This window comes from Onychostruthus taczanowskii, unplaced genomic scaffold (assembly GCF_017590055.1).
Source record: "Onychostruthus taczanowskii isolate IOZ18803 unplaced genomic scaffold, ASM1759005v1 scaffold59, whole genome shotgun sequence".
In the NCBI taxonomy this organism is placed as follows: Eukaryota; Metazoa; Chordata; class Aves; order Passeriformes; family Passeridae; genus Onychostruthus; species Onychostruthus taczanowskii.
This window is the reverse complement of record NW_024503568.1, coordinates 2755309-3043666: the sequence shown is the minus strand read 5'-3', so window position 1 is coordinate 3043666 and position 288358 is coordinate 2755309. Positions and strand designations below refer to the sequence as shown.

Genomic DNA, 288358 nt, shown 5'->3' with positions numbered 1-288358 from the left:
TAAGGGATATTGTAGCAAATATGCTGAAATCACTTTCTATAACCCATTATCATTAATTAAACATACAAATAAATTAGAATATGAATATGTCCTTTAATTAAATTTAAAGATATACTCAGTGTGAGTAAATGCTTATATATAAGTATATATTCCAGCAACTATCAAACCCACTGTAATTTTTTTTGCAATCACTGCTGTAATGTTGGTTAAGAATAACTGTCAAAGATCAGAGAACCAATTAACCCAAAGTTTCTACTGAGAGACAACTCACTGGACTCATCTCCACTGCTCTCTTTTGAAATCTCATTTACATATTAGATCTATACCATGGAATGATGCAGCTCATCCATATTTCACACAATACTCTCAGTCAAACTCCTGTTAAAAGCCTCTATCATTTTGACAGAAAGGAAGAAGCCATGTAGAAAGAATGCTTCTATAATTGCACTGAACAACCACTCTGACTCCAGTGTTTGTCAGACAGGACAAAACTGGCATTCATTTTTCACCTGGTAGGAGTTTCTAGCCTTCACTGGTACTTAACAAATAATATGCATAGCTGTATAAGCATATTTCTTAAAATGGATGTGCAGAAGTTTCCAAAATAATTGGAGCCAAAGTCAGTGTAGTATTGACACATAATTTATTTTCCTTCCTCCTCTAATTTTGTGTTTCTCTACAAACACTGTAGTTACCATGCTGATAAAAAATAGTCTACAAAATACTATAAAAAAATGCTGGGAGGAATAGCTTGTGTTATAATTAAAAAAAAAAATCTTTCTCAAAACCGAGAATAAATAAAGAAATATATCAATAATGTGTAATTCTCAAACTATCACCTTTGGAAAGGTGAAGCAATTAAATACCACAACTGAATACCTCAACTAAGGTCCTTCAGGAGTGAAATACTCTTTTCTTATGTCTACCCATCCTTGATGAAGTTTATAAACAGTTAGCTAACATTCAACCCGTTTTTTTCTACAAGAGCACTAAAACAGTTTTTAACTAGGAGATGCTACCAAATGAGTTTTTGTTAGCTCTTTGGAATAACATTTTGACACAAATGTAGAAGCAGCTTTGGAAGCTTTCAAAAGCATCTGTGAAGAAGTTTTTGATGCTATCAATCACAATCAATCTATTTAAAAAAAGAAAGTCTAACATCCTTCAGTTAGAAAGGAAGAGAGAACTATTTAGTTGGTGATATGAATGCTACTGGACACTGAATAGCAAACTGCCACACAATTTCACAACTATTAAGGAAATGTGAACTCCACTTAGGCAAAGAAAATATTAGCAGTCCACTGATAGTGTTTTCCTCCATTTCAGTGGTTTTGTCTGACAAGGTTGCAGACAGAATACAATGTCTCTCAGACCTGTCAACCCTGAAAAACCATTCCAGTGACAGGAATCATCAAGAATTGATTTTTCTATTATATGAGGACCTTATTTTCTCACTTTGACTGAAGTGGTTTTATACCTGTAAAATCTTAAATAGAATTCATTCTATAACTTGCTGTTTGTGCTATTCAGAACATACAATTCAGTCTTTTCTTTTACAAGATATACCTCTTGAATAAAAATATGCATTTCTTACTGGGAGAGCATAGCCTGAGACAGAGAACCTGACAACACTAAAACCAAGGTGCTGTGATGCTCCTTTTTTGGCCTTTGATCTGTTCTCCAGTGCTTTGTTCCTCTTTTTGCTGTCTCTCCAGTTTTCGAATCGCTTTTGGCCCACACATTTTAACCATTATTATTTCTCACACTGAAGTTAACATCGAGGATGAAATACACAGTATCAGCAGGAAGATTAAAGCTCTTAAAGCATAAAGCAAGAGATAACTGTTCCTGTGTTCTGAGACCCAGAGGCAAGAGCCAGCTGAAAAAAAATAGGCTGACTGAAGAAAACATAATGCTACACTTGTTTTGAACATTTCTTCGTCTCCACAAAACCAGTAAAATTTACACCTTTTCCCTCTCTTTGTCCTTGCAGGTCTGTCCAGGAGTCTAATTTTCCAGCACCAGCAGTGTCAACACTGCAGAGAGTGTGCACACTGTGTCCATCACCCCAGCTGGTGCCAAGATCTGGGAAAAGGCAAGTTTATCCTCCTGCCTGCTGTCAGAACTGCCAAGTACTGGCTGATATAATCCTCCTTCTGAAATGGCCCTTGGTATGCAGAGGTAATCTTTTGTGGAGAAACATGATAAACTCACCTGAAAAGCAGCCCTGTTTGGTGAGCAGCAATCCTCTATCCTACACCTGAAACATTTATGCAGTACAAAAAGTGGGATGAAATGTACATCTTCATTTTTTGACACAAAACTTTTAAGGAAGTCTCTTTGCTGGACTCTTATACTTACAATGACATGTAGCTGTTATAAACAGCCAAATTATTTTGAGCACTCAGTTTCTAGGATAAAAAAAATGAATGTAAAGATTTTCTCCACTGCAAGACTGATTTAGATTTTTTCACTTTTAAAGGCTACTTCTTTGGAATGTTTAATATTTTTTTCAGGGAGTTCTTCCTTTGATTCAGAGAATTACGCACTATACCCAAATGCACAACTAGAGAAATATCTGGTTTTACCACAATACAATCAGCAACAGACATCTTAAATTCGATAAACTTAGAGTCTAAGTCTTCATTTTTCCTGTTAGATAACATATTGTAATCTAAAAGAAGAGAACCATTTTTTACTTTACAATATCTATTCAGTGCTGACTACATCCAGGCTCCTCTGCATGTCAGAAATACTGATGTCATCTTTGTTAATTTGCAGTATGCATGCATCCACATAAACATATAACTTTAAAAAGTCACAGACATGTTCAGGGCAAACTTTTAATTGCTGCCTGGGAATAGCATAAAAACATGTTTGTAGAGAGCAGAAAATGCTGTTCATTTATTATACCATTTTACCCTCAGATGCTCGTGGATTACAGGACTACAGAGCTGCATATTACTGTGGCAAACACACAGTATTCAGATTTAGAGCCCTTTAATTTTCTCTCATCAATATTTGGAGAAAAGTGGATTGCAGTTCTTTGCAATGACAAATAGTGAATCTAATTTCAGTTTGTTTTTCACAGCTCGTTGTGTTTAATGAAATAATTCACTTGTTAAAGCTACTGATGCACAAACACTATTGAAAATCTATCTCTTTTGTTTGCCCTGTTTGTGAAAAAAGTCCTACAACCTAAGGGAATATTCAAGAATCTTGTAAATTTACCTGGCCTAGGTATAAATGTGCTATAAAAATATTGAACTTGTTCCAATTCTTCAACAATATCCATTCAGGAAATGAACACACTTCTAAAATAGCAATACTACATCCTGTAGTTTTTGAGGATAAATTTTCAGTATGTTTCTAGATGTTTTTTTAATTGAAATCCTGAACCAAACTTCTACGGATAATGTTTTTGATTAAATGTTATTCTTTTTGTGAAAAAGAATAAAACATTTAAAGTTAGCTCCAAATATTACGGAGGTTCAACGGTCTTTCTTCTAGCACCCTTTTTTTCTCTTTTCTAGTTTACACAATTTTTCTATGAAGAAATATCTTGATTTAAATGTCTCAAGTATGTGATTGATTTATGGCCACCTTTCATTGCATTGTATGAGATCTGAAATTCTTGCCAGAAAGTGTTTCTTACTCTTTCCTTTATACACGGTTAAATTTTGTCTTCAGTAGGAGCACAATCAACACAAAATCCAGAAGAGCAGGCTGGCTGAGACAGGGAGGCAATGCTGGAGATCATCTAGCCCAACATCCTGCTCAAACAGGATTGCTAAAGCTATGATAGGTTACTGAAGGCTGTGTCCAGTGGGATTTTGGCTATCTCTGAAGATGGAGATGCCCCAAACTCCCTAGTCAAGCGATAGCAATGTTTGACAACCCTCAGAGGAAAGAATCTTACACAGAATTTCTGCTATTTCAGTTGTGTCCTTTGCACCTTGACGCAGGAGGGTTATGTCCCTAAGTATTTCAAGTCATGTAAGTGCCTTTTTTTGAGCTTTTTATCTCCATTGGAATCAGCCTAAAGCTGTTTAGTGTCTAAACACTATGCAGTTAAGCCCCTTAGAGATGTACCCAGCATGTTCTGGCCTTGGTGAAGTTACTTTACAACACTCAGCTAAGAAAATACAAAAGGAGGGTTAACTTCAATCTTTTACAGAAGCTTAGCATTAGTAGAACAATCTTCCCTAAGAGAAAACTCTAAAAACCACCTAGGCTCAAGGCAGTCTTCCCACAATGCCACCCTATTCTGTGCAAAAGTCCACTTTTTCTTTGCTTGGAACTGGATCACAGTGCCACCAGAAATAAGTAAGTATTTTCAATTCCTTTGTAACCATCAGATGCACTGAGGATCACCACATAAATTCACATTTATCCTTGCTTAAAACTTGGAGGGGGGTTGTGTGTTTCTTTACTTACATGCTGTACTGCTGGACATTTACTATTGTATCAAGGTTGCATACTGATTGAGCTTGTAGCTATCAGGCCTTGAGCATCAGCAAGGTTTACAAACTGAGCACAGTGCAAATTCCAGGCTGTTTACATCAATCCACGTATTTTATCATAATTAAATGAACATCAATGCAAAACACATGAGGGAAAACAACTGACTGGATCTGACAACAGTGCCTGTAGTAAACACTTTTCTCAAGTTCACTCAAGTTTTGATTACTTTAATTTTTCTGCGCTTTATGGTTTAAGCTGTCAAGATGTTAACTTCATGTTGGCAGAAAGCAACACCTGAAGATATTCCAAAACCAGCTGTGAAGGAGGATGTTGTATGTTTTTCTTTCTCTGTGAATTGAAGGGATTTTTTTTTAGGTTTATTTTTACTACTATTTTTCATCTCAGTGGCTATTTTATCAATATAAACTCCTAAACCAAAATAAAATAAAGCAAATGTGCTCTTCCTTTTATAAATTCTATGAACCAAAGAACACTCAAAACTTTAGGCGTTGTTAAAATATAATCTAAAGAATATCAATCAGATTTATTTTACTTTTCTTTGTAGATGGCTGACATTTTGACAATGTTGTGGTTTTGTCATTGTCTTTAAGATCCTATGTTTATTTAAGAGCCCATATACTGTGTCAAGTTATTGTAATTTTGTGCATATGTTTTACAATCAGAATTAATCAAATTAAAGGCTCTATGTATTTAACAGATTTTATAGTCCATATTTAAATAACATGCTTCTAATTACTTAAATTTCAAAGATTCTTCTAACATTGCTTTATCACTACCATTTCTGTAGAAAAAGAAAGATTTCTTTAAGTATAATAAAACCACACTTTTTTTTTTCTTTTTTAATATCAGGGTCAAGGCAATCTCATCATTCTCATTCTCAAATATCTGAATAAGTTTATTTTTGAGTGATATGTTTACCTTTTTTCTTTTATGCTCTTCCACCTGCTACTACTTTTACCCTTTTTCTCTTACCAATATATTTTGAAGTTTATTAATTTTTTGTGAGCAAGAAATTGCCAAAACAAATAGCACAACTAAAAATTGTATACAATGGTCTCAATTTACTTTAGCCTGCATTTCTGAGCCATTAAAAAGAAACACCACAAAGTGCTTGCATCTCAGAACATCAGGCAAACCTTAGGTCTTACTTTTTATGAAGAAAAAATGAAAGCAACATCAAAGTGATCATGTGTGCCATATCGTGTTCTGTACCTTATCTTTGTGGGTTCCTACCATCTTCAAGGACAGTCAGTTTCTTTCTGTGTGAGTTGTAGTTCAAACCTTCTACTTGTATTTGCACTTTGTTGCTGGGACTTTTGTGTAATATTATAGAACTCTCAAAACAATTTTAGAGAAGATATATTGACCATGTCATGGTAGTGCCAACCTTTATGAGATTCAGTTTTCCATTTTCTAACTGAAAGAATACTTAGTCATGCATATATAAGAATAATTTCTACTTTAAAACTCCCATCAAAATTTTATTGACTATATCATATTTTTGAGATACTTTAAAGCCTTTCAATTTGAAGTCAAGATTATTTATCTGGTGCTTTTGCAGTGTCTTTTTCAAATGTGAAAACTACTTTATGTGCTGATCAGAGGTTCTTTCCTAATTAGTTTACTTAATCCAGCCACATCCCTTCACCCAGTCTTTAGTATTTTATTTAATCTCTAAATATTGTCATTCTTCTGTCACAAAGAATGTATTACATGCCACATTAATACACATTCAACCCATTATTATTCTCTCTGCTTTTGTAGCAGAAGAGGGAAGCTCAGAACCCTCTGAAAGACACCTGTCAGTTCAGATAAGTCATACTCCAATCAAAACTCCCATCTCAAAACAAGTTTTCCTACAAGTTTATTTCTGGATTTCACTGAAATTTCATGAAATAATGCTGTCAAAAAGACAGCAAGATAGAGAGAGCACTGTAATCCCATAATCTTGTCATTTCCAAGATCCTGACTTTTGCAAAGGTCTGCTTGGAAGAAGCTCTGTCTGTGCCCCGTGAAGTGCCACAAAGGCACTCCAATGCAGCACACACTGGAGCTGCTACAGCCCTTTCTTCAGCCAGGCAGCAGATGAGGGCAACACAGCTAACATCTGCAAGGACTGGATGCTTCCTTAACAAAGTACAGTTCTCCAAGGAGATTGCTCTGTGTGATACCACCTCAGAGGATCAGGAAACCTTCCAGCAGTAATCCCCGTGGGAAGCAGGAGAGATGCAGAACCAGATCAGATGTTACCAGTATTTACCTGTTTCACATAAAGAGTTTGATGTGCTTCACTGCATTTTATAACTTCTTTGCCCATAGATTATGTACAGGATAAAATTAAACCATTCTGTCATACGAGTTGCTGTGATGAATGACAGACTAACAGAGACTGGCCCATGACATAATGCAAGTGGGGAAAAATAGCAATGCTTAACTCTTCTCAGTAATTCATTCATCAACTGTAACTAAACAGGAAAAACTGGAAACATTGAGAATGTAATTCCTAGACACCTGCATTAAGAATTAAGGTGTTTAACCTGACACTTAAAATATACTAACACTAAATTAATGTACTTGAATGTGTAAGATAGCTGAATGCATTATAACATTGTCTCACATGTATATAAACAGCATAAGGCATAGAAAATATGTATATATTTAAATAATTAAGGGACTTACAACAGTTCCCACCATGTAGCTGTGATATGGGTGGGAAAGACTGCAGTAACAGTCTCCTGTGAGAGGGAAAGGATGGAGCACAGGCAGGACACGTTGCAACCTGATGGATCACAAACTGGGGCATCCATCCTTGACCACAGTTTGGATACCCCCAGTTCCTGATATAGTTTTTTTAATACAGAAGGCAAATAAGATGTGTTCACAATGAGTCTGCTGTTAGCAATGAGATAATTTAATAATTTACTTGTACACTGTTCAGTAATTTCCAGATTCTTGGTTTTAGACAAGCAAGCTGTAATATAGTGCAGTATAAATGTATCCTAAGTAGTAAAATTTTAGAGAACAAACAAACAAGCAACCCAAATTAAAAAAAAAAAAAAAAGGAAATTCAATTCAAAGAGGTTTTCCTTTGAAAAAAATTAAATAATTAAATTATGGCTTACTTCTGCAACAACTCTGTGAGTATATTTTCACAGATGAAAACCTTGCATGTAGCTAAAGTGATAAAAAAGCCTCATTAACAATTCACAGAAATCGAGAAAGCTGACTGAACATGGAAAAAGATCTAGCAGCCTACCTGGCTAGCAAGCTCATATTTAAACAGAAATCCCTAAAAGTTTATTCATTAAATCAATCAGAAATTTAACTCCCATTTACAGCAATTAGATCACCCAAAGGCCTTTGTACCTACTTGGAAAGAAATCCTGAAAGACAGTACACTAACAGACATTCTTATTATTTATTTATTATCAAATTACATCATTGATTAAACTGATGAAATGACACTATTTCAATAATCAGAAAGAAATACTCAAAAACCCCAAACCACACAAATAAACAACCCACATAGCTCACAACACAGAATGCATTATAAGTGTTCCCTTACAACTAACAATATCTGGTAGAAATGCTAAATATTTTATACCATTTCTGCTTTAGTTCCTTTATAGTCCTTATACAGTCAAAATTGTAATCTTAGAATCAGTCCTGTATGGCTGGTGATAGCTTTGGGAACACATTTCCTAACATCTTAGCTGAAATGTTTCACTACATTGTTAATTTTTGCTCTCCCACTTTTCCATATCATAAAATTGGTGTATTGTTTCGCTACAAGCTAGAAGTGAAAAACAAATTAGTACTTACACGGTGCGTTAAACATGTAAGGTACCATATGAATTTTAAGTTATCAGAGATTTTCAAAACACAATCTACTTCAAAATGCATTTTTCATTGCTATTATTGAAAAATTATACTAATCTCAACATTTTTTAAAGCGGGATATATACTGTTAATATATAAGCTAATAAGTACATATCTCTCAAAAGGCAACATTATGAAGAGGCCAGTGCTGGCAGGAGTGAGTTATGGGAAGGCTCTTTATGACATCTGTCATATGTGAGTGTTTTGCACTGATTCATCAGTAGCAATATAGCTTACATCAATCATTAGTTTTCAGATTTGGAGGAGACATAAATATTTGGGAAAACTGCTGCTTATATGCACTGAGACAAGAGGAATCAGGAAATTATTCAAAAAGTAAAAGGACTTTTTTTTTTCCCCCTTGTTTTATTTATGGATACGTTTATACCTACTGTCAGTATTACTGATGATACCTGGATATTTTCTCTGGGGAAAGGGAGAGTGTGTGATGTGATTTATCCCACAAAATAACCCTGCTGCAGAAATAATTATTCAAATCTGACTGAAAAACCTTCTCACACTCTTCACAAGCAGTCTGGCAAGACAAAACATCAAGGGACGCACATTCTGGATCAGGGCTGTATGCAGACACACGCTACCACACCAAAAGGCTGAGGAACTGATGCACAGTGAAAGTGTTCAACATCATCTCAGACCTCAACTACTCCTTGCAATGACATTTCAAGACAACACAAGCTTCACAGGCTTTGAGACAGAAGCAGTAAAGAAGGGACTGTACAAAGTGGAGAAGCAGTGGTTCACCAATATTGCTATGGCCCCTTTGCTCTGACTTTCCCATAATTACTAACCCATCAATTCCTAGAAAAACTGTTCTCCCCTTCTAGGAAGAAATTTCCTAACAGTACTACGTATCCACATTCTGATTAAGTGCAAAGTTCACTGGGATCTTTCATCTGATCTCACATGCAGCAACAGTCTCAGTATTTCTGTAGCACACAAAGCATATGACATTTGTGTCACAAAGGCCCTTGTTGGTAACCAGAACAACAGATAATTTATCCCTTATTTCTGATTTTTCAGATTTTCCATTACACATTGCACATGTTTTACAAATGCTCAGTTTTGCCTGCCTCCATCTCATCATGGAGGAGATGTCAGATCAAAAAAGAATATAGTAACACAAGGAAAAAATGCTTTCTCTTTTAGCCACTCAGTTATTTCAGAAGATAAGAACACTAGAAGCAAATCTGCCATCTGTAAAACAAATGTGGAGACATGCCTTTCTCAACTACTTTTCTGAAAAAGTGCAGATTTGTGTGAAGTATCCACCATGTTAAAGGAAACTACTCCAGGGCTGAGTGGGAAATTGAAATAGAGGATCATCTTCCCATTTGTTTCTGAAGAAGCAATCATGGAAGAGTATTAAAAGCAATCTGAAAGGGAGCTTGCAATTTACCCTTTGTGGATGATTGTTATCTGAGGATTGATCTGAGCTAATGCCAAGATGCGACTAATTTAAAATTGAAGTTGCTACTGTAAAAAAATTAAATTCCAAATAAGACTGTTATTCTAAAAAATCCCTCAGCAGCAAAAAGTATAAAAATAACAAAATACATAAATACATAATTCATAATCAGCAAGACATATAACAAGTAAGTTTAAATCTTCTAAACTTGACAAAAAATAAGAAAAAATAAACAAAAACTACCAGCATCTAAAATGAAAAAAAAAAAAAAACCACCAAAAAACCACAATGCAAAAAAACCCACCACTTATTAACCACTCATAGAAAGAGAAGGCCCACAGAATAAGTTTCCATTCATGTAAATAATTTAGGGATTCACTAATTCCCCTGAAGAGTTAAAGAAATAACAGAATCAGCTTCATTCGCTCACGTGTGTTCGCTTGCATGATTAAAAGCAGTAAATCATCTTTTCTGAGAGGAACACAAACTACCATTTAGAGTACACTCAGCAGGTGAAAATCCAACCAAAAAGGCACCAGTCTTACAGTGGTGCTGTTCAGAATTATGCTGTTTTAAAGATTTATACCTCTTAATATGATCTTGAAAATATGCAATTGAGGAAATTGAGTATAACTTTATTCAAAACAATGCAAAATCAGCTTATTTTGAAACACTAATGAAGGAATTAGCTTCACATTTGTGTTATATTCCAAAAGTACATAGTTAATATTAATTAATCTGAATATTAATCCTTTCTGCATTGTTTACAAAATACTTTTCATTAATACAATATACAATATAACCATAAAATAATAAAAACATCAGAGTCAGTGCTAACTACAACTTGTTCTTTATATTTTCCTAAAGAGATTACTGCTTACACTACTATAAATTGATAGGTATAGTTACTTAAATCTGGGCCTGAAAATGCTGGGGCAAATATTGCAAATATTTATTCTTTTCTAAAGTACTGAAGGTTCTAATATCAAATTCATGAAAATATTATAAGCTCTAACAGAATTCAAAACATGAACAGAATCTGAGATAGCACAGTTGTATAATGCAGTCATTCCACTAATGTCATTATTTTTCAAAAATCAAAATTTATACTTGCACATGAAATATATTATTTTCTCATTTATACTGATCATGACAAAGCTAATAAATTCTCTTTTTAGTGGTCAGATAACAAAACAAGTTTTAAAAAGGATTTGAATTTTAATAAGGCCTCAACCCCACTGCCTGTCAGTAGCAACCAGATATGATTTATCAAAATTTACATCACAAAACATCATCAGAGTTAAACTAACCTCTCTCAAAAGTAAAATCATGGGGTGATAGAACCAGTTCTGGGTTTTTCAACAACATGGTCAAAACAAAATTTTCTTTTCCAAAGGACACAAGACTTGAATACAGATGAAACGGAACATGCTTCACCAAGGATGGAGCCCAAGGGAACTGGAAACTTCTGAAGCCAGCAATAGAAGATGGCAACTTGTCCTGTCAGAAGAAACAGCCTCTCTGCCCTTGCCAATGTACCCCCAGCCTCTGCTGGCTGCAGAAGGGTTTTTTACAGAAACACAGAATCATTTATATTGGAAAAGACCTCTAAGATCATTGAGTCCAACCTGTGACCAATCACCATCTTGTCAGCTAGACCATGTGGCACAAAGGGCCACATCCAGTTCTTTCTTGAACACTTCCAGGGAAGCCCATTCCAATGTTTAACAGTCCTTTGCATTAAGAAATTCTTCCTGGTATTCAACCTGAACCTCCTCTGTGCAGCTTGAGTCTGTGTCCTCATATCCTGTTCATGGTTGCCAGGGAGAAGAAAGCAACCCCCACCTTGCTACAGCCTCCTTTCTGGCAGTGTAGAGAGTGACTGGGTCTCCCCTGAGCCTCCTTTTCTCCAGGCTAAACACCCCCAGCTCCCTCAGCTGTTCCCCACAAGGCTGCTGCTCCAGACCCTTCACTAGCTCCACTGCCCTTCTCTAGACATGCACTAGCACCTCTTTTTCTTGAAGTGAAGGGCCCTGAACCGGATACAGGATTCGAGGTGTGTCATCACCAACGCTCATTACAGTGTGTCCTGGTCCTGCTGGCCACCATTTTTTTTGATACAAGCCAGGCTGTCATTGGCCTTCTTGGCCACCTGGGAACAAGGAGAGCTCATGTTCAGCTGGCCGTCCACCAGTAACCCCATGTCACTTTCTATTAGTGTCTGGAAAGCTTTGCAGACACTGTTCCCTGAGCCTGTAGGACTGCCCAGGGTTCTTGCAACCCAGTTGCAGGACGTGACACTTGGCCTTCTTGAACCTCATTTAATCAGCCTCAGCCCACGATCCAGCCTGTCCAGACCCCTCTGCAGAGCCTTCCTGCCCTCCGGCAGATCAACACTCCCACCCAACACAGTGTCATTCCCAATCTTACTGAGGGTGCATTCAACCCCCTCATCCAGATCATCAATAAACATTAAACAGGACTGAACCCAGTACTGAGCCTAGGGAAGCCCACTAGAGACCATCACTGACTGGATGTGGCATCATTCACCACCACACTCTGGGCCCCGCCATCCAGCTGCTTGTAACTCAGGTTCTGTGGGAAAAGCCAGCTCCTGCAGCCTAATGCCCTGGTGCCTTCCTACCTCACTTGTGCCTAGAATCCACCCACAGAGCAAATAGCCATCTTATGCTTTAAGGTACTAGGATAAGATCTTTCCACTTAAACCAAGCCTTAAGTACATTTGGGAAGATAAGTTTTTTTATACCTCACTTCTAGATAGATACAAAGGCATTTTGGAGTAATCTGACATGGTACAGAGTGAAAGAGAGCCAAAGGACCACACCATCTCCATTGCTGGTTGCTACTGGGAAACCCATTCCAATGGGGTCATACACCAAAAGTTGTATGTTCATATGACTTTATTGCTCTGCACTGTTAAATGAAATTATGGTGTGAAAACTTACAGCTCTTCAACATGCATTTTTCAAGAGAAATTTCACCCAATCTTAAAATGCTTTTAAGGTAAGTAATCTAACACATTGTAGTAGAGAAAACCTAAATGAACTTATATGACTTGGAAGAGAGCAGCTAACTTGCGCAAGACCTCAGGACAATTATTTTAAAAGCAGATGACCTATTCCCTTCTTTGACGGATGTAGAAGAGGAAAGTTTCTGTTTGTTTATTTGGGGTTTTTTTTGTTTGTTGTTTTTTTTTTTTTTCAGAAGATAATGTGCATTGGGTTCCACAGCATTACAGAAACTTTTCAAGTCTGTATTTAGAGGAGATAGAACTCTAATTTTCTGATCTCAGTATAATAAGCACTGAGGGTGTACGGACTACTGCTGTTAACCTGATAGCTTTTCCGCTCATATGGGATTGCTTTTTAACTCCTGAATACATATGCCTGTCCTCAAACTTTGTATATAAAATCTTGTCTCAACAGGGTATTTTTAGTTATGTCCCAGGAATATATATGAGCTAAATTATAAATTTTTGCTTTACCCAGTTTTCCAATTAAATTAGTCTCACTCTGTTGAAAAACAGAATAATTATTGATGTAAAAAGGAAACTTATAAATTTGCCATTGTTCTTATTAATGAATGTTGTATTTGATAAATTACTAAAATTTTATTTTGAAGTAATAACCATTTTAAGTAATACCATTTTAAATGGTATCTTATCAATGTTGCTTAGAAGTCAACAACAGCTAATTGTTGTAACTGAAATCAAGATCAAGAGAGCCAGACTTAATAATCAATCTCACATAGGCTTGCATAGTTAAATGATAGCAAAGCAAACATGAGAACTTCCAATACACATTTATGATCTGCTTAGGAATTACTAGGAATTCAAATACCTCTGGGAAAAATTTATCTAGGTGTTTTTCTATGTTGATATCATGTTGGTAATCTCTGATTTAAAACAGCTAATATAAAATACATGTATAAAAAAGCACTATGGTTGATGAACATATTTGCAAAAAAAGTAACACACAGATTAACACAGGAAATATTGTTAATATTGTAGTATTTCCAGAGAGTGCAATTTTCTCAAGCTGTTATGCTGACACCAAGAAGTACGTCTGATGTGGGAAAACACAAACATTCAAATCAATGAGAAAGTAGAGATCACACAGATACACAATGAGAAAATAAACTATATCTGTGGGTGATAAAATAGTTTAAAAAAAGGAAACAAAAAGTGCAGTATATCACAGATTCTGTGGTAATATTAAAATAACAGGGAACCAGAATTACATAAAGTTGGAGAGATTGTTTTAAATTAAAAGAGCAGAAAGAATCACATACAGAAAAAGAAAACCATCCTCTTTATAAGTTAGATTACACACACACTTTCTAAACGTTTCTTACATCTTCGGATATAAAATTGCGCCATACTTTTGAGAAATATATCAAAACATCAGTTTTCTGCATACAAGTGTTTCTATTTGAGAACATTTTTTTTTTCTTCTTTTTACTAGTTGAAAAGTAAAAGCCTGCTATATTTGAATATGTTGTTCTTACCTATCTTGGAAAACTAGCTCGTCACTTATTCAGAAATACCTTGATACGATGCCTGTAACAACTCATCTGTCCTTAAATGAAACCCTGTGCTGGGGAAGAGGTTCTCATTTCTATTACTTTTTATTAAAAAAAAAAAAAAATAGACGACAGATCCTTTTTACAAGGTAGCCTAGAGTGTCTAGTTCTTGTCACAATGTTGTCATAGTGACAGTGACATCAATATACTTCATGACAATCAGTACAGCAATTTTTCTGGAGACAACACCAGCGCTGATTCCTGAGTGTATTTTGTATTGACTTCCTTTTCAAGTCTCACTAGATAATTTATTTTTGCACTATTCTTTAATTCAAATGCACTAATTATTTTGGTTGTTAGCAGCCTGGTCAAAAAAAAGCAAACAAACAAAAAATACCGAAACTAAAATATTACAAAACTGAAAGAATACAAAAAAAAAAAGAAGTTTGACCACAAAATTTCTTTCTACAAATTAAAGTCTCTGTTATTTGTTAGTATAACAGAGAGACCACCTAGATCTGAGTCTGTGACTCTATACTCATAATATTTTTTTTAAATAAGGATATAGTATAAAGTACCATATAGTACTATACTTTATATACAGTACTTTAATATACAGTACTATACTTTATAGTATGAAGTACTATACATACAACAAAAGGAGAAGAAAATGATTGACTAGAAAAAGGTGATATATTCTCAGTCTCAAGTATATTTTTCTGGGAAAATACTGCATGTACACTAAAATCCTGATGTTTCATGACCATTCTTCACATCATTATAGCATCCATTTTCAATGCACAACTTGTCACCTTCCTGAAACTTTCCACATTTTCTGTCAGTAATTGCTACATGACATATAATTATATAAGTTTCCAAGACAAAGTGTATATTTCAATTTTTTTTTCCACTAAAAGTAAGAAAAAGCTGCAGTTCACCTCTTACCGAGCTAATCTGCCAAGGCAACAAATTAATGCTAATTGTTGTGCTCTCTGTTGATAATATAAATAATTTTCAGACAATAAACTATAAACTTTGCTGTTAATTTCAATTTCTTCCTTCAAGTGGCATGACTGTAAAAAAAGAAAAGTTTTCTGATGTTAACACTCACAAATAGCTTGAATCCTCAACCACACCACCTGTTTTTTCCTTTTTATTCAACATGTTAAGTGGGAATTAATCCAATACATCTCTCCAGTTTCTAAACAAAAAGGAAAAAGTATTCTAATACTAAATAAATCCAGTATGTTCCCATATCTTGAACATTTGATGGATTTGTAATTGTAAACATTTGAAACAAAAGCCACAATTGAAAAAAACAGAAATACAGAAAGCTGGGATAACTTTTAGAAACAAGCTGCATTTTCTATCGCTTAATATTAACCACACTAGATCTGTAGTTCAGGTTAGTAAACTGTAGTTCACACAGCCTGAAAAGGCAATTCACTCTGCCATATGGACATCTTTGTTAACTGGGATTAGTCATCCTCCAAAGGTGCCTCTCTCTACCCATTAGCTACCATCTACATTAGTTATTTCTACCATAACCTATAGTTATCTCAAACAGCCAAATAAATTGCCTGGGTCTCTTTAAAAGCTCATCCTGTCAGCAATAAATATGGATTCATATATGGATTCATATACACACCCACTCAAACATTCAGGTAGTAGATTTAGATGAGAAAAGTTACTACTATCTATAATTAGCCAAATAGCTGTAATGAAAGACTTCATAAGCAATAAATGCTTTTAAAACTCAGAATATATGTGTTCACAAAGGAACAGTAGCTACTCTCAATACTTTCTTCAATAGCTACTCTCAAGTGGTCAAACCACAGCCTTTTTCTTAGGATGTTCCTAAATAAAGACAAGCAGAACAATTCGAGTTTCAGTGCTTATGTTGCCATATTTAATTTTAAGAGTATACTCAGCAGAAAGGCTGCCTTTTATTCTGAAATGCAATTACTGCACTACCTGATAAACAAGACTGAGGCTCTTTGCTATCAGCAGCAGTTAATGGGAGGCCTGACTGCCTCAGGCATTTTATGACTATCCCTAAATGATTATATTACAGGCTTTGAAAAATTTGACCAGAACTATATTATGAAGGATGAGTAATAGATCAGAGTCTTGTCCTGTGAGTTGGTACTTGGCACAAAGTCAGGTGTATTTTTATCACAGTGTTCATATATTTAAGGAGAAAACCAGCTGCACTGATTTAACCATGCAAATTGTGAATAAGTAGTCTAAGTAGTGCATTAAGGATTCAAAACAAAAAAAAAAGTTTTACTTCCTTATAAAGTAAACTTTTAGGAGGAAAAAATATTGCTTAATTTTTTAAAAATTATTAAATTGCAAGATATTGTTGATAGCATTATATATATTGGAATATTTTAGTAGTTATTTTTAAAGTTGTTCCTCAAAGCTGATACCTTTCTTTGGTGATTACTCATCCAGAAGACCAACAGAGAGACAACATCTACCAGCTGCTCCTCTTAATCATCTGACACAGAGTTCTTCATTGTTATCATTATATAACATACCATTCCTTTACAGAACAATACAAGACAGAGAATCAGTACTGACCTGAAATTATTCTCTGATTGACTGTTTTAAAAGTCAAATTACCTCATTTAAACACCCTGGTGATATTCGAAACAATTTTTCATCGAAGTAATAAGAACAACTCTGAAAATAATAGGCCTAAATATACAGGGCAAGTGAAGCTGTAAATTCCCTGAGTCTTCACTGATACTTTATTAGTTAAATCTTTAGCATATCCTCCTGGCTGAAACCACTTACTTTCTATGTAACAAATACATCTAAATGGACTTGTTCAGAAAAAATCACATCAGTGAAAACACAAGTCAATTTTATTTCGAAAGTACATAGGAGTATCAGACAGCAAGCCTCCTAGCTGACCAATGTAGGGAAAAAATCCCAAGAGTTTAAAAAGAATTGTTACAAAATTGCCTAGCATTCAGGTTAGTTAAGCGAGGTGCTAAAACAACAAAATGCAACAGCTCAGAAATAGTTGTGGCATCTTTTATTATATTAAATCCAGAAGTGCCTGTTTTCTTTCATCTCTTTCTGTCCATATGGTTAGTTTGGGTATCACTACTGTGAATGAAGATCAAGTTTTAATACAAAACTAAGTGTGATGGAACAGAGGTTCTGTTCTCAATTTAATCACAGAGCAGTCCTTCTACCAGTCCTCTTTTGGGATACTCTTAATTATCTTTTGGGAAAAAGAAAAGATATTTAATGCAGGTTCAAGAACTCTAATTATAAGCCATTAGCGATATCTGAAAAAAAAAACCCAAAACAACAAAACCCTTGAAGATCATTAATGTACTGCAATTTTGCAAGAAACAAATGTGGGATGACCATATACACTTTTTTATAACACAAAAGAGAGTTGAATGCACTTTTTAATGTGAAGATCTATTTTCTTTTTCCTTTTTAAACTCAAGTAAGCTTTATATGCACAGTTTTGCAAGCAGACATTTGTGAATGGGTATATATTTGGGTTATACAAAAAGTGTCTATTTTCAAACAATAAAGTTCGAATATTTCTTAAGCAGTATAAGAACTTCATTTCAAAGAGCTTAATAAGAAAATAAGAACTTAAGTAATAGTTTGCAATATGGAATAATGAGTCAGAGCAGAGAATCTCTTCTGGATATTCATAATTACTATAATTAAAGAACTGACAGAGAACATGAAGCTTTTTCCTCATGGCCTTTCATTGAGTCATAACCCCTTCATGACCTCATAATTTTTATGAAATCATAATAATAAAATAGCATATAAGAACATCTTACAAAAAATCTGATATTATTAAACACTGTAAGTCTAAGATAAATTAATCAAAACAAGTCCAGTTAAGAAATCTCATTGGGCAGAAATAAATGGCATAGGAAAAAAAATAAGAAATTACAGTAAAAGTCAGTTCTGTTTCAATGAAAATTTCCCAGCAATCTCATATCATTGTATATCACTGATCCCTAAGAAAGCCACTGAATTTATAGTCACCCGGTACTGGAAACTGATACTGCATATCAGTGTGAACCCACAGAGTTTAAATACTTTTTATTTTTATTACCTTACACAATAGTTCTAAACCCACTGTGCTACACTGTGTTCAGTGTGCTGAAGAAGAGAATCTATCAGCTTGGTGCTCACAATAGCTACCAGGGACCAGATTTTTAGTTTTCAAAAGGTGAAATTGCACTTGTCGTTTTGCTCACAGCAAAACACCTCAATAAAGAAACAAAATGCTTACCGTGCCATGGTGTATTTCAACAGTCAGGACACATACAGGACGGCCTGAATTAATTTATTTTAGAGAAATTCCTTACTAGGTCCATGCCAAAACAGTTCACATATGACAGTGTGCACAACTGTTGGTAAGGGTGCTGAATAGCATCTCCCTGAAATTGCTCAAGATGCCACACCATAGCAAACACTTAAGGGGCCATGTAGCTTCTTCAAAATTCACATCACTTCACTACTATTTTTATATGTTAGGTATATAACCTGATATAGACTGTTCCTTGCAAAAAATTTCTATTTACAACATTGTATCATAGATATATGAATGACTTACATTTAGTTTTCAAAACACATTATTTCTTCCTCAAGCTCAATGAAGATATGCAGGTGTCTTCAAATCCCTGCCTTATGTTCCAGAGGCCTCTGACACCAGCCAGCTAACTCATACTTGAATGCAACCTCTCTCCTATACATTTGAGTTTGTACATGATAAGAGGGAATTCTCTAGTCAGATGTTGGATAACTACAGAGAAAATAGATTATTTCTTCCTCAAGCTCAATGAAGATATGCAGGTGTCTTCAAATCCCTGCCTTATGTTCCAGAGGCCTCTGACACCAGCCAGCTAACTCATACTTGAATGCAACCTCTCTCCTATACATTTGAGTTTGTACATGATAAGAGGGAATTCTCTAGTCAGATGCTGGATAACTACAGAGAAAATAGTACATAAAAAACCTGTAGGGCAAAGATGAATCTATGGGAACATTACATTAAGGTAGATCCAGCTGCTTCTGGTAATTATAGGTTTAAAGCAGACTTATCCAGGTCTCTTAAAATGACTAAGTATTCTTGTGTATCCAGCAGAGTGTTTCCATTACTGATGTTGCTGCTTAGTAACAGGATTACAAGACTTTTTTTCCACTCTTTATGTTTAATATAGTACCCATATCTGAAGAGAGGAATTTATTCTAAACTAACATATTTTCAGTTGTGATTAAAGTCAAATGATAATCCAGACATAATGTGATGAAGCTTGTCAGGTTTTGTTGCTGGGATGCAAGAAAACAACACTGACAAACACTGGTTCCTTGCAGTCCTAGTACATTTAGGCTGGATTTATTTGTGCTATACTGCCTTTAGTGCTCACTATCTTTACCATTTCTAGACCAAACATAAGATCTGAGTAACTAAGTCCACAAAGACAAACTGCTTTCCAGTTTGGGACAAGCTCTTTTAACTGGGATGATGGTTCCTTCCATGAAACAATGGATACACTGCCAAGAACGCATGCAACGCAACACCAGATTTCAGGACAGGTATCTCACACTGTAAAGATCAGCCTGACAGCAGCTCATGCTCACAAAACACTCTGTGTGGGGGAAGCTTGAGAAACAGGAAAGACAGAACTGACAAGCAGCATATGACAAGATAGTAACCTAAAGAAACGTCTTCTAAATGGGGACTGAAAGCAAGATCCTTTTGTTCAGTCTTCTCTGCTAGCAGTCAGAATGACAATCAGGCATATATTTCTATGGAAAATTTGTATGCAGCATACTTGAGAACACCTATGGTGTTTCCCTACTGTTTTATTAAAGCTTGAAGTATGAACACATGCACACATCAGACAGCTGACTGCTTTTCCTGCTGTAAGCACTGATTCTAACCCACCACTCAATCCTTTCAATTATAATCTACCGCATCACACACAACAGCTTCACTTCCAAATCCAGCTTTAAACACACTCATTGTGATGCACACAATAACAAAAAAAAGTTAAAACTAAATTTCAAGTCCTGTACTTTATTGTTTTCTGATGACCTTCTATGATTTTGGGTATCTCAGGAGATGTTTTCTTTGCTACGTTACGTAGAGGTTTATTTATTTTAGTAAAGTCAAACCTAACATGTGGATTTAAATTATTTTTGTCCTTTTAAGGCTTTCATTCCCACTGTTTGTTTTAGTCATGTTCATATGAAAAGATATTTAGATATATGATTTCTCTCTTCCTTCCAATGCATTTAACAAGAGAGCTTTTATCCTCTTTTAGCCTACGAGTGGCAGGGACAAAAGCAATATTTCTGACAATATAGAAGTTGGGGAAGTAGAATATAAATGAACTGGTGAAAGTGGCTCATCTCAAAAGTAATCCTACCTGCTGCAATCAGAGACAAAAGTTTTGGCTGTGTAAAATAACACTGAGTCATCATATACTAATATTCTATATTAATACAATTAGAAGAGCCAAGGTGTCCTATTTGTCTCAAGGACACAGCTTTTTTTTTTTGCCCTTCTAATTAATTAGAAGCTTCAGAATGCAGAAACAGATGAGCATTAGGAGATTCATCTAATCACTATACAGTTACACTATAAGCCAACAGAAAAACAAATAGCCAATTAAAAAACTCAAATAAAATCAAGGAGCTCTAGAGACCCTTAGCCTATCTAGGTAATCAGAGAGGATGATAGTAAATAGGTCTTGGGGCAGTATGTTCACAGACTCAGGTGAGTTGGAAGGGACCTTCCAGGATCACTGAGCCCACCTCCTGGCCTGGCAACAGAACCATCCCCAACAGTCTCACCACGAGCCTGAGAGTGTTGTCCAAATGCTTCTTAACTCTCCCAGGCTTGGTGCTGTGGCCACTTTTCTGGGGAGCCTGTGCCAGTGCCCAACCAGCCTCTGGCTGAGGAGCCTGCCTCTAACAGTTCAATGTCTTTCTTGTCTCGTGGCACCCAAAACTGCCCCCAGCACTCGAGGTGAGGCCACTCCAGCTCAGAGCAGAGCGGGACAATCCCCTCCCTTGCCTGCCTGTGATGCTGTGCCTGATGCTCCCCAGGACAGGGTTGACCCTCCTGGATGCCAGGGCACTGCTGGCTCATGTCCATCCTGACATCGACCAGGACCCCCAGGACCCTTTCCTGGCACTGCTCTCCAGCTTCTCATTCCCCAGTCTGTCTGTATAGCCAGGGCTGCCCCATGCTAGGCACAGAATCTGGAATTTTCCCCTGTTGAACTTAACACAGTTGGTGATTGCCCAGTTCTCTTTGAAGTCAAGAATACAGGACCAGCGTTAACTATCTCAACCCTACAACTGTGAGTGATGTAGCTATTTAGACTCAAAACTCAGTACTCTACTGAGAATGTGACAACAAGCTAGATATTGAGATGTAAAATGAGGAATAGTAAATAAAACTGAGATTAATATGATTTTAGTCAATTGTATAATATTCAGTCCATCTGTTTAACATGTTTATACGGCTAATTTCTAACTAATATTGAAAAACCACATTCCATCTAAACTAAATTATTTGATAAAAGCAGGAAAATAATTTCACATCAGAAGTATAAGTATATTTGGACTTTATATGCTAAGTATATTTGGACTTTACTGTAGAAAGACAAGGCAAAACAGAATAGAAGATATAAAAATCTACATGGAATTAAAGTTGCATAAAACAGAAATATGTGCTTAAAATAACAAAAAAGAGAAATGCTCATTCCCCCTCACCTAAATTTGGAAGTGGAATGCATTGCTTCAATATATGACTTCAGGGAAGAACTTATGACAGAAAAAAAGAAAGAAAAGAGGTTGATGTGTACAATAAGAAAACGACGATATAAAAATTTAGAAGGAAACTGAAGTGTCATGTTTCCATTGTTAGTTACTTGAAGCAATATTCTATTTTGGAGTATCTTGTGGCTGCTTTTTAAGTAGCTGGTACGGCCAATAATAAAATGCATTTGTCTTTGGGCTTCTCGAGTATGACAAGGTTTCAAGTACTTCAGCTGCTCAGTTAACAAGCAGAGTTACAAATTGTATTAGGTTGCTACACTAGCTCAGTGAGAGCACAATCCAGACAGTGGTATTTAACTAAGGATTCTCTCAGAATGCATCTTGTAAACTCATGTTATCAGTTTGCTTTCAAGAGCTTATATGTTTGTTTGAAGACTGCCTCATTTTGTATTCCTCCCTATGCTGATAAAACCACCACAGTAGAGATATTAGAGGATAAAGAGCTATAATTAGCTATTTTTCTTTTCCAAACAATGAATATGCAAAGAGAATACGCCTGCTGAGAAGCCAGCATATTCAATTCTGTTTGATGGAGTACATTTGAGGTTGGCTGAGGAAGTATTTTAAAAAGTTCAGAGAGATCAACAGGTTTTTATAGCTGAAGAATCGAGTTTACCTCAAGGGTCACTTTAGCCAAAGTTAATGGAGGATGACCTAGATGGGAAAGTAAGCAAGCCATATACTGGAATGCACACTAATCCTGAAAACCCCCAAATGGTGAGTGGATTACTACTACTCCTAGAAACTTTACAAGGCAGCATTCCTAAGGATACACAGCCATCTAGTGAGTGCTGAAAGATGCTGGTGTAATGGAGCAGATGGCCAGAACAGTCTAATGCTGTTCTGCTGAGGGTAGCTACCCTGAGATCCTGGAAAGCTTAACAAAGGTCAACAACTGTAAGCACCTTTGTGTGCTCTCTTATGTATGGAACAACTTAATAATTTGGGACATTTTTAGGTGCAAAACTACTATATGGAAGGACAAGCATTTTGAGGAGAAAAAATGTAATCAAATGTAATCCCTGAAGACTGTTCTTGATATCAAAGTAACACTTCTGATGACAGCACGCATGTTCATGCAGAGATTGTGACACTGGCACACTTGAGAAGAAAAAACAGAGTTTTCACTATATGCCTGTAAGTTAGACATGTGGTTTGTGAGCAGCTGCAACACCGACACAAACATTTCTGTCACGCAAGCGCCCTTTAAAATGAGTGAACTTGCAAATGTTTTTCAACCATGCTTGTTAACTAGGAGATAAGAGCAAAATTAAATAGGGCTGAACATAACAGTATTCAAAAAAATTTGTAGTAGCACTGAAGGTTCAGAAACACAATTTCTGACTGCCTACATGTGCTACACAGGCTTTATCAAACCAAAAATAAAACTACTCATCTACAGCAGGAGATGACAGGCTCATAGCCTATACACATAACAAATTACTACAGCTCAATTAGTGATCTACTTAATAAACTGTGCTTAATTATTGAGATTCCTGGGAACATTCCTCTCCATTGCTCAATGAGTATTTGAATTGGTTATAATCTCTGTTTTGAAGATGTATCTATGTGTTTAGAAATATATCATGCAGTCTGGATGAATTTCATTTATAATAACTTGTTGAGAAACTAATCTTGGTAGTTATCAGGTTCATTTTTAATTTGAAAAGCTTTGTTGAATCAAATTTCTTACAGATACGCCCTGATACAGATATGTTCTCATTGTGCTCCACATTTTTACAGACAATATTCAATAGTGACAAGAATTTTGGCATCACACTGTTTTGGTCAACAGAGTAGAAAAGTTCCTTTTCTCTGCAGAGAGCACCATACTAGGAGAAGCCTAAGACTTGCTGTAGAACGATTTTAATACAAAAAAAGAGTCACAAAGAAACCTGAACAAGCTGTCTAAAAGGACAATCAGCTTAAGACTCCACATGCATATATTTATGCCCAGGAAGAAGAAAAAAATGATAAGGTAATTCTGTGCATTTTCAACATCTGTGGTACTGACAAGGTAAACAGGGGCATTGAGCTACCAGAAAGTAATTTACAGAGCATCCATGTGAAACACTCTAGGCACTAGATCTACAAGCTACAGCTTCAAGTGAGTATGCTTACCTTTGTTTGCACTTAATTTTGGTTTATATAAAATTTGTCTACTTTCAACCACACTCAGAAACATTTACTACAATGAATTTATTCACCTTTTCTTTTTTATATTCATCTCTATGCAGACAATGGAAGAAATGTTGAAACTATCCCTAGCAGTATAAAACCTGTCTCATCAAAGCCTTTGGCTCCTGTGAAAAGCAGATGCTTAACTGGAATGTCCCTGTGAAGGCATACTTGCCTCAACTAAGCAGCCATCCCTTCAGAAAAAGTTAATCTAGAGAACAGCTAATTTCATTCAGCAAAAGGCACTGTGACCTTTAATTGCATATTAACACCTCTGATTTGAGCTGATGACCATTTCCCGGATATGCTTCTGAGACACGGTGCTAGCAGTGAGTAATTCCTGACCTTTAGCCATTGAATTAACACCTCTAATTGCAAATGAGAGAGCATTTAAACCAAAACTCTTTCTAATCAAGTAGCTTATAAAACTATTATTTGGCTGGTCTGCTACAGAGTATCAACACCCTCTGACATTGTGAAGGCAATTTTTTTTTTCCCCGAGGCTTTCCTAATTTATATCCCACGGCAGTTGCTCTTACTGTTTGTGCTTTATAAAGCTGTAGTGGGCAAGGCTGTGTCTATGGCATTTCTTTCTCACTGAAAGAGTGGTTATATGTTAGTGCTACTTGAAGTTTTTGGTACTTATTACATTTATTTGTGTATCTCTGGATGCAATGTCTCAGCCTGTAACCAAACCATGGTGGGCTGTGGTCTTATCCAGTCTCATAGAAGAAGTAAATCTAGGCTGGAAAATTTGCATGCAGCAGAGATGGGAGAAATTAGTATTACACAGATATAATTTTTCACTCTCTTGCAAGATTTCTGATTTTCATTCATGTAGATCTCTAAGTTTAATATTGAAGCTATGCAGGAAAGCTGTCAACCACAATCTCTATAACCGAAGACTATTGTTGACTTATTCAAAGTCAAAGGCATGTCTGTGGGCATTCTCTATGAAAGACTTGTGTCTCTATGGTATCATGATATTGTAACAGAATTGCCCAGGAATGCACATTTAATGGAACTGGAAATATCAAGATCTTTAATCTCAAGACCAACTAGGAAAAGGTGTTGCAACATTTTTCATTTTCAGTTTAGCAGAAATTTCTATCATCTTTCCTAGAAATGCCAAATATTCTTGCAACAATGTCTCTGTTCCTATATACCACAGGTCTCTACAAGATGTTCAGTACAAGCTAAATCCTATTAGTCTCCTCTTCCAGAAACTCTTTCTAGGCTTGCTGAACTACTGTTAGCTTTTTCCTCCCTTCCTCCTGATAAAAACGTTGAGGCAAATCCATTTTCCCTGCAGGAATGCTACAGATTCATTAAAAGGAGTCTATGTCTTACAAGCTTAAGTTACAGTAATAAACTCATAAATGTATTTAAAGGAAACTGCAAATTCATAAATATTAGGAGATCTCTTATAATAAAACTTGAATGAACTTTTGGAGTTTGAGTAATAGTTGTGTTCTGTTGCAGCTTCTGAGAGGATCTGAACTGAAAAAAAATAATTTCTTCTAATATATTAATATACTTATATATTAATTTACTTAATATAATTGAAATTATCAAAACCCTTTTTTGGGGGGAAAAAATAAAAAGAAATATATGTGAACTGGTAAACTCCCAAAAGGAAGTATTTGTCCCTGCCTTCCCCTTGCAGCCCTTAGCTCCAGCCTATCCACACCTCTGGACTACTGAACCAGTAGGCTGAGCATACTAGCATGGGAAAAGAAATATCTGCTATCTAACCTGCCTAACATAATTGTGGGTTTGCTACTTTAACACCACTGCAACAGCTTGCTGCCTTTCAAAATTTTTTAAATTTTCTTTCCCAGGCTGCAAGGATAGGGTGAGGTTTTCAGACCTGTTTATTTCAAAATTATCATTTTAGGTAATCAGTTTTGCCAACTAGTTTTAGCCCAGATATGCTAATGAAATGAGGCACTTAGTCCAGCTGAACTTCTACTATATTATTTTATGCTGAAATCTACAAGTAAGAAAGCAAATGAGCAATGTCAAATGAATCTTTTCATTAGGGGAACTGAATCACCTAGAGGCTGACAGAAGGTATTAGTTATTTTTGGTCATATACTGGAATATAAAGGTGAAATTAATAGTCATTAGGAATTTGCACAACTCTGACATTCTTCAAAAATATACACCAGGATTTTTACAAAAACAATGCCTTCTGTATGTTCTGTTGAACCAATATTCTATTCAAAGCAGTTTAATTGTGTTAACAATAGAAGACATCTATTAAAAGTGTAGAAAGCTGAAATATAGAGGAGATGAATGGAAAACAAAGGCTCACAAGACTTGATGTAAGTCATAATATTTTATACATCACTCAAAAATCACAGCAAGAAACAGTGTATAAAACCTAGAGACACTAAAGTTTTTCTCAGCTAAGAACTGAAATACTAAGGTCTAACTGTGTACCAAAGTAGCTAAAACTCTGTATTAAAAATCTGAATAATCTCAAAAAATTCATATGAAGACCAAAAATTACCCACATGAAAAAGGCTTCAAAGTCAGAGAGTATGAACTTAAATGGCTTCTATTTTGAGTACAAAAAAATCTGCAGCTGTTAATGACTAGTGATTTTTGTTTGCTTTATTTGTGATGTATATATAGAAATGCGTGTGTGTTAGAAATTGCAACTGAAACACACAGTTCAGTGGTATCTCAGCTTAGATAAAGACCTTCAGCGTCAAACTAGTTGTTAAGGGTATAGGCTTTACATCTAAGTTGCTTTGAGGACTTGTTAATGACTTACCCACAGAGAACAAGACACAAAATCTTTGCTTCTCAAAGACTGGACTGGGTGCTACCACTAGTTCTCCCTGCTTTTTCCTTAGCAAGTGAAGCACAGAGGTATTCAAACGCAGAGTATGGAAATCATTCTTTTCATATCAAAATATACTGATAATCTACATAGACAAAAGAGGTAACAGCATTATTCAAGACAGTTATAGCATAACTTGATTCTGAAAACTAGCATACAGTAAATCTCATTTTGAGCCCTTTAATTCAAAAGAGCTAGAATCTTAGAGCTTATTAAAATGACACAGAATAAAACAGGCTGGTTTATGCTGCTTTCCCATCCTATTTTCCTCAACGTCAGCACAACTTACAAATGTTTTCTGTCAGCTTTTTCTCTTCATGCCTGTTTTCCACTGTCATCATGCACTTTGTTTTCATCAGTCTCTCTGCCCTTCTCTGACTGTGGTAACTAGATTTCTCCAGCTCCAACATTCTATTAACTACGTGTCCAAAATACTTATGATGTTTGTTTGCCTGCACTCCTGAAGCACTGGCAGTGTACTTGTTTAAAGCCTAGATCACCCACTGAAGATTTTCCAGGCACTTTCTCAGCTTCCTAGCTAAAAAACTTCAATACCATGTTTCTGGCTATAGAAAAGGAAGGCAAATCATGTATTTTTTGAAAAGGATGAGAAACCCTTCCTTAACTGCAGTTACTCAGACTCCAAAGCCTTAAGAAAAATTAGGGCAACGAGTTTATTTCATCTTTCTGCCTTCAATAAGCTTAGGCCAGGAGCTGCTTGTATGTATATACTCAGCAAGGCTCCATGGTGTTAATCGTGTTGAAGTGTTAAAACCTCAGGAGCAGCTACAGAAACAGAGCTGGGGGGATTGAAACCTTCCTTTGTGCTCTATCTGTGGAACTTTGCCTGCATGCTGAATCCTTTTCTTTCCCTCCTCAACCCCCCCCCAATGATGTCAATAGCAGTGAAATATCTTTGCTTTCAGTAAGTTAATTCCAAAAAAGCACTGATAAAATAGGGGGATATTACAGAACTGGAAAACGCCCTCAGATGGACTCCTCACCAGGTCTGAGGAGTATGACAGTAACCTCAAAGCAGAACCAGTTTATATCTGAAAAGTGTCAGACAATTTGTCAATAGGGGAAGAATAGCTATAGCTCCCTGCAGGCAGAAGAATGTAGCTGAGGATTTTTTATTAAAGCTGTGGCCTCTATTCACTTCATTCATTTTGTCTACAGCTCAGCCCACAGCTTGCTGTTGGCAGCATGTTGTTGCCTGACCTCTCTAGTGCACAAATTTTAGCATCAAAATACCCTGACGAAAACAATTTTAGGCCAGCTTCCTAGGAAATTGAGGTTTTTGCAGTAAGACATAAATATACATAGGTTTTTCTTTAACTCGCAACTGAATATATGGGTTGATTTATGCCAAAGAATTACAAACTCTAATAATATTGTATGCATAAAAAGTTTGTGAAATTCATGGTTAATTAGAGGAAGCACTCCCTCTGTCTCCCACTGAGCTCAACTCCTAATGTTTCCCGAAGACAGAAAGAATATGAAAACTCCAACCATGGGGCAGGGCTAGGAACAGAGACAGTCACCCTTTAACGATAGTTTTCGCTATATTAAGTGTGAGATAATTCAACCAAGAGACAGGTTCTTATGAAACTGTGCTTAATTCATTTTGCTGCCAACAGAACTCCTGCTGACGTCTCTGTGCTGTGTCACCCAGCACTGAAAAATGCTTCTGTCACACTGAAGGGCACTTTAGCATATCTCAGGCTTTCTGACAAACATTGTTCTCACAAAGCAAATACTTCATCCTTTCTTATGCAGCTCTTTGAAATCAAATTTCAGGGCAAGAATCACTCAAGAGGAAAGAGAAAGTTGAATGCAAGAACTTTGGTGAATGGAAATAGGAAGATAAAAACAAGCAATAAGCAAAGAAAATTTAGCCAATTGCAATTGAAAATTATTTGCTTCACTTTAGAAAACTACCAGGTGAAGAAAACTTTTTGAGGTTATTAAAATGAATAAGTATAACCAATAAAACCTTATTTGTTTTATTAAATCAGTTATAAAGCTTCAGTGTTACTCTTTCTTGCTGACATATTCTTGCATACTTGCTGGATCTGACCTTATAGTCTAACCAAAAATACGCAAAACAAATGCTCTTCCAGGAAAGTTCAGCAATTCAGTTAAGTGGAGGGGATTTAATAAATAAAGTAGCATTCTACTTTTGTAACCATTTGCACTTGAAGATTTGCATGTGTTCCATTTCCAAAAAGAATAGGGATTAAATTTTAATCTCATTAAATTCACCATGTAAGTGATTCCAATGCATACTGTAAGTTTCACCCTGAAATTCTATTTCTGTGCACATCTTGTTTTCCTCATGTTTTTGTGGTTGGCACCTTATTTATCTGACTAAGTGTGAGTCACTTTAATATATATATTGTTTTTAGTACTTTAGAGTTTATGAAGCATTTGCCTGTGCAGATGTCTGAACATATTGCTGTACAAGTGCAAATATCAATATGGTACAGGGTTCTTCAGAATTTTTAAATTAATAGGTTTCTGTTTAGGATATTATGTAACTGATAGAAATTATTTATACTCATTTCTGAAATACAAAAGAAATCTCTGACTATATTATGACTCCAACAGTATGTCACTAGTATTACACTGAATAGATCTGTAAATTCATACTGGTTAAGTTAAAGGAGGAAAAGCTATATAAAAGAGGAAGCAAAAGGAGAAGAATGTTAAATAAGCAATAGCAATGAAGGAAAATAAAAGATGGAAAAGAGGACAGAAAAGGGAAAAAAACACAGTCAGGGAAATAGAACATTTAATATATATGTCTATACAAACATGCAAAAATTTATTGGCAAAAATTCATTACCTGCCCTTTTGCAACTGTTGTTCTCTACTAGATGGCTATGTATGCTTCCCCTCCTGGAGACCCACAGTAATTTTCCAGCAGTTATTTTGTTGGTTTGGTTATTCTTTTTTTGTTTGTTTGCCTTTTTGATTGTTTTGTTTTTTGGGTTTTTTTGGTGGGTGGGGGTGTTTCTTTTTTGGGGGGAGAGGAGGGAAGGGATTTTTTTGTTGTTTTTTTTAGGTAACAAGAACATGGCAACCTATTTTTGACAACTCAATACCTCTGTCCATTACAGTGCATCTGTTTTCTTAATTTCAGTTCACAGTCTACAAGGCTATTCAATCTACTTAATCCTTGCTCAGCTCTAAGAATGACTGCTGTTAAATCTGCAACATTTCCTTTGCTCAAATTATCAAGGAAGCCCATTAGGTGTGTTGAACACACCTCACTTTGGCCAAAAGGCACTATCCATCAGTTTCTAAATTATATTTATTTGATCTGTTTTTCTTTATTTTGAAGTTCGTTCCCTGAACAGTCTTAGTTTTAAGTCAGATTGTTGTGTGGATGGCATTTTTGGATTTTTGAAATTAATGGATTACGGATCACAGAAGGGGTAAGGCTGGAAGGGACCACAACTGGTCCATCTGGCCCAACCTTCCTGCTCAAGCAAAGGCCATCCTGGAGCACATGGCACAGAATTGCATCCAGACAGTTCTTGAATATCCCTAGTGAGGGAGATTCCACAATCTCTCTGGAAAATCTGTCCATTTATATGTTTTAGTTCTCAAATTATTCCATATTCTACTTTCTTCCACCTTCTAGAGATCATCAAATAAGGGAGCCAAATGAACAAAAAAAGTCCTGAGTCTTCTAGGTTCTATGCTCCAATCTCATGCACAATCACCTGCCCACCTGCACCTCTGGGCTCAAAATTATCCTCCTTAACTGAATTCTGACTGAATTAAGGCAACTGACTACACTCAGGTGGTTTGATATGCACGTTTGCTCACTTTGGTTAAAAATAAAACAGAGGTTTTTGTCAGTCATGGCTATTTTAATATACTAATTGCATCAGTAGTCACTCAAGATTAAAAATTTAATAGCTAAAACAATTATTGAAGATAAAGTAACAAAGAAAACTCCACAGAATTTGCCAAAGAATAGTTGTCTTTACTTTCATGCATTTTAATTTGAGGCTTCAGTGCCAAAACATATTAGAAGCACTGAGCCACCTGCTTTATTTTCTCCTTTTCATTAGGCTTACTCTGAATATTCATAGTTCTCAACAGACAGATTAATACTAATGTTATCTTGCATCATTGATCTCTCTCTGAAATAAAGGAAAACAGAATATCTAGCACTTCCCAGATTATGGTCTTCTGGCCTATAAATATAACATTAAACCTAAAGTTAATTTTGAACACTGTATATTAACCAAATAATTTTTTTTGGCTTTCAAAAATGGCATTTCTGTGGTTGCTATGGAATAAATCTTGCATATGTTTAAAGTTTCTTTTAAACATAAAACAGCTTTAGTTAGGTCAGGTAGTTTTCAGGATAGGCTCAGCCCAAATCAAAACCATAATACTGCAGTTCAGCAATCCAAGTAAAAGATTCAAAACAAAAATTGACAGTATTTATATTTCTTTAGTGCCCTGAAAATGGCCCCACATGGGACTATAACACAATTAGCCACCCATGAATAAAAAGAATAATTCATAAAGCAACAACACAAAATGTCAGATTCAATGATAAAGATTTACACTGTCCTATCTTGAATGAAATAATATTACTTGTATATATTTTAAAAAGTAGTCAGCATGCAGTTGTCTGAACTGTTTCTTAATATTCAGTATTTATATATATATATATATATAAATTTTTTATGAATATATAAAAATTACTTATATATATTAGAGGAAATTCTGCATGCCTTTTTTCAACCACCTAAATAGTTTTGGAAAGTTGAGAACCTGCTGGTCTGCTTGACTAATATCTTTGTACTGAATTCTCCAGAAATGTCTAGTACTGCAGTTCATAGGTGTCCCAGTAGCTGAAGGAAATCAGGGTCACAGAAAGTCACATAGGCAGTCTGAGAAATCATTGAAGATTACCATAAAAATTGTAAATGTACAGACTTTTATTTCTGACCAGTTACCACCTTTTCTGACCAGTTACCACCTTCCCAAGACCCCTGCCACACAACCTTTATGGTGGTATTCATGGAGAGAAAAGCTACTTTTTTTCATGGGAATGGACATGAGAAGTAATAAATGTATAAAGAATATGTTACTACAGTACTTGAGCTTTTAGGTGTTTCTATTTTTTTCCATACTGGTTGCTAAACTGAAGTCCTAAACCTCCAGCTTGGGCACCTAGCTTGTAAATAAGTGATTCCAAGTGGTATTTAAAAATAGCCAGTAAAAAATACTGAGGAAAATTGCACATAAAAACCTATAACCTCTTTGGATCATGTATGCTCTATTAACTACAAAGGCATATTGTCTTCCAGGAACAACATAAATGAAGAAGCCAGAGGAAAACAGAACCTTATATTTGGGAACTACAAAGAAATGATTATTTAGTCAGGAGATGCATCTGTGCTGACAAATAGGTAGATAGATCCTGAAATTGGTAGATAATTTCAATGAAGAATAAAATATGTAGCCAAAACCAACAAAAAATGTTTAAGCAAACAGTTAATTACTTGTTAACACATTAACCAATTAACATTAGGGAACAGATAAGCCAAACCTGTTGATCAATTGGAAAGATAAATCAAAATGTGTTAGTGGTTTTTAATACATGGATTCCTACTCTTCACTTTAAAAAAAACCCCAAATACTGACTAATTTGAATTTAAGTTTTCAGGACAGAGAAAGTTCCCTTTCTCTGAAAAGAACACTATACCTGTAGTATACTAACAAGACTAATAAATGGTTCCCTGCAGCACTAGAGTGAGTCTCCTCTTTTGGAAACAGAATTAGAGAAATATTTAGACAGTACTACCACTGAAACATTTTTAATCAAATGACAGTGAAGGTGGACTGGCTGCAGCAGGAGCAGCAATTTGTTTTGGTTGGTGGTTTAGAGCCTATTGAGAAAATTTGGAAACTGAATTAAGAGATAAAAGCCTTTGGAAGAGCAGTTTTGTAATCACTCTAAAAGAAAAGTGAGCTTTATTGCCAAAGAAGCAAGTAATTTTAAATGAAAAAGAACCCCATAAAATTTCATTCTCCCATGACTAAAGACTAAAAATATAACCCTTGTCTCCTTTCTTGTAAGTAAAAAAAAAAACCAAATATTTATCCGTTATTTTAGCAATCTTAATACATTAAAATTATTCTATTTTGGTTGCATCAGAAACAGAAGGCATCAAAGACAAAAAAAGTGAAGGAATTTTTCTGGCTGCACTTCGGTTTGGGCTTGATACATAGATTTCCAGTCAAGTAAAATTTAATTCTTATGATAGAGAATTTTTAGTAAGGAGTTACCCTGAGTCTTTGGCAGGTCATGAAACAGTAGGAAAAAAAACCAATCTTACAGTCTGCTCTCATTTTTATGGGAGCCAAGACTCCCTTACAGATATAACACAGGGAAACATCCTTGCCATTTTATTCTTAATTGCTTTAGTATATGAGTCACCATTATTTTTAAATTACAGGGAAATTTAAAGAACACATGACTATGTGCATTTATGAATAAATAATGCCTTTGAAGGTTATACTTCGTAGGAAGTTGTGGCCTAATATAACATCTAGAATATGTAATAGTATCCATCATTGTTGGCTAAGACAAATATCACAGAAGTCAAAAAGCAGAGTTCCTACAACAGTCAGTGGAAGCTGCTTATCAAATTATGCATCCTACATGGACAAAATAATAGCATTCTCCACACTGTATAAGTGAAGATTTTAGTAAATCCAAATACGAAGCAATTAATTACTATATTTAAGTAGTATTTATTTCCCCCAATAAATACTATTCCTTTTTCACAAAAAAGAATGCCAGTTGCTTTCATTTTTTTTAACAATAGTTACACCAATGATGAAAGAAGACATTTAGCCTGTGTTAGCATTGGAAAAAAAATACCCCAAACATTTTACTTTTTATGTGTTCTTTTTCCTGTTTCACATCAGAACTTTCTATAATTATGCCGCCTAATAAGCTGGATAACATCACAAGGAGAATTTTTTTTTAATGGTCATTTCCCTCCATCAAAGCACTTGGAAAAAATCAAACCTGAATTAAACAAAAGAACAGACAGCTGAGGAGAGCAAGAAGCATCAGCAAAGTTTCTCTTCATTGAAATTCCATAGCAACTACAGTTAGCTTATACAACAAATTACTGTGAATTTTAAAGCTGTGTATTTCTACATCAGAGCCCCAAATTTCAGCTCACAAGAAGTGTGCAGGGAATCCATCAGTAGCAATGCATGATGAAAAACGGTCATGCTCATGGTGCTGGGAAGGCACCTCAAATGGCACACAGCCCTGAAATTCAACCACGTTTCACCTGGCAAGCAGGATCAGTGAACCATCCAACCATCTCAGACAAACCAACTGAGAGAACCTCTGTAGCTTTGTCATACCAATTCCATCTTTGGGGTTCCTTTCTACCCTCAGATTCTGCCACATAAATTCTCATTGAAGGTAAGAGCTTTTTTCATAAAGGCTTAGCCCCATATTTTGACATTGCAAAGCAGCTGTGATTAGCCATGGTGCATGCACATGTGGGAAAGTCACAGGCCTTTCTTTGGGTTCCAGCAAAGGCCAAGGTAGCTGCTGCCACATACTGCAATCCAGAATTCCTCATGCCTTTATTGCCCATTATAAGAAAACATAAAAATGCTGATTTCTCACATCACAACCAGAATTTTATCCTGGGTTTCTGTGATCCCATAGGGTTTTCAAAATAACATTAAAAATTACACACTAACTTGTCTGTAAAAAGATACTTCCAATTAATTCTCCAGGCCGACCATCAAGGAATGGAGCTCTTTTCTGGGGAGCCTAATGGCAATATTTTGTGAAAATAACCAAGGAAGTAATTAGACTAAAGTTAATTTGTTATCTTCACATGATGCCACAAAGTTTTACAGTGAAGGAAAATGTTATCTATTGTTGATATATTTGTATGTATTGAATTTCACCCAGTTACAGTTTGTCTGATTGATCTGAACTCTGTAACAACTGTAGAGTGAACTACCTGAACCTATGAGTTATTGCATTCATAAAGTAGAAATGAGTGTTTTCACTTGGTGAATCATAATTCTTTCATATCCTCTACTCTTTCTAGGATGAAGTAGACTGTTTTCAGCATTAATTACTTCAACATTCTGCTTCAGCACAGTAAGATATTTGCCCTATATTACAATAGCTTATATGAGCATATTGATTATATAGCAAAACTCCCTAAATAACTCTGTCAGTCTGCACTTATTTGGCATTCAGAAACACTCTGAGGAAAAGACGTTCGTATTTAGCAACATTTTCTTATTAAAAGAATTAAAACTTCTCTTTTATGGATATTTTTTCATTGTTTTCTAATGTAATTTTCTAAAGAATTTCCAGCATCCACAGCAGTCAAGAAACAAGTTGTACCATGCAGTCCATAGGCCAAGGCATTAAGGGAAGTTCGGGTATAACTCCTGCTGATACTTCAGGTAGAGGGAGAAGAAAAATAAACCACATTTGGATAGCCTACTCTTCTCCTTTTAGGTAATTTAGTGCATAATTAGACATAGAGAGAGTCTTTACAATCTCTGGAATACAAAAAAATGCCTGCTGCATCTCTTATTAATGGTGATTATGACCTATTTAACAGCATAAAAACTTTTCCAGTTTAAACAGATAAAGTTGTTACTCTTTTGCCTACAGTCTATTTTAAGATTCATCTTCACGGACCCCCTGGCACTCAAAGTGCTTTGAATGTTTCACAGAGTTTTGCAAACCAAGTATTTAAGTAAACCAAATTAAACATAAGTAGTATTTATTTTTCATTCTTCTTTGCACCATGTAGTGTCTGCTACATAGAATTCTCCCTTCCCACTACGTTTCCTCTCAGAAGAGTCATTGGTCATGTATATTGAAGGATAACAAGTTCTTACTTTTCCTATTTTGTGCAATCACTGAGCTCACCCAGAAGAAATCAAGCCTTAAGCTAAAATTTTACTATTGGACCAGTAAAAACAAAGTGTTATTTGAACTACAGATGCTGGAAAATACCAGTGCTATTTTTTTCAGAGAGATTTGTAACCTAATGAATTAAAGTAATTTCATTATTCTGCAGCCACACATGCAATTTATGTGCTCCAGAACGATAGCCTCTACTAGCAACCCCAGTAAAGACAAACTAATAAAAAACCTCTGCTTTATGCTTTCCAGAAACCAGACACTACATTGACATCAAAACAGCAAGTTTAAAACTAGAGGGCAAAGGGTTTATTGTGTAATCTGCCATCAAGCTGAACACTGTCTGGGCACACCATATGATTTTTCTTCATCAAGACTGTTGTCATTTTGCTGTGCTTTCCACTACTTTCCTCTTTAAAGTGGTTAATTTCATTACACTCCAGAAGTAAGGGTTAGGATGTAGGAGTTTGAGGAGGTAGCATGAAGATAATTTTAAAACAAACAAAAAACTTTTCCAGTGAAAGATTTTGGCAGCAAAAATTAAGAAAACAGATTCACTTGTGACAAGTTGACCCCATTTTCCAACTCAAATATGACTTTATGTTAACCTCAAAATAGAGTCATAAGGAACAAAACCATAATTACGTTTCCATAGCAAAACCCACAAACATAAAAACCCTTTTAGAAATACTATAGAATAAAAATTTATTCCTTTTAAAAGTAAGAATTACTCAGTAAGGGCTGGGAAAGGGCACAAGAATTGTAAGAATTTCAGCTACAAGTATTTTCCTGTACCTGGGTAATAACAGAGGTTTGCATTTTAGGAAATTATGCTTATAGTAGTTTCACCAGACAAAGGATCATGAATTCTTATTGGCAGCCTATTTGCACTCACTTGGAGCTTTTTATAAGGACAAAAAGATCTGGAAAAGAAGATTTCTAGGGTCAAGATAGTGTACCTGAACATCAATCACCTTAGTATATAACTTATTCCCAAGGTGCTACTCCTATTTAAAAACACTGAAATAATGTTCAGATTTCTTTCAAGGCTTCATTGCCACATCTATCACTGTTTCCCATCAAGTCCAACACTGACTCTGCTTTTGTTGTTATCACCTGTTTCCTGATAGAGGAGAAATCAAGGGGAAAAAATCCAGAAATGCACTACAGAACCCAAAAAACCAAACTCCCCATAAAACTCTAACATCCCATTTGTTTAAATTTTCATTGAAGTGAACAAAATGTAAAAATTATCTTTTTTTTTTAATTGTGCAAGTATGGCCCATGAAACTTCTATAGCTTCAGTGAAGCTTCTCTGTTATATCTTTATTAATAATGTCTATAGACTATGCATATTTGGTGAGATGTTAAGAATGAGAGCCTATGACAAAACTAGTAGGCAAGACACTGTTTTTGTAAAATATGGCTCTTCCTCAACAATTTTTGCTCCCTGCTAAGCTTTATTTGCCTACTTTTTTTTGCATTTCTATATCATATATACCTAGCAAAACAAGAGAATCTTTTATTTTCCGATATCAGCATTTCCACTGATGTACTTTAAAAAATTCAGTGTTTCTAGTATTTGATGCATAAAAAACCCCCAAACATTTGATAATTTACAGTCCTTAAACAGGGAAAAATACTCAGTGTTTGCCCTATAGCTCATCATCTCTTCCTTTGTTGTCATACTCTTTTATTTTCCTTTTAGCTAATGTCCTTGGATACTTAAGAGAAAAAGAGTTGCCAATAATGGAGAAACAGCCATAAATCCCTACCAAACAAGAGCCAAACCCGAACCACACTTAAATCAAGCATTTCTCTAGGCCTTTACAAAGGAAGGGAAGTTTCAGTTACCAGCAGATAAGTATCCTGTAAAACAAGGAGTAAAATAGACTCAATCTTTAATCTCTTTTGAGAAATCCCTGCAGAAAATAGTGACCTCTAAGTTTAAGACTTGTCTTTTAAAGCATTTTATATAATTCCAGTAAAATTTAAATTCACACACAGAATTTCAGTGTATTATTAAGAATCTTGGTGACCCCTAACAGAGTCTCAAATTGTTAGATTATAAAATTAACCAGCCTCTAGGGTGTTTCAATAGCATTCATCTGATTTCATTTGTCTTGCATCAAAATCTCCATTGCACCCCAACAGTCACAACTTGGGCTGCAAAGCACTACAAAAGACACTTCCTCAGAGGAAGAGACTTTAAAAAAGGTCAACAATCAACATTATGTATTTCTAACTACATATATGCACAACGTTGAAGATCACTGGTAGATCAGAAACATTCTGTAGGTCTCACCCTGAGGAACTATCCATAAATTTCACAAGAAGTGTTGGTAAGTTGAAGTTATACAGATATATAAAGAAGCCACAGAATAAAGATATTAGCTGTCCTAACAGCATTTAATGTTACATTATCTCTGCTGTCTAATATTTTGCAGTGCCAAAGTCTTAAAAATTTCAAGTAAGTTAAATTTAACATCTTCACCCTGCCCAGCAAGCCACTGAATTTTATGAGCATTTTCAGCATGTACTCTCAGCGTGAAATTCCTTTTAAAAAGCAGGCAGACATATGTACCAGTTTAAACTAACAGAAGGATACACTTCCCTGTTTCACAAGAAAGTTCAGCTGCTGACAAACCAGGTGACAGGGATAAGGTCTTAATTTGAGTAAGACAGTGTCTTTCCCATATCCTTCCCCCCTAGGTTGGAAATGTGAGTAACCTGTAACAATCAGCAGCAACTCCACAGTAAGTTTGTGTTGAGTTCCAACTGCACTTGGCAGTTACAGAAAGAAATATGAGACAGGTTATTAATTTATCTAAAGGAGATAAAGACAAGTCTGAGCCTCAAACAGATAATATTCAGTAATATTCCCTCTCTGCTGGACACCATGTTATTGATTCCTGGGGGGCATGAGAACGGTGGTGTCAGGTCAGGAGAAAATTACTACAATGCTATTTTTGCACTAGAAACAGAATTTTGACAGCCCTGAATAGTTTAAATAGGCAAAATATCCAGAGGTAGTATTGTTCTTTTTGTGGTAACTATATTTGTGACACACAACCTGTACTCCTCACATATGCTCCCTGTATATTCCTTCATTTTTCATGCTTATCTCATTAAAAACACTTCTATTGAAGTCATATCTGGAAGTTTCTTCAATCCAAAGCTACATCATATTTTTTTCCCTGTTTTTTAATTTTTTCTCAGGGTTTTGGGTTTTTTTGGTTTTTTTGGGGGTTTTTTTTTGGGTTTTTTTTTTTCTGTTGCCATCTGGAGATTACAGACACCTGGCCTAAAATACTTATTATACATATTCAGCCAAGTATGCAATATTTGTCCTCAACAGGCTGTTGTAACTACCTCAGTACTGACATTGCTTAGCACACGACAACACATTTTCCCTCTGTAGCCTCTCCCCAGTGGAGGAGCTACGGCCTACACTACAGACCAAAAAGAACATGGAAACCTTGACCAGTAAGTGACTGTGGAGGGATACTTGCAGCACTTCATGTTGCTATCATGAATATTTATTTGAACCTTGTGCCAAGGGTTTGAGTGCACTGACAAGGATTCAGCCGACCCATTTCACCGGAGACCCCCACCCACTTGGTCTCAGCTCACAACAATTCCATGATTAGGAAAAAAAAACCACCAAAAAAACCCAACCAAACCAAAAAAGCTAACGAAGAAACCACAAACCACAGTGGAAAGTCATGAGAGGTGACTGATCAGTTACACATACACCATTTACCAAGAAGTATTAATTAAGAAAAAAAAATGTACTCAAGAATAAGTACATTGAAATCAATCTTCCAGAAAGTTGAGTTTTAGAAAAAAAACAAAACAACTTTTGGCAGTTTTTATCTAAAATGTGTTTGAATTGACCTCTAGAGTATGATTCAAATCATATTAAATTTGCAGCATACAACTATAAAGAGACCATTCTGTGACACACAGTTTGCAGCCTCAGGATAAGAGAAACAAACATATTTGACAAAGAAAAGCTATAAGAAAGATGCCAAGGATAGAAAAGAAGCAGGTACAACCAGGGCAGTAAGCAATTTTCACAGCATATGCCTATTTTTCTGCTAGTACATAACTTAATTACTTCTAAATTACTGTTACAGTGGAAAAGCAAAGCTCCTTTGAAGGTCTCCTCCTAAGCCTTCTTTTAGTCCTCCTGTAGCCATCCACTCTTCAAAGGGATTTTCCTCAGGGGTTTGGCTAAACAATGCAAACACTTTGGTGCAGTTTATTTTACCTGATGGACTTTTTACAGATAACTACAAATAAGAGTCTGGTAGGATTCTGAAGCACTGCTAAGTCTCTAACTACATCCTCAAATGTTCAAGTCCTTTAAATCCTGGCCCAGGAACAGAGACTCTTGAACTGGACTAAATTACCTAAAGTGATATTTAGCATATCAGATGACTGGATGGTCCTTCACCCACAGATTCTACTTCCCTCATTTTCCAAGCTCAAAATTTGTCTCAGTTTTTCTTTATCTCTATTAATTTTAGCTATAAAATGAAAACTAATTTTACCTATAAGAAACCTAACCCTAAAGCAGTGCTCTACAAGTTATACAGAAAATACATATATATATGTCTTTAAACTTCCAACTGTCTTCAAGATAACTTTTAAACTAACTTAAGACATCAGTAAAAGATGAGTTAATAAGTGCTCAATATATACTAAGTATACTGAAGTACTTATTAAAGCAATATAACAAGGAATTTAGTTTCAACTATTATTAGTGCAACATTATAGATTTTTACATCCCAAAGTTTAAGTTAAATGGGTTGTATTTTTTTTCTTTTTCTCTATGTTTTAAAAGAATAAATAAGCACTTAATCTCCACCACCAAATGAAACAAAAAAAGACAATTTAGACAGCAGTAAGCTGTGAATAAGTTCTTCCAACTCTGGTACACAGGCAGAAAAGGACAGTCAGTACCCACAGCACTTCTGCACTGCTCAGTTCATGTCAGTGATCTTTTTTATTTATCGTGGTTAAACTACAGCAACAGTACCTGATCTTTGCAAAAGATGCACCATATATCTTCTTGAGATCTGCAGCTGCTGGTCACATCCAAAAGCATCAGAGAGGTATAAGTCCATAATTCCATCAGTAAGAGACTCTGTACCCTGGTTTGAAGAACATCTGGCAATATCAGTATCTGAAGCCACTGGCATACTGCTTTTAATAACTTTTCTGTCCCAGAGAGGCAGGAAATTACAGGTAACTCTAAGTTATACAGAAATCTAAGATGCCTTAAGTCCTGGCATCCTTGCCACTGCTTGCCTTCAGAAGTAATCTGAATCAGTCCAAACACCTCCTCTCTCTAAAAGAAGACCAAAATCTGAATTAGACACTAGCAACCACTCTTTCCTCTTCTCTATGACCTTCCTAAGTCATCTGCCTGCCCTGCAATAATACCTTCCATGACTCCTCCACAAATGCTCCTCAGCTGGTACCAGAACATCTCCTTCTAGAGCAGCTACTTCCTGGACTCTTCATCACAGCAGGAGATCATTAAGCTCTTCATTAATCCTGCCATTTTATCCTTGTGAAAGAAAGAGTCCATGCTTAGGAACACAATATACAGCTTTTTTCAGATCCTGAGGTATCAAACTTAATTTTTCACAGGTTCATGTGGAAAGCACTTTTTTAAAAGTTAATTTATGCTTTCATCAGAGTGATTTATGTTTCATCTCCTAAATAAACACTTTGTGAGACCGCAAAAAAATTCTTTAAATTGTTGGAGGATTAGATTTTGTTTCCATTTTCTTAGAGGATGTGCAGCCAGATAACCTATGAAATGTAAACAGATTTTCTGACCTTAACTGCTGTTAAAGGAATTTACATAATTCCATGTAATTAAAGAAAGCATTTATGCAATGGAAAAAATGGCAGATTTTTTTAAAAAGACATTTAAAATTATTTACAAGTACATGACATGAAAAGATGTGAATTGTTTAGTATAGCTTCAAACAAATAGTATTTCCCTGACATGAATGACAGTGAGCTAAGCAACGAAATGACACACAGATATATCTTACATCAAAAGTAGCTTGCCTTCTAGAAATTCAGTTTCACATCCTTGAAACCTTTACCTTTAATTTTACTGTTGCTGTCATACATGCAATAAAGTTTTCATGATAGATTACTCAATTAAAATTTGTAATGGTACAAATACATTAACAATCAGGGCATTAAGCTGGGGCTTTCTGTAGCTGTAAATTGCTTTACTATGGCCTATTTTTTATATTTCTTTTCACATAATCACCTCAGAGAAGTGAACTGATAGACTGCTAAACTTTTGTCACTTCTGATACAACATTCTGGAAGTAATCACAAGTCTTTGTCATTCATCTTTCTTCAGAATTCCTCTTCACATGTTCATGGTTTTTTTCTTCCTCTGAAGTAGTCTAAACAGACATGAAATCATGAAACAAACAAAGGTAATTGTTATTCATAAACATTCATTAGTTAATTAATTCCAGATATTTCATGATTATTAATCAACAAATCATGAACTGAAGTGAAATGAATTATTCACCATTGGTTTATGTCTTCAGCATCTTGCATTAATTATTAAAGTGTTGATTCCTTTTGAGTCATTGGTTAGTCTCTGTCATGGTTAACAAGGATGGCATACACTGTTACAAAAATCACAGTTCCAGAGAGTCAGATGCAGAAAGAATAACCTTAAATTGCTTATTTTATCCTTAATCATTTATATATCATTATTTATAAGCTGAAAAATCACCTGTGTAAGAATGGTAGGAACTATTTCCCTTTCTAAAATTAAAACAAGTAAAAACCATAAAAATATGGTAGGAAATTATAGTTTTTAGTTCCACCTCTCTTTCTTAAAGAAGAAATAAAATTATGTTTGAGGGTTTTCTTTACAAGCAACTAAGTAAAAAATACACATGCCTAAATATAACTGTATTTTTCTCTCTGAAAAGTACAGCTCATCAGTTGATGTTTTGTATTTACATGGAATATAAAGGAGAAAATGGAATAAAGTATAAATTTTTTTCTGATTACATTAAAACTCATCTATGCTACTGTTTGGTTTGGGGATTTTGAGGTTTTTTGTTTTTAGTGGTTTGTTGGTGTGGTTTTTTGTTTGGTTTTTTTTTTTTTCATAAAATATGTTCAGTATAATTTACTTCCTATGTACTTACAGAAAAGCAGGTGGGTTATACAAGGAAATAGAATCCCACATGCACTATAAAGACCCACGTGCAAAAGTGTGACCAGTGTTAAAAGAAAAAAAAGTCACCTTTTTGTTTTAAATATATAATAAATATCTTTTGCGATAAGAGTTTGGGGACAGTGGTGAAATTTATCTATCAAAAATTGTGAATCTATTTCCCCTGTTTTATATTACTAATAAGGTTCTCTTCAATACAATGATCTGTCCCACCCACACATAGAGGAAAAATGGCCTTTTGTTGTATCTCTATTTTCACTTATTTATGTTATTCATGTACACCAAACTGGGAATAGATAAAATCCTCTTTTATGACCCTAAATATCCTCAGATTAAAATTTTGTAGAAATGATTCCTTTTTTCCTGACAAAGTTTCTTTTTTTTTTTTCTCCTGACTATACTATGTTATTGCTCCTTGTAATTTTAAAGAATTCTAACAAAATGTTTTATTTTCTCCTTTAGGAGCTGCAATTGTCTTTTGTTGGCATTACTTGGAAATATTTTACTTTGCTTGTTTAAAGCAATGTCTGGCTAGAGTCCTTCCTTGGTTAGAGTAGTTTTTTAATTTTATATAACTTAAGGCACTTAAAGGCTTCCAAGGCAGAAGTGGGAAAGGCAGAACATCTCACCATGTACTAAGTGTCAAGGAATCCCTGTGGGTTGAATCCCTGCTGTCTGAATTGTTGCCTTTTCTTGATGGCTCATTGAAGCAAAGGTGGGTGTGAAGCCCTGCTGGGTGCATGCTGCTTTCCACTGGCAGGAAAGCCAGAGTGGAATGGAAAATACACCAGGTCACATTCTGTGTACTGCAATACCAGGGGATCAGGACTCTGATGTACATCATGGAAGGCATCTCTCCACTTGAGAAAGCATTTAAGAGAAACCACTCCTGTGCTTCTTATAGAAACAACTCAAACATTTAAGATTGGAAATAGATATTGGATCTTTCCAGAGATTCAACAAAGCACATTTTGACATGTTTTTCATGAGTTTTCATGGCATTGCTGTATAATAAAGAAATTATAGATATTGTTCTCAGATAAATTACAAAGTTATAAAAATACTTGCAATTGCTACAACCAGAGAATTACCATTAATAGTCATTAAATGTCAATAGCATTAGAGAGCAGGGGCTTGAGCACGCAACACATTTGGATTATGGAAAAGGACATGGAAAGAGTTCCTATAGACATGCCCAAGTTAAAAGGTTAAAAGTAAGGTAATTTGGCTTGTTATAAATATCTTGCACCAAAGGGTAAACTAAGAAAAATTACTTTGCTGTGGACTAAGGTTTCCTGCTTACTGGTCCATAATCTGGTTTTCTATTTGTCAGGCTTTAAAGATATCTACAGGTTTGCCACTGTTATAAACTGACAGCTCCAATTGTTCTTGCTTCTGTTATGAACCCCTAACCTTTTCCTCTGGCACCTTTTATAGTACTGAAATTTTAAAGAAAATATGTGTGAAACTCCTGTAATGGGAAATATGATGTTCTAACCAGACAAGTCAGGAGTGTTGCTATAGTACTTACAAATAAGCATACATACAGAGGCAGGTGGCTCAGATGATGCAAATCCTAAAATGAAGAATTCCATGTGTCACCAAGATAAATTTTTTGACCTTATGAAATCACATGCACACAAAAAAATCAATGAAGGATGAGATAAAAGAGAGCATGGTTTAATCCTAAACACCCAGTTTACAATTATTATATCAATAATTTAATTATCAAAACCAGATATATGTGTAAAAAAATAGCCTTGCATTCTGTTTTCTTCATCTACACAGTTGCAATATGGTATTTTTACCATTTTTCACAATTCTATTCCACAGGTATTTTTTTAAATATATAATATAAAATAATATATAATATATGAGCTCTTTTAAGAATTCCACATCACTGTTTCTTTAAATAAGAATATTCTAAGGGAAAATAGGAGATTGTTGCTTGGTCTGTTCTAACACCTTTGTGTCACAGTGAAACCTCAATAATCTCAAATTAGGAGACAGAAACTCTTCCAGACTTAAGGCAGAATCCTGACCTGCTGAGACAGAGAGTAGAATCTAAATGTCTTTACAAAAAACCCAAAGCAGGCTGAGTGTCATTGGGAATACACCCTGCCCAGAATGCTGCAAACAGGCAAGGCCAGGAGACTAGGCAGGAATCCCAAAGGAGCATTCCATGCTTTCTGTGCATTCTATGTTTTCTGAAGCAATACTTGGTGACAATAATCCTACACTTCTGCGACAATCTTGACTCTGAAAGGCTTACAGATAGAACAATTATGTGCTGAATTGTGCTTTTCTGACATAAGAAAAAATACATAGGTTATAAGGACAGGTTAAACAGAATCAGAAGTTATCTATATGCTAAAAAGGATCCCTTGATTTGCTTGAAATCTGACCTTTTCAGGTCTTCAAGTGTTTATAGTTTACTGATAACTTAGTTTCTTACATATGAAAGTTTGGTTATGAAATATTTATTTTATCATTTTGCTTATAATTCCTAGTTGTAAAGCAGGATCCCCTTAGATATTGTACACAGATATGAAAAACAACCCCTGCCCCAAAGACTTTACAGGCCAACCATAAGAGAAAACAGATGGGCAGAGACAGATGGGAGAAGGAAAAAATGAGACTTCTATGATGGATATAGGAAATGTAATTAGGTTGATCATTTACTCATGCACTGTAAAGTTTGCTATGAGTATGACACCACAGACAGATTTTTCAGAGAAGTTCTGCATTACAGACCTTTTCTGTCTCCTGCTGTAACAAGGGCACTTCTGCCACTCAAAGCAGCACAGTTCAGGAGAAGTTACTTGCTCAGTAATTGCTTACTCATGTACACTTTGCTTAAATTAGCCAGCTTCTGAGCCCTTTCACAGTGGGAAGATAAGGCAGAGATAGTGTTTAAAGCTTTTCCTACAATTCCATTTTGTTAATGAAGCATCATCAGTTTGATAACATTCTGATGACCGTGCTTCCTAACAAGGGAATAAGAGATTAAAAAACCATATTATTTATATATAAATATATTATTGTTATCATTTCATAAGTACTTTTCTCCTCCCCACATTATTACTTTGATAGCAGAAGGCTGAAATTAGCTCCTGACTAAAATAAATTTACACGTCTTCAGTTGTTCACTTATATCTAGTTATGTTTGCAAAATTTTTCTTGACTAGAAACTGAAGATCTAATGATTTTGTGATGTATTGAAGAAAATACATGGAGAATGGTTAGGTCACCTTTGGTTTTGAATGAATCAAACTTAATCTTCACAGAAGAAACAATGATTAAGTTAAACAAGACAAAATACATTTGTCTTTGTCTTGTTTGTTTCATACTACCTGCACAGGACATCTGCTCAGCTAGAAAAAGGACTGTATTTTTTAAGGTTAACAAAAATGCCATGAAGTATCCAAATTAATCTATTGGGTTTTATTGCCAAGCAAGAATACATTTTTCTTGTCAAACACAGACATCTGGGCCTGTAGTATGAATACGGTAAATCGAATAAAGGGTTAAGTGCACTTTGTCTCTAGAATTCAGATGTCTCTTGCACCTAAAAACATATAAAAACTCTCATTGCTTCCCAGAAATGCTAAAACCAATACACACATGCAAATATAAATCAATAAATAATAAAGGTCATTGATAATTCAATTAAAGAGGCACTTTGCAGTAAGCACTTGCATAATCTTGCAGTAACACTTGATATTTGAGGAATAATAAAATTTTCTGATCCTATAATTCTGAACATGGAGCAATTCACATTTAAATCAGAACTTTCTTAATGATGTTAAATTGTGATTGAAATGCAAGATAGGCCTGACAGAAATTGCCTTTCTGCCCATGTGCTGTTATGGGAGGCAACATTAAAGCACTGCAGAGCACAACTTCACTCTGGATAAAAGAGGATAACACACAGGAAAGAAGACACAGAGTCTTCAGTCACACCATCAGATCATGTAAAGTCACAACAATTTTTGATGGTCAGCAACTACCAATTCCCATGGAAAGGAATATAGGAATGGGATAATGACACTCAAACTTTACTTTAAACTCCTTTTATGTGCAATCTCCTAGTATTCACCAAAGTACCTGGAATTCTTAATGTAAGTTACACGAACCAGTGAATTTTTCTTTTCATGCACAAAACCCTAGTTGTGCTTCTCTTTGCACCAACTAAGAAAAAGGATCAACTCACATCTGGCTGCACTGAATTAAATGTAAAACTACTGGTGCCTTCAGTGTGAAGAGATTTCACTTGAAAATATATTTTATTCTTTCTTTTTTTTTTTCTTTTTCCCCACAGATGAGCTGTCAAGTGTCTGAGAATAAAAATAATCCATGTATTTCATGTGAAGAAGCTAGAGCTAAGGTGGGGCAAATCAGGTAGCACCTTAACTGCAACAGCAACTAGAAAATACATTCCTCTTGAAACATGCATAAGCCACATTGAGTTTTTCTTCAGTTTCAGTTATAATTTCAGAATTGAACTACATAGGTACACAAAAGGTTTCTGACAGTTATTATTACAACTAATGTTCCTTTAGAATAGCCATAAATTACAGCCCAGACAGATTTCTAGTTTATTTTTATTTTTTTGCAGCAATTTCCCCTTTCCCTTTTCTTCCCAGATTTTTCTTCTTTTCTTATCTGATGGTACCCAAATGTGGGCTGATCAAATTCACTTTTGCTGTGATATTCTTCTCTACACTGAAATGCCTGGCTAGTCTGCAAACACCTTTATATGTGCTGGCAAGGACAGCTTAATCAGGCAAGACAACTAGGACTCTGATGATTTCAACCTCACTGCAGGCTAATTTGTTCTGATTCAAACAGCTTTTTTGACTATTCTTTTACCATTTTTGATGTTCTTCACAGTTGTGCTTGTCACCTCTTAACCCATCCTCCTTATTGTCAGAGACAGAATCAAAACATAGTACTGCAGTTATGTCGTCTGGAAACACTGGGTGAGAGAGTGACAGATAACCTCTGTGCGGGTTGAATTCTGGATAGTGCAAAAATGTAGTTATTTCCACTAGATTAACAAATAACCTTGGGAAAGAAAAAGGTGTAAGAACTTGGTCCTTAATAATATAGCTATTTTGCTGAGTTGCAGCTAACTTTATATCTTTGTAGATAAGTAACTGTTCTGACAAGAAAGTGGTAAGGCAAAATAAAGCATTTCTTTAGGATTTAAACAGAATGCTTCCAAATTACGGTTTCTTGTGAAAAATGGAGGTAAACTCCACAATGTCTCTGCTTTCTCAGACACATTTTTGTCATGACATTTTCTACTTCCCCTGATGCTGCCAAATGTGTTAAGTATGTCTGTCTTTTGAATGTCTCACAAGACTGTAAAATGCTTAACAAAACGCCTTTTGTGCTTCAAGCCTTGACTTTGATACTTAGGAAAATGGCCATAACTCAGAACTGGTTATCATCTGGGCTACCTAACTTCCAAAATCCAAAAATCCTGTTTGGCAGCTTTTTTTTTTTTTTTAATTAAGAGTTTTGGAAGGCTAAATGGCAGGCAAAACAGAGCTTTTGTTTCAGTAACAAATTTTATTACTGCCACACTTTATGGCTTGATTCATGTCACAATTACACAGTGTACAATGAAATACAGTCCAATGGAGCACAAAGTGTCCACAAATTCTGAAATATTCTGCTCTCACAAAATACAAACTATAAATTTCCTTGCATTTTATAAGTATTTAAATCAGCAATATACAGAAGCATTCAAAAAGAACCCTAAATTTATTACTGGTGTGATTTCAGGGATGACTTTAACTCTGGTTTCCAGTAAGGAATGGTGGAAATATATTTTTCAATAATACATGATTTTCAAACATGTTATTGTTCTACATGTCCTTGTAGACATTTGAAAGGTTACAAGATTTTAATAATTTAATTTTAAAGAGAACAATTTTATATCAGAATGTATTTTGAAATATTTGGAACTAGCTCCATTTATCTTCTGATTTTATAGGTACTATCCAGCTGTGTTATGTAGGGCTTAAATGGCTTCAAGTGCTTAATAAAAATTGAGCCATTTCAAAGGAAAAGTAGATCTTACGAATGTGTCATGTACTTAACCTTAAACCTCTAAATGTTTCACATTTTGAATTGTTTGCTTCTAACAACCTAAAAGAGAACATAATACCATCAAGATTTGAATCTAAAAGACATAAACCATAAAATCAGGTTAGTGGGAAAAAGAAATGTTGTTGATAGTGCTCATTGATATAAGACAGTAAGGATCACAAAGGGCATAAACCTGGCTTTCAGGCATCAAACCAGTAAGATTTATTTCAAGAATTCAAAGTGAAATAGTGACAGATTTTGAAAAGCAAAATGTACACATGAGTAATCTCCAACAGTCGTGAATAACTGAACTTGTCTGTAGGCTGCAAAAACCAGCACAAGCTTGTACTGAAGTTTCATTATCTGATTGAATTTGGGAAAGTCCCTGAGCTGAAAGGTTTGGTCTCTTTCTCAGAGTGTTAGAAGGCATTCAGAAGAAACTTACTGTAATTGCCATGTGGAAACATGGGCAGCAAGAAATCATTCCCAAGAGCACTATATACCAGGTTCTTTGGAAAACATATCCATTTCACTCTGGGGTTTTCTGAACATGATCTCTCATCTCTTTCATCAACGTGAGCATGATGACTGGTGTATATAACCAACATGCCCAAACTCAGTGAAAGTCCACTGTTTGCATGTCTCCACATTTGTCACAGACCAAGAAGTTCTGATGAAGAGTTAACCTGTCTTAGGGAAATAGATGGCAGAAAGGACTAGGAAGAAAATTTAAAAGGACAGAAGGATCAAATAAAACATGCCACAGTGCTGACAGGCGATAGGAGGGAAGAGATAATGAGATTGGTGCAACTGAAAAAAATAAAATAGAATAGAATTAGCAGAACCTAGTACTTAGGCAGAAGAGTGCACTCTTCTTGTTTTCTTTATTTTCCTAGAATTTCATTACTCTGTTGCCATCTCTTGATTTTAGCTTCTGTCTCCTTTTCCTTTCATATTTATGCTTTCTCCTGTGCATAAGTCCCTTTTTTCAATCTCCATTTACTTAACTCCCTTCCAAACATCCATAGTTCCACCTCTTCTCACCTTCTCCTTGTTCAGAAGAGATAAAATATCTTTTTAAAGGAAATTACAGACATTAAATGTCAATAAAGACATTTAATTAGATTCATAGATTTGTGTTTAATAGTTACCCTTAAAAGCCTTCGAGTTGAAAACTTAGACACTTTCATATAGAATCAGTCTTTTGAATATAGAGAAATCAAAGCAGTGTCTGGCAGTATGTTCGACATAAAAAGATTTAAAAGGAAGGGAATGACATATTGTGATGGTAATATATTATTTATTTGAAGATTGTAGTCATAATATATTAATGAAAATAAGAATGACTGTTCTTAACAGTGATTACCATCCCCCCGGTTAGCAATGTGTTCAGGCGCTGTCCAACAGCACCATGGACAGTGACAAACCAGTTCCTGTGCCAAAGTTCAGCTGTGGCCACAGTTCATCACTTCAAGCTCTTGACAGGAGCCTGGATGACTCAAGACATGCTGAGCCTTTCACTTCCATCATGGCCTATCCTCCAACATTTAATACATGAAACTTTTGATTTTTGATTTGCACCAGAAGACTATTTTAAATGTATTCTTGAATCAGGTTTACCTTCTGCTTGTAAAAATGCAGTATTTTTCTGCCTTCTGACACTAACTCTTGAAGTTCTCTCTTAAATCTGTCTAGTTATCTTCAGCTCACATTAATATCCTATCCCATGGTGAACTTCAGATTTCACTAGGAAAATGTTCTGCAATGAAAATTACTTCATTTTACAGAAACCTCAGCTTTCCTAACAGTTTTCAATCATGTAAAAGAGGTTTCTTAAAACATCATCCTTTCAGACCTTGACCACTAAGTCAATGGTGAAACAAGACTTCAGAACATATTTTAAAAGAAATTTTAAGAGATGGAAGAAAATTAAATTTGATTTAAAATTAAATCTGCTTTAAAACCACAGAAAGATTTTTTGTGGAATGCTTAAAAGGACATCAAAATGACATTCCAATCACATATCCAAACTGCCATTCTATCTGTGCTGGTTTTTTTGGAGGCAAATGCAAAAGACCCTCTCCAATGCATTGACTCTGATACTCAGACTACTAGACAGTTCTAAAGCTGCCAGTTCAGAATCTCATACTATAAAATGAAGCCACCTGAGTTTCATTCCATCAGTTTAACCTACATCATAAAAAATGTTCAAGGTTCTTCTACCTTATCCTTGAAGAATGTTCAACGAAGACTTATATTACTGTTTATAAATTGAGTTAATATAAATACAAAAACTCATTACAGTGAAAATAATATTCTTATATTTAGCTCTTTGGGAATAAAAGCAACACTGACATATACAATATTGCTATGTTCTCCAAAAGACTTGTGATTTTAAAATCACTGTGTCATCCCACAAAACAGGCAAATGTTTTCTGTAACTCTTTTTTAATCTCGCATTTCAGAATACAGGATAAGTCACTGAAGTGCTTTCCCCACATTACTTTGCCTGTATACTGCTGTTCATTCAAAGATTAAGTACAAGTGGAGCATCAAGAGGAGCAATCAAGAGTTGATTTTGTATGCTTGCAGCTAGCTTGAAAACAAAAAGCCTTTAAACAATCACCAGTGATTTTCCTGTAGTTTGACTTACACAGCCTGTGAATACAAATCAGTAAAGTGTATCTTCAATGCTGCATATTTTACTCTAAAATTTGAGGCCTGTCACGTTTAATTGTGTATAGATTTTTAGACCATTACTCCACACCTACAGAATTTATAATTGTTATATCTGTGCTTTGAATTTTTAGTGTTTACTTGTCAAATTAAAGCTTTAGATTTACCTGCAGTCATATTTGTTAAGGATATGACCATAATCTTAGATATAACCACCTAAATCCGGATTAAAAAACCAGAAGCCAATACACTTGTGCTGGTTAGAAACAGAGTGAATTCAGCATGAATTCAAGTTTATCCTCTTCCAGGGGAAAAGGGCATCCTTAATGCCTATGAGTTTTCAGTAACATTAAGCCATCATTTAAAAAGCTCTTTTCCATATAAATTTGAAAAGACTTAGTTTTAAAGCTTAGTTTTAGAGCTTATTTTCTAACATAGATTGAGAACAAGTGGAAAAAAACCAGCCAAAACAGATAATCAGATAGTCTTCTGATTTAATTGACCCAAACAAATTCCTGCCCTGTACACTATTATTCATGTCTTAAGTTGTTTTCTGAGAGGTATTTGTTTGTTTGTTTGACAAAAGGATCAACATCCTTATGTAAAGAAGCACTTCTGTATCCGATCTGGTTTTTTGCTTTTTTTACTGCACCAGATCAGACCCTTACAAATTCTTTCTCACAGAATGAAAACACACTGACACATATTACTTCTCAAAACAGACTTCTGAGGATCTACTCCAAATCCACAGATGCTTAAGTGTTCCTGTACCATGTCTGAAAGCCTTAAAGCTGCACTGACATTGCTCCCATTAGCATCTAGAAACATGAAATACTATTTTGTGGTATTTCATGGAAACAAAGGTTCATATCCATAACACTTTTCTACTTTACCTATGGCATCCCTCTCTGGGACACTGTATCCCTATTTCAAATGTACTGATGATTTTTTCTCAGGGAAATTCTGCAGAAAAAAGGAGTTTGCACTTTTGAGACTTGAGTGCGTGGGAGACAAACTGGTCACATGCAACAGCTGCAGCAAAGTTTTATTTGTGGTCTAAAATAGGCCAGACGGGCTTAGAAAAGAAATGTGCAAAAAAAAAAAAGTGTTTGCTGAGGTGTTACGGCAGCAGTAAAATCACTATATATAGCTTGCACAGCCTGTGAATGAACACTCTTGCAAAAAACCCACTCCCTAAAATGAAAAAAAAAAAAGAAAAAAGAAAAAGAAATATTCACAGAAAATATCTGAGGATTGTTTTTATCTTTTCTCAGAGAACTGTGTCTCCTTATTTGCTATTAATCTTTTTATGAAACCTTGCATTTTTGGTTTACCGTAATTGAGAAAGTGAGTGAATCATGGTCTGAAACCGTAAAGTTTCATATACTGTGAGTGGAAAATAATTAACTAATTAAAAATGGTTCATATAGTACCTCATGAGTCACAGCTTGTGCGTAATATGATGCCAAGTCATCATGTGCAGTGTTTAGCTCTTGAACTCCATTTGTCTCCATTTGTAAAAAAAGTGAGCCTTATGCCAGATTCCCACATCATTCAGAAATTTGAGAGTCCAACCTTGTTTTTCTCCCCCATATCCATTGTGCAACATTGCCCATTTTTGGTGTTATCCTCCCCAGTTTCCTAAATTACGTTAAATAACATTCCTGTGGTTAAAACAACACTGGAAGTTCTTTAAATCATTCTTTACGAGCCCAGAGGATAGCAAGTTTCTTAACAATGGATAGCAAGTTTCTTAACAAGTTTCTTAACAATGGAGGATAGCAAGTTTCTTTCCATGGTAAGTATCATGTTTTACTCACTGACTCCAAAAGGCTGCAATTCCAAAGTGGAAAGAAATGTGACTAACTCCATACTTACTGGCAATTTTGGTACATGTCTTTCAAAGCTATCATAATGTCAGACAAAAATGTCTCACCAAATTTTTTTTCATCACGAGATGCTTCATTTCCAAATGAAGAGCTGTTCTGTCTTTCCTGAAAGCCAGATATGTACAATATACAAGTTTAGTCATAGAGTGAGCTGAACAGGTTACATTTTTGTAAGCTTCGTGGTAAAACATTAACAAGTTATCATTATATATATTATCTGAGGTGTAATTATCTTTTTTGACCTTTTCAGTGTATTCCTGTTTTATCTTTTAATACAGAACAATTACTGTTAATTAATGGTTGTTGATGAAACAGACAAGCCATGTTAGATTGCAAGTATCAATGAAAGGAGCCTTGTTGCTTTAAGCACAGATCCAGATGAGTCATTAAAAAGTTCTAATGAATAAGAAGGCAATAAGCAGGAATTTTGATATAGAATGGTATAGTACTCAGGAAGCTACAGTACTAATAATCCATGTTATCCTTAAATTCACTGACTGCATGAATCATTTTACTCAGAAACAGCGAGGGAAAAATTGCACTTCACTTTTGTGAAATGGCTCTATGGCAACTGAGCAGAGAAGTATTTGTGTTAATTCTTCTACTGAATTTACTATTGAGTAGCACAAGAGTTATTTCATCATCCTTTCAATGTTCTTAATCTCATTAGAATTGCCTAAGAAGCTGCACCGCGGAACAGTTTTAAAGTGAATTTGTTCTCCCTATACAGAACATTGTGACTGAGATAGGTTATTTCATTATTTGTAAAAGAAAGCCAGTAATTTGGAGGTAAAAACAGTAGTATTCTTTCTGCTTAAGCATCTCAGAAAAACAGCAATACAATTCTTACTGTGAATTCTGTATACACTCTGCTATTTTGAGATTCGAAGAGTTGCAGTACTTTTTTTTTTTTTTGTGACAGCTTAGTTCACAGCATTATATTTTGCCACAGAAATTTAGGAACTGAGCCAAAATGGAGGCAGTGGAAACATTCCCATTGACGTCAGTGAGCCTTGGATAAGGCCCCAGACGGCTAAGGACTAGGATTGTCAACTTACAATTAATGTAATTAATGCATCTACACTGGCCCTAGAGCAGTGCAGGCATAAAATTCGTCTTTTGCTGTTAGAATTTAGCATCTTTTACTAGGAACTTTGAGAAAACACAAATTAAAAAGGGAAGAAAAAAAAGCAGCGGGGTGGAGGGGGGTGGGCAGGAGAAGAGAAAGGAGGAAAACGTCTACAGGTTTTTGAGGATAAACAAGAAGCTTATACTCAAGCCTCTTTATAAGCTGTTAATCGTTGATCTCTAATATAACAGAATAACAATATTCAGCAGTGCAATGCCAGTAGACACAAAGGTAGTTTCCATTCACAGTTCAAGGCTATTGTCTTTATGGGTCTGAAACCTTTCTCATTGAAACTAAGGTGTCTGAAAAGGAAGGAGGAGTGTGAATCTAGAGACAGAATTACAGTGATAACAGTAAAATAAACATTTCAGTTGGTAAGAGAGTTGTTTCTGATATTTTAATGTGCTTAATACAAGTATTTTTGAGGGGTTGAAAAAGTTAACTAATGCAGTGTGTCTTACAGAGGACCACTAGCTAATATTGCAGGCAACAGCTTTAGTAAAACAAACAAGGTGAACAGACAAAACCTATTATACTATTTCCTTATTGCTTTTATATTCTAAGCCTCTTTGTTTTTACATAATAACATGTTTGGGCTCTCTACTTCACAATTTGAGCTTCCATTTATTTATTTTTGTAATGTTTTATGTCACTTATGTTTAATTCTGCAAAAAAATACACTTATGTTTCAGTTAATTAGACATCATATCTTTGTGGGAAAGACACATTGTTTCAATGGGTTGCAACTCATAAGTACCTAGTACTCATACTGAGATCAATCACAGTTACATGTCACAATGTATGATTAATGCTGAATGATTAGTTCATAGGTTCATTTCAAGGAAATTTTCCAAATATTAATGATAGGGTCTCATATTCTAGTACTTCCTCAGATACTTATGAAATTTAAAAGTCCCAACTCATTAGGAAATATCAAAGCCCTAGTAGGGAGGTTCATGTGATGAAATCATTTAATCAGATGTTCACATAAACAAGCTAATGAACATCTGAGCCATTTTTATGATTGTAACAGAATATTTAGTTTGAAAGAATAAATGTTTTCTGTACATTAATTACTCATTTCATATAGAAGATAGTTTTATTTTACTGTGTTGTACAGAAATCATACTGGTAGTAATACCCATTTCAAAGAAATAGTTGGTTTTGTAAAGTCTTTACTTACCCTGTGGAGAGTAGCAACACTTTCAGGAAATGTTTTAGGCTCCTGAAGAATCTGAGAAACATCTGCTTCAATGAAAATATTTTCCTTCTGAAATGCTGAACATTTAGCACTTACTCATAGGCATTTCATAGCTGTAAGAGAGAGTGGATGATAAAAATCAGTCAGAACTTGGGAAAAATAGTTTGACTTATTGTTCTCGACTACAGAAAATTACAGTGCAAATGTAGGGGAAAAGTGCATGTTGCAAAATGGGATAATGTTAGAATTAGGGTATTTAGGCATACATCACTGTATACCCATTTCAGTAGTACAGGATATTATGTATGTCACTAAATTAATCACAATGTCTTTGACAACATAATGGAGGAAATAGAGTCACTTTCGTCATTTCATCTATGGATGAATCAGCCAACTAGCTTCCAACGCCACAAGCAAAACCAGTTGGAATTAATAACTTTTCTAAGAAAAGTAATTTCCTGAATTTGGGTATAGTTTCAGCAAATTCAAAGTTAAGAAAAAAAAAGAGGAAGGGAAAGGAAAAAAATAAGCCAAGTAGGTAGGTGAGTTTAAAATAGTATTTTTTTTTCATTTGACATTTTCAAAAGAAAATATTTCAACTTAAGTATGTTTTTTAGTTCTAAAATGTTCTTAACTTCTGAAGTATATTATAAATTATCCAAATAAATGCAAATATTTCCACTCTATCTGAAAAAGATGCCCAGCTACAACTGTAATCTTTTCTTTGTTCACCATGCAACATTTCTGGACCAGCCACTGAACCAAAACACCGACTATTTGAAAAGATCTTCCCTTCAGTTCCTCTAGGGACTATCAGCTGGCAGTGGTATGATCATGCCCCCACTATCTGAACTAGGCTGAAACACCAAGGTAGGGACTGGTGGGATACAGCCACGTATAAAATAAGGAATTGTCTGTCTGGTAAGGAAAATATCGGGATGCTTCTCTGAAGTGTTTCTAATAGCACAAGTGAAGATAGAGAGTGTGTTCACTGTGTTGTGTTCATCCTTCTCATTGTCTCTCAGTTTTGTCTCCCTAGAGACCTGGAATCTGACTTTGTAATGTGAAAGGCACAATATCTTTCAAATATGATGGAAAAATTAAAAAAAAAAACCAACACGAAAATATCAAAAACAACAAAACACACACAGAAACAAAAATACCCAAACCAAAGAATTTCTAGAAGTATGGTTATCAAGGACCAAGTATGCTCTATTACTGTCTGATATTCAGCTGAAAAACAAAAGGCTGCTGAAAAACCTCTATATGTGAGTTCATAAAAGCTTGAATATAGGGACACATTTAGAGGAAAAGCTGGAAGCTCTTAGAAAAGCTGGAATTCATGTAGAAAAGAGCAGAGCAGTTTTAAATACCTGTTTCTAAGGGACACAAATAACTAATTTTCCAAGATGATGACTGCACTGACACCTTAGAGCAATTTAGAAAATTACTGCCTATTTAATTATTTTGAAAGTTTTGTCTTTTTTTTTTTAAATGTTGAATTCATCCTATGAAATATTATTTATGTATATAACAAATGAATAAATGACTCACTAAAGAAAATGAGTGGCTCACCACTTCCAGGGGGAAATATAATAGAGTGAAGATTGTGTTGAAGAAAATGCATTAATACATAAACAATGCGATATTAAGCTCCTTACAAAAAGGGAAAACGAGAGAGAAAACTTCTGCAGCTGGAAAACGGGAATACCAACAGTTCTCTTCCGGAATCAGCCAGGAAAGATAAGGGATCTCCTCTCACATACAAGAATTAGGAAACCTGAAAAACATATCCCCAAGCAGACATTGAACCATAGTATTTCTCAGCAATAATATGTATTCAATAATCTGGGACAGGATTTGTAAAGGTCCTGTTTCCCACCTGAACAATGAATTTGGTGAAGAGAAACATGTTCCATCAAATGTCTTGTTTTGGGCTACTAGCCATTGACTCAACCCTTGGTCATATGAGTGAAGTACTTAGATATCTCAGAAATATTCTCTGTTCCACAGCCAGAGTGCAAATTCAATAAAAGAAGAGTAATTAACAAGCTTTTACAAACATGGGTCATGTAAATTTATTGAGAATCTTTGTCTTGCTTTCATTACTTTTTTTCAAATAGAATTTTAACTTCCAACATTAAAACAAGAAAATAAAATGGGTCCTCCTAAACTTCTCAAAACCAAAATATCAGGTTATTTATAGGTATCTTAACATATAGAATAGGCATTTTACTGATTACTTTAAATGTCTTGAGTATATTTTTTTGCTGGAGACATGACTGACTGCAGCATCTGATTGTACTGGTTTTCAGAGTGAAACTGCTGTTAAGCAGCTCTAAATTTCCTTAAAAAAGGGACACAGAAAAGATTTCCATAAAGCTACTTTAATTCCATTCACTCTCATTTCTAGACATTTCCCATCCATCTATCTGACAGTCTCCTTGCATTCTGTTACCATTCTTAACAGGTGAAATCATTATAAATCCTGGATGTTTAAACTGATCTGAACCCTGTTGTTAAGGTCAGCTGACAACAGAGGAAATCAATAAAAAACAAATAAAGAAGACATGGATTTTATCTAATTGGCTTATGTTTCCACAACATGTGATAGCATGTTCTTGAAAATGCAAAACTCAAACACTGTTATAAGTCGACTCTTCCAAATGATTTCTTTTTTCTGGTGTAAAAAAAAATATATATATACTTAAAAATATCTGGCTCCATAGTAACTATATTAAAAAAAAAAAAAAAAAAACAAAAACAAAAACAAAAAAACAAGGATTGATTTTAAGGAGATTAGGCAGCAGAAAACATATATATTTTCCTGAAAAAGAAGTTACTATATTCTATTTGATATTTTCATGCTCAGTGAAAGAGTGATTGCAGTCACTTCTTCAGAATTAAATTAACTGAGCTCTGTGAACTGACTGCTACAGATGAGAGAATCTGACAATTACAAATACATGAAATGGGAGTAGTCATTAAGACATAAGGATGTGAGTCCAGCACTCCAGGAGAAGAAACAATAGGAATACATCACACCTCAGTCAGTGACTTAGAACCTGTTTTGTAATATTGTGCTTTAGTTTCTTTAGCAAAGGGCACTAAAGCCTTGAGAGGCAATAAATTCTTATACACTTAGTAATTATGTGGGATTTTGCAGATTTTTTTAATATTATTATTATTTTTCATGCATAAAGTGGGGAAACCCACTTATATTGTCAAACTTTTGACACCTTTAGAGACTCCACTTTGTTCCCTACTAAACCTCGAATGCTTGAACTAGGTTTGTTGCCTCTTCTCCTTTGCTCTCCTGCATGACACTATGATATCACTGACCAAAAATTTGGACCCATCTGCAAAAGGACATTTAATAAAATTAAACTGAACTAATTGAAGGTGTGAACTGAGCTGCATCATCCAATTATTACACTGCTGTTTATTTCACACAAAGGTTTACTTGACTAAAATAACTCAAGACCATGCTTCTGACAAGGAATGTCCATTCAGATGTAATAGACTGCGGTCTAACCTCACACCTTCAGCTAATTCTTCCTAATTTCCCCTGTGTCTCTGTTTGGAAAAATATCCTGGAGGCACACTAATCCTTGAATCAGCTACACAATCTTTGTAATACAAAATTGGCTACATGCCTGGAACTTCTGGTCTCTGATTTTCTCTTTCATGCAGCATTTTTTCTTCTAATATTCCAGACAAGTAAAGTCCAGATGTTTTCTGCTGTTTAAGAAAGCAAACACAGGACACCCTTAGGCATTCAGTCCTTTACTTACAAAAGTCCCATTAAATTTGGCCTATTTCATTTGACGATCATAGATACTGTTTGTCTTTTGAATTGCTTTTCAAATATTAAATATTGCTTAATACTTTAGGGCTTGCATATCTTTAAATAGATAGAATACCTAATTACCACGTCCTCCATCATTGATTTGTATTTCTAGAGCATGCAGGGCTTGAAACAGTATCCAGCTAGTCAAACTGACTATTTGTCCTACAAAGAGCAGGTACAGATTTCTATTACAACAAATACTGGGTCCAAGTAATTTTTTTCAAAAAGTTGCTACTCCCTGTAATAATTTATCAATTACACATTTTAAAACAAGAAACTCTTAGAAAAAAAATGACAAAATCTGACTTTAATACTTGTACAGCATTATATTCACTTCTTAATTCTCCTTCCCAGCCATCTTCATATATCTGTGGCGGCATCTAAATTTCTTGAGACATTTCTTGGATAAATAATTTTATCTATCACTCCTAGTTATTTATAATCCAGCCCTATATTTCTCAGTAAAACCAGTAGCTTTTTTGACCCTACAGGGCATATTTATTAAACAGGAAGAAAGAAATTCCACTACCAAGTATGCCAATGCCACCATTCCATGCATCCTTTCTCTGCACAGTCTTTCTCCCTGCCCATCTATGTATTAGCAAACAACACTTAGGGAAACTAGTTTATTACCAAGATTTTTTTACCTGTCTCTAATGTAATTTTGTTTCACACTTAATTGCATTTGAACTACATCTTAATAATTTTTATACATTATATCACAGTGCAGTAAGGGAGTAATATGGGGGATTTTTGGATTAGGACAATAATCAGGAAGATGTATACACTGGTAATATTGCCTGTGGTCCAGAGAGCTGGGCAAGACATGGTTCCCAAGACAGTGGGGAGCAATAGGCCTGGCCCTTCCCTTCCCTCTTCCCTTTTAACGTTTTCCCTCCCTTATATATTGCCTTCATAAATTCTACTTGATGCTTCAAAACTGAAAGCACATCTCATTCTCTAAGAGCACACGTATGTCTTCTTTGACTGCAATTATTTCCGTTTGAGTAAAATTTTCTGACTCCCTAATTTTTCCACAGAGGTTTTCCCCCTTCAGGGTAACCACTGGAACTGCAAGCTTCTATCTGCAACTCCCTAGGAAAAGAGTAGCATGAAATAAATACTAATAAAATCCCCAATATTAAAAAAAACCCCAACCCTCTAAGATTTCTAATTTGATACATTCAAGCATCAGCAAATCAGTGTCAAGTGATTTTATCCCTGCAGCAAAGGAACTGAAAGAGCATAAAAAAACCTCAGTAAGCCCCTATAGAAACAAAATTGGACAGCAGTCCACTATTCCTCAAGAATTTATTTTCTTTCCCCCCTTCTTACTACCCCATTTTTAAAGCTACCATCTGGGGTAGACATTTGTGTGAAACTTCTGTAGAAGATGCAAACTGGGAATGTGTTGATGGAAAGCCACTGGGGAGTTCTACTGTCAATAAACAAACTGGAAAAGGCGCTTTCTTTCTTTGGCCCTCCAGAGAAACCAAAGAATCATTTGTACAAATTGGTTTAAAGCCAGTATGTTTTCCCCTTTTTCCTCACTGAGTATTGCTGAAGTGATGTATGGTTTCCTCCTGAACATTCACAAACCTCAGCTGGGGATTTACAAGGATGGATTCTGCCCATGTGTGTGCAGGCTTGCCTACGTCCATTTGGGCTTCAGAGGATAATTGCTCATTTTTACAAATGTTTTAAAGTCCAGTCAAAATAATAACAGAAAATAATTTTTGATTGTGTAATAATTTTAAGGTTAGTGTTATTTTTGCAGCTGAATTTGTTTTATTTATATGTCCCATTAAAAGAAAAAACCTTCTGCCTCTTCTAAGAAAACATCATTAGCTCACTGACACACCCATATATCACCAGCTAGGGAAGAAAGGATGAAATATGGCATTGCATGAGCAAGCCATGGGTTACAAAACAGATTTTACTTCTGGTTGGTAATCATGTACAGGCTATTTTTTCAGTGCCTTAGTGTCATATGTTTTTAGGACAAAGACATTGCAATACAATTTTTTTCACTGAATTTTCTGTGATTTTTCACTGACATATTTGACTTAATTCTGTGTGTTTTTTTCTCTTCTGCTAGTTAGTTTCCAATTTTAAGCACTTTTTTCTTAACTTCATCCTTAAAGAATTGTGCAGCAAAGTCGACCAAGCCTTACAGTACACCTATATAGTACAATGACACTCCAAAAGCATTTTGCAAGTGGTGAAAGCTAGCTAACGTACTTTTGGCATGCAACAACTATTCTATACTGACTTCCTATACTGCTACTGTAAATTCCCCACCCTTCAGTTTTTTTATAGGGAAACCATGTCATCTTACTCCATTTCTTAAAAAATGAAGCTGTATATCTACTATATATTCATATTACTTTAGGAGCTATATGTTCAAGCTGAAAAAGACTGGAACCAAAGTGTTAAAATTACCTACAGCATGTATAAGACTTTGGCAGGTGGTGCTGTATGTTTGATTTAATTGCAATTATAATGTTCCTGGAAATATCAAAGTGCAAAAAATCACTTTGTGTCTTTGTCAAAGGCAAAAAATTAGAATTAGCCTTTAAACATTAAGCAAACAAATGTGATCTACACTACAACAATTATGTATATACATGACACTGAAAATTCTCAGTTATATCACATTTCATAAGTAACTTCTGATTAAGAAGATTTTCCTTAAACGATACTTGCTGCTTGAAAGGAAAAAAAAAAAGTTACCTTCTCCTAACTTCACCCTTTTTCTCTTCTTATGCTAAAGGGTGACATTAATTTTTGAAAAATAAAAAGGGAAACAAACAAACAAACAAAAAACCCAATGAAAAGCACCTTAGAAGTTTATCCAGTCCAACCTCCTGTTTCATGACAGAATTAATTATCTGTAAATCCTTCACAGTATGTTTGACCAATTGGTTTAAACTATCAGTTAAACTTTTGGGTTCTTCCCATTCTTCACTGTCCTTACAGTTATATTTGATGCTTATCTAAACTGCTTGAATCTGCTTTAATTTAGCATTGTGCTGCCTATTGTTTATTCCTCCTCAGAACTAGAATTGAGAGACAGTGTTGTGGTCCTATTTGTAGATAACACTATAATGTTGGAAGACTTCTGTTACTCCACAGTTTTTTCATCTGCAAACTGATTAAACATTTATTTCAACTTTTCATCTAAGGTCACATTTTCAAAGTTTCCAACACATTTTGCTGTTCTCATCCATAACATTTCCAATAGCATTTCTTCAATGTGATACCCAAAAGGGGATAAAATACTCCAGGTGTTACTAATGCTGCAGTACTAGGCAGAATAGACATGTTACACTGAATGTACTATTTTATCCAGTTCCTAAAATGCTTGGTTTATCAGCAGTCACAAATTTTGGTTCACATTCAGTTAGAATTCACAGTAAGCAGGATCCTCTTTTCAGGAACTAGCACTATTTAGGACTAATTCCCCAACCTGTGTTTTCACATTTGATAATTTCTGCCAAGGACAGAACTTTGCATATATTTAAAATACAGAAAACTCCAGGAATTTCAACAATAGTGATAATAATACTGGGACTACTACTAATAATATACCAACTACTATTATTTCCCCACTTTACTAAGATACATTGAATTTACAAATTTATCTTCTGAAAAAGTTGTAGTTACAATTTATTTCAACTACTGAACAGTTCAATGAACATATAATTTATTCTAATTGTCCTTGTTGAAATACAGAAGAGTATGAGAATCAAAGATCAATGAAAATCTCCAATGAACACATCCTTTCAGTGGGATAGATAGCAATTGATTCCTACTCTCAATACAGCTACCCCATCAGCTTTGCACCCACCTTAAAGCACATTTCTCTAACTTGGAAGCACCTTAAACAAAAAGAGGTATAAAGGAAGGTGCTGTCTCAAATAATGTATTCACTGACGTCATCGTGTTTAAATTCACTCTAAGTGCTAACTCCCTCACTGGAACATAAAATTAAGTTTAATTTGAAACAGCATAGTGCATCTGACTAGTTGGCAAATAAGTTGAAAAACCATAAAACCTTTTTCTAAATTGATACTTAATTTGAAAAGGATAGAAGTCTGTGCTACTTAGCACTCAGATATCATCATCATTATAACAGAGTCCAGAATAGCATAAAGAAAATACATGAGTGAGAGAATATGGTTCAGAAAAAGTATTCCACGTTAGAGCTATGTCACCAGGTTGTATAATAGAATTTTTCTGTACTATGGCTTAGAATATAACTTGAAAGAAATAGTAAAGACTACCACATATATTTCTAAAAAGTGTAAAGATCAAGTCTAGTTTTCAATGGCTATTTCTTCACACAGAAATAGCACAGCTGACACTAAGGTTTTAAGTAAAGATAGAAGCAGCCAGCTGAAATAAAGGTCAAGAAATAGCTCTGGAAAAAGCACAGATTATTTTTATCCTCTGTTTTGATACTGAAGACAAGTTCACTGTCGTCCCTAGTGCAAAACTATTGGATAATTGAGATTACTCAGACTGAAGCAAATATTCATGACATAGTAGGGACAGGGACACCCTGTGGGTTCTCTGAAAGCACAGTAGCAATATCAAAACAATCTTCCTCAGTCCATTTGCCTTTAAAACCTCACAAGAAGTATTGTGATCCTGTTATATATTCAAATAACTTTAATTTTGTCAGAGGGGCTTTTTGCTAATTTATAAATTTAATTATCTTTTAAGAGGTTCACCTCCTGTCATTAAGAAATTGCATGGAAGAATAATTATGTACAGAATAGTATTCACAAGATCTCAAAATATGCAGAGACATACTTACAAGGAAGCAGAATTTCATCTTTGCAATTATTTTTGACTGAGCTTGAAATTCATTGCTTGTGTCTTTAGACACCATCTTGTGTGTAACAGAGCTGACAAACCCTGATTCTGCTATGACATTAAGCTGTTTCAGGACAGTTCAAAAACGTAATAAATTAGATTTTTAAACATAAAGTAAATTGTAGATTGACAGATTTTTTTCTTCAAGTCCTGCAATGCAGGAAATACATCACAAATAACTCTGCTTTTGAAGCACCCTTTGCTAAGGAAATCAACCATGAAAGCAGCATGGCTGAGGATTTTGGAACAGCTAGAAGTGCTTTTCTCTGCTGGAGAGCTGAAAGTTAATCACAGCCTTGGCACATACAGGCACTGGAAAAGAACTTCCCACAAAGGTTTGAAAAGTCCCATCTCTCTTCTTCTGCAAGCCAGCCTGCAATACCTAACCTCTGATGTGGAAAACCCTGAACATGTGCACAGAGAGATCTCTGACTGTCATGTCTAACATCACTTCTCTTTTCATTCCATTCCATCAGTCTCTAGCCATCTCATGTCTCTCTTTTTACTACTCTGTGCATCAGTGCAGTCTGGCAGAGACCTTTTTATTCTGTAATTTTATGCTCTGTAGCATCAAGGAATCTCAGGCTTGATTATGGCTCCAAGGTGCTGCTGTAGCAGAAATAATTATGTATAGAAAAGGAGAACAGGATGATCTTCAAGCTTTTTCTCTGCTTAGGGCCATGGACCCAAATTGGAAAAAGCAATTTATTATGTCTGCTGAGTTATCAATTGCCAAGTCTTCTGCAGAAGGCTGGTAATCACAACAATTCTCATTTTATGTAGGGAGACAAAAGGACAGAGAATAAGAACAGAAAGGTATGTTGTGGAGGGTTTTTTGCTTTGCTTAGTTTTTTGTGGGTCTGGGTTATAATTGGTTATAATTGCGGCATATACTTATAATTAACTACACATGAATAAAACAGAATACAATAATTCCTTTGACTGTATTTTTGAACACAGACGTCTAACAATTTAACTGCTAACTGAAGTTCTATTCTTGACACACAGAAAAGATGGTAACCAAGCCTCATTACATATTTACTGAAATCTTAGTGAATTGCTTTGAGGAACTTTCCTGTCAAGGTATTGTTGCTAGCTAAATTAAAAGCCTTTCTGATAAATTTAAGTAAATCCTACTGTTACGTTACATATTTACTGAAATTGCTAGCTGATAAATTTAAGTAAATCCTACTGTTACCTATTTCCTACAGTAAACTCCATTCATTATGAGTGAGATTACAACTGGCATGTTGTAAGCTTAAAATGCAGAATGAAAAAATGCAAATGGCACTTGCATAGACATCTCTTGCAAAACTGTGTCCTGAACTACCTCAGATGAGGTTTTTGGAATGAGTAACATCACTTCTCTGCAGTTATTTCAATCCTCATAGAGCTTTAAAACCTTATGTATTTTGTAAGAATCCTAGAGATAACAGAAAAGAAAAATCTCTATAAAATTTGTAGGCAAAATGTTACCTGTAAAGAACTTTTTAATAATATTTCCTAGCTCATTAGCATAGGAAGAAAATGCTCAAAATTTGGAGTAAATCTTCAAGTTTAAAAAAGTTAGTGTAATTTTCAAATAAGGTACAGATGAGTCTACAGAAATATCTTGTAATTCATGTTAAGTACAGTATACTTTTTACACAACTGTTAATACAAGCAAAATTCCTATTCAGCACTTCAAATTATTTACATGCAGTAGATGCAAAAGCAATTAATCCACTCCATGACATAAAACTTGAGCTGGTAACCTAATGAAAACACAAAGTTAAGGAAGATTAAGCTAAATTATAAAAATTCACACATGGGCAAATGAGACTTCCAGAAAATGAGAGAAACCAGAGGAAAGGACAGTTGTGTTTCAAGAGCTGTCTTCAGGGAATTAACAACAAATTTAAAAAATATACCTACAATTTTATAGGACATCTTTCACACGTAATATTTTCCAGTTGCCCAAGTCTGACACTGCATAACTCATACAAAAGTGAACAAGGTTTCCCACACACACACTTTTTCTGAATAGAAGAGAAATAGATAAATCAATGAACACATAAAGAGGTATTCAAGTTAAAATTATTAGGAAAACTTGAAATTTTGGATTTAACAAATACTAATAAAAAATATGTTTCAGAGTAACATGGGATACATAAACATGTACTATTAATATTATACTACTTTTGCTGCCCATTGCTAACAGAGTGGTAAAATGGTTGAAGAACATAAGATGGACCAGAATTCTTGTAAAAATTTCACACTAAATGACTCCAATTCTTTTGTAAGGCTTTCTTATATTATCCTCTTTATGTAACTATTATTAGGTAATGTTTAATATAATAAAATGTAATCCAAAGGTTTATGTAAGGACTGGAATATAGATGTTCATGTTTCTCATTTGTTGACTCAGAGTTGTAATTTCTGCAATACTGAACTTATTAAATTCATTTATTTATTTGTTAATAAAAAGCCCAGAGCCTGATCCATACTAAAACTGAAATGACCAATTCCCATATTTGGCAAAAAATCTGGAATTCCAGCCAAATGTAAGGAAGAGCTTTTCTGAAATGGAGCTTGATTTCAATCATATGTGAGTGAATGATGTGGTAAGGTGCTTGTTTCAAGGCTGTCCCCCAGGTCATAAGAAAAGCATTTGGAGTTTTATGGAGATATCTTATCATTATCTCTTTCAAAGCCTCATCAACTCTGCAGGACAAATCTGTCTCAGCCAAACTGGCGCTAAAAAGAAGATGTTCATCTAGTCTAACTTCATCTTTTTTTCTTCTCAGCATAGGGCAGAAGTGCTTTTGTTTCCATAGTTACTAGAGTATTTCCTTTGAACTTCTTCCAGAATACTTTTATCTTTTCCACATGCACTGACAGAAAATCCTATGAAGTATGTATGTATTTGTGAAACATTCTGTGCTTCATTACCAATTCTTTGCTGGATATAACACAGGAAATTGAGCCCATTGTTAAAGCCAAATTTCTGACTTGCTGATTTAGGTGTTTTAATATTCAGTAATGTATAAATAGACTTCAGAATATTACAAGTGAAAGATAAAATCAAGAACACTAATTCTGAGAGTTTTTCAAAGTTATCATATTGCAAAGCTGATTCGTTGTTATTTGGTATTCTGAGTCAATATAGTTGCATGCTTTCTAAATTGAAAAGAGCAGTTTTTTAGAAATTAAACTATGTGCTTCTTAGAAAAAGTTGTATCAATATCTGTTTATGAGCAGTAAGAACCCCATGAAAGAGGTTGTTGGTTGAGGATTTCTGAGGTTGCTTTTTGATGGCTTCTTGCTTGTTTTGGTTTAAAGACAGAAAAATCTGAACTTTAATTGAATGTATCTAGTTTTTACCCTTGAAAACATTTATATCACTCTAAAAGATATTTCCATTGTGATCTTCAATTTGGAACCATTTTAGCATTTCCTCCAAAACCCTTCTTTTGTGATTCAAAGACCAAGTCTTCAGCACAAGAGAAACTTCTATTCTTATTCTCTATACCTAGATAATCAATCCTTTCTAAACTGATATCAAACACCCATAAAAAAAGCACAAACCCAACTTCAAATTTTCTTTTCTTAAAAGATTATTTTTAAAAGCTTTTACACAGAAATACATACAAACAGTTCCACAGAAAGATATAAAACTAGTTCCATGGACTATATCAGTGGTTCTCAAGGTAGAATTCTCTGAACTAATACATTTCTAAAGCAATAAGAAGTGAGCTGCCTTTGTAGTACAAATCACTGCTTAAATCTTGCCTTTTTACTCTGAGGGCTTGTGCTCCACATGCAGCTTGCAGTGCAACTCCTTTCATTTCTCCCTGGGTAGCTCACTAAAAAGCCTGGAAACATTGGCTATATTGGGCTCTCCAACACCAGACACCAGCAGTGGGATGAAAGCTATGCCAAAGTGGTTCTATTTGCCTCTCTTCTGTCAAGGGGAAGGAGACAATGAGTGGACTGCTTGTTAAGCAGTCAAAGAATTGACACCCCGAATTAAAAAAGGACATCATGCTGGATTGTGCCTCTTTCCTTGCATGAATTTGGTAGATGAAAAGACAGAAATTTCTTGTATTGATCCAATTACACTATGGTACAAATTACTTTCTATGGGAAACCAAAAACGTAACAAAACCAAACTAAAGAAAACAAACTAGGTTCTCACTAAGACAAGAAAGCACATAAACATAAATGCTAGCTTATTCTGACAAATTATTAAGGCTACACAGTGTCCACAAAATGCCACAGAAGACTGGAGAGAAGCATAGACTACATTACAGATCTGCCCTAACTTGAAGACACAAAACCAACCCCTTAACCATAATTAGCAGTCTCATTTACATTATTTTATATTTATAGACAGAAAACTCATCATTCAAAACACGGTGAATTCAAGACTCCCTATCACATGTTCTGCTACCATTAAAGATTGATAGCAATCAATAAGCTACTAGGAATGACAGGTATTAAATGCTTCTAATGAAGCATTTAATAAAAATAAGTGGATTGAAGCTTTCTATTAGAAATTGTCTAATGACAGTTAACTAAATATTGGCTTAATATCATAATGGCTTCATCTTCCATTCAGGGAATGTGAATCTCATAAACAAAAGTTTCACTGACAGCTCAAGAAATAAATACACATCACTATAGCTCTTTCTGATATGAAAGATGATTTAAGGGAAGTGTTACTTCTCTTAGAAAGTAAAGTGGTTTCAATAAACACTTGTCTAAAATTATACTTTAATGAATTATGTGCCTTGTATCTCTAATTATCTGATAGCCATTGCTAAACTTTGCGAGAGTGGACATTACAGGGACAGAGGTCTAGATGATTAGGTTATTCTTGATTCTACTGATTCAATAATAGTAGTGACCATTGAGCCTAGTTTCTTCCTGATTCATCTGTTACAGCAGCTATATGAATTTGGATGAAGTCCACATAATTCATCTTGACATAAATAAGATTTTTTTTACAGTGAGAACAATTCATAACTAGAAGAAGCTACTCAGGGTTGTGACTGAATTCCTGTCACTGGAAATTTTCAAGGTGCAATTGGACAGGGTGCTACATCGTCTCATGTAGAGTCTCTTTCCTATGACAGGTTGGACCAAGTGATCTTTCAAGGTCCCTTCCAATCAGGGCTGTTCAATGATGCTATATTTGCGTTAGCAAGGGATCTGGTACAAAATTTGATGGAAGTTTATTTCCTGCATGTTAGTTAACTTAGTTAACTATCTATACCCATGAGATATGTGGAGAAGGCATAAAACAAATACAGTGATAGCGGTGTCTTCTCCAGATGCTTCATTGCTCTGAAGTGCCATTTCACTCATGTGTGCAACGTGTCTGCACTGGCCCCAGTGGACTTCAAAACTGGATCAAAAATACTCTTTGCAGCCAAATTATAAGTCCATTAGACCATTAAAATAGATCATAGTGTAACTCATTTATTAAAAGGGCAGCAATGTTTGTGAAAAATAGCTCCTTATTCCCAGATGGAATAAGAGCTGCTCTCTGCAGTCACAGAGACATTTGGTAGTTACAACATGATGTTGACACAGCTGCAGGCCCTGGTTGCTGCGCCAGTTTCACATGGCTGTGCTTTTTCCTTCCTCCTTCCTCCCTCCTAAAATCTACAGAAAAGTATTGGACAGCTTCTCACCTAGCTGGTTTTGTGCTTGAGTTGTTACAAGACTCTATCACTGTCTCTCTTGATTTAGGCACGTTTGGCTTTTGTATTTTCAGTAGGGTTATGAAGTCAGATTGATGCCTGCTTTTGAATACAAAACTGGCTGGTGGTACATGACTGGGCCAAGAGTTAAATGAGGACAGAGCAACAAAGACAAAACACAGATGAATTAACTCACATGGGTGGGAGTGAACCACAAAAAATAAATTCATATCGTCTGTGTTTAGTTAGGTGTCTTACTGGATCCTTTGGTTTTCTTACATGTGAAAAACTTTTGTGTCTAACTTCTACAACCAAAAAAAACAAAACAAAACTTAACAAAAAAAAAAAAAAAAAAAAAAAAAAAAAAAAAAAAAAAAAAAACAAAAACAAAACCAAAAAACCACTGAGAAGAGAAGGCAGAAAGGAAGAACACATTAATATTTTACCATTATGACCCACTGGAATTGTGAAATGTTTATGCTTTAAAACACTGATTAGTGAGCCACTGCTACAATTTTTGCCTGGAAAATACTAGATGAAATGTAGACAACACAGGACAGATTTCTAAGACACAAGTCTCTACCTTCCTTTCCCCTTCTTTTGATTGATGAGTAACTGTTTTCTATGACAAGCTCATGCTGTTAAGTTACATAAAGAGACTGATACAGTCAGATTTGTCCCTAATGCGAAGTTTAGTGTTCACACACTCCACTTTTTTAAACTCCTCCAAACATTTAATATTCTTTTGGCAATGGCTTCTCTTGGAAGAGTTTCTAGAAGCTCCTTCAGAACACATTTCCTTTGTCATTATATGGGAAAAAGCGCAGAGAAAAGGGAGTTTTATTCTTGCATCTTTTCAAGTTTTAAGCTGGTCCTAAATGGGAGCTACTGTGAGAGATACATTGTAATTAAAAGTAAGAAAATCTTTCTCTTTATTCTGAGAACTGGCTGATCAAGTATCCATCTGTGAACTACTAGGGGGAAAAAAACCCATGCTTTCTATTATTTATTTTAGTGTATTTTTTTCCATAGAGAGCCAGGTGTTAGGAATAAAGAAAATGAGTTTTAGGGCTACTCTCTGTGTGTAGCTATTAGTAACTTTTTGCATCAAAAGTATGTTGACTGCCATTTTAAAATAAGACTATTTGAAATATTATTTCTTCCATCACACTAGATTCAACTAATTTTTGCATTCTGTATCGGTACTAAATTATTTGCTTCATATTCTTAGACAAATCCTTGGCCAATTCCATTCAAGTTAGCAAAGAGTGACTACAGATCCTAAAGTTTAACTGGTGATCTGTCAGGTTATTTCTTATACTCCAGTTATATAATAATAATTTTATATATTTTAGACACTATTACATAAGCTTCTTGTTGTATAGTACTCCATTATAAAGCAACTTTTGCCACCAAAAAAAAAAAATATCACTAGTTCTCCATTGGCATTTAAACTATTACACAAAAAATATTCCACATATACTGCATTACCGAAAGGATTACACTTTCTCAGTACTCAGCAACACTGGAAATCCTGGAAGTTGAATATTAAGGGAGGAGAAATGCAAAAGTGCTTTCTGGGATCAAGATAACCGGCCTGTCTGGTACACCCAATGTTTCATACACAGTCACTGAGGATTAAATGTCATTGAAAACCTTTGAAGAAAAGTCCTGTATGAGTAAATTAGGTGTGTCCTTCCTCCACTGATGGGCACAGAATTGAACCTTGCCAGGCAGTTTGCTGTAAATCTCTCTGGAGCTCAGGTACCTCTGTGTGGCTCACTGACTACTCCCTCAGGCTCCTCTAACAGGCAGCAACATCGTGGTTGGTCTGAGATGAGGGTAGAACAGATGGAATTGCTCACTTCAAACATTGACATTAGTTAGAAAGAAGACAAGTACTTCCAGTTTCCAACAGTGCCCTCTAATCTAGTTTTTGCAATCCCATCAGAATAAAAGAAATTAGATTAGCAGGAGGAAGATCAGCATCTTCTTTCCAACGACCAACTGAAGCCCTAAAATGCTAACATTTTCTAAGAAATTTAAATGTCGTAACAATATCTTTCTGTTCAAGTTTGGATCAGAACAGGCTGTGCACATCTCTCTCTCTAAACATGCATTAAAAAATCCACCCCAAAACACACACAAAAAAAAAAAATCCCACAACAGCTGAAGTTGAATGCTTGGGGAATTTGCATCCTCTATATTGCCTAAGGACTTTATATACAAAAGATTAACTATCTGGATTTTTGCCTAGTATTTATGTTCCATACTTGCAATTATTCATAGTGCCCAACTGGGATTTGGATAGACAGGATCACAAAATACTTGGCTCTTGATATAAGCGATATATCAACATTCTGAAGTTAATGGGAAGTCATGTACTTCACAGACCTCAAAAACAAAACAAAATTTAAATAATGAGTTAGAGAGAATATGCATTCCATGATCATTTTTTGAGCTTTTGGAAGATGGAGAATATACCTGATTTTAATTTAACAGATGGGCTCAAAAAGTCCAAAACAATACTACTACTAATAATAACAAAAAATTGCTTCTTGTAACTAGGTTTATTTTTGGAAGAATTGCTGTGTTTTGTCCCATGAGAACTGTAGCTCTGATGCTTCCTGAATAGATCTTGAACTTCTCAAGTGCTCTTTGCTAAAGAAGTTACAATACAGATTACACACCCTAAAAATAGTAATTCAAAGGATACTTATGAATTTTAATCCCTTTTTGATTCCTTCTCAAGGCTGTTAGCAGGCATGAGGCCTCTTCTCTCCCCTCCTCGGAATGATGTGAAGCTATCCCTACCAAAGCTTGTAGCTGGATAGAATGATAATCCTACAATTATTTGCTGTATCTAATTAACTGGATATTGCTTTTGTCATGCTTTAAGTCAGAACTGAAGCTTCAGTTAAGACTTGTGTACACGCTCAATTCCATCTGTCAAAATATCTTGCTGCTTCTTTGGTAGCAGGCTGAATGCTTGGCATAAGACAAAAACTACGTTCAGAGACATCATTAATGAGCTGTAATGTGGACCAAATATGGTCCCTAAAATTGCAAAAAACTTCTGATATTAGATATTTCATGCATAGTTTTGCAGATTTATATTTTAATCAAAGAACGAATCACTCAGAACAGTAGTTATGACTAAGTTTAACTAAAAGGACAGACTCCTCCATTCAAAAGTCTGAGGAACAAACAATATTCAAATAGATCCAAAATATTCCATTCTATTTTATTTGTATCTGCTGTTCACACAATACAGCATTTATTCCTCTCTCTTCATCCTCAGACAGGAGCTCAGATTATTAGATATTTTGGTTTGGCTTTCTTTTTTTTTTGATTTGGAGGGTTAGAGGTTTGATTTTATTTTAAACCCATACTTTCTGGATTTCTAACATGTATAGCAGTCTTCTAGCTGCCCTTTGGGAGCTGTAAGCTTAAAATGACAGATCCAAGACATTTGAAGACAACTACATGTTGAGGAACTGTTGTGTCTGGAGATACACCCCTCACCACAGTAACACAGGTAAGTCTGTGGATCAGAGACACCACAGCCTGAAAAGGTATCAGTTCATGGAGATCATCTGAAATTTTGTCTGGTGGCTTCCAAATGATTCCCAAGGCAGGGTTTGATACCTAAATATGGAGTAATTAATCTGCCAAAGCTGGTGATGAAGCCACAGTGCCCTGGAACATGCAGCTCTTGGAAAGGATGCTCCATTTTGATTACTTCTTGCCTCTTGAGTCTGCTTTTTCCAATATCTGCTGAAAACATGTCAACAATTCAACCACTACCAATCCACTACAGTGATTGAATTGGAGGAAAAACTGTTCCTGGACCGATCACAGGCCATATTTGTTCAGGCGTCCTTAGGGTTCTGCCTTTAGCTGGTGGGTTCCTTCTTCGGACAACATGACAAAGAATAAGAATAGCCCTATGCACTGAGTCCAAACACCACATGGAACTACCTCTCCTGCAGCTTGAATAAAAAATATCAAAGCCACAGCTCTGTTTCATAACACAGGGAATCATGCTGACTGTTTTTTTACTGGATGTAATCAGGCAACTATTAAGACTTTGGAATTGACTTCTCCGCTTTACCTATGTGCTAAATACAGTGTCATTCTAGTCTTTTATCAGAACCACATGGTCTGTTTATGACATATCTTCAAATGTTATTTTTGGATCTTTTCCAGTCTAACTGTCTTGGTTTTACAATTACACTGTTGCTTTATATAGATTTCATTTAGTCCTTGATGGACTACAGACATCCTGTTTGCTGGCCTATTATCCAGCCTCTTATCAGTTCCACTTTAAACCATTATTTCAGAGAGTATCTGTTGTAGTTGTGCAACTTTCACAAACTACCGTGTTTTAATCTACCCTTTCTAAAGAACTTTTTCCAAGTACTTGAAAAACTTTTTCTAACTAAAGAAATAAAACACATTTTAAGACAACCACACAAGAAAAGGCAAATAGAATAAGACATAACAATATTATTACTTTTATCATATGAAACAGAAATATATTTTGCGTAAGTCCAATGCCAGCATAAATTATCACACTTCAACCAAAAATTTTCAAAGTAACAAATTAAGTTCTCCTTTTGGACATTTCTGAGGCAATGGAATTTATTTTCAACTTGTCACCATGGTTTCAAGAGGGATATGACCGATAACCTTAGACTAGAACAAAAACTCCCTGGAAATGTGCTCCTTCAAGCAAAAGACAGGTTAGAATTTTAATTTATTTTCTTGTAATGTTTCCTCAGGTTGAAGCAAATGGTCTGTTTGCAGGCATTGAGCTCTCTAGGCAGCATGACAGGAGAAAGCAGACATAGCATATATAGCTCTGGTATTGCATTTAATGTTAAAGAGATTACTTTCACTAAGTGTGTTGTTTTTTGGTTTTTTGTTTTTGTTTTTTTTTTTTTTTTTGAAACATCCTGTTGTTCCAAAATGCCAAGGTTTAGCACCAGCTGTCTGAGGAGCTGATCATAAGAATCATCATTATTACATTACATTACATGTAACCTCAGGCTAGACTCAATTGGTTGATGTCAACTGCTCACTGAGAAGTATCTCCACTTGGGAAAGGAACATTTGTAAATATGCTGCTCCACCAACTAAAACAGAGTTACCCTGTCATCCTCATCAGAACACTTTGCATCATCTTAATTACATGGATTTTGCTGATGGAACTACACCAAGGGGTGCAATTCCCATTAAATAAGGAGGATGTGAGGAATGAGGGTTAAAGATGGCCCAATTTAATGACCACTCATTATAGAACAATAGCTACTTCCAAAACAGTTCATAGCAGAATATTTTTTCCTGACAAAATTCTTATTGTCAGAGGCATGGAGAAATTTTGGAGTCCAGGATGGTTGGCATTTTCACCTTCTAGGTACAACTAGATAAAAAAGATTCTCTTTTTGCATATTTATTAAAAGTACCTAAAGAATTTTTATAATAATAAGAATAAAAGTACCACCAATACCTCAATCACTTCATTTCTAAAAGCAGTCAGCAAAAAGATTGCTTGACAATTTTACCAGAAAAAGTAGGGAAGGAACTGGAGAATTATTTTTGATGGTGAAAAGTAGTTTTAATGAGAATCTTCAAGAACATAATCTTGAATGATGACCTATTTCTCACAGAACCATCACAAGAGAATTAACCCACCATATATTAACCCCCCCAAAAATATAAACAAGGCACTTCTTAGCCGTGATTGCTTATTTTGCAAATCTCTACCTGTTTTCCACAGAGTGAATCAAATAAGCAAAAAGTCTCCAAATTTTTGTAACTTCTTTCACACCAAAAATACTAAATTGGGATTTCAGTAGCAGAGAATTAGAATCAGCTTCTGCCTCAGACTTCCCAAGAGCTAAGCAGACCAAAAGCCCAAAATAACCAGTTTTCTGACTAAGCACTTTGTTTTCTAGTGGCTTGAAGAGGTTTGGAAGTATCTCCCAGTGTTTGTCAGAACTTTCCTGACTTGAAGGCTTTGATGCACGGCTGTTCTCACAATGCTGGGGCTGATGAGTGTAGTGCCTCAGAGGTCTACAAACAATGTAATGAATCTCTGGATCTCCTCCATGAAAAACAGAATCAAGTTTGCAATTTTTCTCCTCTTCATTAAGAAGGTCTTTCTAGAAATTTCTGTATTTCTATCCTTTTTCCAGCACAAAAAGAATTGTATATTAACTAACATGAGTGAAATGAGACAAATTAGTAGTATTGCATTATTGTTTTTCAAAGTAAAAAATTAAGCTATCAGCTTCCACAGCACTGCATATGGACTGATCTTTGAGTGCTACAGTAGATGGTTCACTGGTCTATGTTACTTGTTACATTTCTCAAATATCAGCTCCTACTTTCTGCTATTATGAACCCAGATCTTAATTGTACCAATCAAGTTTTAAAATACTGCATTTGGGTGTGCTATGCTGTTCCTGCTTTTTAATTAGCTACAGATAGTCAACCAGTCTAGTAAGTAAGTCTAGGTTAAATTAAGTGCAAAAAGTGTCCAGAACTCATGGTTTTTATGAATGGTCCATCCCAAGACTGGAAAATGGCATTATGAAAAAAATATAGAGTATTTTCTAAGCAGGAGGTGTTAATATCAAGGGTAAATGTACAAGAAATAAAATCTTACAACTTTTCGCCTTCAGGATTTACACTTTTTTTCCCCTCCATAGTGACTTAAAAGTGTTGTGTTGATAAAAATATAAGATTCATCATCTATCATCTTACTAAACAGAATTGTTTCTCTACCTAATAATTGGGGAACAGCAAAAGCGGAGTTGTACTTTTCCACCGCATTCTTTGATTTGAGACTGAACCTAAAAGAGATACACTTTCACACCCTTGGGGGAAAGAATTAGAAAATTAATCTTCCATAGCTGTTCTGCCTCTGTTAGCAGCAGGGTATGAGGTCACACTGTTGCCTCAATAAAGATTGCTCAACCTCCTACGCCAAGTGATGTGGTTCCTGCAGAGTATGAACAGCTTGTCTATGAAAGAATCTCTGGATGCGGTGGCTCTATAAATACCTAGTCTTTGCTGTTAATAAGGTATATCAGCTGGTGAAATGTCTTGCAGATGACTAAAGGCTATTGAACAGTAGTTTGCCAGCCTTGTAAAATTGCTCTCCCACACCTTTCCTTAGAGTTCACCCACACACAGGCATAAATCCGGACAGAACTCTAAGTTCCCAAGGTGCAAGACATAAAAACAGGGATTTCATGCTCACTTTCTCCCCATGCCATCATCCTCCAAGATGGAGGATACAAAAGAAGGGGTGGGTCGTGTGGTGGTGGTTCCTGAAAAGCAAATACTGCAGCTTCTGACCCCCTAAAAAGGCTGGAAAATGCCTGGATCACACTGTTATCATCACCCTCAACATTACCCGTGTTTTTCCTTCTCTGTGTCTACTCTATTGAGCTGCATTTGTGAAAGAATCATAGAATATCCTGAGCTGGAAGGGACTCTGAGTGATCATAAAGTCCTACTCCTGGCCTGGCACAGGGCAATCCCAAGAATTACATCATGTGCTGTCCAAATGCTTTTTGAACTCTGTCAGGTTTGGTGCTGTGACCACTTCCCCGGGGAGCCTGTTTCAGTGCCCAGACACCCTCTGGGTGAAGAACCTTTTCCTAATATCCATCCTAAACCTCCCGTGATACAACTTCAGATCCCACCACTTGTCACCAGAGAGATCAGTGCCTGTCCCTCCTCTTCCATTCACGAGGAAGTTGTAACTACAGTGAGGTCACCCCTCAGCCTCCTCTTCTCCAGGCTGAACAAACCAAGTGACCTCAGCCCCTCCTCATACAGCTTCCTCTCCAGAACCTTTGCCATGTGTGCTGGCCTCCTTTGGATGTTCTCTAGTGCCTTTACAGCCTTCTTATTTTGTGGTGCCTAGAACTGCATACCAGTATTCGAGGTTAAAAACTAGTACAGGGAAAGATTAGGAAAGGCCTACAGGGAAACCTAGGATATCAGCTGCAACTATTTGAAATATAAGCAGTTGGAGTTCCTTCTCCCTTTAAAGGGTTTCTGCTTACCAACCTCACTGCAGAAGAATTTAGAAGATTACAACTAAAAAACTTCTTCTAATATGTGCAATTTCCAACACCAGCACTATAAAATATTCACTTGCATGGCCTTAATGCACATCTTACAGATCATGTCAAACAAGAAAGTGGATCAGATCAATATATGAAGTCATCAGATCTCTGTCCTCCCCACAGCCAAGAAAACAGGTATGCTGTGGCTTTTTGCAGCTGAACACAACACAAAAACCACTACTCCAGCTAAGGGGCAAAAAAAGGTCAGTAATAAAGGAGGAAATATAAGAAGAGGGAACTTAGCCTTCCACACACCTCCAATCTCTTCATTTTAAGGCCCTCCCAAGACACACTTTGTTCCAACAAGCTCATGGAGGACACATTCATTGTTAGCGTCTAATGTGAGTTTTTAGCACATAGTGTATTCTTTGACTAGAAGTTCTATAGATCAGCTACATATGTGATGGACCATCCCTGTTGTTTTAAATTTGGCTCTGACTACATAGTGGCTACTTGCTAGTTTTTGCTCCTCCTCTCCCCACAGTGAAGTAATATGGCAGCAATTTTCTGCTCACAGACTGTGTTCTACAAATGCATCATTGTTAAGTCTCCTCTCCAAGTTGTCTTCTTTCCCTCAATTGCTTGATTGAACACTTCAGTTCTCTAGATTTTACTATTTGTAACAGAAAATAACTCAGACACTTGTAATTCAAAGGTAGAAGTACAGTACTAAAAAATCCCAAAATAGACAATAAAGCATCCTCAAAAGCCCCACCACATCCAGACCAGAATGCATGACATTTTTAGAAATTATTCATGCTTTTGCACTACTCTTCTAGCTATTAGGAACAATATGATTTGTTACACCACCTAGTCAGATTTACAATCAAACCTACAGTGGTCATATTTTACAGTACTTCATTATTGACTCCAAAAATGAAGGCAAGCTTTAAACCCTGACTTTAGGGCTTATACATTTCAGGGGAGAATGAAAAACCACACACCTTTATATTAATTTACTCATTTTCAACCTTTCAGCTTCCCTCTTTCTTGATGTGATAATAAGGTTTATTTACATGAGCATCCAGTCTTCCCTAACTATTGCTCACCAAACTGGTGGCCAGTACAGTTCCCCCAGCCTCCAGCTCCAAGGTCTGTTGTCTTTTTTTATTTGCCCATTATGACACGTCTCTAGTCTTCACATAAAAATATTTCACACAGTTCTTTCTCAGAGTTTGTTTGTACACTCACAAACCAAGCTGACTTTCAGCTCTTCTGCTCTTGAATCTACAAGTGTTGTATTCCCTACTACTCCAATAATAATGGAAGTCCCTTCCAGGACCAAGTTACAAACCTTTTTTCCTGAGCTGTCAGTCTCTTGCCTAAAACTGCTGTGAACACCTTTAGCATTTTATCTCCAGAGATAAATCAAGGAAGTTTTATTCCTCAGAATCTGATCTTTAAGAAAGAGATGTTACATTTATAGACTATTTTAGAGGATATAATTATATAAGCACAATTTAATAATTATGAGTCATTGTGGATATGGAAAGAGTAAATCATGTTAAAGAAATCTGGTTACTTTTAAAAATGAAAAATGCTATTAGCCTAGATAAACCAAGAGTCCTGACTTAACTGTGGTCTTAAAAAGGTTCAGAGGAAAGTCAAAATGATGGATCATTGTTATCACTAAGAAAGCTTTATTGTGGATGGAATAATTCTTTATTAAAACTTTTCTCCCAATATCAAGCACTTGTGACCCAGCATTCACATCTGAAAGTCTGTATCCTGAAGTCTTACTCTTTCCCATCCTTGATGGGTTTGGGTTTTTAGGGCATCTGCTTTTCCTGTAAGACTGCGATAAGTTCAGTTGACTCCAGATCTGATGCAGTTGACTGCCTTGAGGTTTGAGCAGTACTAAGGTATCATTTATTACCCAGAAAAACAGGGGATTGGATGGAAAATGGAAAGGCAGCTGCTGAGAAGTGAAGTCTCACAGGATTGTAGATTAATACCAGCAGATTTTCATATTTTATTCAATGGTCTACATAAATCTGTAATAAGTCAGACCATTAAATTTGCAGACGATACTAAAATAAGCAGAGTATTCAAGACTCAGAGGGATGCAAGAATAATCCTGCCATTAACAAAATGGGCTCAGAGGTGAGATAGAAAATTAAATAAGTATTCATTTAATGTAATGAAAATTGACACACTTCAGTAAAAATAATGTTCAGGACACATATTGAGACACTTACAACTTATACTAAGGTAATTAATATGTAAGAAGAGAGAAACTTATGAGCTATTCTTGCACTGCCATTCATAGTTTTAAATTCTAAGACATGACCCCTGTCCTAAAGAGATAACAGACTGGCACAGACAAAATAACACACTGTCATTTAATAGAGTAAGAAAGAGTGTCTGCCAGCACAGTCTAGAAAAGAGGAGAGCCCTCTGGACCTGCCAGTCACTAAGATGCCTCAGAAGAGTGACTCTCATGGCCATAGCCACATTTCACTTTTGCTATTTTCTTCTCTACAAATTTATGTTTGACTAGAAGCTACTTCAAAGCTACACAAAACATTTTAAGAAGAGAGTCTTCAGGTATGAGAAATTATCTGAATAATAATCAAGAAAATTAAATGTCTATTTCCAAGAGGAGGCAAAACCACTCCAGGTGGCAAACAAAAAAAATCCCAGAATCCCAACTGCTGAAAGTAGGCCTTTAACTATCTCTTAAGGTTGCTGAAGGAAAAAGGTCTGAGAATAAATCAAGCAGAAAGCAAGCAAGATGCAGAGGAAAGGGCAAAAACCAGAAAAAACTAAGTCAAGAACATAACAAAACAAACCTCCTGGCGAGCTAAAGACAAAGACCCTTTGCTCTAGTTCACACCAGATAAAAAAGCAACCCCCAAAACATACCAAGAAGCACCAAAATACTTTTTAAGTATATAGTAAAAAGAATGCAAAACCCAAAGTTGTTCTTTATTAATACCACTATAACAGCTTGTCATAACACATAACTCCAGAGTGGAATACCCCTTTCTTTCCATTATACTAGTGAAAAGTCTGAGGAAGACTGAAAAAACTCCTCCTCACAATTTCCCCATTGAACTATCTACATTAAGGGCAGCAGGGTCCCCTGCTGTACTTGGTTTAGCCTAATTTCTCTGTCTGGTCTATTAACAGCCCAAATTAATTACAAGTATCTGCAAACATGTAGAGATTTGGTTTGATCTATTATTTGTTACAATCTGAAGACCAAAATTTCAAGGAAAAATAACAGCAGTGTTAACAGAGGGAAACTGCCAAGGTCATACGATTCATTTATGTAGGATCTTAGCAACAAAGGAGAGCTGTGAAATACTGTAACAGCAATAAGCCAATGGATTAACACAGCATCAAGCAACATCTTGAAGGAGATCAAAGTAGTAAACAAAATGAAATGCAGTGATAAGAATGAAATAAGGGTGTTCAGTTTTTAGCAGTATGAAAGACTGAATAGATTGTAAAGGACCCACATCTCACAGCAATATAAAGAAGAGGAGGGGAGAAGATGCTAGCTTTACCTCAGATAAAAAGAACTGAAATAAATCTCTATTCCTTCTTCAATCAAAAATTTTGTTGGTGTCTTTCCTAAATAAAGGACAAGAACTCTGATTTTTATAAATAATGTTATCCTAAAATATTTAAACAAAAAGTAGAACAGTTACAGGACATAACAAAGTACTATTTAAGATTCCCAGAAAACAAAATAATTCATCTAGGATACATTGCAGTGTAAAAAAACCCAGTGACTCATAATGGTAAGCAAGCACTCTGTTTTTCTGATTTAAGTTTAGAAAACATAGTTTGATACGATTGTGAAAGAATTACAGTAAGTTTATCAATATCAATCAAGTCCAAGGATATATAAAAAATACACTGTATCAGGAAACATTGTTCCACACAAATGAAGGGCACATTCTGTGATATAAGTGGAATAAAACCTGTTAAAATACCACAAATTCTGATTAGTAAGGATAAAACCTCATTTAAATATAAACTTACCAGATACCAAAGTTGTTGTGAATGAAGAGCATACTAGGCGTCAGGAAGATGGAAGCACAGTCAGCAAATATGACTGCATCATCTGTCAGTCACATTTCCTTGCTGCAAGCACCAAATTACATCTGCAAAATATTTTATCTTGATCACATCTACTGTTAAATATCAAGTCTAAGATTGTATATGAATTTACAAGTGATGACAATAATAAGTCTAATTTAGTAACAATATTTCCTATGTAAATCTCTGTTATGCCTCAAATACAATAACAAATACATGAAAATATTACTTAATAGCAAATGCCAAAATTATGGCTTCAATCTCTGCATGGGCCATTTATATTCAAGAGCTGGACTCCATGATTCTTGTGGGTCACTTCTAACTCAGAATGTTCTGCGATTCATCTGTGATTTCGTTACTATAGAAGGTGGAAGACACTCAAAAGCTGAAATCTTTATTCTCCACTACTTTTGGTTTTTTGGTCTCCTCTAGCAGTCTCCCTCACCCCATCAAGTCACCCATCCACATGGTTGGGCCTTCAAGGCGTCTGCACTTAATGACACCCAGTCACAGTGAAGTTTTACTTAGTTGAGTAATTCAGCTTTTCTGTTGGCAAGAGATGACAAGAAAGGAAGCATCTACTTCACTTCTTTCTCTCACTTTATTCCATAGGAATGCATGTTTTACTCTGTTTAGGACAGGAAGGGCAAAGAACTCTGATACTACAGTCTACTACTGATACTCCTACCAGCTGCTGGGAAGCAATTTCAAAACATCTAAAATTTAAAAATTTAAAATTTATTCTAAATTTATTGATGACTACTTTTCCCATTGTATCTTAGCTTCCTTACCAATTAGTTTACTGGCTTCTGTTTTTCAGTGTTTAATCCCTGAGGACTCAAACGTTATATGGAAATTGACCTTTTATTTTCTCAGGTTCTGGTGTGCACCCCAGTTGTGTTTTGACTACCAAGAACTTTCCATCCTTCCCTCACTATGGCAGGTGATTATGCCAGTGTGAAAGCAGTATTGTGCCCTCAATCTGAACAAGAGGAATTCCCTGTTGATTCCAGTTACCATGCAATCTACAGACAGCCTGGGGAAAGCAATATTAATGCCTCTAAGCTTTTGGTTTATTTCTTAATAAAGATGACTCCTTTTACAGTCTTCAAATAGCCTTTTTCACCTGTTTCTGCACATAGGTGACTGGAACTGTATCTAATATTATGGCAATATGAAGAGGATCTCATCTTGCAAAAACAGCATTAAGCCTTTCCCCTCTAACAAGGAATTTCTTATTCCACACCACCTCCTTTCTCAATCCTTTAGAGACCCCTGGCACTGACTAGCAAACCCAGCTATTCCTTCTCAATTACACTCAGTCACTTGTCCTTTGAGTTAGCAGCAGGTTTTTGTCATTAGCCTTTCAGTGAATGACATAGCTGTTCACATTACTGGAGTTCATTAAATTTCTGTTATTCTATTTATTTAAGACTATACTATATCCAGGTACGTCTATCCCAATGTCTTTCAGTTTTATCAGCTAATTTTAATTTCTGCATTCTGTGCCAAGGTAATTAGAGAAAAGTTAAATAATAATGACCCCAAGACTGAGTCTCTAAGAATCTAATATTAACTCCCATGGTGTTTTTTATCAGTTTCATCCAAGAAAATTAGAACAGGTGAACTGCATGAGACCAGAATTTCCCTTTCACCTAATTGCTTAGGGAAAGTATATGATTTTTGTGTTGAACAGCCCATGAAGGATTTTCTTAAATTATTCCATAAATTCAAGTATTTTTGAACTCCAAAAACATTTTTTGTATTAATAATATTCTACAGCTGTGAAGTTCACAGTTTAATTATGTGGTAGGTGGACTCCACTGTCTTTCAAACCTAACATCCTATAACTTCATTTGATGTTACCAAATTTTTTCAATATAAAGGAAGTTAAAGAGCATCCCTTTCTACTTTTGATTTTATAAAACACAATCATATTCCTTTTCATGAGGGTGAAAAGACCTATTGTATTTAGTCATCCATTTTTTTCTGTTTCCTTACATACTTTATTATTACTGCATTTATCACAATCTCTCTCAAACATTGCAGTAATTGTTAAAGTAATGATAAATAATATAATATACTGCTCTTGTCTAAAAAACCACGTACTCCATGGAGAAATGGCAGCAATTTAATCTAAAATTACCTTGCTTTTGTTAAATATTTTACTGTTTTTCCTATTTACCTGAGCACTTTAAAATTCTCCTCACTTCTTAAACACTTTTGAATTCTACTAAGGTCAGATTAATGAGCATCAAATTACTTTAATTGTTTTCTCTTTTTATCTAATAGAAGTGCAGTTTCTGTTGTTCTCCAGGGATGAGAGCATCCTTATTATTTCATTATTTTGGAACACTAAATAATGGGTGCCCAAAGCTGAACTCATTAAGCTTACCTAGTTTTTTTTTTCCCAAGAGTTATTTCTGAGAGCATCCTTATTATTTCATTATTTTGGAACACTAAATAATGGGTGCCCAAAGCTGAACTCATTAAGCTCACCTAGTTTTTTTTTTCCCAAGAAAAAAAAACTAGGTAAGTTTTTTTTATATATTCAAACTCATGAACTGTCCACATTTGCTTTCATGTTCTATGTCTTCCTTCTAATTTAAAACTGAAACAGGGCATCCATTTGGATATATAGACATACTTCTAGAATTTATTTTTCCATTCCTTTTACAGCTTCTGAGCTCAATGTTTTGGAGCTCTCAATTGATCTTTACTAGTGTAAAGCTTCCTAGGTAAAGTTTTCTTTGCTGATGAGTTCTATTTTTCAATTCTTTCAGATTCACTCCTAGTACATTTTTAACACAACTATTCATTTAGTTAGGTTTACACCTTTCCCTGCGTATTTATGTTCTTTCTTCTGTTTATATTAATAATAATTTGGTTTATCTTTGTAAAAGCTCTTTAGGTGCCATTGGGAGAGATAATTTCTTTAAAGCTGTTCCTTTCTACTAGCTTGCATCACCATGGATCTAGTGATGTATCTGAATTAGCATGCTTCCCCTACAGGCTGAACAGTGGGGAAAGTGATGGAGCAGGCATCCAGGTGGCTCTGCACAGAGCTCTGCTCTGTCACAGCTGAGATGAAGGTGGATTTTAATAAGACAGGACAGGCTCAGCCAGGATGTCTCTGTTCTGTGCTCAGTGCACAGTGTTCCAAGGAGCTTATCAGCACAGCGCTGTGCAAATCGGGCTGGAGCCTTTCTGAGATTAATGGACCCAATTGCATGATAGAAGAGCAGAGGTCTAAATACCTTTTCAGAGTCTGGCTGAGAATAGTCAGGTATATTATAAGCTACTGGCCACACCAGAAAACAGATATAGATACATATGTAAAATTCCCTTGTGATATCCCTATCCCTCTGTTTCTTATGATCTTACCTGGTAATTACCCAGCAGAGGTATTAGTGAGTTTTTACTAATCTAAACTAAATAAATTCCTCCCTGAATATCTATCTTCAAGCTTAGAAAATTAAACTTTATGCTTCTAGTATTCACTCCTTATATTCATTTGTGCAACTGAAAGCACTGTTCAGCAGAGAGAAGTGGCTCTGCAGTGTTTGCTCATCTGAACTATGTCATGAAAACTGTCCATAAAAGTGAAATGGACACAGTACCAAACCAGGATTATTTTTAGGTAGAGATATTTGCACAGAAAAGTCACAAGATGCTAACTAAACTACTTAATTACTTCCTACTTTATTCTTTTACAGACAATCCAAAACCACCAAAGAGTATGACAGAATTCCTCTTGAATAAATGAAAGGTGTGATTAATTTGGATATATTTTCATTATAAAAAGTGTCTTTACAACATCATTAATATTTCATTTTTCCTGCAGGCTCTGTAAAGGCTGAATAAGAATGGAGAACATACCACCAGCTGTAAAAATTGAACATTTCTCATTCAGCAGCAGGAGAAATGGATGTGATTTATATGAAAACAATAACTGCATTATAAATTATTTTATGTGGTATATTCTGGGGTTTAGGCATAGAAATCTGCAAAACAAGCAGTTCAGAAAACAGTAAAGTAATTGGAGGCTTGTGAAGTACTTTTGTGCTAAGATTGTTCGAGTCAATTATGTTTGCTATTCTAAGATCATACTTCACCTTTTCATTTCATAGTAAGTTCCCTGTCTGACTAGTTCCCTGACTGATGTGTGGGTTTATTATCATAATGGAGTGAATAGGATATAGCAATGTTGCTACTGGGGAAGACAAACCAGAATAAATAAAAGCAAAACCAAATTTTAAGATACATGAAACAGTATCAGGAAGTACAATCCCATTTAAACCTTTGGTTTCTTGAGAAAATAATTTTTCTTTAAAAATCAGAATAAACTGAGATCAAATCACATGCAAAGAACCCAAACCAAAATAAAACCCTAGCAGAATCTATAATCTGAGGCAAGGAAGAAACCTTCTGATTCTTTTACAGGGAATTCTTTATCATATTTTTGTGGAAAAGAAGAATCCAGGAAAAAGCCCCAATTTCACAATTTCTAGCAAATTAACATGAAACTGTCATATGAAGATATTCATCATGACCCACATGCGGATGAAGAGAGGTGGCTTGAGGAAAATTTGCATTTCTCCAGTGTGCATTGAGGAACTCAAGAGTTCTCAGGAGAATAAAAAACAAACAGAAAGGAAAGGTCCTGAAGAAGTCCTGAAGACTTTCCACAGCACACTCTCCTTGCACATTTCATATCTCCTAATTTCTCCTAGAGATTTTGTGAGGTAGCATTACTCAATGCCTACTCTTTACACCAGGGACTGACTGCTAGAGCTGTTTCACAGTGCATACATATTTGAAAAAATGTAAATACATTAGGTAATTTAGTGCAATGTAAATCCACTGGCCACATTTACTAATTGTTTATCAGTCTTACACTTCTAGAAAAGTCTAGGACCCTTGTTGTAAGCTCTAAACAGACACAAGCCATATTCTCAGTATAATCCAGGAAGATGGCTTACTTATTCAAAGCAGAGCCAATTTCATTCCAAATACTCTGGATGGCTGTGTCCCTTTGACAGCAGAGACATCAGACATCATTGCTCATGAGGAAGGCTTGTCAGGTCTTTGCTGACTGGCTGACTGCTACTGTACCCACTTTGTTAGATTGGGTTCTGTTAATACTTGTCCAAGTCTTGGGAATATCTATAGAGAATTCAATCAAATATTGCATTTGTTTCACTTTGAGGTTACAGCTTTAGTGATGGGTTCGTTCTAAAAAAACTTCAGTCAGCTGCGGAAGTTTCTTAGTTCACCCAACATCAAAAAAGAGAAAGGCACATTTTTCTTCCTGACTCTGATTTGAACTGTTGCTACTTTTTTTTTTATCAGTATTTTCATTCTTCTGTATGTTTTGATGACACATATATATCTGCTTTTGTATGAACTGAAAATTTTATTGTCTAACAATTTAGCTTTTACTAATATACATGAAGATTTTTTCCCCCAAATATTATTCTTCAAAGCTCCAATAGATGTCACTATCAAAATATAAAAGAGAGCTGGTTGTGTAATGCAGTCAAAGAGAAACAGCAGGGAAGCCTCACTCACTGGACTGCCTCAAATCCCAGCATGAGAGCACAACTCATTAACTAGACATCGAAGTGAGCAGCTGCCAGCCATAGAGTGCATGTCTTTTCATTCTTTAAACCCTCACTGTTAGATCAAAAATATCTAATAGTTTCACTGAACATGAAAGTAACACTGAACCTACTGGGTGTTTGGGCTAATAAGCAGTTTCCTGTTAGGTTTTTTTGCTCTCTGCCCATTCAACTTCAAAAAAATGACCTATCTTTTCTTTAGCCCACTTTGCACATTACTAAGCTGTGTTTTACAAATGCTCATTTTTCCTGTTAGTTTGAATCACATCTGGAGTAAGTCTGCTGTGAAGCTTTACTACTGCTTTTGGAATGACATGTCAAAACATGACAGCACTGCTTGAAATGGATAAGTAAAGCTTATAAGTAAAATGATTTCAGAGCTATTTGCCCATACTACAGAAATCTAAGTTTTTTTACTGACCAAGAAGATACTTTGTTCTTTTATCTAACCCTTAAGTTTTTGAGAAAAAACTCCACATGCTTTCTGTATGAATATTGGAATCTTTCATTGTTCTGAACAACCTCTTTTTCATGCTGCTTGAAAGAGGAGGTAAACTCTGTACCTCTACAATATGATGTTGAGATGGGTCTACTAGCTCTCCTGCCTTGGAAAACTAGCTTAAACAATTTAAACAAATAATTTCTTTATTTTTAAATAAAGACATGTAGCCCCTAATTCTTGGGAGCACATCTGGGAATGGGACGCTTTCCATATTCAAAAAACCTTATGGCTTTTTCTATAAATCTCTGCAAGCTTGTATGGTGAATGCCATTTTGAACAAGTAGTAAAGTATTTTCACTGGTGCAAGTTTGTCAAGTTTGTCCTTGCATCAGGACCCATCCCCAAACTAAATTGTACCACAAGATGTCAGTGCAAACAATTCCCATATTGGTGGCTCCACACAACTTGCTTGTGAACCTTGTTCCAGTTTGAAATTGTTTTGAGCAACAAATATGACCAAAAGGTTTCTAGTCTATTTACAAGGAAATAGCTTAAGGATGAAAGAGAAGAATTGAATAATTTGTTGCAGGATGGCCTGTCCAGCCTAGATCCCCACTGTTTACGTAGGAAGTCTTCTTCCTTTGTCTAGAACCCCAGACCTGTGCATTAATTCAAAGACTCAGACACCTGAAAAGTTCTGCTAAAGAGAAGTCTGTGGCTACAGTCTGTAGAACTTTTGTGTTAGAATGCAAATATCTTTGTAAAAAGATTATGCCTGAAGCTACAGAATTTACAGTAAGATACTACAGTTACCTTTTAAAACATGTTTTAAAAGAATTTGGCTGAGCCACAGTTTAATGAGATTAGGATGTGAGGGAATTCAATGAGACAAAAAGAAAAAAACCAACCAAACACAAAGGTCAGCACACCTACTCAGTTTATGTCAGCCAAAGATTGGGCTCTTCTTAGTGAAACACTGTAGGAATAAGACCAAGCTACTGCTTCTCTCTCATCTACCTATTTTCATATTTTTTTTATTCCGAGACCAGCTTTGGTTTGGGATATGGGAACCTCCATAAGGTATAAACACTGGGGCATGCTGGAGACCACCACATATGAGCACACACTACAGGTTGCAAGGTTTCTTCCCACCAGAAATGACATGACCTGAGTACATGTAATTTTAAATTAGCTCTTAGGCAACACAGCAAGTGCCTTTTCCACTTGCTTTTTACCTGCTGTTTCTTGTGAGGAGGAGTTATTCTTTCATCTGTTATTAAGCTTCTCTGGTGTGCTACTGACAGCAGGAAATTTATCTGTGGTACTCTCTTCATTTTAGACTCAGTTCATTAGAGAAAGGTGGACTCCAGGTACTCACACATGGTGTCTAAGCAGTTTACCTGAGTGACCACCTCCAGAGATTCTGTAAAATGGGAAGACAGAAACCAGGTTTAAACTGTTACATCATCCCTCTTGAATCTTAAAACAATATTGCATCCATAGGAGATGATACTAGGGTCCTCAACCTAGCTGGCTTTCCCCATTGTGCCTTCCTTGTAGGAGGTGTAAGAAACGCAATGAGACCTTTCAAAGAATCCAGGTGAAGCAAAGCAAAAATCAGCATTCTCCAATAGCAATTGCCTTAGCACAAAAAGTCATTAAGAGGATTTCAATAATCAGATTTTCTCAAACACCTGGAACACAGGATTTTACCTAGCTTATAATGGTGAACAGCCTTGAGGGGAAGCTGGATGAGGACCAGCTGAGGCCACTTTTTCAGCCTGGAGGAGACTGAGGGGCAACCTCATTGCAATTACAGCTTCCTGTGAGGGGAAGATGAGGGGCAGGTGGTGACCAGTGACAGGACCCAAGGGAATGGCCTAATGCTTTGTTAGGGAAAGTTTAGTTTGAATATAAGAAAAACTTTCTTCACCCAGAGGGTGCCGGGGCACTGGAACAGGCTCCCTAGGGAAGTGGTCCCAGCACCAGCCTGACAGAGTTCCAGAAGCATTTGGACTATACCCTTGGGCAAATGGTGTGAGTTTGCAGGGTCAGGAGCTGGCTCTGATGATCCCTCTGGATCCTTTCCAATTGAGCAGATTCTGAGTCTGTGATTCCATACTTGCTATAGAGATAAAGAAAATAATGTCAAGTTCACAATGATCACGGCCATGAAAGTCTGAAAATTTTAGCAGGACTTTTAATGCATAGTTAAAAAAATTAACTTATCTTCTCCAGACAAGCCAATAAGAAGCAGAAACCATGAAAGGAAAATATTTTTCAATGCAATTTTATCTCATTTCTCCTAAGAAGCTGTTTCCTAGGTGAACCAAATGTAAAAACAAAGCCATGTAGTGCTAGTATTTTGCACCTTTTAAACCTTACTGTCTGCTGAATATGTAGTCAGCAAAAACATGGAGGTTATGACTGCAGGTACCCAGAAATTACTGCAGTTACTAGAGATCAGTTATCTTCTGGAAAACACAAATCTTCATCTACATATCTCATTCTGTCAGAATTCAGACATAAATCTCTACATCTTAGAAACCAAATGCATATCTGCTAACCAGACAAGCTCAAGGACTCGGGCACTATTAATTCTGTTTCCCTGAGATCTCAGCAGGAAAATGGACCTTATAGTTGAATATTTTCCACAAAGTATATTTAGACTACATAACTACATTTTCCATAAGTTCCAGAAAACCTTCCAGAAAAAACAAAAACATCCCAGTGCACATTTTTGCCAAAATTGACTGAGCTCAAACTGCGCAAGTGAACTAAAAAGCTGAATTGCTTTTACATATATTAATAGCATATTGATTAATATTTCATAACCCTTTTAACACTTATCAATCATCACTACTTTTCCCCTCTAAAATCTTACTAGAAGACGTCTCTGATTTCTTCAACATACCTACAAAAATTACCTTCATAGCTACCACTCTGTGTCATACTGCCTACAACTTTATTGTTTGTGAAATAGTTGTGAAAACTATTGTTTGTTGAACTTTTGTTTATTCTGAGAAGTCAAAAGGAAGATTTTTTTAAAAATAATGGGACTTAGCATCCACTAAGCAAAAGTGGTTTCTGATGGTTATTCACAATCATGGTATACAACCCTGTATATTCATCATTATAGAAAAGAAAATTACAATATGAAATGTGATAAATTACCCTCTTTAGTGGATGTATTTATCACAGCTACAAGGACTAGTGGTTTACCTTGCTTAATTTTGTTATCTTGCATGTAAGTGCAATAGAATCTGATAGGACCATAAAGACTTGTATTGTGAAAATACGTCAAGTCTTCAAATGCACCAGCATACCATTTCATTGTCTTTATTCAAATATTGTTAGAAAAATCCCTGATATGTAGAAGAAGACCCATTTGCTTTGCACTTATCCAAGACACAGTGAAACAGAGAAATTCCTAAACAGGAAAAGCCCAAAGAAAGCATAATAATAACAACCATCACCAAAAACAGGCCACAGGAATTCTTTGTGGACCACCTTCTCTGTCATATTTGTTCTTATTAAATTTGTGTCTTGAATGACAGTGACATGGAGCTGTTCACTTCTGTGCCTGATGGGCTTGTAATTGCAATAGCCTTTTAATCAAACTGTCCCTGTGCCAGGGCACACCCCCCCGGCCACCCCAACAGAGACTGTAATAACCTGTGCTCCTTTCTTGCTCTGCAAGTTTTGCTGCTCAAGTCCATCTGTGTTTCCCTGCCTGGAAATGCTGAGGAAAGGAGACTGGTCACCTCACCTTGATTAGGCTGCTTGACAGGGTACAATGCCCATCTCTGCCAATGTTCAAATATATCTCAGCCATATCTCTCTCTCAGTCAGTATCTCTCTCAGAGATGAGCTATTTTACATGTAGCATCATAAGAGCTGGTTAATTCCTTGGGAAAAATACCACAGGTCTCTATAAAGAGGTGCAAGGAAGAAGCCATTAGTAGAATTCAGCAAGTTTTCATGATCCTATAATACCTAGGACTATGTTAGCTAAATTCTAACTCTACCACTGGGCTCTCTGGCAAGGAGAAAACCTGGGGAAAATAATACTGAAGAATAATTCTTCTCCTGTAGCACAAATCATTGATAATTGCTCTTCATTTATAAGGCCATTTATACACATACTATAGTCCAGTTATCAGGCATGATTAACCATAATAAACTATAGGCATGAGACACTTATAGATTTTCTCATGAATAATAGGAATACTGTTAGCAAAGAAGAACATTTATTCAAGTATATATCTTATTATTGGCCATCAAATTATGAAGACATTACTTTTCTCTTACAGCTATATTTCAGACAAAATAATCAATATTAAATAAAACCAAAGGTGATCTGACCTTCAATGACAGACTTTGTTCACAGAAACTTGCCTTTAATTGCCTTTAATTTCTTCCACCAAACCCTGATCATCAGGCTTTCCTCTGTTAGACATCACTGTGAAATCTAGTTTATGGTCATGGATAGAAAACTGGGAATACTTGAGGTTCTACAAAAATCAGTACATTGCTACATACCTACATTGCTGCAGTATATAACATTTTTCCTTCCCTCAAAGTATTTTTTTTTGCACTGTGATTAAAAGAAGAGCAAAAATAAAATCTTTGCTTTCAGAATGATTAAAGGTAGTGAGTCAGCCATGAGTCATGAGCGGAGAGAATGTAAAGCGCTGATCTGAAATCACAAATGCTGCTACGTGAGGCAAAAGAGTAATGCCATTATCTTCAAGTAACAGGCTCATGACCTCAAAGCAGACAGACAGCAGCAAAAGACATGACCACACTCAGTAAGTTAATAACCTATTCTTTGATCTAAAAAATTGTAGTTCAATTGTCTTACTGTATTTTTCTTTCCCGGCAAACATCTATAATCGTAATTTATGTGCTGATAAGTACTTGCATTCAAGGTTTGTGGAAAAAACATGAGTAGCAGAAAACACCACAAATTCCATAGTGTTTAAAATGTTCCATTATTGTCTTTATTAATTTAATCTCTTTTTAATCAAACATTGTTATTACTGGGCTGTATCTGCCACATTAAAATCAGCAGGCTAGAAAATGATCCACAAGAACTTTAGAGGTATATCCTGGAGCAAAGAGACAGTGACAGCTAAAGCATGGTGCCGAAGGGACAAAAAGTAACTACAAGGAATTAATAACAAGGAAGCAGGAGAGCAAGTAAAAACCGGGAAAAGGACAGAGCCATGTTACTGGAATGTAAATAGAAAATGAATCATTAGAGGAAATTAGGTAAATACAAGTGAAATAAATGTAACAATGTATGAGCAGGTTTTTTTTTAATATTAGAAGACATCAGTCTGTTGACTGACAGGACCAGTAAAGAAAGTAGGCACCTTTAGGTAAGTATTGGCTCTCATCAAATAGAAAATAATAATAAAAAAGTAAAGTATTTATGGATATATAATATAATGTACCACTATGCACCTCCACACATAACAAACCTAAGGCAAGAAAGGAGAGGATATTTTACAAAGATGAATAAACACTAGAGCGAGAAAGAGAAAAATGGTGAGAAAGAATAAAGGAGGAAGCAGTAAAAATATATCAAGGGGTGGGGTGGAGAGAATTCATTTTGTATCGCTTTTCTGTGCCAAACCATAAACACAAGGACACTCAGCAGTTCATTCTTACTCAATGTTTCCACATTTTTCTGCTGTTTTCCATAGGTGGGGCAAAAAAGACAAAGAATGGAGCCAAGCTTTCCATTGGCCTTGATATTAATATGGAAGTGCTTCTCCAGCATGTGAGATACCTTGTTTTTGCTTTATGTTGTGGTTTGTACCTCACTTTCAAATGTGGCATTTTAACACTTGTTTTCCCTATAGAAAGAGAAAATCCTGGAACTCCACAGTACCTCTCTTGTTTGCTTTGCCCCATCTGCTGGGGCTGGAGGGCAGCAGGGCATACAGTGGTGAGGTCTGCGTGTGCTGAGAGTTATTGAGGGTCAGGGCCCCTCAGAGAGCTGGCTTGTGGTCTGCTTTGTTTGAATTCCAAACTGAATTGCTGGTCACACACCAGCAGGGAACCAGGAAACCCAGCAGAACTCTGCCTCATAGGCACTGTATATGCCTGTGCTGGAAACAGAGGTTTTATGGAAAAAAGGTAGACCAAGAATAGTTTTTTCCCATTCAGCATTAGCAATCCCATGCTTAAAAACCATGAGTCAAGCCTCATGTAATCACTGTGGTTTTTTAAAAGGGAAATGTTTTAAAATATTACTGATTAAAATCTTGTTTGCCTTTTTAGATTTTGAACTTTCTATAGGTCTTCTTTTCAGCAGGCAAAAATATTTCTTTATTCACACAATTTCAGGTGCCAGAGTTTTAAGAAAAATTTCAGGTCAGGGCAACATAGTTTACACAATAGGCAATGCTTTGAGTATTCTCTGAGAGTTACAATTGTTACTGATGAACTACATTGCTAAGACTTTGCTTTTGTTGGTCACAAATTAAAGAGCAAATAAGAAAAATCCAAACAACTCTTACCTTTAGTGCCATGCAGTTTAGTAGTTTCTTATCACACTGCTTAAATTCCTGAAAGCTCACAGACATTTGGCTGTAAAAAGCTTTAAAATATCTGATCAACTACCCCCTTTAGGTAATGGTTTGAGCAATGATGCCCTTTATCCTGCAAATCTGAGAGAAAACTGAAGACAACAAAGACAAGAGAAAGTGCCCTAAGTCCTTTATATCTGGTAAGTATAGGTTACAGCTTTAACTGTCAGCATTTATCTAACAAAGTGCTCTGGTTTACTATACCAGAAAGGATACGATGTTAGCCACTCGGGAATAAGCAATTGTGCAACTCTGTTACTTTTAATCAATGCACCTCACCAAAGCTTGAATTGCAGCAAATATTACGTCGTTCTTGTTTTCATACAGGGAATGCTCTGCCCTGATCCTGAGGTCAGCAGCAAGTGTTTTGGTGACTTGAATGGTGCAGGGTCAGGTCTCAAGTGACACAGGATTCAGCTGCTTACTTCTGGGTTTTCAGTAACTTGATATTGCTGTGCACACAGTCCAGGAAAGGCCATGTGCAGGGATGTGACTTTACAACAGCTGGTAGGAGTGGTGGGAATCGCTTTTTAACAGTCTTGATGAAAAAAGTTCTGTTTATCCACATTCTTCTCCTAAGGTGTATCACTGGGGAGTTTAATAACAAACAAGACCAAAAGGAAGTCTTATGCAATAGTGCAAATTACAAACATCATTTATGAAGTTTTATGCTTGGACATGTGAGGCTAGGCTGTTAGTCCAGAATATTTTTCTTTCTAGAGACCTGAAAGACTGGTTTACCAAAAGAAAGACAGTTACTTACACAATATCTATTAGCTCTACATCAATATTTTGTCCTCACACTACTGTCCTCACATATTTCACCTCATTTCACTTTATCCCATACGATTGTTCAACTGCACAACGTGGTCAAATTATAAAGAAATAAGTTATGGAATATTAAAAAACTGAGGGGAGAAGGCTGTCTGATCAAAACATCATGGTAGCAATGAGCATTGTTTGCAGTTTGTATTAAATTAATTGAATTAATTGCATTATATATATTAACTGCACATAATTCAATTCAGTGGCCAACTGGTCTCCAAAGTCTCCTGACTCCCCGACAGACATCTTTGGGATGATTATTTCACTCTTTGCAGTGGATATAAAGACAGCATAAACTAGATCCAGTAGTGGTGTTAGGTGCCTACAGTATGATATAATTTATATTTAAAAAAATTTGTGACAAGCAAGTTGACAGGGATATAGTTACCTACCACACAGCCACTGAAAGGATGGTGCAAAGGTGTTTCTAAGAGCTTGTCCCTGAAACTCTCTTCTCCAAAAATGGCAAATCCTAGCTTCCAGTCTGTAGCCAAAGGATTGCTTATACATACCTGGGTGATGTTATTGTAAAACACAGGAGTCCTGATCACCCACCATGAGTCTGTTTAAGCCTTCAGTCAAAGGAGCTGTTCTCAGACCCTACTGATCAGTATGCAGTGGAAGAATGCTGCTCCTCTCCTGCACCTTGCTTTCAAACAACCTATACACAATGCCAAGTCCCTGGAACCAGGAAATTGGGATCTAAAAACCCTTAGAAAAGTGGAAATTGTTTTGGCCTCTGCTTTAATGACTAGGTTGTCCTCATCAGACATATATTATACTTGCCCTTAAAATCACACTCCTTTCTTCTTGAAAATACATGACATTCATTAGGACAGCTTTAAAATTAATTTAATTTTACTTAATTCTTCATTGTTGCCCCTCCAAAACTGCCAGTTTTCAAAGCATAAAATGTTAAAATTTTGTCCTGTTCCTGTTTCTTTGAAAGATTTATTTCAATAAGGAAACTGACTTTCAACACGATTCTTTATTATATTAAACTGATCTTATCACCATTACAAATTTGGAAAATATAGGTGCACTAAGTTACAGGGCCATACAAGAAGCTGATAATTTTCTTTTACTTCTGAAATCATTCTGTCGTTTTTTAAAATTATACATTAAATAACCTATCATTAAGGTTCCTTGCCATCTGAGTATTTTGATGATTCTATTTTACAATTTAGATGATACTACCAATAGACAGTGCAACAATTTTACATAAATAACATTACTGTGTTTCTGAAAATTTATTAGAAACATCCCACTCCATGGACAGTGGTATTTGTTACAGCTAGAGACTGAAAATATGAGTTAATTCAAAGTAGGCTGTCTAAATCTGAGATGTCAGACTGCCATTAACATTCGTAAAGGAAAATGAAATGGGTAAAAAACCAGAACACAAACTTAAACTCATTTTTAAATCCAGGTATTATTACTAGTTTGAAGCATCTAAGACAGGATCCATTTTTTAGCTACTTGACTTGAAGCACTTCTAAGAGGCTTGCAGCCAAAAAAAAAAATTGAATGACTGTGAGGAAAGAAAAACAACCTAGAGCCAGTATTTTTGCCAGTCCTGCTGTTTGGAGACTCCCTCTACCATTTGTATTTAATTTTCCTATCTTAGTATACACCATGTTTCCAACAGCTTCTGAAAGACAAGACGTGCATCTCCCCTGACATCACCCAGCAGGAAACTACCAGAAATTAAGGGCCCAGCCTTGCAAATATATTGTCAGGTGAGTGTCAGTGGGAAACCCACGTGTGAATCCTGGTTTGATCACTATCTAAAGTTGGCAATGCAGGTGTATTCTGTAAATAACTGCATGTCTGCATTATACAACGCATGCATCAGCCAATTTTATTGAAGATGTTTCAACTCATACTAGGTCAAGTTATTTTATTGTGCTGTTTTTAATCATTTTCTTGTCTCAACTACTCATCCTCATGTAGCTGTATGTTATGAACACTGAATTGGGCACGACATGGAGATTCTAGTGTAATTCAATCATTACAGAAAAAAAATGACATTCACATATGTTAATGTTTAGCCTCAATAAGAAGACAGTCAATCACTTTATACCAGGTTACATCAGATATTATTTTAATTATTTCTCTTGTGAAAAATACTTTTCACATACTATTACTAACAAAATCACTGCAAAAATTAAATTAGTTTTACATGGTTTTGAAGAGTTTGTAATCCTATGAATGTAAAAATCTATACTGTGAATGAGTATTTTATTTAAATTGGGAAGAAATTAAATATTTATTTTAAAAATCAAATAAAAATGAATATACTCCCTTAGGAATCTTTCAAACCTTCATTCAAAAATCACAAATCTCTTGTATCATAAGTGAACTGATTGCAATTCAGCATGATTCATGGTTGATTAATACCAAGGAACTTAGAAGGTCGTCCTGAAGTGCTGTTTCCGCATTTAAGGTGATGTTAGATCTGCTCATTCATTGCTGTTTATCTTTGAGTGAAGTGATCCGCTTCATAATTTGGATTCCCCAGAATGCAGCACAGAGGGAAAACAAGACCTACAACACAGAATTTACAATGAGAATGAGAAACATTATATGAGGTTGGTTTGGGAGTTTTTTTGGGTTTTTTAAGTTCTATTGATCTGTAAACATAATGAGTAGGTGAAAACAGAGAATTTGAGAAAAATCCCTAAGAATTCCAGGTATACTGATAAATTCACTTTAGAAAAATATGTTTTCTTTTTTCAACTACTCTTTATTGTGGACACTCCTGTTGAATTTTGGCAAATGATCTGAAGAATGTTGACACTGTAAATTGCATGATAAGGTATGAATAACCTTAACCAGGATCTATAGCAAAAGAAGTGTTCTAATTGCAATACAATACATAAGTATTTATACCCCAACCGGGTGTTTAGGGTGAGATATAAGGTAGATTGAAAACAACTTAAAAGTGTAATACTCTTTGTCTTGTCCTTAGCTCTTTGCAACTTTTTTTTTTTTAATTTGGCAAATTTATTGAGAGATCTAATAAATTTTTTTTCAAAATCTATTTGCTGAAAACTGCATTAGGATGAGTAGGAAAGATTTCAGAATAAAGTCTAATAAATTAGGTCATAGTTCTGTCCAGAACCCACAATGGAGCAAGATAAAATGTGTGTGCACATGGGCGCATGCAATATTTTGTATCTAACATTTTCTGAAAGAAACCTTTGTCTTTCACATAGAAAAATTTCTCTAACTTGGAAAATTGCAAAATTAAGGCAGTTGTTACTGGTTACTGAAATAAGTGAATTTTTTTTTTCTGCGAGTAAAACAAAACACTTTGTGTATATTGAAAGGTATTTTAATAATGTCATTTTTTGCTTGTTAAAAGAAACAGAAAATTTTGACAAGAAACTTTTGAGTCAGGTTGTAATAATTCTTTTTTTCAGGTCAATCTGCAATCTAAAGGTGCTGATTTGGAGAGCTCTAATTTTAACATGAACATAATTTAACATTCAACATTTAATAATGCATGGCCCAAAGGTCTACTTCTGTCTTTATCTAGACAGTCACTCACTGAAGTACATGGAATCAATGTCCAACATAAATAATAAATTATCATAATACCCAAAGGGTACTAATTTTTCACTCAGTGAAGGCAGTGTCTGCTCTGATCCCTCTCAGAATCTTTTTGGGACAGGTACAGGCTTCATGCAATGTGTACTTTAGGTGTACACTATGCGAGTTTAGTAGCAAAAGATGAAAAGAGCACAATGTAGGAGTAAGTAAAATTCAAATAAAATACAATTAAAATTCCCCCAATTCTCATTCAATTTTTTCTCAATTTAAATTATTTTCATTGAATGCTTTAATTCTACTTCAGCACGGGTAGGCCGTATACTGTGTTTAAAACCTCTTATGATGCTGTTGGCACTGTACTTGTAGTCATATTTGTAGGAAAGACACAAAGTGCTCACCAAAAGATCTTTTGGTAAGAATTTCAGACTTTAGGTATGAAAGATTTAACTTCTTTTCATTTTCTTGCATTATCACAAACACCTTGTAAAGCTGTATGGCTCTGTTTTTACAGCTATGGAAAGTCTTTTTAAGCAGTACTGCAGTCACACACTGCATGTTTGGTGAGATTTTTCTACGCTGAGATGCTCTGCAGAAGAAATCTAGCTACAAATAACTATCTGTATTTCTGATCTGGCTGTTATGCAATTGAGATGAGTGTAAATCATGATGCACTTAAAACGATGACTTACATACAACATGCTCTTATTGTGGAAAAATTCTTTGTCATGCTATCTCCAGAAACAGAACTTATCCACTTGTCATAATTAGTACTTCTTAGACAGAGTAATAAACTTCTTTCATTCCTCACCTCAGAAAGATCACTCCTATTCCTGGAAGATGCATTAAATATAGAACTATTTCATTTTCAGAAGAAGCACATTTAATGACTGAGGTGCAGGGCATTTGTAGGGGATTAATGACTGTTGGGAGATGATGATGATCACCTGAAGAAGCACAGCCATGGGCCATTAAGCCCCAGGAAATGTCCTCAGCTAAAGAAGGTTATTGCTATTAAAGCCTGAAAATGAACAAAATATCTTGCGTGAATTTCTCTTTTTTAAAGAAGTGATGCAGTTTCTTCATTCTTAATTAAATTCTTCACTGTGAATTTCCTAAAACATGCAATCAGTGCTTGTGGGGGAATATTTAGAATTTCAGTTATTATATCCAGAATGGAAAATCACATACTGCACACACTATTTGTGGATCTGCAAAACTAGTTTGGCCTCAATTCTATAAAATATATCAATTCTACAAAAGTATTGATTCACTGCCTATCAATGTCAGGACTGCCACTACTTGATGGAAATAATGCATTCGGGAAACAATAATGCTGCAAGATTCTGGGAGGCGGAGGGGCTAAGAAAAACCCAAACATCAGGATAAAAAATTAAGGGGCCACATCCTTGCTTGCATGACAGCAATTCTGGCTGTCTGTACTGCTGTTACGCTGACCTGCCCTGAACAGAGCCAGCTGTACGGGGCTACCAAGCAGAAACTTGCTGTGTAGGTTGGAGTTCAGTTTCTTTTGATTGCTGCTACATATTTTGGAGTTACAAGGCCTGACCCACTTGAATGAATCGTGCAATCAGGTGATGTCAGGAATGGAAAGCTGAGACGATACGTGCCAGAACTCTGAGCAGACAATAGTGTGGGCAGCAGGAAGCAGTCAAAGAGCATTCCACCAGGCAAGCTGAACTATAGTTGACCAATATTTTTCTAATGCCCTTGGGAAAACATATTTCCTGAATCCTATGTGCAGATATTTTGTATTTTGTACTCAACACTCTCACATGTGAATGGGTTAGAGGTTTTTTTTTCATTGTTTGGCTTTGGGTTATTTCACTTTCTAAATTATTTTCACAGAAATACTCATTCCTTCTTATATTGTCCAAAACCACGGATATTTGTCCTTTGATAAAAATATTCACATACTGGTTTCATAATCCATCTGGTTTTGAAATAAAAAGAGAGAATTTAGCATTATACCTTTTTCTTTTTTACACTGAACAAAGCTCCACCACCAACAATATGATATAAGAACAATAGTTTCACTTCTGTTTTAAAATGAAAAATTACTGTGGACAGTATTCATATATGGAAGAAGTCTAAAAGCAGGATTTCTCACAACCCTATATTTAGCCAAGTGAAATGCAAACTTTTTGCCACTTTAATATAAATACGTGTTACATTTACCTGTTCAAGTAACTACAGATTAATTATAGACTGTCCTTTAGACTGCTGGAAGAGCACAAATATTTACATTACCTCCTTTCATATAGTCTATTTCCATACAGCCCATATTCTCTCCCTGAATTGTAGAAATGCAAATAACATTATTCACAAGAACAAAGATGGCTTAACTAATGGATTGACTGCAGGACTGAGTCTGCTCTTCACAGGAAATTCCCACTGGAGCAATCGAAGTTTATTAGGCTGTAAAGTACTTTAAAATCATTAGCTGAATTCAGGCACCCACTTCTGCATGATTAGCTTTGTTGCTGAACACTAATGTTGTTTTCTGCCATTTTTCTCTTTGGTAATGTCTTTATATATCTGAGATGCCTAGACATGATGTCTTTCTCTTCTCCTGTAGATTTCATCTGGATAGAATTAGAACACTTTAGACATTGGTCTAAAAATGTAGACAAATATCCAAAGATAGTTCTGCTTTAAGGAGTGGGAAGAGTCTCCAACCACAGCACCTCAGATCCTTTCCAACCTAAATCATTCAATGATTCTCTGACATTTCTCAGATTCTGACCAGACATATTTGCTCCAAATTTTGCTGCAGAGACAATCTGCAACTGTTATTCACAACTTCTGGGGTACAACATCTTATGAATGGGCTTATTATATTGAATTCTCTGAACACCTCTGTGCTGGATAACATATTCTAAGCTCTGGAGAGGGCTTAGGAAGATCTGCACATCCATATATTTAATTAAGTTTGCTGTTCACATAATAAAGTGGACCTGATACTGGTAAACATGATAAACACTCAGTCCTCTCAATGTGATGCTGAGCACTGTCAGTGTGATACTAAACACGATTAAGGCTCTTTTTATGGTCTTTATATACAAATTTGGACATGGCTTCTTCACAGGTACAAGACATAACTTAATACCATCAATAGTAATGATAATGTAATTTTTAGACTTTGAGACTCTGGACTGTGTCTGGGTAATGTCGCTGTCCTTTCAAACTAAAGATGGCGATCACAAACTGATACAAAGGCTGAAAATTTTCTAATATTAATAACAAAATGATTGAGCAAACTACTCCAGTTTTTACAAGTGCCCAAATGATGCATTTTTCACCAGTACCATATTTTTTCTCCATTTCTCTGCAGATGACTGATACAGGTGCTGAAATACATAGAAGAGATAGAAAATTTATGTTTCATAAGTAGGGGAAGATGTTTACTATTTCTGGAAGTCAGGATTTGGATAAAAAATGCATGTATCTTCATTCTCAGTACAATGTTTGGAGACGAGCAGTCTGAGGCTAGTAGAGAAATGCCATAACATTAGCAGCAAATCCAGAAATCACTAATCTTGTACAGTGCACAGACCAAGAAGATTGCACTTTAAAAAATGTTGCAATAATAATAGATGGAAAGAGAAGCTAGGGAACAGAAAGGTACGTCCTCTGTGTAATGACTCCCTCATACTTGGAAATATATGCAGAAGAAAGTGGGAAGCCAATTTTTCTCTTTTTTTGGTGTAAGAACTGTGGATACAAGAGAACAGGGACAGCTACAATAATAGTGGCTTCACAGCTTTTGTTCAAGATTTCTGTAAAAGCAGCAGATGTTTGGAAATTCTCCATAAGTACTCATGATACACATTCAGGCTACTGATGCAGCAGGCTTCACAGATCCAGCATGCCCCTGACCTAGAACAAGGTGCATATCTGATAACCCTGCTCACTGCAGGAAGGTGGAACCAGACTATCTCTAGAAGTCCCTTCTTAGCCTAACTATTCTATAACTCTATGATTAAGACTGTTGGCACACACAGGATTTAGCCAAGTATTTTCAACACCCTCAAAGCATGTTGATAGTTCACTCAGAGTGGTTTCTTCTTTTATGACATATATCATTGGTTTATACTTCACTATTAAAAAAATAATAAGAAAACAATAGGGAAGAGATATACACCTTCTTTTCATTCTGTTAAATGTTTTAAACATTCCTTCTTTTATTAAAATATGGTCTGAGACTCTAAAGCTAGATAATGCATGAAAACATAGGCTGCAAAAGCCCAAATACCTTAAAAGGTTTATATTACCTACCCAGGAAAGACAAAGAAAGATCTGGAGAAAGAATATCTATTTCTCAGTTGCTTTCACAGCTGGACACATCCCCAGTAGGAAATCAAGTGCACTGCAGAGATGCCTGAGCTAGCAAGCACATAAGCTGCTAAATCTCAGCACAGCACCAGCTTGACTCTGTCTTTCCTGGCATTGCACACAAGCTAGTAAGTCACATTCCTCAGTTAAATACGTGGGGATTTTTACACAGGCAGTGCTATTGCAGTTATATTTAGACCTAAAATGGCTTATGTGCAAGCAGCATGTTATCTGGCATCATGTCCTTCACTCAGGAGAAGCCAGTCCACTGCCTCTCAAATCGCTTGTGTAGATAAATGTATCCTGTTGAACTGTTACCTACGATTTACTTTCTCTCTCGAGTCACAGAATAATCCACAACCTAAGCACCAGGATTAGGAAGATTTTACCTCATTCCCCAAAAGACAAAATTAGTTACTGAAGTGGGAAGCTTTCCTGTCAGTCATACTAAGAGGAATTCCAAAATATGTTAATAATTATTAAATCTTCACCTTGTGATGAGCTAATGCAACCTGGAGACAGTATCAACACCATACTCATTAACATGAATATAAACTCTGTATTTCTTTAGTATAAAATTTGTCTTAGTATTTTGTTGAAACATCTGAGAATACTTTCCACAGTGTTACCTAATTCCATCTATAAATTTCTTAATCATCCTAAAATGTTTATCTATTTCAAGTTGACCTCAAAGTAAAACCATGTTAAAGAGAAAAAATCCTTTTTATAATTTAAAAACATTTTAAAATAACTTCTGAACCAACCCTGTTTCATAGTTTTGCAATTAATTAAAAAAATAAATGTAGTGTTACAAAAATAAATGATATATCTATCATCATCTGAGCTTAAAAATTTCATAAAACCTGTGAACAAAATTTACAATTTACAGTTCTAGACCACAACAATATTTTAGAGTTTCTTTCATATCGCTTTAGTTTTATTTGTGACAAAACAGCTCTGAAAAACAAGTTCAAAGATCAATCATTTCAGAAGACTTTAATTCTGAATATAATTTTTGTATTTTTAATGTTGCAAATTTTTCCAGCCTCAATTTAGCCCCAAATTTGAGAAACTATAGCCATAGAAATTTTCTCAATTATTTTAGGAGATCAACAATTAAATTAACATTAAATCAACAATTAAAAATAAGGCTTTCAGAGAAGTTAACAAAACTGATGATAAAACAAAATTAAAAACCTAGCCAAACAATAAACACACCTGTTTAATCTGTTGCAGGCTAACAGGCCAGATGAGATTGAAAGAGTTATTGAGCCATTCATTGCAGAAATGAAACATGTGAGATAGTCATGTCTCAGTTTGGCTAAAGTTGTTGAATTTATAATTTTAAACATTTAAACAGGAGTTGTATCCATTGAGATAAAACATCTCATTTACTTTCACACCTGCCAGCAGCTGTAACATAATTGCATACACCCCACTGCATCACTTCTACCTCAAACACCACTTGTAGGGTTAAACAGACATCTGCAAAGAAGCATTTCTCTTCACAAGATATTATTTAATTTATATGTAAAGAACAGTTTAATCTTCTTTATTAAAAAAAATAAAGCTAATTTTACTTTAACTGATAGATTACTACACAGATCTTACATTTTATCAAATTTATATTGTTCTCTTTGGCTTAAATAATTGAATGCTTTTAAATTCAGTATTCTAAGTGAGAAAGGCTGTACATATACATAAGAGTAAGGGTACCTTCTTCCTATGGTCATGGTTGTAAGCAATGTTTAGGTACCATACTGCTTAATCCTGCTTTGAAAAAAAATTTAGTTAGAAGATGGGATAAATTGATTTAAAGGAGCAATACAGAAGGGAGCTCTCCTTTATGCTTTTATCCTAGTTTGAAAATACAGGAAAATTGCAGCTACAGGGAAGAAAAAAGGTAGTTTGAACATGGAAGAAAAACTGCTAAACATTAACATTCCAGAACTTGGACAAGATAGTACATGTCTGTGTAATATTTTCCAAAGAGGCATCTACAGACATATTCCAATCTCTTAAATCCTTTCATTTTTATTTCAGTTTAATACAATACTACACTGAAGCAATGCAGTGTCCAACCTCTCCACTATCAGCAGGCATAAAATATTCTCGGTTTCTATATGGATGCCTTCATTTCAGACTGTAGCTGTAGTGCACAGCCACCCTGGCAGGTGGTGAAGAGAACCAAGAGCGCCCTGTCAGCTTAAAGAGCTCTGACAAAGGTGCTGCAAAGTGATCTCCACTCACTGGTATACTAAATATCCTCTTGAGAGAAGGCTGACTAGCTGTGAGCTCCAAAATGGAAATTTTTCCATTGTATGTGGGGAAAAATATTAAAAAAGTAATCCCAGCCTTTAAGTATAACCCACAGACATTAGATCACTGATGGGAAAAACTTTGCTGCAGATGTTGAAAAGACGTGATGGGGAAAAGCTGGCTTCTGTGACTAATGGCAAATGTGAAAGAAAGGATTAAGAATGTGCAGAGAGGGATAAAACAATTGAGTGACAAGCAGAAAGGATTTCCAGTACAGTGAACAAACACCAGAAAAGTATTCAAGACAGACAGGGGAAGATCAAGGCTAAAAGTCATTCTAGATGAAGATTGCTCTTAAAGCCAATATGTCATAAGGAGAAATTAATCCTCTAACTGAAAAATGGAGAACAAAGAAGGCTGTTCTCAGCATTAAAAATATCAAACCAAATCAACCAATTTCTGAATGAAGGAAATGGGTCAATATTCATTGATACCATAAAGGAAAAAGCTTGCCATGGAAGGCACATGTCCACATTAAAGGTGGAACACAGCGATCCTGCTGGCCAGCCCTCTTTTGAGGCTAAAGGCAATAAACTGTTACTGTTTTTAAGTTCACAGAGAAGAAAAATATGCTGAGGTTGATCCAGCCCTCTGTCCATTCCTTTACATGGAAAAGTAGATGTCCTGGCTGTTGGCTCTCTTCTCTGCTCTCAAGACTCTTCCTGGGGTGTGGTTTGTTGTTTCTATTCTTGCCTGGGGAAACTCCCATTTATTCCAAAAACTCATCATCTTTCAATTATTTAAAAGAAATTGTTATTGACATTAACCACAGATGCATTCAAATGAGCTAAATCATTCATATTCCCACTTATTATGTCAAGCCAATATAGTTGTACTGTTTAATTAGGTTAGAGCAAAAGAAAAAAAAAAAGCCTCATGGAAGTAATCTATGTGACTTTTTAATAGGAAAACTAGGGGACTATGGTCCAAATGAAACTTCTGTATGGAAGGTGCAGAACTGAGTTGGAGAAGAAACACCCAGAAATTAAGAATTAATGATTGCATCACAAAATGAAAGAAAAACCAGAATTTTCATGAAAAAGCAGGCACTTATAACTTTTCTAAAACATAAAAAACCCCAAAAAACCAAAAATTTAAATATATCTCTTTTCTTGGAAAATGTGAGATTCATAATAGTTTTTTGAAAAATCTGGAGATGCTGAAGAAAACATGTAATTGAGTAGAGATGGGAGGTACTAGAGAGAAACCAAATACACAAATATTCTGTGAGGAATAATCATTAAGGAGGAGCATATAAGAAAAAAATTTGAGTTAGAGTAGTTCACAAACAAAACATGTCTTAAACTAAAATGCTGATACAAAAAGATGTCAGTATCAATGTGAAAGATATTAACAGAAGCATTTATATATAGTTATTATATAACATATATATGTTACTATGTTATATTATGTTTTATGTATTAATTATATAAAAGAAGCATTTAATGTATTGATTCATCGACTTGAAGGTGGTGAAGTCTTTAGGGAGACAGATAAGCTAGATATAGTTATGAAGTAGACTACAAGAATTATAGAAAGGTTTAGAAAAATGACCAGTAGGAAAGCTAGAAGCATGCATTCTTCACGTGTATTCTTAAGAAAACAAACAAAAATATTCAGGAGGGAAGTAAGATCAATCTTTTGACATGTAAAAGACTGACAGAAAAAGAAATTATGATAAGCTAGTGCTTAGGGTAACGGAAATAAAAACCAAGACTTTTCTAACTAAATTTTTGATTAGATAATGGGTGGTTTAAGGATGGTATAGCATTGGAATCAGCTATATATGGAAGCTGGTCTGTAAATGGTTAGACAGGCAGTGTCAATGTGTAGCTGTACTTATCTTTCTCCAGTGCAGGATCTCTGCCAGTTTGGTATTTCTGTTTATTCACAATGAATACAAAAGCACTCTCCACCTCTAAATAACTTTTTCTCAGACCTACTTTGCCAACAGTGGTTAATAAAGATATGTCTGCTTAACATGGGGAGCAACCATGACTTAGCAACTATTTTTTTGCAATAACCAACCTTGCACAACACTTCACCAATTTCAATCTCAGATGTAGTTGTCACCTTAGTAAAAGTATGAAAAGCAGAATCTGATGTTTCTTTCCACCACCGCCTTCCCTGCTCAGTTTCTGGCATTGAATGTGGCTGAACCTGCTTCCCATCAGAGAAGTCACAGGACTATTACATTCAGAGATCAGCCTGCATTGCCTCTTCAGACAATAGCTGCAAAGGCTGATGGCGGAAGCATGAGCTAATTCCCTCCTATTTTACACTCAGCATACTTTACACTAAAGCCACAGGATTGCATAGTAATAATAATTTGCCTTTAAGACTGAAAGAGTAATCAGGTAATTATGGTAAAAGCCTGGAATGCTGGGCTATTCAGTCTGCATACTTTGCCATAGATTATGCAGCATAGAGCAAGACAATTAGTCTCTGTAGTTTCTTAGTTGCAAAAAGCTGGTGACTGTTTCCCCAAAAAAGAGTTACTTTCCAATCTCTGTTTTACTAAAATCCAAGATAGTTTCATTTACTAAAGCAATTTCTGACAAGACAGACATTTCAAAAAGACATGGATTTGGCCTTCTGTGTTTTTATTCTGACAACCCTCATATCAATAATCATGAATCATTTTTTTGTTTTTTTTTTTTTTAATCTCAACAACAATGTTCTTGGATAAATGCAACAGACATCCTTAAGAATCAGATAATTGCATGCATTTCTTACGTCGCTCCAACTATTGAGCAATCTTAGTTCCATAAATCATGGTGTTGACCACATGAAGGGCTACAAATGGTGTGAGAATTTCTTTCTGTCTCATGATTATATTGGTTTTCAAAAGTCACAAATCACAGTAATATGAACAATGGCAGAGTGTTGGAAAAAATACCAGTCCAGGCTTCAGTTTTATAGCAACACATCCTTTTCTAGTTCTAAGTTTTTGGGTTGGGTTTTTGTTTTGGGGTTTCTCCATCCCCTACATTGAACCCTGCATTAAAAACCATGTTGTGCCCTGAATATGCTCGTCTTGGAAAGGCTATTTGGTATTGTTGTATTTGTATGTCAAAGAGAGGACTGAAGTCTCAACAATTGTTAACCTCTCCCATGGTGAGCTAATAAAAGGTCAGAGACCCACATGTGGCTTGCAGCCTGGGGAATTTCTCTCAGTGTTCTGCCAGGGATGGGACTGCCTGAATGATTTCTCTCATAATTTTAAGCCATAAACTGCATCCTACTTGGCTTGCTGTGCCAAAACTGGACCCAAGGGTATCCAGAGTCTTTGCTGATGGAAAAAAATGAGTGCTTCCTATGGAAGCCACAGATGTTTTCCTGAGAGAGAGAAAGAGAGAGAGAGAGCGCACAGATGCTCAAATATTTCTCTACTTTCCACTTCTGACTACCTGTGCTGGCAGTAGTTCCAAGAAATGGGGAAGACAGAGGCAGGCATCCAGATGCTTTCAATAAACCTTGGCAGCACAGGTACTGAATGCCTAAGCACTAAAATTGTTCAAAACTGATTTTTTTTTTTTCTGGATCTCAAACTATGAAAATGTGAAAGCATGTGAGGAGCTAGTGCTCCTCATCTTCCCATTCTGAGCAGAAATTTAGTGAACAGGATAATCACCCTAAATATGAAAGGAGAGAATTTTTAACTGTTGAAAAGATATCACTCATAGAAGGGGATGTCTGTATGAATATAAATATATACATACATAGACATTCAAAAGGATATATAAAATACATATATCCCATGCATTTACTAGAAAGATTTGTTTCTTCCATCAGACAGTAGGCTGATTGTCACAATATGGATTTGATTTTGCATTGTGGGGCCATAGTTATCCCCAGTGTAACTGTGAAGTCAAAGAAAACACTTATGCAAAGTTATAACTGATTTGACCCAAAATTGTATTTACATCAGCTACCTCACAAATTTCATTAAAGTTAAATCACATTAGGATGAGGCTTATCATACTGTTTAGTAACTGTTTAGTAGCTATTCATACCTGCCTTTTTTTTTTTTTTGCCTATAAATATTGACGTCCAAAGATTCTTTCATGGATACACTTGATCAAAAGTCTTTGTTTCTGTTCTGAACAGGATACATAGCTGGTTTGAAACTTTTATACTGCTACTATTCAACACTTTCCTCCAGTTCTACCTTTTGAAATATTACGTATTTCTTAAATGGGATTAATTAGTCCAGTTAAAACACAGTAAATAAATGGAACTATTAAATAGAAACTGTATAGCAGATAGCTATAGATGATAAGTAAACAGTAGAACAGCATATATACATGATTACAAACCTGGATTTAATGGTTATTCATTGCTTAATTAATCAGCTTAATTAATCAGCAGAAGCACTCTGAGTTAAGATTACAGCTCACCAGTTTATTTGCTTATTATAAAAACCGCTCTATCCATCTCCTTCATGGTTTCACACCTGTTTGCTACCTGCAGTCAGTGCCTGCCTCTCCTGTTACAGCCTTTTTTCCCATGAAGTGGAAAAACATCTGTCTATCAACAAGGGAAGTAAGCAGATGAATACTGATGTCTGCAAAATCTTTGGGAAAGTGCTTGGGGAAAGGGTAGCTCTATAAAAGTGCTAATTTTCCCAACAGACAATCAAAAGGGCATTCTCTCCAGAAGAATGAATTCTCTCCATCTGAATGATGTTCAGACATCAGGCTGCTTGAACAGCCACTGACCACTCTTCCTCAGAGCGAACCCTCTCCACCCAATTGCTCATCAAGACCTTCAAGACCTTTCACTTACATTCAATCTTCCACATTTTTTGGGTTTTATGTCTTGATTGCTACCTAGGCACCAGACACCTTTTTCTACATCAGCTCAGGGATCAAAGTATATTGCAATATTCTCGCTCTAAAAGACAAGCTGCTCTCCTAGCCAGTACAGAGCAATAGCTTTGGCTCGACAGTTTCCACAAAGGTATTGTTGTTGAGTGTCTGAGTGCTCCTTCAAACAGAAGCTTTAAAGCTGGTGAAGCCAAGTCCAACATGGAAGATCAAGTATTTCTAAAGCATAAGGATAAGGGAGAGATCTTCTCTAGGTGGTGATCTCACGGCTTCGCCATATAGGCTTGACAGAAACCATCAGCAAGATGGACGATGTATGAATCCTTCCAGGAAAGAATGAGAGGAAGAAAGTGGTTTTACTTGACCAAGCCATGAGAAGTCAGCAAGTCTGAGCTTTTAAGAAAGTCATGCATTTGGAAAAAGAACTACTGTATCTAAGCTACACCTTGCCTAAAACTCTTCAAACAGGGAAATTGCTATGGGAATTTTGCTCCCTGTATTATTCACTAAAGTTTGATTCTACCATGTCTTATTCCTTTGCAACTCATGTACTGCACTTCCAAAAGCATCAGTGCCTGACCTTTCTGCTTTCTTGTCCCATAATTTTTAAAATAGAAACTAATACTCCATAGTAGTTAGAAAGTGAGCAATCATCCATTTTTTTATTCCAAACTAATTGACGGAGGTTGCTTAAAAGTCAGGTGTCTGCCCAAGATAAAGTATCCCTTTGCAACAATAAAAATCAATCCCTAGCTACCTATTTAAAAGTAAGAATTAAACCATTTTCAATTGCTCATTAAGAATCAAAGCAGCTTTTCCAAGGACTAATTGATCTAGGTAATATGTTTATCTCTAGTTTTAGTTTAACTATTTGAAATATTTTGCTCTGCTAGCCCTTTTAATTTTTTTAAAAATTTTCTACTCCTAAACTCATTCATAATGAATCCTTTCATATTTACTGAAATTATCCTCCTTTTCTACATCCTTCAAGCTTTCTCAGAATAGAAGCTTTTTGCAGTTACATATCAGCCATATCATTTTTTCAGCAGTACTATACAAACACACTGGTTTTTTGTATAAGCCTGCATACTTAAATACTGAATCATACAGAAATATGAAAAACAAATGTGTTATCATTGTAATCACTAGAGCAAGCAAATGAAAGGAAACAGGATTACAGAAGTGTAGACACAGTTCTGACAAATTCATACACATATATATATATACATATGTGATATAAGAATTAATCTTACAACCCTCACTCACAAAATAATCTTACAGAAGTCTATAGGAGGACACACATTAAAAATAGAGCATTAAGCCTGAAAATCTGAAAGAAATCCATTCTTTTTCAGCAATGAGAATAAATATTACACCTTAAAAAATTATGTCCAAATGAGTAAAATAGCTTGGCAATAAGATAATCTCACAGAATAATCACAGGTACCTCTGTAGTGCTGATAGATAATGGAATCTGAGGAGACACTTGGAATATAGCTTTGAGTCTTATGATTGTTAAAGAAAATACTGTCAGATATCACAAGATTACTCTGCCTTAGGAATTTACTACTGATTTCATAATGACATCATCAGAGAACAGCTCCTTTATTTGTGAATAAAGGAGAAACTAACAGAAAAAGTTACTTAAAAGCACCTCCACCTGCTGCCAATCAGAGAAAAAGAAACGAGCAAGCTACCTATAGATTAAAAAAAAATTATTGCAGTCAACAGTTTTATGTAAATGCATTTAGGAACAGAGACAAAAGTGAAGAAGAACCAAACAAGTTTGAACACAGACACTGTGTTTCTACATAGACAACCATAAGTTTTTCATTAATAAACCCACACAATTATGTAATTTAGATGCATAGGTTCGTTCTATCTGTAACTAGCAGCTTTCTGTGGAACTCCCTCACAGGGCTGCTTCTAATCCACAGATGAGGAACTGGATTAATTTGCTTTACTGTGCTCATAGGGGTATGAGCCATGCTAAAACACTGAGCAAGTGGAAAATGAGGAGTGACTCTTAGACGTTCTCTTCATCCACACAGGGTGAGCTGGACATAGTATCTTCCAAAAGACTGCAACAATGGTAAAGGCCACTTTCTGATAGTATTTGGTTTCCAAAACAGGCCTTGAATGGGCTTCTTGTTAAGTTGTTCTCCCACACACATTCATAACCAGAACATGTAATAACTGAAAAGTGAAAAAATTATTCTTCGTAGTTTCTGTAATTTTGCCCAGTGGTTTGTCAGTTTTATGAATTCCAAATGTGTTGATTCCTACGCGAATTTATACTCTGTACTGAAATATAATTGTCTGGAAAATTTGAGATATATAAATAAATGCTACATTTTTCTATCTTTAATATAGCTATTACTATACTCTGTCTTTTTACTCGACCAATTTTCAAGTAAAAAGACATATGCAAAACCAATTAGACCTATATTAATGATTTTATCTCCATAACTCCATATTCTCTTTATGAAGTACTGTGCTGAAACATAATTTAAAAACCAAATCAAAAAAGAGTTCTATTCTGATGGTGTAAAACCTTAACCAGGGAATTGTAAAGAATGTGTGCTTCACTAAAAATGAAACAAAATTTGTAGTATTACACATACAATCTGGAATTAGGAAATAATGGTAAAGACATATATGTATCATTATTCTGTCAAAATGCACTGAGACTCATGTGGGATTGATACAACTGAAGCCTATTACTGAGATGAGGAGAGGAAGAATTTAGCAACCTAAAAGACCTAACTCAGGATTTGAGTATGCTTTCTTGGGTGTTTTAACATTAAAAAAAAAAAAAAGCAGTTGACTCTCGAGTCCAGTTGAGCTCATCTGGTCCATCAAGTCCAATACAATCCTTTTTATACAGTGGCAGCTAGGCAAAACAACATACAGGTTTGACAGTACCCAACAATGCCGATTCTCCAGCTGATATCACATGGAAACTTACAGCTTTGTTGTTGAGTGGCAACATTTTTTGGCATAAATATTTAATTCTCTTGGAAAAACTGGCTGCTCATGGCTTTGATAGACACACTCTTTTCTTGGTAAAAACACCTGTATAAATGTCTGGTCACAGAAAGAATGGTGGACATATATCCAGCTGGTAGACAGTCACAAGTGGTGTTCCTCAGGTCTCAGTCTTAGGCTCAATTTCATTCCATATTTTTATCTTTATCTGGGTAAGGGGACCAAGTGTACCCTCTGTCTCTTTGCAGATGACACCAAGATCACAGGCAGTGTTTGATCTATTTGAAGGCAGGAAGGCTCTGCAGAAGGATCTGGACATGCCTGATTGATGGGATGAGATCAACTGTATGAGGTGAATCTTCAAGAAAGCAAAGGGCCAGAGCCTGCACCTGAGTCACAACAACTCCAGGAAGTGCTACAGGCTGACGGCAGAGTGCCTGAAAAGCTGCCCAGTGGAAAAGGACCTGGGAGTGTTGCCCAACAGCTGGCTGAATATAAACTGTCAGTGTGTCCAGGTAGCCAAGAAGGCCAATGGCATCCTGGTATGTACCAGCAACAATGAGGCCAGCAAGACCAGGGCAGTGATTGTCCCTCTGTACATAGCACTGGTCAGGCCACAACTTGAATTCTGTGTCCAGTTTTGGGCTCTTCTCTACATGAAACACATTGAAGTGCGGGAGCGAGTCCAGAGAAGGGCAAGAGAGCTGGTGAAGGGTCTGGAGCCCAAGTCCTGAGAGAAGCAGCTGAAGGAGTTGGCATTGTTGGTCTGGAGGAAGAAGAGGCTCAGGGGGAACCTTACTGCTCTTTACTGAAAGGAGGATGTAGTAAGGCATGAGATCAGTCTCTTCTCCCAAGAAACAAGCCGTAAGACAATAGGAAATGGCCTCAAGTTGTACCAGAGGAGGTTAGATTGGATATTAGGAAAAATGTCTTCCCCAAAAGGGTTGTCAAGCACTGGAACAGCCTACCCAGGAAAAGAGTGGTGTCACCATCCATGGAAGTATTTGAAGATATGTGTATGTGATGCTCTACAGATGGGGTTTAGTGTTGGACTTAGCAGTGCTGCATCAACAGTTGGCCTCCATGACCCTGGACATTTTTTCCAACCTAACTGATTCTATGATTTTATGGACTGAGACTAAATTCCTATTTCTCAAGAAATAGCAAGTAGGCAAACCACTCTACCAGTGCTCACTCAAGTAAAGCTCTGAATTCAAGGTTGCCATACAGAGGAAAGAGAAGATGTGCAAATGTGCCATCGCCCGGGCCAACGTATGGTGGAAGAAACACCATTCAGAAAGAATCAACTCTTGTCTCACAGATGAAGTGCAGCACAAGGAAGATTATTTATTTGTACTGAGTCAGTAATATCTTCTTAATGTTAAAGAGATAACAAAAAGCTAACAGGTCAGCAACATCTGCATGTTGGTATAAAATCCCTGTTAAGCTTAGAGAAGTTAAAAAAATAGGCTCTTGGGACACATGACAAATAAATATATAAAGCCCACTTGCGTCTTCCCCAGAACAGCAGTAGAACTCTCACAACTTCGTTTTTGCTGCTCTCCTAAGGAAAAAGCTCCTCAAACACTGATGGTTATGACTCCCTTCATAGTTGTCTCTTTTTATTTTTTTTCTTTCCATTGTTACACTTGACATCTTGCTCTTGCACCAAAAATTGCACCCGCAATAGCCTTAAAATAAACAATAACCCCCTGCTGGTTTTAGTCCTTCCCTTTTCAATCACTTTATCTTGTCACTCAGCCTGGCCTGGCATTCCACATGTTGTAGGAACTACATGTATGCATGTATCCTGTATGAGACTCTTACCCCTCAAATGCCCAGTTTCTGTCTTGGACAGCTGACATTGGACCAAATCTATGAATATGTGGATAGTGGTAACACACCCAAATTAATTATGGGGCAAAAAGTTCAGAAAGAATTTTCAGCCAATGAAAACATATTAAGGATTTATATACTCACATCTTTAAACTGTCTTATAAGTGATATGTTTTCTTTATATAGGGAAAAAAATATACCTTTACTTTATATTGGTATGCCATTGAAAGCCTAGCAGAAAATGGTGACTAAAAACTCAGGTTGTGTTAAAAGACCAAAAACCAAACCCAAACAAAACCCTGGACAGAGAGAATGAATTACAAATGAGGAGCTTTACAGATAGGATGTAATTTTCTCTAACTAGGGCACTAAAAGACAAATACAAGTATAAAAAGTCCCCTGTATGTGAAGGGAACATGATGGATCAGTTTGGAACTTGGATTGTTATCCTTCTCAGTTATTGTAGTGATGAGAACATTATATACACACACACTCTAGAAATCCACTACCTATATCAATTCCACAATAAGAAACACAAATGCACAGGAGTTTTATGAGATTAGGATATTAGAAACATGACAAGAAGAACTTTTGGAAACAAGTTTGGTTTTTACAGTGATAAGAAAATACACAAATATTTTGTCCAGAAAAGCCTACAGAACACAACAGAAGCTAAAATATTTCCTCAAGTACTGTACTAAGCTTTAGTCTGCAATAAAATCAGAAAATCTACAACACTTATATACAACAGAAAGATCAGGGAAGCCATGGTGACATCAAAGAAGTACACATACAGTGGGATTACAGTTCCTAAAATTTATGGGTGCATAAACTAGCTTTTCTCTTTATGTTCTTTCTATAATCTAATAACACACTGCTAAATAGAACTAGATTTTCCATATCAGAGTTTCTGAAGTGATTAATGTAGCCTAGAGTGTGCAGTGGAATTTTCTAGAAGTAATATATTCTAAATTACACAGCATTATAGCTTTGTCTTTTTTTTTTAATTTGCATAAATTAATTACCCCTTGGAGCATTTGTGTGGTTTCTGTAAATGATTGTGTGGCCTCGTAAACTTATCAGTCCTGTCCAAATGATGGATAATTTACGTTAAATAAAATTACCACTTTGGTAATCTAAACTTTAGATCCTCTTAGCTCAGTATTTCCAAGCTGTCCCTGTGACCTGTTAGTTTGTCTGCATTGCCACCTGGAGGGCCTCTCAGCAAAGTCAGGTTCCTGACTGAATTCCTCCGGTGAGATTCGAGGATAACACCCCAGGACTTAAAGCAGTCTCTTGTGCTGCAGGGGGAGACCCCACCGTGGTTCCCACTGCCCCCCACAGGCCCTGGAAAGTGCTGAGATAGCCTGGAAAATGTCTAGAAGCCTAAGTAGGTGTTTGGTAATTAATGCAAACAGCAGACAGACTTCCCTAACTCCCCCTTCCCTCCATGCTGCCTTGTACATTAGTGAACACAGTAATGATTAAATTAGTTGTCTTAATTGTGACGGTCTGACACTGGCTCAGTTAGAAACCACATATGAGAAGCTGAGGAAATGAGACTACAGCTCCTTGAAAGACAAACACAAAATGAAGAATTTAAAGTCTCCAGTTCAGTTGCACTACCTAAAATTGTGGCAGATAACTAGGAAAAAAGTCAGTCAAGAACTTGGGCCATTTAAAAAAAGACAAAGAAAAACAAACCCCTACTGATTAAATACAAAGCAAATGGTACCCACTGGACATCATATTTGGGAAGGATAATAAGATTATGCTGCTTTGAATGACTGTAAAGACAAGTCCTTTATAACAACCAGAGACAGAAAACTGGTTTTAAAATAATGCAAACACAGTAACTTTGTAGAAAGTGATAATAATATGTGATAGCAAGAAAAAAACGTCATTTTCTCCAAAATGACATGTTTTCAAGAAGCAAAACTTTTCAGAAAAAAAAAAGTAAACCTTTTCCATAGGTCCCCTAAAGAAACATAGTATTCCAGGCTAATTTTGGTTGCAAGTCTAGCTGTTCAAGCAGATACCTCCTAGTCAGAGCAGATCGGAGTCTTCCCAAAAATCCAAGTCATGGTGTATTCATGAAAAGAGCAGATGCTACCTGACACACAGAGATGACACCACCGCACCAGGAAAGAAAGGATGCCTCAGCAGCAGTGGGATCAGCATGAATCCAAAAGATAACTACAGGTAGTGGTTGGATTACTACTTCCAATAAAATGAATTGTAATGAAAAAGAGAGATTCAAACTTTACCCTATACACAATGGGTGACTGCAAACCAGATAAAACAAGGAGAAAAACCTTGAAAATTTACAACAGTAGGTTTTAGCAGAAAACACCATCTGTTAAGGGTATGAAAATTATACCCTAGGTACAGCTGTGTGTCTCACAAGAATAGCCTAGAGGAGATAGAAATGGAAGTGGAAACAGAAAAAGAGAGAGAAAAAAATTAATTCTAATAAAAATAAAGCTAAACTTTCAGGAACTAGAGAAATCACATGGAATTACTGAGAGCATTATTACAGAAGTTACTTCTGCGAGAGGGCAGTGTTTTGGCTGCCTTTCATTGCACCTGGGCACGAAGAACCTTCCTGTGGCCAGGTACAACACCTTCTATTGCTCTTATTCAGAGTGGAAGACCAGTTGGAAGCAATTGCTGCTAAGCTCCTTGTGTTTCCACTGTGTTTAAAGAAGAGATAATTAATCAGGAAGTAAATATTTGTATCAAATAGAAATGCTAATGTAAGCATACAATTTCATTACCCCAAAGCCTCACACTGAAAATTGTGAAAGAAATCCTTATAAAATAGTCTGTAGACTTAAAGGCCGATGACTAGAATATAGAACACAAAGGATGAAAAATAAGAAAACCCCTGAGCTCTGACAGAAAAACAGAGGACTCTGACATGGAGGTGGGCAGGGTAGATACAGCACATAATAAAGCATATAGTCTCCAAAACAGTAAAAGCTTACTTCAACATGCTTTAGCATGCCAAAACTACTAATTTGGTTTAGTATTATGCTGGATACTGCTTTTATTTATTTCTTCTACAGATTTCTACACAGGAAATTAAAGTCTGTACTTACTGTATGGCTGTTACTGTAAGAGTTAGGCTTCACTTAAAGTCTCTTTCTTTAGCAAAAGCGTGCTAAAAAATAACAAATCAATAAGCTGCTTGAAACACGTCATGAAGGATTGTTTGGAAGCCAAAGATTGTTTCCTACTAATGGGAACAGCCTTTCTGTAAATTAAGTGTTTCTTTTAAATAAATGCCAAATCTATAGAAAAAGGAAATTCTTTAAAAAAACCCATAGTAAAGAGAATATGCAGTGTATATAATGGGACAGAGAAGCAGTTAAGGGACAATCCCTCAGAGCAACTTATGCACTAGAGTCAAAAAGAAAACAATAGGGGAGTAAGCAGAAAAGAAAAAGCGTAGAGCCAGGAAAAGAAAAAGCAGTGAGTTAAGAAGAGAGGCTACAGGAGATGGAGTTTGATGAACACCATATACAAACAAAAATGAAAATAAGGAGGAAAATTAAGGGAAGAAAAAAACCCAATAATAATAGAAAACAAAAATCAAAAAAGGAAAGGAACAAGTATGAAAAAAAAAATTGCAATTACTCATTCTAAAGGTGTGCAAAAAAAGTGAAAAAAATCTCCAGGTTCTCCCTTTATACAGGGCATATGCCTTTCCTTTGCAATCTTTGCAGGCAAAAAGGCTTGCTGGTATTTCATGAAGTCCAGGTGTATGGAGACACTGTCACCCAGTGGCAGACTCTGCCATCATTAGTGCCGTTCTGCTGGAGAGGACAAGGGTCATCACAACACCCTCTAACCTGGGTATTTCTGCAACAGCACCAAACTGTTTGGCTGCCATTTCATAAAGCAAAATTCATTTGACAGAAAAAGGGTTAAATTTAATACAGCTGGACAGCTGAGCAGCTGCTTTCATGATTTAAATAAAAATAAGCTGAAATCCTTGCTGTCAGCTCAATGATATATGACTTGTAATGGGATGTTTCCAACCTTTTCTTCCATATGGTCGCCTACGTTAGGTAATACACACAGCCTGCAGTGCAACCAGCTTCTCAGAAAACATCTGGGTCCCATTCCTGCTCTGTTAGCTTCAGTGTTGCCTCCCACAAACACAGATGATTCATAGGACAACATCCCTTTGGTTAAGGATCAAATTAGGACATTTCATTGATAATTTTATCATGCATCCCAACTGGAGTTATGGGAAAATGGAACTAATTCAAACAAGAATTTCTCCACACATATTTCTCTCCTATCTGCAGTTGATAAAGTTAAGATTTCAGAAACAGATTTTAATGACTGCTCAGATAAAAAAGAAAATAAGAAAAAACCAGCCTATCTCCTGGGAGGAATGCATTTCCGCTTGATTTCATCTTCTCTCTCGCCTAGTTTTAGAGTATTTCCCCCTTTAAAAATGTGTTCGCTGACAGGAAAATCATAACATTATACTTACTTCTAGAAGCTGAAATCAAAGCCAATTATTTCTTCTATTGATATGAGATTAGGATCTGCTTCAAGTAAATTTTTTCATGTTTAAAAAATATAATGGAATAAAGAGGAAATGGACAATCTGTCCTGGAGCTCATGTGGTGAGTGACACAGGCTGGCTGCTTGGGCCTCTGCTAAGGAAAGACAAAGTTAACAAATATCAGCCAGTCATTTCTCTACCCCAGATCCCTCAAATATTAATTCAGCAGGCCTTTGCTGTTCCATTACTTCAGTTTTTGTGGTCATGCTTTTGAACAAGAAGGACTGACAATGCCAGAATTTATGCAGCAATTCACTGATTTGCACAGTTGGTTGCCCAGAGCAATTGGTGGTTTTGTGTGAATGTCTTTCAATCATCTTTTCCAACACACTTTAAAATCACCATTACTTGCTTCGGTGTGATGCACTACCCCATTAGTATTAAAAAAAACAAGTGATCTATACCACTTTATATCTACTCAGTTTTTCAAAATTCTATTTTTTTCCTCCCTCACAATTTTAGTGAATGACAGAAAGTGGATTAGGGACAGAATTTAATCAGTTAACCATTATTAAATAATAATACAGTAGTTTGAAAATGCATCTCTACTATAATTTCATATTAAAGCTTAACTCCATTAATTCAGATAAGTCAAAACAATATAAGGATACCAAATTAATATCATATTAAGGACTTGTCAAAATGACTCTGTACTTTTCAGCACATGTACACTTTGCTATGTGCAAACATAAAATTTAAAATGTTTTAGAAAAAAGATCAGATTCTTGTCTTCTTTACGTCCCAAGTATAAAATAATATAAAGTATAAAAAGCAGCAATAGGCTCCCAGGGACAGATGCATACTAATGCACTCCTAAACTCCTATTTTTCCAAGAATCATGCAGGGTAGTGCTGGGCCACCACCATGTACATCAAGACAATCTGCTCACACCACAGATACACTGGGTCATGACCCTGCCCATAAGGAGACAGAGATAGGCTACTCTAGGACAGAATGAATCTGGCTTTCAAGACTTTCTAAATCATGCCAGGCTTGTCAATTTGGGTCCCAGAGCAGACCAGAGTCAGTGCTATCAGAGACTTACAGCTGCCCTACTTCCAGCTGCCAGTTCTGTGATGCGCTCACATCACAGACAGCACACATGCTCACTCAGTGTGTTACCAGGATTTACTGAAAGAAAAAAAATCAAGAGTCACCTTTGTTTCAGAAATTCTGTCTACATTTTTGTGCAAAGATCTGCTGGGGCTTTTGTTTTAATGACACTTAGAAATTGCTGAAAAGCTAAAATTGTGATTACCTCTGCTATAAAATCTGTCTGACACAACAGCATGTTCTGGAATGACTGAAAAAATCCATAAAAGAACAGACACAAGGCTAGATAGAGATGTGCTGGGTTTACAACTAACTTGTTCTCCCATTGAGTCATGATTTTTCTGTCAACTGAAACAGTGTTCTGTTGACTTGCTGGGAAACAAAAACTCAAATTGAGCTTATACTCAGCAGCTCAACAAACTGATATCAAAAGTCATTGACAGGCTAAGCTGGGGACTGTTCTGCCTGGAGAACAGAAGGCTCTGGGAAGACTTCCAGTACCTAAAAGGGTACAAGAAAGCTGGAGAGGCCACAAAGCTTTTATAAAGCCACAGAGAGATTGAACAAGGGGTAATGGCATTAAACCGAAAGAGAGTACGTTTAGATTAGACACAAGGAAGAAATCCTTTCCTATGAGAGTGGTGAGGCACTGGAACAGGTTTTCAGTTAAGGGTTTCACCAAGAAGTGAAATGCCCCATCCCTGGCGGTGTTCAAGACCAGGCTGGATGGGGCTCTGAGTAATCCAATCTAGAGGAAGGTATCCCTGCCCATGGCAGGGCGGTTGGAACTAGAGGATCTCTAGATCCCTTTCCAACCTAAACATTTCTATGATTCCCTGATACATATTAGACCATTTGACTCACACAGAAATGACAGGAATGCTTTTCAGAATCAAGCTGAAGAGCAATAGAATTTTCCACATTATATAGACTGCTGTAAATAGCAGAATTCATGGAAATCTTTAATTTTTCAGTTTTGTAGGAAAGTATTTCATGTTTTCTCAAACAGGTCATTTACTAGTGGAGACAAAATGTAATTTGAATCACTTTTCCTCTATGTGACATTAAAATTTACTCATTTTGGATGTATTTCTCTTATTAATAAAATGCAACACTGTAGAAAAAATTTAAAAATAATACAAAGCTTAATTTGAGTGTTCATTATCAAATTTTAGCACTGGTACAATGTCAAAATATGCATAATCTACACCAGAGAAGATTTATGTGGAGTGCTATTCTCAGTGCACGTGAGAATATCTTGGATATGGCACACATGCTCATTCCTTTGCTGCTGAGGCTTAGAACTGCAAATAGTATAAAGTTCCATAGAAAGAAGATGGCTGAACTGAGGCAAAGAGGTTTTGGTTGAGAAGAAAACAAGACCTCAGAAATAGTACATCTTCCTTGATTTGTTTAATTTTTTTTTTCTTACTCATAATTAGATTTGAGAGACTTTGAAAAGGTGTGGAGGACAAAGACAACCGATGAAGACAATGTGTGCAAAATACCACATATCTGCTGAATACTGAAGCTACACTAAACCACAAAATATTTGTTGCCAAATTCTTAGCTTCTTTAAACCTGCCTCAAGGACTGAAGGGCTCAATGGTTAGGCTCTTTCAATTCCATCTCACTTGTACTTTATGAATCTGAGTAAAATAATACAAACCTAATGTTTCAGTAAGTTCTGAATTCAGAGACTGATACCTACAGATATTGGCATGGCATTTTTGCTGCCATAAAACCATAAAAGGATTAGAGAATGCATTCGACTCTAAATAGGAAAAAAGAATGTATCATCAATTTTCACTTAAGTCTCTATAACACGTTAAAATGGGGTTCATTCTACACAGGTAATATACTTAGGTTTTAGTTTTTCTTTCTCATGACTGTTTCACTCTCTCATTTCATTTTGTCTTCCCCCATGAATCTTTTTGATGGTGTCATTCTTAAGAATCAGCCATGACAGAAGCTCAGAAAACAAAACAGAATGCAGAATGATGCAAACATAAACAACAAAAGCAGAATCATGAATTTATCTAAGAATGCTTTCCATTAGAAAGTCAAGCCAGTAGCATTGCGTGTAGACCACAACAGCATGCATTTAGGGAACTGAATGTGTGTGAAACAAAAAGTATATCAAGGTGATCTATTTTCTTTCACACAGTAGATATGATCCAACACATCATATCTACAGAACTTTTCTTAAAATTTCTAAGACTTTTTAACTAAGAATTATCAATACTATAACCATGACCTAGCTTGACTGAAGAAATACTCTCATGCAGCAGAAAGCCTTTCCACGAAGAAAAATATGTATTTGAAGGATATTTGAAAGACCATTTAACTCAAAGAGGAATGATAGGCATGTCTTTCTCAAAAATACACATACATCTGCAATTCTTTAAGATTCTGCTAGATGCACATAAGCACTCACAAAACTGTAAGCAGATGACAGATTTAGAGTGTAGGAGAGTAACCAGAAGGACCAGAAAACTAGAGAAAATTCCATTTCTCTCACGTGAAAAATAGCATGTTCCGATGGGTGAAATCCCGAGCTGACTCGTGTCCATACTCCAAACCTCTCCTTAATGAGACAGCTCAATGAGGTAACACAGGAAGCTGCAGCTTCTGAACAGTATTCTCAATATCTTGTTATTGGGTACTGAGGTAACCAATTAAAGTCAAAAAATGTAAAGAAATTCTTCTAGGAAAATGAGTTCCAGCAATTTTTTTTCATCTGCTTAACAGACACTCTGGTGCAAGAGATTTCAGCAGAAAGAGTTATCTAATCTAAAACATTCAATTCCTGCCTGAACTAATTATCAGCATATTCCCAGGTCATATCCCCTCATTTCTATTTCTTGAGATGAAAATAAATGAGTATTTTTATTTTTAGGACAAAGAGCTAATTAGGGTAATTTTTCTTGTCCCTAACAAAGTTCTCAGACTGAATATAGGTATTTTTCACCACTGAAGAATTTCAGAAAGAACCATAACTCACTATTAACCTCTGGACTTTCCACCCAGCCCTGAAAAGCAACTCCTGAAATGTCCAGGGCCATAGCAATATCATTCTGCTATATATTGCTCTCAGTTATATGTGCAGTCGGTTAAAAAACACTACAGTTCAAGACATGCTGGTCATATTCCCTTCTCTTCAAACAGTGTGGAGGTTTTGAAGATGGCCTTGAGTCATTCATCATTAGCCTATGATTCAAGGAAACGTTCACTTATGTTTACTTTTTTGGTGACACACAAAACATTTGAAAGTCTTCTGAAAAAATCAGGCTAAAGTTCAGTAATCTGTTACATTAATTCCATCATGAAAGCCTAATTATAGAATAGGTTTTTGAATTTATTGAATTTCATAATCTTCCTTTTCTCTCTACATAGATATTTTTTTCCAGGACTCATTCAGCAAATATTATCGTAAGCAAGACCCAGAATACATGAATGACTTTTTTTTTTCCTTACCAGGCTTAATAATAATCACAATTCTTACTCTGAAGAAAATAATAACAACAAAAATGATCACAGAATAACACTGAATAATAAGACTAAACTGTGTACCCAGAATTCAAGTTAATGATACATGGAATGAGAATGTGTCCTCAAGCCCAGGAGTTCATAACATTGCTGGGTGGAGGACCAGGATATTTACAGGAGAGAACAAAGCCTGGAATGTGGGAGATAATGCATGTCAAGGGACCTGCAAGCTTTCTTGAGGGTAGACAAAGGCTTCAACAGGAAGGTCAGGAAGAAACAATTGGCAAATAGGTGTGGAATAGCATTCTTGAAGAAGACATGTCAGAGATCTGGGTTTGAACTGGGCTAACTTGGGGAATTTTATTTATCAAGTTAGAAGCATAGCACTGCCAAGAATATGATGATAAAAAGTGAACTTTAAGAATATATAAAATCATGGGGCCTCTCTGATGTCTGAAAGAACTTAAAAAATTATAAGGTTTGGGCATAAACAAACAAGTAAAAAAACCTGTAAAGCTTATTTTGACTTTTCAGGTAGTCAGTTCTAACCTTAGCAGGCAAACTCCTGAAGACAGATACATCTTTAGAGACTCTGCCTGAGATGTGCAGGCTCCATAAAGAACACACAGAGTTTTAAAATTTACAAAAATCCCAGTTTGTAAATACAGGCAAATGGAGGAGTGATCCACCTAAGACACTTAATAGGAGGCTTAGGCCTGTGTCTCAAAGATGTAGGAGTGAAGGAAATTTTTTCCTACCCTTCAATATTTTCACCTCTTCTTTGGATCTGAGTGCCTGGAAATGTTATTCATTAATGGAAACAGACTCCACAGACTGGAGGAGTCTTGCACCTTCTGTATGTTCAGTATGACCACTGAAACAGAGAGACAAGGAGCACAGCTTTGTGGCTCGATCACTCAGTTTAGCCTTCACAACCGAGTTCAATTTCTTCATACAATGTTAAAAATGTTGGTACAAAATTGAGAGCGTTAACCAAAAGTTCTAGAATGCAAACATCCCCAAAAAGTTCCTTAGCCCTCTCCTTACCACTGGAGGCCTTAATTTTAAAAGTATGGGCAAAATCAAACAGCAGAAAAGCATGGTGAACTTGAATCTTCCTTTCAAGTCCCAGACAGATTTGAGAAGGGCATGGCAGCTGCTACCCTTTTGCTAAGTTTCATGGGTTAAACCAGTGACAGCAGTAGTATCTAGGCTCACTTCACTGATGGACTTAAGAAATGGGAAGAGCTGATGCTGACCAAATTAGAAGATCTGTAAATCAATTCACTTATGATGATCCTTGATGCAGTATTTAGGTAAATGTGCTCTGAACTTTGTCAAATTAGTTATCCCAGCAGAACAAATGAGAAATAACATGTCTGAGACTCTGTGTGTAGCCTGATCAGCAGAGCTGTATCTGAACTTGTCTGGTCTGTACTTTGATGCTGAAATGCTGGTGGCTTAGGCCACCTCCCCAGCTGGCTACCTCAGAACTTTAGGGACAAATTTTTCTGCAGTATCAAGTGTAGGTATCTACCCCTATTGAACTTTGAAATTATAGTTAGTGATAGTTTGCACACAAATGAATTTGAATACCCTTAGACATACGAAAAAAGCATCTTGTGGAAAGACAGTACATTAAGTGATCTCACTTTTAAGTGAAAAACAGTAATTTAGAAAGTAGTACTGCTTATAAAGGATTACTCCACCATCCAAAACTTACCTGCATGCTACACTGGACACAAGCTACACTGATTTATTTCAAACACACTTAAGTGAAAATTGTGCAGGAAATAAACTCAGCGAATTGCATGCTTAAGCATAAGAACGTACTGAAAATAAATCTCACGAAAATAATAAACAAACATCTAATAGAAAGAAAATCTTTAAATCAACTCTGATTTTTGCATATGAATCAAAAGCTGTATGTTTTAACAAGCCTGACCAGATGAAGAGTAACTATTAAATTTTAAAGACTATTAATTGCCCTTGGATAATTATGAGGTAGGTAGCATATCTTATTTTTAAATGCAAAATATATTGTAGAATGGTATAGTTTGCATTAAAAACACTAATATTAAAAATAATATAAACTGTATGACTGCAGCATGGTGGAATTTGGCTCAGAATTTAAAAGAGAAACTCTTTCCATAAGACACAGTAAAGAATATCATATTTAAATAAGTTTAAGATGTTTTCAGTCTATTCTGTTTTACTCGAGACGACGTTTTCTTCTCTAAAACAGCATAAAAAGGATTATATTTAAATAAGTTTAAGATGTTATCCAATCCATTCCTTTTTTCCTTAAAAAAATATAATTCATCTGTCAATGAAGACAATTAAATTGTTTCTCAAAGTTCCCTTCCACAACTATAATGAAAATACCATTCCTATATAACCTATCAAAAGAAAGGAAAAACCCCCACATTCTAACATGACAGGCAGACAAAATTGCCTTTAAAAATAAAATTAAAAGGAGGAAGCAATATGACAGCTTCACAGGTTTTGCTGACCATCAATAACCGTAAAATGAAATACAGTTTTCAAATCAGCCATTTTGAGATATAGAGCAGAATGACTCAGCAGAGTACCACCTTTAATATTTACAAAAAGAACACCTGCAATTAGCACCTTCCTGCACTCTCTTGCCCACACAATATTTTTCTATAGCTTCTTCTAAAATATATAATCATTATTTGAGATAGCATGTATTTTGTTACTCTGCCTGGAGTGAAAATGCAATTATCATTCCCTGTTTTATATCTCCTTGCAAAACTAAAAAAAAAAAAAAAAACCACCCAAAAAACCCAAACCAAACAAACAAAAAACTCCAAACAAACACAAAACTGATTAGGCTAAATAAGACCAAGATGAAAATTTCTGACACACAAGATGTTCTTTCTGTTTTGTCAGTCATCTCAAGTTTGATCCCTACAGGTCACATAACTTAAGGTAATTTCATGATACGTTTAGACTACAGCAGTAGTCTTTTAGAGTACAGGGGTGCTTTCAAGGAGAGAGAAAAAAAAAAAAAAGAAAAGGGGAAGATTTCTAAAGTTCCCTGGTTACGTCTGGTTCCACTGAAAGCCGAATATCTGAACCTGCAGAGAACCCAGTCATCCATCATAGCTGCTAGCCCCAGCCACATGGACTCAACAGGACACTGAAATAATCTCCAGCTCATTCACTACCATCAATTTTTTAAACACTCTGTATTATCCACAAATCGTCCCCAATCATCTAACGTGCACAATGATTTTGTCCCTTATTCTCCATTTGCTTGCAAAGTACATTTGCTATGCAGCACTTTCACCTTCTGATGCACAACACAATCTGAGATAACCCAAATCTGCAAAAGTTCCCAAGATTTTTTTACATTTAGCAAAAAGAGAATTTGTAATATTTCTTTCTCCTCAAAGCTCTGTAGAAAAGTTGCTCCCATAGGAAAAGATACTTCAGCACATCTTAAAGTTCAGAAAAGGAAAACAAAAATATTTCTCAATAGGCAGAAAAACTAGGAAATCTTGAAGGAAATGCTCTTTTTAGTCAATTAAGTCTAAATCTTACAAAACTTTTTGAAAACATGCATGCCTTGTGCATACATGCCTTTTACTTAGCTTGGGGGAGTTGGGGGAGGTGGGATGGACACAAATCAGCTGATTACTTCTGTTTTTCACCTGAGAAATGGAGTCGAGTTAGAGGGAAATTTGAAATCTATGATGGTTGCATGCTGCTCTAAACAGTGTCGGCAAGGGTTGGGGTTTTTTAATGCCATGCTAATGAAGTGATTTAGGTGTTCTATCAATGCTGTTTGACTTGACAGCACTTCAGTAATTCAGTGACTAGGGACAATCTTGTTGATTCTGAATAGCTGTTGATGCACAATGAGCATGCACAGATGCTCTAGAGACTTACACAGGAGACTAGGCTTGAATGCATTAAAATGCAAAAATTCTCCCTACAGAAGCAAGGGGTTTCTGAAGGAAGTTAAGAGTGTCTGTAGCTCGTAATTTGAGAAGGAGTATGCTTGCCCCACCTTCAGATTAAGGGACGATTTATAGGCATCTTTGTAAACCTGAATGAAGAAGGAAATTCAGAGGATTATATTTAAAAACTCACTGTCCCAGCAGAGGTATGGAACCTTCTGCTGCACTGCTAGAACTTGGGTCATTTGGAAGTAGTTTGATAGACTGAATGATATATTAGAAAGAAACATGGATTTATTTCATGCTCCTGCAGTGCTGAAACAGCGAATGGTTTTGTTAAGTAGGTGATTTTTCTACTTTAAAAGCCCAGTTTCATACCAAAAAAGGACCCATTTATGAACTCAGTTATACAGTCACAGACTCATTTCCTGTCTTTATATTTCCAGTTTGCTTTCAAAGTTATTCCCTTCTTCAATTTGCCTTTTAAAGGAATAAACTGCTATTGAAATTGTGGGGGCAGGAAAAAAAAAAATCACATTTCCTCTAATGCACTTGTGAATTTCATTATATGTAAAAAGCAGTTTTTAGTTGCAGAAGCCAATATTGCTCAGAGGAAGTTGAGTGGAGGGGCAGCTGGAGGTGAATGGCTGATCTATACTTTCTGTGACCTGTCAAGCTGAAGCACATGCATGCGTAGGCCACTGACAACAGAATGAATCTAAAAAAGGTGGAAAATTCTTCTGGTGTCAAGGGAAAAGCCTTGGAGGATTAGCTGAAAACATTTGAAACAAATTGCTGAAGTAATTTGAGTTCAATTTATGTCTTGTTGTGTTGCAAAGTGTGACAAAAGTTTCCTACACCCCACATCTTTAATTTCCTTTTTCTTCCCCTGAAAATGAGCATTGATAACAATGTGAGGGAAGAGTTTTTTTTTCCAGAGGCAGAAAAATATATTTAGACACTAAGGGAAAAACCTCCCCCACTCCAAACAAAAAACACCCTATTAGTACAATGCTAAACCTCAAAAATTTTCCAAACACTCCACTGGTAAAAAATTTACTTCTGAAGTATCTGATGTTTAATTAACTTCTATCAGAAAGCAAATTGATCGTGTTCTATTTTTCCAATAATTATGTCATGGTTTTTTTTTTAATTAATGAACAATGTGATACTCTACAGTTAGCAACATTGCCTTTTATGCTATTTAATTTGAAAGAGGAGAATTAGAGTAGCACAAATGTACGATTTTTTTAATTCAGTGTGTTTTTTAATGAGCTTTAATTTTTTTCCTGGCTATTTATTCAATTACTATCACAAGACCATTTGCCAACTTTTCCATTCTCTTCCCCTATTTTTATTTTTAAAATGTGTTACAAAAGGGTCCCTAAAAGATCTTGATAACCTCCAATTTGCAAAGGTTACATATTACCTTGCATATGAAATTTCACCATGTGACAAGTTTTGTGGCACTCAGTTACAAACAAAAACAAAACCCTACATAGCTAAAAGATTAAAAATCAATATATCTATTTCGTCCTCTGTATCATTATATCTCTGCGGACAGCTCTATCTGAAATAGCAATACAGATTTTTCTGTGGTTAAGATATCTTCATTAACAGACTGCCTTTCTATGGCCTTCAAAGCCATTTCTGAAATGCTTCATAACATATAACATGAAGAAGTTATTCTCAAAAATATATGTAAATAAGAGCCCTGCAAATTTTGGATTTGAAATGTTATCTTCATAAATTAATGTAAATATTGGTTGCAGAGTAAGTATAGAAACAGGCAGATAAGAGGATTCCCTTAATGATATATCTATTTTCACAACACATTTATATTTTCAGCAGAGTTAGTTGCACTGTGACAAACTTAATCCACACACTTTGATTCAGTAAATAATATCTGTGGAATAATTGGACCATTCCTTTCCTGATTGATTATAACGGGGTCATTAATGCTCAACTGTACATCTGCATACTTTATGAAACTTTTTTCCATTCAGAATAAATGCTCAGGTGCTGAGAAAACTACTAAGAAAAGCTACTTCTGGTCAGCATCAGCTTTTTGGAAAATTTTAGGCTTGTTTTATTAATTAGGATGAAATAGAGTAGTAGAGCTAGGCTTAGGGAACTGCTTCATAATGCCTTGAGTGATGCGCAAAAGATGCTAAGTGAAAATAGAATCTGATTACAGCCTCAGAGAAAGAGAAAACATGAGCCCTATACACACAAGAAAATAAAAAGAGTGTGTAAAAATCTGGAAAATAGCGCCAGAAATGTCAGGTAATGGAGCAGCAACATGCTTTTGCAGATCTCCGAGTACCAGAGCTTTGGCTTAGCTCCCAGCTTCAGAAGTTGGATCAAGCTAATCTTCATTTTGCCAAGTTGATGGAAGCTCTAAAAATGTAAATCTGAGCTACAGCATAAAAAGTGAAAGAATATTTCTTGCCTTATACAATTTTTCAAAGCACATAAATTTTAAAATTAAGTACTGGAACTCTGCAAGGATTGGACTACACAACAGCCAAAATAAGTTACCAAAATTAATGGAAAAATGTCAGTAAGCTTTTTCAGTATTATAATGTGATGCAAGTGTTGGGCAGAGTGATGACAAGTCTTCTGCTCCTATAGATATGTGTATTTCATAATTTGTGCTCAATGGTTGCGCTAAGTTAATCTATCTAAAGAAATCAAGAAATTCTTAGATTTTCACCAAACAAAATGATTTGTCAATCTACACCAGAATTAATAATTTAACAAATCTCCTCAATAAATTTTGACTTATATGAAAAAAAAGTATTAAAAATTTTATGAACCACTATCTCTTCAAATCTAGAGAAAAATTATGTGCATATACACCCTAAACCTTGTGATTAAAAAAAAAACAAATTAGAATATTTGGAATTGAAATACAAATTGGCTTACATTTGAATGCGGCATTCAGGTGCAAAACCTGAGGTGAAGCAAAATGGCATTACTGGGCAAGTTTGACCACTTTGTATCTTTTTGGGTCAAGTTAGAGAAGTGCAAAGCAATAAAGAAAGTCATACACAGGTATTTGCTGAGGAAGCATATATGTGAAGTAAATATGGTATATAGTAGTGGTGTGAACATCACAGTTAATTCATACAGGGTGTATCTGCACTGTCTTATGAGGTGACTGTTTATATAACAACTGATACTTTACTTAAATGATAATATCCATTACCTATGTCTAAGCTGATAACCCCAATTCCAGCAAGACAGCTGCTCTGCTACGGAACACCCCTGAAACACATGAAATTACTTGGTTTGAACAAAAAGAGTAACTTTCAGTATCCATGCAATACTGTTTGCCTGGTACTATTCATTTCAACTACCCTAACACCTAACCTGTTCCAACGCCTTGCCAATGCATTGTAACAGAACTACTGTGTAGTTTCTAAAATTAATTGGGATTTTTTTTTGGTTGATCTTTTTTCATTCTGTCTTACCTACTCATGAAGGTCTGTGCTAACTCTGGACTGGGAAAACAGACTCTTTCTAGCATGATGGAATGGTGAAACTTAACAGAAACCTAAGTATTACTGCAAGACAAACAATAATAACATAAGGTGGTGCTGTTAAGTCAGTGAACTGACTTTACCTAATTATTCTTATTATATGAGTCAGTAATTTTTAGATGTGAGCGCAGCTGTACTGTTCTTCTGGGGTTTTTTTCAAAAAGGAACATCAGCCTCACATAATCCTTATCTTTCTCCTTTTTCACTTGCTTTCTCTGGGAATACACAGTTAAAAGCATAAAATCCTGGCTCACCCAAAATGTAAACTAAACCCTCAACTTGTCTGACATAGCCCTTAAAAGAGTATAAGAAACTGTGTTCCTCATTGCCTGAGTGCAAGAAGGGACAAACCAACCTGGAGACAGGACATATGAGAATGAGGTGGATGTTGACAGGGGAAAAATAAATGAACTCTGTTCTTAGTATATATTCCAAATTTTCACTGGGAAGATTCTAAGGTGCGGGGATGTTTACCACAGTGTTTTATTTGAGATCATAATTCAAAACTAAAACTCCTGATTTAGTCATCCCTGCTTCCTGAGCTTTAGTTCACATTGCAGCTCTGAAGTGTTAGAACTGGATTCCTTTGGCAGCTCTCCTGATGCTCTCCAGCTGCTGCTGGGCATTCAGTCTGAAGAAGAGGCCCAAATAAAACATGTCAGTGTAGACTGAGGACCTTGGCACCAACCATTTCTCTCTAGAGATCAGCTTCTTTTGTGCTGTGCAACTTTTTGTTGGAGCCAGAGCTGTATCACACAGGCAGTCAAGAAAGAACCAGAAAGGCCCAGTAGTTGTACTAATGCCTCAAAACAAATAACAAATATTGCTTTCTGAAGCAGGGGTACACAGGAGCTAGGAACACCTATTGTTTTTGAAATGCAACAAAAACAAACATTTTTTTAAAAGTGGAAGAAAACATCTGAAATGATGAAACTGCTCAGAAAAGATTTGTTGTGGATTTGGTTGGCAGGTGGGGTTTTTTTTAGTTTCTCATCCCAACTTTTTTTAAAAAAAGAAACCTGCAAGTGTGGACTAAAAAGAATAAAGAATGACTTATGTTCTAGGAAATGCTCATGATGTAGAAGTACCTAGAAAGTGGGATATTGCTGACATGTATTGGCAAAAAGTTCAGTAATGAATGGCAAGATTACCAGGAGAATTTCTTCTGTGTTACCTCATTCTTCCATGAAAGATAAATATGCAGTGGTGAAAGCATAATTAATATCCTATTTTCTATCAGACTCAATAAAACAGAAGAAGAATAAGAAATACTGATAACACTGCATTTCTACAGCTGAAAAAATAGCAAAATAGCTTTGTTTACCTAGAGAAAAATTATCAAAAAAAGCTGCAAACTATTTTAAGCAGAATAATTTAATTTATGATCTTGCTCAAGACTTGAAAAAGAAATAGAGAATTTATAATATTAAATCAAGTTACATTAAGAAATACGAAATCATATGCAACAAAAAATGTTCATGTCTCCAAGAAAATCCAAATATAACCACTTTCAGTATTTTATAAATATTTCCTGTAAGTAGTAGAGGTATCTCAAAATGCAACTCAAAAAATATGAAATTAACTTTTAAATACACATCCCAAGTGTATTTAAATACAGTGTGCAGTTACTTTGCTGTTTGAATAACAAATATAACAAGTAGGATAAGTTATGGGTGATTCATGCCTTGTTGTTTTGGAAGTTTACATGAAAAATGATGACAAACCATGCAGCAGAAATCCTGAACAAGGAGTGGTGAACATCTGTGGTGTTTCCTCTCTGAGAAAAAGAAAAGTTCACATCCCACCCAGGGAGAAGAAATGATCCTGATAAAGAATGTAAGTGATCTTGTTTGACCTGTGACACAACACTAGTGCTGACCTCTGTGCTTAACCACAGTGCATGTTTTTTGTTGTAAGAGTGAGCAAGTGTGCATTGCTAAAAAGGAATGCAAGGAGTATGAATGATGCTGAAAGTCAGAATGAATTATTGATTGTGGAAGTGAAAGTGTGTTTGTTCAGGTAGGTATGAAAGGCTAAATGGAGGAGGAAGCGGAAGAAATGCAAGAAGAAAATTAAATAAACTTACTCATAACCAAGCCATTTCTATTCTAGAAACAAATCAAAGAATTTTCCATTTCCCTGACTCTCCACAGACCAATACTGTGCTTAAAAACATATTAGGATTTCTAGGTATAAACTTTAAAGCAATAAATAACTCTAGTATTGTCCCATATGATTAAAAAAGTACCAAAATGTTAATCCAACTCTGTTTGGTAATATTATTCATCAGTATTCTATATAATTTATATAAATCTTCAAATTAGAAATTTAGGACTCTTAACTCATCACATGGAGAGCATGATTAATTGTTCTCATCCAGAAACCACCCACCCCATCATCTTTTTCTTTAAAAAAGCAAACACTCTTATTTTCCAATAGCTGGATGTGTAAATATTTCTAGTATCGGTATAAATATAACACACTGTTCTTGAAAAATGAGCACATGAGAGATTTTAACTGTCAGATCTCCCATGTGGCAACACTAAAGTAAAATAAAATACAACTGGCTGTTTACTGACAATGTGTGCTATCTACAGATCAGGAAACAGCCCACTTAACATCCAGTCCTCATAACCATATTGTCTCTGTTGGTCTTTTGTTACATATGATCAATGCAACAGATGAAAAGCTGAAGTCAAAGTTAATCCATACAATCTCAAAGCACAAGTCAAGGCATTTCTTTTTCACATTCAAGAAAAAGGATAATTTATTAAGAGAACTCTTGAAGGAAAGGAATTTATTAAAGGAATTCACTCCAGCTGAAAATTTGGCCTTCAATTATAAAAGTGAATAATAGAAAAATTAGAAAATGCAACAATAAATCTAATTCTATTGCAGCTCTTTCTTCTGGAAGACTTTAATTTAATCCTGATATATAAGCACAAAAGAATAACACTGCCAGGTCTGATGTACAAATCTTGGTAATACGTTAAACAATTGGACAAAGAGAGCCTAATATGTCAGCAGTCAATGAGCAGTACATTTTTAGCAACAGTAAGAATATGTTTGATGAAGATAGATGACTCAAAAGACAGGAAATATAACATGGAATTTTTCATCCCTAGGTCTCAAGCTCAAGACAGAACCCACAGTACAATGCCTAAACTTTAAGCACCTGCTACAAAATTGTAATCCAGATGCCAGTCGATCTACACAGATGCTTAGATGCCCTAAAAATGTACACGGAAAATAAACATTTTTAAAATTATGTCCAAGAGGATTAGGGCACCAAACAGAGAACCACCCCATTCAATCCTCACAGAAAAATTCCTTTTCTCCACAAGGAATAAGCATTTCAATTTAGAGTGCAATTGAAGAGTCCTGGATCTAACTTATCATTTATAGTACAAGTTTATCTTCAGAGTCAGGTTTCCAAGCCTAAACTGAGACACCAAAAATAATGGGTGCCTCAAAGACCTGAACAAAATTCCCTTTTTTAAAAATGTAGGCAGAGGCAGACACTGATATTTGCATCAGCCTTTTCCAAAATTTATTTCTTATAAAGTAATTTGATAAGTTGTTTAGGATGATTACATCAATTTTCTCTGTAGTCCAAGGGAGTTTACGCCCTCATCCATTGTTTTGCATGCTTCAACTGCCATACTAAAAATCTATACTGAAAAAGGGAAAACACCGTTCCACTTCTGTTGAAATTAAACCCAAGAATACAATTAAAGACTTAAGAACTGAGAGAAATGTCAAAAAAAAAAAAAAAAAAAAAAGGCAAGCATGATTCTACAGACCACTGACTTGAGAACTCTAAATTCTACTCAATGCTTTTATTGCTTTTTATGCAACTTCAATTTGAAATTTTGCATAAAAAGGATAAAAGCATAGAATCTGGAATGGTTTGGTTTGGAAGGGACCTTAGAGCTCCTCTAGTTCTAACCCTACTGCCAGGGGACAGGGACATCTTCCACTAGATCAGGTTGCTCCAAGTGTCATCCAACCTGACCTTGAACACCTCCAAGAGATGGGAAAGTCTGCTGATTTAGGTACTGCTCAGGAAAGTATAAACTGTCATGGCACTTGCAGGTTCAAGCTCCCTTCAAGATGCAGCAGCTGCTTAGTTATAGCTGTGAGAGCAAAGCAGCTGAAGTCTGGGTACTTTTATCGTAAGGAAGATTGTCATTAAAAATTCTTAAGTGCTTCAAATAGTCTCTCCTGAGGCTGTAAATCCTTCAGCTACCAGATTAGTCTAGCTATAAATCAGCATGTCTGGAGTTACTGCCAGTTGATGAAACATTGGCAATGCATGCCATGAACATACTTGTATTTGCAGAACATCTTCATCAGCTGGCATCTCTTCTTCCAAAACAGGGTCTAAGCAGTGAACAGTGGAATAAAGGAATACTTTCATCTGGCCAAAAATGAGGCACACTGGCCAACTTAACAGTGTTTATTAAACCTCATTTATTTCAGTGTTATCATCCAGTAGGTAGTCCCACCATAAATATGCACACACTAAAGGGAAGGTATGTAATTATTTCTATTGTATTTGCTGAATTTCCGTACAGCTTTTCTGACTAAATGAATTCTTTAACTACTATGGGTTTATGCTGTATAAAAACACAGATTATAATATATTAATGCCACCTGTTAGCCATCAGAAATCCTAGTCAGTAGACTGGTTTCAGAAAAGAAAAATTCAATTTAAGGAATATACTTTAAGTCCTCAGATTTTCTAGGTACCCATAATTGAGAGATTAATATTTCATCACCAATCACAAATGAGTATTATTAAATTTAAATGGATGGCTGATTCATGAGCACATTTGAACTCTCAGATGTCCAAGTGACATCAGTTCTTCCCTCAAAACACTTTATTTTATATCCCATTTTCTTTCACATATCCCACTTTCTTTTTCTATCCACAAATCACTAAGTAAGCACAAGAGTACAGGAGTAAATTTTCAGAAGTTAGCATGAGGCAATATTTTCTCCTTTTTGAAGTCACAGATATCAGAGGAGACTGGAGACCGCATTGTTTTTCGTAATCCCAAAGCAGGTTCCAATAAAGCATTTTATCATTTTAACTGAATCTAAAATAAAGAAAAGGCTTCATAAGACCTTGGTACACTACCTTTTCCAACAAATAAATACTTCCTCATTCTTATAGTAATAGCAGCAGCCCCACTTGTTACAATTAATCAGGGTTCTTACTCTGCTAAGAAGTGTATTACTAATAGCAGTGCCAGAGACTGGAAGATTTTCTCCTGATTTTATGAATTTCATCATTATTCAAACTTCAATATAAAGCAACATGTCTTTTTACATCATATTTTATAGAACATTAATTTTTCTGCCCTGGGGACTTGCACAGACACCTCAGCCTCATCTCCAACAACTGCAATCAAAACTCTTGACATGTCCTGAGGTTGAATCCATTAAAGTGTAAAGGCTCTGACATTTTTGAGAATTCTCTTTATATTACATTGACAAATGGAGGGGTTTTGTGTTTCATTGGTTAAGAAGGAGTCAGGTTTTAGTTATTTGAACCTAGGGTAGCTTCATTCATGGATCAAAAAAGACCTCTTGGGGCTTCCAAAGTCTTAATTATTTTAGAGCTACAAGGCATGATTTGGTAGAGATTTGGGTAATGGGAAACATATTCTTCTGGGATCACTTCACTTTGGGGAGCTTTCCAGCTGTGAAACAGGCTCTCAAACTTAAAAGCTCTCCAAAGCTCTACCTGGCCCCAGGCCCAAATTTCACTGTAACAAAAGTTGACTCACAGAACTAGTGTAATATATGCAACCAAAAAACTGCAACATTAAAGAACTGGTAGGATTTATGATAACACTAAAAGTTGTTAAAGTGTTTTTAAAAGGTCAGCTTTTCACATTTTGAAGCAGAAGAATATTCGTTTTTACACAATCACCACATATCTAATTCCGCAAGCAAAAGTGACAGCTATTTTATTATCCAAGGTATCTAAGGAGGTTTGCATATGACAGCATTAACTTCTTAAAATAAAGTGAATGTTCCATTTGTTATCATTCAGAATGATAAATATCATGTGTCTTTTTTACTTTAGAACTGGCTTTCTGGAAAACTACCTATATGATGATGTTGTTTCATTTATTAGCTAACGTAGGCATAAATAAATAATAAATCCATTGCAATGTCTGTGTGTCTGACATTACCCTGCACCATTTAAACAAAATATACCACTTTCACGGCTTATTTATTAACAAAACAATGTAAGGCAGGCTACTATTAAGCCAATTAATAGTAATTTTATATTTTATGTACAAGCAATGGTAATAAGAGCTATCCTATACAGTTTAGGATCTGAATAAAGTGTGATATTCATTCACAATGATACATATCATAAAATTTTCTACTGACATCAGTATGAAAAATAATAACTTGAATATTACAATAGGAACTTGAAAACTAGAAACTTTTAACAGTAAATTGAAAAATGTGAAACCTGGAATTTTATGCACTCAACTGTACAATGGAAGTGTAGAGAAAACCTCAGGTTCCAGAACAGACCTTCAGCATAAAATTCAGTTTGTACTCAGTATGATGGTTTCTTACATAGGCCAAACTCAAAACGTCTTCTTAACATGAGGACACTTATAAAAAAAGTGAAGGAATTATGAATGCCATTAAAGAAAGCCATTAAGCTTGAGGAAATGACACATGCACAGAAATCACACAGAGCAACCAGCACAATTCCCTACCATATCAAAACATCAGAAAAGCATGCCATGAGAAAAACCCTTCCTCCGTTAAAGGAAAAACTCTTTCATGTTTATGGGCTCCATTTGAAGTCTGGAACCACAAATCTCCTGTATTTGAGAAAAAAGACTGTAGATCAAAAAGTGTCTTTCAGTGTCTCTATGGTTTCTCCTCTAGTTGTGACCCAGAAAAATCTTGTACATCCTGTGTTCTACTCTGCAATAATGACCCTTTTTTTAAAAAAGTTCTGAAGGGCAATTATTTTTACAGCTTCAATTCTATACCATAAGTGACTTTGAATAATATGCTTAAGCACATATTATTGTTTCATTCTGCCCTGATCCCTCTGTTTATGTATTTATGTCTCTTCCTTACATCACAAATTCTTCACATCTATGAGAGAGCACTCCAATTGTCTAACTGAAGACAAACACTGTGTTACCTATCTGGTATATGTGATCATGCTGGCCATCTGGAGCACCATCTGGAACAGAGAAATGAAGAGAAGTAGAAGACAGAGGCAAGCTCAGTGCAGGTGAAACCTGGTCTGTCCTTAGCCAGAAAAAGAAAAATTCTCTTTCTCTGATCATCTCTCAGCAGAGACTTGAGACAGGTACTTTGAGACTGTGATTCACCAAAACCACCATTTAGGGAAGAGACAGGTTTGTCAACATAGGCACAAATTGAGATGCGAGATGTCTCTTTGTGAACCAGTGGGCTAACAGTTCAAATAACAAGTGTTCCTGCAATTAGTAGCACTACAGAATCTTACAGGCAGCCATGGGACACACAGCTCCACTGACAGGGGACATGGGCAGGGAGACCTCAGATGGTCATGTCAGTGATTCACTGTGCAATCCATGCAGAGTTTATGCTCTAGTTCACTAGTTTATGCTCTTTTCTGAGCAAAAACTGGTGGCCTGCTCTTGGACAAAAACTATAGAAAAAATATAATAATGTTTGTCAAATGGCAAGACTGGGCTAATAATACAGTTGCAGTCATCAAGCTCAGCATCTCTGTATTTATCTAGGATGTGCATCTACAGCTTAGATAAGCTGCCATGGATAATTCAAAGCAGACTGTTATCATAATTAATTTGCAATAAAACTAAAATCTCAAAACAGTAATGTGTGCCTGTCTAATAAAGTTCTAAATGGATGACTCTATTAATTTTTATTTTATTCAAGGACACCTTTAGACACCAGGAATGAAGGCATTTAGAATTTCTTTTCAGAAGGGAGACAAGTTCAGTATAAATTTGAGAGTCTTTGAGAAATGTAATATAGAGCTTGGAAAAAAAAAAAAGGCACTTCAAAGTGATTTTCTTTGGGGGATTATCCTTATGTAGTAGCACCTCCTGATGCATTTGTGTAGACTGAATGAAAGACCACACTGAACACACAATGTAGTATGCAAAATGATATAAAAATATTTGCATCTTCGGAATTAATTTACCTGAAAAAAAAATCAGCCAGGTTTTTTTTTTTTTTTTTTTTTTTTTGTTCTGTTCATTTCTTGAGATTATTATGACGGAAATATTAGTAAAATCAAAAAGGTTGTTTATCTCAGTATCCAATTCACAACAGTGGCCAAGAGCAAAGACCTAAGAAAAAACACTAGTACAGGGCAACGAAGCAGTGACATCTTTCCAGAACACTCTCCCAGTCTCCAGAGTTTTCCAATTCAGGGAATTGGAATTAAGGGAAAGATTTATCTGAAAGAAGATTATGCACAATACCTATTGTAGAGGCAACAGCTCTTACTCAATACATGAGCTAAATTATACTCATTCAGTAAAAATGAATATGTTAATAAAACTATTATTTCAGTGCTTGCACTGCTTGAAGCCTAACACGTCTGTGGTGCATACCCCAACCACAGGACATGTTTTACATCTTCACTTACAGCCTCCTCAAAGGCTCACTGCCTACAAATAGGTGGGTCTGACAAGGAGCCTCAGAGCTGCCCACAGACAGCACAGATGCAGTTCTTGCCAGGCTCAGAGAGACAATCAAAAGTGACTCTGAAGATGCTTTTCACACAGGATGGGCTTGCCTGTAACACGGACGAAGAACCTGTTAAAAGGCACTCATGCCTCATCAAAACATCCATATTTGAGTGCTAGGAGTGAGACTGTGCACACACACAGGTTTGCTGCAGCCTGCCACCAAGTCAGCAGAACTGGAAGGTCTAGCAGAGCATCTGCTCCTCTTGCTCTTCACAGGTACAGATACTTCTGAGCCCTTATTCCTCCAATCTGTGGAGTTATCCTAAACATTATGAAACTGTTGGTAATAAGATTAACAAGCTCTTCAGACTCTATTTCCCAATGCATTGAAAAGATGTGTTTTAAGTGTTTCCAAGGAATTAAGCTAGAAATGCAATCTCACAAACCAACAGTTTTTGCTCTGAATGAGACATGGCAGAGCTGCTGGAAAGGCACTGTTCACATTGACCTGTCACAGCTGGTACAAGGGAAGAGTACAGCCTGTGCTGCTGGGCACTGCTTCTGGCCCTCCAGCAATTAACAGAGGATCACCAAAAGATCTCCAGGAAAGAGAAAATGGACAAACTGCCTTTTTTGGTGAAAGAAGTTAAATCCATATATTTGTTTAGGCAATGAGTGGTTGTGGTTAGGCAACAAGTATATTGACCCGATTACTCCTTCCTTCTAAAGGAGTGCCTGTGACTTAGCACTCGTATGTTCACAAGTTGAAGAGGTTAGGCAGATTGCGTCAGTGCGCCCAAGAATTTACTTATTAACAAGTCACTACAATGTAATACAGTAATTGAGAGAATGGAAATAAAACCCAAAAACCAACCAACCAACCAAATCTCACAATTAAAAAAAAAAAAGTCAGAGAGTGCAAGAGACTGCTGTCTCATCCATGCATAAGCTGTACTTGCAAAAGCTACCCTGCCTTGATATCATGCTGTAAAGATACATATTTCAAACTGTATAAAAATCATACCATGATTTGAACCAGGCTTAGATCAGTGGCTGCAACTTCTTCATAAATAAATCTCTCTATCTAATACTCAGAGTTACTACAAGGACCGAAATGAAGTTTAACCTTTGGCCATGCACATCAGCATCAAACCAGGGCAGGACTACTGGCTTTGTGTTCACAATCTGGCAGATGTTATCAGACAGCAGTACTCCCTCACCTTGAAAGACAGTTGCTTTAAAATTTCTCTTGAGATTTGTTTCAGTAGTTATAGGTAGGAGACACAAGATCAGGGTTGCACCCTCAGAAGGACTTCCTCCCATCACAGGCATCCCCATCAGGAATCTTACAGACCCCCTGCTTCCTGATGCTCTGCTGTGCTCTATGACTGCCCCTACTTCAAAGAGTAGCAATTAAATTATTTTACCTTTTTCACCCATTGGAATGTAATTCTGGGTAAGAAGTCTCCATAATTTAGGTATTTGAAATCAGTTGTTTCCAAGAACATGTGGACAGCAAATTATACTATTCCGACAAAAGTATTTTTCTGTGCTATTCATCATTTGGTACAGGTCAAGCCCTCAAAAGCACATGTATACAGATTCATACACCCACCTCCTCCCAGACACAAGAAAATTTTCATTTAAATAACGCTTATTGGTGATTATCTTGGGTATATGAATGCTTCCAGTGCACCCTTTATATAGTCAAAACTGCAAATCATCTCCTACACTTAAGTAAGTCATCACTCATCAGTTACACATCATAGTAAAACTCTGTCTCTGTTGCTTCTCAGAGTAATTATTTCAGAAGTATCTGCAACAGGGAGCAGCTATGGATCTGAGCAACCTGGCTCACGTTTGGTGGACCAGATTTGGTTTTCATTTAAAGAATTTCTTTTTTAGTCCGTAATGTTACACAAATAAACATTAAAAGCTTAAAAAAAGCCAGAACAGTTGCAGTAAGTGATCAAAGCTGTGGTTATTTAGGTTCCCCTTTCTTACAGGTTCCCTTTTCAACCACATTAGCAATGGTTTTCACTCTTTTGTTTTCCCCCATACAGTTGGATAGCACTCTCCAAGTCATTAGGGTGTGAATGACCTCTGCCCCAGCAGTCATGGCACAAGTTAGTCTTTGCCCATTTATCATCTCAACACCTTTCAGCCATTGAGATCCACTTACTAAGGTGATGCTGCATACAGGTTTTCCATTTTCTTTTTTCTCTTTCTGCTCTTGCATAATTTCCCATTTGTCACCTAGACCTAGGAACTGCAATTACCTTATTTTGATGACTTTACGAGACAACTTCAGATCTGCTAACTGAAAGTATGATTAAATTTTGGGTTATGAACTATGCTGGATCTTCAGCCTAATGGTGAAACCATACCAGTGACAAGTAAGTCTAAATCATAGATTCAAATGTGTAAGTGTGCTGAGATGAGACTGTCAAATGAAGGAAAACGTTGTGGCATTATGAAAACAAATGACTACAAGAACATTATAATAAACAAACAGCAACGTGGTTGCTACAGATCTTTGAAACTGATTGTGCTTTCATTCCTTCTGATAAGCAAGCTGAGACTTGCAGTCATAAACATGTTCAAGTAACAGTGACTTGAGTGAGGCTTACAGAAACTAATCCTCAAGGAATTATTCATGTACATAATGTTAATAACGTATGTAAACTTTTGCAGCACCAGAACCTCATTTTGTACATTATGCACATCACATCATAAATTGTGTTATGCAAGCAACATTTCCAGTATTTGTACATCTTATTTTCTGTCAGCCTGTTAACATACACTTTTGTTGGTATCTAACACAGACACTATTAAAAGAAAAAAGACAGACATCCACTTGCAATGAAGTGTAGGCAAAGGCTCCTAGGACTCTGCAGGGCTGCAATTTCCTTGGTTCAGTATGGAAAATATGGCTGGGTTAAAAAAGTTTCATTTGGACTTCAGCCTGAGAAGGTTTGGCAAAATTCCTGGTTTATAGCATTTCTGCTGCCTGCTGCTTGTCTTCCAGGTAGTGCAACGCTTCAGAATCTTAAAGATTTTTGGTTTAGTAACTATTTTTACAGACTTCTTGATAATGCCAATTAATTGATTCTCATGTGAAATAGTTCTTACTGCTTACAGCATGTCATTTATAATTAAGTTCCAAATCACATGTTAATAGAGCTGCTTTGAATAATATTTGGTTTAGTCTACTCTATGTATTTAACTTATAGATAATGCTAAAAATAATAACAAAAAAATACCTGCCAATGTTTGGAACATATGAAAATCTACTATCTCTTCTCAAGGAGACTAGAAAAATATTCACTGTGATACCAAATCTTCATAAAAGTCTGCATTTCCATTTTGAGTCAATTTTACTTGACAAGATGTGACAAGTCCAAGCTAATATTATTGAAGATCATATCCAACATCTCAGCTGCTTAATCATTTATTTTATTGAGTATGAGATTTTCTGTGAGCAACTGGCAAAATCCATAATATGAATAATGGTAATAATGCAAAAATGTAACTATGATGACATTTTGATCAGAAAAAAAAAATATAAAACACTACCTAGCTTGTCCTTTAAACTTTTTTACTACTATATGATTTCTTGAGACAGAAAGTATAAAAAGAGGAAAAAGGAATGACCCCCTGTATTTGATTCTTACTTTCAGGAATAACTCAACGAGAATACCAAAACATAATTTGACAACTGAGGTCCAGTGATCATTAAAGAATATCTTTAGATATTGGAAGGGTTAGGATAGGAAGAAGGACTAAGAAAGAAATGAAACCAATGAATTTCACTTCAGCAATGAAATTTTCAATGAACTTACATAATTGTTTGCATGTTTTTAGGAAAACTTATCTAAGGTGAAAAGGAATTAAGGAGTGTTCATAATACCTTAAAAAAAAAAAAAAAAACAAAACAACAGTATAAAAGAGGTAAATCCTAAAAAGAACCCCTCCACACCAACACGTCAAAACAACAAAACCATCATTAGGAAGAAAAGTAAGAAGTTGCCCCAAATTTTGAATTTTTCCTGATTCTAAAGACAATATAGAATGCACAGTAAATACCTGAAACATCCTGGAAAAAAAGATCAAATAAACTATTTATAAACAGAGATATATGTACAAAAATATCTTCTCAAATACATGTGTAAAGCATAAAAATGAACATAATTGTATGAAAAACAAACTGAATAAAAATATATCCACATTCGACAGGAAAAGAGATAGCAAGCATGATTCAGGCTTAGTAATTTTTCTTTAATTGCAAGAACACTTAAATACTGAAATCTATTGCCTGGGAAACGACCACTGCTCAAAGTGTCTGTATTAGATTAGAAATCCATCTGCCAGAAGGGCTGTTAGGAAGTGTTATTGACCCTGACTGGGGAAGGGAGAAGGATTAGAGGCTTTTTATGTGCGATTCTTTCAGCCATACAGTTCAGTGTCCATTGTCACTAACTCTATCTGTTTTGTGTGGTATTTTGTGCCCTTCAGAGCACAACCCATCATCTCACCTATCCTGTTCCTATGAACCTGTGGGCTCTCCATCATATTTGTCTCAGTATTATTTGTATCAAGGGTAAAACTGGACCACCTCCGCAGTATCTGATAGCATTGCTGGTATGTCAGGGAGAGAACTGGGCAGAGGATGAGAGAATGACATGGTTTACTACAGTCAGGGTCAGGAGAGAATTTCAAGTGGGAGGGAAACAAGTAGGGAGTGGAGTTTCTGTGTTTTCTAGAAGGGTAAAGAAGACACAAATTCTTGGGAAAGGCATTCATTGGTGTAATATCACTACTCACAAAAGGATTCTGCACCTTGTCCACTGAGCAGTGATCTCCTTTTCAAATATCTAATCAAAGACTTTATTAAAAGTTGGATTTTTTTCTAGAATAACTGTGAAATATGTGAAGGCTTATAAAATTACTACTTTCCTGAAATAAATACTTCTTGCAGTTTTTAAAAAGTTGTGTAAATAGAGAGCTTGCCCACAAGGACAAAGGCCATGTGCTTGAGGCACTGAAGTGACGTAGCACTGACTATGCCACTGATCATAACATTCCACCACAATAACAAGCCCTGCATTTACCTGAAGGTTTTTCTTAGTTTTTAATCCTTTTCAGAAAAAAAAAAAGTTAAAAAAGGAAGAGTTGACTGCAAAAGAATTTTAAACAGCAGCAATATTTAGCTGATGGTTTTTGGTCTGTGGGAGCTCTTACTAAAAGGCAAGTGAGTAATGAAGAGACAAAATATCCCTCTTATTTTTATAATGTTTCTTGTTTTGCTTACTGCTTGCAATGAAGTTCAGATGTCCTTGAATCCTTAAGAGTGCAGCTGGCTAAAACAGAAACACACTTCTTGATTAACGCAGGTAACAATGCAAGGACAGAGGGTAATCCCCAAGTTCCTTATATTTCCCTTATCCTTTCATCTGCTGTGGACAGTAGCACATTTTAGCCAAGGAAGAGAACCAAGGCTGGCACTGCCAAGTCCCCCTGTGATAAAACCACTAAACAGCCTAAACTGTCTAGTCCTGGAGCAGCAGGGCCCTGGAAACCAGAATATCTTGTCTTTCCTCACCTTTCCTTACTCTGAGCTCTTTGAGAGTTATGGAAAATATCTCTAGACAATCAACCACATAAAGATTTTGGAACACAGTCACAGAATCATTACTGTCATTATTTCCTAAACCATTTGCAGCTTGACAACACTCTTACAGTATCTATAACTACAGTTAAGTATGTGGAAACTCATAGAAGTTTCTTTTACATGGCTGTCATTGCTGACTTCAGGAAAAGACCGTAATAATCTAAAAGACCCTTTCTCTGTGACCCAACATCACAGCTTCTTACTCCATAATGAAAGCTCCTTATATGTTACATATGCATTTGAAAGCTGAAGTACTTCATCTATATTCACCTGTGTACCTACCATAAAATTTACTATAAACATTCTAGTATGTGAAAATTCATATTTCTGTCTGAAAAGTAGGCTGTTTGGATACAAAAGGAAAAGACAGTAGCAAGTTTTTATGTTTCTCTCAGTTATTCACTATTTCTCACTATTTTTTGAAAAGTCATTCATGTACAAATCTCGTACAGTCCTTACGCAAAATCAGTGATGCATTTTGTGCTAATGTACAAGAGCTAAATCTGTCCATACTTGCAAGTTGGGTTCTATTATTATGACAATAAATTCCTAAAGAAATCAGACTTTTTTCTTTAACTTTATTTTTCTGCATCAGTGAATAATTTCCAGTTTCTTTTTAAGTGTGAACCCTGATCACTGACTGAAAACCAGAACTTTTCATAGAATACAAATTAGTGTATTGCCAGCAGATACTACTAGGAATTAACCATGCCATTCTCAATCACAAAGCTATAAAATCAAAACAGCCAGGGAAAGCTGATATTTAGAATTCAAACAAGAAGAGCACTGCAGTCCTCTAAACCCAGGCTGACAGCTTTCATAGTTGTGTGCTGGTGTAAAAATAATCATCAGGTATTACGCAGAGGAATGCAAATGAAATTTAACATCACATCTTAAACTCTCAAAGTCTTGACTCCTATACAAAAACCTGCTTAAACATTTGTGAACTTTCTGTTTTTACAACATGATTCTCGTGAGAAGTTCATGGCCAAAACCAAATTTTGTCATCAACTACATTTTTTATTGTTTTGTTTTGCATGCCATATTACCTTCAGTTGATGGCAAGAAGTCAAGCACTATTTCCTTTGTGTTCCCATGAAAACAGTGCACTACAAACTGCATCAATGAAGCACAGGTCCGTTCTGAAATCTAGTAATGAAAACATGCACAAACTGCATAACTAAATATTTCTCACTGCTACATGGAGCTAACACATGTTCCTCAGCTGTAGCTTCTCTCTAACTCAATATGTTTGTAAGGGGATTTTATAAAATGAACAGTTTGCAGATTTGACTGGGGAGTAGGAGGGAGCAATCAATTATTTTTAAAATACTATCAATTACAATGCACCAAGTATCATTTCAGGGCTTGCTCTTTTTTTTCTTTTTCCTTTTTTTTAAAACTGGAATACTATTCAGATTTTGCATCTGTGAAATCTAAAAGGCATTCCCCAGTAGAAAAGTATGCTATTTTGTGTTATCATTCCTGGCTGAAACATTCTCAGTTCTGTTAGTTTTTATGTCCCATCACTAAACCCAAGCACATGGTTCAGTTTGAACTTCTACACACCTGTCACCAGATTGATTAAAAACAACTCAACTGTATTCAGAGATTCTCAGCATTTCAATACTCTGTTTACTAGGGTGTTTTTAAGAAGCTAGACTAATATCTAAAGGTTGAACTTAATTCCTGCCTAAATTTATTCATTATCCTGCGTTTGCCGAATATACTGCAGCTGATGGCTACAGCACACAGCAATGCTGCAGGACTGACAGGTGAATTTAGCATCTAGAAGTATGAATCAAAAAGGCCAAATCAAAAATTTAACGAAATTTTGCAATTTAAGAATATTCCCTCTTGAACAGTTCAATACAAGAACAATATGTCCACAACAATAGCAATAATTGTGTTGGATGGTGGAGTAAGGCCTTGGTGGGCATTTATTAAGAAAGGAGTGATGCCTAGTAAATTATGGACTAGACAGGAGCAGTAACAAGAAAAACCCTGAACATGAGTCAAAATAGAACAGCCAAATTTGCACATAAATTAACTAATATTAGTTTACCTGGAGGATAAAAACAGGACAGAACAGCTGGTGATTTCAGACTCACTTCGAGCAATTTTTTTCTTTTTTTTTTTCATTTTTTAACAAAAGGGATCAAGATGTTTCCCCAAAACAAATATTTAAAAACCCCAAACAAATATTTAAAGCCTAGTGACTGTTTTCAAGGATTTTGCTTTCTCAATCATATTGGTGAAAAAAAAACCACTTTAGTGCCAAACAGTATATCAAAAAACAAAAAAATCAATGCACCTGTAAGTGCTAGCAAGTTGTGACCGCATTTCTGTTGCTGTATTTTTGATAAGTAAAACCAAACTCAAAATCTTTCAGAATAAAGTCTAGAGGCAAGAAAAAGGATGAATGATAATTTGGCTTATCTTTATGAAGACTAATACTAATTAATTTTTAAATGAACTTCCTACTATATATTGTATATTATATTGCATACTATATTAATACATAAAGTGCTTGTGCATGTGTGTTACTTAATGTGTTCAATAAAATATATATGTGCATTTTATTTTTGTTTATATATACATGAACACATAGATATTAATCCCATTTCTAAGTTAATGTCTGAGTCCTCTTGTTTTCTCCATTTATCTCTTTTAAAAAATGGACAAAAGTGGAATTTCATGACAAATAACATTCTTTCATAATCATTTCAGTGGGGAGTAAATAGCCATGAATGACCTTCTTGTCTTTACCTTTGATTTTTAAAATTTTTCTTGGCACTTTAACAAATGGTTCACCACACTTCAACTGAAAGGGAAGAAGATGTCAGTGACTTGATGGATGCTTTTTACTACAGTTGTGAGTAGAAATACTACATTTAGCACCATGTAGTCTCCTTATTTTTTTAATACTACTCCTGAATATTGAATAGGTAGAATATATTGCTAAGAATACAGATTTTAAACAGAAATCGTTAACAGTAAGGTTAAAAAGGTTCTGAAAAGACATATAACATTTTCCCTGAAAAGTCTATAATGAAGCAAATCTGACAAGATTTTGTTCCTAAATCTGTATTGGAATTTCCTCTTAGGCTTGGATACAAAAATGTGTCAGTTTCCCGATAATGTTAGGTTGCAACATTCAAAGAACTTCATAGTGATGACAACATGAAACAGTTATTGACAGAAGGGGCTATGTATAAAGAAGTGTCATTGAGCTTTGTATGCACTAAATAATATTTTTTAAAAATTAAGTTTATAATGATGGCATAAGCTAATGGTTAAAAGACACATTTTGGGAGTGGGAAAGAGGGGGTTTGTTTTTTTTTTGTGGAAGAATCCTCTGGTAGTTGGAAGCTTTCCTTTATTTTAGATCCAAGCCTCATTTAATGTTTAATCCACTGCTTTTTCCCAAATCCTTTTGCAACTAGCACATGCTAATGGAAGATGACAGAAAGACTTATATAAGTCACTTGGGGACAACTCCAAAATAAACTTTGATGCCTTAAATTAGATGCCACTGCAACAAACCATTCCCAACAATCCCTCAGAGATGTCTATGTATTTTTTTTTCCTTTTTGACCTGAAACCACATCCGCCACTATGTCTTTTGGCATGGATGCATTTGAAATTTCTCATCTTTCTATAAGGTAGCTAATTAATTTCCACAAATAAAATAAATACAGGACTTCTCTGAAAGGGATATTTTACTGGAATAAAATATTAGGCCTTCCAATGTTGTCAAACCAGTATTAGTCTGCAAAGATCACAAAGAGGCCTCAGCAAATTCACAAGTGAAAAGGTGACCCATGTTTCTTTGCTACAGAAGAAGTGATATATTTTCTGCTCCCTTCCCTGCTTTTCTTCACACAAGTTCATTCTGCCATTTTGTCCCTTGTTTAGTCAGTTCTATCTCTGCAAGTCAAGCACAGGCAGATAAGAGTGCTGGCAAACCACCATGGTGACCATTAGTGACACACAGCTGACAAAGTATGAGGTACTATTACATGGAACTTCTAAGAACGTAACTCTGGTGATGTTCTTTCACATTTGCATTCTGCTCTCAGTTCGTAGGACCTAATGCAAGGCTGCAACACATTCCAAATGCACTATTAAGCCATTCTAATATAAAGATCGGCATTTTCAAAGAAGGCTCCATTACAAAGAAGTTCCACCTCGAGCCAGCAGCCATCTAAAGGGTTTTTTTGGCCAACACCAATACTGGTTCCTGTCTTTCAGAAGCCCTCAAATAAGCAGATCCTGAGAGAGCATTTGAGGGAGACATTAGTACATAAAATACCCCAACTTACCCATTTTCCCTGTTACATTGCCAAAGTAAGATAGGCACACAGCTACACATCATCACAGCTTTACATTCAGACCTTCTGTACCACCCTCTGCATTCTGCTGCTTGTGCAAAGTGAAAGGGTTACCTTAGCTTGCCCTGCAGTGCTGTCCACTTTCTCCTTTCAACTCACAAGCACTGTGACTTGATTGTTAATTTCCTGTTGAACTATAAATATTGTACTTTGGAACTTTTTGACTATTTTATTTTCTTGTTTCCTTTGCTGGCCTGTTCCACAGCTCCCCACCCTTTCATATTTGTCTCCTAATTGTGACTAGCCTTAAAAATATTTTTGAAAGTAGCTCCTTTTATCCATGAGTGTGTGGGGCTTTTTTCCCCTGAATAAACACTCTCCACCAACCTTCCCCTCTTTTCTGTCCTTACAGCTAGGTTTAAAAAAGTTTGGCAAACCCTTCTGTTGCATTTAGTGGATGTATTTTTTTCAAATAAACACACTGCAGGAGTACTATCATGGCATTCTCAGCTGAGAACAAGCAAATTATTTAACTCTCTTATTCTACCTTTTTCAGATTGACAATATGTTTTGATTTTTCCAATATGGACACAAACACAGTGTACTTTCAGATTACAGAAACATTTTGCAAACACTACCACATTAACACAGAGATTTTTACTTTCAATAATGAATGTCCTAACCATCACAGTGTAAAAACCTTTGTAATTAATTTTTATTTGGTAAATTAATTAACTAACCCAAAGTTTTGAATTTCGAATCTAAAAAACAAATGGTGGCATAGGGATTGAGAGATAAAATAAGTGGGGAAAAATATATTTTCCACTTTGATCAGGAGAGAAAAAGACACCAGACCTTTGTCTCCATAGCCTCACTGTAACTTTAGTTCAATGAGATTCCAAGGAATATGGAAAGACTTATTAATCCCCCAAGGCCTGTAAACCAGCTATTTTTCCCTTTTTCAGCCTCTCTTGTAGTCAGGGTTCTTAATATTCTACAATTCTCACAGGAGCTGAGGCAGTGGAATTTTAGGCTTCGGTCTTAATAAAGGAATTTTTTTCCCTTGGGTATGCAGCAGTGGGAAGAGGTATAAGAAAGTCCAAATTCAAAACAAATAGAGGAATTTCACATATTTTTGATTGTTATCCAGTTCAGGTGACTGGAGAACATTGACAGTTCAATAACAATAACATGGCATCAATATAAGAATAAGTGCGTTTCTGATATTGAGGTGTATACTATCTCACTAATGAGATTTTAATTTAAAATGACAATTTACTTCCATACTGCCAAAGTGTATTGAAAAGATTTATTTATACACCTAATGAACCATAACTTACAGAAATATAAAGTAGTATATTACTCTGTGGACTTCCTATGAGTTCCACATTCCTGTCTAATTTTTACTCTAAGTTTTACTGAATGGTAATTAATTCTGGTCATTTACTTTGACAGCTTTCTGTCAAACTGCCAGGTGTAATGTGCAAAATACACAGAAATGCTACAACTCTGAGATTCATACCACTTTACATGTAAAACATTAAAGTAAATAACTGAAAATCTATTTGATTTATGACCAAAAATGCAAAAAATAGAGGGTGGGTTTTTTTCCCATGGACTTATGCCTAGATTAAACTGATTTGGATTCATAAATGGCAGTGGTTTTATTAGGCAGATCCAAGAAAATGCAATTATTCAAGAGGCTCAAGTTCAGTGGCTACCATTCTGTGCTAAAAGTTAGCTGTACACATAAAATTGCAAGCATGTTTCTTTACCAAAAGCAGCAAAATTCTTATTTGGCTAACTAGTTAATGCTTAGTCATTGGCTATCAATTTCACAACTTTAAATATACAAGTTACCTTCCTCAGTGAGTCAGTAGCTATAATTATACGCTAAAGGAACTTGCAGAGTGTCTATATACTTCATCATGACATTTCACTTAAAAAAAACAACTCAGTAAGTGTATATGGCTGCCTTATTTCCTCTGCAGAAAATCTTGCCTAATTTATATGATCATAATCCAATTCCCTGCTCAAATCATGCATCAGATGGCTCCATCAGGAAGCTTGAATTTGTCTCAGTGGTGATGTAAAATTTTTAGTCTGGAAACACTGATTTAACACCTCTTCTTGAGGCCATGATTCTGAGCATGAAAGGTCTGTGCCCCATGGCTGTTATCTACAACTCTTTTCTGTCCTCCCAACATAAATTCAGCTATATGCTTCTCTCTGAGTTTCCATTTCTAGTCTTGTACAGAGGTTCACAGGTTTCATTATAACAACACTCTCTAATACTATTTGAAGGATTCCCCAAAGATTTCCAGGACAAACTACACTCTGTAATCGCTTCCAGGGTTTCTCCCTGTCAGTCACCACAACACATCTGCTGCATGGCCCAGGACAGGGCCCTCAGAGAGGTCACGCTAATAATGTATCTTTGGCTGAAAACTGCCTACTAACAGCACTAATAGCGCTTATTAACCTGCAATTCAGCAATTCATTTAGGGTAGCCTAGTAATTTTACTATTTCAACAAAGTCAACTTCTGCAGCTGACATCAGGATCACAGTTTCAGTAAGTGAAGAGTTACAAGCAAGCCTTAACTTGCCTTTTTTCTTATGAGCTTATAACCCATAATGACAAACACGAGCTCACAGATAAAAGAGACAATTGTGAGAGATGCTTGTACCACATGCCACCTTGAGCCAGCAGCCATCTAAAGGGGTTTTTTTGGCCAACACCAACACACAGGTTCCTGTCTTTCAGAAGCCCTCAAATAAACAGATCCTGAGGGAGGATTTGAGGGAGACATTAGTAAATAATAAGTTAAGAAATCATCTCAACAAATGAGAGAAGCAACAAGATAGACATTTAAACCATCAGGCATAGGCTCAAGACTGACTTTCCCAGTGAAATGGGAGATGATGGGAAGCAACTCCATGCAGTCAGCAGCATGGAGGAGAGTGGAAATTTGCATGGAAGAGCTGAAGATTAAGACAAGAAATTTGAGCTCACTAGGATTGTAGTTGGTGAAAGTTGAATAAAAATGTGGGATGATCAGAAGTTCTGTTATGAAGCATTTTCTTCTCTTTGAGAAAAAATAAAAGAATGCAGGAATCTTTTTTGAGCTGGACTGGGGACTTGGGTTCGTAAGACCACAAGCATGAAGGGCTCATCAAGCTAATGACAAGCGCAGTTTTTTCCCCTCTCACATTCTCCCCCTCATCTTCTGAAAAATAAGCCTATCAACACAGCAAAAAATTAATACTAAATTGTATACAGTTTCTAGCTGAAAATATCTGCTTAACATGTGTGAATACAACCATATTTGTCTTAATACATTATTTTTGTAGGGGTTATTTGAATTTGACACTTCTCAGTCCAGATCCACTAAAGCTGATTATGCACAGTGTACATAAACATGGAACTGATAAATATGCTTCATGAGGCAGGGAGGCTTCCAGATAGTAAAGAGTAAAGGAGAAATTACCATACAAATGAATTAAATTCCTAACACAAAAAATTATTTCCCTGGATATTTTACTTCATTCATTTGAAGGAACTGAGAGTTATCCAGAACTACTCAGAGTCAGAACCTAGGTTCTACTGTGTTTAAGCACTGTGCAGCCTTTAAGTTCACTTAAATTCAGTTTTTGTCTCAGCTTGGAAATAATGGAAGCTAAGGGAAATTCACTTTCAGCGTTCTTGTCTGACTTGGCCCACTTAATCCCTTAATTGGATACTGAATTATCTAAGTATAAAACCAGAAACTGTGCATGCTTCCCAAAGAAACACATGGAAAAGACTGTGTGTGTGTGTAGACTTGATAAAAATCAGCGGATTTAACTCTAGAAAAAATACAGAAAAGCATTCACAAAGAGTTTTGCTTTTTTTTTTTAGTAGAAAACAGAATCCAGAAATACTTAGTTATATTATTTTATGCTAACACAGATGACACAGCTGACAACATTTAATGAGCTTCTCAATATTTATTTCAAAACAGTGTTTTATAGCTTGAAATTAATACCAGTGCTGGCAGGTGTCAAGACTCAACAGCAACTTACTTTCAGAGTAGTGATGCAAATTGCAAACTTGAGTTCTACAAAGAAAAGAACAGCAGCAAAATACGTAGTGACAGTAGTATGAAGTTTGTAGTAAGTGTAACAGCACAGCTTCCTGACATATGTGGTTTACCCAGCAAAACAAAAACTTTTTTGACTATCACTGATTGCAGAGTGTATTTAAATTTAGCTCCAGGATTCAACATTATATTTGCCTAAAAGTTCGCTGTGTTCCAGAGCCTAAGTATTTCACTCTGGTTCAGCATTTCTCCACATTCCTTTTACCAAACTGAACACTTAATAAGAAATCTTCCAGTCACACACAGGTCCACTCACTCCCAAAATGATAACACATAAGTCATTAAAACAGATAATTCCCTTAGTTATTTTTATATCAGTGCTGAGAGAAAGTTAAAGTCTCATTTAAGAGTAAAAACTAGTATAAAACCTAGAAGCCTGTATCATTATTAATAGTATTTTTAACAAAAAATAATAATTGTTTGGGGATTTTATTGGAAATGAAATTATATATATGCTTGTTATGAAAAAGTAGCAAGTTTATAGAAATTATTTGAAATTTGTAAAAATGTAGTGCTAACCCTAAAAAAAAAAAAAAAAAAAAAAAAAATCATAGACATAGCAAGATTGAAATCCTGTGGCAACTAGGGATGATCTAAAACTAAATTCAGACATATAAAATCTTCTTCATAGGCAGAGAGAATTTCTGGCATTTCAGACCAGTAAGGTAACTACCCTGCCTAAAGGCTCAGGTTAGTGGAAAGGGAAATACAGACTACAATCCAGCAAAGATTTAAAACACATGCTTAACTTCATGCACCTAAATAGACCCATTAACGTGAAGTTAAGCATGTGTGCATGTTTTTGTAGGGTCATTCTCAAGTGATATCCCTTTGATGAATGTTTCTTCCTGTGTTAGCAGGGAATGGTGTTTGATCAGACCAGCATGGGGTTAAGCGCCCTTTATCTTCCTGCTCTCCATTTAGAGGACCCTACTCCGTTGGTGAGTGTGAGGATGAGGATGAGAGGCAACATCCAGCCCTGAAGGTATACAGATTCTGGTTATTTTAAGAGGAACCTCTAACACAGCTGAAACTGGAGGTCTGAGTGTAGGATTTGTATCCTGTGAGTTTCTGAGCTGCTGAGATTGCAGAAAAATTCCTGACAAAATGTTCTAGATTTTTTTTTCATAAATTACAATTACTGATTAATATGAAAGTAGTTCTGATGATCTCCTGATTAACCTTGTTGTGCTAAGAATACACCAATTATTTTAATTTCTTAGCCACTCTTACTTCAATAGGAGGTCCATTTGTTTATATACTCACACAATATTTTTGCAGTTTGGGTTTTGATGTCAACAACAGTGATTGCAAAATTACTGCATAATATATCACACTGAACAACTGTGAGCCTAAGGTGAGGTCTAATTATACATGTCTGACTTGAAGTTTCTTTAGGCATATTCACCACAGTAAGACTAGTACAGCCATCTGCATGACAACAGGAGCGTGTCACAAAAGGCAATAGAGTTTTGAGCAGAAAAAAGCAAACCAAGGATGCAACTGGTTTCCTTTGACAGTGTAACTTCAGTTGCTTAAGGGCCTTTGATGGGATAATTCTAGAGTGTCTTTGGTACCAGAATAATCATGCCCAATAAATGTATTAGAATGTGGCATTCTGATTCTTGGATTCATTTTCCACTCAGTTAAACCAATAAAAAGAAAGATTCTGTCATTAGCCCAAGCAGTCACTAATTTAGCAATAGGCAGGAACGGACCCTCCAAGTTCCAGTTCTCATTTTAGGAGCAGCTAAGGAGGCTGCATTTTCCCCCATCATTTATTGAAAATATGTTTTGTTACACTTCTTCCAAGCAGTTTATAACAGCATATAACTACTGCATTATGGACTGCCCTAGAGAGACACATAGCTTGACTGTATATGCCACAAAGAGGCAGCCACTAATGCTTCCTAAAATGAAGACGAATTCAAAACATATGAATTATATCAGGATAGAAAATAAAAGAAAACATAACAAAAAGACACAAGGAATTCACCCTAGATCTTTTGGTAAAGAAAACAAACTGAGGATTATTAATGGCTGTAAACAGTCAGTGGCTGAGTAAAAATCTTGTCAAAAGCTAAACTGATCCAGAATACAAAGCTGAGAATTTGTCTGAAAAAAAAATTATTTCCATAAATACTGATTTAATTTTTCCCTGTATCATTTCAACAAAAAGTAGATTCCTATATATTTTAGTAGGGAATTCCATTGAAACTAACAACTGAATCACAATGCATCACTTAAGATATAGCACCCCTCAAGATGTAGCATCCCTCAATTATGGTTTGGGATTGCTTTGCATTTTCCTAATTTTAGAACTAACAACCCTTCCAGTTTTTATTATCGCCTTGTTATTTCCATTTTTCCTTCACAACATTATGGTGACTAAAAAATATGTGACTAGAAAATCGTAGCCTTTCATACTTCAATCCCCTGACTTTCCCTGGGGAAGCGGATTACTGCATCATAATACTGATATCTTTTAGTTAATGCTGTGGGCTTCATTCAACTTCAAAGCAAAGATATTAAAGGCTCGTTTTCCACTACAAGGCAGGTGTATTTTTATTAGCTCTTTCTCAAAATTGCTATGACTTCACTTGTGTATACCCCGCCAACAGCCATTATTGAAAGCTGGACTATAATTGCTACGGAACATGCAACGTCTGAAGCACTAAACCACTGTTACTCCAGTCCTCCAACAACTGACTGAAACCAAGTGTTACATCATTAAAGCTGAATTACAACACACCCATGGCGTGTTTTCCATGTGTGCTATTTTAAACAATAGTAGAGAAAAACCTAGCTATAAATTCACAGATCCCCAATTTGTTCAAAATCCATGAACAATGAGGGCTGTCTGACAGGATCTGTTGGCTCTATTTTAGTCAGAAATGTCATGCACCATAATTAAATGTCTGTTTGGTTTTTACTGGAGATGGAAATGCTAGCTTTAGTTATAAATTTAAACAACCTGTCACAAGGGGAGACTCCACATTTATATAGTTTAGGAAAGTTCAGCAATTGTAATTGCTCCAGGAAAGACAAATAAACTAATGGAAACTATTCTATTTTTTAATTGGCTTTGCATCAGAAAAAAGAAAAAAAAAAAGCTAATGGGATTATGGTATAGCTTTCATCTGGTTTGAACAGCGCTTTTTGCTTTGGTAGACAGCTTCTGCACTAGTACTTTCCAATGCTTAATTTTCATGCAGAAATTAATTGAAGAGTACAGTGATCACAGCTTCTAGGTTAAGAGAAGATGCCACTGAGAAGTGGCAACAAAATACAATCAGTATTCCAGAAAAATGTTTAGCTCAATTCTGCACTGTTCACCCTGATGTTGTCCAAATGGAAATATTTTGCTGTCACCTTGGTATGCAGAGACTATTATAGTTGAAGCAAATCCTTCAATTTTTCTACTCAGCTTCAGAAATTTTACTGTGCCCAGATTCCAGTGGAAAATATGTGATCACTCATATACTTGGATAGAAATTTGTCACCTGGAATAGAAATCAGGATAAACCTGCCAGCATCCTTATGCAGACAGGCTCTGCAAATATATACTAGGCAAGATCTCTGCCAAATAACTTGTGTCTGGCCAATACTGCCCTTCAAATAGTCTGTGAATGCCAGTTGCCAATAAAGATTCATTATACCACGCATAGTTAAATATTATTTTAGCTTTTGAATCTACAGTTTTAAACTTACACAGTAGCAATTCATTTGCTCTCCACATACTACCTGTCTGAAAGTTTCTGTGCAGTAGCCAATCACAATATTCACACTTCTCACTAGCACCTAAACAATATATGTCTTTTACTTAAAATAGATCAGTCAGATGTAAACATTTCCAAATTATGTTTTTCACTCACACACAAAGTATGTACTATATCTATTTTAAATAGCAATATGAAATGCAAAACTTCACAGTAGATGTTATAATTATCTAAGACCTTCCCACTGCACTGTTTTCAAGAACCTAATAATTTCTTCTGGGTTCTACAATCTACTTAAATGTAGGACCATGTGTCATGTCTTCTACTCCTGAAAATGCATGCATATACTAAATCAAACAAATTAAAGCAAAAAAAAAATAGTAGCAATCATAGTGAAAAAAATCAAAAGTGAAACTTTAGAGCCATTCCCTCAGATGCGGTAGATCATCCAAAATAGTCCCAAATCATGCAGAGTGTTTAAATTGTTACTAAATGAAAACATTTTCAAAGGGAGCGTGTACCACTTTCACCATAAATACTTGACTATACATCTTCATTTTCTCTCTTTTAGAAAAACTCAACAACTCAGATTATCTCACTTCAGGATGCTATTTACTTTTTCAAAATGGCAGCAAACTTTCTGTTATGATACTTCTCAAGCACTTGTGCTGATATGATTTTAACTAACTTTACCCCTGTTTTCACCTATTACAACTATATGAGAACCTATCAGTGGACAGATATTAACTTTTGATTCCTAGAAAGAAGTGACAGCAATGCAATTTATAATAATAAACATCATAATCATATTTTTTCCACATTTTTTATTTACCTCATAAACCATATTGCTTTCTCTTATCCTTCCTTTCATTGTATCACATCCTTTTACACAACTTCATCACTAGTTTTCTTCATCTCCTCCCATCCTAGAGTATTCCAGTGTCCTTACGTTTCACTAGCACTTCAGTTATTTGAAGTTCTCTCCTGAAATGTTTCTTTATTGTTGTTCATATATTACTTCAGATTTTCTATGGAATTAATTACTTCTTTCTTTCTGGAAATGTTTTTAATAGTATTTAAAACTAAGGTTTTAAAAGGTTTATTTCAGAGGGCCCTTTTCCAGATGAAGACAGCTAATAAAGTTTTGCACAGATTAAAGAGAAGAATCTATGATGTTTCATGCACTAGACAGGACAGTTAACGACAAATATTTAAATCCTATTTAACACCCTCTCTTTAATTCTACTAGCTATTGATATGTCAAATATTATTTACTGATTTCTCAACACTACAATCCGTTTCTGCTCTTGCAGAAAGCACTGGTGGATGACCAATCACTATGTCACAGATGAATCTCCTCTGACACTAGTAAAGTCTGTGGTGCTTGAGCACACTAGTGCTACATACCAGGGAACACATTTGGCCCCAGTTTCCAGAAATTTAACTTTCATGTATTCAAAAAAACAAACAAAAAATAATTTCACCACCATGAATAAAAGGATAAATCTATTCTTGTTTTGTGTATCTGAACAGTTTTCTTTATTTATATTTCTATAAGTCTTGCTTTTATTCAAAAATATCTACTTGTAGATCTTTTATAAAGTTTAAGCCATTATGAAGGGCTCAGTAACATCAAGGTTTTATGCTATCTTGTATAGCTCAGATACACCATTCTTGTGCAAGCTTTTTCCCTTTTCTGTGCATCTCTATACAGTATTAATCCCAGCACAAATTCTATCATGTCTATGCAGATCCCACTCTTTTCTTCAAGTCTCATCCCCCTCAGCCCACCATAAAAATTTTATCTGTCCCAATATTGTTGTGTTTCAATTTTAACTTAGGTTAAGTATAGTTTGAATTCTTTATCTCCTCTATTTTCAAATAGATCTTCTCTCCCTTTCCCATAATTCTAGATATTATCACTGTTTATATGTCATCTTAAATCCCACCTGTCTTTAGACTCCCCATATCCACATCCACAGATTCTTTTCCAACACACCAGAGATAATTAGTCTTATTCATTCATGGATCTAGAATTCTCATCTGGGACCCTGTTTTCTCACCTCTCCAATGCAGCAATCCTCTCTGCCAAAACGTTCACACCTCATCCATGTCCACCCACAGTGCTACTGAAACAAATGGGTCTTAGAAAGTAACCACTTATCCAAATGGGACAGTCTATCTGTTTCCATTAGCTCTCTTTTTAAAAGTAAGATAATTTTCAAACTTGAAGGATCTTTTCAGCATATCTCTCTCTTCCCTGAGCTGCTTCTGTTACCTTTCATTACAAAATGCTCAATTTTTAGACAAATGCTTTCTGATTGGTCGTAATATTTGTCTATTGGTCTAAAATGTGTCTATTTTCATCTGCTGCCTTTCATCTCATGTTTACATTGTACATACCTGGAAACAGGACTACTGCTTTGTTGTGAGACTTGACAGTAACTTGTACAACTGTTAGAATGCCTGGATGTCAACTAGTTTGACTTCAGGGTTAATAAAGAAATATTTATTCTTAAGTATCACATTGCAAGAAGTGAATGTAGCGATGAAGTGCTTTGCGACTTGTAGACCAGCATCTCATTAGTACATTAAAATCCTGATTTACTGCTGTAGAGCCAATGGACAGCATGATGCTTCAGGACCTCCTTAATACAGGAAAGATGAAAACCACACAAATGTTTTAAATGAGATTCCTAAAGCACTAAATAAACAGTTGAAAAGTATTTTCCTCTCTAAATATCATGAATCAGAAGTAATAAAAAAAATTCGTATTTGGAAAGTAATATTTAAACCACATTGGTCAGAAGAACATCTTGGAATATTTCTCTTTGCATGTAATAACACATGCAAGGAAGGTAAATATAATTGTTTTCCCTGCTAGAAAGATTTGTTTACACCGATGACCACAGTTTTTTTTCAATTATGTTATCAGATAGTAAATAAAACCATGAAAGCAAGTCTCTAAACTACCAAATTTCATCTATTAACAAGGCAATCTATTCTTCTGCTCAGCAACATACTTCAAAGTGCATATTCAACCAGAATTTTTCTTTTTTTAGCTCCCATTAAAATATAACAATGAGGTGTTTCATGTAATGCTAAGTGTTATTTTTAAATTAAGCAGTAGGAAAATGCTGGAGCTCCAGAGAGCTGGCATTACTTTAAAATTACTGTACATGAATATTTACACATGCATAATTATATAATTGCACTTGATGGCAGCAATAGCACATAGAGAATACTATTAATAGTATGTAAAATCTGCAGCAATCTTGTGAGGACAAATATCCTCCAGAAGTATGAAAAGGTGGCTTTTGGTACAGAATATATTTTAGTTTTACCTTTCAGTATGACAATTACCATGAAAGAAAGGATCAAAGGCAAATGGCACAGCTGGCAGCTTGAGAATAATTTAAGAGGTGTACTGGCAATAGCTTTTTGGTTTCAGTGAGATGGACTGCATTAGCTGTAATAGGGAAATGATGCTGGAGAACAGTCATACAGCATTCCTGCCTGGCATTAATACAACATTAGCTGAACCTGCAATTTTGACAACTTCATAAAAATTTCAAGAAAAAAAACTTATGCTAACGAATACTAACAATAGCAATGTCTCCTGTGTAATTCAGGACAGAAAATCCAACACCACATTTAGGCTTAAATCACTGATTCGGCAACTCATGACCACTGAGGAAATAAGGATAGCGTGTGCCTGTGTATCTGACCATGATTCCATGATCTTGTCACCAAATTACAAAGAGATAATCTGCCAGCAAGGACGTGTCTAAAGACTTCAGAAATCGGGGCACGTGGGCTGGAAAGATGTAAAATAAAATAATTAATAATTGCAGATAATGCCATACAAACCCAAGGTTCTTCTCTCATTTCCCATCCTGCAAAATATGAATTCTACAGCATTGTAGGAGCAGGTTCACATGAGCAACTTCTAATCATTCAGATCCTTAACAAATGAAGTAATAACAGAGTTTGGGAAAATGTGCAGATCCTCCCTGCTTCCCACCTCTACCCTCTTTCTTAGACCATTACAGGTACCCTTTGAACCAGATGTGCCCTACATGGTCTGGGGAGAGTCTGTGCCTGCCATCCTTCATGCCATTTCCTTTCCATTACACCTTTAATCTGTCAATTTGATTACATACTTGATAGGCACACATTTTCACGTCCTTTTCCCAAAGGACCACACTTTGGACTAAAGGCACAACTCCTCTGTTTTTCTGAGTTTTCCTTCAAACAGGGAGTCATTCAGCAGAATTTTTAAGGGTATCAACCCTAGCTTGTTTCTTAGCTAAGAATTAGCTAACAATTAAGCTAACAACACGGTTCCCTTTCAACAACAGTTTTTCACAGAATAATTTACATTTCCAATTTACATTCCAAAGACTCTGTCTAAGCCAAGAGGAAAACATTTGTCCACACATATACAGTTCTGAAAAGCAGAATCTCTCCTGCCAAATCTATTATGGGTTCTCTAAAATTACTGGCATATATGCCCAAATATGCTTCTGTGTAGAGTTTATTAGTATGAATTACTGCACAAAGCAAAATAAATTAACAAAGATCATGCAATTTAGTCCCAAAAAGATCAAAATAAAACAGTAGAGGATTCAAAGTAGTTAGGCAGATTTTATTTGGACTATCTAAGAAAACTGGACCAGTTTTGTCTGCACACTGCTTTTGCAGCTATTATTTTTGTTACTTTTGCCATCTGATGCTTTTGATTTTTATTTGATGCTAATAAGTTGTGAAAGCCAGAGAGCTTGCAAAGCCAAAAAAATAAACCTGGATCCACTAAAGAACCTGTTTCCTCCTTCTTAACTCTCCACTAGTCAGGAGTTCACTGGAATGAGCAGATTTGATTCGTTTAGTGGATTGAGACTTTTTATAAGAACTTGGCAGAAATTATTGATTACTTAGAAGGTGATAAATAGTCCAATAAGAGTCCTGAAAACATCAAATTATGATTGCATCAATTTATAATAAAATTATATCTATATAATAATATTGGTTTTATCACTATTCTTAATCAGAGTACTCTAGAATTCTTTTTCTGTTTCAAGTGAGCTACCCTTGAGTAATGTAATGAAAAAAATCAGAGTGTGATAAAGCTGACCTGAATCCAAGGCACTAATGTTCTACCAATATCCAGGACTGTGTTAAAACGAGACAGTGTTTGCTTTTTCAAATATCCAGTTTCCCTCTGTCAGTGAAAAGCTTCTTACTTTCAATAGCAAGATCCTCAGATAGTCCCTTAGACGAAACACTCACTTATCTCTCTCTGCCCTGAAAAGTAGAGATTGGACAACTGAAACAAAGAACTTGTTTTCCTTCTAATGTATTCTTTCAAGATAAATGAACCCAAGGCAAGTTGAAGATTTTTTACTTTATTTTAAACCAAGAAGTTTGAGTGAGATGCTTTTGTTTCAGGCAATAATTTGTTCTGCTATTTGATTATTGTTATTTTTAATACTGGGGTGAAAAAAAACCAAAAAAAAAAAACCAAAGTGAAATAAAAGTGTATCAACCCAAGTAGGAGGAAGCATTCTAGCTACTCACCTTGAACCTTCCACATGTTCATGTTTGTCTTAACATTTTGTAATAAAAAGAAAAAGAAGGAGTAAGGAGTTCTGTATCCCTTTATGCAGAATAGTCTCAATTTTTTTCAGCACTTGTTGAAACATATCAAAGCATATGCCATAGTTTTTTATTGTATTGTACATTTTAGACTGCTATCCAGAAGGCAAGGCAAATTCTAGCAAGTTGCTTCTAGCAAGAGGCTCTACTCAGTTGTTGGTATATTGGTAACACATTTTTAGGTCCAATTCACAAGACTGACAGATGAATTCGGTTTTTACATGTTTTATGGTCTGAGGATGCAGTTTAACAAGACTCAGATAACCCCAGGAGCTATTCGCCATCCACGCACATAGTTTGGAAAGATACATTTGGAATGGATTCACTTTAGAGCAACACTTTTGTTAGAAGCAAAGATAGCCCAAAAAGATATTAGAATTATACTCCAGAACACTTCTCATCCTGTTCTAGAATGTTCTCGGCTGACAATAACAAAGAACTTTAAAAGACATAAAGCCCACGCTGACTTTTGTAAATAAGGCAAATGTTTCACTAATAGGTTTCACTTCTAAGCCTGGAAAAAAAATTGACCAGGAATTCAGCCATGATGATGGCAACTCTACACACTGCTTACACAAAAAGCAGAAGCAGGACAGGCCCTTTTATGTATGTGCAATGACAGGTATCTTCCCTAAAATGTTATAAACTCACTAGGCTGGTCTCAAAAGGAAGTGGAATGCTATGAAGTAGGTATAAAACAATGCAGTCAATCGCCAGACTCTGCCTCTTAGCAACTTGCTTCACTACCACTTTGAGGTGTTTCTTAGCATCTGACCACTCTTTGTAGGCAAACTACATGAAGCAAAAAAGAGGAGAAATTAATAGATCTAGAGCATTATAGCCATATGCAGATGTGCAATGAATTCAGGTAATAGCTAAGGACAAAATATAGCCTCCCTTTCTCCATAAAACAAAATCTAGAATGTTCAAACTAAAACCAGGCATCTTCAATGGTATTAGCTTCAAATCAGCAAAATAAACAACCTAGTCAAACATTTCATGGTTTCCACATGAAGATAAACCAAACAAATTCTGTCAGGACAGATGTGATCACTCCCAGACTCTATAGAGGGTTGCTGTATTATTTTGCCTTGTTTTCAAGTGATAGCTAGAGCTTTATATTTACTTTTTTCTCTATTTCTAACTAGAGCCCGTTTCTAACTTTTAAACATACAAAGTGTTTTGTGTGTTCTGCATTTGGTAATCAGTTGTTAAACACAGCATTTGCTAATCTTCTTTCATCAGGCAATTTTTATTTGGCATTGGCAGGAGAAGGAAATTTTAAAACATTCTTTGTGCTGCGCAATACCCAAATATAAAATCAAATATAGCATTGTTGCTTTCTCTATATTCTTATTCCCCAACCCTAAACATCATGTAAACAGAACTTGTATAGGGGAACGATATAACAAGAAAGTAATAAAGGAAATAAATCACAGCACATATAATGGCTTGATTTTATCTTACTGATCTATTGCCCACTTTAGACAAAAGGCACTGGCTGGTTAGAATTTAGCATGCAATTGCCCAGATGTCAAGAACTAGTTTTCAGTCTCTAGTTATTTCAGATGCTACTAATAGGAAAAAAACTTTTACTGTGCTTTTCTTCCTTTATTGTTCACGAGAAACTTCTGAAAAAAATAGACTGAGCAGAAGATAGCATTTACAATTTTTAAAAAGTAATAGAACATATTATAAAGCATTTTGAATTAATTTCTGCTTTCCTACACAAATGTATTGATTAAGATTTCCAGTGGGCTAAATTAAAGTCCAAATCTGTGAGTCCTACAAAGACATTCTGTTGCAGAAATGTTAAGTTTTCATAGCTGCTCAATGTTACAGAAGTGGGGAGAGACATTTATGGGAAGAAGTCTGCTACCATTATCATTGCAAGATGCAAATATTGAGTAACCCTGGACTGCATGTATTTTTAATATTTGGGGTTTCTCTATTTAAACTGTACAAGATAGAAATATCCAAAATATTTTAAATACTAGGTTGGTTCTTTGTGGTCACCTTGTGTGTGCCAAACCCAGATCTTTTCCACATCAGAAACAGCTTGTTTCACTACAGCTTTTATCTCTTAAAAGTTAATTCAATCCCTCTGCCTATCATGTTTGAAGATAAAATTCAAACTAAGTCATTTGTATTTGTGGTCTTGGGAACACAGATACCACTCTTCTCTCTTTAGGATAATTCCTGCAACTTGCCTGTTACAATAGCTTAGAAGGTAAGTGATCTAGTTTTGGAAAATAGTCTACTAATTTTGAGTATCAGGCTGTGCTGACAAGCACATACATGCGGGTGAGTTTGATGGACTAAAGACAGCCTAGAGAACACACACACACACTGGCCATATACAGTGATGCTGAAAGGCTTCCCACTCAGGGGTGTCCTTCATGGCTGGGAGATCCCTTCTGCACTCCTCAAACTGCATCTTCTGCTTCTCCCCACATGACCTGTGTGGAAGGGGAATCTCCACAAGTAAGCCAATGTCTTTCATCCAGGACACACAAATTGCCCATCTTACTCTGCCTTTGACTCTTAGACATTGCAATGTACTTTACGTGACATCTTGAAATCAACTTTGAACGTAAATTCATGAAAGTATAAAGTGATCAGTAAGCAACAGCTCTGTCAAGAGTAGGAAACATGAGTCCTCCACATCTGTGGAAATATGGGGTATGAAACAAATTCATGCATTTGTGCATTAACAAAAAAAAAACAAACAAAAAAACAAACAAACAAACAAAAAAAACCCAAACAAAATACTCTAGTACTGCAACTGCAGTTACACAGACAAACTTCTACCCATGTGGAATGTGTCAGTTGTCACTAGGGACTAATATCAGTGAAGCGATTCACTAGTATGGAGATCTCTATCATTAGCCATGTGGTACTATGATGTAGAAAAGAATGCTGTTTGACAGGGTTTGTACCATTACTGCCTTATAGAAAAATTTTGCTTTGGCTTACAAACCAAATCACATCAGTAACAAGATGTGTGAAATACTAGAGCTTCATTTTTGCAGACACCCTCAGATATACAACTGAACATTAATAATCTCATTGGCATGGCTGTTACCTTTAAAATGCAAACACTGCATACAGCTACATGCCAATCACTGACTGCTTTGGGATAAGAAGGGTTACAAAATAAACCTTATACCTATGAGTGCAAGTGTTGACAAAAAAAAAAAAGACAAAATTTCAGTCAGTATATGTGAACATGTATTTTCTATGTTCAGAGTACTACCTTTGCTTTATCTTTGCACGCTTCTGATTTCTATTAAGTATGACTACCTCCTTGTCTTGTCAAACAATTAAAGTGACAAAAGTAATAGCAGATGCTTCTTTCATAAGTAAAACTACAGCAAGCAGACCATAGCTTGCATTTTTTTACAGCTCCTCTATACAGCCTAGTAATTGCAAGGTAATTGAAAAGATCCTGATAATAAACTGCCAGTTCACTTTTTTTTTCAGACAAAATAAATATATAACCCAATTCAGGCTTCATTTTAACAACACATTAGATGGTTTCCAACTTGTCTTGATTTTTGTTTTATTTTATGATTGTAAATAAACCCTGGAAAATTCCTTCCCAGATTTACCACCTGAAACTGCAGCTGTTGGCTGACACTATCAAAGCCTCGCAATTCCGAACTCACGTGCAAATCTCATCAAGCGCAGACACTTCTAATTGATTCCAGAAGTTTTTCTTTTGCTAAGATCAGCGGGCAGAAGAAGAATAATGAGCAGCTTTTAAGCAGAGGGGGAAGGGTGTTGAGCTCAGGGAGTGGAGATTTTAAAGGCTCCAGCTCAACTGCTCTGCCAGAAATGCAGAGCAATTTTACGGTCAATTGGCCAGAGCATCTGGAGCTATACATCATAGTCCTTAGTTGATGGTGGTGAAGGCGACTCTCAAACTGGCTAAGTCTAAAATCAGTAATGACTCTGCTGTCACACCTAAGTGGAAACTTACTTAATCTACTGCCAGATTTTACTGTGACTTTTTCTAAGGGACATTATTCCCCTTAGGGCAGTTGTCAAGAATATTAAAAGTCCAGTCCCTGGGATACACTGCATGGCATAGCAAACTTTTCTGAATGAAGCTAACACAGAAAAAAACTATTACAACGCGTGTTTGTTTAATTCCATGTGTGTTGACAAGGCTTTTTATCATAGGCAGCAGAGTTTCCTTCCATCCCCAGTTTCATTTCTAAAATATATTTGAAATACACCAGCCAATCTAGTTATGGCATAGAGACTGCATAAATGCTGAGGTTATAAATCATAGCACAGGGCATGGAGCTTTCACCTTAATGGAAACCAAATATGGGATATGGCTCTTTGAGATGTGGCACAGATGATCTTAACGAGGACCAAGAAAAAATGCTACAGAACAGAAAACTATCGTTGATGTGGAAATAAGTTCTTATGAGTAAATGTTTGTTTTATGTCTGTACTCATAAGTCAGTATTCCAACACTGGCAAATTATACTAAGAAACAAGTGAGGTAACAGCAACTCTTTGTATGATGAAAGGAAAAATAAGTAGTGTGATAATATATCACATTAAGAGGGACTTCTGTGGAACACACGAAACAGTGTACATCAGTTCTTTAATAAAGAGATATTTTATATTTTATCCAGACCAATTAAATTCTATGTCAGAAGAAATACCAGAATTGCATCAAAGATCAGAACAGCAGTCCATTTGGTATAGAATACTGTCTCCAAAAGTTTTTGGAACAGCTGCCTCTACCAAGTTTAGACACTCTGGAGGAGTAAATAAGCTATTTGACCACAATAAAGCTCATTTCTACCTTCATTAGTTAAGGGTTGAATTACACCCTGCAGCACAAGATTCTGTATATCTTCCAAAGCTGGTTATATTTCTAATGTACCACATGCCCACACAGAAAAGAAAACAAGTTATTAATTTAAAACATCACACATGTATAAAACCTCGCTTTTCCACCATGAAAGTTACCCTAGATTTTTTGTCCTTCCTACCTGTAAATTAATACATCCCAGCCAACGTGGCATAGCCAGGCAGCTCATTAAGTTGCAATGCACAAGTCGGGAAGAAAAGATTAACTCTTAGATACAATGCCTTAGCTACAACAGGGGTAAAATATAAACACATCAAGACGAACATCTATTTCCTCCTGCCTCTTCCTCACTCCTAGCCTCTTAGTTTAAGAGTCTGAGTTGCAGCTACTATGAGAGTTGGTGAAAATATTTAAAACAAGAGTTCCAACAACACGTCAATGGCTCTCATTTCTACTTGCTCCTCATTAGTACTACTGTCAAATAACAGCCAGTGTTTGACCAAATTCAGCTCATGGAATATGCTGGCTGATGCCAAACCAGAGCAGTTGGATGGAAACACTTTAAAGAGGTAGACCATCATCACAGATTTATTTTTACATATCGTGCCTGCTGAACCGTCACATAACTGAACACACAAGCAATGTTTTCTGCTACCTCCAGGTGGTTAGGAGGCTCCAGGCCCAGTCTGACAGAAAATGATTTGGCTTTAGTAATACACACAATCATCACATTACGCAGGCATGAAGTAATCAGCCTAAAGAAAGCTAACTAGTATAGGATGTGGCAGCACAGATTCTCAAAAGAAACACACCAGCTCTTCAAACCAGTCAAATATATTTCCTGTCACTGAGGTTTTTATTGACCTCCATCCAAGAAACAATTTTTTTAAGACATAAAAATTTCCTCATTTATCACCACTTTTTTCTTAAATAAACAAATAACACATAAAACCTCAAACAAAGAAACAACTACAAAAAAAATTCACTCCCTCCCCCTTCCACATTCACCTAATCATCCATATGAAATATATACAGGAAAAGGAACAGAAAATGCATGCTGAGGAATGTACACGGTTCCACCTCCTGTGGTCACTTTTGTAGTGAAGATAGTTTTAAATTATTTTCTTGGACAAGAAGACACTTGGAGAGATCCCCAGGAGTATATCACAGAATGAATTCAAATACAATAGCAGGGAGGAAAATATATTCAAATGATCAGAAAAATAACATAATTTTCATAAGGAACCAAATCTGGTAACACACAACTTCAAAGAATCAATGGAGTCAATATTGTTTTTACTTGACTGCAGACACAGAAATTAACATATTAAGACTGCAGCTTCAGCAAAAGCAGAAGCCTTTTTTTTTTTTCTTACACATCTATAACATCATTTTGCTTCCTCCTTTCCTGAACCTTAGCATTAAGAAACTTTCTTGCTCCACAGCAATTTGCATCACTTACCTGAAAAAAATCTTTGTCTGGTTAAGTCAGCCCAGCTCGCAAAGCCAGCCAGCAGAGCAGCAAGGAGGGTAAGAGCCAGAAGACAGGACTGCTCATTCTACTCAGATTGCCATCTTCAGCTGCTTTTTTCATGCCCACCTGAGCTAATCTAATTGCAAAGTGGGAAAGGCTTGCTCCTTGTTTCCTCTGCTCACCTCCCTTCTCTCACTGACACCCTAGTTTTCTCTCATTTCTTCATTTCCCATTTAGTTTCCCCCCAGAAGGTGCTCCTCCTGATAATTGTCAAGTCTTCTTATGAGCCAAACACAATCATTTTCAGTTTAAAGCGCCTATTTCTGGCAGTTAGAATACCACTCAAATAGTAATGCAAGGATATGTTCTTTAGAAATCTTTACTAGTCCTAATAGTCTTGAGAAATAGGAACATATGAAACATAGTAGCAGAAAATCCCCCACACATATGGAAAACAATAACTTACTTTATCACTAATTATTGAACATGTTGTTGGTAAAATCAGTCTTGCGCTTATCTGCTGCAATGTGCGCCATTAAGAGTTCTGAGAAAGAATTGTTTGTTAGATTCTTAAAACACTTTTTCATCCTTAAGTAATCCCGCCCTTGAAGGGTTAATTTATAGAAAAAGTCAACACAAACTCTTTTACATGATGTTGTGCTTTCATTATTTAACTCTGGATTACTAAAGAATTGTTTATTTGGTAACACATAAGGATGAAGATGTAAAGACAACATTTTTGAGCACATTATAGGTTATGATTACTAGAAATATTAGATTAAAAAGACCAAAGTCAGCTAAATCTAGGTGTATGTTAAAGACATGATATTTAGATGAAGAAAACAAAATTATTAAATAAATGTTTCCATTTACACCTCTTAAAATTTGTAAGAGAATGTAAAAGTGAAACAGAGTAAAGGACATTTAAAATCAAGCAAATTACCTGTATTATTATATTATGAAGGATAAACAACATGGAATGATGAACAGAAACATTTTTAGGATGTTTAGACCTAATGTCTGGGGAAACCATCTGTTTATGTATTTCTTATGCTTTCTGGCACTTCTGTTTCAAAATGATCACGCCAATATTGAGGTAAAACATTACTTTTGAAGACTTTTCAACATGAACTGAAAAATATCCAGAAATCTCTCAGATTTTTTTTCATTCTGACACAAATTCCACTAGACCCATAAGAACATGCCTACCATGCATACAATACATTGGGAGCAAAAGTGAATAATTTATTTTAAAATGGGTAATTCATTTTAAAATGGGCGACATTTTGAAGTTCACATATCCAGACTACAAAAAGGAGAACATTTTTTATTGTGAAGATGGTGAAGCACTGGAAAAAATTGTCCAATGAAGTGGTAGGTGCCTCATCCTTGGAAACTTTCAAGATCATGTTCACTGGGGCTGAGAGCAACCTGATGTAATTGAAGATGTCTCTGCTAATTGCAGGGGATCGGACTAGAGGATCTTTATACTTCACACCCACCCTATTCTATTATTCTATGATTACAAAAGTTATTAATATAATGAAATTGTTGATTTGTGATAAAATGTCCAGTGTGGAAATATTGGCATCACTCAGAAACATTATCTATTCCTGTCTGAATAGAGCAATTCCAAGAGCAAATTATTTGAAAGACATCTATTTTTCCAGTATTTTCAAAGAAAAATTGTGTGCAAGTAGTCCTGTCTCTTGTAAAAAGTGGACTATATAGTGAGTGTCAAACAAAGGACTAAAAAAAGAACAACAAAGAACTGTAATATGAAGGATAAAAGAATAAACAAAAGGAAGAAACTACAGGACAGTAGAGAAGAACTCAAGATAACAATAAAGAATTTCTTTTAATGACAGAAACATGTAAAGAACAGAGCAAGAACCACTTCATTTTATTTTTTTCTTCTTCTACTCATTTCTTAATACAAGACACTTTTATATATGAATAAAGAACTCAGTAGGGCAGGTATTGAGGGTGTATATAATGACATAATTCTCACAGACTTCAGTCAGAATATCCAAATAATTCAAGTCTGAAAGCTATGTCTCAAGGGCAAGGTAAATTGTTCCAAAATTTTAGAATTTGTTACTTCAAGCCTTTATACTGTATTAGCCTACTAAGAAAATTTTACAAATAATTTCCAAATTATATTTAAGTAAACCTCTTAAAATACCTGCTAAATTCTTTCAGACTCTTATCAAAGGAATTACAGAACCATTTGCTATATACACCAAAGTTCTGACAATGTAACAAGGGGGCAAGGGGGAACTAAACAATTCTCAGTTAGTGGCATTTATCTAGCTTTAAATATTGTCCAACAGCTATTGTTTTCCAACCCAGGCAGGCAGAAGCCTCAAAAAAAAAACCCCAAAAAATCCTCCCAAACCCACAGCAGCAGAAGTTTTTTTCTTTTTTTTTTTTTTTTTTTTTTTTTTTCATTTTTCTAATTCCATTTCCTTTAGAAAAGCAGGAGAAGCAAGACCACTTCCAACTGGGAAAGATGCAATAAATTTTGCATATGTTTGAAGTCAACGGAACCATTTTGAACAAACAGTTCTTACTGTTTTATTTGATTTTTTTTTCTGACTTTAAGCCAAAGAGTAACTTTCTGATGAGGTTCTACTAATCCAGCCACCCATTCATAACCTTGTTGGTTATGAATAGCCATTATTTTCTGGTAACCAACAGCACGCAGCTTGGTAATATTGTTCAGATAGGAATACTAACAGTGACTACTGTTATTTCATTGTGATAATATTAAAAGAGATATGAAATACCAACTCTACTGGAAAGGAAAATAATAAAAAGCAAAAGGCAAGAACAGGATAAAAGTAAATGCCCAGAACACAGAAGTTACCACAAGTATCAGACCATAGGTCCATTTAGTCCTGTATCCACTCCTTGTCCATGGCTAAAAGTCTGTTTCTGAGGCACAGGATTAATGCAGAGCAATATCCTTTATATATAAATCTTCCAGCCTCCTAAGAATTTTCATATTTCTCCCATAAAAGGAGTATTAAACAATCGAAATTCAGCAATGCATTACTATTATTCACTTCAAAATATGTGAATAATAGTAATGGATAAGTAAATTATTTTTGCAAGAAGTGGTAAATGCAGTCCTTCATGATCTTTTTTCCAAGGATAACTGGCACCTCAGTAGTGAACTAGACTAATTTTCTTATAAAATAATCATAAAAAGTGAAAAATAATAAGATAAGAAAAAATAATACTCTATTCAAATAGCATAATGAAAAATAAGACAACAAAATGTAAATATTTAGTGTCTCTTTCTTGTAAAAAGATAAAAAATCTAGAATACTCAGCATAGACATTTTTAAATAAATGTCTTACCTCATATGCATAGTCCAAGAAGGAAAAACGACTCCTAAAGTAGCCAAGTTTGTAAACACCTATGAAGACTAAACAGCGTATAATTTCCAAAATTCCCGCTTTGGACCTAGAAAATGGAATCAATTAACATCCAATCTTTTCTTCTTTGCTAAGCTCAGTGAAAAAGAGAAAATAGAATTAGTTTGTGATGTCCTCCACTTACATCTAGTCATCTTTCTTAAAGTTAAGTTTTTATGGCATATACCTTACATTGACTTACAACCATGAATTAGCTGGTGGTGAGAATACCCATACTTGCAAAATATATTTGAACTAACATGAATGGAACTGTATCTTTAGTTACTGTCCTTTGATCTCAAAAATTACCACAACAAAATTCTGAGAACTGCTACCTAAGCAGTTCAGAATCTTTCCAATGGTATACTTATGTCACTTTTTACTAATGCCTCTTTATTAACTCCCTAGGTTATTCACATGTCTGGCATGTTGACATATTTTTTACCTATCCTGAATTAAACTGTTCAGTCCTTAAAAGTGAAAGGCATTCATTTCTGAAAACATAATGAACAGCAGGTGCAAAGCAGTACTGGCACCTCAGTCTCAAAGGAAACTTTTATTCCACATTTCTTCTCTGTCAGGGCAAATAACTTCTTTGTAAGAAAGTGTGAATGCTACTTAATCTTCTTTAGGGCCACAGTGCCCATATGGACTACTTCATAATGTATCTCACTGGCCTGGTGTATTCAAGATCCAATTTCATTTGAAGTTATACTGATTAAGTTTAGTTTCAAGTTTACACCATCTTCCACACGATTTTGAGCTCACTCTGAGCTACACTGTGTGCTCTTCACATACCATCATGTATCTGGCACTTGTGGCATTCTACACAGGGCTCACACAATCTGACCTTGAACAGGTCCACCTCACCTGCCACTTTCCCAAACCCATGGACCCAGTAAATGTAAGCACAGAGGAAGACATGAAAAGCCCATCCAAAACTTTTCTGTGAGGGACAACACAGATGTAGTCACTTCTTGCTATGGGAACAATTCTGGATTTAGGTGCTGGCTAGTCATGTGTTATTTTCTAGTCAACAGACAGCCATGTGTGGGTCTGGGTGATTATATCTCTTTATCTATATGATTTCTGAGATTTACATATAGCTATAAATAACCCATAATGAAAGAATAAAAAACCCCACATATTTTGTATCTTACTTGTTCTCCATAAGTAGTCCAAAAGATGCCAGAGACAGAATGATAAAGCCAATTCTCATGAGAACTGTTCCCTGTGATAACATCTGTTAAAAGGCACACAAAAATTCATTTAGAGTAATTTTCTGGAAAGAAATGGAGTTTTTACAGAACAGTAGCTTGAACTTACTGAGTGAAGCAAGCGTCCCCTTTAAAAGTAATTTGCTACTTTAAATTTTAGAGAAAAAAAAAATCTGCTATGGATAGCACTCATACCTGGAGTAACCACCTTCACAGTTGGTTCCTGAATACTGTATTAATGTTTAATGTTATCCCCTTCTGTCCTATGTGGTTTTTTTCCAAAGTTATTTGATTTCCTTTTGACTCTACTCAAGAGGGAAGAAACTTAGTTCTAGATAAAAAATCCTAGCAGCCCTGTTCTTTAAATTTCATATTATGTTACCAGGTCTTTACAATAGCCATCTTTGAATCCCACTGGATACAAATGCCAATGTACTGGTGAGAATAAGAACTCACACGACATGATCATATTTAAGATGAAACAAAATTAATGTTTTCCCTTCATGACAACTCAACACTTGGTTCCCAAGTCAGCAAAACTTTTTAGCTCATATCATTAATTTCAATCAGACTCAAAACACTTTTAAACATTAACACGTGCGTGAGTATTTAGACGAATCACAGCATAAGAACTTCTGTCCTTAAAATTTACATCAAAATGACATAAAATTCAGAAAAACAGAAATTATTTTGATTGTAAAGTTTGAATTTTTAAATTTTTTAAAATATTTATTTTGTATTCTATACAGCTGCCTTTGAAAATCAAATATTTAATCTGTTTCCTTTTCTCCCTCCCTGATTTTGTTTCAAATATTAGTTTTGAAAAGCTTTTGGTTTTGCTTTTTTAAATTAAAACAAAACAAAACAAAATTATTGGATCTGACTGAGTTATAGAATTCCTTTCTTGTTTCAGCAGCAAAAGAGTTTATGAACAGCATCTTGCGCTTCATTTGCAGGCATTGGAAAAATAAAACTCCACAAATGTCTGCCCTGATTTCCATAAATCCCATTCAGTGACATGACCAGCTTCCTTCAGTCATGGCCCCAACCCCTCAAAGAGATCTAAGGGAAGCATCTGTGAGCACGGGAGGCCACAAGAGGATACTCTCAAGTTTTACAGCTGTGTGAACTTAGAGTGCCCATGTTTGCAAAACACATCAAACCACATAGTCATTCTGGGCGGGTTTCTGTTGTTTTACTGAAGCATCACAAACACCTACTTAGATATCCTCAACAGTTATTGAACAAAGAAAACTCAATCCCAGCAATGAGCAAGCTAAACAGCAGCCTCACCAGTTTACAAGCCAGAACACAGTTCTCACAAATGACACCTGTCAAGCCACTCTGTTGCACAAATTTGCACCAGGTGACAATCAAACTTATTACTGCATTTCCACATTACCAATCTGTTCCATTCCTCCTTAGGATAAACTTTTCATTGTTAGCAATAAGATAAATTTGTTTTGAATTGACAAAATGTTTGGACAGAGCTTTTTTATAAAAATCAGATGCAGACTCTATTTCAATTTAATTAAATGAGGAGTACTTTAACTGCTCATCTAGCCATACTGAGTTCAACTTCCACTTCAGCTTCCTGTACAATCTGGGTCATACAAAAATTCAAGAAGTGAGCAAAGAAAAATATGATTTGGCACACGCATAAGGGAACTCACCCATAAATTTCTTAGAAATGCTTTGATAGGCTTTTAATGATTGTTACTTGTCTAATAAAAAGTTTTCCAGGGAACAAAGACTGAAATTCAAGATTTTTCTCCTTAAAGACTGTCCTCACTTTTAAGTTGAAAAATTACACTTTTTTAAAAAATCTACTCATTCTTGCCAGGTGGGTCTGATTTTTCTTTGCTTCCACTGTGATGTACCAGGTCCTGCAGACTGCCTGAAAAATGCTCCCACAGTGGTACAGCATGATTCTGAGAAGTAAGGTTTTGTATCTTCTTAGGCAGGAAAGAGAACTAAACATCAAATCCAGATTTCCATCAAGTCATGGAGTAGCTACATTACAATACATGGCTAAAATCACACTGTGGAAAATGAACACAACTGCAATGGTTTTCATACAAGTGCTAATACCCGTCTTCAGGAAGGATTCAACACTACATGCTATGAATGAGCAAGGGTGTCCCTAGTTTCCAGTTTCAAGGAGCTGCATGATTTCAAACCTTTCTGCTTTTCCAGTGATCCTAAGCTGGCTAGCTTGTCCCAGGCATCTGGGTTTCCTTGTCAGTCCAGCTGCAGAAAACTGATAGCAGCAGATAACACTGATTCATTCTACTTGCCTTTACGTACACTGAAGTGACCCAAAAACCTGTTATTAACTTAAGCTTTTGCTGTAACTTGTGGAGAGAGAGCATACTGGGAATGTGGGAATAAGCTAAGCACTTTGGGAATTCCATTTCTTGCCATTAGCTAGACTGTAAACCTAAAGACTACTGCATTAAGTCTACATTGGTACTGCATTAAGAGTTGGATTTGAGTGATGATGGAAATGCTCCCCAAAAGCAGACAATTCTGGGTCATATTTTAGTGGTGGTTTTACCCATAACTTCTATCAAGGACTTTTAGCTTAAAGATATATTTTAATTTACATTACTAGAACAGGAGAAAAAATTATCCCCTACATTTATCGAACACAGAAGAACAAAGCACAGACTAAGAACTTGACAGGAAATTAATAAATTTCAGATCTGTTTTAAACATGGAGTTCCAGAAAAAAAAACGGGAATAGAAATATATTTTAATGTCTTATCGTGAATCAGAAGAACTGAAGCAACCTTATAACTTTTTTGAAAATCAAACTCAAATGTAAACAAGCCTTTATCTTTAAATGGTTAAAATGCTATATGAGGTTATTTGGCATAATAACTACCTGAACCAGGTGTGATCATATTTTACAGACTTGTTTTTTCAGGCCAATTTCCATTTCTCTTCAGACACACTCCTACTTGAACTATACTATTTTGAATACTTGCTATTTGTAAAACTCCACATGGTGAGTATGCACTCTGGCCCAGAATGTGAAGGACTGGAGTACTCTGAAGCACAACCTGCAGATCCTGGTTAACTTCAAATTGGCACTATCATCAGATTCATGCAAAAGCATGGCACTGTAATGTTTGAGCACAGTGTGGCAGCTTTCCACTTCCCAAAACATCAGCTTTCGGAGTGAGGAAGGGTGAGGCAGAAAGCCTTATTGGGAATCATGGAGGTAGAAGGTGCAAGTTACCCTTCACTGTAGGTACATGCACCACATTCACATACAACAAAATAATTTCCTCATCTGTACTGCTAGTCAAGGATTACCAAGAAATTTTCAGTGAAATACACCATGATGCTATTGGGAATAACATCTTTTAGAAAACCAGCCACATAGCATAATTTTTACCACTGTTAGTTTGCTTCCCTAACTTTCTCTTACAGTTCCAGTGGTATAGTAACATGCTGCCTTGATTCTTTTATTTGCTTTCAAGTATGTATCACCCTATGAAGTGGATGCTGGCAGCTGAGGCATCCATTTTCTAGCCCTTACTCTACCAAAATCAACAAAATAGTCAGTGGGTTATATCACTAAACTAACATCATTTATTAAATCTATGCACTGCAAGCAGCAGTGCAAAAAGAATGTGCCTTTTACACCTTCATTAGTGTTAGCATCCTTGTTTTACCTAAACCTAGTATGCATGGATGTATATATAAAATAAATGAGTATTTATATACTGGAGTATTTGTATAAACAGAGAAGCATGTGGAACCACAGCAGGTTCCCCAATTACAAGTCAGCCACAACTTTGCAATGTGGTTATTGGCTGCAACCAAGCAGAAAAAAAATATTTCTGTTGGATTTTCATTTCATTTAAAGCTTTAAAAATATCTTTGAGCCTTAAAATATTGGGGGGGGGAAGCAGGGTGGGGAAAGAGCTGGTTCAGGGGGGAGGGGATTATAGAACTTAGTAAGAGGTTTACACTGCTTTGTAATCAACAGAATGCCATAGCATTATTATTTTGTGATTTTTTGTAATGGAAAAAATAATTCATTTAAACAAAGGAAATGTTATTCCAAATCTGTATTTAGATAAGCATTGAAATATTCAAAATTGACTGTTTATGCTGCAAAGAACCAGTTTTTTTATTCCTTTGGAAGAATACCATGGATGCACTTTCTCATTCCGATTTGTTCAGTGGTAAAAAAGAACTTCTAGGAATGATGTCAGAACATTACATAAGTGAACAGTTGCTCTGCTCTCATACATCAGATGATCAGATACACTCAAATCAGGAATGTTAACATGATGCTATGAATTTTATATTGTTAGGTGTTTTTAGCTGTATGAATTTATTTTAACTTAAAATTTGTAGGAAAAAAAAAGTTAATTCTCAGCAATATTACATACACTGTACTTGGTGATGCCCTACTGAATGGATAAATTAATTGTGTTCTTAACTTTCAAGAGATCTATCTTACTAATTTCCATCCAATTGAAACTGCTCACATATTCATATAATTATAAGCACAGTAAATGTTACAGTGTCTATTAACAATAAAAAAAAGACACTGCAAAACGTGTTTAAGGTGCACTTCACTTTGATTTATATGATACCTGAAGTTCTGGAACTATGAGACTTCTGCTTTGAATGTACTGCAGTTTTACCCTCCTAGCACTCTCTCTGGGACTGATCCAAATCCCATTTCTTCAAGGAGCTTTGGATCAGATCTAGATGTGCAGAGCTCAGAAAGCAATTTTTATTCACTGGATGTAGTGCAGATCACTATACAGAAAACAAACACTGTATGCTCTCTCCTGTGGAAAATATATATTTGTTCTTTCCTGTTTTGCCCTTTTCATAAGTTAAATGTAGGTCATTCAGACAGAAGGTATATGGTTGCTCTTTATGGATAGAGAAATTTAACACTTCTACAGGGCGTGAGACCAAACACTGAGCAACTGTAATCACTTGAGAAATGTAATAGCTGTGTGCTGTGTCTTATGGCTGTTATGAAATGGAACTTATACCTAAAGATGAGGAAAACAGTTAGTTTTCTCCATTTATGGAGCTATGCCACAGTTATGACATAATTCATAGCCAGACAGAACGTTCCAGTTGTATCCATAGACATTTCATAACTCAGTGCAGTGGAAAACTGATATTGAAGAAAGGTTTTTGCCAAGTAAAGTTATTCATACACAAGCTTCCTTCTCATGACAGCTTCCCCACTGTACTGCAGAGCAATGCTGGAACTCTGCCTTGGGACCAGCACTTTCTACACCCACGCTGAAGGTTTATGTCCTGAGATGAGGTGCTTCCAGGCCCCTGGGCTCTCCTTCTTGTCTTTACTACCTTATTACCCTGCAGTTTTGTGCAGAGAATTTTCTAGTTGCTTTTCTACAATAAGTTCATAAATGGAGGATCTTCAGGATGTTTCCTCTATGACTGAAAGAATTTAGTGATTATCTGGGGCTTGGGTGCATTTTTCAACTTTTTTATTACTTATTCTTAAACTGCTGCAGTTACCACAGATAAAATAATGTGGACCAGCCATTTTTCCTTCCAGGACCAGAAAAAGGTAAAAAGAAGAAAGAATAAAACAGAAAAAATCAGATTCCTTAATTCTGACTGCTAAAAGCAACAGGATAGAGTAAAAAAAAAAAAGAAAAACCAACCCAACAGCAAAATGAAACAAATGGAAAAACTCAAACACGGAGTTTGATTTCTGTGCAAATGTAGGAATCTAGAAGTATTCTGGAAAATCTTCCAGAGGTTTTTCTTAATATAGGAACATTGGCAATCATGTATAATGTTTGACATATGTATTTTGGAGGTATTTATTCATACCTTTGGCTTAATTTCCTGTCCTTATAACAGACTAAGCCTCAGATGATTTAGTAATCTCCTAATTCCCTGCAATTGCAGCGTGACCCTTTGCAGAAGTAAACACGGTACATAGAATAACTTCATACTAATCCAAAGAACATGCCTGAGGTAGCTTTTATATTATACCAGGAATGCTATGTACAGCAGCATCCAAGGAGGTGGGCAGGGGAAAGTGACCACTGCTGGCCACGGGTTGGAGATTGCCAGGTGAGCAGGCCAGGACAAGGCTGAAGAAGCTGGGGGGCCCTTTGGGTGTTTACAGCCTGCCTGTGGCAATGTGGGTGACACAAACACAGCAAGAACACTGCTCTTTAATTAAAGGGGTCTTAGAAAGGGTTTAAGAAGACTGAAGGGCATTTTATCAAACTAAGAGAGTTTTGTGGTGTTTTCGTACATCTTCAGAGGTATTTGACTTATTTGTGGGAATATTATATCCATTAAATCCTGCTTCATAACTATGAAATTTTAGCTTTAGTACACGAGGGAGAGTTGTAAAGACAGAAAGAAAAAAAAAGGAGCTTGGAAGGATGTGAAATCTTGAAAGCGGTTAACGTCTCATTTCTTTTAGGTGGACATGGCCTTAATAGTTCACCTTCACAGGCTGCCAGGTATCCATAGAGGAACCAGTCACCATGGAGATTCCACCATGCAAGTCGCTGGTGATAAATACATACCTCTTCTTGCAGTGCTTCTATCAATGCTGTTGTGTGTTGGAGATTGGAAGAAAAATTTGCCCTAACTTTGTGCTCCTCCAACTCTGAACTCATGCTGACACCAACCTAGCCATCTGCAAGCACTGCAAGATCATTGCAAACTTCCTTCTAAAGCCTGGGCATCTAATGGTATGACCAACCTTAACATCTTAAAACTCCATAGTTTCAAGCCTCATGAGGTACTAAAACCTGAGCAGACAAATACGTCTTCTAGGCAAATTATATTAAGTAAATAACTGATATGGTTATTAAAAACTGTTTACTAAACAATATAAAATGTATATTTAATAGCATAGAATTAAATATTTAGCCATTTATGTTAATTCTTTTACAGAATCCAGTTATTATTTTAGTAGCTCAAATAAGATATGAGTTGGCTGTAGAGCCGCTGCACAATCCTTTAGTATTTAAACATGTTGTGTGTCATTGCTGTTAGCAGGAGATGTTATTTCATAAAGGAAGGAATTACTCACAGTCATAGAAGCAAGAAGTTCGATGTACAAGTCCACTATTACAGCAAAATGTACAAGTGCATAGCAATTAAGATAAGCTGGTACACGTGGATTGAAGGGAACTTCTTTTCCAGTGATCTGTATAAAGCAAAACAGTTACTTGCCTTCAAGAGTGACCTGCTCTGGCCTGTTGCTCCTTAATATTCTTTACACTTACAAACACAAAAGGGGTGACAGCTAACTGAAGAAAGATAATCTATTGTCAAACTTATGTACTGCCTTGTTTGAGACAGTTTAACTTTGTGTGTTTGTGCATGCCCACAGCTGAAAAAAAAGGGAAATTACTGTACTCCATAGAAAATTTTTTTTAAAACCTCTTCAGGAAATGAATAATGAAAAAATAACTTAAAAAACACACTTTTTCCATCAAATAAAAGGAAAAAAAAAAACCCCCACAGTTAAAACATTCATTTCCTTCAGTTTCTTTTCCCAATTCATCTTCCCCCATGCTTTATGACTGCTAATTTGCTAATTTAAAATAGCATGTGTAGAGTTTTTAACATTGATCCAGTAGCATTAAGAGGCCCAAGTAAATTACACACAACTGAAAGCCTGTGCATGTTGTATTTACCATTGGGATTTCCTCAGGAAGGCCAAGTCTAGGTTTGCCTGGTCCCCAGCCTGGCCCTTTGAATATGACAGAAAGCTTATTGCAGAATCCAGGTGTGGCCCAAAACGTGTTCCAAATATGAGCCAAGGGACGTAACTGAAAAAAAAAAAAAAAGTAAGTTACTTTTCATTGTTCACAAAATAAAGATTAATAAAACATTGTATTTTATTAATTTTTAGTTTTCAAATAATTATTTTTCAGACTCTATAAAGAGAATAAATTAGAAATAGATGAAGACAGTTCAGAAAACCTGGCTGAAATAGGCAAAAGCAATATGAAGCCCTCGGCTAATTTGGTGAGGATTACAATGACTTCTGCTCAGAGGAAAATCTGTTTTTCCATCTGTGTCTCCTGTAATCACTCCTGAGTATTTAGTGGTATATTGTATAGCTATATTTATGCAGTATGATTTGGCTACTGGGACCTTGAAATGACACACTCTCAGTAATGAAATTACTTAGTATCTGACTGAAATGGATATAATTGCACATCCTCCCACTTTCCAGCCCTGACAGTAAAATTTCTCATTCTTTGAGATTCCTCCTATGGATGAACAGTTATGAAAAGCAAATATGAACTTCACTGCTTCTCATGTTTTTGCAAAGAATTTTTACCTTGCTTCAGTGAAACCTGAACCAATAAATCTGAGAAGCACCACACTAATTAGTTTTCTTTTATTATATGCTTTTGTCTGTGCTTCTCTATATATTATTGCACTCAAAACATCTCATTCAGTCCAACAACTTATATATCATAGTTCTAATAATTTGTTAATTTTACTGTTATATATGCTCATGATTACTACAAGCTCTGCATATACTCAGTGCAGTGAGTAGGAATGGCTGTCATATAACGGAATACTGAAGAAATCGTAGATAATGTAATTGACTGGTCAGCAATGCAAAGATGGCCTCAACTGTGAATAAGAGAGGAATTTCTTTTGAATATGACTAAATGCTGAAGGTATCAGAATCAGTGATGAAAACTGCAGCACCTGGACCATGATGGGATCAAATGAATTTATTGGATGTGTTAAGCCATACACAACTTTTGCATCTTCGGCCTCAAATGTTCCTGATGGAAGAAGAGAACAGAAGAATAACAATCAATCAAGTTCAAAAGCATACATATTTTCTCCACACTGATTTAACATGACAGAGAACACCTTGTTTTACTCACCAAATATCCTGTCCCAGATAATGAGCGTGCCACCATAATTTTTGTCAATGCAGTAAGGATTTCTACCTATAATAAAAATCAATTATGAGACAAGTAAAAGGATAAATAAGAATACTAGTAACTGAATTATGAAGGAAAAATCATCATTTGAATCACCTTATAATCTAAAAATAACTTTAAAAGATAGCTAGCCCACCACTCCTCATAATTCTATATATATTTCTTTTTTCTTTAATAGCCTTATTGATCTCTTGTGTTCAGATTCAAGCATACAAATCCAATGTGTCATGCCCAAAATTTCTGTGAAATTCTGAGACTAAAACCAGGTCAAAATATATTTATAAAAGACAAACTAAAAAGCAAACAAAAATTATTCCAATAGTTTATACCTAAGAAAATATATGCTAAATACATATATGTGTAGTTATCTCATTAATATCTGTCAGGTGTCTCTATCCTCTGTGTCATATGTCTGATCCTGCACTAATAATTTCAGTGTGTGGAAAACTGATCCTTCTATGTTTTCTAGGGAATGTATTTATAAGCAGTTCTCTCAAAGTTATGAGTGAAGAAACATTGGTTACACATCCCTAAGTTTGTGGAGATAGTCTGGAGCAACTGTACAGCCCCTGATCAGTTCTATAAAGATTCAGCTTAACTCCAATCAGGATGAGAACATTAGTTCAGATTTACAGCTGAGCAAATAAGAGCAGCGTGTCTCCCTGAGGATTACCAGTAGTTGTGCAAATTTTAAGGACTAGACACTTAGAGCACCGCCACTGTGGATACAGTGATTGTGAGGATACAACAAACGTTAGTAACATCCTCTGCACATGTAACTCCATTTGAGTCTGTTTCAAACTGCCCTTCCATTCCCCCAATTCTTTTTAAACTTACTGTCTCTGCACACTGAATGAACTAAGGACATCTGTGAAATCCACTTCTGTGTCTTAGATACGTTCATGACATTTTTCAGTATGCACTGGAGTTATTAGTACAATTTACACATGCAGTACAGTCTTGAAGGTCTCTGAATACTCATAAAAATCAAACATCATACACTTCTGTGAAGTGAGATTTACCAATAATTCAAACAGGTGAAATCAAATACCACTAAAATATTTAAAAGTTCTTCTAAAACCTAGCCATGTTTTTCACATATACAGTGCTTTGAATGCAAAAATACAGTGAATTTGAATGCAAAAGTGTGTTTGTTGATAATTCAGTAGTCAGGAAAGAATGAGATATTTTCCTATCACTCTTCATACTTAGAAACATTGAATTTTTTTCTTAAAGTCTTCAAATTATTTCACGTTATCCAGACTTAATTTCTGATCAATAGTTAAACACAAAAATGTTTAAATTAAATGTAAGTTCTGATTATTTTAAAAACTGTGGAATTTCTAACTGAACAGGGACCACTTCAGAAGTAGAGGTGAAAATTAAAATCTTTCTGTAAAACTGATTTTACAGTACAATTTTACTATATTACTATTACTACACAAATAGTGACCCTGAGGAAAAAAAAGGAATAAGAGGTTCCACTTTTATCTTACCGTGATGAACTCTGTGATGACTGGGAGTATTAAGTATCCATTCCAGAGGCCCAAGTCTGGTGATAACCTTAAAAAATGTAATGTTTTAATGAACTTGAAAATACTATCTCAGACCAAGAAGAAGTAGGGAAATGAAAAGAAGGGAAAGCTAAAGAGAAGATATTCACCTGGAGAACTGCATAAAAAGACAGAAATGCATTATTTTTTCTGAACCATTTCACTGCATTACAGTTAAAAAAATTTCATTTAAAATATTAAAATACAAGTTATAATTAAATTTATTTTTGATCCAGAAGCTAGTTTATTTTGATCCAGAAGTGAATTGTTTTTATCATTATTCCATGAGAATCTTTGAGACAATTGGCAATCATGAACTGATAACAGGATGGAATCACAGAGAATTGATTGTCCCAGTGTACTAAGCACTGGTGAGGCTGCACCTTGAGTACTGTGCTCAGTTTTGGGCCTCTCACTCCCAGAAAGGACACTGAGGTGCTTGAGCATGTCCAGAGAAGGGCAGTGGAGCTGCTGAAGGGTCTAGAAAACACGTCCTGTGAGAAGAAACTGAGGGAACTGGGATTGTTTAGCCTGGAGAAAAGGCGGTTTGGAAGGACTTCACTGCTCTCTACCTCCATGAAAGGAGGTTGTAGTGAGGTGTGGGTCAGTTTCTTCTGTCATGTCCCAGACGAAAGGACAAGAGAAGATGGCTTTGTGTCAGAGGAGGTTCACATTGGATATCAGAAAAGAAAATTCACTGGAAGAGTGTTTAGGCATTTGAATAATTTGCTCAGGGAGGTGGTGGAGTCACGGTCTCTGGAAAAGTTCCAGAGGCATCTGGATGTGGCACTTGGGGGATATGGCTTAGGGGTCATTCTGGTGGTGTTGGGTTGGTGGTTGGACTCTCCGGTCTTGAAGGTCACTTACCTTCAAGACAACCTTGATGACTCTGTGATTCCATACAAATTGTTTCACTAATTTTTCTTATTCATATCCAGTGACACTGCTTGGGATTCAGTGCAACTCTATGATACCAGTTTTGCAAACACTTTATGTCTATAAATATCTATAAATATTGATCCAGAAACAAGTACTCCTTCCCCCTGCAGTACATTTGACTGCTTGCTTCTTCTATCAGTAGCCTTCTTTTACCCTGGCACAAATGCATTAACACAAGAAACCTGACTGGGAAACTGATGCAAATCAAAACTGCTTTTGTTTTGTTTTTCTAAGTTTAACCAGATCAGTTCCTGATTTTGGTCCAATATATGGTCACAAATACACTGTCGTGAGTTGGAGGCATGAAGAGACAGTAGATCAGCATAAATTCATCACGGAGCTACAATATAAGGCAATGACTCGACAGTACAGAAAGATAGCCTTGATCATTTTAGTACCAATACAAAAATGACAGAAAGTATCCATTACCAAAAGCCATCTCTAGTGTTTCAAGCTTTGTCAGAAAATGCTGACAAATTAAGTTTGTGTGAGGGGTTTTCTGCTAAATTAGGTACTCTCAGCTACTATGGAATTAGAGGAAATCCAGGACTGACTTCAAATTTGGTGCTTTGGTTAGCTCAACAGAAGTGTGTGGACAAATAAATACATAAATAAATAAATAAATAAATACATAAATAAAACTAATTCTGACTAATAATAGTGGAAATATTTTCTTTGAATACAGCAACCATTCTTTAATCCCAAACACAAATCCATCTGTCAAAAATTGGTGCAATCACTGGATGACCAAAATGTACATCTATTCACAATAGATTCTGAAACGCTATCTATTCACCATGTCTGCTTATGGCCATAGTGTCTTGCAATTAAAAGGAAGCAGGGAGCACTAAAGCAGCTGAATAAAAATGCTTAGACCTTAAGCAACAAATCCAAGAATCTAGAATTCTTTTCCTTTTAGAGAATTTAATTAGTAAATTAATACTCATACTGCCAAAAGGGGTGACCTGTAATGTAATAACAGAGGTAAGATAATAATGGCAAAAAAAACCCCCAACCAACATTTAGAGAACAGTCATTACTCATGAGAGCAGGTCCATTAATCAAAAAAGGATTTTCATTCCTTTAAGGTTTACAGAACAAAGCCCTCAAATACAGCACTTCCACGTCTCTTTCATTTACAGTTCTGCAAGTGCAAGTAGATTTAGATTCAAAAAACAGACTTAGGATATTCTTCAGACGCATTTAAATTGTTATGAAAGGTAAAGATAATAAAAGGAAAAAGTAACATTTTTTCATTTTTTCTCCTCAATAACTGCAAAAAGAACATCTACTTAATTGGTTAATAGAGAATTTCTGTAATTAAAGGAGTATACAAAAATTCTTCACATACATAGAACTGTAATATTCTGACCATCTTTCTCAAAATCCTGCTCACACTTGACTGGAAAAACAGAATCCTGAGACAAATTTGTTTTGTTTCATTTAACTCAGAAGCCAAGGACAACATAAGCAAGATCAGCCCTCCCTCAAAATAAGTTCAAGTCTGAAAAGACCACCTAAAGGTAAGAAACGATCCATCATTCGTGCTAGTTCCATTTTCTGCCTTTCTCAAGCAGAACATCCCACTGTTTCAAGATATGTGAGATGTGACCATTAAATTAATTTAATCTGAGACAAATGTTTTGAACTGAACTGCAGCCCAGCACCTGAGAGAGCACTGATTTATCTAATAGACCACAACTAACTTTGATCCAGTTGGTTTTAATATATTTTGAGCTCAATATTTTAACAGCTTTTGTAAAAATAAACCAAGTGTGCACTAGGAGAGCAAGGAATCATTCAGGATTAGAAGTCTTCACCTTTATCCTAAAGGTGGATTATAACAAAATGTCCTCAGAATGAATGCCTTCAGGTCTCAATATCCAGCTGGTTGCATTAAAATTTTAAAACTAGAATTCATCCTTTTGAAAGTCTACATAGTACATCCTTATGCTAAAGCAGAACTTTTTGTCTTGGGACTCTCTAAGGAACCTCAGGGTAAAACTTTATGTAAATGTATATGCAGAACTTTAAATAAATTTTTCTGACTAATAAGAGTGGAAGTATTTTCTTTGGATAACAAAACCACTCTCATCCTTTAAAAGAGACTTTCTTTGAGTAATGAAATTTAAAAATCTATTGAAATATCTTCTCCATGTCATAATTAGTGATTGATATCCAAGCCTACTTTGATTAATTATTCACTCAAGGTCACCTCCATTGGAAAGACATTTTAGCCCCACTCTGAGGAAAATATCATCTGAGACACCAATCATAACCACAAGACTTTAAAGCTCAAAGGGGATGCAAAACTCTCTACCTGATGAAGCAAAAATCTAGTATGTTGACATTAGCAATCCATAAATCAATGCTTTGTCTGGAATACATCAAAATATTTTTTCACCAGATAGTCAAAATAGTACATGGTGCTATTTCTAGAAACTTCCTTCGCCATCAGTAAGTTTACTTGTAGATATTTAGGTAATTCCTTAAAAAAAAATTAAAAACTGTAGTCAGAGGAAAAACTTTGGTGCCAAAAAATTTATAAATGTATAAATGCTATAAATATAGCCATATATCTTTCCAAGACACAGAAATATACACCGCTGAAAAGCTGAATTTTGAAAGCTCTTGCAGCACCTACATGCCAAACAACATAGCTCTTTTGTTTAAATTTGTTGAATTTTTCTATATTCTGCCATCCTACTTGGGGCAAAACTCCTACAAGCAGATTTTTCACCTAAGTAAATTGGATAGGATAGCAAGACAATTTTTACCAGACATGATTCTGACATGGTCATGTCAAGCTGACAGGAACTTACTGCAGTCATATTGAAAGAAATTAATTTAGTAAGAACTGACTCATAATAAAATTTAATGTGGTGTAGCAACAGCCCTGGTTCAAAAGAATATCCAGAGAGAAGAAAGGCAGTGGCAGGTATCCTGCTTACCCATCTACCTTTCATCTGTCAGTCTACCCTCATTTCTGTGTCTTTATTAGGTCCAGACATTTCCCTTGGAGAATGGCAATTTTAAAGGAGCTCATAAGCATTCTTTGTAGCAGCAACCTGGTTTACACTGCAGTCACAATCAGTCACCAAAGCACATAGACCACTAAGTTTCAGGCATTCAGACAGAAAAACCTTTTCAGCTTACAATATCATTGCATTCAAGTTGGTTTCTGAGAGTAAGAGCTTTCATGATGTTCACATATCAGGAAAAAAAATAAACTTTTTAAAGAACACCAAACAAATGTGTTAAGAGGAACAACTTAGTTTTTGATGCTTGTAATGGGGATTTTAATTTTAAAAGATCTGCTACTTTAATTTTTTATCTGACCTTTTTATTGGAAAGTATTCTAAAAAGTAAAAAAAAAAAAAATAGTTGAAATGCCATTGTTCAATAACCCTACCACCAGTACTTCAAAACTTACTTCATATTACTCAAAAGAAAAAAGTCTGCTTGTGGATATGAAATATTCTTATTCTATACATCATCAACGTAAAGTGATTTGGGGAATACAGCAAAATAGCTACTGATCCCCTAAAAGCTGAAATACCCCAACTGTTGTCCAGCGATAACCTTATCTGTATTTTGGCCACTATGACACTGAGGGTTTACATTTGTTTTTGTTTCCCTGATACAAACATCTACTGTTCTAAATCAACTTCTGTCTGAAATTTTTCCCTTCTCAATTAACACATCATGTGCACCTAAACTCCCATGCCAGTGACCCAGAGATGAACTGCAACATTCCAACAAAACTCTTTTCCTGTTTCCTTTATTTTTTAACATCCCATTGCCACAAAAATTATTTTTCACTGGTCAAAATCCTTACAAATGGACTCAATAAACTACCTGCAAATCAAATATGTAGGCATCTCATATATATACGTTATGGAAGTTTTTTCCACAAAACATGTATTCTTTCTTTCTTTTCTTTAAATACCAATGCATTTCCTCTGTTATACTTGGGTATCAGTAAACAATAAAGGAGAATTACTGACAATAATTGAAGCAACTCCAAAAGCAATGTACTAAATCAGGCATACGTAGAAACACTTTTCATACATTACTGAATAAAATCTCCTGGAACTGAAATCTTCAAATATAAATGATAGAAACTAAATGGATTTTTTTTCTACAATAGTGGTTCTTATATAAAGATGTTTCCATTGTGACAGCAATCCCTTGCCCAAAGGGAAAGAACATTATGCAATATCTCTTGTGGCATGTAAGCACCTCCGTTTGCGGTCTCAGAGTTTGTCAGCACCAAGGGAAATCTTTATTGCCTGGTACCTGCACCACTTCAATGTAGTTCTTGTTTAAGTAATGAGAAAAAATCGTGACATGAAATCCAAGGGAAATGTTACATCTTGTATAACAACTCCTCCTGTCACCACTACCACATGAATCTTTACTTAGCTCTGTTTCAACGTCAATGTTAGGAAGGAATGTCAACTGAGTAAAGCAGACAACCTTACACTAAACTATTCGCATATAAAAATTCAGGGTTGTTTTTGTTTTTTGTTTTTTTTCCTTTGAGCATAAGGAAAGCTGCTTGTAACACAGCATTACTTTCAATATCATGGTGTTACTGCTCTGCAGGACAGAAGAGGGTAAATTCATCCCTGAGCATCACTACAGAGCACTCTGAACTTTACTTGGGGCTTTCTGTTAGACTAGTTGGTAGTAAAACACATATTACCAGTCATTTCCTCATCAAAATCAAGGTAAGATTCTTATTCCTGGTACATAAATCTATATTTCAGACAGCCTAGTGGGGAAATTTTAAAATATGACCTTAATTACATTCCCCAGTAGAGCTGCTGTGTTAATTCAGGACAACACACCCATGTATTTATACAGATGGCTCTGGTGACCAGATTTGCCATGTAAAATCTCTACAGGGAAGCTGAGGAAAGGCAGAACTCCTAGGATATGTGCTCGTCTGCCAGTTTCACACTTTGAAATCCTTGGCAAACTCTGATTTATACACCGCCAACTGTTTTCCTATCTGATTAGGCAGTTTTCTACTCCAGTAAGCATGTAAAATGGATATAGCTGAATTTCCACACTGAGGAGTGAAAAAACAATATTTATAGTTTAGAAATAAAACAAGTGAGAGGAATCAGGCATGTTGGGATCATAAAGAGTTTCATAGAGGGTGAATTTCTGATGAATCTGGATTGTAGGAATGGGAGGTGAAAGCCTAGTTTTAACAGACAGTCTGGTTTAGGGCATATTTATATAATAAACACTCAGACTTAAGAAATGTGTCTATAATAAATTATATTGAAGGCAGGCTGCTGTCACTTTCCATTGTTTTACACCTCAACTAGGAGGTAAGGTTTGAATCAAATTGGCATCTTACATGAATATTTAAGTTAACTGTTTCAACAAGTGGATGCAAACTTTTGCTTTTCTTTAAGGTCCAATTAAGCCTTGTGGGAAAGGTGAGCACATATAGGAAATTTCAATCAATTTTTCCACTAAAGATGAAAAAACTTACAGTAACTGATTGGTTTAATTGCAGCATTACAAATAGCAGAGCATGGAGCAAGTCACACTTTCAGTCATACATCAAGTTAAGCATTTTAAACAAACTCCAAGAGAAAAATCACTATACAATTTCAGTATTTTTCAGCAGCCTGACGAATACATTCTGGCAATTGCAGGAAAAAAACCCAAAAGTCATAAATCAGTATGCCAGCCCTGAAATAAACTAAAATATAGCCAAGTGAGGCTCTTCATCTTCCTTTCTAAACAGATCAAAAAATAGTCAGCAGCCTATACTTTGTGATTTTAACAAAAAAGGGTCTTTCAAATTTTCTGTTGGCTTTGAAGCTGTAACTAAATAGATTCTCAATGAGTATAAGCTATGAGAAAAACTCAAAAGTATTATGAATAATACGTTAAGATGGAAAAAGAAGGGTTTTTTTAAAACAAAGAACAGAATCTCTAACATTATTAATGTGGTATCCTTTCATTATTACATTAAATTTATTTGGTAAATGCGCTGTTTAGACTCTTTTTCCAGGACCCAGAATGTACTGAACTGTGTTAGATCTCTAAGTAGTTCACTTAACTATTATCTTGATAATTCTCCAGGGACCTAATAGACAGAAGAGACCTAAATAAAATTCTTTAAGTACAATCTTTAGTTTTAGGATTTCTGCAGGCAGATTAGCAATAGTCAAGCTCACTGTGGATGAAGTGAACACTTCCCAGCTGTTGCCTGCAAGAAGTCTTTGGTGCAAGGAACAGAAGCCAACACTTAAACTCCAGGACTTTACTATTAGGATCCAAATTACAGATTCTGATTATGTTCTTTTTCCATAAGCTTTTTATTTCTGGCCTCACTAGTGACTCAGCTTCAACAGGGATAGGGGAAGGTTCTTCTGTCTGGATTGCTGCCCATCAAATGTAAACCACCAACATAACCCTAATTATGGAACAGCCACTTTTGAACAAAAAAGATAATGGCTCCTCTGCTGCAGGTTGAATTCAGAGCTATTGGGTGCACACTGTTATTAAAACAGGAGTTCACAAAGAGTTAAAATAGGAGGCTCATCCTGACACTACTAAAGTGGAGCATTGGCATTCTGAATCATCACTGAGCTTTTAGGTGCCAAGGAAGGAACTACAAACTTCATCCGGTTGTGTTTTTCTTGATTATACTGTGTTCAAGCACAACCTACATTTAGCAGGACAGGAACAGTGTGCTCTCTTATGAATGTTTTATTTTCTCTCTCTTTTGTTATTCTTTTTATTTAAAACAAAAAGCAGAGTTATATGCCTTATATATCTAGAAAGACAATACTTTTCTCCCCTCATGGGGCAAGTGAAACATGGAAAACTGGAACTTATTTTACAGTTATTGCAAGTATTTGTGTTTAATGATAGTGTTGTCAGCTTTGCCCTTTTCTGTGTTCTGCCAAGTGCAAGGATGACAAGACTTTGATCCTACAGGTTGGTCAGAAAATCTAATAAACCATTTTGGCAGACAGGCTGGATTGAAGCAGTGAGATCTCTGTTTCTTGGAATCGTGCTTAAGTTTTAATGTCTGTATTGAATATATAGCCTATCTGGACCTACAAAGTCACGGTCTGCATTAAAGAAAGTATGTTTATCTTCCTCGTGTTTTTTGAATTTGTTCTCTTTCTCTCCAGAGTAAGCATGTGATTTGACAGTTTGCAGCAGACAAATAATGAATTTATGAGTGATAAAAGCATCACCTATCAGGAATGGGGCAAGAACTTTCTTTTGTAAACCAGAGTTTGGTGCTTTACGCGAATCAACAAACAATTCTTTTCCTATTGTTTTTAAATAATTTCTAGGATCTCTGTTACAGTAAGAAAGTATGCAATAGGCTGTGGATGATGTCACCTGTTTCTAGGAATTCCAGTTAAATCATCATGTCACTGAATGTTCAGACACAATCTTGAACATCAGAGTAGGAGAATGGCTGTAATCACCTCTAATTACCTTAATCCCTTTGATCACTTTTAGCAAGTCTTCTGAATGGTAAGTCTCTGATTCCTTGTAACCTGACAGGGGCAGATGTGCGTGTTTCTAATTTAAATGAAAGGGAACATCAGACAGAGCTGTGTCTATTTTTGGCTAACATGGCCAAATTAAAGAAAAGAAATTCATTATTTCATTAAATGAAGCAATATACTAGAATGAAAAAAATAAAGGTTTTCTTGGCATATGGTATTTGAATTCAAAGTGACCTCCTAGAATCGAATTCAAGAGATACTGCAGTTTCACAATCCTACTCAATACATTGGATTATAACTGATTTTACCTTTTACAGGTGATACTTTTTAGATTAAAAAAAAAATCAATCCAACAAACACAAACCAAAACAAAAGCAAAATGACATTTCTTATCCTGGCCACAAAATAGATCAGTCCAACATACTCTATTTCCAATGTGATCCATTCAATACCACCTGTATGCCATGATTTTGCAAACACTTTCATGCATTAAATTTGACCTACATCTTACTGACATTATAGGAAATATTCACAGTCCATTAAACTAATAATTAATAAATATACATATTTTGTAAATATATGACTATATAAATAATAAATATATTAATTGTAAAGAATAAATATTTGACTTTGTAAATCAGGGCCAGAGACAGTTTCCCTCCCAACAAAGTGTGTCCTTTTTCATCTGCAAACTATTCAACACTTTCACTCTTTACCAAAACCTTCCTTCAACTCCACAAATCAACCACAAGAATAAAACTATCTTCTTTCCAATACAAACGTTAAAACATGTAACAGTCAAATAAGTTTCATAATAGTCAAATAAGTTTTGTTAAAATGCTTTTTAAATTCAAAGTCTTATTTCTTGATAAAATTTACTTTTCCGTTTTGAGAAACAGATTAAAAAACTACTGCAAGTACTTGAAATAGATGAAATAGACTTTGTAACATTTTATTTTTAAATCCTGGAATCCCTTATTGCTTATTTAAATGAGACTACAGCACACAATGCAGAGAAAATAGGTCCAAGAAAATTGAAAAATAAAATTTGCAAAGAAATAGACCAATCTCAATTGTTAGGACCTGGAAACTAATAACTGAATATTCTGTCTATTGTTTCATGCTGTCACTTATTTATCACAGTGTCTTGATTACGATTCTTTCACCTAATTCTTTCCCCATCCAACAGACTTTTGTCTCAAACAGCTTCTGCTTGAAAAGACAAATAAGTCCTCTAGAGTTTCAAGAATAGCTTTTGCTATTGATATGATGGTAATCACAGGCGTACTGTACTTAGAAAAACTTATGCATACTTTTTTAATGTATGCTTTTTATCTATTTTCCTTTCTTTTACCTGGTTCCTCAATCTGCTTGTTTAATTTCCTTATTGTAAAATAAAGTCAAAACAAAACAGGTTTTTTTCCTGAATCTGGCTATATTCCTAGGTATGATCTGATTGATGCAAGAATTTAAGGACTGGGCCACAAGAGCTCACCTGAACTCAGGGACCCCAGATGGGCTGTCCAGGGCATGAAAGTAGGAATAATTCCCAATTTCTCTCTTTCAAAGCTTTTCATTAAAGAAAATTGAGCAGAAGCCAAAGGTTAAACGAGACTTAGACAAAAATTAGACTGATACACAATGTGCCTGCATAAGTGAAAAATATCCTTTTGACAAGTACCATACACTTCCTCAGCAAGTTTCAGTTTTACTAATGAGTGTTTTCTGATAAAACCAACTGTATTTCTCCCTGTATCTGTAGCAATTTTACGCCTCTCTTTCCAGTCTGCATGAGCTGTTGCTAAAATTATTCCCATTCCTCACCTGTTTTCACCCATGTTACTTCTGGTTAATAGTTGTGGCTCACCTTTTTCTGCTCCCAGAGCTGGATGAGGTAGAAAGACTTAAACAAGGTGAAATGAGATGCCTTAAAAAACCTGACTTCTGTGAGCATGCTAAAGGGCAGATCATATTCTTTCCTTAAATTAGAAAATTAAACAGAAACTGGTACATGTCAAAGATCAAATAGGCAAGGAATAATCTGCTGCTGCAATTACTACCATCAGGGACTGGATCAGTTGATACTTTCTAAATACAGTTTGACATCTCATAAAAATTACAGCTAAACCAACAGAAACTAATTTCTGTTTTTCACAGGTGTCTATCAGGTTATAAACACACCTAACTTATTGGTTGTAATAAATGCATAATGGAAGGATATAGTTTAATATAAGCCATAGACCTTCTGAATCACCTGCAAAAATAAACTGAAATGGAGTATTTCTGTCTGTCAGTAACAGTCCTGAAATATTCTGTGGCTTTTGAAAAATTAGTTTTTTAGTGTCCTTTGACTAAAGTATTTTTTTTTTTTACCTCCCTTATGATCTAGATGAGAATGGTCTGTCTGGTCACAGAAGCATTTCTCCCAGACTATTTACGAGTAGATCTGAGCCATACAATTGACCTGAACAGTACTGGATAGAACAAAAAATTATTTTTTGTTCTTGATTTATGGAGATCACAGAACCATAGAATCATTTAGATTGGAAAAGAGCTTTAAGTTCATCAAGTACAATAGTTAACCCATCACTGTCAAATGTTTTCCTCAGGGGTCTTCTTGGGTTATCTTTTTTTTTTTTTTTTCCATTTAAATAAATTACTAGGAGTTTATTTCAATGCTTTGGTGCTACTAAAGAGATTTATTTGGATCCTTGACAAAATCCTGTGATAATTTCAGATTGTCATGTACATGATGCAATATTCATAGAATCATTAAGGTTGGAAAAGCCCTACTAGACCATCAACTCCGACCTTTGACTAAACACACCACATCACTTAACAATAGCACTAAGTGTCATGTCCAGTCATTTCTTGAACACTTCCAGGGATGGTGACTCCACCACTTCCCTGGAAGCCTGTTCCAATGCTTAACCATACTTTCAAATAATATATTTTTCATGATGTCCAACCTGAACCTCCTCTAGCACAGCTTGAGCCCTTTTCCCCTGGTTCTGCCACTGGCTGCCCTGGAGAAAAAAATGGCTCCCACCTGGCAGCAGCTTCCTTTCAGGCAATTGTAGAGAGGATAAGCCACCCCTGAGCCTCCTCTTCTCCAGGTTCAACACCCCCAGATCCCTCAGTCACTCTCATAAGGCTTGTGCACCATACCCTTCACCAGCTCCATTGTCCTTCTCTGGACAGGCTCCAGCACCTCAGTGTCTTGTGGTGAGGGTCCCTCACCAATGCTGAGTACAGTGGGGCAATCCCTGCCCTGCTCCTGCTGTCCACACTACTGCTGATCCAGGCCAGGATGCCATTGGCCCTCTTGGCCACCTGGGCACACACATTTGCTCATGTTCAGCTGCATGTCAACCAGCACCTCCATATTCTTCTCTGCTTGGCTGCTTTCCAGCCACTCTTCCCCCCACCTCTAGCCCTGCATGGGGTGGTTGTGATCAAAATGCAAGACCTGGCACTCAGCTTCAAATCTCATATCTGATCTTGGCCCACTGATCCAGGATGCAGTGAAAAAAATTAGTTGAACACAAATGCATGATGTAAGTCTCAAAGTTGTATTTTCACTCTAGCATACACAACTTTATTAATTTCAGGCATGCCTTTCCTGTATCAATACTACATTCTAATAATAAACAATAGTAAAAGAACCCAGAACCAGAAAAATAGTATAATTTTTATATAAGATTTATAGAGCTTAAAATGCTGTATTATTCTATATAAAATGACAAAAACTAATGTATATCAAGCATGCAGGAAATACAGAAGTCTAAATGAGGTAGAACAAATGTGTACTTTTGATCTTTATGACACTGTAGTCACAAGAATATATGAGTCACTTGAGTTAACATAAAATAGACTATGTCTGATCTGCTGGTAGTAAAGCTGGAAAAGAACTGACATAACAAATAATGAGACAGGTCAAAGTTATAACACAGGAAACATCTCCTAATATTTTTTAAAGCAACACTGGACACATGTAAAATTTAAGTATAGGAAAATACCAAGGATTGTATTTGGCTATAAGCTTTTGCTCTAGGCTGACACATGGCATAGAAAGTTTCAGAAGAGCACGATCATTCTTTTGTAATTACTGAATTTAATTTAAACTACTCTCAAAACATCTTCCCTCAGAAACTTTTTAATGTACTCAAATTCTTTCCTATTACTTATATACACATTTTTTTTCTTCTATAAAATAAAAGAATTCTGCATGTATTTTTCTTTTCAGTCCTGTATAAAAAAACAAACCACCAACTATTAAGGAAGAGAGATTTTTTCCCCTTCTTACTCACTAGATTTTATTTTTCTTAAAGAGAAAGACATGCAATCAAAAGTCGTGAAGTGACAATTTCCAAACATCTTTGACTAGTCAATGTGGGCCCACACTGTATCAGGAAATTGATACTGATGAAAAGCAAGAGAAATCTGGGGGGAAAAAAAATTATCAATTGCTTCTTCATTTTACAAGCAAACTATTACATTACTATAACATTACATTGGCAGAACGGAAATAATGAAGTGTATCTCCCCTAGACTCCTAATGACATGTAACAGCACCATCCATGGGCTCCCAGGGAAGACCAGAGCTGCTGGGGGATGATAAATACCTGCTCACAGAGCAAGGGCATGAGACAGGATGCTGTTTGCCTTTGAACCCCAGGCTACAGCCCTGAACAAACTCTGTATGTTAATAAATTGACAGAAATAGAGACTTGAAGAAAGGATTTTCATATTAATACAATCTGTGTAAGAAAATTAGGATCATTAAAATCCAGAAAAGGACTGTTAGGAAAAAAAAAAAAAGAGCAGCAATAGCTTTAAACAGTTAAATTGTGATAGCTGTTGCGAAGAAAACCCAACATAACGGTGAAGCATCATATTAATTTCACCAAAAATATAGGGTAACACAAGCCTGAATGGCTGATACCATTTCCCTTCCTTTCCTTACTTTTTCCTGTCAATGCCTTGCCCCTGAGAGCAGGAAATCTGCTAATACATGGTGTAACCCTATTTCTATTTTGACATAATTTTTGACCTTAGAGCATGACTCCAACATATTTCAACCGATTTCAGCTGTGCTATAAAATCAACAATATCAACATTAAGAATAACTTCCCTTGTAAGCAAAGTTCTATGAGTGGATCAACTGGATTAATATAAAAGATCCATTGTTTTTCTACCAGCACAATAATTTAATAGTAAGGAGTGCTTATCTTTTCATTGAGACTGAAATTCATTCTTGTTTAGACTAGTGCCTAAACTTGGCACATTACACATATGCTATGGAAATTCCTTTTAAGCCCTATGAAGGATTTAGCACTTTAGAGGGATGCAGACAATTCATAAGCCTCTGAAATTCACTTTAGAAACTCTAGACGTGCACTGTGGCAGCAGTGCTGAGATTCACTGAGTTACTGCTACACAGCACAATGTCAGAAACCTCTCAGCCAAGGAAGAGAGGGCCTCAAACACCAGAGAAGACATAGATGAGGCATATAATATTTTTTTTAGTGGCAAAGCACACTTAAACTAATCTGCAGAACCTAAAGCATGGTCAAAGAAACTTTGGTACCACATATGAGGCCTAATATTCATTTGGTATAGTTTCAAAGAGTGCTTGAATTTTTGCAAAATATTTTAAAAAGCTTAAATGTGTATTGCTTCAGTTTATGCCACTTCTGGTGATGTATGTGACATTTTATCTAAGCCTTTCCTATTCATGTGGTTTTAGATCAGACATATGTTAATGATTTTAGAAATGTGTCCAACAGAAACAAAATGTCAGTAATCAAATTTTGCTATTGGTCCACTATAACTATCTTATTTTTAATTTTTAAAATTATTTTTTAACGAAACACGCAGAAAAAAAAAAAGAAAAATCTTCAATTTAAACAACATAATCATCTAAAATATCAGATCAAGAAAATAAAATTCCTTTCCCAAAGAATTGTCCTATATATTGCATCATGAAATCAGAGAGGAAAAGGCATTTGTCTGGGTGGAATAAACAAAGGAGTAAGTGTCATATAAATAATTAGCCTGCAGTCCACCTGGAGCTACTGAGAAATATGCTACTGACTTATAACATAAAGCACCTTTAAATACCTCTATTGTAATGCAAGGAAGATGGCAAAGGCCATTGAACTACCTGAGAAGTGTGGGAAACATCTTGCTAATTACAGTGTGTTATTAACCATGTATGTATGTAAACTAGATATGGTCTATGCACTCACAAAACAGATATGAAGTGGTGTAGTCATATAAAATAGCCATCAGATATTAACAGAGCATTTTTCATCTGAGAATTACTTGCATTAAGAAAGAAACAATATCTGAATTTAGTTGCAACTCTAAATGATCTTTAAGAAGCACCAGATTTTGGGTATTTTTCCCTAAAATAATTATCCTAGAAATGAAATCAGTTTCAGTACCTGCCAAAAATGTTTAATAAGCTGCAAGATAGGAAAATACAGTATTAAAATAGCAAAAAGTTTTGATTCCTTACAGTTACTATTTTTTTTTCTAAATCTAATTGGGACCAACTGGCCTCATTGCTTCTTATAAACTTAGCAATATATATTCAGAAAAAGGAATAAAAATGAACAGATGTTTTTCCTTAAAGAAGTCAGACAAAGATTTTTCTTACACAATAAATCAGCTGCTAGTGGATTTCCAAGACACTGCTCCAGGCTAACTGTTTAGGTATGGCTTAAAAACCTGGTTTACCTCTGTATGTATCCAAAACTGGTAAAGCAGATTAAACTGTAAATGAACAGCAAACACCGAAGGGGGAATGAAAAGAGCCATGGGCAAGTTGAACATCTGAAAAAACAGAAAGAGAACATACATTAGATATACAATTCTAAACTCATGATGATATAATGAAGTACTATCAGGAGCTCAAAGCACTGCACAATATACTTGCTTCTTCTAATACATCCGTAATGCAGACATTACATAGTGTACATAAATAGTGATTATTATTTTACTACTTGATGTGCTACTGCAAATGAGACATAAATTGATACAAAAGTGATTTCCCACAAGCCAAACTGAGCAAGTAGAAAATCCAACATAAGAATTCATAAATTTTGGTATTAGATGTTTATGCTGTGTACTATATGGAGCAGACAGCAACATAGCCTTGACATTAAGGGTTGCTATGTAGGGAAGCATTATCACAGATTAAGCAAGGTGCAAATTTTTAACACTACAGCTTTTCCATCCAAACTCCCCACATAAGCACCATGAAGGCAAGACAGCTTACTTGGCTTTCCAAGTTAATTATAATTCTCACCTTAACTTTCCCATGGCATCTCCCATCAAGACCCAATACATTGCTGAGTCCTAAAAACATGCTAGCATGTAAAAAATACTTGGGAAATTCAAAATTAATTGCTTAACTGGCTTAGCAATAGAATAAAACTTCCAAGACCTTCATATGTTAAAAGTCAGTCTGCTTTCTTCAGAAAAAGGAAGATCTTGAAAGATCTTGTATTTCTATTTTCCCTTTTACCTGACATTGTGTTATATCACCTGCACTGAAAAGTTAATACTTCTCTAAAATACAGAGATTTTTCCTAAACTAAACAGTAGCAGAGGTATCTTCAAAACTTTAGCACTCAGGGAATATCTGTTTGGCCAACAAGAGCTCTCTGTGAAGCACAGGAAAATTAGAAAAATATATTTCTGAATTACTACTGTCCTTTTCACAAAAAATCACATCTTTTAACATCCAAGAAGGCAGTCCAATTGCCATGACAGGCCTCCTGGACCAGGAATTCCTTTAGTGCAGGTCTGGACATAGCATGTAAAACCAGTATTCTCTCAGTTTTAGTCAACAGGGCTGCCCAACAGATTAGAAGTCACACTGAGGCTGTGAAACAGCTGCACTTCCACCCTAGTGATATGACTGATGCTCTCAAGAAAGTCACCACAGACACATCTCACTGTGACAAACCAATGGAGGACTAGGACCTTGCAATATCAGCTTAGTCTGCTGGCTTCAACACCAGACAATGTCTAAAACACTCGGACAAAACCCTGAAGCCATTGCAGTATCACCTGGCAGAGCTGCGACAGCTGGGATTTCAAAACCTCCATTTAAAGGCTTCATGGATCACAGCTGCCCCACAAATTACCTACGGGGTGTTTCTGTTTCTGTCTTGGAAGCTGCTTTCCAAGAAGTAAAGGAATTAAAAGGTAGTAGAGGGGGACTAAGTTTCTGTCTAATGGCATGATAACAGCAGGTTTTTTTAAAAAAGGAGTGGAGAGGAAATTGATTAAAAAAAGCCCAAAAAACCAAACCAGATGGTTTTCAGATTATTCATGGAAGTGGTTACAGGATTGAAAGCAGGGTTAAAAAATTATATGCTTTTTCCCTAAAAGTATCAGAAGCAATTTGGTGGTATTTACAGATGACTCAAAGGGGAAAGAAGGATCATCTTTATATTTATTTCCTAACTTACTTTACACAAGAGTACTAGGATTTCCCCGCTAAGTGGTGGGATGAAGGAAATTTTATATAAATCTATAGGTAAATTTGAAACTGTCAAAGGAGAATGCTTTACTAACTGCCTCACATTTTCTTGCAGTGTAAGCTTTATTTTGCACAGAAAGGGTTTTAAAGATCACTTACAGAAGTGGAACTCATAGGGAGAAATGAAAACTTCTCCCATACCAAGATCTGACTTTTCCTGTTTGTGGTTCCACTGAAACAAGAAGAGCAATCTCAGGAAAAAAAAAAAAAATAATTAAACCGTTTTTTACTGGAAATGCTAATTCACCAAAACAAAAGATTTCATGGCAACGTACCAGCTTTAACAAATTTGTAGGGGAAAAGCTTTCCTGGCTCCAGAATGGAATTCCTGGTCAAAACTACAAGAAAACTTTTTCACACTGACAGATTTTTTTCTCACTTGGGAATTCAGCAACAGAGATTGGGGAAGTGCTACAGTAGCTGATGGGAAAAGCACGCAGAGCGGAGGTGCAGAGATATTTGCATCTGGGGCTGATGCACTGCAACTGCTGGCCCTCACACCAAAGGCACTGCCCCTTTGAAAGGTCCATTGCCCTCTCTCCCATGTGGGCATCTCTTCCTTTCTCCCTCCCATTTGTAAAAGGTTATAACCACTTCCACTACAGAAAGGGAGTGCATTGAGACTCCTGAGGTTCAGCAGGAGCGCTGTGTCCGTGCTGGGTCTCTGGGGCCACCTGCCGATGCGGCGGCAGAGGATCTGCGGGGCATGGGGGGCTGCAGGACAGCTGCTGACAGCAAGTTCATGTGGGCAGGAACTCCTGTGAGGACTCTGCAGCAGTTAAAGGCAAGGATAAAACAAAAAAAAAAAAAAATCAAAAAAGCCAACCATTTTTTACAGATCCCAGACCTGGCAGACTCCTCAGTAGACAAGAAGTGACTGACTGCACTGAAAACTGTGTTCCCTATTTCGTTTCCAGACTTGTACGTAGATGTTTCCACTGCTTTTATACCATGGCATAGTTCAACACTTTATCTAAATGTACTATCTAAAGAGATCAAATTATTATGGATTTAATATTTGTAATTAAATCTTACCCTAAAGTTGAGAATGGTACTCAAAGCATTAAATCATAGCTTTTCAAAGTGCACGTGCAAATCTCTCGCAACTGCACTTTGACTGTTTCATCACTTATACATTCATTTATATAGTATTATCTTGCTTTAGCTTGCAGTCTTCTTCTTAAAAATTAATATACTTTTTTTTTTGACATCTTTTCCCAACTAAATGGGCCTCAACAGTATCTCTCAGTCTTCACAGATTTGCTTCTCTGTGGCCCCTCCAGTGGAGAAATAGAAACACAGTGTATGCAAACAACATGAAGCACTATACATTCGGTTCCAAAATCACGAGTACATCTCACACCATTGATTGTCAAGCATGCTTTTCTATTCTCTTTCATATCTTTTCAGTCATAGATTAATATGCTGATTTATTTATCTTACAATGTTTAACTTAAAACACAACAGAGCTGGCAGCAGAACAGTCACATAATCCCACGCCATCCACCATAAGTTTCTCACACTCTCCACAAAATTGGATGTCAAACTCATTGAACAGTATAGTACACATTCAGCAAGACCAGATCACTCTGAGATTAAATAAGGATTTCACTGAGCTTCAGCTTCAAGGCAGATCCATCCATGATTCTGGACTAAACTAACTGTTCAAAAAAATAGCAGTGCTGTAAGAATTAGCAAGAATTACGATCATGCACAATAAGGCGTTGCAGAAATAAAACTGGTGTATGTCTGAAAAGTTCAGGGAGGAGGCAAAACAATATTTACATTAACCATATGTTTTGGCTAATATCAAATACTTGGTGAAAAAAACCTGGCACACAAAAGTACCATGTATTCCTAGATTAATTTCCCTTTGCATAAAGCAAATGAATTTTAAATGCACATATATTATTTGCCAAGTGATACCAGTGTGGTCCTGAGGATGGTCTTTGGAATCCAAGGTGGCCAGACATCTGGGTCTTCCGAATATTTTATGTTGTTTGGGGTATCATCCTCAAAATCATGCCATCAGACAAAGTTCTCATATGCACACCCATATGTACACACAGGCTTTTTGTCTTTTTTGAATTATTGTTTTTGTTAAGAATTTGCACCATATGGTCCCAATGGGTAAATGGGCAAAGGTTAAATCTTTAACATAGCAGTATTTACAGAGGAAGCAGGGTTGTCACAGACATCCCTTCTGCTATTGTTCATTAGAGTAATTTAAATTCTAGGTAATCTTCCTAACATCAGATGATTATTTTCTTAATAAATAAACAACAAGAATTTATATTGAAGACAAGAAAAAGATCTAAGAAATAGTACTGCTTCATGATTTTCAGAAGAAAATTTCCCTGGAACATAGCACTTAAACTAACTTAATGTCATGCACTTAAGACAGTAACAAACTGGAGACTAAGTCCATGTTCAGTTACATAAGCATAAATCCACTTCACTGAAGTTAATGGAGTTATACTGTATTTCCATGTATTGAAGTTAATGGAGTTATACTGTATACATGTATTTCTTGACTTTGAGTTATTCGCTCACAGGCTGGATATAGAGATTGCCAAAGGACTGTGGGTTTCCTTCACCACCCACATTATACCTCACTGGAGAATATATATAATTATATAATTATATGTATGTATTTATATATGTAAATACTTTTAATATCCCTTTTGAACTCTAATTCTGAAAATTAAATTTTGAAGTTATTCCTTTTGAATAACCAGACAACCAGAAGAAACAGAACAAACAACCAGACAACTACAATCTGACTGAAAACTTAGGAAATCAGCAGTTACCATGAGTGCAGAACTAAACCCTAAATATTATGTTACATTTAGGATTGCATTTTGAAATATACTTTTAAAAACCTGTATATAAATACTGAATATATACACAGATCACCGTTTCAAATTATTTTTATCTGAAATAACGCTATGCAACATACTGCTCTTACCTACAAGGGTACTGATATGACATGAATGAGCAGAGAGAAATGAATCCATTTGAATGTCCAAAGCAAATTTTAATGATGATTTCTCTCCCTGGTCCTTTTAGCCAGACAGACATTTTGTGAAATAGCCAAATTAAAATCTCCTTTTTTTTTCTGTACTCATGTATGAATAACTGAATGAAAATTCTCCATTCTACTCAAAAAGTTATGAAATATAAATGAAGTGTTATATAGTTAGCCTTCTTTAACTTCGTAGCTTTAATGTTTGCTGTACAACATTAGTGAATATATTTTAAACCTTATGATTGTTAGATTCTTCAGTTTCATCTTCTGTGCCTGCAGTGTCAAAAACCTTAAAAAAACAGGTTTTCTTTGAAGGGAAATAAATACTATGTTTTAACTTTTACTGAAACTTCTTGATATTAACTTGTTTGTCAAATCTTGTGCAACTTACCCAGGAGGTGTATTTCTGCAGTACAGATTGTCTCAAGGCTGTGAATAAGTTGTAATCTTCTGAACTATGGTGTACTTGGTGTGCAGCCCACAGTATATTAACCTCTGCAAAACACAAAATTTCTAATGAGGTTTGTGCTAGAGAAGCAACACTTGTTTCCGCAGGCCTTTTTGTCTTAAGCCAGAAGCAATTAATCCTCCAATTTACACTTTGCTATTTTACATTAACATAAAGTAATAAACCCTAATGCTCAAAGCTGAGTTTGTGTAGGCAGGGTTACATATCTGTCAGTGCACACAAGTCAGTGTAAATTTCATGCTGAATTAAGGAGAGGCTGTATCGGGAGCTAAAATCATTGCTGGAAGAGCAGAGGGATGTGTGAGATGAGAATTAAACAGCCAGAAAGCCGCATCTGAGTTCTGGTAACATGAGTCAGTTGGAGCTCTGTATGGCATTCAGAGGGACAAAGACTGAGGATGCTCTCATGCTTGCACTTGATATATTTAAAGACCAGAAGGGGACACAAAATGTTCCAATAATCCAATGCATCAAATTTGAACAAATTAACTGGGGTCAGCTTTTATGCTTACATTTTTCTGGAATGTGTGAATCTTCAACCCACTTGTGCCACAGACCACAAAACACAGCCACTGCCTGCCCACTAGTGACAAATGCAAAAACAAACCGATGCTTGCTGGGAAGCCTTGACCCAGCCAAAGGACAGCAGTGGCTCTATTGTTGCAGTTCATAAAAAAAATAAATTAAAAATTGCTAGAATAAGGGCAAAAGCAGTGTCAGCCACGTCCTCCAAAGGCATGCCACCTCTAATGAACTGAAATGAAGAATACTTCAAAATATTTTAAGACATTTTCTCACTCAAATGCAGATCTGGGTAGCCTGTGTGCACTGTATCTGGCCAGTGTGAAGTGGGGTGCTAAAACAGAAATATTCATGGCCGTCAGCTATAAAGATTACCTTAATTACAGAAAAAAAAAAAAAGCATGCAGTCAATGTAGCCCAAATAATGCCTATTTATCATAATTCTTAATTTAAGGTCTCATGTATTTCAAGGGATGAAGTATACACAAAGCTGATTACAGAAATTAAAAGTTGACTGGCTGTCCGCCAGCTGCACACTCCCATTGCCACTGACCTTGTTTCACCGGAGCCATTAGAGAAGTGCCTCTGGCAGACATTAGAATCACATTCAGAAATGATTTTATAATGGCTGTCTGAAGTCCTGTAATTATTTGCACCCAAGTTTACATCAAACAGTTTAGGTCTGGTGATTAACATGCACTTCCAACATAAAGTAAGGAAAAAAAAATCCTCTTAATGAATCTGAAGGTACCTTTACCATTTAGGGGACTAAATAGTCTTGTAAGAGGAGGTAACAGTCCTGTATGCTAGCAACTGGGACTTTAAATCTAATTAATTTTGACAATTTGGTAATTAACATCACAAAATAATTTTTTAATTACCTCTAGGACCTTAAAAATACTTAAAATTTCTGAAATAAATATTGAATTTCAACTATCAAAAACATTTAACACTGAGTCTAAGAATCCTTTCTTCTTTAAATGCATTTGTTCCTGAAGGAACAAGTGTTCACTATATCAATAATCACTAATATCTCTCAAAAAAACCCCAGGAAAACCCAACCAAACAAACTCATCTCAATGCATCTCTGCCGAATAAACACACCAGGAAATGAATTATTCAGGTGAGCTTCAGTATTCAATAATAACTTGTGTTTGAAATGTTTCTCAAGACCTCGACAGAAGCTAAATGAGTGAAAAAAGCATCTGAAAAGGTGGAGGTTAAAGACCTGTCTCCTTAGTTGTTTTAAAAGCATTTACTTCCTATCACAAACTGTGTGTAACACAAGCCTCCACTCAATGAAGTACAGCTGTGCAAACAGGGTACAGTAACTGGATCTTTCTTCTTTCCCTCAGTCATTTTTCAGCATTATGAAAAGTTCAAGGAAGGGAATCTATGATGATTTTTACAGTCTACTTTCATTGTAGTTAAGGTCAAATGGTTTTCAAAATGAATTACTAAAAAGGCGTTTTATTAGGATTCATTTTTCAGTTAAACTGCCTCTTACACTAACAAGTATATAGAATAAGGTAACCAAATGTTGGTAAAATGTTAGTTATTCAGATGTGTGAGCCAGCTTAAATGACCTATCATTCAAAAATGCACCACAGGAATACTGGGGAGATAAACAAACAAATCTTCCACAAGTAATTTAACTGCTACAGCTATTTCTGACTTCTGTTATAGGTAAGTAAATTAAATCCTGCTCCTTAGTCCTATTGTTGATGACACCAATGGCACAGACTATGTTAAATTCCTTTGAGAAATAGGCAGACTCAATCAGAAAAAAAATGTGTATTTAAATTAACCTGAAGAAACTGATAAACAAGAACTTTTTATCTGAAGCAGAAGAATAACATGAATGGGTTAAACAGATCACACCAAAACTCAGTTTGTAAGCCTTAGTATATTAAAAATATTACAACCATAATGCCAAAAAGACATCTCTCAAATCTAAGAAACAGACCAAGCATTCTTCATGGAATAAAGCTGACTGCTTACCAACTGCCCACAAGAGAAATGAAATTGTATGTGTCTACAGAACACTTGTGGTTTCACTTTTTCATTTCTAATGATGATAACTTGAAAGAAAATGAAAAAATTATTTGAATGAGGATAAAATTATAAAAGACTGTCTCACACAGACTTTCTCATATGTATTATTACATAATGACCAATAAAGAAAGCAAGGTTGAGCCAATTCCAACACAGATTTAAAAAAACCAATTATGCAGAAAACAGGAAGTATTACTGCATTTTATAAAATTATCAAATCCTACTGTGAAGCCACAGGAAAAAAGTAGGCGATGGAATTGGAGAAGCCACTGAGAGAGTGTTCTAATGGAATTTTTGATGTTTCATAATTCAAATGTGATTGTTAAATACAATTTTAAAAATAGACAACTTCAATACACCATAAACAAATCCCCTATTTTTGACTTAGGAGAATGAACCTCATGGAATCACAGGGTAATTCAGGTGGGAGACAACCACCAAAGGTCTCTAATCCAACCTCCTGCTCACAGCAGGACCAGCTTTAAGTTCCTCAGACTCACTTTGGTCTTGGAAATCTTCTGCGTCTGCTGCTATTATGAAGAACTACCTGTCAGTGAAGATAAAGGTAGCATTTCCTTTTCATGTAGCTGTGAGGAAAGTTATACAAGTTGTAACCCAGCACAGCAAGGGTCTCCTTTCCTGTTGTGGCTTTCCCCAACTTCCTGTTAATGGATGGAGACATGATGAGCTGTTCTCATCTGGGGAACAACAGGGCGACTTCATCTTGGTACTGGAGTTAATAATTGTTGAATTATTATTATTATTATTATTATTATTATTACTGTCATAAGGGAACTTACTAGTAGTCGTGTAACAGCAATGAAGCACTGGCTAACAAGAAACTGGAGCCAAGCTTTTTTCAGCAGTCCCATTTATCTTTTCTGGATTTTCCAAAATGAAGAAAGATTATTGATGTTGTCCTTCTTTTGTACTTCTTCCTTCCTCCTCCTAATTAATTCATAAAATGTAATGTTTCACACACTATCAGAATCATATTGGTACAGGAACCAATGATTTCACTTAGGCTTAATTTTTTTAAATTTAAAAATAATTTTTCATTACTAATCAAGTTCCTTTCTATGAATTCCTAAGACAGAACCAATGCCTGGGCCATATTTCACTGCTTCTGAAGTATTTCTTTTTTAGTAATAGGAAATATTCATTGTGCATATAAGTTTCCTCTTGCAGAATACATAATACAGAGGTGCCAAAATGAGATTTTGTTGTTCTTGTTCATTTCAGTAACTTTAAGTGATTTCCATAGCCCAACACATTTTGGTTAACAACAGGAAACCTATAGTCATTTTAAGGACTGATTTCAATGAAAAGAGCCATTTTATGAAATCCTCAGAATTAGTGAAATGGTAAAGATTTGATGACTCATGAGTAAGTAAAAAAGATTAGAAATGAACTTTTAATTAAAATATGCATACAAGCTTTATAAGACCTGGATCTTAAGTAATATGGAAAAAAATACAGATGATGAGTCACGTAAAGTTTCCATTCTCTCACAGTCAACACTGACTGTAGCTAGGAGAACAGGTGAAAGTTTCCCTTCAGCACCTACTTATGCAATGCTAGCCACCTTTTAGAAGATGACATGGTGCCAACCGATCCCAGTATGGAATCTGTTGTTCCTAAAGCAGGTGTAACCCACAGGGCTTCAGAGGCAGGCACTCTGTGCTGCACTCACCTACAAGCAATCAAAAAGGGATCATCTCCTGGGTCTACTTCTCTCTAGTCAGAATTAGTAGAAACCCCAGGATGACTGAGGAAAGAAAAATGGCCTGGAAGGTAGAAATGTCAGTCACCCCTTTTCTATGCATTTCAATCCCACCTAAAAAGATAAAAGAGAGGAAAATACATAGAATTTAAATAATTTGTCTGCTAAACTAATGCCTTTTCTGATTCACAAAAAAACCAAACAACTGTTTGATTACTTACTACCTTACTGACTTCTAACTCATGTGTTCATAGAATCATAGAATCTGCTGAGTTAGAAGAGACCCACAAGGATTATCAAGTCCAACTCCTGGCCCAGCACAGGACAGTGCCAAGAATCACTCCATGAGTCAGAGAGTATTGCTTAAACACTTCTTGAACTCTCTCAGGCTTGGTGTTGTGACCACTTTCCTGGGGAGCCTGTTCCACTGCCTGGCCACCCTCTGGGAGAAGAACCTTTTCCTGATATCTAACCTAAACCTTCCCTGATGTTTCATGATTGGTCACCAAAAAGAAGAGATAGGTGTCTGCTTCTCCACTTCCCCTCACAGGAAGTTGTAACTGCACTGAGGTCTCCCCTCAGTCACCTCTTCCCCAGGCTGAACTGACCAAGTGCCCTCAGCTGCTCCTAATATGGCTTCCCCTGAAGGCCCTTCACCATCTTTGTTGCCCTCCTTTGGACACTCTCTAATAGTTCAATGTCTTTTTTTATACTTCAGTACCCAAAACTGCCCCCAGCACTTCAGATGAGGCTGCCCCAGCTCAGAGCAGAGTGAGACAATCCCCTCCCTTGCCTGCTGCCTGCCTGTGATGCTGTGCCTGATGCACCCCAGGACAGGGATGGCTCTCCTGGCTGCCAGGGCACTGCTGAGTCACGTTCAACCTAACAGCGACCAGGACCCCAGGTCCCTTTCCTTGGCCCTGCTCTCCAGCAGCTCATTCTGAACACCCAGGGTTGTTCTGGTCCAGGTATAGGATCCAGCACTTTGTTAAACTTCCTGTAGCTGGTGATCATCCAGACCTTTAATTTGACAAGATCTCTCTGCAGGGCCTCTGCCTTGAAGGGAGTCAGCAACTCTTCACAATTTAGTGTACTATTGCTGCTTTTTAAGAATTTGAATAAATCCCTTCTCACGCAGAGCTGTCTCACAGAATCCATTCCCTCTCTGATTCTACACTTGCATTTACGAGCGACCCCTGCAATACAGTAACACTTAAATTTTGTTACTGGAAAGGACAATTACTGGATTTTTTCTAATGAAAGTTGGCTAAAAAGCTGTATTTTGGGACCTATTTGGGATCCATCTCACATAAAACCAGAATCTAACAGATTAGCAATCATCTCCACAACAGAAGTAGATATGAACTCTATGGAACTCTTCTGTTTAGTCTGTTATGGTGTAGCCCCTATTTCATGACTCTTCTGAGCCAATTTTGCTTTATGTTTTTTGTTTTAGTGTTCTTCAGGCAGAGTTGCAGGATAGCTGATTTTGCCAAAAAGCTCTGCTTCCTGCTTATTAGAAATATAATTCTTATAGGAAAAATTCTTTCCTCGGTTACGTTAGTGTTAGCACAGAGCTGTGCGGGTTTAATGAGAACAGAACTAGATCCAAGGAATTTATCTGGAAGGCTCTGTTATATACCACACACTAGGAAGCATGTGTACAGGGAAATGTACACTTTTTTTTTGTTTAGTTGGTTTTGGGGGGTTTTTTGTTTTGATTTTTTTGGGTTTTGTTTTTTTTTGTTTTTGTTTTTGTTTTTTTTTAATAAGAAACATTTTTCTTAAATTGTGGCCTTGGCTACAGTGACTTTCAGCAGTTTGCATTCTCAAGATAATAACATTTGTAAATCAAAAGACTGGCTGTAAGAAGATCCGAGTTCAAGCGGTGAACTAGACTTGATTTACTATAGACCTTCAAATTATTTTCTTAACCTTTCTCTTCTTCTCGTTTTTCTTGAGAAGCACCTATCTGTGCATCTTCCTGACCCAGATCAGTTCTCAGCCTTTAGAAAGTAGGAGTTCCACCACTGTTTAAAATATCAGCCATTGCTCATGAAGTTGCTGTGTCAGGACAAGGGGGAAAAACTCAAAAGCATTTTTTCAGCCTCTGTATTACCTAGTCCTCCTTGGTCATTTTGCAATGAAATACACATTGTGCTACTCCGTTAATGCCAGGATAGGCAATCATACAGCCTGTCACAAAGCCAGTATCAAAAGAAAATTATGCTACCAAGAGACACCCTGTGGTCATCCAGCAGTTTAATCAGTAAATTTCACTTGGTGTTCAGCATCTGATCCTTCTGGGATGTGAGATGTACTCTTTCTGAGCTTTAGTCACTATTATCTCTGTTTTTCAGCCTTCTTCTTATGTTACTCTATGTGGTCAGCAAAGTATTTAGTGAGTGGGCTAACTTGTAATCAAGTAATACATGGTATACACTCCCATGGTTTGTAAGCCAAAAATTCGAGCAACCTTCCACAAAACCTGCCTCCAGAATGTGTGCACAAGCCAAAACCTCCTGCTTGATCTGCTGCCATACCAGTTGAAAACACAAATCAGCTCCCACACAAAAAAGTCCACAATAAGATCTGCAAAACTTAAGATGCAGAATGGTCTGGGGAAACGTGGGAAGAATCAAGATAAGCCAAAGTATTACACATGCTACCCAGAATAAACAACAGGCCAGATCCTATCCCCTTCTAGCAAGAATCATGGGGACTGTGAATTATACTCAGATACGCTTCTGAATCTGTAAAATATTTAAGAGATCATGTGGTTAGGAAAGCAGAAGCTGGCCAGGTCAAAAATAATGGTCCTCTCAACCCATACGTGCCTTATGTTATTTCCTGGCGTCCTCATAAGCATGGGACATCAATGGAAAGGCTAGGAAAAGCCAAAGCATACCCAAAGATTCAGTCTCTTGGAACTGGTAGGAGCAGTTCTCTTGGAAACTAAGCTGCATGAGTCAAACTTCTTGCAGCATTGTTATATCCATGTAAACCAGAGTAAGAATCTCAGTTATTACATTAGGACAGTGTTAACCCAAGGTCTGTGAGATTTTGCTACAGTTTCCAGGAACTGAACAATCTGTTTCTACACCATGGAAAGCCACAAAGGAATAAAGCTTATCAGGTAAGATTCAGAAATAAGTAACAGTGACTCAGTCTCTGACTTCACTCATAATTCTAACAGAAAAATGAACATTCATTCCTTTGTGTGAAAAGATACTGAGAAGATAAATGATCCAAAACAGTTTTAGCACGCAGTTGTTGGGTTGGGACATTTCCACAAAGACAAATAGGAAAAATTTTTAAAAAATTAAGAAAAATACAATAGGGATAAAGTTTTAGTACTGTGTACATAAGTTTACTCTGAAAATAGTGGAACATTTGCCAAGTCTTTCAGTCCACAGTAGGTCTCACAAAAATTCTGCTACAACAACTTGCCTGACCAGCCTATTTCTTACACCTTCCTGAAGCCAATTTTCAAGTGCTCTAGTTGTCTGGAGCAGCTCTGCAGCTGTTCAAAGCTTTGTTTTCCTGAGCTCTGGACAATCTCTGTAACAAAGATAGGAGTCTCTAGACCAACAGGAACCATGATGGCAGCCGCTGTTGCACTTTCACTTGTCTCTTTCACATGTGTATAAACCTTGATGCAGGTAGTCTGTTTTCCAGTTGTTAAGGATTTCATAACAGATTCTTTATGTGTAAAAGTGTTAGAACAGGTCTGATTTGTTTAAAAAAAAAAAAGAATAAAATGGTGCCATGGCAGTTTCAAGGATAACCAGACTAAAGCATAAATTCCTCTTTGAGAACCCAGTCCCAAGCCCTATCAAGAATTTCCCACAAATACTGGCCTCAAAGTTTTTTCAAATACCCTTTATTCAGTGAGGGTTCCTCCTGGTTATAGCAAGGTTTATCCACCTTACACCTCACAGCCTCCTGACTGATACACCATATTTTAACTTCTGAAATTAATTGATGTAGAAACTTTTTGTAGCACTTTGCTCTTTCTGCACCTTTTTTACTACAAGAGGAGAGTATGGCTCCTAAACCCTAAATCATCGTGTTGGTGAAATTACGTGTATGTATTAAAATAAAACCTGTAACAAATTTCTGTGTAAAGAAGATCCCCAGCAGCTGTTTCAAAATGACTTCTATAGGTCTGTGCCACTTTATACAAGCTGCAGACTTGACTTTAGCTTCTCCCAGTAAGGCAAATTACAGCACTGGCAGTCTTTAGTTGTGAGCACTTGCCAACCTGTGCAACATGGTGTTACTGAATACTGAAGTCAAACTGTGGTATGAATGTGTGAAATGCATTAACTGTGACAAAATTAGTGCTGTATTCATTAGCCTGATAATAAAAAGAGAACTGAGACTAAATTAAATAAAATCTTAAAAGAAAAAAAAAGTTACTTTAAAAAACCTAAAAACCAAGTTTTAATTCAATTCTTTCCATTTATTTTTTTTCTTTCCCCGAAAGAGTCTCAGCCACTGAAATGTCAGCTTATGCAATTTGAGAACATATTCATCTTAGAGGATCTTAGAAGGAAATTGCTGAAATGAAATGGGGAAAAAAAGAGATAATTCTCCTTTTGTTTTTTTTTTGTGTGGGGGAGTGGGGTTGAGAGTTCTCCTCCTGTATTCTGGGCTGTCTTTACAAAAGATTTATGTCTGGTGTCACTGTTAGGAAGTGCAAACTGTTCAGCTTCATTGCAATCTATGTCCTCATCCTCTTGCTCTGCAGGATACCACATACTTTGGCAGGCAATATTCAGAAGGGAAGCACTTTAATGGCAAGAGTGGATACCAGTGAAACCTTTTCCCACAATGTTCAAAACTCTGAATGTTCATACGTTAAAGCAACATAAAGCTGGAGGATATTAGGAAGAAAACAATAACTGATAGTAGCTCAGACAATATTAATCTTACTTTTTTTGTGCCTCAGAACAATACATGCTAGGGAAGTACACACACAAGGGTGAAAAAAGAAAAAGAAATGAAAAAGATGAACTGGAATGATTTCAAGTTTTCCAACCTAAAAGCATAAACATAAACATACTTTTTCAAAGGAAATATCCATAGACCCTTCATGTATCTTCTACCTTTTAGGTTGAATTCCTGCATTCATTTATTTGGTTGGTCATTTTTTTTTCAAACTAGATACAATAAGAATTAACACTGGTAAGTCAATTTATTCTGGTATAAAAGAGGAATTGGCTCTCCACTTTTCTCTTCCAATCTCTTCCAAAGTGTTTTAAACTACCTCTTCAGCTAAGTTCCTGAATTATAGATATGTGGAAATGCAGAATAGATTTGCAAAAAAATCTACAAAAATTTATGGAGGTATTGGGAAAGCCTCGTGCTTATTAAACAGTGGTAGTTTCACTGTATTTGGTAGCCATCCAGTTCATTTATAGCATATGTGATGCTAAAAGAGACGTGCCCTTCTACAAACTACATTTGGACCAGTGTTGTCAGTACTTATGTTATGCTCCCTTTCCTAAGAACATATAGTTGACCACAGATCCTCTAAATCCATCAAGAAATTACCTATGGCTGCATCTGTCATGGCTGCTCTGGACACTATTAAGCATGCTAAAACTTAAACAGCCTTTTTCTTTTATCATTCTAACAAGAAGGACATGGAATCCATTTAGACAGACTAGATAAAGAGAGCAGAACAAAGTCAATTGTCAAAGCAGGCAGCCTCAATTTAAATGTGAAGAAGAAAGGTAAGATATTGCCTCTATACTCCACCAAGCTGGAATCTACATGGTAGAGCGCACCCCTGAGTGTGTCAACTGGGATTATCTAGAGGATGCCTGTAGCACCAGAATGTTATTTTCAACATTTTGTCTCCCTGCACTCCCTGTCCTGTCTCTTCAGCAGGGAACAGACATGAGCCTAAATTAGGACTACACAAATAGGTTGTAACATTGGAGCCATCCACAGGGACGCAGGTACTGGCTGACATTTAGCCAGAAGGCATGAAACAACCTTTAAGAAAGCCTTTTACTGGGTGCCCCTTGCCACTTGTGCTAACTCTTGAACTCCAAATATAAGGAGTATCAGTATCCAAATATCAGTCAGAGGAGTAACTTCATATTACATTTCCTCTTTCCCCAAAATATTGATAAATGACTACAAGCTGAAGACAGGTGAAGCCACATGCAGTAGAGTTTCAGGTATGGAGTTAATTTCAATGTCTGCTGTAAATTCTGGTAATAAGCTGGGAGAGCCGAAGGTGCTCCTGCACTACCAGCAAGCACTGAAACAGATTGCAAGTCTGGGAGTGCAAAACAATGGCTGGCAACACCAACCACTAACAGATGAAGCCGGAGGTGCGGGGGAGCAGGAATACCAACAGACTGCTATGATGTTAATTCAGACTGATTCGTCAAAGAGCAGCTCTAGCACTTGACCTGTAAAGGCACTACTCCTACATACTCACTGGGTTTGGCAGCCACATGTCTCCTAAATGATGTTGCATTTTCTGACTTTGAAGGCCAATAGCTACTGGCTGGATAATTAGTACCAGAGCTAACAGAAAGAAAAGGATTTCAAAGACAGACAATAGCAAGTATGGGAAAAAAAAGAAAATATTTTTAGCTGATTAATTATGACATTTGTACACATCCCACTGTAAATTCATTCATTTTTTATCTTGTATCTGTTTGCTCTAAGCTACAGAACAAGCTAAGACTGAAACCTCAATGTAGGATGCAACTGTTGTACTTTTTACTTTTCAATCACACAAAAGTCAGCACTGAAGCTATGAAGTGCAGGATACTAGACTGCAGGCTTACCTCAACCACTGAAGTTGTATATAGGAAACATCTGCCTAAGAAAAATAGGCTCCTCTACTCTATATAGTGTGATTATTATCTGGCAAGGGTAGTGTATTTCATTTTCAATATAAAAACAGAAGGGTTTTTTGCTGCTTTGAGATCTCTTGGTTAAAATCCTTTGCTAGACAAAAGAACTGACCCAAAACAAGTGTGCTGTTGAGCCAAACTCAACTCTAGTCTACCAAAAAAAAGTCCTACTACTCCACAGCCAATCTCCACCTACTATTAGCAGGGGAGGCAAGAGAAACAGAGAATCTTTCTCTTTATCTGAAAAGTGTTGATTTTTTTATTGAAAACATACTTGTAAGTACAAAGTTTTACAGTGTGTTAAGACATACAGAACAGTACACATTTATGTATCATTTCACAGGGTATTTTATATGCACTCCAGTACCCATTATCTCTATACCCAGCATGGAAACTTTCAAACCTTGGAAGTTAAAGGACTACCCTGTATTCATCTCACCACTAAAATAGTCTTTGACAAAAGATCCCAGCAACAGGTAATTTTTTTTTTCAACTTCCCAGCCAAGAGACACTCAGTGGCAGCACAACAGTGGCCAAAGGGAAGCAGAGCACAGCTGTGCCAGTCCAGGCTACGAATATTCTTTAGCCAAAACTCCAGAGGTATTGCTAGGAGCTTACGCTAGGGAATCAGGATATAGACAATCAAATCAGTAATAACAGGCAGGTTCCAATATCACAACATCTAAGACAGTAACTATTGCACAGGAACCTTCTTTATTTCACCTCCAGGCAGAGAAAAGAAGAATTTAAGAAAAAATGGAAGTGGCGGGACATTGTAGAAACACAAGCAAACCTAACTTAAGAGACAGCTGCTGAAATACATCAAAACAGTAAATTCAAATGTTTATAAAGAGTTTGAAGGATATAAAAATAGACATGATCTTTCAGAAACAGATCAAAACTTTAAGTGATTGTTTAAATAATTTTAATCCTACTTCAATAACATTCCCAATTATTTAACCACTGCCATAGAGAAGAAGCATGCCTGATAAAGCAAGAAGGAATTGAAAGACATGGTCAGAAGAGAACACCTTTTTGTTCTTCAGTTTATGCAAAGAAAATTTTACTTCACAGTCCTTTTGTTTACTTCCTCTGCTACTAGCCAAAAAAGATCTGTAGTTTAAGAGTACTAAATACTGTTCTTATTCCTACACTGCAAGAAAGACAGTATTGTCTTGATAAAATTTCACTATAATAATAATCAATGTTTTGGCATAACATCAGTACAGATTATAAATAGTACAGGTGTCTGTTTCCAAATCTAAAAGCAAAACAAACATCTGCATTTTGCAACTGGCTAGGGCAATCCTATCACCACACAGATGTTAATCTAGTTCTATTACAATGGACTTCTAATCATCTACATACTTCCTCTGAAATTAGATTCAAACCCTTACATAAGGAACACTTATTTCTGTGCATTTATTAAGCATATAGAACCTACCAGCTCTGATCTCTTCTGAGACTTTGTGGGTCTTCTGTGCTGTTAGACCACATAAGGTCTGAATATTCAAAGTTATAAGGAAAGATTTATAAAGGTGTACAAGAGACAGATACATTTGTTTCTGGAATTAGATAGGGCTGGTGAAGTAGAGCTCAGTGGAAAAGCAGGTGGTTGAGATTATGATCAACCAGGCAAACAAACTCAGGCAAGCTGGACCAGATGGCCTTTTTTCTGTTACTAATATTACTTATGTTCCTATTCAGCTGTAAGAAATTACAAATAGTTTACCTGTTCAGATTTTTCTGACTCAAATTACATAAGATCAATGCTCTCACTTCATTGTCACATTAAAACTTATCATGACACTGTCTGTAATTCTATTTAATAATTTACAATGCTGCCAACCCAGAGGAGAACCCGGTAAGTGTAATGAAGAAGTTTTGCCTTTAACAACACCAATTACACAGCAAACCATATAAAAAAGGAAAGGAAAAAACCCCAAGAAAATCCCCAAAAACTTAATCCAGAGGATTAAGTGCTACTAGATACAAACAAAATCTGAAGTCAAACCATATTTCCTGCATTAAAAGATGGAATTTGGAAGGAAAATTAATGGGCGTGACTAACCTGTAGTCACAGAGATTGCATGACCCATTAATTTACAACTGCACCAACCATGTCTAAATCTCTCCTTCATCTAATATGTGACACAGTTCAGAGGCAATAAATTTAAAATCAGAATGGTATTTCACAGGTGCACAGAAAAAAGCAACATCTCTAAGATTCCAATTTGCATTAATTTATTTCAAAACTATACCAGCAATTTTTACATGTGGGCTACAGCTTATTTTGAACTTTGTACTAATATGAGTATGGCATTTCTGTGACAGCAGAACTTGATTACTGTTAGCAAAGCAAACTTCACCAGTTTTGGGGTATACTCTGATGTTGTAAAATCCTAATAATCTAGTGAAAAAGTTAACTGAGAGAAAAGACCTACAGAATTATAACCAGCCTTCAGAGCAATCCACTCAACACCTATCTATACTTATTTTCCAAAATAGCACTCTCCACTGTAATTTGGTATCACACATAACAATACTGAGACAAAGCAATCTGTGCCTATCATACACTTTATAAAATTTTAGAAATCATTCTGCATTTATGTCTATTTACATTTTAAATATCATATTGATAAATTAAAGTCTAAGCTCTTCAAGCACTCCAGGTGCAGGCATGTTGTGGCCACATGAAGAACTGGTAAGTTCCAGTTTACATCAATCAGGAGTCTTAGAAGAAACCACAAAAAATGTGTGAACTATCTATACCTATTCTTCATATGTTTTTATTAAAGCATGCATAGAATGCGGTACATCCCACAGCCACTGATATTCATAGTTATCAATTGTTGCTTCATTTCTTTGTAATTATTTCAGAGGAATGCTGGAGGAAGAATATGAAACTCAAAATATGCTGTGGCTCCCAGAATACATCATATAGCTTTAACAACTTCACGAATTTTCTTGATCCTGGCTCTGCAGACATGCAAACATTTTCATTTACACATGTTATGGGGTTTTGGCTGGTTTGTTTACCATTTATAGTGAACAGCACACAGCTATTTCTTCTAGATATACTAGGCTGGCCTGTCAGTGGAATGACAGGTGAAGTGAGCACAGCTAAATCAGTGGAAAAAAGGAGACTTTCCCAGTAGCACAGGAAGAAACCCCTTGAGTGGTATTATTAGAATGAGGATGTGTCTGTAAGTTTCTCAGAGTTGCATGTCTCCCTGGAATGTCACAACAGGCAGGCAATACATGGTTTTTGTCACATTTCAAAGTTTTTAAGTATGTGAATTCAAAGAATTTTCTTGTTCTAGCTTATAAATGTATCCATTGTGGTAAGGCAGAACTTCAGAGACTGGAAGTCTTCACCATATTCCAGCATTCTCTCATTTCAAGGGAAGTCAGATGAGCAGTTGTATCTTAAGGGTGTCCTTACTTTGGGACTTCCTCACATAGAAATGTGATTTTTTGTGTGTTCAAGTGTTTTGTTCAATCAGACTCAGAGAGATTTAAAATGTCTGTCTTTGTTTTGCACCATGTACAGTATTGATAGCCTTTGGATAAGTATCTGAAAAACTGGACCAACTCAGTGTTTATGCTATATATTCCAGTACTTTATGCTAGTCTCATTCATTCAGAACAAAAAAAGAAAAAGAAAAAAAAAAAAAAGAAAAAAAAAGCATTAATGCAAAAAAAATTTAGCTAGAAGAACTTACTGTGCAGCCAAATAGAGAGATAGATAGTTGAGGGTTTCTCCTGAAGGCCACAGCCATAATCCTGTGTGATCATCCAGCTAAATATTGTATTAGTGTACTGTATATACAGATGTTTAGTTATACAGGTTCTGTTCTGCCTTTGCATAATTTAATGAAAATGTTTATTGTAGATTACTTGCTCTCCCCTGGTTCAATGCAGCAGAGAAGAGCAGAATGTTTGTACATCAGTCTGAATGGACACTTAAAAACTGAATCATAAAAGCAAAGATAAAACCATCATACTCTATGCCAGCCAACACAGTCTATGACTTCTTCTATATTTTCAAATGTATTAATATCCTAATTTACTCTTAGACCAAGAAATGAACATCAACAAAACTGGAAGCATAGAAAGCACATTTCCTCAAGAATTCTCAAAAACACTAAATAAATAGCATGGTTACAACCTCATGCTCACATTTAATTCAACTCTCTTTGCTTCCAGTAGAGAAATCAAGTGAAAGATTAAATCAGACCTTACATTTTCAGGAGCCTCACCAGGGACAAAGACACATTAAAAAAAAAAAAAAAATCTGTGAGTGATTTTGCTGTGAGCATTGGCATTTTTAAAAAGTTTAAATATTTTTGAGCAGTCTCTTTTTATTAAAATAACTTAGAAACTGTCATTTCAATCCAGCTTAATAATGAAAAATAATTATTGTTTCTGTAATTATTTTTTACTAAAAACCAAAAAATCAGAAAGCGATCCGATTTACTATTATATTTTATATTTCTGTATTTTGCCTTATTTTACTTCAGCAGTTTGGAGACAATTTAAGTACTCTTACCATAATTTGTCCTATCAAACTAGAGCAGACAAACAGCTTTTCAATGAGGGCTTAATCCTGCAAGGTGCTGAGGACTCAGCAGTGTGTACATACTGTATACAGGCCGTCTTCTCTTGAGCTGCAGTCCTAGACCTGAGCAACAAGAGATACTAAAACCTGCGAAACAAAGAAAACTTGCTTGGACTATAACTCCAGAAAAATTTCACATCATTGGTGTTTTATGCATATTAGGAGTTTATCTATAAATTGCCAACCTCATGACCCAACAAGTATGCAGTTTATGACCTCATGCACCACTAAATCCACAGGTGTGGAGGTTTTCTTGCATCTTGAAGAGTGAACCACAAATGACAAACATTTGCACTACATTCTCAGGTAAATCAATATTATCACCAACTATAAATACCCAGAAGATCATTCCTTGTCACTTTCAGAGACATCCTACCTTAATTTTGTATTTCTGGATAGAAAAGATTTTGCTGATGGCAGAGTACTAAAGAAGTAGTTTTCCTCAGAACTTTTCATAGTAAGTCAAAATGTTGGAGGAAGTCTTGACAAGAAAGATTAACCTAGTGACTAATCTTTGTTTGTACTTGAAAAGATTAGTAAGAGTATTATTGAGAAATATATCTGCTCTGTCCTGAAATTTCTGGCTTTTCTGTCCTCTAAAACCTTTATCCAAAATCTGTATAAGTTAATCCTTTCTGTATGATGTCTAATATTTTGATCTCTGGGTGTCAACCACGCTTTTGGACTGGCCAAATTACAGTTCCAGGGCCTGTGGAAGCAACTCACCAGCTGCAGCTTACACATTGCTGCTGATTTTCCTAGATGTGGCTTTGCCCTACCTCAACAACATCCTCATGGGAAACTCTGGTTTAGAATTCATCCCAGGTGATGCTTATGGCAGTCAAAGCATGGTCAAAAAGCACCATCACCTATTCATGACCATCTTTACTGACTAATAAAGCCCTGACAAAGAACAAGAATCCTCCTCTGTGCCGTAAGTATTCAATCTATCACTTTGCACATCAAGATGGATTTGATGCTTCTTCAGCCCAGAAGATCAGTACACAATCACTTAAAAATACAGAAGAGTACAGAGAGATGACTAGGTACAACACACAAGGAGATTGCAATTTTGAGCTCTTAACACAATGGCTTATTTGAAGGTAAAATTACACAAATGTTAAATCAAGAAATATGAGCAACATGCTCTTAGGATTTTTCATTCATGATCATCCCATACTCTGTGTACTTCTGTCTAAGTATGTAGCTATATATTACCTATTGAGATCCCCCTGCAGAACAGTCACATGCTGCTTACAGGCAGAGGAGTGAAGACAGATACAACTCATAGCCAATTTTACTAGGTCAGTTTTCATCACAACTGAACTCTTAAACTTGAAGGGTGCATGTAGGGATTTGCCTGTGGCCACTATTCTGGATTAATGAATAAGCCCCAGAATACACTGCACATATGATGAGATCTCCAGCTGCATCCCAGAATAACAATTTATCATGGACAAGATCTGCTGGGTTCTATTAGGAAATGAGTTTAGAAGTAAGGGAGTGAAGATGTCATAGGTCACAGCCAAGGGACAGCTGAGGAAGACTGTTGTGATTAAGGCAGCCTTACATAACTGCCATGAAAAATTTTCAGCTCAAAATTCAACATCTGTGCAACCAAATCTACCACAGCAATTGTGAAGACAATGGCCAAAAAACCAAGGAAAACGATACTATATTCTCTCACAAAAAGTACTTCCCACAAAGAGAATTTTATAGGACTTGACTGAGTGAAATGTTGAGGTCATAAGAGAGAAGTTTCAAGGGGCAAGCAGAAGGGATAGAGCAAACTCTTTATAAAGAAGCATCAGATATGTATTTGCTATGTCTGTCCTCAGTACTGCTGAAGGAGACATGAAGGAAAGATGTTAGGGAATGTAACTATAATGCAATGTATATCAAAGTAAAAAAAATCTCTCCTTCATTTCCTACAAAATTCTTGAAGGTTAGCTAGATGAGATGATTCAGAGATGTTCATAAAGGTAGCTGTAACATTACCTGTAGGTCAAGATTTCCAATACCTCTGGATCTCATCCATAGGAAAAAAATTAAAAAATCTCTCTCCTTGACAGGATAGTGAATTAGTAAATTGGACCAGCTCAAAGAAAGGGCTGATGCACACCTAAGAAACAAAGCAGGCAGGGTGAGATGGCAGCTGGACTTAAAAGGGAAGTAAATGCCAGGGGGGAGGGTGTGAATGGAGGAGAACAATGGCGTGGCAGAGAGCTGTAAGTGGGGCTTTAAGTGGTTAGAAAAGTGAAGTAAGAACAAGAGACAGTCCCTCTGTTCCAGAAACTGAATGTAATCACCTGACTTCACACCAGGTCAATAACGATGGCATAGAATCATAGAAGCTTTCAGGTTATAAAAGCCTTTTAAGACTGAAAGGTAAATGTGTATTTAAGCCAAGGCAGCACCAAAGTTTGCACAGGCAAGAAAAGGATCATAGTGGGCTCAGAAGGATCCTTTAATCAGGCTAATGACAAAGACAACAGCACACATAGCATTCTAATGGAAAACTGATTCACTTTGCAGATGCTCCTGACATAGAGCAAGAAGAGTTGCAATATTTATCCTTAAATAATTGAATCTCCTCTAACCTGAATACAACCTTCTGTTAAGTAACATTCTGGTCTGTTCTTCAATCAGCCTTAACGTGATTAGAGACATCACTTTGCTACACTTACACAGGCGATTCAACACCTGCTTTCATTGCTGCTTGGAAAGTGCCACTTCATGGCACTCTAATGAACCCAGTTTAGATTTTTAGAGATCAAACTGATGTCCAGATTCTACTGATGTATTTAAAGATGGATGGAAAAAATAAATGGGACTTTGTTTTCTGCCTTCCCCTTAGATTTCTTTCTCAGAGACCATGACAACAAATGAATCTTCACACAGTTGCAATCTTTCTCCTAGAGACTGACAGCCAACTTTCACAGTTTTCAAAACACTGTCTGATTTAATCAGTTTCATTTTCACAATTAATAATTCTGATATTTAAATTTGAAAAAAACCCACCCAACCTTCACTTAAAACACTGGGGGTTTTGTGTAAAAATTCTTTAGATGGAATGCATATGTAGAAAACCTCTAAGGTTTAAAGGTTTTAAATCAGTCACTATTAAATTCTTCTGTTGATAGGACTAGAGTTTATTTTTTTTTATTATAAGAAAAATTGTAAGGAAACATTTTCCTCTAAAATCAACATCAAAATATTCTTATTGTTTAAAGTTAAAATTCTGAACACATTTTTCGACAAAGCACAGGCATTGACTAAATTCATAGACAAAGGAAACAATAAGCATATATCTCCATATTTCAGATTTTGCCTACATTCCAGAAGTCTGATTCTTTGTTAACCAGAGAAATAATCGTTATGAGTCAATAACAGATTTGCATCAAATTTTACTTCTGAGTTTCATACTACTCTCACACATCAGAAAATAAAGCATAGGTATCCTTAACAACTTTTTAATAATCCAAAAATTAAAACAACTCATGGCATCAAAGTGCTACTGGCTTAAGTTCAGTACATACCAGAGCTTTGTAAAAGCAAAATTTGCTGTAGAAAACCCCAAATTTATGTTAAACATTTCCAGTGCCTTCATCACCACAGAAATTACCCCCAAAAGATTGAAATGCCATTGTGTACCCAGAATTCAAAATCAAGATCAACCAAAACTGAGGAAACATGGTTGCTGCCACAATAATAATTTTTTAATAACAGCAAAGGATGGTGAACATATGGCAATATTTCCAAATAAAATCCAGTAGCAGGTGTTGGGCTGTGGTTTATGGGTGTTTTTGTAATTTTAAAATACAGCAAAGCTGTTGCTGCTGCAGAAAAGATAAGCAATTTTTTCCATGCAGAGAGCTTTTTCCAAAAATATCTTCAAAGGGATTTTTCCTAAGTAAGGCAAAACTTTCCTTTCAAAATTTCACACACCTTTAAATCATGAAAATTAGGCATCATTACCTTATTGGTAGAAACATGCCAAGTTGCACCATAGCAGATAATAAAAGACTAAAAATCCCACCAAAATTAAATGCAAAAAACATAATTAAAAATAAACAGATACAAATTTTCAAGCTTTGATTTTTATCCAGCATCACATGGTAGTTCTTTAGACATTTTAATCCATCCTTGGAGACCAGTCCCTAATTTCCCAGCTGATTTTCACCAGCCAGGAAAGGGCTGTCAAACATATAGACAGTACCAAATATTTTAGGATTTACATTCCTTTGGGTTTTTTACTTCCTGTTTATTGGGGCATACTGCAGAAGCATAATGAAGTGGTGAAGCTGATGTTTCAGCCCCCACACCACATGTTCATACTGACCTGCGAAAGCCAAGCCTCTGTAGGATTCAGAAGTTTGACCCCTTTTCTGCAGTACAGTGGGAAGGTAAGCAAAGCCCATAATATTAATGGCTTTCAAACTCTTTGTCAGCACAAACCAGTTTCAGATTTCCAAAAGATAACAACCTGATTGAAAGTAGTGAAGAGGAAAGCTGATGAAAAGTGAAATGCCTTTATTTTACCATCTTGCTCATAGCTATCACAGACACATTTAGTGTCAAACTCAATGCCTGGAACTCAAATTACTTGACATTTGTATCATTCACAGATTCCTGTTCACATCCAATCATTTTAGACCCCCATAGGTGCAATGGCATCTCTTTTGGCCAAGTTTGTTGTATAGCCACTATTGTCCTTGTTAAATCGTTTAGCTGCCTCTATGCAGTTTAACTGGGAAAAAAACCCCACCACCAAAACCACATCAAGTACAAAAATCAGTGAATTTGTATGAAATGAAACAAATCCAGAAACTGAGCTATTGAAAGGAAGCTGCAGAGTGGTTATACAATGAAATACACTGCATTTCTTTCAGAGGCTGCTAGGCAATTCAAGTTATTTTGAAAAAGATACTCTGTCCTCCCCAAATGGAGTCATTTGATGTGAACATCTTTATATTGAACTACTGATGGTTTGAACTTTAGATGATGAGCAAATTTCAGTGTCCATTTGATATATTAATCATATGTGCACCCATATTTTACAGTGTTCTCTTACAGACTGGCAATGCAAACGCAAAGGCAGAATGGTCCAATCAGTCTTCATATTGATAAGATCACCTGGAGAGGGAGGATTTAAGCTCTCAGGATAGCATACTCCTGCTTGAGGGTTATTCCATGCATGATGCTTTCATTGCACACATCTGATTATTTTGTAGCTGTGGTGATCTCATCTGTAAAAATTTACTTATTTGTAAAAATGTATTCATCTTCAGAATTAATAAGGTCATGAAGTTTTGCCTCTGTATCTCTCAGTGCTCAAAATGTCTTGATATCGATCCACGTCTTCTTTTGCTTGATTATATTTCTTTCTTATAATCAACACTGTTATATTTATATAAGCAAACCTTTCAATTAATGCCTCCTCAGTTCCTATTGTTCCAAAATGCAGAAGGTCTTTGTGGGTTTATTGACTCATCACTTCCTGAGAAATTTTTCTTAAGGGTTCACAGTGAAAATTTCCTACTGTTCTACAGTTCTTCAGCAAGCATTTTACTTAATCTGTCAGCCTGCAGTTCTTCCATTTCTTTGCTCCTGCAGGATGGAGTTTACCTTTAGCAAGAACCAAGTATATATTTGGCAGTATCAGCCTTGAATAAATGAAACTTTGTGGTTATTAACTCACGGAATTTTTGTGTAATTTTTCCATCCATAACGTTGACCATGGTAAATGGAAATTGAACCAATTTGTTCTTTTTAATTATTTTTTTTCAAAGACTGTCAGATTGTTGAATCAGGCTCAGGTCATCCATTATCAGATGTTTATAAACTCTGACAATTATCTATTAAAATAAGTTAGAGATGACAAAAAGTGAATGTTCAACTCTAGAGTCACCTTTTGATACACTCTTGCATAGATGATGTGAACATGAACTCACATTTAGACACTTGTAATGAACCACATAATGTCAATTCACACAAAATCTATAAACAGGATTTCAGACATATCAGGTTTGCAAATGTTTCCATAATTATAATAACTCTCCACTGTCCAACCAGAAATTATGAAACTATGAAATACATTTACTGAATTTACTTATGTCAACAATACATTAAACCTGTTACTTCTTATGCTGCTGATTTTAGCATGCTTTGAAACATGTAATAATTTTAGGTGAATTTTATTGTTTTGATTTTGGTCTTATTTTACTCCTTACAAGTATTAGGAAAGAAATTCATAATTATGTTTAACGGAAGATAAAATCAAAATCTCCAATCTAATACCCCTTCACTACAGTGTTCACTACATATGAGCTATGAACTATAAACTGAAAAAATAATCATATCCCAGCTGCAACATACAGATTATTTTTTAAAGGAAGAAAAACTGGATATATGTGCAAGACAATGTGCAATACAGTCAGTCCTGATTACAAGCTAGCTGTGTGAGCTTGAGCTCATCTTAACAGGGTTAACTTCCTGGGTTAGGCTAAAACTTAGCATGTCTTTTCTTTTTCCTCTTCTTAAAAAAAAAAAAAAAGAAAAAAGAAAAAAAAGAAAAAAAAGAAAAAAAAGAAAAAAATATGTGGCTTCATGTAAAGAAAAAAAAAGGTGCTTATCAGGGTCAACTTAATGCCTCTCTTCATCAAATACTAACTTTTTAACTTGCTCAACCATAATTCTTTTTATGGGTGAGTTTGCTAGTTACACATTCCAGATGTGAGGCAATAGGAAAATTGCAGTGCGGGGGTTGGCTTTGGGATCTGTGTGTCTGAAGCATTCTTTTCCCACTAGGAACTTTTCCCACATTTGTAATAATGAAATTGTGAATAATGAAAAGTAAGTTTTAAAAAAAGAAGTTCCTAAACATAAGGGCCAACATTTTCAAATTATAAACAAGAATAAAGCACGTCTTCTTATGATTCATCCATTAATTTTGGAAACTATCAACTGCAGGTCACACCATCTATTTCAAAATTTAGAGGGAAATGCTGGCTGATTACTTCTTTTATTAGAAATAATTTGAATCTTTGGAAATGCAGCCAGTAGGAATTTAGGATGCAATGGAGTTCAAAGTTTGTGTGGGTGTATGTTGTTGGGAAGTAAAGAACAGCAATCCAGGCTACTTTAACTTGCCAGATACAATTTCCTTTCTCAGCATTCTATGGGCTTGCTTAAAAAACTGGAAAAATTTACTTTTTACTTGCAAAATTGGCTATAGCTGGAATTAATCAAGCAGTATTATCAAAATTTTAAGTTTTGTGTAGGAGAAAAATAGTTATATTGTCCTGGTGTTGTCTTTCTTATCCTGAATCAGATGCCTGCAGCTCACAAGAACTGTTCATTTTATATGTACACAGGTAACATGAATATGTGTGTATAAATATATATAGAGACAGTGTGGATACACACAGAAATTACATCTATGTAACCTAAGGTTAAGACCAAGATTTTCCAGTGTGATCAGTCTCTAAATCCACTCATTGGCAAATAAATACATCCTGTTCCTGCAAAATACTGCGCTCCTGGGGCTTCTCTAGAAAGTACTTGGTGTGGCTGGAAACACCCTGGAAACAAGGGCTGGGCAGGCACTGTCCTCCCCAAAGTCACAGATAATCCTCTGCAAATTGAACAAAATCTGAATCTCTTTTTTTTCTCCTGCTGCAGCCTTTCCCCTAATCAGGAAACAGATAAACAGTTCACACCCCAGTTCAGCAGGAAGACACTTTGGAAGAAGGGCTTTTCCAAACCACTACCTTAGGCAGTGGGAAAAGCACTCTGAGCCCATGCTGCCATTCCCAGGAGACCTTCCCTATCCTCATAGACTGTTCTTTACACAGTGGTGGGATTTTTGGCCAAGTCCTCCAGCCCTGCTGTGAGGACACATGCTATCCCAGAAGCCCCCAGGAAAACGAAGGGAGGTGTTCTTTTTAGCTTCCTTGCTCAGCAGATTGCGCAGTACAACCTCCCTCTGCCAAAACACTAAAGGTGTTTAGACGACTAGCAAAAATATCCAGGATCTCAGCTGTGGAAGATTAAAACCAGTCTGGATTAACAATTAAACACTTGGTAATTTTGCTGGAAGTACAAACAGGACAAACTGAAACTTCATGTTGCTTTGAAGAGAGGACCCTTCCTTTGGTGTATCGTCTGCACTGGCACCTGTAGCATCTGAGATGGCACAGGCCAGCTCTGCTGACTGACGTAAGGAAACAGTGCCAGCTTTCTTCCCAAATCCAAATGTTTCAAAGAGCTTTTTGCAAGATTTTCTCTAGACTGACCCTCATTATGTCTTCTAGGGCATCACAACATTCTATCTGTCTCCAAAATCCACCACTCAGCACCAAACAACCTTCATTACTTTTATACTTTATCATAGGAGACATAAAAGCAAGCAGAGGCTTGAAACAGAAGACCTTTCCAATTTCTACAAATGGCTATACTAGAGATCCTATCTTTTTTATGTCTCTGCCTTTGGACTACTCAGAAATAACAAATACCTGGTTGTAAAGGAAAGGTTTTTATTATGTTTCATGTAAATAATATTTTATGATGTATTGTGGTTTGGAAGAGTTATTGAGTACAAAATTGAAAGATAAGTGCAAAAGAATCCATGTGTCTTTCAAGGAAATCTGAATTTATTATGGAGAGAAAAAGCTTCACTTTCCTTTTCAACTTTAAATTAGAAACAAAGAGATAAAATAAAATATTTATTTCCTTTCTCAGTGTCTTTATATTATGAATTTTTTCAAACAGATAGTAGATACATTGCTAACAAAAAACAGATATAATTCTTCTATCCTGCTGGGCCACTAGAAGTACATTTTATAAGTTTATGTGTAGGCTTTTCCCATGTGTTACAAAAATGAACATAAAGAAACATAGAAAAATCTAAAGCTAAATGCTTATTGTGCTTGAATGACTGAGTTTTTCCAACTCCAATGATTATTTGAGAGTTCTTTAATACTTCACTTATACATTTTAAATGTGAGATAATTATGGCGACTTACACATCTTCTGAGTTTATTTTCTGCATTCCACTAAGGTTAACCTTGCATTTAAAATAAAAACATCCAGAAAACAAACTAAGCACATCTGCTTCATTGAGGTAAAGAAGAAAATAGTTTTAGAAAATGAACAATAACAGAGCATTAGGGTACCAGCATCTGCTCATGTTTTCTGAAGCAGGCCAGAGGCCATTCCTTACAATCTTAAAAATTTCAGAACAAGAAGTCAACATTCTGCCCCCTACAGAATTAAAGTTATTTGTTTGTGGGTTGTGTTGACCCTTGCTGAATCCCAGGTGCCCCCCAAAGCCACTCTAACTTCCATCCTTTGCTGGATATGGAAACTAAAACAAAAGGCTTGTGGGTTGAGACAAGGACAGGGAGAGATCACTCACTGGTTAGTGTCATTGGCAAACCAGACTCACCTTGGGCAAATTAGTTTAATTTTATTACTAATCAAAATGAGTAGGATAATGTGAAATAAAAACTAACTCTTGAAACAACATCTCAACACCTATTTTTAACCCTTCTTAAATCTGTTATCCCAGAGGCACTACCAGTGTCACTGACTGGCTTGGCCTTGGCCAGCAGTGGGTTCATCTTGGAGCCAGCTGGCATTGGCTCCGCCAGACATGGGAGAAGCTTCTGGCAGGTTCCCACAGACAACACCCCTGTAGTCACAGCCCATATCCCTCCCTTGTTATCTAGCTCAAGCTGTCTTCCTGTGGTATCATTCTCTGCTACTTTATTTCAGATTCACATAGACTCTTAAAAAGCACTGAACCAGTCTAGTGCAGAGTGGTTTTAAGCTAAAAGTGTTTTTAAGCCAGCACAGCTAAACAACTTTAAGTCATTCTATGTAGCTGATGTATTAGAAATCAGTTTGTCCAAAAGTTTTAATGAATGTAAAAAGTCAAACATCACTAAAACTGCTGACTCTGAAGCAGCATACCAAGTATAAGTGAAAATGGAAACATACTGTCAGAGTTGTCGCTTATCATTGGATCTTTTATTCTGAATTCCTCTCTCTTCCCCTCTGGTAGAATACCACAGAATTAAAGCACCAGTGGCACATTTTTAATAGAGTAACAGAACAGTCACTGAAACTTTTTTTGGACAGAAAACAAAAAACAAAGAAAAAACTAACAAACCACCCAACTCACCTTTTAATTTCTCATGCCAAAAGGCCAAATAAGATAAAAAAATTCAGATAAAATTCTGGAAAATGCTTACCAACCACTGAAACTGTATCTCACAAGAAATGGGAAACAGTAGAAAAACAGACATTTGGGTATGTGGAAAACTCCCACCTCTCCCACAGCTCCTGCCAGTCCCTACTTACATTCCCTCTTCCTACCAGCCCTATTGGGAGCTGCTTCTCTTTAATCAGCAGCTTTGGTGCAGATACAAACTTGTCCCTCTGAAAAGCTTGAGACAGATTTCCTTCCCAGTTTGTCTCCTCCAAAGCCCTGCAAGTGGTGATGCTACATCTCTGCCAGTGGTACCTGGGGCTAGTACTTGCTGGTTGCAGCAATGGAAAGCTAGGAGCTCTCTCTGCATATACCTGGTGATTCCCCTGGCAGTGCTCAGTAGTGTGCATCCATCAAAAATAATGGAAATATGAGGATCTACAGAGGGACAATGGAAACAATTCCAGCTCCATAGGGATTCCCCTTGTGCTACCCTTGCTGTGCTGGATACTCCCCAAGTGGGAAGTCCTGCTTCAGTTTGCATCTGGAGGCACAGAAAGGAAAGTTTTCTGTGGGATGGGGAGCAGAGTTCCAGGGAAAAGTCAGACCACATGGCAAAACCCATCTGGTCATTTGCTCTAACCAGAGTGATGATCACAAGTCCCTCTTTGGCTGCCCTTCCCTTCTGTCCTCCTGTACACCCACACGCACGCGCTTGCTCACTCTGGCACTCGCAACAACTCTCAGCAGGGTAAGTCAGCTCACTGGGTTAGTTTCTGGCTGGGAATGTAAAACAAGAGCAGTAGACTGTCATCCTTGGCTCCGTGATCTGTTTAGCTTTCCTTTTAACCCCTGCTCTTCCCAGCATGGACAGCATTTGGACCCAGTTATAAAAATACAGTCCTAAAAGCAGTGAGCACAGAAACACCTAAAAGTCAGGCATGAAGTTCAGAGAGTGTTTTTGTCCCTCAGCACATCCATAGAGAAAGATGTGGGTGCCCAGAACGGAGGCAGTGTTCTGAACTTAAGACAACTGAAAGTAAACATCAAACAAGCAGTTTTGAAACCCTATTTTATGCTATATCATTTCTCTGCAGTCTCAAGATCTCTACCTTAGATGGGAAAGCAGGACCCCTCATATGAAAGGCTGCTACTTAAAGGACTTAAGCCAAGACAGATGACTGACCAGCTGTTCCCTGGTGTGATGGCAAGAGGTGCTGGTCACAGCACAAACAGTAACATTTGAGTAGGTGCAGAGACCTCCGGATTGTATATCTTATCCAGTCCTAGATAAGACTGTGAATCCAGACTGCCTCCAAAATGCAACTTAAGTTTTCAATGTCATTGTAGAAGATCTAATAATTTCAACCATTTTGCACACTTAAAGACCAACCAAAAAATCATAGAACCATCTCTTGAAACTCATCACAGAACTGCAGCCAAAGATCTTGTACAAAGGAAGACAGACTGTTAGAAAATAACAAAAAAGTTTCAGAGATGTGTATATATATATATATATATATATATATATATTCACATTAAAGGTATCCTGCTCTCTGGCATGGTTTGATTTTTTTTTTTTAATTTCTTGAACACATGTCTGTTTATGGTCATCTCTGAGTGACCATTCTCAGCTCATTTAGCATCTGTACAAAGTTTCACACTGTTAAAAATCAACCTAGGCACCTATACTTCTTCCTATGAATATTGGTATGGGCTTACTCATAGCCAAGTGTTCCTTACAAAGAAATCAAATATGAGTAATACAGGTGTTCCTACAAAATATTCATATGTTGAGTCAGTGCAAGAGGGGATAAAAAAATCATATAATCATAAAATGTTTTGCCTTGGAAGGGATCTTAAATACCACTGAAGTTCCAACCCCCCTGGACTCCTTCCACTAGACCAGGGCAGGGACATCTTCCACTAGACCAAGTTACTCACAGCCCCCCCCCAACCTGGCCTTGGACACTTCCAGGGATGGGGCATCCATAGCTTCTCTGGGCAACCTGTTTCAGCCCCTCATAACCCTCACAGTAAAGAATTTTTACTAATATCTAATCTCAACTCTCAGTTTGTAGCCATTCCCCACGTTCTCCTATCACTACTAGAGGAACTTGGAAACAGTTCCAGATTTCTCGTAGACTCCTTTTAGGTACTGAAAGGGTGCAACAAGTCACCCCAGAGCCTCCTCCTCTCTAGGCTGGACAACCCCAATTCTTTCAGCTTTTCCTTACAGGAGAGGTACAACAGCCCCCTGATGAACTTCATGTCCCTCCTCCAGACTCACTCCAACAGGTCCGTGTGTTTCTTTTACTGAGGGCCCCAGAGCTGGATGCACTGCTCCAGGTGGGGTCTCGCCAGAGGGAAGAGAAGCACCTCCTTCAACCTGCTGGCCAATGAATGGTTTTACATGGATGTGGGGCTTTTGTTGTTGGGGAAGGGATGAGCAGGAGGAGCAGAATAACTCCCAGCACCCATTTGCTGCTTCCCACCATGGAAAGTAAAGATGTTAAGAGAAAAGGCATCTTCCTTTCACTACCGATACACGTGTGGCACCAAAACATGCAACATAAAAACAATGCCTGGGCCTTTCACAGTAAAAAAAAACCACTTGACATTCTTTGCCATGCCAGAGCTAAAATCCTCATTTTAACTGCTTAATGAAAAAGCCACTTAGATCTAACCACTATATATGTGCCCTCGCTTGAATGTAGCTTTTTACACATGAGTATAACAGCAAAAACGTCATCCATTAAATGGTATTTCAAAATGCTTCTCTCTTTCCTAGGAGCACATTATTTGCTAATAAAGGATATATAATGAAATTGGTTTTGTCTGTTAGAAATGCGTTGCCTTTCAACAAATACTGAATGAAAGATGTATTTAAGTGTACATTATTTTATTTTTACACTGATGTTTGCAAAAGGTACTGTGAAAAGAAAATGTCCCCTTGGGAGGAAATATTTTATATAATTTGTGAAGTAATGAGATATTCTAGTTGTAAGTGCCATACAAAAACATTACATATGAATCACTGTACAGATCAAAATGGAATTCTGGTTGCTAATGGCTGAGAATTCAACTCCAGTTCTTTGTCTCTTTTTCACAGGTGCAGACATAGAACGATCCAGTACACACAACTGTAAATTATTTTAAACAAATATGGATATTTGGGCAATTTTTTCAAATACTGAGAAACAAAGAGTAGGCCAACTTTTGCAAGTAAAGAAAAAAAAGGAAATCCCTCATTTTACAGTGTAATATGAACAACTCACTGAGATGCTTTGGGGAGGAGATTTCACACTGGAATTGCAATTAAAAAAAAATACCCAAGATGAACTATTGAAAACTCATTAACATCAATGCAGGTCAATAAAGAGTCACGTGCTTCTACTTTTAAACACAGTTAAAACCACACAAAGTAGCACAAAATCACCTTTTATAGCTGTCTAAACTTGTTCTGGATCAGAAAATGCAATGGTTATTACAAAAAATAATGAAAGCAGCTAATAAACCTTAGAGAAAACAGTAGATTCAAGCACATGCAAGCAATATGCTGAATAGCTGTTGATTTTCTGTCTGCTGAGTGACTTCAGATCTTGTCACCAGAACAGTCAATGGGGTACAAAATCCTATGGAATTTGCTGTGTGACACTGGCCAAGCAAAACAACCACTGGATCCTAGAACACTGGACATGTCACGTGCTGTCATCATAGATCATGATGCTGTTCTCACTCCCATGCCAGCAGAAAAGCCTGCTTTTTATATTAAATGCAGACTCTCACAAATCAGTTTTAATAAAAAATTACTTGTGTGCAACAGTATTTAAATCTCTAGCAATTACATTGATTAACTCAAGATGGTCTCTTTCTTCATTCAACCCTTAAGACTGGCTACCTAAAAAGTTGGATAACAAGCATATCAAAAGCCATTTTATTCTGCATCTTGTTTTGGTTCCTCATTCTAACCTCACCACTTTAGTCACAAACAAACAACAACAACTCCAAGAAACTTGTTGCCAAAGCAAGACTTGACATACCTGGTGTTTTCTGAATACCTACTAAATGAACATATATTTGAAAGCTGTTAATGGGCCATGCCCATTTTTCACAGGATTTAAAGAGTCAATGTATTTTGCAGAGTCACACACAGTATATGCCCTCATATGTGGTATCTACAGTCTGCAACATAAACTTGGAGCAACTGTATATAAATGAGTCTATATATTTCACACCCCAATGTCAAAGCATCTAGACTGTTATTGTCAAAAGCACCTTTGACTTTTTTAAGGGATGGTGACAATCATTCGAGTGATTTAGTCCTGAAGATTTCTTAAAAAGATTGCAATTTATTGTGCACAATTTGCAATTCCATTGTAGGATCACAGACACTGAGGAATTAAGAACACTGGGTAAATGGATTTTTCTGTTCAATGCCTTGCTTTGTCCTCCTTTGGCAGAAGGAAGTGATTTTTTTAAATTTTTTTGGTTTTTTTGTCATTGCAATTACTGTGAATTGGAACACAACTACACCTAACCTGGCTTTGGGAACTGAACAGGTACACTTCAGTATAATAAAACACGAGGACTTTCTACCCTTGTTGGAAACTGAAATACAGAAATATGATGTGATACATGGAACAGCTGTTACTAGCACACAATTTATTGATTACTCTCCTCATAACAGAAGAGGTCTGTAGCTGGATAAAATATAGATCTACTAGTATGGCAACAACATACATGCCAATGTGGAGGACATAGATTTTCTCCTATTTACTATAAGCTATTGTCTGAATAGAGTTCATTAAGATCATAACATTTGGCATACTTCAAATTCAATCACAATTTTGAAATACCTGCCAAAAATACAAAATAGCTTCAAATACAGTAAAGCTGAAACTCTTAAATGATTAGCTATCCCAGTATTAACATTATCCTAGTGAAAGAACTGGGGTTATTTTCCATCTAAATTTTCCATAATTAAGTTCAAACACTAGAAAATAAATATTTTAAATTTATAAATATAGACTTGAAAGCACAGCGGTATCAGGGAATCTACACTGAGACTATATTATTTGCAGATCTCTGTGAATTTTGCTATAACATAGGAAGCTCAGGCCCCAATAATAAAATACCAACAATGAACAGCATAAAAAATTCCATCTTTTCTTGTGAAACAATGAAGTTATTTTCCTGAAATACTCTCTTTCACTTTAAAAATCACATTTCCCCTGTGGGCTAGGCTGTAAAAGATAGCATAGAAGAATGTGACTGGTTTCTCTTTAATGAAGAGAATCTTTCTGCCAAATTTTTTCCTTTTTTTTCCCACTTTTTCCTTCCAATCTGAACTTATTAGACTACTTTTCTATTTGTCATCTGGTACGTAATCACTGTGCACAGCAATGTAGAACTTCCATTCCTGATAATGACAACTCAGTTCTAAGGAGAAAAATACAGTGTGATTCTGGTTAGGTCTAATATGTCGCTAGAAAATTTTCAACACGTACAGTAAAAATTTTCTGAAATAATGAACAGAAGAGCATAGGTTGTAACATAAGGAGATAAAGTCTGGGCAGCTTTACAGTGGAGGAACATTAAGTCCACCCACCACCAATTGCCAGGGTTGTCCTCATTCATTCCCAGCTCACTTGCCAGCATGGTACATCTTTCTGTCAAGCTGATCAGGTTGGATCTTCCACTGGATAGCTTAAGCTCATAAATCTACAACGTGTCAGTGGCTTTTCTATTTTCTGTGAGTACATTAAAGACATGTATTAGTTGCACTTCAACTGCCCAATTATGCTCTATTTTTCACTCCTTTCTCCCAGTCTTGATATAAACACAGCAAATTAGCTCTTGCTGACAATTCTGGTTTCTGTAAGGGAATCCTCAGCAGCCTCTTTACGGAATTTTAATTTCTTTTTGATTAAGCCTGTGTGAATTTAAACTCTTAATCAAAGCTCTTGCCAACATTTTAAGTAAATTGCAAAGCCAATCAAGACTTCCTCATTTGCTTTCATTATGTTTCACCGCATGTAAAGTTTCCACTTGGGAAATGCTGAAATGTTAAAATAGCAAATAAAGAAAGGAGAACTTGCCCTAGAAATACTACAGCTTATACACTCCACCAACATACATTTTACTCCTGTCCCAGCTCCAAGTGCAAAAATGTAAGAGTCCCGTGTCCTCCCTTTCTTCTTGCACAAGAAATATGAATTTTGGGGTAACACAAGTAATTTCTGCTTATGTACAACGGCACGGAAGGATAAAAGACAAGCTTCAGGTACAATCCAGAATTAAGGATTATGTCATCTCTAATACCTGCTGCAATGCAATCCCACCTAAATGGTACTGTAAGTTCAGTTAGCTCAAACGGCTGAAGTCTTGTGATTTTTGGACCTAGAAGCGTCTATTCCATTTTCAGGGTCACCAGTACATAGCTGGCAAACACCAAGGTCTATGGCTTCAGTACTGATTGAGTAAGAGAGGATATGTATATTCCATAGACACATCTATTGTTTGAACAGGTGCAAGTATAAACCACAAAGAAAGTTTCTCAATTTCATTCAAGACTGTGAGATTGGTATGTCATCGGTATGCTCCAAGGAGGCTTCTTCAGTCAGCTTTGAGAAGGTCCTGTACTGCAAAGCACCTAACTCAAATGATTAACAGATGATAAAAAGGTCCCCTGTAGGTTGACAGGTAGTATATTATATAAAGATCTTTTCATCACAGCACAGCAAATGTGTGGAAAGTCAAAGTGAATCAAATATATTTATATTGTAGCCAGTCTATCTTTCTGCATTTTCTAATCTAATCACTATATTTAATTATTACTATAGTACTAACAGAGAAAGGAGAGAATTTTCTAAGCTTTCAATGATATTTCAGGTATTTCAATGATATTTCATTCTTTTTTTTCTTGCTAAAGAATCATTACAGTTTTAAGATTTTATGTAGAAGGCCATGAGGAATCTAAAATTAAAACTGTTATTAGAAGCAGTTGAAAGCAGGCAGTGAACTGAAGCTGTGCCTTGCAATCTTGGCTATTGTTGTATTATTGCAGAGTCCCATAGGCAGCGCTCACATGTACAGTACAGAGACTTCACATCCTGGCTCTTTTGATTCTTTTGTCTGCCCTCCAACCTGCGCAGCCAGGAACTTTCACTTGAGAAAGATTTATGAAGCCTCCGCTAACAGGGTCAGCCCTGTTATATCACCAGAGGGCTTCTTCTTAAAAATAATAACATCTATCCACAGCTCGGCAGGGCGGTCTCTCTTGGCGCTCGCTTTCCCTGTTTGTCTTAACAACCGGTGCACACAAAGGCCCGACTCTAGCGAGGATGGCCAGCGATTCCCTTAGGCACGGTAGCCCTGTTTCCTGCTGCCTGCCAGGCCTGTGTCAGCTGAGATAACCCACACCTCCAAAACCTACTTCAGGTTTATGAAGTCTTGACTCCTGTAGCTGGTGGGGTTACACCTTTACATACTAGGAAAAGTTCGCAAATCTGCAAACTCCGTAAAAAGTTTGCAAGGTGGACTAATAAAATTATTTTAGAGACTCTGATTTACTCAATTACAGTGCAAGATCATTTATTCTTATGTGCCAGTCACTACTATATCATTATAGATGAGAGTAGAGTAGTCACCCTGACTGAAAAACTCCGGTCAGTTCTAATAATTATGAGAGTTTTTTGCTACCATATTAAAAGCTACTTCCAAGGCTCTTATGCACTTTACAGTGCAAGTGGTTTGGCTATTCATTGCATATATCATTTGAAAGAGAGTATTTTTTTTTCCACTGCAGCTATCAAATATTAAAATAGGTAGGGAAAATTATTTTTACAGTCATTTTCTCCAAAGGAGTTCATGCTTAGAAGTTTGGACAAATCCTCAGATAATCTGTCCTTCTCTGTATATTTCTTAATAAAATACAAAGTTGAACTTTTTCCCAATCCTCTCCTCCTGCTTAAGAAAATGCTCTTAAATTTATTTCATTTATTAAGATTACATAAAGTGTTTCTTTCACAGTAAGCATTCCTAACAAGTTTAGTCCCCTGTGCTGGGAGGAGAAAGACTCTTTTCATGAATACTCAGCCAAGGGTTCCTGAGAGTTAATACTCCCACTCTTCTTCTTTGAGTGTCAAGGGATTTTTAACATCCGCAAAACAGACAGGAACTTGGGTTTCTGCCTTAGAAAAAGAATGGATTTTTTTTTCACCACATAATAATCTGCTGTGCAATTACCAATAAGAAAGGAATATTCTCTACTATAAACTGAACAATGTGCAAGAAGCATTTATTGGTAATTTACTGCAAAAGGCATAAGGAATTTAAATTAAGTTTCAAAGTGAATAAAGAAAGCAAACAACATAAAGAAACCCTGAGCACTATACAGTGCAAATTATTTAAATGATAAATAGAAGTCTGTAATATGACAGAGTACTGAGACATAACAGACTAAACTCTTCACTTTTATAAAATACTGATGACTAGTAGATTGTATTCACTGTATCAAGTGCCATAAGATCTAAGTATAACATGTTCACATAAAAGAAGCATTAGTTTCAAATCAGCTCTGTGTGGGAGCATTTCCTTTCACAAATCCAGCTGGAGGACAGGGACTTTATTAAACTAAAGACTACTGCTTCCAAAGCTTAATAAGACAGAAGGAATGAAGATTCTGTCCCTGCCATGTCCATTTACTGTGTACAGAAATGGGGGTTAACCTGTCTTAAATTAAAATGTGCTGCTTTTTTTATTATTATTTTTTTTTCTGTCTAGTGGGAGAATAGATCAGTGAAGCAAATCCTTCACATGATGGACAATTTTAACAGTAAGGAAAGAGGTCAAATTAACATTGACCCCACACAAAAGCTGTTATTTTGTTCAGAGGACATTAATAGTACTTAAATATTTCATAATAAACTCATCCTGAACACTGAGCAGTTGGAAAAGTCATTCAGAAATATAAGAACATGTTGCTATCAAGCAAGAACCTGGCAGTTGTAAAAGAATCTTCATGCTATACAAAACAGTATTTTTCTCTCTTTGACCCATTTTGCACATACAAAAATGCTTTTATAAAACCACAGATTTCTGAATCAGCTTGCCTTTACAAAAAGAATATTAGCAATTATGTATCTGCCTTCATTAATTAAAACCACTTCCAAAAACTTACTCATGATTGTGTGCAACATAAATTTTGGAGGTTGCTTTAAGGTGTGATCTCCTAACCCATAGTCAAACTTCTCCACAGGCAGTGAAACAGCAGCCAGCACAGGATGCATTCAGAGGGGGCATACATTCCTGCTTAAAGCAATATAAGTCACCAAGTGTGAAGACTTTCCTAGGTAACCATAGGATGTGTAGAATTACCCCAGCTAATTTTCACTTAGCTCTTTTGCATATTGGAAACCAAGACAGCAAAATTTAACACAAACTAATCCTGTTCTGTCAGAGGCTTAGAGCTTGCAATAAGATGTTTTTCCACAGCTATCAGAAACAAACCAGCTAGGTAAAGGATGTATCCATGAGCAGCAGTTAGTTCCACATGAGCAATTACTACAGAACATAGTGATTCTGTAAGAGAGAACATTCTTCAGTCCCTCATGGAAAGAAGTACTCTTTAAATTTTTCCCTGAGGACATGAGAAAGTAATATTGTTCTCCCTTAAATGCAAACTTTTTTTAAAAACTGCAGATACTGATACTCAGGTCAAATCTGGATCTATAAATATTCTTTTAATCCTCACACTGACTCAGGATCACAGCTTGGGGTCAATCCAGTGAATTAGAAAATTTCATCATAATCCGGCTTATCTCAGTGTACTGATTTATCTCACTTTACAAGTTATGCCACCAAAAAGTAGAGCCAAGTGATTCACAAGTTCCTGTCTTCCAAGATGGGTCCTGAATATGTGACTGACAATTCATTTTGAGTTGGCAAATGGAAAGCTCTGGTTCTGGTTTAAGAGATCTTCATACTGAGGATATCACCAACATAATTTTTAAAAAATCTTGTTTAAAAATTAAACACAATTAAAAATATATTGAAAGTGGCATTAAAAAACTATACCATGAATTTTACCTATAAAAATCTTTAGGCATTTTCTATAGCTAAATTTTCATATGTGCAACTCAACAGTTGTAATATTTAGTAGCAGTTGAAGCTACTATACACACAGAAAATCACATGTATGCTCTCGAAGTGTCAGGATATTGACTATCAGAAGTTGTTTGCCGTTCAACAGTTGTATGACTCAATTTTTAAGATGCATTTTCAAGAAACAATACATTTTGTTACCCTAGTGGCCTCACCAGTCATAGTGTCTAAAGGTTTTCATTTGTCTCAAGTAAACATTTTATAATAGAAATTATTCCATATATTTAAAATGTCACAAGCATATAAAAATAGCCATCTATTAAATGTGCACAGGTTCAAGAACGTTTTTTCCTGCAAAGATTACTTTTCCATACTTCCTCCACTATGGTTGGATGTAAAGTACATTACAAGTCACAGGGCAGTGAGGGAAAGGCCCTCCCTCCCAAGCCAGCAGGGAAGTGCTGGAGTCTCAGCACATCCCCAACAACATTTCCGTTGACCTTTTCCATGTAAACGAGGCTCCAACTCAAAGGACACCCTAATCTCCCAAGCAACAGCCGCAACCCTCCTCAGTCCTTACTTTGCAACAGTTCACAGTCCCTTGCCTAAAGATGTTAGGTAAACTAGAAACACCCTCCTAAGAAATACAGCCTTTCTTTGCCATCCTTTCATTTTATCCACCACCAGGTCAGCTATGTTTGTATTATTTCCTCAGGTCACTTAAGTTTCAAATTCCAAAGTACTTGGAACTCTGAACAATGGAAAGGTATTTCACTTGACCCATAGAACTAGGAGAGTTAATGTACTGTGGCACTAATGTCACCAGCTCTCAGACATTAATTGCAATCCTTGCCAACACACTCACAAACAGAGCTACACAGCCAAAATAGATATGGCTAAATACCAGCTTTGTGTAGCATCTCCTCTCAAAATGGTGCTATTTCCATAGACTCACATACCTTGATAATTAATTTTGGTAGCTTAAACTTCAGAATCTAGGATTTGGTACTTGAATTACAGAAAGATTACTTACTATTTTAAAATTAGCATTATGATTGAACATTAAATACATTATGTTAAACCAATTTTGAATTCTACACATGTTCTTTTAAAATGTCAATGCCATCATCACATCCAAGACACTGAAAAACAACCGTTCACTGCAGCAATTACTCCCTGCACTGAGCTAAGGAATTATACTTCCGTAACCAAATTACGAGTTACTTCTGAGATAATATTTTTATTTATGCTTCTTATGTTACCTATATTCAATAAGGAAGTGTAAAGTGAATTTCCCAGTCCTTCATTTCTTCATCTTCTTAAAGATGAAAAGCTATCTTATTTTGTGCATCCTGTATGGAATTTACACCACTGGAAATCATGCTCCTACAAGAAACTATCGCTTCAGTCAACTAGAAAATTAAAGATTCACTTTTTAAATTAAAACAATGAAAAAGCTCTCATCTAAAACCCCTATACTCCTAAAACCAATAAATCTTATTTAATAAAAAAAAAAACGTGTTTTCTATTGCCAGGACCGTGCCATCTAATTGGAAGTCTGAAATGGTAAGAAAACTTTCTTTAATCTTTAATCCATCATATTTCCATAATGTAAATGAGGAACAGACTTCCTTTAGAAGTCAGCTTTGCATTTTTACCAGATATTCTGGAAAAAAATTAAATCATAACAGTAAAAAAAGTATGGATTGTTTTCTCAGAACTTTAAAGCAATATATTAACATGTAATAAAACAATAGCATTAAATTTTCTTGCAGGCTTGTATTCAAAACTTCTCAGCAACATAAATCCTTTTTATGTTATCTAAAAACATAAACTAATATTTAGTTCTTTAACATCTAGTAAAAATATTAGCATTTAAACATAGACACCTTCTCTGAAAACAACAGATTTCGCTTTTTAAGATTTAAGAATCTTCAGGGGAAAAAATACAAGAACATGGAGGAAATTTTGAATCAAAAAAATTTCCCCATTTCCCTGCTAATTTCAATTCTAATCACAGTAGCAGTCTTGCAACTTACAGTAGCAGTGAAGCTGTAACTCTTGTCCTGCACATTACACCTGGAGACTTCCCGTAACAATTTGTGTTTTAAATTAATGATATATGATAATATTCCTATTTTGTAAAGGTTTCTCCTCTCTGATCTCTCACCTTCAATTTTTAACTATTCTTTCTTCTTACAGGGTACTCCAGAAATGTTTTGCTTTATCTCAATGGTCATGCATTCGGGTTACAGCATTGCAGGCAGGAGTACCAATTAGAGGAAAGACAGATTTTTAAAAGAAATATGAGACTTTTCTTATTTTTTGTACAATCCTACAGTCATGACATAATTTTTTCTTTTAAGTTCTTAATCTAGATATAATTTCATGAACCTTCTCTTAATATACAGTAAGTCACCATGTTCAATCCTCAATGATTTAGTAATATTATACCTCACATACACACAAAATCAAACATAGCTAGGTCAGCTGTAGCACTATCAACACAATCTTCTTTGAAAACATAGCCCTCACATTACTATTGTTATGAAATTTTACTATCCATGTCACACCACTAGATTTATTTGGCACTTGCAGTCATGACTTGTTCTTCCGGAGGAATTCCTCTATAATTGAGCATTAGTTATTGTACCATTAAAATGCAGTGTTTCCGTAAATTTTAAACAGATAACAGCACTTTCTAGCAAGTGTTTTTTTAGATACAAGTTTATTACCTAGTTACAGGGAGGAAAAAAAAAAAGTTGGCTAAAAAAGTTTTTCCTTTTCTAGTTAAAATAAAATAAATGAGGTTAACAGAAAACATCCTGCCATTGCTCCCAAAGGAATATTCCCCAACTACAAAATGAGTGAGGGCCATTTCTGTAAATGTAAATATTTTAAAACCTAATGTAATAATAAACAGTTATACAACATACATTTTCTAATGTGATCTTTTGTATATTTATACAATAAGCATTTATACTTTGTAAGTATTTTTATCTATTTCTTTCATTTGTGGGTTTAGGTTCAACCTTATTAACAATGGCAATGGTCCAATGACCTGGTAGAAATATGCAGTGGGCAAAGATTGCTTCAGCTCCGGGGCTTACTCATATTTCAGGTGAGGAGTGGGCCTGTGCAGTTGAACTATTATTTTTCCACAAAAATGCCAAGAGACTGGGATGAATAGGCTCCTTTCATTATGCTCTGAAGGAAGGGGAAGACTAAAAGGCTCATGGCGAATTGTGTCCTTGCATAAATGTCAGAACAAAGTAAGGCTCCATGTAAAAACATTTTCTTTACAGTCTTGGCAAGTATTTCCTTAAGAAATGCTGAAGAATTAAGAAGCTCATGATGTCAGACATACTTCAGTGAGTATGAAGGATTAATATTTTGTATCTCTCTGCTGATCTGCCCACCACTAAGGGAACCCAAGATAGAAGTAACCTCTTGGTTACTTCACCTTTCCTTAAAGCAAGGTACAGAATCATCATAACTCAAACCCACAGTTCAGGATGCTGATTGATCAGAAAGACTGGCCCTTAGGCATGTAATGTAAATAACACTGCTCGCTGAAATCTTATTTCCATCCAAATATACATGCCAAAAGCAGAACAAATCCCTCAAGACCATTAAGAGGGCAGAGGATTTACAGGGATTTTACCGTGTAGACTAACTTAGCCAATACTGTAAAATTAGGTGTAGAATTAACAATATTAATTTGCATTGAAAATAATATTCCTGTTTATATGAATATATATATGTATATATCAAGTATCAGATTGCAGTAGTATAAGTATTTTTTACTAGACTGTAATCAGCATTACATCATGCCCTCTTTAACAAAATAATATTTAATGGGGAACATGTAAATTCAGTGCATCATTCTTGTGGATTATAAAGAATTCATGGAGTTACTCTCAGTTATGGATAGAATTGTGATTTAGAAGAAATTTTTTTTTTTTTACTTTAAAATAAATACCCGTCTCCTAATAGCTTACAACTGTAAAGTCTTTCAAAGTTTAACATAGTAGTCTATGGTTTAAATTGCAAATCCTTAGAAGTACTGCAAACAAAATTGTATAAATAATAGATCAACAAAATAATCAAAGGTTAATTACCTTGAGAATAACATCAGGCCTACAATTTAAGCTGCTGTGGTTCAAGTATGGGAATGAATAGCTATGCTCTCGACTACACTCTCGCCCATTTGACTGCGCTAGTATTTATGCTGCCAATACAACATTTACCTGATTCAAACTTAGGGCCTGCAACCCTTTGGCTTCAATTAGCATTCCAAAGCTCTCTTTGGAACAAATCACACATACAGCGCATTTCTTCCTGAACTAGGCATCATTCCCTGCATTTGTATTTTAGTTGTCATTACTCAGTAGCTAATCCTGTTTTCTATTTCTTCTGGCACAATTTATTTCTGACTTTACTTCTGTTGCGCTACTTCTGAACCACATGGCAAACACTTTCAGCAATGATACAGGTTATATAAACATTCTCTACCAAAGTTAACAGGGGTCTAGTAACCCTTTGGAAGTTAGAGATAACCGTGCATTTCACTATTAAATCAGTACCTGCCAACTGAACTTTCCTATGTCAGTGTCTGATATAACATAGACACAACAAGCGCTTTCAGGGTTTTTTTCTAAAATAAAACAGTTTTACTCAGTCATTTTCAATTTGACTTTACTTTGGATATATTGCAATCAAATTAATTCTGACAAAGTAATAGAGTTGGGCTGATGTTTGGATGTGACACTGCTAAGGAAATCTGTGCTGCAAGAAGGAAATTTAACAGCTGCTTCTGGAGGAAGCATCTTTATCACTGAGTCAGAAAGGAAGCAACTGCTTAGCATAATTTTAAAGGCAGCTCCTCTGTCACAGACATCATCACTCAGTTGATGTGTAAAAACCATTTCTAAATATTAGCAATCATCTGGCATTTTTCAAAAGAACAGGAAAGTTAATCCTGTTTCCTGACTGAGTTCTGTATTGCATAATTACATTCTGACTACCTAAGTTCCCCTGCAATTTCAGTTAATTACAGCATTATTCTTACTTCCTGTCCTAAAATTATTTGTGTAGTAACCATATCCTACTAGAGTGGAAGATGAAGTAAGCTCTGCGAATTATTTTGAATAATATGTAAAATGTTGTGCTATCATCTCACACAAAATCCCACTACATACTGGATATTATTTCCAACTAAAAAATAAGTGTGAAACTTTTCAGCAATTACATTAATGCTCAGTAGCCTCTCAAGGGGTGCTTGTGTTACTTCACTAATAGATATACATCTGTAAGTAACTAAAAAATATTAGTTCAGCCTTTTATTGAACATAAAAAAATTAAAAAATCTTAGACCTCTACATAGAGGAAAAAAGTATACAAGAATAATATACATAGTATACATAAAAGTATAGTCTTTTATTACTTGCTATTGCCTCTTCCTTTATAACAGTGTAGAGTTAACAGTGCAGAGAGCAATTTTGCCCAACTCATCCGGTAAAAACTACTATTGCTAGCTCTGAACATTGGAAAGTCATTATATTTTCTTGGCAATCATAAACTTTAGAAGCATAACTATTTGGGAAGCAATGAGAGTATTTTCAGCAGACCAAACAGGGCTGCCCAACTTTATGGCAAAAGTGTATCTTAGCTATTACAGGTGTTAGATGCTATTCTTAGTGTCTGCTATAAAAAGAAGACTTTCATTCACTTTTGGTGCAAACTCTAATTTTTTAATTAACAGCAAGCGTTCTAACAGCTTCTACAGCACAGGGTTTTATCCCTGAACTATGCCATGCAGTATCCATAAATCAGACCATTTCCCCACTCCTCCTAAACTCATCCTGACTCTGTGCCTATTCCTCTGTACTGCTGCCTCAATGCCTACTGTTTTCTTCCACATCCTTCTGCTCCACCCAGCAAAGCTTTCCTATTCCACTTGCACATAAAATATTTTCCTATCCGAAAGTACCCCACTTTGCCTGTCCCAGGCTTCTCCTTCTAAGTGTTGTGATATCCAAAATTTCTTAGCGCTTCAACTGTTACAACTTAAAAAAAACTCAATATTTTTTAAAGTTTTGTGGGTTGTAAAAAAAAAACCTTACAACTACTACAAAAATTATTTCATTCCAAGAAGCAAAAAAAATCCCAAAGCAAGTGTATCCTATAGGGACAAAAATCAAAGCCAAGGAAAAATATTCTCAGAATTACTTCGAAGCCAACACCACCAAAAAAAAGTTTTTGAGAGAGAGGATGATATTCCAAGACCTGGTAACTCATGAACATAAACCACCATGACACATTTAGAAACTACTAGTTTGAGTAGCAAATCTGAACAACATTGTCAGTCTCTTCTCCTATTCTCCCACCTGTAAAAGGAAACCACAGCTGCAAGTGGTGGCAGGGTCCAGAGCCCCTGCTTCCCCTGGGAGTTGTGCTGCCATAGCTGCAGTGATGGGCTGGGGTAGCTTCCAAGTGCCACCTAGTTACTCAACCTTTAGCTGAAGGGTTTTTTCCCAAGGCTAGCAATTTGGTCTCTCTTCATGGGGAGCAGCAGCGATCCTAGGAACAGGGCTGAATTCCCAGGAACAGAATTAAGCCACTTCTATAGTCACTTTTTCTTCATGGTCACTCTCCATCTCTCTTACTCTTCTGAACAGCTCCCCTTCCCTCTTTGTAGGCAAAGAGTCAGCAAGAATTGCATCTGGTGATACTTCCACACAGCACTTTTTAACATCTTTCCTTGTCCTGAGCACATAACACTTTCCAGCAATGTTTTGAGCATTACACAGAAACTGAGACAAGTTATTTCTACATCCTTGAAATTGCCAATCTTCAGGTCATGCTCCAGAGCCTATTTGTTCTCATACATGACTAAGAACAAATTAGTAAGTCATTGAAGAAATTAGGCGTTGCAAAATCTGTGCCTTCGAAACAAATATTTGGAAAAGCTCTTTATGTTTTCTAAGGAGGAAAAGGCTGGGCTCCTGTAATTATATGTCTGTTCTATTTTCTGATGTTTATAAAATGGCAGAATGAGAGCACAAAAATAAGTCTATATAAGCACATGAATTAAAACCCTTTCAGGTGCTTGAATTTAAAATTATAGGCAATGTTTGTTTGTGTTTTTGTTTGCTGTTTGTTTTGGTGGGAGTTTTTGGGTTTTTTTTATTTGGGTTTTTTTTTTTTGGGGGGGGGATTTTGTTTGTTTGTTTGGGTTTTTTTGGGGTTTTTTTGGTTTTTTTTTTTTGTTTTTTGTTTGTTTGTTTTTTGTTTTGTTGGTGTTGTTGGGTTTTTTTTGGTTGGTTGGTCTGGTCTGGTTTTTTGTTGTTGTTGATTTTGGTTTTGTTTTTTGAAGTTTCATTCTTGACATGCTTGTTTTGGAGCTCCTAAGGAGTTCACATAAATGAGTTAAACATCTCCCATGCACTGAAGCAGTCTCCAGCCCTCAGGAGATCTTTAGCCCAAGGAAGTGGAGAAATATCTGGCCAGCAAATTTTACATGCTGAAAGGGGCCTCCTCTGCCTCACAGCTAGTATGGTGGCAAGACCCTCTTATCCCTCATCAGCAGAGGAAAATCCCTTCCACATTAAGTACAATTATAGGCGAAAATTGGCTGCCAATTTTTGAAAATCTGTCACTTTAAGTTTTAAGGGACGTGGTTTCCGTTTCAATTTTAAATATATCTCACCCATATGGGAATAATACACAATCAAATCCAATATTTTTCCTACTGCCTAGCAGCTAAGTTATTTACTTGACTTTAACAAGACATTTCTTTCCTCTTCCCAAGTTTGAGAGCAAGCACAGGCTGAGATGAGCTGTGCTGCTGTATTAGCAGGCAGCCACTTCCAACTATTTATTTGAAAAGAAGGAGATCTGTAGTTAGGTGGGAAGGGAGAGACTTAGTGTAGGCTGAGGAAAGAGGGGAAAAGGTCAAGCTTTGCATTTTTCATTATCATAAATAATAAGTTCGAAACATGGGAATAGAAAATAGGAAACTTTCAGTGACTTGACACACCTCTATCCTACTGCTGGAAAATTAAGACAGTTCCATAAGCTGCATCTCCCCTGAACTAAAAACGATGCACAAAGGGTGCTAAGTTAGCCATGCAGACATAATAGCTATTTAAAAAATGCCACTTGCATGCCGTGCCAATCTGCACAAACTTAATCCATTAAGACACTACACTGAAGGCAAAACAAAGTTTTACCTTGAACCTCGTTTTTCACCCCAAACTGTAGAAATAAAAATATAGCATGTTTACTATTTACAACTTCCTTCTTAGGAGACACAGGTAGAGAATTCATGCTTTCCAAAATGTAACCTTATACATCTGGCCAGCAAACATCTGGATATTTATCTTCACTCATCATTTCCTTCAGTAAGTCCAAAAACTGTCAGTTGTTTCAGCTGAGATTCAGCCCAAGGGAGTGCAAAAAAAAGTTACATCCTTCTTTTGTCCAGGTTTTATAAACTGCTTTTTACCTTTTTCCCTGGGATATCACTAAGTATAAAAATAAGCAGTCTGGATTCCTCTGACTGTGGTTTTCATTCTGTGACTATGAACTTCTGTAGTCACAGGGTGCATACATATTCAGTTGAAGCAATAATACAGTCACATCTGCAATGCATGCATAAATACCTTTAAACAAGCTTACATATATATATACATACACACACAAATATATATTACATACTTCCAGTACATATTCAAATCACAAGTAAGAATACAGAATGATTTGTGAATAGACTACATAGCAAAATTTATGCCAATTAAATTTCAGATAGACAAAAACCAGAAAATGTACAATTAAGTAAAAAAAACCCCACAACTTCACTTGCAGAATTATTGTAATGGAAGCACTGCCTTTGGTCTGAAGGTGCGAGCCTGAAGAACTCATCCCTGAGTTAGTCACTTGCTCTGCCACTGTGCTAGGAGAGTCCCATTTGTTTGTGCTACCCTTCCCCTCTTTTACAGAAGGGAACAATAAAAATCATCTCCATTGCAAAACATGTGCAGTTTAAGTATGGGAAAAAAGCACACTAAGGGACTCAATTATTCTCACCAAAGATAGATACTGAGCAAAGAAAAATATGACTAATTTCCAAATCAGGTTTTTTTTTTCTTACTGTTCAGTAATTTAGACTGCTGTATTTAAGTTTCCATATCTCTGTTCTGATATCCAAACTGAAATTGCTTTGCAAAAATTTTCAGACAATAAATGAAGAATTCAAACAATGTACAGAGTTTTTTCTAAGTTTTTTGTTTAGCTGAGGTTGCATGCACTTCTTCCCAGTACTTTCTCTGAACTCGCGTGATGCTTTCCAAGTTAACTCTGCGTGGTGAAGTGCTTTTACAAGAAAGGCAAACATAATAGTCATAGCTATATTTAAAGGCAAAAGAGCAACAATTAATATTATGGCTTCTTAAAATTCGATCATTTATAGTATATGTGTACTGCGAACACTTTGCATGTTGTCACTTGTCCCATGGGAATGTTGCAAAGCATTCATGACTCAGATTCATTTTAACCATATGGTCCAAGGGAATCTGCTGCTGATATAACAAGCTTACATACTAAATTCTGCATTTCTCCATAATATTTTTAGATATATTTTTCAACTTTAAATCAACAAAAACAAAAGCCCCATGTTTAAGTAACAAAACAACATTTATAATAAAAAAAAGTCATGTTAGTGGGAGTGGGTGACATCAGAAGAGCAAATCTGGAAATAGCAGGAAAGAATTGAGTGTTGGCTTTGACATGTGCGCTCATTCCTGTTTCACATCCATTCTAGACAATGAACAACTCAGGAAGAGTTCCTTTTTTATACTGTTTGGGGATTTTTTAAAATATCTTAATCTCCAGTCAGAAGTACATTAAGTTAAAAGACAGCTTGGGGTGGAAAACTCCTTTTATTTTTAGCTCTGTAACACAGTACAGGTTACCAATTTTGAAAAATATAAGATTTTATTTTTATAACTACAGAATTTTAGGATCTTAGTATCTGTATGTGTTAATAATGACCAAAATTTAAAATAAAATAAAAGCATAAAAGCATGTAAAATACATGATGCACATATAAAGCATATATTTTCCTAACACCACTGTGATGTAAAATCAATAAAATCCTACCTTTTTGCCTCAATTTAACAGGCCAGTTTCCAGGTGATGGAAGCCATGAACATGACATCATTGATGTCTGAAATGATTCCTTGTGAAAATATGTCACATGCCATAGTGTTACTACAGGCTGAGAGTTTGCATTTCTCTTTCCACACTTAGCATTAGCTTTGACCCTCCTGAACTTACAAAAATAAAATGGCAAGGTATGCTTATAATGACAGTGATATTTACGATATTTGCTCATTAAATTGAAAGGAATTCTTCTAATTTTATAGAAGTTAAAAGTAGCGCACGCAAATCTCTCCTGTGTTTTACAAGGTCACATGTCCAGGTTGCACTACACAGTCTGAAGCAATAGCCACACCATTTTACTGTCAGTGTAATGTCCTCATCAGAAAGGCTGAGAATGGCCACAGTTTTTTCAGAAGGAAAATTTTTAAGGGTTTCTGGAAAATTAGTAACTAGATAGAATCAAGAATTCTCCTCCTGGACCCCACAAAATCTTGCACTTCCTCACGCACACATACCAATATGATTTGATTAGTCACAATTTTTGTTTCCCAGCAGCAAAATGAAATTTCCCGTTCCCATGCAGCCCTCAAAATAAGTAGCCCAGAGGCCATCATCTAGTGCTTAAATGCAAGTACTTTATAAAATCCAACTATAAAGACCATAAAACAGCTGAGTGACTCCTATTTAGGATACCTGCCTTTCATACAGCTTTATACATGGGAACATTGTAGGTATCTTCTTGCAACAGGATGTTTACATTCTATTTTGCACATCTTCATTTACAATAAAAAAGTAATTTTACTTTTAAAATAGTTAGCATTGATGAATCTATTCAGGTTTGACATTTACTGATCCTTGAGAAAAATTAATTGAGAAATAGTGTCGGTTATAAAAAAAAAAGTTATACCAGAAAAGAATTTACTGATAATTTTAGCTACTAAAAAAAAAAAAAGGGAAAAAATCTGGTTAATAATTTTTATTAAGTTACATCTTCCACTAGCATGCTATCAATTTAGATAGAGTGTGATGGAGGAAAGATTGCCTTTCCTACACTCAAAAAGCAGTTTTGGCAGTTTAAATACTTAAGGCAATAAAGATGCATTAAAGGAAATACACATGCAAAGAGCATTGCCCAGATACAATAATGTTTTTTCTGCTCCAGACACACTTTAAATGCTAATTGCCAATCTTGAAACATAAAGTACAGTATTTAAAATGGTAATGGCCTCACTAGATTTTTAGCAAGCAAGAAAAACTATTACAGACATCGAGCTTCTGGAAACCTGAGTAATATCCTGAAAGGAACAGCTTGCCTTTTGGGGCTTGGGATGGAATGCGCTTTTATTCTGGGTTAAAAAGGCATTCTACATTTCTTATTGTTCTTGGTCCTAATACTGTAGAAATGGGATATTTTAGCCATGTCCTGCTGAGGAACAGAAATGTGATTCCAAACCCTTCAGAGCAGTACACCTGCTCAGGAGGAACACTGGGTCTGTGTCACCAACTCACATGTCCCAGCCACACAATCACACATGTGCCACAGGAACCACCTGTGGGAACCCTGCAGGTAGACTGCCAAGAGAATCCAAAGCTAAATTCTGCACAGTTTGAAAATAAATATTAAAAGAGCTGTCTGAAGTTGCATCTTCACAGTGCGTATTAGCTAAAGTGCTGTTTCAGAGTGGAAGTGCAGACACAGTTAATTTCCTTCTCCATGCCTAAAACTACACAGACTGATAGAGCAATAATGACCAGGCAGTTTTTACTAGCACAGAAGGAGAAAAAGACTTCTTTTTGTAACAGAGAAAGCACAAGCATCTCAGTGGGCTACCTGTTTTAACAATGCTTTTCATTCCTCTAGGCCTCTGCCTCTACTTTAAAACTGTGACAAAAAAATAGTTACCACTGCTGGCTGTTTGATGAATTATATGGAGTCTGCTTTTACTCAAAGTCTAATTCCTTACAATCACAGCTTCACATCACAGATTAAAAAGAGTTGTTGTATTTGGTACCTTTTACTGCTGATCTGCTGATTTCAACAGATTGGTGTAACATGGAGGTGACAGCCCTCTAGCAAGATAGTGTGCAGAGCTGCTGTATCATAAACTAAGGTGGCATTTCCAAAATCACTACAGTTGGTTCTGGTTTGAAATGAGCCTAGATTAAGTGATTTTTTGCAACTTCTTCAGGAAACAGATATTAACCTTTAGCTGAAATACGTAACTTGACTTCAAATTAAATCAAGGGAAACAGAAATAAATATTCTCAGGTGGGCTTTCACTTACCATGTGAAATACAAGTTTCTAGCATAAGATAAACATTCAAAGTTTATGACAAAAAAAAAGAAATAAGAAGGAAGAGAAGATAGACATAGCTGGACTTCTCTCCTTGAATGAGCAGTTGAACTACCAAAGACACAGCTCTCTCTCCAACTTATGAAGTCACCTGATTGAAGGTGGTACTGTAACATTTAGAAAGCCAAACAGCATACAAGAGAACTATTTCAAACCTTTTTTCAAGCAAAACTTCAGTAAGATCTTCAAACTATTCAGAAGAACTAGCTTCTTCTCTTCCACACTAACTAACTACAAAAAGATTCACTTTGAAACTTGGATAATTCACATTTTACTTTATGTTCTGTAACAACTTAAAAAATACAAGTGTTATGCACCATTTCATTGGTTTTCAGCAGCACACTTGAAAAAGTATGTCAAATGAACTGTTTCCCTGCACAGTGAATTGGACGATTTCATACTCACATCTCCACTCAGATGAAAAGGATTATTTTTTTCTGTGTTTAGAATTTGAACACAGCCTAGAGGGCAGCAATAGCCAAGGATACGAATGTGTGAAGACAGCTGATTTTTTGAATGGCCAACCCATGCTGATTTATAACAAACTTTCTTCTCCCACTTCACCACATTGTCTAATGTTTTACTGAAAAAGCATGCTGCAAACTTGCAGATCCAGTACAAGCAGATCCAGAACTTTTTCCTTAATCTGTGCACTCAGGAAAAACCCAGGCACTGCAGGTAGGAAAAAAGATGAAATTCTACACTCTGGACACCCATACATCTAACTAATGCATATCTACAGAGAGAGCCTCTAGAATGCCAATGTATTATGTAAATCCTCAAAGCAGGAAAATACATAATACTTAAAAAGATTATTAACCTTGTGCTGGCCACTTTCCCAACCATAAAATGACAAACAAGGAAAATACAGGAATAGTTTCTTTTTAATTTGTTACTGGGGAGCTTGCCAGGTCTTTTCATGGTGGGAGCTTGAGAGAAGATGAATAGTGCTGAGAGGAGATGGAATTAGCACCTGAATTTTGGCACAAAAATGGTGTCATAATATTGTCAGTTCATGCTTTCATTACCATGTATTTAATGATATTTAAGATACATTGTGTCTGGAATCAGAAAAAAAATTAAAAGATTGCTTTTGTACTTTATCAAGGTCTAATTCATAACAGTCAGGCCTTTCTCTCCCAACATCCTGAGGGGAAAAAAAAAAACCAATTACCAGATATTTACAGAAAATCTACAAGAAAATGGCAAGTGTACTGTTGAACCCAGACCATGGAGTTGAACTCCTCATCTACAGCAACTAGCCATGTCCTACCCTTCAGTACATTGTATTCCCACTCCAGACTACATCCTACAGCAGCTAGAAAGAGCCAAAATCCACAGCCAATCACTTTTGTCTGACATCCAACCTATTGGCAGATTTGTTACTACCATTATTCTTAATTATCTCTGACATTTAAAATACTTAGAAAATCCATTCACCCATAATGTCTTTAGGATATTCAGAAATTAAAACTACGCAAAAACTCTCTATTTCCCTGGACTCCCTCTTATTTCCATCTTCCAAGCTGTTAAGGTTACAAAGAATTTTCAGAAAGTCAATTATTATCTCACCACGTGTAAAGTAAAATAGGAAGAGGCTTTAGCTATCTGCATATGCCACAATAAAATTAACAGACTACATGAGTCAACCTCATCTCATATCAGGACATTATTCTTGCCACTATACAAGAAATCAGTCTTTCAAACAACAGGAACTTGTTATGAACAATAACAACCTGAAAACAATACAAGCAGGTTCCTATAATTTTATGGGACCCTAGACATTCCATACCAGGAAGCCTCATTGCAGCTGATGTAGTTTTCAGGTGAACTTTCTCAAGAAATTGTATGTTTTAATATGAAAAGGAATGGCAACATCTTGATTTGCAAAGATTGACTTTGGTCTTCTACAAATTCAGTGTCCATTAAAAAAAATTAAAACACACATAGTAAAGGAACACCTCTTCTTGTGAAAACGTAAGAGAATGGTAAAAGACAAGTCAAAAAACAAGAATATAGAAATAAAAAAAAAATATGCAATTTACAGTTTATTTTCAACTTGAATGGCAATGAATGAGTCATAATCACCTGAACCATGTACTTATTTTCAATTCATGTTGTACTGTCTGCAGATATTAGACTAGAATCAATCAGAAGATGGAACAGAAAATATGACAACCAGCTATGACAATAGCTTCTGCTATTTTTTGAGGCTAGTAAGGACAGCATTTTAGTATCCTGCTCTCACAAACTCATTTAAAAAATAAGAAAAAAACAACTGACAGAACAGCAAAAAAAAAAGTTTTCTGTACAATTCACAAGAAGAGAATATTTGTCTCTTAATGATTGCGTATCAATTCCCTTTGCAATCAACACAAGCTGTGACAAGAAAAAGAGCAGAGCCTCCTCCAGTCACTTGACAGCTCCCAACATTTTCTGTCTTTCACTGGGGTGAAATTAAATTAGTTTCATTTTGGATAATCAATATGGTACTGAATTTCTAGTCAGGTAAACAACAATATTTTCCCACATGCAAAAATAAGCCTAAAAATACCACCACGAACCCTACCCTTTATCCTCTTGGCATGTAAGAGAGCATTGCAATTTGCTGTGTTTCTATGGGAATACAGACTTTCCTGAAAAGCAAACCTTGTAAGAAAAGTCAGACATCATGTTATAATGAATTTCCCATAAATCCAAAACCCTGTAAATAAAAAATTACTTCAATTTAGTATCAATTGTTAATATAACATCTACATAACAAGTCCATGCTAATATACTGAGTTCAGGCAAGTACATTATAAAATGCAGATGAATGAGGCACTTCAAAGGCAGGAATGGGTCAGATAAATACAGACAGTACAACCATATGATTTCAATACACCCTCCAAAAATTATCAGTAAATATAGATAGTGAAGAGACTTTGAGCGTCTGAGCTGTGTTGTCCTCTAACAAGGTTAAACTCATATCCTCATGCAACAACCAACGCAGTATTGCACTAGTGTCCAGTAACACATTAGGATTATTATTACTACACTATCTATATATATATATATATAATTATCAGAAAGAACAGGACTGGGCTTTACTGTTGCACATTCCAGTTGTTTTAATGGCATCAATCTTGAGACACTACCTATGCCTTTTCATCCACTCTGGCTCCTTTTAAAACAATGCCTGTGCACTACTGACTCAGAAAATTGTCTGTTCTCTCTCAAGTCTCCACTTAATCCCATAGATTCTCAGCTAGCACATCTGGCTTATGTTCTGTTCCGTGGCTAAGCTGACCCCTATGACTACTGAGTTGAATTGTTAAGAAAGAAATGCAACAAAACCTTGTTTTTTAACATGGTTTATTTCAGTGATCTTATGCACACAGTCTCCATACATGATATTTTTTTCAGGACTGAGTGGGTTGTGAACTACAGGATGGTGTAGGAAAGAGCAGCCAGAAACTTCTGAAGTCAGTCCTGCTGCTGAAGGAGCTGTAACAAAAGATACTCACTGGGAAAAGAGGCAAAAGCAATGTAAGTCATGGCTAAGTGAAACACCCTTCTAAAAGAAGTTCTTTAAAACAGGAGCTGAAAAATGCACAGAACTTCCAATTATTTGAAGTCTTAGAAAGAAAAATTTATCAACATCCTTAGCTGAGACATTTTGCCACAGTCTGAGGCATGGGCTTTTGAAGGATAGTGCCGACATTAGTTTTCATGGTTTCTTTCTTTGTCCTGTGACCCTTCAGAAGCTGGACTAGGCCAAAAGGTCAGTCTTGTGGGGTGGGAGACTCTGAGAAACTTGGAGTCTATTGCTCTACAATACACCTGGTGTAGAAGCCTCATTTCTTATCCACTATAAATAAATTCAGAATTATTAAGAGACACATCATTAACTCAAAATTTTATGTAGCAGCTGGGGAGTCTGCTGAGGATATACTCATCAGCTGAGGTCTATTTTATGACCTCAGATGTAACTCAAACCATCAGCTCATATTGGCTCGGCCCTTCGCTGACAGGGACCATGTCACGTATCCCACAGGGCGGCTGGAAGCCACCAGCGGACAATGGGGCGAGTGGCTGACACCGGCCAGCGGGGCCCAGGCAGAACAATGCAGCTGCTGCGGAGGTTGGCCCTGCCGAAGGAAACTCGCTTCTCCCAGGTTGTCTGAGGGGAGGGACTCTGAAGCAATGGAAATTCCCCAGCAGTAAAGGAGAACAAAAGAAGAGGTGTTGGAAGCTGCTGTTAAGAAGAGAGGGCTTCTTCCCGGGCCTAACAGAGCAGAGGAGATTCCCCCAGCTGACAGAAACACATTCTGTTCTGCAGAATGTGATCCTCCGGGAAGTGTAGATTAGAAACTACTCCCTTACAGAGCACCAGAGCCTTGCAACTCCCCACTATTCCCCACTGGAGCACAGGGTTGTGCACACAGCTGTTGCCAAGGGACCTGCTCAGGCCAGGGGTGGCCCTGGATCCAGCAGAGCCCCCACACCAGAGCTGGGCATCAGACAACCACAGCCAGGACCTGGGCTCTGCACCAGCACCAGTGTTTTTGCATGGAACTGGAATTCTCTACATTTCCCCCTGTGATTAAAAGGTGTGGCTGCTGAAGAAATCAGTTTACAGAGCTTCCAAATTCCTTACTGCCGTTGTTATTTGTCTGCAACAGGAGTATCTGTGAGGCCAGGGAGCAGGGAGGGCGTGCTGGGGCTCAGCACTGCTCTGGGACCACCAAATCCCCCTGACTAGCAAGACTAACTCTACAAGATCTCTGCACCTGGAGAGGAAACTTGAGGAGTAATCCATATATGCTAGATTAAAATACCTGGTAAAAATCCTTCAAACCCACACATATCCTTCCCTAAAAAAAAGTTAAAGTAAAAACTGTGATTTTACAGCATACTTTTTTTAGTAGTACAGCCATAATGGGTGTTTTTACTGAAACAAAGGGAAAAGTTACATTGATTTATAAATTCATTAAAATGCCATGAGAAAGAGCAGGGTCTAAGTAGACCTGTTGACTTCCATGGCTTTTGGATCAGACCCAGAAGAATGCTGGAATAAGTGGTGAAGCATTTTATTTTCTAACCTTTCAGTGGCTACTGCAAACAATGGAAAATACAAGTACATACTTAGAATAACTCTATCCTTTGCAAATGAGATCACACCTAAAAATACTTCCTTTTGTTGCTGTATAACTTCAGTTTAGGGTAATAGTTATTACATGCATATAGTGAAGAGGAAAAAATATCTCCGCAAAGTAGGGTTTCTCCTACAGAAGAAACTTTAAAATCTGTAGTGATTCAAGACAATTTATGAAATAGTAGAATGAAAAATCTAGTTATTCATGGACAACATGAAATAAGGTAGTAAAAGTGCCAGGGGACTGAGTTACTAAATTATTGCTTGCAGCCAGGAAAAGCTACATGATGATGATAATTCTTAGTATCAAAATTATACCAAGTTCTAAGAAACAACTGAAAAATGTATCTGAATTTTAGTTTTTCAGTTTGAAACAATTAGAGCTAGCCCACACAGCTTGAACTTCCTGGGATATACATGTGCTATTAATTTTTAACTTTGCTGTAGAATCCAAGCCTGAATCACCAGGCCCTGTCACTTTCTAGTGCAAAGGTGTGTTTTGTCTGCTTGTACCAGCAACTTTTCCAGTGCCCTTTCTTCTCAATTTGCAAAGATATTTTTCCTGACTTTTAAAAACTATCTCCTTGAATTTCCTCAGCAACTTCCAATGCAGCTGACTTTCACAGCTGTGTTGCCATGATACAGATTTCATCATTGTTTGACTAGAGAAGAGTGTTGGTTAAACTAAAATCTCCACTTAGAGTGATTTTCTACCATTTTTCAGCAGTTCCCTGCTAAGCAGGACAGATCTAACAGCGATCGAACAATATTTCTGTAACCTGAAGAGTAAATTAACATTTATTGAATAGCTCAGCACTGACCTTCTTAAGAGAAGAGCAGCATTTTCTTACAGCTTCTTCAACTCCATTAGATATATAATTGGCTTGGTTTTATTTCTAAAACACCAATTGAGATTAATTCCAAAATATTCCATCAAAAACAAAAACAGAGAAGAGCAAAGGCAAAGTTGCTGCAGAAACAGAAATGTATCCATAGCTTTAGAGAGTGTAGAGATGGCCCGTTCCCTTCTCTGCCAGTGGGAATTTTACCACTGACTCCAGAGAAAGCACAGCCAAGCTAGCGATTTTCTAACACTTGAAGGCAATTATTTTTATTTTAAAACACAGGAATAGCCTCCTGCTCTTATGCAGTTCTTAGCCTGAGGCTGTAGCCCTGCCAGCACTGTTAATGTCATTGTTTGTGAAGCGTATTCCCAGTCTCCATACACCCACGCAGGGCTCCCAGCTCCCGGCCGTGATGTCCCCCTCGACACATTGTTCCAGCTCCCCCTGCTTCCTCGCCTCCCGCCCCGTCCCCCACCATTGTTATCCCTTGACACCCACCCTGCATTGTTCTCACACCCGCCTGCCATCCCCACCTGGGAGGGACCCTTCCTCTCTCCCACTCCTCGCAGTAGCTCAGGCCCCTTTCTTACCTACTTCCATATATTCCACTGACCTACTGCCAGCAGAGCATTTTCCCTTTCTGAAAGCACATTACACAAAGTATCATTACCACATCCCACAGCTTCTGCAAGCTGTGGGCACCCGGCTTTGAGAAGCCCAGTCCAAAGCCTCTTGAAGAACAAAAAGATTTTTATTTCATTGCTACAGACTTTAGGTCAGGCCCAGAGCTAAGATTGATAGAAAGCATTATTGCATTTTCAGATATGGTATAAAAGGCTACAGCTGATATTTGTTTTCACTAGGGAACTGCATTTGCAAAGAGACAGACATACATGTACAGAAATGGCTGACATGATTTACACAGGCTCCATTATTTTGGCCATCTTGCTTTTTCCTGCTCTCTAGTTTGTACATCCACCAGATTCTTTTGAAATAGTTCTCTGTACTTTGCTGGATTTTTCATACAGGTACATAGGGATATTGAACCCAATTTTTTATGTACTCACTGTTTTTTGCCTTACCTTTTTCCATGATACTTCACTTACTCTGTTGATCTGCTTTCAAAATGATACTCCTTCCTTTCACAACATCATGTTTACTGTATAGAGTGTGATGCATTAACTGTTTTCCATGCTAAAAGTTTATCTTCACTAACCCTTGGGAAGAACAGCAGCTATATATGCTTAGAGTAGATCAAGTATAGAAACAAAAATGAATACCTCACTTTATTAACAGATATTAATGTATTTTGTATGTTCAAACAAAAAAACTTGTTAAGTCTTACCATGGCTCATGCGATGAAAGCAGTAGTATGCGAAGTCCACTCCCAGAAGTGTCAAATACCATGTCCATGGCGAGTCCCAGGGCAGTTCAAACAGTCTGTAGTTATTCCATACGTGTATGTAACTAATTAACTCAATACTTCTGAATAAAACACTGAAATAGAGATCCGGAAACTTTTATCAGTAATTCTGTCAGTTTTCATTTCAGAATCTTTTATATATTTACAGTTTACCAGCTGGAAATCTTTTTACAACACATAAAACCACTCTCCAAGTTCTCCAACCTCTGTCAAGCAGACTGCTATTGACTTCAGTGGAACCTTTGCTTAGTGTCTACAAGGTTTCTAAAACCAACTCCCACACCACCTATGCTGTAGAATTAGGTACACATAAAGGCTGAAGCACTCTTGTGTTCTGCAGGCATTATGATGTTCCTGTTTTTCCAGAACTGGAAGAAACACATACCTGCTAATTACTAAGTCAGAAGTGACTGAAGTGTAGCAGCAATTATGCCGAAACACTAACGTAATGCATTAAAATACCTTGACTGCTTCCATTACAAGAAAGAACATGGAAGGGGGCAGGACTTCTGGGAGAAGTGAAATGTTTGATCTGCTTATCATATTGCTTCACTTCAAAAGAGGATAAATGCAGCAGGAGGAGACAAAGACCAGTGCCTTTAAAAAGAAGGGGAAGGGTAATTGGATTCTGAGAAAGGGAAAGAAAAAAATAATGAACTTTCAAAGGCAAGGAAAGCCCCCAGACAGCAACTCTCACTGCTGCTGAGTTCCTGGACTACAGGAAGAGGGTAGCTGTCCCTGGCTTAACACAAGCTCAGCACTGAGACCAGGAGAAGGAGAAAGAAAGTAGCTCTGGAATGAGCAGGCCAAATCTGGTAGTAACTCTCCACAGCTGCTCAGATTAATAGAAATTTGGGTTGCTATGGTTGCACCCTCCTCTCAGCATCCTACTATCTAATTTCACCAACTGGGGCCCTGAGCTACCTCCAAACAAATTACTTTGATTTTGCTGGGTGAGAGTTTGGGTGAATCAGGAAGCATTAAACCCAGATTTGAATGGTGAGAGGCTGTAGGCACTGGGATGGCCCAGGTGACAACTGGCTTAGGTAGCTGCGAAATGGTGCTGCAGATGCAGATGGATACATGTTTAAACTGGCCATTTTGCAGAACAAACCAGTCCACAGCAGGATTTGTAGCAGATTCCTCACACTGTCTCCTATTACTCTCCTTTGTTGTGTTGCTGAAAATGTAGTGGAACAGTGGTGAACTGAATTAAATCAGCCTTTGAAAAGCAGAAAACAGAAAAAAAGAGAAGTAGGGGAAAGATACTAATAACAGAAGAGCCACAAATATCCTTTCCTTTTTATGTATCAACGGGTGACATTCATCTTAGTTTAGGGCCTAAGAGTAAGAAATAAGATAGTAACACACACACACAAAATGTGGTTCTCAGATGTTATACTGCTGCTATTCTGTGAGGGGGAGGTAGAAGAATTATCAGCCACACCTTTGTACAAAGTCGTATAAGACTTTAAAAACCTAGAAAACATATTCAGAGTTGAAGAAAGACTCTGGGATACAAATTCAGGGAGCTTCCAAAGAACACTGCAGATAGCACACCTGTAGACACTACTTCAATATAAGTGGCAACAAACTACCATATGAGTTTCAGCCATGAAAAGCCCTACCCAAAGAGAAGACCAACATCTCTATTTCACCTTAGTCTCATCTATAACTTCAGCTTACACTGAAATCAGCTGAAAGATTCCCTGTGCATCTCCGTCACATCTGCTCATTCTTGCCTCAGTACCACTTCTCACAGATACTTCTTTCAATACCCTCCCTGTTCTGCCTATTCTTTTTTCAGCTAGACTATTTTTATATTCTTGACAGCATGGCCAGAAAAATACTAGAATCTGCAAAGCTAAAAAAGGATATATACTCCTTCCCCTTTAAAGACTTTTTTAACACATCTGGAAAACATCCCTGAAAACAGTCTGGCCATGCCCTGTCCTTTTGGGCAGCTACAGTGAAACAGAAGGGAAGCCCAGCAAACATGGTTGTTTCAGCTTGCAAGCCATCCCCCCGTGCAATAGCTGAACTCTATCTTTTTGCTTTATACCTTTTACTCGGAGCTTTTATACTCCTGGCATTAGCACCTCTTCCCATAAGTGTTTTGAATAAAGCTAGAAGAAAACACCTTGATTTTCTGTGGTGCTAGTTTCACTATTAATTAAGAAAAAAGTCATCTTTTAAAAATCCCAACCTCCCAATAAGAGCCTGCAAGCATAATAGTATCACATCCACCATTTTATCCTGAGAGCTGAAGCACTGCAAGTAGTTGTTGCTCAGAAGAAAAGAACTAATATTTTTTCCACAGCCAGGTGCACATCTTATCTACAACTCACTCCCAGCTTTGCTATAATTATACAAGTTTTTCTCTTGAATAAAACCAAGACACAACAAACCCCATGAAATTTCATTTCATTTTAGCAGCTTGACCGTGAAGAATTTCTCTTGACTAGCAAGGACAGGTGCATCTACCACTTCAAAAACAACTTGGCTATGCCCAGAACGTGGACCATACACACCTGGAACATGTTTAATTTTCATAAGAGCTGTGTTCTATAAATATTTTTAAAGAAGATTATATGTCCAAGCAGATTTTTGCAATTCACCTCATGAGAAATCTGTGAAGTTCAGTATAAATTCTCAATCCATTTCACAACAGGTCAGAAGGGAGCTGATATTATTCAAACACAAAGAAATGGGCATTTCTTAACATCTTTTCAATGACCAGGAAATTTAAAACACCTCTTGCAACACAGAGTATCAGTTATTATTAGGTACTGTTTTCTTACTTTATTCTTCTGCTTTTATTAACATATAATGCCTTTGCAGTACATCCAAAGACATGTGACCTGGAACACTTCCTCCATTTTTGATCAGGTTTCAGTATTTCACCCTTGAGTCCTTTTTTTTTTCCACAGGCTGAGGCCAAGGTGTAAACCTTGAGCTAACCCTGCAACACATTTTTCATATATGCAATTTTCTCTACATTCTTTCCTTCATGCTTGAATCACAACCTACAGCACATAACGTTAGCTGATTACTGTAATTAATTTAGAGTAATCCATCATATTACTAGGCAGTGCTGCAGAAAGAAGAGTTGCTTAACTAAGTATTTTTTTTAAATTTACAGTGTGATAGGAAAGACCAGAGCTTGCATTCAATTACAATTCCTAAAGTTCACTTGGAGTTTTAAAGGTTTATATTCCCCCTTTTTTTCCCCTCAAGGTCCTTTTTCACTTCTTGAAAATACTAGGAGAACTTAAGAAAACTTTTTCCTCATTTAAATGTTGTAACCATAAATGTGATAGAAGTGGATAGGCAAGACTTTTGCCATCTAGTCCAATTCTCTGCATAAAGAGTAATAAATCCTAAAATCGACAGACTGCATAGAAAACCTTATTATATACATTACTGCTGAAAATTTTCTTTTTATGTGCAAAGCACACTTAGGCAACTGTTATGACCTTGAGAGTCCTTGTCTCCTTGTTTCTAAAGATCATACAAACTTTAATTAATGGCAATAATATTTGTTTTTAATAAACCATTTCCCCCTTCACCTTCCACTGAGTCAGATTATCACTTCCTCTAATTAAAAAAGTCCAAGAAGGAAATTCTGGGAGATGAACTCTCCATGTGGAAATGAAGATCTACTTATTCTAGATCCCTATGGGATAATGAAGGAGGGAAAAGGTGAAAGAAATTCAGTTGGAAGAAAAGGCAGCTGCCCATTTCAAAGAATACAAGGTCCTGTTTTGCTTCCTCCAGCCATAGAGCCCGAAACCACATCTTTAGGAAACTTCTTCCTTGGTGCCCAGGACATTCACCGAAAATGAAAACGGTCAGAGACAGGAGCTGTTGTCTCTTTTCCAAGCATGGAGGAAGATCCGTGTACCAAAAGTGAATAGTCCAAGGAAACTGCCTCAGCTCTCACCACTATCGCAGTCACCACCTCACATCACACTGAGAACTGACCTGGTGCCCCTGAGCTAAAAACACAACCTACAGCTGGACCTACAAAAGCTGTGCTCTCAAGGGCTGTAACAGACTTGCATCCTTGGAGGTCAGGCACAGAGGGAAGCATGTTAAGACACCCTGGTCACAAGGTTATATTATCATTAAAAATAGTGAGATCTTACTACTACAGTTTCCCTGGGTTAAATAAATTCTGTTTTCCTAGCCTGATTCAAACTATATAAATGTAAAGTTTCAAAATGCTGAACAAAGGCAGTTTCTCAATAATTCAAAGTTATTCAGACCATTTATGTAACAGCAGGATACATGAATAATTAAATGCTCTGTAAGGTTTTATTTCAGAATGGAAATCATAAGGATTTCCATTTCCAAGGATACTCATAGAGCTTTCTTTTCCAGATGAAACACTGGCTCCAGCCACAACTGAAATAAACATTTTGATAACATGATTTCAGTAAAGAGAAGAAGGGGGAAAGAGGTAGAGGAGCCATGACAAAAGACCCATTTTTAAAACAAAGCAAATCTGCTGCAACTGAAATCCCCTTTTATTTCCTGTACAGGTGCCAGGTCTTGAACAGACACCCAATTTATTACCTTGTCAGCTGACTTATTAGGGTTGACACAAATCGAGCTGAAATATGCCTGACACAATGCAGTCAAGGCTTTTTTCACGCTTTAGCACAAAGCCAAACTTTCCACAAGGTGGAGGGAAAGGGAGAGGGAGCTGTGGGAGTTCTATTCCCTGTTTTCTATCATCAAGATGAATATGATCTCCTCTCCCATTCTTAATATGCAAAACCCAAGGCTAAAGAATAATTCACCCAAATGATACAGCTGGGAAATTATTATCAGGCCCTGGAAAACCCTTGATTACAGGAAATAGCACCTACATTTTGAGAAAATGTTCCCACCAGACACAAAAGCTGAATAAAAGCCTCTCCTCTTCCTCAGTATGGCTTTCTTCTCCAGCATTTTAGCCTAAACAATACAAACCTCCAGTTTTCCTCAAGGACGAAGGAAAATATCAAATTCAAACTGAAGTAAAAGGGAGGTGACTCAGGTATCCCTACTAGTTGTATTTTACCCAGTACTGCACAATATTTGGCCTGACAGAGCTGCCCTTTTATTCATCAAACCTATTCCTATTGCACTTCACTTTTTATCCTCTAATTTATGACACTAATATTAATTTACAGTAGTGGGTGGCATAAAAGGTGAAACAACAGGTGTTGGAAGAAAAATAGCAACAGTGTTACACTTTTTTATAATAAAGTCATAGTCTTGCTACATAATTCAAGTCATTTTTTGCTCATAAATAAGTAAATTTTTAATTGTATCAGTTAAAAATACAACAGAGATATTTTCTTGAGAAGTTCCACTGCCTTCAGGCATATAATCCGCAGTAGTAACTCATTAGGCCCTAAGGTTATGAAAGCTCTTCAAATACTTTTAATTACATGGTATCTTTGAAAGACTAAAAAGCCTAGTTTAAAACCTTCAGTACAACTGAGCTTCTGGCACTGTTCTAGCTTATTCATCTTCTTTTATGAGAATGGAAGCTGGATTTATTTTTTTATACTATTTATAGCTGCCCAGCACTGGGGGCAGTAAATTATATTCCAGTATCTTCAGGACACACCAGACTGGAATATTCTACAATGTCATCTCCTACAAGGCAATGCTCCTGATTTTTCAATATTTGTACAAGTATCACCACATGAGTTTAATACAAATGCTTGAATAGAACCTTTTTCCAAATGAGGGTCTGATTTTGATCTGTCCTACTTTGTTGTTGCACTGAAATGAGCAAATCTGCATTATAGTTTAAGTTGAGTTGGGAACAAGCCTGCAATATTCTCAAAGGTCACACATAAACAAGTAATGAGAAAAGAGTATTCTATTCAATTCTGATTGCTCTAGATTGATTCAGAAAAACCAAAGGAACTAGTAAGAGTTCCTATGGTCTACAAAAATGCAGTGAAATAGCTTCAGTGAAACAGCACAGCATATCAAGTGGTGAAATAAGGAAAAATATTTACATGAGAATTTATGTTGAACTCCTTTGGTCATACTTCTGAATGTTTTAAAAGACAGTTTGTTTTTGTCCATGATACACAGTAGTGAAAGTCTATTCTTTTCAGATCTGTAACACTGGTTTACAGAATCATTAAGAGGCACTTTCCCCCATCTTCCTAACTTTTAAGTGTTGACCCAAGAAACTAGATTGGCCAGCTCTAAAAATCCTACCCCTGTGCTCCATCTAGTGGAGTCCTGATTTAAGATTAATTCATTGTTTAGCAGAGATGTCCTTCAGTCAGAAGGGTACTCTATACACAAGCAATTTCTTCGGGTTTTTTTCAAAATGTGTGAAAATGACACAATGTAGATCAATGAAAATACAAAAGCATGGCATAAAAATCTGCACATTTTACGAATTTGAGAAACTAGTATATTTTGTGAGCTACAGAGACTACTGAGCTTAATACCATATTTTCAATATGGGTAAATTCAGTTCACAGTACCTCCACAGAAGACCACAAATATATTTGAACATGTACCCTGACAGCTTCTCTTTGCTTCTAAAGACAAGGCAGATGTAAAGCTGGGCTCTGACATTAGGAATGGGCAATTACCAAGCCATTTACTGGCCCCACTGTACAGAAAAAGACCATGATACAATACTAAGGATGTATAAAAATATGTATTCTGAGTAAGAGGTTACAACCTAAAAGAGTAATTGGATCCCTAACAGGTTTGTGTGAAATACAGCAATCTGCAGAACATCATAAAACATAGAGACCATCAGTTGCTTCAGTCAATTACTTTGAGAATATCCAAGCTCTTCCAAATCCTTCCTTGTAATGCAAGGTAACTTATATATAATTTCATTAGAAACTCCAGAGATAAAATTCAGGCTCAGATCTTTCCTTAGTCATCACTAAAAAGTAGCACTGTCTCACTGGTATTCCTGTGTTCTGCCAGCAGCTATGCCCACATGTGCTCTCCAGCCAGCCTCAGACAAATGGAACCAGAGTACCAAAATTCTGCAGTTTAAACCTCTGAAGATAAGGCTGCTGATACGCCTGCGAAGGGTGCACGTGGTAAAAAGGGATTAGGGAGGTAGTGATGAGCATGAGAGAGCAGGCAGAAAACACTAGCATCTGTTCCGGGCACAGCTGGATTTGGATTTACTGGAAGACATGGCATGATTTACATCAAAATTATAAATTGTGTTAAAGTGATACAGTAAGAACACAGGATAATCAATCCACACAGGAGTAACTAATTTACTAACTTAGTCCCAACTGGTTCATCAATGCAAACCAGATGAAAAGAAAAACCAAAAAACAACAATCTAATTAGATTAAACAAAAACCCTTCAGGTAAAACAGTCACTGCCATTGAACTGATTTTGAAAATCCCCTCCCAGAATCAGGCTTATGTCCTGAAAATCTTATTAGATGCTGCTGCACAGCACTACTCCCTTATTGAAATTGTTTATCTTACTCTGACTGCTTTACCTACAGAAGATTAGTGAGTTAATTCAAAACCTGTTCCTTTGACAGAGCTGTGAGGGCTGTGACCTTTGGTAAAATGTGGGAACAATCAACAGTGTATATGGGAGAGTGAAGCCAGGAGGGTGCTCTTGTGAAATATGTAACTACCTAGTGCTACTTGCAGAGTGGGAGGAATAGGAAGGTGAGTAGATTCTGTCTTTTCAGGCCTGTTACTTATTAAAAATTGTATTTTTGGACACATCTATTGACAGTGCTTTAAACTGCCATAACTAGCTGATGCAGGGATGATGGTGACTGCAGGTTCTGTAGAAACTGAACCTAAAGCCTGACAGCTCTTGGCTGCCCCTTTTCCATTCCCAGACAATTTGCTTGTCTCTCTGCCTAAAGCAAATACCATTTTGCTCAGAGAGAGAACTAAAATAATTCCACTTGCGATCAGATGAGCACCTGAACCAACACACAAGAGAAACAGAGGACTACGTAAGTGAGTACAAGAAAGACAGAAGTGCAGTAGCCAGAAGTTCAGTTGGTTTAAGGGCATGGCATAGCACAGCAGCTCCACTTCCCATTTAACCAGGTTAAGTGACTACCTTTCCAGTTTGGCCCCATCTGCTCATCACTGCCCTAAGTGTGGTGGTTACCAGCCCTCAGACCTGCCACCATAATTGCATGCATAGCTGCTCCCTGACCTGGCTCTGTCAAAATGAATGCAGCTGAGCTTAAACACCTCTTTTATAGTTCTTGGGGGGCTTTTGTTTCTGCTTTTAGCGAGATCGCTTCGTCAGGACCAGGTTAGGGAGCAATTAAATGTGCAGTTATGTTGGCAGATCTAAGGGGGCAGCTGGACCAGAAGCAGCACATCTGACCATGCTCTAAACAAACATCTGTCCAAAGTCTTAGTCAAACAGATGTGGAGAAAAAAAATGTACCTAGTAAGTCTTGAAGTGAAAATATAATTTACGAGAAACTGCATGTATCAAATTTTCTTCTAAGAAATTCAAGCAGTAATTTATGAGATTATACGTTTCTGTAGTCACACACCATGTATCTAATAGATACATCAGGAAACCAGCACATACTTCAAATGGTTAAATCCATGCAGGCAACTTTCTTCTCTTCTGTCAAGACACTCCTAGCTCCACAAGACTGTGAATAACTTGCATCAACTTGAAGCAAGTGTATTCCAATCAGCTCTGCATTTTGTTACTCTTAAAAACCGAAAATCTTTGGTTTCAAATCACAATTTTATATATGTCATAGAGCAGGTAACTCAGTAACGCTACAAAAGCACTGAGTGTTTTCTTGTCCTGTACCCTGGCTGCTCTTCTCCAATCCCATTTCTTGTTCTAGCACAAGATTACGCACAGACACAGTAAGAACTGATGCAGGTTAATGTGATGGGGAGTTGCTGGACCTGCTTCCCAAGCCACTTTACCACAGGGCAACACAAACGCTGATGCTGGCCAAAGAGGGGTGAAGGTAGAGGGAGGAATGAGCAACCAGAAGTATCAGTCAATCAAAGGTTCTTCATTTGGGAGCATTGCTGGTCTAAAATGTACATGAAACTGCCTCTTCAATCCAGCTTCTAAAAAAAGATTATTTAAATCTGTTTTTGATGTACAAAACTGAATACATTGGTCTACAGCAGAAACAGGATTTGTATTCCTTTGATTTAATTATTGCTGATGTGTAGGTATCTTAACATACTAGCATGAAATAATCAAAAAGCATTTACTCATTCCATTCTCAAGTTCCACAATTCAGATAACTCCAACTTCCCCTGATTCAAAAATCAAGGTAAATAATGTATACAGACTGTAATATTCTCTATAGAAATGGAGAAGTTCATTGCACACTTGACTGACCAAACTGTGTCAGACATTATATACATATACACTCTTACACTGTACGACTGTGTTGCAGAGCAGAACACTAAAAATTGGCAATTGAGCATGACCATAAAGAACAAATACTTTCCCAACTAGTTTGAAAACATACCTACCTCAGTTATCCCCCAAACACTTTTTGACTTGATTTATGTTCTGCTGCTTTAAAAGAAGAAATGGGTCAATATGAAATAATGCACATACTTGTAAAATGGATATTCATTCCCAAAATAAACTTTCTCTTGGGAGAATATTTTTAAAGCAGCATTAGAAGTCTCTTGGCAATGGTTAGCTAGAAAAGTTATTTATTTATTTATTTAGAATAAAAGTTCTCAGAATTTTTTTACTAACATTTAGAATCCTGGGAGTAAACTTAGTAATACAAGTTTCTCCCAAATTAATTTTCATTCCATATAACACTTAGTACTTATACATGCAGAGGAATGCATAGTATGAATTAATGCAGAGAAAATGATATTTAAGAAATGTATGGGCTACTTTACAAGAGATGATATGCACAAACCATTCAACTTACTGCATGCTGTTGAGTTTAATAAGCCTAAAAACAAAAACATTACCTTGTCTGATTAGACTTTTCCTCTTGCACCTACATTTTTAACATTTGGCACACAAGTATCAACAATTTATGATTTGTGCTTTCTCAACAGAAAGTTGAAGTATGAAACACTAAATAAATACTGTTTGCCCTCAAGACATGCAATAGTTCTGTTATACAGACTGCAAAATGGAAAAAATACTTAGAGGCTGACTATGGTTAGTGACTCCTAATTTTTTCCTTAAATGTAAAGACCTCTCTGCAATGACACATTTGAAGCTTCATTTTAACTAATAGATGCCACCATTTTAGACCCAACCACAGATTTTTTTAAGGAAGTGGCAAACCATTGCTGCTAGTTGAGAAAATGAAAATTAGTCCCTGGGAGAGGATACAATCAATGGTGTGTTAATCTAACCTTCAGCTGTTAATGATTTGCACTACTATTTCCCCTGATGCTGTGGGTTCTGCTGAAATATTGTTTTAGCAGTTTCTGTCAACTTTCCCTACCTTTTTTCTTCCTGAAAGGGACAGACTGAAGTGAAAATCTTAGCAACAGATTTTTTCTGTGCTATTTTCCCCCCTTTTTTTTTGTCTGACCCAGTTCTTTCACACCATGGAAGCACAAGACAGAAGGGTAAAGTGTTCTGTTTTTTTCAGTTAGGGCCTTTTTAGCTAGTCTGTTATTCACAGCTCCTCTTACTTATAAAAGACGTGTTACACTAAGCAGTCACCATTAGAATTGCAATATTAACATGAGATTAAATAATTTAGAAAGTCTGTATTTTGCCTGCTTCTTTCACATTCACCCAAAAAGCCAAAAGTGTTACAGGACTCTTCTTTGGAAAGAACTGCTGAGAAAGGTCTGGTATTTCCAGTCATGAGAGCAGTGCAATCAACCTGGAAGAGACTTCTTGTGCTGGTGTAACAATAAATAGGTGTGCCTATCTTGGAGGTTTGCCTGACCCTGCAAACTTTTGAGTCCTTAAGGATCATTTGGTTCACTCAGTTGAAACAATCTTGCAAAAAGAAAACTGCATAGCCCGCAAGCCAAATTCTGCAGCAAAGGACTTAGTGCCAAAATAATAAAAGTACTCAGCACCTTGCAAAGCTGCATTCCACACACACACCACCAGTTTTCTTAGCAAGCATTTCTTCCAGGAATGAGTGTATCTCAATCGTTTCAGTATTCTTAAAATAAAGCCAAAAGGACTTGCAAAACCACTCAAACTTACTTTACGTGCATCTCAGGCCCTTGTTTAACTTAATCAGTTCTGAATACTTGAGACAAATAAAGGTAAATATTCAGCATGGTAAGCCTGTCAAGTTTAATGAATTTGGGTTAAGTTGAAGAAGTCACATTTGATCTATTTTAATGTTAGCTTCATGCAGACTACAATAACCCATTATCAGGGTTGTGTGTTGCTGCACACAAATCTTATTTGTTGATAAATATTTAATTAATTCATAAAACATATTGAAAAGTTTAATGTTGCTCCTTCAAGGTCATGCTCACAATTCATTAGAAATTATTTGAATATCGGTACACTAGCTGTAAAAATAACTTACAAAATTCTCAAGTAATTTAGACACAACTTTGTTTGAAGACATAACTTTATGGTTGAGTATTTCTCATATTGAAATCTCATGCCTCTCATTTTCAGATATTTGAAGAGTTTTGGACTGTGAGCTTAAAAGGTTTCAACAGGAATATTTACTACTGATAATTAACATAATCTATCAGAAATTGTTTTTGTACCAAATGGATCTTGCCAAAGATTGTACGGTTAGAAAGCTTTAAAAAATCAACCAAATGACAAATTATCAATAGACTGCAAAGAGGATGATTTACACATTTCACAAAACGAGTTCTAGTAGCCAGAAGGGATAATTTGTTGTTGTTGTTGCTATGCTCTGTTAATGTATTTGATCAAGAATCTGGATTGAAAAAAAAGATTTTTAGTAAAATTTGCAGTGACATAAACCAGGGACGTCTAGGTAACAAAGACAACTTTTCATGGATTCAGGCTACTTCAGGAGGACCAAATGTATAATCCATGTATTTCTATGTGGCCAAATATAAGAACATATTGCCTATGAATGAGGAATGTAAGCCACAGAATCCAAGAAAGTATTCAGGGATGAAAGACAGCTCAAAGGATCTGGGATATATAAAGGGAGGAACAACAAGTAGAAATAGAGAACAAATGACTTCATTATTTGGCACTGATGTAGTAATTTCTGAAATATGGAGTGCACTTGAGACATCAACACTAAGAAGGCTGAAAAACTGCAGAGGATTCTGAAAAAAAGCTGGGGGAATAACAGAAAGGCTTGCAAATACCACACAGTAAAATAAGCTTTTCTTCTTACAATGAAGAGATTATATACAATTTGATGGTCACCTGCAAATTCATATATGGGGAATAAAAATGTAACCCCATTTGGAAAGAAAAGATGCAATAAAATCTATCATCTGGAAGCTCATGCAAAGGTGTATCTAAAACATGATATTACTTACAAGTAACTAAAACTTCTGGAAAACGCTTAGAGCAATTTACATAAAGAATTTGCTGGATTTTTTTCACTGGGATTCATAGTTAATCCAGGGTGGCTATTTCTTTAAAACACAACTCTACTCACCAAACTAATTCAGGTAAATCTTATGGCCTTTGCATTGGAAAGTGAATTATATGATCATGTTTGCAGCAATTCTCTCGGGAATTAAAATCCATTGAAGTCAAAGGTAAGATTATGACTGCCTTCAAAGCACTCTGGATCACATGCATATTCACAATTCTATTGATCTGGTTATAATGCATCCAGTTTTATTTTTAAAGGCTAACAAAAACAATAGACTTGGTTGGTTTTATTTTGTTATCTTTCCATATTTTAATGAAAAAAAAACCAGATTCTAAAATCTAGTCTAACATAAGATATAGTAAAGTCAGGTGAAGTTCCAGAAACAGCAAAAGGTGACAGCAAGATCCAGTACAGATTAATATAACTGATGATAAATTGGTAATGTGGAGCTGGAGAACACCCTGTAAGAATCATATTTAGCCGTACAGATTAGAAAGATTTTATACACGTCACTAAAATTTAATTGCATAAAGAAAGGTCCAGATGCCTCGTTTAATCATTTTGGATTAGCAATAAGAACTTCAATAATAATTATATTTTCTTCCTTCTTAGTGATTAAAATCCAAACAATCTCAAGGCTGTACTCGTATACTCACTCTGGAAGTCGGGACAGGATACCCAAGGAAAGAGAACTTATCCCATCATTGATCCGACCCGGCAGCTTACGCTTCTGAATCCAGCTGACAGCAAACTCCAGCCCAATAAAAGTAATGAAGAATGGAATACTCTGAAAAAAAAGAAAAAAAAAAAAAAAAAAAAAAAGTCACAACAAAATAAAATAAAATTAGATACACTTTTCCAAACAGTATTTTATGCTGTTGTTGAGATGCTTCTCAGATTGGCTGGCACTAGCTACTCCTGTAATAAAGTTCCACATGGACCTTACAAATCAGAACAACCAAGGCTATTATTTAATCCACAACACCAGCATAAATCTATTGCAGTAACTTCCTCCCACAGTGTTTTCTTTTGTATATTTTGTACATAAACATTATCAGAACAAAATGTAATAGTCTTTCCAAACTAATATTTCTCATATTTAAGTAAATCAGTGAGAGCACCAATATTTGTGGACTCCTTCAACCATAAAGTAGAACTGAATCTGGTTTGGATTTGATGTTGTATGAAGTTTTTCGAGTGTTTCAGCCACTGAATTTGGTATCCAACATTGTTATCCGAAAGATATAGTAAAGTGAGTTTCTTTCTACTTGGCATTTCTATTGCCATGCTTTTCAGTGCAGACAACAACAGCCCTTCTGTATGTGCTTTCATCAGTGAACCAAATACCTATGCAGCCCTTTCCAACTTGGGCCATACACTATGTTCCTTTCTCAGACCAAGTGACAATGATACAATGTTCCCCTCTTTCTTTGCAATTATACTGACTGCAAAATAGTTTTCTGCCTTTCTGCAGAAAAGTGTAATGATGAACAAGACTGAAACATTTCTCATTCACAACATTGCTTTAGTCTGGGATTCAACTCTCACTGTCCATCTTCTATCCCAAGAAAAGCTGAAAATGCACAGCAACAGCACCCATTAGTGAAAGGTGTAACTCGTGAGGACTGCCAGACCTGTTCTCAATTTTTTATCATCTCAGGCAACAAGAAAAAGGCTTGAGTAACAGTAAGTCAGAGAGCATATTTTTCTTTTTTATTAACACTGGAGTCCTAACAGTCCCTGCACTTCACACATGGAAGGAATTAGGCAATGGCAGTCTTTTAGCCATCACCACCAAAATCTAGAAGGCCTGTGGCAAAGAAAATGGGAAGGCATTATAAGACCTCTGTGCAAGCGAATGTTCCTTCACCAGCATCATTTGCCCTGAAGAAAACTTTTAGGTGACCTTTGAGACATTTAGACAACTGCTTTTTGGTTATATTAAGGCATAAAATTCCCATAATGTTTTGCAGGGCAAGAGAAATGCAAGCCCAGTTTTGCACCACTCTGGGAGGCACCACACTGCAATACTTGCCCTTCACGTTTTCTGCTGCTTCTGCTCCCTTCAAATGGTCTGCAAACACCTACAGCTTCACCTCGTGGAGCCCTCCAAACTGCACTGCTGTAGAAGAGAGGCTGCTCCTGCCCATACAACATTTTAATAGAAGCATGTTGTCTCTGCAAATATCACTGCATTTTGGAGGGTGCTCATTTTTGTTGCCAAGTGAGATATGATCTGGGAATTCCTACTAGGCTGGGACACTAAAGAGACTAAGATGGATACAGACCAGATTGCTCAGTCCAAGAAGAATTGGATGATTCAAACCATGCAAACAGCAAGAGATTTATAGTGTCTAGAAAATGTGAAAGTTCATAAACTTCAGCAGCACAGGGTTAGGTTACAATAACAGATGAACAGAGATTAATATCAACATGACACTTTTTAATTTAGGTGCCCAGCTTACTCTGTAACAGCCCTTTAGACATCTAAAAGCCTGTTTCCACTAGCCACCAACTGATGATATAAAAATCTAGAAAGAAAGAGAAGACCTGTAAAGGTCATAAAGCCTAAACAGCACCCAAGAAAACTAATGTGGCAAATCTTTCAATATTTAGAATAAGAAATAATATAATAAAAAAATATATTATAAAAGAGTAAGGAAACCCTGAAACCTTCCATTTGAAATCAATGAAACATTCTAGAAAAATATAAATAGTCCTTGTTTTGCTCCCTATATCTGCTTCATTTTAATGTACTATTCCTAATTGATATAATCAAGTAACAGATTCCTAACTTAGCAAACAAAGGCTGATGATCAGAAATGTACACTCCCAGCAGAGAAAAAAAGAGGTTTAATACAAAAAACTACAAAACACTTAATGACAATTAAGAGGCAGTTCTAGCACAGGCTACAAGGAGTGGTATGGAACAGCAGAAGCTGCAGAGCAAATTGAATGGGCTCAGAACAGAGAAATTGAGGTGTTTTATTCATGAAATAAAAACAGTTAATAGGAAATGTACAATGTCTGTATTCCATGTGATGATTCATTTTACCTAGCAACCTCTGAAACAGTTGAAATACTTGACTTTATATTAATGTACACTGTTACAACTTCTTATTGACTTCATTAAATATTTTCCTCCCACTGTGAAGCTGTGAAACAGCCAAGCAGTTGGCGCCACTTTTTGACTCACAAATGGGGAGTGTCATAGCAAGGAAGATAAAGAAATATTCAGACATCCTTAACCTCCTGCTCATCAGGGAGATTATAAAAGTAAAGATTTATGGCATACCCCTTACTAGCTAAGAAATTACTACATCTCTCTCAGACCAACATCAAGCTTGGTCCAAAGCAGATCAATGGGATCAACTGCATTTAGGCTAGGATGGATTATTTATGTTACTATGACAGCTATTGTCATGGAGGATGAAAAGGCATTCCCTGACCCAAACTGCCCACAGTGTAAGGATGAGATGTAATGCAACAGAAGAAGAATGCAAATAGTTCAGGAAAAAAGGAGACAGTAAGATAGAAAATAGTCCCACTAGCCTAACCACTCATTTTTCTTCTTCCTGGTTTGGTTTTGGTTTTTTGGTGGGTTTTTTTGTTTGTTTAAGTTAAAAGGACAAGGAAGATATTTAAGGAACCCATTGAGGATGGTTATCCCTATAACTGTTTTCAAGGGTTGTCTCTACAAACAAAATGGCAAAAAGTTAAGAAATAGCCACTGTTGACATCACAATTCAGAGACATATGACAGATCCTTTTTATATCTTCTGGTCCATAAATGTTTTATTCTCTCTCTATTTCCAGTTTTTTTCCCTTCACTCAAGAGCAGAAATACTCAACGGAGATTTGCATTAGCTTGTGGTTTAGCTGAATAACTGATCCATAACATGAAAGCCTTATTCTGAGTACTGTGTAAGAGGGTTCCATTTCAAGTAACCAACTCTAGAGAATGCAAAGGACCATTTAAAATCAGTTTCCACTTTATACTGTTGCAAAGAATAATATTCTACGTTGAAATTCAGCGTATACTCATAGTTTTACTGCAATTCTTGAAACAGTTTTTGTTTTCTTAAAGTCCCAGATCCTTATAACATAAGAATCCCAACTTTCAAGTAAAACTAAATATGAAAGTTCTGTGCCACATTATTTAGAAGCAAACCCAAAAATGTAAATTGAGTTTAGATGTGAACTTATTCTTTAGGTTGTCAAGAGAGTAAATTGAATAGGAAAACAGTGATTATTAAAGCTTTCATTTTGGAATGCTCAGCAGAAGGACTGTCTCTTCAGAAGTCTGACTCATGGATGTCTTTACAGAGCACAAGTGATAATTTCAGACTATAGCAAGCTACAAAGTAAATTTATGGTTCATGAAACTATGTTTGGCAAACAAAAAGAATCAGTCCACCTGCCCATCTGTGAACCACATTATAACACATCTGTAGATTGCGAGAGAATTAAAAAAAAGAAAAAACCAACCAACAGAGCATGCAGAGCCTAGTCTTACATCCATAGAAAAGAGAATGCTCTTAAAATGAATGGGCATCAGTACGTCCTGTCCTGGAGAAAGAAAATGTACATACTTCCCAGAAATACAGAAAAAATTAAGGTGTTTGAACTCTACATGACAAAAAGGCTTATAAAAATTAATTATATTATGATTATCAAAGACTCACACCCCTTTTCCCAGAATTCTGGAGATTTGTTGAAAGGGTGACTTTTCCCTGGGCGCTGCTGCAGGGCTTTGCTGCTTGTCACTGGTAGCAGCTGCTCAGTTTATATTTTAAACAGGACTTGAGGCCTCTACATACAGCTCTGCCAACATACAGAGCAACAGTGCAAGGACCATTGCTGCTGAAAACAGAAGCAATGTAACCAGAGACAGAAAGTACACTGCACAAGTTAAGCTAACTATTCTGTTCTCAGAACCAGAGCTGCTTCACCCTCTGCTGCCATTTCCTACCCAGATGTAACAGCACAGGTAACTCTAGCTCAAAGGTGCCACTCCTCTGAAGTGCCTGTGTTTTGTAAGCCAACCAGCTCAATGTCGCAGATTGCTAAGCCCATCTGATACTCAAGAGATCACAGATCTGAGATGCAAATTCCACTACAGTGTCTCAGAAAAAAAAAAAAAAAAAAAAAAAAATCCCACACCATTTAGGAGATACTAATGTAATCAGTAGTTTGTTTCACACATACATCAACATTATTGTCTTTTAGAGTGAATTATTTGAGCTGAGGCCCTCATTTGTTACCATTCTACACTAGAAATTTTTTTTGTTCTGTGTTGAATTGAGTTCAGATACCCACTTCTGTGTCTGTACCAATTAAAGGAGATAGCGCCCCCAAGACCTCCTTGAAAGGCTCATCAGTGCACTATTAAATCCATTGCTGATGAATCCAATGGATATACTGCTCATGTAATTGCTCCCTAAACAGTCCAGAATAGCAGCTGGAGAGGGACTAGATAGCTGCCATCTGCCCATAAACAAGGCCAGAAGAGGATGGATGAACTCTGCCTAAGCTCAGGCCAAAGCCAAAGACTTAATACAGTTATGCCGCTAAAATACTTTCATATGCCCACTGAGACAAGCATCAAAAGATCTGTTCTAGCAAAAAATGCACTGTCAAAAGGAAAATCCAGCACAGCTAACCTAAGATAGGAATTTAAGCAAAGTATAACAGTAATGGGAAACTTTTTTAATGCTGGGGGTTTTTTTGTGAGGAATATTTCTTTACAAGCTTATCACAACACTGATCTACAACAGCAGAAGCCTACAGGTGCTTTCATAATTCAAAGTATTAAGAATCCTTTCACAGACTTACAACTACCTAGTAAAAGAAATTCCATGTTTGGCTAATGTCTGACCTGAATATTGCACATGGGAGAAGAAAGCCCGAGGATGTTAAGGTATGTTGCAGACAAGAAAGTGAATGATATCCCTTTGGAAATGTGGGAATAGTAAAAGGGACTGAAATAGTAGAGAGAGCTGGAAGGACAGATCAGCTGACTAGGCAAAACCATCGATCTTCCTTAATCAGGACGCTATAGCTTAGTTGCAAAACACCTCTGAGGACAGCCGTCCATTGACCAGACACTGCACACACAGGCTGGGCTTGCAGCAGCTTTCTGCTTACCTTACACAAAAGGGTTTACCTTTACAGATAACATCCCTCAGTGAGGGACTGCTGCATACTACAATTCCCAGAAAGCTGCTGACGGTGCTGCACTGCTCTGCACAGCCCATGACACCCCCAGAGCAGCTGCTGCACAGCAGTCCAAGGTATACCTGGCAGAGGAGATAGTCCGAACTATCAAAACCCATGTAAAAAGTGCAGCTCTTTACTGGAATTGGGCTGAATTTACTTTGACAAGGGCAAAATAGTGTTTGTGTGCTGTCTCTGTGAACAGCTGACATGGATCTGGGTTCAGAAGGAGCTGACAATCAAGATAAGTGCAATAGGTAGGACAGAAGGGAGCAAAGGTATCTTCTTGGAAGTGAATAAGCTGGCAGGGCGGGACGGGAGGGAAGGATATGCTGCTGCCTGCTGACAAGGGAGTTCTCACTCACGACCTCTGTACTCTTGCTTTGGATATTTAGGACACAGCACTGTCCCAACACAAATATTTGTTCTAAATTCTCTTAAACAATCTTTTTATTTTTATTTTAATTTGAAACCTTTTATTTTTCTGTCTTTGACTGAGCTTGACTTAAGGGCACAGAGAGACCTGACGTTTTGCTTGCTTTAAGAACTATAACAGCCAAACACAGTATCATATTTTCTTGTTTCCTCAGTTCAGTTTGCTGTCACTGTTCATCTTATCCGTGCTGCTGGATATAATGTTAGCACCAAGCCTCAGATATCTGGGTGCTTCTCGGAAAACTCCCGCTCTTGGTACCAGGAGAAATCATCATTTAAATATGAATGAATACGAAAATAGAGGGTACAGTTACACTGGCAGCTTACAGGCAGAAAGCCCATGAGAGAAAGACGGGTTTATCCTAATTTAGGTGCCCTTTCGCGGACATGGTTTCAGTGAGGCGCCCGTGGCTTTTGAAAACAGGCGCAGGTGGGCGAAGGGAAGGGCGAGGGATGCAGCCAGGATGGGAAAGGAGGGGACTCTCACCTTCTCTACGTAGTCGGGCACCTCCTCCACCGTGCGGAAGGAGCTCTCTCCGGGCGCCAGCGCGTAGAAGAGGGCGCGGAGCTGCTGGCCCGGCGCGGTGTCCCGCGGGCCGCCCGCCTCAGCGCCCATGGCCAGGCCGCGCCGCGCCGCGCCCGCTCCGCTCCCCGGGACGGCGCGCACCGCCCGCCCCCCGCGCCGCCCCGCCGCGGCCTCGCCTCGTTACCCCGCGGGCCCGAGGGCTGAAGGGCTTCCTTGGAGAAAGCTTCCAATTTCTGGTTCCCCGGCATCGTGCTGGTTTGGAGGTTTGCTCGGGTTTGGAGGCTCTTTTTTTTGTATGTGTCATCTCTGCCTGGCCCGCTTCTGGAAGCTGGGAGAAACCTCTGGCACACCACAACTCCCTTCTCACCCTCAAAACTCCCAGAACCTCTAAAATCCGCAGAGCTCAAGTCATCTTTTCTCAATTTTAGACAGATTTCCACTCAAAAATAGAAATTATTGCTGAGGTTTGGAGTTCCATAAAAAGAAAATGTTGCAGGTTTTGAGAAACAAGCCAAGGTGTGCTCTTTGACTCCTGTCCAGCTCTATGGGCTAGTCCAGCATTCTTCCCATTAAAAGCTTTTAATTTTTTAATAGGGCTTATCATGGCTCCATCTTATATAGTTTCAATTAACATCACTGCATTGAAGGTAGCCTCTGGAAGCCATCTATTATGCTTACATTTATGAAGGAATGAAAACTAAGGAAATAAAAGAGATATATGCTAGATCCTTGTAGAAAATTACTTTTAGAAATGCGAGGACAGGCTTTGTCTTGATATTTGGTGTTAGCACAAATAATAAGATTTCTGATAAAATAGGTTAGGAAAAAAAAATTACACAATGTCTCAACGATCCCTTCATCTTAAATGTACAGTTCCACTAACAGTCTTTGCACAAGAAATGGACTGTAAATCCTGCTATAAAAGATTTTACTACAATGTAAATTCTGACAGTCATTAAAAAAATAATTTTACTTTGCATGAGCCTTCAGTTTTGGAAAGGAGCTATGCTGGGTAATTTCAGCTGAAGTTTTTGTTTAGGAAAAGTGCAATGCAAAGAAATTGACATTAAAAAAACTGAAGTATTACACATTTGTGATGTTTGTATTAAATAAGTTTCCATTTAAGCAACAACATGAAAGGTCGACTTAAACAATATTTTGCAGTTTGAATAGTGTTGCACTACTGTAGAGAATGGTTGTCAGGAAATTACTGGAAATACCAATAAATATTCTACTTTTAGCTGAACAAAGCAGAAGTATTGTAAAAGTGCATTGATGATGAAATAGAGTTGGACACTCTCTTAAAATGTATAGTTTATACTAATACTATAAGTAAAAAAAAATATTTAATTTATTTAAGTGCTTTTAAATTGTATCCTAGTGTTCTCAATTTCATTGCAGTTTATGATAATCTGAAATCCTTATAAAACTCTAGTTGTTAAATTCTAAAATCTGAGTTAATCTAAATAAAAATTCAAAATTTACTCAAAATCACACAAATCAACAGCATTCTGACTAGATCTTCATCGCAGACAATGACAAAACATTTGCATTTTCATTTAGATTAGCCTCAGTATTTCTATGACATTGCTCTCATGTTCAAGCTCCTTTAACTCAGCCTCACCTCAGCCACACCATCTCACCCAGACCCTTTCCTTGGTCTTGTGCTGGTGTTCATCTTGCTCCATCATCAGCTTTCAGAGTTAAAATGGCCTACAATTAATTCCACAAAAATTGTATCAGTGAACTGGGGACCATTCTGGGGTGAGAATGATTAGCAGGGCAAGGTAGCCAGCCCATGGCCACACAAGGTGAGATACATTTTAAGTACCATGGAACCACTACATCATATCACACCATTCTGGGAAAAAAGACACTTCATGAAATTTTTAGGACTTTCTACTTTCTTAAAGATTATTTTGGACCTCCATGCCATTGTAAATTGTCACCCCAGTATGAGTACTAAAGCTCTTGCTTTCAAACAGGAAGGACTGGGCTTGTTCAAGCTTCACAGGGGAAAATAATGGGTTGTGTTTTCCAGCTTCATGTCCAAGAAGAAACAGGAGATAGGACTACAATACCTGCATTTCTAGTGAAGGAAACAGTTTGAAATCTTATCTGGAGCATTTATGAGTGTTTCACAAGCTTCAGTGGTCTGGCTCTGCCAATGTAGCTGCTGTTGTCTACTTGTGCCTTGAAACTTAGCATGCAGTTTTCAGTGCTCCTTCTTTCTGATGGTAAGAAAGTAATGGAAAATAAAGGAATGCTGCTTCATTAGAGTACTAAGCCTCTCCCACACCATGCTCCCTCCATTCAGTCACCTTGCAGAATTTTGTGAGAGTTGATTTCTTTTTTATTACTTTATTTTCTGCGAAGACTTGAATGATCTACTTCTTTCCTTTTTACAATAAAATCAACAAACAGAAAAGTTAATATTTCCCATCCTACACTGCCATCAAAAATGCAGGATGATGTTCTGTATGGAGACTGGGATCCTGCTGTTGACTAGTAGATAGTTCCAGTAACTAAGGCAACAAAAGCCTCTGTTCTGCTTAGAGGAAATTGGGGAGCTGGCCTAACATGATCTGTAGGTGGATCATATTTTGTTTTCTCTAAAGAACTTCATCCCACCCACTTCTTGAACAGAGAACGCCCAGAGTCTTCCTGTTTAGGTCTCTCTAAGCAGTAACACAGCACTAAATAATAAAGTCATAAAGGGAGTTAGGGCAGGTTGAAATTGGGATGGGCCATGTAGTCTGCCTTGGCAGTCATTCACAGTAAACTAAATAATATCCAGAACCTAGCTGGGCTTAGTATGCTCTGTTTATGTATTAGTATCTGTGAATAGAAGAACTTTAAAGGAGTACACTTCAAAAGAGTACACAAGTAGATGTCAGAATTTTTTGTATCACCACTGCAAGTATACAGCACCTACATTCATGCTTTGCAGTAGATGTCATCACAGGAGCACTAAATGTATCCATGTTATTATAAAGCTGGTATTATAAAATATTTTCAGTGCTGCCTTTCCATTGATAAACCCTACATCACATTTTAAAAACCCTATAATTAAAAAAAAGTCAAATGTTCATTTGTTTCTATTATAATCTATATATATATATATTAATACACAAGTCTTAATAAGAGCTAATGACTCCAGAGACCCGAAGATAGGGGTGTTCTTGGATATTAATCAATGTTATGCCATGCACTTGGCAATTTACTGCTAACTTTCCATTTCTTCTACACAGAACTAGTAGCCATAGAACAGGGAGCAGTCATCAGGATACTCAAGCAGGCTGAATAATAAGGCAGACACTATTTTGGGGTATTTTTGTAATATTTTCCATCATTGTGTGCGCTTGAAATAATTTAACCTTTTGTTCTAACTGAGGAAAAATGTGTTTTGTTTTTTTTGTGTGTGTGAGAGGGAATGGGACGGGAGTTACTGGAAAAATAAATTCCATCTTCAAGGCAGGCTTATCAAGTAAGTAACTTTACAAGAACAGCCTACCCACCTGTTGTGAATATTTCCAAATTTTATCTGGCATGCTCTGCTGTGCAATTTCTTGCACTTTCATTTCTGAAAACCTGATTTAATTTAATTTTTTAGGAACACCAGGGTTCAGCTGCTGTGTGCTGCAAACTACATGTTAAGTCAGCATTATGTAGCTTACGGGATAGATATCTTATACATCAAGATCATTTTATTAAATGTGTTATAACCTATTTAATGGCTCCTTGTGTCACATGGACAGTGATTGTTACTATTTGTTATCACCAGAACAGTCTCCTGTTTTTGACTTAGGAATTGAATATCAACACTGGGTAGATCCAAAATTATAAAACTTTTAATGACATGAGAGGCACACATGGGATTATAGCACATGCTACCACTTTACTCCCTGTGCACAAGTAGGAATCATTTGAATAATTTCTAAGATGAAGCAGAGAAAGTACAACTTTTCAAACAAGGCTAACCAAAATGCTGGGGTTTTGTTTTGTTTTGTTTTTATGAAGAACAGTCATAGAGAATTATGAAGAGTACACCCATATACATGAACTTCAACAGAAAGACTTTGTCTGTTAACACTGGACATTTTTTGAAGATCTACTCTAGTATCAGCAGCAGATGTACTTTATAAATGTCATTGGATAATATTTTAAAGCTTGAGATCTTCAAGAATCATTTGGCTTTAAATCAGCTCATTTTCTTTATTATAAGGAACAGAGAATAATTTTTCTTTCCTAGGAAAACCACATAGCTTCTGCTTCTTTCTAGCCTGCAAATCCCTAGTCCTTGAGAAACAGATTGTTTTCTGTGGATGACTCCTTTAAATAAATTACAGTGATTTATAAAAGCTGAGTGCAATTAGTGTGTTAAAATAAAATAAAACTACAAAGCTTAGCTACCAAAGGCAGTAGAACACTTATGGAAATGTAGAAATCCCCTTTACTTCCAAGGAATAATTTACCAGGGCCTCTGGCAGGCAACAATCCTCCTGTGCCAGTAGGCCTGTATGGAGATGGACACTGCCACCTCCCCACCCCTCAGCGAGTCCCCAGCCACTGTCCCCTACCATTCCAGCACGAACGCTCACTTTTGCACTTTTGTCTGTTCTACCTCCCCGCCTTTAAGTCAGTGCATCAATTCCACAAATTCTGGTCTGATGGCATAGAAAGTGCCTTTCTCCTGCTTCCCAGAGACATTTGCTGAAGGTTTCCATCTCAGAAGGTTTCCATCCACCGCTCATCCACAAGTAGCCCCTTGCTCCCCTTTATTTCTTTCATGCTGCTCCAGGGACACTGTGAAAACATTCCCCATCACCTGCCTGCCATCCTTGAAGCCACATGTTCACACACATCCTCCTGCTACTCCTTTGACCCAGTGCCAAAGCCCACCTCCCACTGTGAGACCACCCCAGGAAGAAGTACCAGGTGCTCCCTGCCTAAACCTGAATAGGAACATGCTTCGCTGCTCCAGTTCTTTTGATACTCCAGGTTATTTATATGTCACATGTTGCACACCTTGCAATATTGTACAATTGCATCCTACCTGGAGACATTTCCAGCACGCTCTCCACAGCTTAGCTGGCTCTTTAATTGCCCAAATAGCTGCTTACTAAATATCTGTTCTCCGCTGACTAAGTCCTGTTGACTTAAATACATTCTTTCTTAATTAACCATTAGATAAAGACAGAGGCTCCATTTTAGAGGTCTTTTTTAATCAACAGGATTCCTTTCAGAAAGTAACTGGCTGAAGCTGTGGCTCCAGAAGGTCCTTGAAGCTTACAGTAAGAACTAAATGCTGAAATGTGGACCGCAGAAGAATTAAAACAAGTGCATTAATAAATACAACAAAACCTGCAAGTAACTGTTAGCGGGGAAAGAAGGAAAAAAATACTTAAAGGAAAGCAAGCAAGTGAAAATTCATTAATACCCCAAAGCT

At 36.2% G+C, this 288358-nt stretch overlaps 1 protein-coding gene and 1 long non-coding RNA gene across 3 annotated transcripts; both read right to left on the bottom strand.

Moving 5' to 3' along the window:
* Positions 1-41645: 41645 nt before the first annotated feature.
* Positions 41646-44989, bottom strand: LOC121343274. Its single transcript, XR_005953675.1, has 3 exons — positions 44941-44989; positions 42474-42615; positions 41646-41750 (listed from the first exon to the last, which is right to left on the bottom strand). It is a non-coding gene; the product is annotated as an uncharacterized LOC121343274 (long non-coding RNA).
* A 53410-nt stretch (positions 44990-98399) lies between these two features.
* AGMO (alkylglycerol monooxygenase) lies at positions 98400-283049 on the bottom strand. Of its 2 annotated transcripts, XM_041418238.1 has the most exons (13): positions 282871-283049; positions 276389-276519; positions 263128-263279; positions 207080-207183; positions 201848-201943; positions 186606-186672; positions 185050-185115; positions 184865-184944; positions 183832-183966; positions 183222-183338; positions 176090-176172; positions 174873-174978; positions 98400-99052 (listed from the first exon to the last, which is right to left on the bottom strand). In XM_041418238.1, the coding sequence occupies exons 1-13, from the start codon at positions 282997-282999 to the stop codon at positions 98972-98974; spliced, it is 1347 nt and encodes a 448-aa protein (XP_041274172.1). In that variant the 5' UTR covers positions 283000-283049; the 3' UTR covers positions 98400-98971. The 2 variants fall into 2 exon arrangements, with proteins under 2 accessions (XP_041274172.1, XP_041274173.1); XM_041418239.1 differs by lacking the exons at positions 174873-174978; positions 176090-176172.
* Positions 283050-288358: the final 5309 nt, after the last annotated feature.

What these genes read in the sequence shown, in the direction of transcription:
- AGMO (XM_041418238.1), bottom strand. Translation starts at nt 282,999, where the DNA reads ATGGGCGCTGAGGCGGGCGGCCCGCGGGACACCGCGCCGGGCCAGCAG. An exon ending in TCATCACAGAGTTCATCACG is followed by an intron (nt 185,116 to 186,605) that starts GTAAGATAAAAG and finishes TTTTTATTATAG; the next exon opens with GTAGAAATCCTTACTGCATT. An exon ending in TTGATCCCATCATGGTCCAG is followed by an intron (nt 183,967 to 184,864) that starts GTGCTGCAGTTT and finishes TTTTTTTTTCAG; the next exon opens with TTACGTCCCTTGGCTCATAT.